At 47.2% G+C, this 259,208-nt stretch overlaps 8 protein-coding genes across 19 annotated transcripts in view; 4 read left to right on the plus strand and 4 right to left on the minus strand.

Annotated features, from left to right (window-relative positions):
• The first annotated feature begins 2,008 nt into the window (after positions 1 to 2,008).
• LOC133372789 (uncharacterized) lies at positions 2,009 to 9,685 on the plus strand. Its single transcript, XM_061601856.1, has 5 exons — positions 2,009 to 2,120; positions 5,517 to 5,684; positions 6,571 to 7,253; positions 8,267 to 8,421; positions 9,490 to 9,685. Exons 1-5 carry the CDS (start codon positions 2,009 to 2,011, stop codon positions 9,683 to 9,685), a joined length of 1,314 nt encoding a protein of 437 aa, XP_061457840.1.
• Positions 9,686 to 10,672: 987 nt separating this feature from the next.
• Positions 10,673 to 14,512, minus strand: NDUFA13 (NADH:ubiquinone oxidoreductase subunit A13). Its single transcript, XM_061601711.1, has 5 exons — positions 14,350 to 14,512; positions 13,408 to 13,486; positions 12,299 to 12,370; positions 11,276 to 11,345; positions 10,673 to 10,901 (listed from the first exon to the last, which is right to left on the minus strand). The coding sequence occupies exons 1-5, from the start codon at positions 14,447 to 14,449 to the stop codon at positions 10,782 to 10,784; spliced, it is 441 nt and encodes a 146-aa protein (XP_061457695.1). The 5' UTR covers positions 14,450 to 14,512; the 3' UTR covers positions 10,673 to 10,781.
• Positions 14,513 to 21,794: 7,282 nt separating this feature from the next.
• On the minus strand, positions 21,795 to 113,347 carry GATAD2A (GATA zinc finger domain containing 2A). 9 transcript variants are annotated; one of them, XM_061601705.1, is made up of 14 exons: positions 92,164 to 92,631; positions 70,276 to 70,362; positions 64,522 to 64,681; positions 62,562 to 62,703; positions 58,372 to 58,649; positions 42,297 to 42,426; positions 36,785 to 36,916; positions 35,445 to 35,537; positions 34,195 to 34,326; positions 32,089 to 32,277; positions 27,826 to 28,105; positions 26,573 to 26,853; positions 24,458 to 24,638; positions 21,795 to 22,283 (listed from the first exon to the last, which is right to left on the minus strand). In XM_061601705.1, exons 4-14 carry the CDS (start codon positions 62,592 to 62,594, stop codon positions 22,150 to 22,152), a joined length of 1,863 nt encoding a protein of 620 aa, XP_061457689.1. In that variant the 5' UTR covers positions 62,595 to 62,703; positions 64,522 to 64,681; positions 70,276 to 70,362; positions 92,164 to 92,631; the 3' UTR covers positions 21,795 to 22,149. The 9 variants fall into 9 exon arrangements, with proteins under 9 accessions (XP_061457689.1, XP_061457691.1, XP_061457687.1 ...); XM_061601707.1 differs by lacking the exons at positions 64,522 to 64,681; positions 92,164 to 92,631 and adding an exon at positions 113,194 to 113,347; XM_061601703.1 differs by lacking the exons at positions 62,562 to 62,703; positions 64,522 to 64,681; positions 92,164 to 92,631 and adding exons at positions 109,804 to 109,923; positions 113,194 to 113,347 and having other exon boundaries at positions 24,521 to 24,638.
• A 5,924-nt stretch (positions 113,348 to 119,271) lies between these two features.
• On the minus strand, positions 119,272 to 151,979 carry MAU2 (MAU2 sister chromatid cohesion factor). The gene is made up of 19 exons (XM_061600626.1): positions 151,283 to 151,979; positions 147,639 to 147,656; positions 147,306 to 147,371; positions 146,482 to 146,577; positions 145,556 to 145,650; positions 144,406 to 144,433; positions 141,432 to 141,587; positions 139,669 to 139,815; positions 138,669 to 138,759; positions 138,009 to 138,112; positions 131,397 to 131,474; positions 130,058 to 130,123; positions 129,782 to 129,865; positions 129,489 to 129,538; positions 129,202 to 129,279; positions 127,627 to 127,738; positions 126,259 to 126,349; positions 123,330 to 123,457; positions 119,272 to 122,277 (listed from the first exon to the last, which is right to left on the minus strand). The coding sequence occupies exons 1-19, from the start codon at positions 151,874 to 151,876 to the stop codon at positions 122,203 to 122,205; spliced, it is 2,157 nt and encodes a 718-aa protein (XP_061456610.1). The 5' UTR covers positions 151,877 to 151,979; the 3' UTR covers positions 119,272 to 122,202.
• Positions 151,980 to 153,893: 1,914 nt separating this feature from the next.
• Positions 153,894 to 189,749, plus strand: SUGP1 (SURP and G-patch domain containing 1). Of its 3 annotated transcripts, none has more exons than XM_061600704.1 (14): positions 153,894 to 154,072; positions 161,392 to 161,563; positions 162,959 to 163,062; positions 168,519 to 168,749; positions 170,107 to 170,230; positions 171,780 to 171,883; positions 174,807 to 174,930; positions 175,968 to 176,287; positions 178,654 to 178,760; positions 179,863 to 180,040; positions 180,891 to 180,997; positions 182,948 to 183,093; positions 183,922 to 184,051; positions 187,287 to 189,749. In XM_061600704.1, exons 1-14 carry the CDS (start codon positions 154,006 to 154,008, stop codon positions 187,311 to 187,313), a joined length of 1,941 nt encoding a protein of 646 aa, XP_061456688.1. In that variant the 5' UTR covers positions 153,894 to 154,005; the 3' UTR covers positions 187,314 to 189,749. The 3 variants fall into 3 exon arrangements, with proteins under 3 accessions (XP_061456688.1, XP_061456689.1, XP_061456690.1); XM_061600705.1 differs by having other exon boundaries at positions 174,819 to 174,930; XM_061600706.1 differs by having other exon boundaries at positions 153,894 to 154,030.
• A 3,107-nt stretch (positions 189,750 to 192,856) lies between these two features.
• TM6SF2 (transmembrane 6 superfamily member 2) lies at positions 192,857 to 226,232 on the plus strand. 2 transcript variants are annotated; one of them, XM_061601475.1, is made up of 10 exons: positions 192,857 to 193,168; positions 204,579 to 204,673; positions 205,630 to 205,727; positions 206,338 to 206,441; positions 208,079 to 208,161; positions 209,524 to 209,648; positions 212,087 to 212,188; positions 213,161 to 213,253; positions 220,568 to 220,687; positions 221,896 to 226,231. In XM_061601475.1, the coding sequence occupies exons 1-10, from the start codon at positions 193,077 to 193,079 to the stop codon at positions 222,094 to 222,096; spliced, it is 1,113 nt and encodes a 370-aa protein (XP_061457459.1). In that variant the 5' UTR covers positions 192,857 to 193,076; the 3' UTR covers positions 222,097 to 226,231. The 2 variants fall into 2 exon arrangements, with proteins under 2 accessions (XP_061457459.1, XP_061457460.1); XM_061601476.1 differs by lacking the exon at positions 204,579 to 204,673 and having other exon boundaries at positions 193,079 to 193,168; positions 221,896 to 226,232.
• A 2,873-nt stretch (positions 226,233 to 229,105) lies between these two features.
• On the plus strand, positions 229,106 to 239,841 carry HAPLN4 (hyaluronan and proteoglycan link protein 4). The gene is made up of 5 exons (XM_061600869.1): positions 229,106 to 229,208; positions 231,628 to 231,739; positions 232,109 to 232,471; positions 235,099 to 235,401; positions 238,650 to 239,841. Exons 2-5 carry the CDS (start codon positions 231,628 to 231,630, stop codon positions 239,000 to 239,002), a joined length of 1,131 nt encoding a protein of 376 aa, XP_061456853.1. The 5' UTR covers positions 229,106 to 229,208; the 3' UTR covers positions 239,003 to 239,841.
• Positions 239,842 to 248,400: 8,559 nt separating this feature from the next.
• NCAN (neurocan) overlaps positions 248,401 to 259,208 on the minus strand; it is a 56,583-nt gene continuing 45,775 nt past the window's right edge. Inside the window, exons 11-15 of the mRNA XM_061601857.1 lie at positions 254,729 to 254,887; positions 253,090 to 253,172; positions 251,500 to 251,644; positions 249,867 to 250,049; positions 248,401 to 248,976 (exon numbers count right to left, since the gene is read on the minus strand). Coding sequence (XP_061457841.1) covers positions 248,837 to 248,976; positions 249,867 to 250,049; positions 251,500 to 251,644; positions 253,090 to 253,172; positions 254,729 to 254,887 — 710 coding nt within the window. The 3' untranslated portion in view covers positions 248,401 to 248,836. The remainder of the gene's footprint in view (positions 248,977 to 249,866; positions 250,050 to 251,499; positions 251,645 to 253,089; positions 253,173 to 254,728; positions 254,888 to 259,208) is intronic.

Consider the following 259,208-nt stretch of genomic DNA (forward strand, 5'->3'; position numbering starts at 1 on the left):
ATCGAAGGCCCTCCTCCGAGTTCCGACTCATAGAGAAGCTCGGAGGGTGGTAACAAAAACTAGGGCCTTCTCAGTGGTGGCCCCCGAACTGTGGAACAGTCTCCCCGATGAGGTGCGCTTGGCGCTGACGTTACTATCTTTTCGGCGCCAAGTCAAAACCTTCCTCTTTTCTAAGGCATTTTAATCTAACTTAATCTAGTTTTAACATGTGCTGTAACTGTTTTTTAGTTTTCTTACTCTCTTATATTTTTGTTGTATTTTATTATGGGATTTTATTGTATATATTTGTATTTCTTTGTTGAACACCGCCCAGAGAGCTATGCTAGTGGGGCGGTATAAAAATTTAACAAATAAATATAAATAAATAAACACCTTCTTTTAAATCCCGGGCAAGCTGCAAAGCGCCCAGCTATCCTCATTTTCCCAGAGGCAAATCTGCACCACCATTTAGTGCCTTCTGAATTACCTGGCACTTGGTTATCTTTTGGAGATGCCAATCTTGTTCTTAAGGGGCCCCAGAGAAAGCCTTGCCCTTCTGCACCCTAGGCACTCTTGGGTCTTGGCTAAGGACATCAGACCATCCGGAAGAGGCTGGCTGCAGGGTCAAGCACAAGGGGCTCATCGAAACATCCAGCACCCTGGTCTGACAGTGCCCTGTGCAAATCCCATAATAAGCAGGCCCTGAGGACAAGAGCAACTCTCCCCATGTGAACCAGACTGCTTTCCGATATAAGAGGTACAACATATTGTTATGGGACTGAGGGTTGAGAGAGATGATTTCTTTGGGTCCCCTTCAAGCCTGTGATCTTGTAGCTGAAGTTGGGATATGCAAGCAAGAATCCTGCTCTACTGGTGAGACTAGTTTCCTTTGCTAATCTAATAGTTTAGCCAAGTCATCCTGTGCATTCATGGACTTATTGAGTGAACCATAGAATAACAGAATGGTAGAGTTGGAAGAGGCCTCTAAGGCCATCAAGTCCAACCCCCTGCTCAAGGCACGAGTCCAACTTGAAGCATCGCCGACAGTGGCCATATGACAGTGGTGGGCGGGGCCAGAGATGAAAGCGGGCGGAGCAACCAATGTACATATTACAGTATCTTCGTACAGCAAGCTAATTTATACACACACACCTCTCTATCCTTCATGGAGGCAAGCACGAGGCATGAACAGAGTTCAAGGGCGCATTGCAGCCAGGCAAAAAACACTCAAGGAAGATGGGAAGCAATGCCAGTGAGGGTGTGTGGCCTAGGGAGAGTTCTGAGGGCCAGGTAGAAAGGCCTGGAGGGCCGCATTCAGCCCCCAGGTCTGACGTTCCCCAACCCTGTGCTATATACAACCCATGTTCCTCCCCTTGGCACCACCTGTCAGGGTCCCACCCATGGCTACCACCAAGGAGAAACGTAGTTTTTATTTTTTCTTTAGCTCACCCTAGCACAGAACTCACATGATCCCACTGCTAGGCAGCACCACCAGCCACTCCCTGTAAACAATACTGCTAGAGACTTCGCCTTGTCCCCCTATGGCTTATTTTTACTTTGTGTCTGGGTGCCCTTGCCGTCCACAACCCCCCTGTATCTGTGTCTATAAAGCATACAGCCCTGGGTTGCCCTGGATACTTGATGATACACTATCTCTTCACCGCTGCCACCATTTGATACTGATTCTCCGCCTTGGTAAATACCCTGCCCACCCTTCTGGTCTGTGAATCCCCAGCCAAGGATCAGGGTTTAGGTAAACCACTAATATTTATTTGATAACATCAGGAAATAACAAGATTACTTTAGGAATGTACAAGCGTATGGTTTCATTTAGTGTCACTCTTTATGTTGCCAGTCTTATATATTCTGTCTAAATACCAGCCAAATATAATCCAACCCACACTCCACAACCAACCGCCCACAACTCCCCCACAGAACAGAACCCTGGACCAACTGTCATCCTCTCATTTATACCTTCAGCCACTTCCGCACAGAGGAGGCCATTGGCTGAATGGCTGAAGGATCCGAGATGCTGAAAGCGGATTCGTCACGGGCTTCGTTCAGGCCCGCCCCGCTGACCCTGGGGATGGGCAGCCAGGAGATGTCCAAATACAAGAAGAGGAGGAGTAAAATGGTGAGGGGTAGAGGAATGCATCCCATCCCCTCTGGCCTGGGCAGACAGAATGCAGGATGCATCTTCCCTGGCTGGGGATAGGGTCAGATGCATGGATCGTAAAGGGAAGGCAGCTGCAAAGTGGATCCAACAGGCAAGACGGAATTAGCCATAAATCCTGGAGCAGGGGCCTCGTCAGGTGCCCTGGCATACCGACCCCTGGCGCCAGTCTGGAAGATGCGCTGGCAAGCTAAAGCTCAAGACGAGATCTTTCGGTGCGATCTTCTGCACGTGAACTCCAAAGGGGTCCTGCTGTGTTCAGTGGGGCTTCCTCCCGGGAAAGGACCCCCAGGTTGGCAACCCGACGGAGCTACGCAGGTGCCCTCCATTTGCCTGGGCACGGTGTCCTTTGGGGTGGGGCCAACAAAAACGTCCCCTGTTCCCCTTTGAAACTTTGGCGGATCCGTTTCAGGTAGCTCTGGGGTGGTCACTCGGCACTGCCAGCGCCTTTGGCTTTATTGCACAGCGAGGAAGTTTCCTTCCCTTTTACATTCACATATTTTTTAAGAAAAAGGATTGTTGTATATTAAAGTGAGGAACAAAGCCTTATGTCTTGTGCAGCATTCAAAGCCAGACTGCTTTCCGATATAAGAGGTACAACGTATTGTTATGGGATTGAGGGTTGAGAGTGATGATTTCTTTGGGTCCCCTTCAAGCCTGTGATCTTGTAGCTGAAGTTGGGATATGCAAGCAAGAATCCTGCTCTAGCCAAGGCAACCTATGAGTTAATGAACTTATTCAATGGTCAATCTGCATATCCAAAGAGAGCGATGGGAACTCTTTTTGGTGGGGAGGGTTGTGTTTTTAATCTGGTCTGGAGAACCTGGTTGGGAGACACACACAGAAAGGCCTGCTCTTTGCACCATGGCTTTGGGGTGCCTCCCTACAAGCCTGACGGACCAGCAAGATCTATAGGACTCTTAATGCTTTGAACCCCTCCATCTTAAGCTCAGGGTGTGAATATGTGCCAATAAACCATATATCCTATAAGACACCACAGTATCCGCTCTCCTTCTTCCCAAGGAAACCAAATCCTGGGGAAACACAGGAGTCCCTGGATGTCTCGCATCACTCAGAGATTGGGGTGGTACACAACAATATTATCTCTTGTGGCTGAAGCCCTTGATAGTCTTATCTCCACAAATAGGCTCCCCCCTCACAGGCTTTGCGGTGTGTGGGGGGTCACAAGTAGCACAGTATGAAGCCCCAATAACCACAGATTATTCCTTTATTACTTTTTCCTTAAGCTATGTTTTTCTTTGTGATTTTGGTGACAAATAATTTATCATTATCATTATTATTATAGATCTGTGAGGCACTTGCTACCCAGAGGTCTCCAACCGACTTACAACATTGTAAAAAACAAAACAGACACACCATTCCATAAAAGAACAAGACAATAAAACAGCAACAACTCCCCCCCCCCCCAAAGAGAAAAACCAGCCACAGAAAGCTTTTGGCAGCAAACTGTATCAAAAGCCTGAGAAAAAAAGATTAGTCTTTACCTGCCGCCAAAAAGATGTCAATGAGTTTTATTAAATTTGTAAACTGCTATTGTAAGCGCTTAGAGGCCTTTTGTTACAGTAATCAGTATATATGTTTTTGCTAAATAAATGAATGACAAAGGCGCAAATCCTAATAAAGAGGGAGAGAGAAATGATTTATTGAAAATAAAGAGAGGCGGAATCAACTCCAAGGGCCTCATATTTCACCTTGCCAGGTCCTGCAGAAAAAGTAAATACGATTGCACCGCCGCAGGTAGCCAAGCTGCTATTGAAACACTATTTGCGTCTTGCGGTTTGTGAGCTGACTGTTTTTAAACCACTGCAGCCCTCATTGCTTAGTTACTAGCTGGGTCTGAACGCAGCAGATACAATGTCTGCAAAAACTGGGCGCTGAACGAAGTCCGGAATCACAGGAAATCTGCGGTACGAGACAGAATTCAGGGGTCATACAGTACAGCTGAGCTTCCCCACATCAGACCTGCCCCCCCCCCAAAAAAGAAAACTTCTCCTGTAGGTAGACCATCACTTTGAGGTAGGTGACATCGCCTTTACATCTTTTCTGGTCACCTTATCACCTCCTTTTCATGGCAGGTATTGTTGCACAGAAATCAACAAACTCTCAAGAGAAGCTGTGCTAGTGTCAAGCACAAAGTAGGTGTCAGGAAGTGTCTTGCAAGAGATGAGCTGCTCCTCTGAAAGTGAATGAGCGTGAACACTCTTTGCTCTCAGCTGGGAGGTCTCGTTCGTGCATGACCCACTGCGACAAGTAGTTGAAATTTTATTGCCCTAAAAAAAATCCTCCATGGGATGTTGAATTCGTTGGACATTTCCTAACCTGGCTGCAAAATGGCTCAAATTGAGGGGGTCGCTATTGTGTGCCTTTGCATGTCAACTAATCTTGAGGCAACTGAAAAGTTGAAGCAGGGGTGATGGATTAATATAATCTATGTCTGGGTTGTAACTGGCATTCAGCAACTGGCATGCTGCACTAACATGCCAAGGGGATTTTTAATTTAAATCATTAGGGGAACTTTAAAAAAAAAAAGTTTGCATTTCTGAAAATGTACGTGTTTTAACGTCCTCCCTGGGTCAGCTGTGTGGTGTGATAATGTGCGTTATGTTGCAATGGCCATTGGCTGCAAAGCAGGGGTGGCTAATCTGGGGGCCTCCAGATGTTGCTGAACTCCAATCCCCAGAATCCCTGAGCACTGGCCCTGCTGGCTGCTGGGACTGATGCAAGGTATAGTCCAGCAACATCTGGACCAGAGGTTCTCCCATCCCTGATTGCCAGAGAAGCATGCCCCACTGTCAGGATGGAATGCCTCTTCCAAGGTCACCCAGTGAGCTTCATGGTTGAACAGGGATTTGAACCTAGGTCTTAATTTGACACTCTAACCACTATACCACACTGGCTCGCAATCAACTTTATTCATACTCAGAGTATGCTATGGATTGCCTTCAAGTTGATTCTGACTTATGGTGACCCTCTGAATAGGGATTTCATGGTAAGCGGTATTCAGAAGGGGTTCACCATTGCCTTCCTCTGAGGCTGAGAGGCAGTGACTGGACCAAGGTCACCCAGTGAGCTTCATGGCTGTGTGGGGATTCGAACCCTGGTCTCCCAGGTCATAGTCCAACACTCTCATATTCAGAGTAGACCCACTGAAATTAATGGACATGACTAACTCAGCTCCATAAATTTCAATGGGTCTACTCTGTGTATGACTAATGTTGAACGCAGCCCTTAATTGTGCCAAAGGTTTCAGGGAGAGGAAGACTAAGGAAGGCTGTCTCTTGCAAACTGGACTAGGGATTTGAACTCAAGCCCATTTCCCACTCCTGTTTTTTCTTTCATCCAGACTTTCTCTCTCCTGTCAGCATTGCCCTCTGGAAAATGAAAACCAGAAACGAAAGCAGGCTCCCTATGGTGCTGGCCAGTCTGGGTCCCCAGGAGCTGTCGAGGCCGCCGCGCCTCATTTGGGCTGATCTTGTCTTCCCTGTCCCCCAGCGCCAGGTCGGGTCCAAAGGTAGGGGCCGCACGGTACACACACACACACTGCATATGGGCTGACAAATTAACAGATGAGCGCTGGAGTAGCTCCGCTGTGCCCGGCTGATGGTGATTTCCCCCTTGCCATGATGATCTTCCTGGAGGCAGGGAGTGCGCTTTTCCTTTCGGCTCTGCCGGGCCAGGGCAACCGACGGCTGGAGCCACCTCCGAATGGCTGGCGCCAAGTTAAAAAATAATAATCAGTGATATCATTAGGTTGAGATGGCAACATATCAAGAAGTGCTTTTTGCACGGGAATTACAGAGTGACTGATGGTTTTGAAGCTGACATCATTTATTTATTTTATTTATAGAATTTATTAGTCGCCCATCTGGCTGGCTGTCCAGCCACTCTGGGCGACGTACAACATAGGCATACAATACCTAGACATTAAAAATCTGAAAACAATGACGATAAAATCTAGCCCACCCCAAAAGCCTGCCTGAAGAGCCAGGTCTTCAAGGCCCGGCGGAAACTTATCATAGAGGGGGCCTGGCGGAGATCATTTGGGAGGGAGTTCCACAGGGTGGGGGCCACAATTGAAAAAGCCCTCTCTGGAAGGGGCAAAACGAACAGCGGGGACACACGATCAGGGTGAAAATAAAACACTGCAGCGGAACTCATGCACGAGGAACCACGGGTCTAGGGGCCGAACGCGGCCTTTCAGGCCTCTCTGTCCAGCCCTCAGGACTCTCCCAGGCCGCAGCCCATTGCAGAAACGAGCCTACTGTACATTTTTATTCGGCCCATTTTTGCCTCTGGTCACTGTGATGTGGCCCCCTTAAGGCTGTCCAGAAGGGAATGCGGCCCTCGGGTTGAAAAGAAAGCCCTCTCTTCCCCTTAACGATCCTTTTGCATTTCAGGGGCAACCAAGGAAAGAGCGGCTTTGCGGGCAGCATCTCAAGGGCATCCAAGAAGTGAGGGTTGCAATGTGGGACAAGGGAACAGGACTACAAAGCTGTGGCACCTCCATCTGGGTTGCATCCCAGAAGACGAGGCGGAAGAAAGAGGTGACTCAGTGGCGCCCAAATGCCCAGCTGCGAATCTGCCTTCCATTCGGGAAACCGAGGGCGCCCAAGAAAGGCGTGCCGTCAAAAAGATTCTGGTGGACCTGCGACCCATTCTGGAGAATGTGGTGGACCTCTCGGACTATTCACAAGAGGAGCCGTCAGAGAGGGACCCCCAAAATGATGGACAACCGTCGTGGAAGGGTGGAGGTCTCAGCAGTGAAGGCCTCGTGGAAAGAGGAGGTTGCCATGCTGCAGAAGCAGCCACCGCTAGTTCCACGGATGGTGGTGTCTATAAGGACATCTCATTGCCGCCCACTGAGGGCCCCTTTCAAGCCCCCAGGCTCCACGCAGAGAGTGCCGACAAGACCCCGAAAGGAATCCATGCCCAGCCGGGCGATTCAACAGAGTTTCAGAAAAGCAACCGGCCAGCCCTAGTGACCCCTGAACCAAAACTCAGGACGACAGCTTCCTTCCCCCAAACAACCCCACACCAGTGGGCTCCGCTAGAGACTGACAGTGCCCCACAACCAGAAAGGGTGAATCCACCTGATCAATCTGGGCGGTAATCTTTCTGTGACTGGTGACCTGGGTTTGTGCGCGCAGACAAACACGGATGGGGTTTCAGCTAGGAAAGTACGGGTTCCCTCGCCCCTGCAGGGAGAGGGTAGTTGCACTCAGGGTCTGTTCTGCAGGCTTCCCCTTTGAGGGCATCTGGTTGGCTCTTCTGATGGTCACCAGAAATGATCAATGGGCTGGAACAACTGTGAAGAAAGTTTACAATATTTGGAACTTTTTAGCTCAGGAAAAAGAAATGGCAGGTAAAGGAGAACATGACAGGGGTGTACAAAAGTATTTACCAGGCCAGCAGCCAACATGGCCCAACAATCAGAGATGTAGTCCAGCAACATCTGGAGGGCACCAGATTGGGGAATGCTGGTCTACACTGTCTGGCAGCAGGTCACTTGGCCTTCCATCACTACATTATTATTATCCTTTACTTGTTATTGGAAAGTCTCCAAGCAACTCACAATGTTGTTAAAAACAAGAGTAGCTACATCATGCCACAGAACAAAGTAAAATCATCACCACCCTCAAAACAGCTACAGAAAGCTTTGGCAGCCCGCTAATGCAAACATAACTAATCTTGGGCTGCAGTGCAAAACATGTCTACTCAGAAGTAAGCTCCACTGGGTTCAGTGGAACTTACTCCCAAGTGAGTGTGTATTGGATTGCAGCCGACGTCTCTACCTGGTGCCGAAAAGATGTCAATGAAGGCACCAGGCGGACCTCATTTGAGGAGCATAGTCCACGGATGGGGAGCCACAACTGAAGGCCCCCCACCTTGTCACCGCCCTCGGCAAAGCACGTCCAGCTCCCTAAATCCTCGATGTGCAAGGTTGATTAGTGTGACTGGAATGCCCTTTAGACGCGCTCAGGTGCACTCTCATCACCGCTAATCTGCTTCCCTACCCGTGTTGAGCAGAGCACAAGGCCCAGCCTTGAAACCGTAAGCAGTATCTTTCTCTTCTGTCCCTCCCACCTTCCCCAGCTTGCTGCCCCCCTCCCAGACTCCGGCCTTCCTACCCACCTGCTCCTACAGAGCCTACAGGAGACCATGACCAGCCGCCATCACTTGCTGATCACTCAAGTGCTGAGTTCGCTGCGTGAGGAATTGCTGGGGGACGACCTGCGCTTGGGGTACAGGTAGGGAGATCTCCGAGTGTCGGGCGACGTTAAGGGCGTCAGCAGGGCCCTGCAGTGCTGGATCAGGTGAAAGAGTGCCCTGCATCCTGTTCTCATGGCGGCCAATCAAAATGCCCCCAGAAGAGAAGCCCGCAAGTAAGCCCTGAGCATAACGGCGACTTGTGATTCCCAGCAACTGGCACTCAGGAGGCAGGACATAGCCTAGTCGCCTTTGACAGCCTTCCCCTTCTCCCTTTCTAAAGCCGTCGCCACCTCTTACGGGAGCGAGTACCGTTAATTGTAACTACTCTCTGTATGAAGTCTTTCCTTTCGCCTGTCCCAGCGTCCCGTCCGTGTTTATTGAGGCTGTTAGCCACAACGGCTAAACAGAAGCTTCACGAGTAGTGACACGCCATCTCTGAACACCAGCTGTCGGAGCGAGACACACAGCTTTTTTTTGCAGACCTCTGGCTGGACACTGTAGAAAGCAGGATGCCAGACTAGAAGGAACTTTGGTGTCTGACTTGGCAGGCTCCTGCAATGTTTTGTTTTTGGGAAACCAAACCGGGCAGCCTCCTTGCAGGCAGAAAAGCAGCAGTTCAGGGAGAAGCCCCTGCTAAACCGATTCCCCAATGTCAGGAACGCGGAAGCTGTGGCCCTCCAGGCCTCTCCACCTGGCGCTCAGAACTCTTCCCAGTCCACACCCCTCTCTGGCCTTGCTTCACACCCTCCTTGAGTGATTTGGTCTAGCTTGAATGCATCCTTGAATTCTGATAGTGCCTTTTGCTTTCCTAGATAGTGTGCGAGGGTACACAGAAACTTGCCTACTGTTCCAACGGTTAAATTTGCAGGCGTTGCTCCACCCACTTCCCTGCGGCCCTTGGGAGGTTGTCCAGAAGGGAATGCGGCTGTTGGCCTGAAAAAGGTTCTTGCCTCTTGCCCTATGCTACCTCTCTACAGTGCAGGGACACCTATTTCGGGAAAGCTAGTGAATCTGCAAAGATGGGAACCTAAGAGGGTGGAATTTCCTGGAGGTTAATTAAAAAGGGAAAGAACGCTCGCCCTTGAATTCTCTCTCTCTCTTCCCAGCACCTCCAGGGACAAAGGGAATGGCCCTGCAGAGACTCCTAGCAGCAAAGTCTTGAAAAACAGGAAGGTCACTGGCGGGCTACAGGAGTTCAAGCCTGGCCCTGCAGCTGCAAAGAGAACGCTCAGTAAATTCACCTGGCATCGCAACAGGTCCGTCTATGAGGCCGGCTCAGAAGCGCAGCTCCCAGACCTTTGAGTTGCTGTGGGATGCGATACGGAGCACCCCACCAGCTCCGACCAAAAGGCCCATCTTCTCCTGTCTCCTGGTTTCACTGTGCATTTTAATTATGTATGGATCTCATAACTGATTTTGCACTTGTAAACTTCTTAGAAGCTATTTTGGCGTGAAAGCAGTACACAAATTATTACTGATATTCTGAGTAGCTGGAACCCAACATATTCTGCTGATTTTGTGTGTGTTTTATTGATAATGGATTTTATCCAAATCTGTTCCACTCAGAGTAGACCCACTGGAATTAATAAATAACTCATGTCCTTTAATTCCAATGGATCTACGCAGAATCTGACTAACAGTGGATACAACCCAATTATTACATGGTGCATTCTACACATTTTCCCTAAATAAAGTAAAATAAAATCAAGAGTCTAGTGCTAATGGAACCCCTGCAGATTTTTGGTTTGGCCCTGTGGGTGGGGAAAACCGGAAGGGACTATACTTGTGAATTTTTGTTCACAAAGACAGAGAAAGATGGAGAGGAACGGAACTGATAATGGCATTATGTAAGATTTAGGTCCTTGTCACCTTGAATTAAGGCGTTTTCCGTCTGTGGGAACCACTGATCTTCCTATCTCAGACTTCTCTGCAAGCAGTTCCTGTGCTGGTGCCTTGTTGGATGCATGGGACGTTGGGAATTACTATATTCTGAATATCTATGTTATATATTCTGTTGGGGACACATTGTATTGTTTTTGCTCTACCGGATTTAAACCTGCAAAATTTTACAAAATGGTAATTGTGTTTGCATTATACATTTACAAAGCAGCCCCGCATAACCAAGAAATTGGTACATCAAGCCTAGGGTCCATGCCTTTTTACATTTTTTTGCTTTTTTGAACTTGTCCAAGCAAGGGTTTTTTAGACCGGTCTGCCCGCTGTGGGACCCTATCCAAGACAGAGGGATGGTGGCTATAGGAGAACACACACACACAACCCAGCCTAGCATTTCTGCCTGAATTTGTTTATTCAGAAGCGTATCCCATCTTTGGAAGGAAGAAGGTGCCAACCCCACAGTTTTCTCTCCCCCTCCTGCCCCCCATCAGAGCCCAGCCGCTCAGACGTAGGACTGAAACCCAAACTTGACATGGTCCAGCTCGCTTTGTGGATGCAGGTAGAAGAGTTCGTCTGGCGCGGGAAATGTCCAGCGGGTGGTGTGGAAGCGAGACTCGCCCACCTGAGGGGTAGAGGAGAGGGCGGGTCAGGGCAGGCAGGTGACAGAGCAACGGAAGTGGAGAGGTGAGCCAGCCGGCACCCAAGGACCCGTAGAGCATCTCGGATGCTTATTGGTTGACTACTGGTTTCATCTCAAGTGACAAAGGAGCCAAAAACAAACCCCTTATGCTTGCAATACCACCTGTGACCACTTGGACTGGAGGGCGCTGCAGCCAAGTCTGGTTGCTTGAAATAGGTTGCCATAGGTGAGAGCCGATTTCTAAGAGGGCATTCTATCCCATTGTGCATGGGTCTTCATTATTTTAGGGTCATGGAGTGGGGAGAAGCACATTTGACCCTCTCCCCTTTATTAAAATGCTACCAAAAGGTCCAAACCTGCCAGCCGGGGACGTCCTTCATGATCTTGGCCTCCTCGTCGAGATTCTCCCTCAACATGCGCAGAGTCCTTAAGTGAGGGTAAAAGAGGGGGAGAGAGATGGAAGATAGCTCGGAAAAGAAACTGAGGCAGAAAGTTCAGTTATACAAGTCCACTGATTTCAGTGGCCCTGCCCTGAGTAGGACTTGGCTAGATACAAGCCACTGAAACTAAAGAAAAACCCAAAATAATATGTTTGTTAACAATAACCCCCAAAGAGTTGGCAGATTCAACGCTTTGAGTCACGAAATTCCTGAGGGCTCCCAGGACTTGCAGTGCTTTAAAAGAAGCTCTGGGGTCATCTGTGGGCAACAGGGAACTTTCTCTTTTTTGGAGGTGGGGGGAGATGAAGTCGTCATGTGCAGGAGGGCCAGGATCACTGATAGCCTTCCTTGCTTAGTCAAGTGAATGAAGGAATAATGAGGCTTTCAAGTTTGTTTGTGGCAGATGAGCGTAGAGGAAGCCAGGAAATGAGGAAAATAATCAAGCAAGAGGCTGCATACATAATTCCTTTCCTTTGATGGGGTTCCTACTTCACATTAGCAGTTTAATGGTGGTGACACTACTTCTTTACAAAGGTGACTTCCGCTTCAGCCAGCTGAAGATCCTCAGTTATCCTCTATGCGTTCTGCAAGTTGAAGCTATATGGTCACGAGTGAAATCTAATGAGTTAAATTGCACTTATTCCCAGGAACTATGCAAAGGATTGCAGTCTTGCTAACCCTAATAAATTAGGTATCATGCTGCTTGTTGGTTTATGGGTGCCTACAACACAGATGCCTGCATTTTGGGGCTCTCCCTGGGGGGTGGCCACAGACCCTCCTTTAGAGGGATGTGACCACAGGGGCTGTCATAAGGAGCCCCTGCCCTTCAACACTGACCGATTCCGAGGTCTGTGTTGGTAGAAAGAAGGATTTTTTGGGGGGGTGGGCAGTTGGGGGAAATTACTCAGTTCAGAGAAGCCACTCGGAATCCACTTGTACCTTCGGTCATTTTCCGCCATCAGGAGGGGCATCAGCGCAATCCGTGTTTCCAGGTCCTCAATGTTCAGGCGCCTAGCAGGGAGAGGGCGGAAGAGCAGAGGAAATGTGTTTTAGGCAAGGACTGAGCTAGTTTCCAGGCTCAACAGTTTGGCCACCTAAAGCGAGGAGAATACAAAACCCCAGAGTAAGGGACACGGACATCCATCTCCTTAGGAACATATCAAGTTAGACTCTTTGCTCATCTAGCCCAGTATTGTTGACTCTGACTGGCAGCAGCTCTTCAGGGTCTACGGCAGAGAGAGGTCTTTCCTCATCATGCTCGGGCTGTATAGGACACACATTTGAGGGTCTCCCAATTCCGGCCTTAGAAGGAGGAACTCTTGCGACACCAGGTCAGCGTGGCAATGCGGCCGACCACACCCCTCCCGACATGGCATCAAGCTATCAAACTTGCAACCACAAGACATGGTGGCGGCAAGGAGCTCAGATGGCTTGATGAAGGGATTAGGTGACCAGTGGCTACTGGTCATGAAAGAAGCCGACTCAGGCCATCGGTCCTTTTTGATTGTCTCTTCAAGCTGGTGCTGTCCAGTTGCTGCTGGGCACCAACTCTTATCATCCCAACAGCTGGTCATGCTGGCTGCTGGGGGTTGGAGTCCAGCAACATCTGGAGGGCAACACGTTTCCCCATCTCTGATCCAAGAAGAGGTATTCTCTTCTCTCAGGAGGGAATGCCACTTCCAGAGAGAGACATTCTTCCATTTCTTGCATGCGCTACTGAATGGGGACCCCGTGGCCTTCCAGATGAGGCTGGACTCCCAACTCTCATTACCCCTGAGCACTGGCCATGCCGGGCGCTGGGAGTTGGGAGTCTGACTGCATTTGGAAGGCTGATCTGAAGCCTGAGGGTTGTGTTCAACCAGTTAACAGACCCAGTGAAATTAACAGTCCTAAATTAGTCCCGGCCATTAATTTCAATGTGTCTACTCTGAGTAAAAATTGGTTGATTACAACCCACAGATCTTATAAGGTCAAAGGGAGGAGGATCATTTAGCCTTATTTTGTCACGCTCATAGCACCTACTTACCAGAGACGCTCTGGAAACTCACCTCCTCTCTCGGTTCCACTTGAAAATTCTGTAATAGCCAAACACAAGTGTCCCCACTCCGATTGCAAAGAGGCTATAACCTGAGAAGAGGGGAACAACAAAAGAATGATAGCATCAGTGGTCTCCTACACAAGGGTCTCTTAAAACAGCAATTAAGCCTCCAGATGTTACTAGTCCACATGGAGGATCCGCCTACATCAACAGTATTTTCCCTTGGGTGGGAATATTTGGACGATAATCTGTTCTGTTTGCCATTTCCATTACTATAACGCAAGCGATGGTTCCCCAGATGTTGCTGAACTATAACTCCCATCAGCCCCAGCCAGCATGGCCATGGCCAGGAATGATGGGACCTGTAGTTCAAAGATTGGGAAAGGCTACTATAACGTTTGAATGTGTCGTTGCTTGTACCTGTGCTTAGGTTTTGAGCACCTCCTAGCGCACTGGCCCCCATGGACCACTTGGCAATTGCAGATGGCCTTGGCAGGCCACGTAGTGATATCTCTGCAACTGCAATGCGCTACGCTAGCCCCTGAATGATTTTTCATTGCATTTTTATTACTTCTCTTTTATTGCCTTTTATACAATTAAACAAAAGAAACAAATGAAAGCAGTAATAAAGATACAATTAAGAAAGGTGAATATTCAAACGCAGACCGACGGTGGCCCACCTGGATGAAGCTCAGGGGCCACAGCCCGGGACCCCCAACCTTACCAGGCCCTATAGAGTGCGTCGTGGATTAACTGAACCGGCATCTGGAAGTTCCTTCATCGGCTTCTTGCAATATTTTGATGAGCGCCTTTCATGGGCCATTTGGCTGCTTTTTGAGTCTGCTCCATTCTCCCCCCTCTACTGTTCAGTTGGCTGCCTCTCGGGGACCCAGGCGTCCGGGGAGCAGGACCCCCACCCTCTCGGGGACCCGGGAGACAAATACCCCCTCACCCGAGAGCCCCCTCCGGGGCAGGTTCCTCTTGTAGTCGATGGGGCCGTATCCGCCCGGCGGCGGCATGTCCTGCCTCACCTTCCCGGCTGCCGCCGCCATCTTCAAAGCGGGCAGATCGTCTCTGGCACGGCGCCACCGACGTCCGCCCGGCGCACTTACACGACGTCACCGTCCGCGGAAGCGACGGGCCCTTCGGCATTACCGCAAGTACGCGAGCGAAGGCGCACAAAGACTTGCCCACCTTCTGCCGGAGCGCCTGAACTCTCTCTCTGTATATATAAACCTGAAGCGTGCATGTGTGAGAGAAGTCCCCCCGTCTGTTGTTGCTATTCACAAAACTTGCTACGTGAGTGCTCCTGAGCATGTACAGAGCGCCTTTCTACACAAAGCATTTTTTTTCAAAAAGGCTAAAGTTAGCGTGCTCCTGAGAATAGGCAGAGACCCCTAAGCAATCAGTTTTTGTTTTTAAAAAGAGAACATAAGGACAAAATGCGCCTTCATAGGCCTAGAGGACTCCTCCCCGGGAGGGTAAATTATCACACACCCCGCGTCTTGTACAGGGGACATCTGTGGGGCCCCCAGATGCTGCTGGACTACAACTCTAATTATTTATTCAATTTATTAGACTGACATTTTAAAAACAAAAAGCGTCACATAACATTAGAGCAGGACGACGATGGGACCAATGACCTAGGGAGATGGTGGGCTCTCCAACCCCGGGGGCCTGCAAGAGGCAGCTGGACAACCACTTGTCGGGGATGCTTTAACTTTATTTCCTGCAGTGAGCAGGGGCTGGACTTGATGGCCTTCCAGGCCCTATAGACTCTACCATTCTATGAAATGGGGGGGGGAAGGGATGGAGAATGGCAGGGACTGATAGGGGAGCTGGAGTCAAACATCATCCAAGAGACCACAGCTTGTGAAGGTTTCCCTATTCCCTGATCTAAGAAGAGGCATCTCTCCCTCCCCTCGGGTCAGTAGGGAATGCCTCTTGAATAGAGGCATTCTTCCTGGCAAGCAGGAAGAAACTGCTCCTTAGACACTAGTGTAAGGGGCAAACTCTTTTAAGTGCAGGATCCCTTCATCATAGTGACAGCCATGCCCCCTTCGAAGATTATATAATAATCTGGGCAGGCTTGAACCCTGCTTTCTGCTTCGTTCTCAGTGTCACCATTTGACCGTCTTTTCTCATTGTCAAGAGATATTGCCTGAATTACTGAATTCAGTGTCTACACGTTTATCTCCCTAGGAGCCAATCAGCATGAACGGTGAGGGTGTTAGCTACTGAGAAGGGTCTTCTCAGTGGCTGACTCACCTCCTTTCACTCTGATTGGGCCCAATCAGCAAGAAAGGACAAGGAAGCAGGTTAGAAGACTCTGCGTAGTGGCTAACACCCTCCCCTTTCATGCCAATTGATTCGTAGGATGCTGGGGACATAGGGACCCTAGATGGCTACACCCCTGTATCTTTGATCAAGACTAGGGAACATCTGCGGCCCTCCTGATGCTGCTGGACCAACTCCCATTATTGCAGGGATGCCCATTAGCCACACTGGCTGTGGAAGCTTGGCATTCAACAGCATCTGGAGGGAGACAGGCTTCCCCATTCCTGGCTATGGTCTGAAGGCACATGAGGCCAGCACCCTGCTCAGGTCTGGTCAGTGCCTGGATGGGAGACCGCCTGGGAACCATATGTAAGCCGCCTTGGGTTTCTATCAAGAAAAGAAAGGTGAGGTATATATAAATCTAAGAAGAGGCATTCCCTGCATTCAAGAGAGAATGCCTCTTCTAAATCCATCTCTTGGAGTCCATCTCTTACGCCACAGGATTCCCTGCTCTGATTCTACTGCTGAACTTTGGGGTATCTTCACCCCTGATGTTATTTTCTAAAATAGTTGATGAACTGAAACATCTTAGTTCTGTCCATCAGTTCCAATGAGTCTACTCTGAGCAGGGCTAACATTTGAGACAACCCTAGCAGTGCAATTGTAACCATGCCTACAGAGAAGCAAGGCCTGTGCAAAGCCATGGGGCTTACTGCCAAGTAAAGTGGGGTCAGGATTGCAGCCTCAGTTTAATATATAAACTGATTATTGTAGTTCGTTTTAGGCGGTTTTTATTTATTGCCAGTTCTAAAGAAATTTTAATAGAGCAAAGGCACTCTGTGCATGTTCAGAAATACTTGGGCTGCAGGGGTTGAATCCAATTAAGCTCCACTCAAAGGAGACCCATTGCAATTTATGGACATGACTAATTTGGGCCGATTAATTTCAATGAGTCTGTGCTGAGGCTGCACCTGCGCTATACATTTAAAGCGGTATTACACTGCTTTAAAAAATTGTGGCTTCCCCCAAAGAATCCTGGGAACTGTAGTCTGTAAAGGGTATTGGGAGGTGTCAGGGTATTTCCCCCTCACGGAGCTACAATCCTCAGGGCGGTTCAACAGTCAATCCCAGGAAACTCAGAGGAGTGTAGCTCTTTGAAAGGGGACAAGGGGTCTTCACTCATAACAAACTGCAATTCCCAGGATTCTTTGGGAGAAGCAATACTGTTTAGTGGTATAACAACTGCTTTAAAAGTATAGTGCAGAAGGGGCCTTAGTTGGATTCAACGTCCGTTTTCTCTATTTTGTGGGTGGGGGTGCCGGGAGCCACTGCTTTCAAGAGTAGTCAATGCTACAGAAACTTGGAAGCACAATTTGAAGCTAGTGTGGGCCAATACCTATTTCTCCCCAGCATTTGGGGATAGACTGCCTCCATCCATGGAGGTTCTAGTTAGCCATTCCACGGATTTCCGTTCATCCATGAAATCCATTTAATCCCTTTGCAAAGCCTATATAAGAGCACAGTGGCAGGGGATGAGCAATGCTGTCCCCCTGACATCATCTCTCCCCAATGCAACCAGTTTAAACACTCATCACGCCCCTTTCAAATATCTCTTGCCCACCTCCCAAGAATTCTTTACGCACACAAACCTCTCCAATGAAATTATTGTGCTAGAGATGTTGCTCTGGAGGAGGAACTAGAATAATTGCATAAGCCGGAGAATATTTCACCAGCTTCCTTGCAAAGTTTCAGCTATATGGGACCCACACATTGTAAAGGAATCGTCTCTCCCAGGCCATTTAGGAATATAGGAAGCGGCCTTGTATCCCAGTCAGACCACTGATCTAGCCAGCTCAGTATTGCCTACACGGACAGGCAGCAGCCCTCCCAGCTCTTTTAAAAAAGGAAACAGCATTTTCAAACCCACCACTCCCATCTGACGATCAAGAGGGTAAACCGAGGCGCAAGATCAGGGGTCGGAAAACTTTTTCCAGCCCGGGGACCACATTCCACTATGTTGCCAGAGGCAAAAGAGGTCAGTGCATTTTACCTTCCTGCAATAGGCTGGTTTCTGCACATGTTTGCACACCTAGCCGTCCCTGTCCTCTGTCCAGCAAGCAAAGATCAGACTTCAGGGACACAATCCAGCCAGGTAAGACACTTGAGGAGTGTGTAAAACAGGGCCAGGGAGGAGTGTGGCTTGAGGAGCCTGTGCCTAGAACCCCAAGGGCCAGAGAGGGCCACATTTGGCCCCTAGCCCTGAGGTTTTTCACCCCTGCGCCAGATTATAACCATGTGGCTGATGGTTGTGGTGGAAGTATCAAGCATGTCTGCATCACTGACGCCAAAACACATTTCAGCCCCGTTTTCACCAGTTCGAGGAACTGATTTCCTTGTGGAATTCCCTCCCCACAGAGGTGAGTCTGGCATCTTCAGTGTGCAAACCGCTCCCCCTGGACCTGTTGGTGCATGGCAGGTAATAAATTGAATGCCAGCAGCTCTTAAGAGCGGGGCTATGCAAGAGGCGTGGTGTGTGAAGGAAGTCCAACAAGGTTTTTGAGTGCGCGCGCAGCAAAGCGTATTCTTCAGCGCAAGGATGGGGAACATCTGGGGCCCTCCAGATGTTGCTGGATTCAACTCCTGTCATCCTTCTTCCTGACCGGTGACCACAGTGGCTGCTGGGAGTACAGCAACGTCTGCAGGGCCACGGATCCCCCCGCCCCACTCCGGGTAGACAAGCTCAGAGTATTTCAGTGTCTTAAAAAAAAATCCGAAAGGCAGGGGTGCAGAGAGAATGGACTTCTAAACAGCACAATCCTATGCAGAGAGCAGTAAATGCCACTGAACTCAAGTGGGACTTCTGTAGGACTAAAGGCAAGTGCATACGGGGGAATATTAATTTATGAAATTTCTATCCCGCCCTTCCTCCCCAGGGGTGGGGAGAGAACTGTAGCCCTCTCATCTTAAAAAAACGAACCTTTAAAAGCAAGCTAAAATGTAGGTTGAAGTTAAAGGCCTGAGGTTGGGATCCAGCACAGGTCATTACTGAGCCCGACAGAAATCAACAGACCCGAATTCAACTCAGGCCCGCTGGATTGCAGCCGATGCTCAGAGAAGACCCATTGAAATGACTAGACACGACATATATAGGCCCATTAATTTCAGTGGGCCCACTCTTGATTAGAACTTAGGTGGAGGCAACCTACTGATTCCAGTTGGTCTGCTCCAAGTATGTACAACCCATCCACACACAAGGCATTTCTAAGTAAAGGGATGTGTCCAGCTGAGTTTTGGAAGAGCACCACAATCTCTTCTCGATCATCCCAGAGTGCAGGACATGGAGTAACGGGCTCAAGTGACAGGAAGCCAGATTTCAGCTGAACATCGGGAAAAACTTCCTGTTAGAGCAGTGCGACAATGGCACCAATGACTTAGGGAGGTGGTGGGGTCTACAGCACTGGAGGCATCCAAGAGTCAAGTTTTTAACAGGTGTTGAAAAAGGCACCGTGAAGAAACACCTGCCTAATGTCAATGGGCAGGGAGTTCCAGATGAGGCACTGGTTAGGCCTCATTTTCAGTACTGCATCCAGTTCTGGACACCACATTAAGAAGGATGCAGACAAACTGGAACAGGTTCAGAGGAGGGCAACAAGGATGGTCAGGGGACTGGAAACAAAGCCCTATGAGGAGAGACTGAAAGAACTGGGCATGTTTAGCCTGGAGAAGACTGGGGGGAGATATGACAGCACTCTTCAAGTACATGAAAGGTTGTCACACAGAGGAGGGCCGGGATCTCTTCTCGATCGTCCCAGAGTGCAGGACATGAATAGGCTCAAGTTACAGGAAGCCAGATTCCGGCTGAACATCAGGAAAAACTTCCTAACTGTTAGAGCGGTACGACAATGGAACTAATGACCTAGGGAGGTGGTCTCCAACCCTGGAGGCCTTCAAGAGGCAGCTGGACAGCCACTTGTTGGGGATGCTTTAACTTGGGATTCCTGCACTGAGCAGCAGTTGGACTCGATGGCCTTATGGGCCCCTTCCAACTCTACTATTCTAAGATTCTAAGAGTAGGCCCTCTAAAGTGGATGGATCTTAGTCATGCCCTTTAATTTCAATGGGTCTACTCTGAGGAGGAATATCACTGGATACAACCTTATGGCTTGTATCCCATGTAGCACCACATTAAAGCCACTTAGGAGGATACTTGTTCCGCTGCCGAAATGTTTTGGACAGCTGTCGTGCAAGAGAATGCACTAAACGAGGTTCCTGGCAGCTTTGGTCGCACAACAGATTGTCCAACAAGTGTCTGCTAGTGCAGTCACCACACTCGGATTTCTCCGCTGCACAACGTTAAAAGACGCCTGCCTGCTAGCGCCAGAGCCCTCGGATGTGGGGCCTATGCATGCATGCGCGCGTACGATTGCTCTTCGGATGCATGTAGAACACTTAAATATATATAAGAGAAAGAATTTTATAAGGAGCTTTTTATTACAATGCAACAGTCATATCTGAAGAGGTAACTCCTCCCCCTGTACAGCAATGGTCATTTTGCAATTTTTTATTTATTTTTAAATTAAGTATCTAACTTGCTGCTAACAAAATACCAGACCCCCCCCGCCCCCCAAAAAGGTTCAACTGCACGGTATTAACCCTTTCCCACGCCTTCCTCTTTATATATAGATATATATATATTTATATATATATATTTGCAATGAACCCCTCATATCAGCACTAGATCTAGTACCAATATGTTGTTATGAATAAGTAATAAAAAAGGGCTGTACTTCCATCTCTAGAAAATCTTTAAAAAAAAAAAAAGCCAAAGAAGAAGAGGGGAGCTGTTTGGAGATCCTGATGCTTCTATGATTTAGCTTGGAATTTTTTTTATGGGGGGCGGGAGAATGGGAGGAGCGGAATGCAATTTAAAAGCAAAAAATAATAATTAGCCAAGGTGCTGGAAGGCGATGGGGAGAGGTCGCTTGTTGAACAGAGGGAAGTGAGCACGAAATTCTTGGGTGAGGGGCTATGCATTAGAGACAGACTCCTTTTCTGCATCTGGGTAGCAGTTCTAAGTCAATGGTCAGACCATTCTCCCCTTGGCCCCCCAAAACTGGCAGCAAATGGAGTCAAGTGGGCTCTATCAAGTGGTATTGGTTTATTAACCCTCTCTCTTTCTCTCTCTCTTAAAACAGAACACTTGTTTTGGCACACACCCCTGCTCCTCTTTCGCTCCAAGTTACCTAAATTGTACACAACTCCTAGATAGCCAAAGTTGTTGTTGTTGTTTTTTAAAAAGAGAGAGCCATCATAGGAAGAGGGGTGTGCATGCGTGTGTAGTCCCAACCAGATTTAAAATAAAATTTACAAAAATTACGTCTCCAACATTTTGAGAGAAAGTAAGGAAAAATAAACCCCAACTGTACATTCTATCCAGAGAAAGGAGATTCAGCAGTTTTGTTTAAACTGTCCAGTAATATATTTTTTTTAAAAAAAGGGTTTAGCGCCGTCGAATGTCCAGGGCAAAACATCTGAGACAGGATCTGGTTTATTTTAAAGAGAAAAAAAACAGACTCAACCCCTCCCTCCCCACCATTCAGCTGCTTCAAATCTTTGGGTGATGGGGAGTCCATTTTGCATTTCTTTGCAACATAAGTTATTAGAGGATTCTTTTCCTCTTAAAGAAAAAGCCAGTTCCCCCCCTCCGCCAAACCCTCCACCATCATCCTTTAGAATGATGCCTCTGTGGGAATTGTGAGGAAAAAACAAAATAAAGGAACAGGGAGGGCAGCCAGTCCACCTTTGCTGGTTTTTGTCCATGAGCAGTTCCAGTGAGCAAGAAGTAGTATGTCCTTGATAGCTAACGACCGTTGCACGATCGACCAAAAAGGAAATAATAATAATAATAATATCTAAAATGGAACTAAAAGTTGAGATTTAAGGCGGGAAGGGGGGGAGAAAGAGACTGAAGCAGGCCAGAGCAGGTATCTGTGCAGTTCTTTGTTCCGTACTAGTGCTGGTCAGAAAAAACAAACACATAACCCCCCCTCCAAAAAAACCTAAAAATAGAGAGAAAAATACACAAAGTGTATGTGGGGGGTGGGAATAATAATAGAGAGCCTCCTCTCTCGAGGCAGCCTCTGCCGTCAGCAAAACAAAAATAATCATGAAATCGCAAGAATTTGGTTGCCCGACGTTCATTCGACACCTTCCCGAGCGTCCGTTCCACCCTGCAGGAAAGTGTGCTTGTCCCCTCGCCTCACACACACACACAAACGGGGGCTGATGAGAACAAGCTCAACCCCCCCCCCCACAAAAAAAAACCCCTTGCAGGCAGATCCGGGCTAAGCTCGAAAGCAGGTTTCGGGGAGTGGCAGAATCGAAGGGGGTGGGGAGTAGAAGGGGGAAAAAAACCCAAAAAAGACTTTAGAAAAAAAAAGGTATAAGTCTTCCACTCAAGGCGGAGGTTCCTGTGTTATTTCCACGTGGTGGATTGGGAGATGGATCTCGGGGGGATCATGTCTAGGAGATACTCGCGCTGGCGATCCACAGCCGAGGCGGCGGTTTTATGCACAGCGAGGCTAGGGTTAACGAAGTTCAGCGTCCCACCTAGAAGAAAGAGAAAGAAAGGAAAAAAAGGAAAGGAAATGGAAAAGAGTTGCGGCGAACGCCGCAGGAGGGCGCCAATGGTTGTATGGGCCAAACAGGGCAACTGAGAGGAGCAAAACTAAAGTAACCAGGGGAGGCTTATCGGCACACTGTGGTTGTCAGGAGTAGAAAGAAAAAAACCAAAGGGGCAAAACCTCCCTGCCACCATTCCCCACCAAACAAAGGAGGGGGAATCCAGCCCTTTGAGGCCTGAGCATGCTCAGGAGCCATGAATGTGGTGAAGGTGAGGAAGATGGGAGGGATCATCCCCCCCCCCCGAGGTGGCCGACTCTGGCCTTGAACAGGGAGCGCTCCCGCTAGTGGCGAGGGGACACAGCGGTATTTTGGTGCAAGCACCATCCATATAGGAATATCGATTGCCTGTATCCCAAGATGGACCTTTTGTCCATCGTCAAGCTCAGTGTCGCCTACTCTGGCTGGCAGCGGCTGTCCCCGCTTTTCAGGGAGAAGGCTGAACCCAGGGCCTTCTGGGGTGCAAGGCAGATGCTCTGCCACTGAGCTACAGCCCTGAAGACGGCATGTAAAGAGCCCTGCTTGCTAGTTGTCATTATGTTGTTAAGCTTCTTTAGAAACTGAGCCAGGGGAGAGGATGGTTTATTATGTATAATGCCGATAATGGTAATATTATTTGTTATTTAATTGAATTTTTGTAAATTGTATTGTCTTTATTGTATTTCTATTGTATTCTTATACCTGCGTTTATTTTTCTTTGTAAGCCGCCTTTGGCCGAAGGCGGGGTATAAATAAAATTTAATAATAATAATAATAAAATATACTGTTTTTTACTGGGGTTTTTAGCAACTAGAACGTCTCTTTATGTATCACCCCACTAAGGGTTCCATCCAAGCGGATTCTCTTTGGAAAAGACCCACTGAACTTAATGAGCCTACACGAGGCACATCAGCTGATTGGTAGGGCGGTTTGATCAGCTGACTAGCCAGTGGCCCTCCCCTTTCAGCCCAGCTCGGCGTTTACCTGCTCTACACCCGACGTCATATATGACATCAGAGGCAGGACAGGTGGACAAGGACTGGCAGGCTGAGTTAGGCCCACGGACTGGTCTAAGGCGATGCATGCGTCAACCTGCCTTTGCCCCCCAAAGAACCAGGGGCCGTGCAAACGCGATGGGAGTTTGTATAAAGTCTTGGCCACAGAAGGAGAGCTAAACTGCTGCAGTGTCACAGCCGTCCAACGCTTAAGAACAGTTTACTCAGACTTGCTAGGAACACAGAAAGCTGCCTTACACCGCATCAGACTCACTGGGCCATCTAGCTCAGTACTGCCTACACTGACTGGCAGTGGCTCCCAAGGGTTTCAGACTGGAGGGACATTCCCAGCCCTACCTACAGATACAGTAGGGCCCCACTCATGTGGCAGGTTAAGTTCCAGGCCCCCGCCGAAAAACGAAAACCGCCGGAAAGTGGGGCCCTACTGTATTCCAGCGGCCGCTCTCCAGCTGACAGCAATCAGCTGTAGCATGGGGAGCTCGCGCTCTATAGCTGATTGCTGTCAGCTGTAGCGGGCGATCAGCTGGAGCGCGAGGAGCTCTAGCTGCACCACTCCAGCTGACAGCGCTCAGCTATAGTGCGCGAGCTCCTCGCGCTCCAGCTGATCGCCCCGCTGGCGCCGCCGTATTAGGCTGCCGAAAAGCAGGGCCCTACTGTACCAAGGATTTAACCTGGGGCCTGCTGAAAGCAAGGCAGATGCTCTTCCACTGACCTACAGCCCTTCCCTCCAAAGAGAGGGAAGATGATGTTTTCAAGCATATGTGAAAATCAATCAATTAAAACACTCAAAACCAATTCCAAAACAAAAGCCGGGCAACAGCCCTAAGAGAGAAGCCACCAAAAGAGGAAAAAGAACGCCCCAGGGTGCAAATTCTGTGGAGTGCTTAAGAGTCCCCATATTGCTTTGCAACAGTGGAAAACACCAAAAAAAAGGAGAGCATGGAAATAAATTTAAACAGAAGAAAAGTGAGGAACACCGTTTTCGCCCAGAGGGAGGGAGGGAGGGAGGGAGGAGTTCAGTCTTGTTTTGTTTGCTGGTCGGACAAGGGAGTGCGGCCAGCGGCAGAAAAAAAATAAGAGAAGAGTTCTCGAGTGCGAGTTGTCTACCTGCGTTGACGAGAGTCTTCCTCCAAGCACCTCCTTTGCCGACGGGTCTCTGAGCACGCTTACCTTGCCTGCCGCCAAGCACGGCCACACCGGAGGCGGCGTTCTGCAACTTGGGCGACGGGCTAAATGCATGCAAGACTCCACGGGGGGTGCTGGCGCTTCGGGGCAGCTGGCTGGAGGCCTGCAGGACAGGAGGGGAAGGGCATGAAGGAGGCGGCCTGAACCAAATCCCTCTTCTATCGCTGCACAGGGAAGCTTGGAAAAATGTCCTCACTTCATAGCAAGGTCAGAAACTTGCCTTACGCCGAGTCAGACTGCTGAGTCCAGCTGACTCAGGATTGCCCACACGGACTGGCAGCGGCTCGCCAGGATTTCGGGCAGGGGGACATCTGCAGCCCTACCTGGAGATGCTGCCGGCTAAACCTGGGACCTTCTGAATTCAAAGCAGGGGCTCAGCTACTGAGCTGCAGACCTTCAGGGAACCCCTCTATCCTGCCCTACGCGGGTGCTTTGCCACCACGTCTTGGCTCTTCCCTTAAAAATAAAGTTAAGAGAGCCAGTGTCGCGTAGTGGTTGGAATACGACTTGGGAGACCTGGGTTAGAACCCCCACTCAGCCATGAAGCTCCCTGGGTGACCTTGGGTCCGTCACTGCCTCTCACCCTCAGAGGGAGGCAATGGTGAACCCCCTCTGAATACCGCTTCCCATGAAACCCCTATTCACAGGGGCACCATGAGTCCGAATCGACTTGAAGGCAGCCCATAACTTCTCCAAGATTCCAATTCTCTCATTATTCTGATTTTAAATAGGGACATGGGAAGCTGTCCTATACAGAGTCAGACCATTGGGTCCATCCTGTTCCATACAGCCCACCCTGAGGGGGCCCTTCCCAGCCTTGTTTGGAGATCACAGAATCATAGAATAGTAGAGTCAGACGGGGCGTATAAGGCCATCAAGTCCAACCCCCTGCTCAAGGCAGGAATCCAAATCACAGCAGATGCCAAGGGTTAAAAAACAGGACCTTCTGCATGCAAAGCGGCTGCTCCACTTTTCCTAAAATATGGGAAGGTTCCAGTCCTCATGGGGCCAATTTAAACAGGAACAGCGGTAGCTGCCCTCTATCGAGTCAGGCCATTCGTCCATCTGGCTCAGTACAGCCTGTGGCAGTGGCTCTCCAGGATTTCAGACTCAGGGGTCTTTCTAAGCCCTGCCAGAGATCGAACCTGGGCCCTTTTGCACGCAAGCGGGAGTTCCACTACTGAGCCACGAGAGTCCCAGGATGCCTGGAGTGCTAAAGCTCCCACCCCACCCCTAAACCGCTGAGCTGCTGCCATTTGCGTCTGGCCGAGTTCGAGGGCACGCTCGGTTCCAGCAGGGCAACAGCAAGGCTCAACAAGTCTGGCTGCAGTACCGTGCCAACTGCGCAGAGGCTCGGCAAGAATTGTTCTCAATGCTTATTTTCACGGACAGCTTTGAATTCCAAGCTCCAGAAGCCATCTACCTCTGAATACCAGCTGCCGGGGAACAGGCAGGTCGGGGGCCCTTAGAGCAGCGATGGGCAATCTGTGGCCCGGCAGATGATGCTGGGCTACAACTCCCATCAGCACCAGCAACAAGAATGGCCAAGGCTCCGGGAGGACCCCAGGATCCTCAGCACCTGTATGCAAAGGATGGAGGCAGGCCCTTATTTAGATGAGGCATTCCTCTCTCCAGGGAGGGAATGCCTCTTCCAAACAGGCATTCTTCCAGCTCTCATATGCAGTGTGTGTGTGGAAACTGGACTCCCAATTCCCAGCCACTAGCATGGTCAACAGTCAAAGAGTTGCAGTCCAGCCACATCTGGAGGGCCAAGAGGCTAGTCACCCCTTGTTTACAGAGGTGCCCTTGGCACCTTTGCATGTGGAAGACACACCTCCTTCCCTGGCCTTTGACACTAGATTCTTTTTACATAGATACGTTCTTCTGGTTGCCAATTGCTTTCACCGGTTTTCAGTCTTCTGTTTCTGTATCAACATGGACTAGCAAGGGAAGGAGGGCTCTACTTCGGCCTGCGAAGCAAACTTATTCAGCACAGCCAGCTGGAAAACCAAGGGCGCTCCCTGGCCATACACCCACCTGCTTGAGTGAGTGATGCTGCTCTGCTTTGGTCTGTACAGGGGAGGCTGCCTGTTGCAGGATCCGCTGCTCAATCTCCTGCTCCTGCTGCAGGGCCTTGACGAAGGCGGCCTTCAGCCGGCTGGTGTGCTCTGCCTTGAGCGCCTTCTTCTGGTTGGACGACATGCACGTCTCGCACATGATGGAGCCGCTCTTCTCCTCCCGCCACCGGCAAGTGAAGTCCGTCTTGCACTGGATGCACGTGTAGGGCTCCTGCGACGAGGGCGCGGAGGAAACCTTACCTGGGGGAGGAAGCAGGGAGAGTCGGTCCAGAACATCAGGACAACATCCCAGAGAGCCTCAGCTATGGGGCGGTACACAAATGTAATAAATAAATAAATAAACAAACAAACATCCCCCAGCCACCAACATAAAGCGCCCGAAGTTACATAATACACACAGGTTGCAGAATCCAGCCTTCCCTAGGCGCAGAATTTTAACTGCTTCAACACACAACGCCAAAGTTACATGGGTGTCATTTATTCCCTAGGGTTGCAATCAATGTTTATTATTATTATTATTATTATTATTATTATTATTATTATTATTATTATTATTATCATCATCAACAACAACAACAACAAAACAATAACAATAATAATAATTACATTTGTATACTGCCCCATAGCCGAAGCTCTCTGGGCAGTTTGCAACAATCAAAAACAAATATACAAATTTAAAAACAAAAAAAAAACCATTTAAAAACACATGCTAAAATGCCTGGGAGAAGAGGAAAGTCTTGACCTGGCGCCAAAAAGATAACAGTGTTGGTGCCAGGCGAGCTCATTCCATAATCTGGGGGCCACCACTGAGAAAGCCTGCTCATAGACCCACTGAAAGAAAAGGATTTTTTAATTTAATTTCTGAAATGCCTTTTTATGTACCTCTCCAGGCGGTTTATGAACAGACCATAAAATAGCTAAAAATGGTTTTAAAAACAGGGCAAAAGAAACAGCTGAGGACAAGGATTAAGAACAATACAGGAGAGACACCCGACTAGTCGAAACAAAAAAAGTCTTCAATTGTTTCCAGATAGTGGGCGCCTGTCGTAGGTCAACATGAATGTTGTTTCACAAATCAGGGCCACATTTAAAGTTACTCTGAGTTCCTAACCTAGACGCATGAGTTTCAGTGAGTCTACTCAACAGTAGGACACAACCCAAAGGCTCTTCCAAGGAAGACTTTGGAGTCTTTAAGGGGTTCCCCCTCCTCACCTTGTGCTTCTAGTAGGTTCTGAACCACCTCCTCCAAGCCCACCAGGTAGATGAACTCATTATTGGCCGCACTGGGCAGGAAGTTCATTTCGGGGGCCGGCGGCTTGGGCGGGGGGATTTCCAACAGCGTCTTCTCCAGCTGTTTCCGCAGTGCCAGCTTGGCGGCAGCTTGCCGGCTGGCCGGGGAGTCGTTGGAGTTGACGATGGAGGCGACGCTGGTGGCGGCGGCGTTCACCTGGGCCGACGTCACAGCTGTACCTTTGAGCGAAGTTGGGGAGGCCTGGAGGAGGAGGAGGGGACGGGAGGTTTTAAAAAAAAGGCAGTTCAGGGGGACTGCGCTGTCCTGTCATCATGCTTGCTTTGAAACAGGCCAGGAAGTTCTAAAGGCAGAGTCTTTTAATACTGAGGAGAACTTGTGAGTGAGGGGTGAAAAAAAAGGTAAAGGTGTCCCCGCACTTGTAGTGCGTGTCGTTTCCGACTCTTAGGGTGACGTCTTGCGACGTTTACTAGGCAGACCGTATATATGGGGTGGGATTGCCAGTTCCGTCCCCAGCCTTTCTTTACCCCCCAGCGTATGCCGGGTACTCATTTCACCGACCACGGATGGATGGAAGGCTGAGTGGACCTCGACCCCTTTTACCGGAGATTTGACTTCCTCCTTCCGTTGGAATCGAACTCCGGCCATGAGCAGAGCTTCGGCTGCGTTACCGCCGCTTCCCACTCTGCGCCAAATACTGTCCGGGCTCAATTCAAAGTGCTCATTTTAACTTATAAAGCCAACACCTCAAGGGCCGCCGTTCCCCACAGGACCCATGCTCGGTACCAGGCTCGTCATCTGAGGCCCTTGTTTGTGCGTTTCCTCAGAGAGGTGCAGAGGGTGGCGACGCCAGAACCGGCCCTTTTCAATGGGGGCTCCCCACTTGTGGAACCCTCCCACCCCCCCGGGGAGCACACCTGGTCCCATTGTCTGTTTTTAGGCACCAGGAAAAACCATTTTTAATTCCCCCGGTTTTTGGTTCTTAACTGGGCAGGTATCTAGTTATGTCTATGGCCTCTTTATTGTCATCTTTTTAGTCGGGTGGATGAACATGGATGGGTTTTATCCAACGGTAGTTCTACTCAGAGTAGATCCATTGAAAGTAATGAACCTCACTTAGTCATGTTCATTAACTTCAGGGGGTCTACTCTGAGTAGGACTACCATTGAATATCACTTTTTTTAAAAAAAAATGTAGTTTCTATTGTCTCAGTTTTGTAAGCTGTTTTACTTTATTGTATTTGCCCCTTTTTACACGAAAGATAAATAAATAAAATAAATCTGGCCTTTAGCCCACAAAGTAGGTGCTCTTCCACAAAGGTACAATCCCTTACTAAAACATGGGACTTTATACCGAGTTAAACCGTTGGTCCATCTAGCTGAATAGTGGTTGTGTGTGTCCAGTCACACACAGCAGAACTCCCCAAAGCGCCGAGACCCTGCATGCAACCTCCTCTATGGGTGGGTAATTCTGGCATGCCTGTGCACTGAGTGAGACCAAATCGCTGGATTCCTGCTAATGTGACAGGGGAAAAAACCCTCAAGAGAAAGTTAGGCCCAAAAACAGCAACTCAGTCAGAGACACAGTAGGCAGCATCCTTCTTTATGAACCTATTTACACAGACATCACCCTAACCCTAACCGGGATTGTTATATGTGTGTTTTGATCATTTTAATGGCTGTGTAACGGCTTCTCAACTTGTAAACTGCTCAGAAAAATATTCATGGCAGCAAGCGGTATATAATGAGGGAATTCTCTGAGGCAGCCTCTAAGCCAGTCTTTCCCAACCGATGTGCCTCCGGATGTTGTTGGACCACAACTCCCATCAGCCTCAGCCATTGGCAATGCTGGCTGAGGCTGATGGGAGTTGTGGCCCAACAACATCTGGAGGCACACCGGTTGGGAAAGGCTGCTCTAAACTGTAGTATTACCTAGCCACAGAGCTGCGCCTAGCACCTCCATTATGTAGTTTCCGTTGTATACTGACAGTGCACCGCTTCACCTTGATTGTTGATACCCAAGATATACATTAGGACCCATCCTAGTCAGTTCAAAACAAATTAGTTTTTAATGCTTTACTTCAAGCTGTTCCAATCCACCCTCAGATCTTACAATGAAGAGCAGGTAAGAAAGGAAATGAATAATAATGATATGTCTCTTCAACACCTGCTAAAAATGCTCCTCTTTCAACCAGCCTTCTAAAATCTGGTTGGCATCTGTCTTGGATTTGAATTGATATTATGTAAGGGCTGCCATTGTTAAAAAAAAAAGGTCCTATATTTTCAGATTTTTAAATATATGTATATATATATATAATTTTTTAAAAAATGTAACTTACATTTATATACATATGTTATTATATTGTAAATTGCTTCTGAATAACTCATGGGAAGCGATTCATATATGAAATTAATAATAATAGTATAATAAATCATTTCTGTCGGTGCACTTTGGGCTTTCATACAATCATAGAGCTGGAGTCCAACCTCTGCTCGATGCGGGAATCTAACTTAAAACATCTCCAAGTGGTGGCTGTCCAGCTGCCTCTTGAATGTGTGCAGTGTAGGAGAGCCCACCACCTCCCGAGGTCATTGGTTCCATTGTCATACTGCTCTAATAGGGAGGTTTTTTCCCTGATATTCAGTCAAAATCTGGCTTCCTGTAACTTGAGCCTATTGACGATCGAGAAGAGATCTTGGCCCTCCTCTGTGTGGCAACCTTTCAAGGACTTGAGGAGTACTCTCAATTTATGTTTTAATGTCTGTAAAATTGGATTTTATGCTTGTAAACTGCTCAGAAGCCTAGTTTGGCATTAAGTGGTATATGAATTAATTAAATAATCATAGAATCGTAGAGTTGGAAGGGGTCTATAAGGCCATCCAGTCCAACCCCCTGCTCAATGCAGGAATCCAAATCAAAGCATTCCCGACAGATGGCTGTCCAGCTGCCTCTTGAAGGCCTCCAGTGTCGGAGAGCCCACTACCTCTCTAGGTCATTGGTTCCATTGTCGTATGGCTCTAACACTTAGGGAGTTTTTCCTGATGTCCAGTCGAAATCTGGCTTCCTGCAACTTGAGCCCATTATTCCGTGTCCTGCACTCTGGGACGATCGAGAAGAGATCCCAGCCCTCCTCTATGTGACAGCCCTTCAAGTGCTTGAAGAGTGCTATCATGTCTCCCCTCAGTCTTCTCTTCTCCAGGCTAAACATGCCCAGTTCTTTCAGTCTCTCCTCATAGGGCTTTGTTTCCAGTCCCCTGATCATCCTTGTTGCCCTCCTCTGAACCCGTTCCAGTTTGTCTGCATCCTTCTTGAAGTGCGGAGACCAGAACTGGACGCAGTATTCAAGATGAGGCCTAACCAGTGCTGAATAGAGGGGAACTAATACTTCACGCGATTTGGAAACTATACTTCTGTTAATGCAGCCTAATACAGCATTTGCCTTTTTTGCAGCCACAACAACAATGAATGACGATGATGGTGAACAATCATCACCCATCCATTACCACCATGTACTATGATAATAATGAGAATAATAAAGATGTTGTCATGGCCCCGTCGGAGGACTCATCAGACAAGGATGACTCGGGAGCAACAGCAGCAGACCCAGAAGCAGCAGACCCAGAAGGAGAAATGGAGGAAACTCCTGAGAACCAGCTCCTTCTCCCCCTCAGCTGCAGAGCACCCCAGACTCGGCTGAAGCCCTTCAGCCAGACGCAGGCAGTGAACAGGATACTCCCCCCTCACCTGCAGAACGTAGACAACAGAAGGTCAGGCAGAAGAGGGGCAGGCCTGTCCACTTAAGGCCAAAACGCTGAGGGCTCACACCTGCTGACAAACCCGCTCCTTAAAAGTCAAACCTTGGCTGCAGCTTGTTGCTGACTACAACGTTAGGCGTGGCTTCGTGTGTTTCTAGTTTCCCTGAATCTTATCTTGGACTGACCCCTTGGCAACTGAACCCGGACCTCTACTGACCTCGCTTCTGGACTTCTGGCTTGGCACGTAAGCTTAGGACGGGCCTTCCCTTATCATGTTTCATCCTCGTTAGCCTGGCAGATTTACGACCAGACTGCCAGCTAAGGACTTTCCCGAACTGATAACTACCCAGGAATTCCCAGCCCCCACCGGCACTGCTGTCTCAGTGCAGAGCTGACAGATGTCGAGGATACAAATGGTGGCTCTGTGGGGCAGCCTCGATCGCTCACCCCCGCCCCGCTTCTCAAGCTCACCTGCGGGATGTTGACCAGAAGGCTTGCATTTGGGACGCTGGCAACGCGGATGAGGCCCTGTTGTATGATGCGCTGACCCTGGATCTGCACGCTTGGGACAGACGCCCGCGGGGCCAAGAGCAACGGAGGCGGCCCCGAGCTGGAGTGCTGGCGGATGTTGTGGATTTGCTGGGGAGACACAGAAATGGGCTGATGCAGATGGATCCATGGGGAGGGAGGGAAAATGGAAGGGGAGGAGCAGAGAATGGCAGCAGAGAAGAAGGGCGAGAGAAAGATGACGCAATGGGGGGGAGTCAGAAGGGCGAAAAGAAAAGAGAGAGAGAGCAACAGCATTAACATTTTTTGAAGACAGGAAATGGTAGAAAAACCAACCCTGCAGGTTCATTTTTGCAACAGATGAGAGGATGGTTGGGTTCAACCCCAAGAAGATCGGACGTTAATTTTTTGCTCTCTGTCAAACATAATAATGAGAAAACCAACTAAATTCTACCCAAACTAGACTCACTGAAATGAATGGGATCTAAGTTAGCCACACCTTTTGATTTTAGTGGGGTCTACTCTAACCATGGACCCAGCTCAAGTGTCCTAACACACAACCCCTCAAGGTAGGTCTTTAACGGTCTCACAAGCGTGCTCAGCATTGGTTTCCCCCTTTCTTTCGTTAAAAGTACGTTTACGTTGTACATTTATTATTTATTTATTAGATTTATATCCTACCCTTCCTCCCAGCAGGAGCCCAGGGTGGCATTTGACTTTATTGATTGATTGTACTTATATACAGCCCCATAGCAGAAGCTCTCTGGGCAGTTTACAGGTTTAACGTTAATTCTTAGAATGGTAAAAAGCATTGGTGACATGATGTTTGGCCTCCCCTGTTTTCTTTTGTGAAACAGGGTTGGAAATTAATAATAATAATAAATGCAAAAAATATGGTAGCTCGTGGTTGCATCCATCCAACTCAGAACAGACCAATTAAAATGACTAACTGCACTCCATTAATTTCAGTTGGTCTACTCTGAGTAGGATTTAGTTGGCTACAACCCTCAGCATTCCACACACTTTGGAACACAAGAACATGCCTTAATTTTACTGCGAGTGTGCAGCTTGCTCCTGGCTCAAGGAGAAGCACTAACCAGGCACCTTGGCTACCGTGACAGCTGCGCCAGCGCTTGTGGTTTTTGTTCTGTCTAAAGCAAAACAATGGTCTGCTGCAAGACGGGAAAGATTCAGCACCACGTGCCAGCACGCTGCTCGCTTCAGAATAAGCCACGGTTTACCACTCGCCGTGATGTGCAAACACAGGCAACTGGCTGCCAACAGCTCCTCAGCACATCTGGAGATGCTGAGGATTGGACCTGGGACTTTGCGCGTGCAAAGCATGTGCACTATGGCCTTTCCCCTAGACATACTCAGGGCCGGCACCAGACTGCAGTGGGCCCTCAAGGGTGGCGACGGCGGCACTACCGCTCCTCACTACCACCAGGGGCTTAAACAGTCCCAGCTGTGTCAGTGTGCTCACACCTACCATCACCAAAGATGATGGCAGGGGCCTCTTGACGCCCCTGCCACCATCTTGGGCGATGGCAAGCCTGCGCGCACAGCACGCCGGAGAGGTGATGCAGCAAGCGGCGCGGCCAGTCTGTGCCAGCAGCGGGGCGCGGGCGCGTTTGCCCGAGAGGGTGTCTTCCACTCTGCACTCCTTGGTAGCAGTAGGCTGCAGAGAAAAGGCTCTGCAACCAATGCTAGTGCAGATCACAGAGCTGGATCTACACCTGCCCAGACGCAGCAGTAGGGGCCCCTCGGCCAGTGCCTAGCCTGACCGCCTGCAAGCACTGGGCCTGGATATGCTAAGATCCCAGTCTTCATGCTTCTGAATAAAGAGCTGATTTAAACAGGAACAAAGGAACCCGCCTGACAGCAAATTGGCCCATCTAGCTTAGGACTGTCTACATTTATCGGCAGTGCTGCCCCAGCTTTTCAGACGGGGAAAATTCCCAGCTCTCTCTGGGGATTGAACCTGGCTCTTCTGCGCCGCTTAGTTACGGTTCCTCAAGTCCCTTGAACAGTGCAGGAAGAAGGAAAGAGCAAGACAGGCGAGCAACTCACCTGCGCTCCTCTGACTAGAGGGGGCATAACTATCTGCGCGTTTTGCTGAGAGCCCAACTTTGAAGACGCCTGCTGTCCGCCGCGGATCAACGGGGGAGGGATAACCGTCCCGGGAATCCGCGAAGAAGAATTCTGTAAGGGGCGGGAGGAAAAGGGAGGCAGTTTTCTCTGTAAGAGCAGAAGGCCAAATTTAGCGTCACCGAAGCTCCCCAGTTGCCCAACAGGAGGTTGAACAGCAGGACTGAAGCCAGCAGAATATTTGCTGTATGGTTAGGGAGGCTCTGAACACAGGGCAGCGATTTCCAAAATGAACTAAAGGGCAGCTAAATGATCTGATTGGTAAGGGGGGGAAATTGACCTTCCTGCCTCAGAACCTCCAAGGAAGCTACCTGAGTGGCTGAAAGAAAAAAATAGGTTGTGACAATAAGCCTCTGTGGCGTCCCTGCATTGGATCATTCATAGCAAAAGCTGCAACAGATTTGCCTGCCCGAAAGAGGCTGCTGCCTGTTGTGTCTCTGCACGTGTGACTCCTTTGGCTTCACCTCCGAATCAGCTTCTGCAAGGATCTTGTTCCTACACTGGGCTATATTCAAGGAAAACCAATCCCAGCGTGGACATGCAACAGAATTATCCACCCACGGGTGCAGACTGAAATTCTGCCTGAGCCATCATGGTGGTGGTTTGCCTGCTTTCAATGAAGTGGCGGACCTAGAACAATGACTTGGAAAAAAGTAGGCTTTTTTTGCTGGGGTGGGGAAGAAAGGTTAGACTCCTCTGAGGGTGGGCAATTCTTAACTCTGTGGATGCTTAAAAAAAAGACTATTTTTTGGGAAGAAGGGAAAGATACAAATTTAATAATAAATATTTTTATTTTGAATGAAGGAGTGAGGCACGCCAACTTTTTAATTCCAACTTTTAAACAAACAAACAGAAAAATCTGGGAAACATTGGAGGTCAGTTTGGGCTTCCTTTCTGCTAACCGCTTTGAATACTTGTCCGATCTGCAAAACGTGTACCAGTTCTGGTCGTGTGAGCAAGACGGATGGCTCCAAGCGCCAAAATAGGAACCGGCCTGTTCATCACACAAGCAGGGTTCTGTTTGCTGCTCAGAAGCAGTTTGCATCTGAGGGGATGGCTTGGGCAGAGCACGCCCCAGGCTACATTCCCTCCCCGTTCCTTTCATTTTCGCTCAACCCAAATGCGTGCCCAGCTCGACCGCCATCTTGTGCTTCCTCTCCCCGCACACTCACCTGAAGAAGGGCAGACTTGCTAGATGCAATGTTCTGTGTTCCCCGCACCAGCGGTGGAGGAGTTGCCACAGCATTTCCTGAAGAGCCAACAGGCTACTCAACACGTATGCAAAAGGGGCATGGGGGGAGAGAGAGAAGAGATGGAGCAAAAAGTAATTAGGGACTGGGCAATTAAAAATCCCAGGACGGTTGTGCTATCTTGATTCCGCTACCCAACTGCCCTTTTCCCACATCACAGAAACATAGGAAGTGCTGTATACCAAGCACACCATCAGTCCATCCAGTGTTGTCTACACTGACTGGCAGCAACTGTTGAAGGTTTCAGATGGGAAACACAGGATCATAGAATAGTGGAGCTGGAAGGGGCCCATAAGGCCATCAAGTCCAACCCCCTGCTGAAGGCAGGAATCCAACTTTAAGCATACCCAACAGATGCCTGCCCAGCTGCCTCTTGAAGGTCTCCAGTGTGGGAGAGCCCCCCTCCTCCCTAGGTCATTGATTCCATTGTCGTATGGCTCTAACAGTTAGGAAGTTTTTCCTGATGTTCAGCCAAAATCTGGCTTCCTGTTGACACCATTATTCCATGTCCTGGGACAATTGAAAAAAGATCCTGGCGCTCCTCTGTGTGGCAACCTTTCAAGTATTTGAAGAGTGCTATCATATCTCCCCTCAGTCTTCTCTTTTCAAGGCTAAACATGCTCAGTTCTTTCAATCTCTCCTCATAGGGCTTTGCTTCCAGTCCCCTGATCATCCTTGTTGCCCTCCTCTGAACCTGTTCCAGTTTGTCTGCATCCTTTTTGAAGTGCGGACACCAGAACTAGACGCAGTACTTAAGGTGAGGCCTAACCAGTGCCGAATAGAGGGGAACTAATACTTCACACAATGTGGAAACTATACTTCTGTTAATGCAGCCTAAACAGCATTTGCCTTTTTTGCAGCTACATCGCACTGTTGGCTCATATGCAACCTGTGATCAACACCAATCCCAAGATACTTCTCGCATGTGGTGTTGCTGAGCCAAGGGTCCTCCATCTTATAACTGTGCATTTGGTTCCTGGGTGTAGGAAACATTCCCCTCTTCCACTCGGTTACGGTCTTTCCCTTGAAAATACAGTTTTTTATTCTGATTTGAAACAGGGAAATAGGAAGCTGCCTTATACCAAGTCAGGCCCCTGTTCCACCTAGCTCACTACCATCTGCACTAACTGGCAGTGGCTCCTCAGGATTTCAGACGGGGAAACTGCCAGGCAATTCTGACATTCTTATCCCTGAGTGCAGCTGCCTTCACCAGCCACTGCGGGAGCTAACACAGAACGAGTGATCAGCAAGCTAAGCAGTACCTTCTGAGCCGTCGTCTCCTTCTGTATCTGACTCTGCCGTAATTTCTTCAGCAGCACGAGTTTAGCCTCTTCTAACCGCAGCTCTTCCTTCAGCTGCTTGATCATCTGCTCTCGCTCCTCTGGGCTGCTTTTCTGCAAGGACGGGCGCAGAGAGAGAAAGGGAGAGGTGTGAAGGCTTAATTTTCCAGTTGGGAAGGAGGGCTCAGGGGAATGGCTGAATGGGATGCTGTTTTGGGGACAGATTTGAAGGGAGGAGAGGGGCAACAATCACACAGGTCGAAGGTGCAGACCTTGGTCAGGTTGGTGGGCTGGATCCTGACCTCCCCCCATGGACCACTTTTGACAGGTAGGTGGGGCTTCTAGCCGGTCAATCGCCCAAAGTCATTTTGGTCACCAGGTGACAGCTTCACCTTTTGTTTTGTTCGTTCGCAGGTGCAGTTTGGATTGAAAGCACGCTAGCAAACTTACATTCTTCCTCTGCAGAACAGCAATAAAGGCGGTCTGCAGAGGAATAAATGTCCATTTGCCTGCAGGTACAGTTAGAATCCAGCTTCGTACGGACACCTTCACAAGGGCTTGCTGTCAGTGTCAATCAGCTGCTTGGTGCCGAGAGCAAGCCCTGCTTGCCAAGAGACAATCAGGAGCGCACTTTACAACTCCCAACTGTCCCCTTGCAGCTGCGTGGTGGGTGTCGCTTAGGCAAAACACCCTAGCAGCCCAAATTAGGACCTTGACCAGGCCTATTTAGATTCCCCACTGCTGATGTACGTGTACGTGCTGGCCATTCCATATGAGCCCCCCTGAGACCAAAGATCATTATGTAGAGACCCTTCTCTCAGCTCCACCACCCTCACAGGCACTTCTGGTGGGAAAACAGGAGAGGGCCTTCTCAGTGGCTGCCCCCAGGCTCTAGAACTCCCTTCATAGGAAAGTCAGAATGGCACCCTCACTGCTGTCCTTCCATTGGTAGGTGAAGATTTTTCTACCAATAGGCTTTTGGGAACTAACTGCAAGGGCTATTAAAAAGAGTGCCATTTTTACTGATATGTATTTTGTAGGGTTGTTTTTAATCGGTATGTTTTAAATGATTTTAATTTTACACTTTAATTACAACTTTGGTACGTTCTATTTATATGTTTTTAACTATATCTGGTTACATTTTTGTAGGCCGCCTCGCATCCCAGTTCAGGGAAAGGCAGGATACAAATGAATATAACAACAACAACGTCAGTAAGAATAATAAAGGGGCAGACAAGGAGAAAGGGATAGGCCTTCATGAAATGCTTTACAGGTGGGCTGGGGTTGAAGCGCTGGAATGCCCTACCCCAAGAAGTCCGCTCTGCTCTCTCCCTGTTGGTTTTCCGGAGACTTCTGAAAACGATCTTGTTCCGGAGAGCCTTTGGGAAGGACTGAGGGTAGAGCCTGACACTGACTTTATGCCTTCTGCGTTAAATTTTACCTTTGTAGTCCCTTTAGTACTGATCTCTCTATATATGTATATGTGTGTGTGTATATCTATATATATATCTATATATCTATATCTATATCTATATCTATATCTATCTATCTATCTATAATATTTTAAGTATTTAAATTTATTTCAATGTTTTTGTGACTTTACTGTTTACAATTTTATTATGTACGTGTTTGATTTTATTTTTGTAAGCCGCCCTGAGTGCCCTATTATAGGGGAGAAGGGAGGGGTAGAAATATTTTAAATAAAATAAATAAATAAACTACGGGCAGAACATAAGAAGAGCCTGCTGGATCAGGCCAGTGGCCCTTCTAGTCCAGCATCCTGTTCTCACAGTGGCCAACCAGGTGCCTGGGGGAAAGGATGGAGGTCTTAGGGGAGCAGAAACACTCTGGTGCAGCTAGGGGTGGCTGAATTAGAAGACCCACATGATGTAACTGGGGATAAAACCTAGAATGATGGGAGGGAGGGAGGATCAGAAGCCAAGGAAACCAAGGACAGGGTGTCACAAGGTCAGAGCACAGCAGCAGTATTTGAAACAAGAGCTGGGAGACTGAAATGCAACACAGGAAAAAGTGACGTCTGGCCCACTAGGGTGAACAGGGTATCGCCCCATCAATCTCCATCTGCCCTCAGCCAGCCAGCCTTCCTATCTGGACCTGGGATTGGCCCTTGCCTGCCAGCGTCCTCCCCCTCAGTTTTGCCCTCACGGCGTTAAGGCGGCTAACTGAAGAAGGCTTTCACTGAGGAGTGACCCAGCCAAATTATGGAGTATTAACTGGACACCTATGGTTTTATTGTTGTTAAGAGCTCTACAGCAGGTGTGGGGAACCCTAGTTCCTCCAGATGTTGCTGAACGACAACTCCCCCCATCCCTGCTCAACTGGCTCTGCTTGCTGGGGGCTGATGGGATTTTATATATTAGATTTATATCCCACCCTTCCTCCCAGCAGGAGCCCAGGGAGGCAAACGAAAGCACTAAAACATCATAACAGACTTGACTTCCGGGAAGGGTGACTTCGCTTGTGCCTGCTTTTGAGACGGGCTCCCGCCTCAAAAGAAGCTTATTCAGATATAAATCAGTCAGAACATTTTTTTTTTGACTGATGAAATTTCTCCCGGGCAGGGAGGTAACGTAGAGATCAACCTCAAAAGCCTGTTTTTGTTGGGAGGACTGGATTTCATTAATTTATGAGAAAAGGTCCAGCCAGCAATGCTGGATGGACTTCCGAACAAGCTCTATCTGTTTAATGCGATACGTTTATCTTTTCTTCAAAGAGAAAACAGACTAACAGGCAAGCACCCTTCTTTCTATTATTTTTTTTACTTGGTTTAAATTGTTGCAGCAAAAAGAGATTTATCAAATTAATCAGCTTTAAAGAACTTCTGGATGAGCTATAACTCTTCTCTGTTATTCACGAAATTAACAGCTTATCTCTGTTTCTATTGCAAAAAGCTGTCCTGGAAGTGCATTCTAAAGATATAAACAGAAGAGGGATTTCTATTCCGAGGAACATTATATTGTCTGGGACTATTCTCTTTTTGGTCTATTTTATTTTGACGAATCTGCTTCTTCACGACGCCACTAACTGTTTTGATGCTGGGAACTAAATTTGTTTTGTATTTTTGAACATACAGAGATAAGGCAGGCTGCTCTGTTTATACTGTGATGTCATCAAGCCTGGAATATTAACCCAATTGTTGCTGAAATAAGAAGTGGTTCTTCTTTATTTTTGTTTTGTTTTGTTTTCGTGGTTTTAAAAATGGCAATCAAGAAAGTGGCTGAGAATCTGGAAGTAATTATGTTTCAGAAAATAATGGATGAGATTGAGATAACGAAACAAACCCTGCGACAGGGCAGTAAGGAGCTGAAAATTGAACTGAGCAAAATGACGCAGGAGCTTAAAGAAATAGGGGATCCTGTGAGAGAGGAGAATGAGATCAGAGATGAGAAAAGAAAAAATAAAGGGAAGATACAAGCCCTGGAGATTGGAACAAATGTGGAATTGGAAAAAGATCTGGAGTTTATAGATATTAGAAATAAAATCTACTGTTCGGAATTTAACGTTATCTCTGAAGAAATTAATGAAGATATTAGAGATAAAGTTATCAATGGCTTGGATAATCTTCTGGACTGGAATGACGTGATGGAGCTTGATATAGAGAAAATCTATGGAATTAACTGCAGCCATGTGACAATGGAAAAACTCTCAAGAGATGAGCCAGTGCATTTTGTAAAAAAGAAGAACACAGATATGACTTTACAACAATATTTCAGCAACTTATTCAGAATTGATGGGAAGAAAATATTTGGGATAGAGGAAATTCCCATCAGACTCTTATTATATGACTATGGTTATGACAGCAAGATTATTATGGAATACTGATAATGGAAGATTGGACACTGAAATTACTGGACTTAACAGGACTATTGAAGATGGAAGATGGAATTAATATGGATAATGGAATAATGGCTATTGAAATTATTGGACCTAACAGATTTTGATGAGATGGATTAATCGATATGTTTATTTGGACTATGGTTATGACAATAAGATTATTATTATTATTGAGATGGATTAATCGACATGTTTATTAGGAGAAAAATTGATAGATATGTTTCTTAAAGAATTGAAACCTCTCTTTGACTTTTTGTGGAAAGAGTAAAGTAACGTTTATGAGATTTGATGATTAATTAAGATAACTACTGGAGGAAAGTGATTTTATAATATAATTTAAGAGACAGGATTGTTATATATTGTAGACCTATAACTGATTTGATCTGCGACAAATGGGAAGTCAACATTTTATTTTTTTGTTTAATCATTTTTGTTTTGTTTTGTTTTTTGTCTTTGAATGTTTTATGATTTTGTTTTGTATGTTTTATGAAAATTTGAATAAAAATTATTGTAAAAAAAAACAACATCATAACAGACTTTAAAATACAATAAAACAAAACATCTTTAAAAGCATATTTAAGCAAAACATCATTTTAAAAAAGCTTTAAAAACATCTTAAAAAACAAATTCCAGCACAGACGCAGACTGGGATAAGGTCTGTACGTAAAAGGCTTGTTGAAAGAGGAAGGTCTTCAGCAGGCACCGAAAAGATAACAGAGATGGTGCCTGGCTAACATTTAAGGGGAGGAAATTCCAATATTTCATATATAAGGGGAGGGAATTCCTACTGTTTGGGTGCCCTTTCTTCCGCCGCATCAGCTGTAGTTGAGCAACTTCTGGAGGGCCAAAGGTTCCCCACACCTGGTTTATATGAAAGGTTATTATTTTTAGATCTTGTAGAAACAGTTTACATGGTTTTTGGAATTAGCGGTGGGGTCTTTTTCGATACATCACTTTATTTTTACTTTGTACGACCTCGGGCCATGAAGCTGTTTATACTTTTACAAAACAAAGGAATAATAATGGACCCAAGTCAGTCTTGCCGTTTAATTTTAATGGGTCTGCTTTGACTGAAGCTGGATACAACCCAATGACATGCGCACATGGAGGCTGGTCCATTTGGGCGAATGGGGACACTGCCCCACCAGACTCTGCCCTCAGCCAAGCCCCCACCTGCCTGCCTTCCTGTTGACAACCAGTCCAGAGGGTGACCCTTCCGTTCAGCTTCCCTCTTTTTCATCTCTTTGTTACTCTTGTGGAACTTGGCAAGGAGGAGGAGGAAGAGGATGGGGAAAACCAAAATGAGTCGGCACTGCTTGTCATTGGCTCTGGCCACATTTGCTGTTTGGGTGCCTTCTGCCCTGTCAGCCACCAATGGGTGCCCCAGAGGCTGCAGAAGTCTAGCCAAGAGGCGACAAGAATGCAAACCGGAGTTTTAGCCAGGTTGGGTGGAGGCAGGCAGACAGACAGGCAGGAAGGGATGGTGTTTCCCCCCCGCAGCTTCATACCGGGAGAAAAGACCCAACGAAAGACTGAGCAAGGGGGAGTCAACGAAGACAAAAGCCACAGCAGCCTGTCCTGGGTGCCTGAAGGATGCCCATTCACTCCTTCTGCACAACAGCTCCAGGTCTAGACTTACCATCAGCACCTCTGCGCTGGTCTCTTTTAACGGTATCTTCGTCAATCCATTCATTCTCGGGCTCGACGGCTCGTTGTCCGATAGCACTATCACATCAGGCGAAGGGACTCTCCTCTCTCGCTTGGCGTCACTGGAGGAGCCATCCCCAAAAAGCAGAGAGGAGGGAGAGGGAAAAACCCATTAAAAATAAACCACGGCTGCTTTTGAGTAGAGGAATCTTAGGAACCTTCCCTCCCCACATAGCCAAGTTATATTTGACAGGCTACTGTGTACGCTGAGACTCTGCAAGAGTGCAGAATTGAACTCAACACCTGTTGGAGAGCTAAAACAAGATTCTCAAAACCCACCTTTGCCTTTCTGAGGTGAGGATTCATACATCCAGTAGGGCCCTGCTTTACTGCGTTTCGCTTTACAGCAATTCGCTAATACAGCGGTCTCAATTAGACGCAATTAGACTAAAGCCCCACTCATACAGCGCCAGTTCTGCTTTTACGGCGGTTTTCGGGTGTTGCACGCCATTCTATTCAATGAGTTCAGCGGGGGTCCGGAACGTAACCCACCGTATGAGTGGGGCCCTATTGTACTGCTCTGACAGTGATCAGTCCACTCTTCTGAGTTAATGATACCCGGAAGACTTCACTTAATTCTACCACCATTAGAGGGCATTAAATTAGTGTTATTGAATGTAGTTTTACAGTGCAAGTAAATCTTATGGGGTATTTTGAAGGTTAACAGTAAAGGCATTTTGTCACTATCATCCCCAGATGCCAACTGCGAAATCAACGACCAAATTCAGTAGGACATTAGATATAAGTATATAATCGAGTACACTAGAGCTGTTAATAGAACTGGATGTATATTCAGTGCTCTGAAGTTAGGGACTATTACTTCTATCCCTGTGTCATGGTCAGACCACCATCTGGTAAATGTAGACTTCTCGATGCCACACACCCTCTGCAAAGGCACAGGACCTATTAAAATGGTCCGCCCCAGGCGCCTGATGGAGCCAGAAGGATTCCTGAATGCGCTGGGGGTATTGGAACCTGCTGAAGGTCACTCGGCCGAAACCCTGGTGATGGAATGGAATACAAAGATCACCAGGACATTAGACCAAGTGGCTCCGAAACGTCCTCTCCCCCTGGAAAGATCCCAGACGGCACCATGGTACACACCACGGTTGCGTGTTCTGAGGCAGGAGGTGAGACGACTAGAACGCCGGTGGCGTAAGTCCCGCTCCGAAGATGCCCGGACACAAGTTAGAGCAGCAGTAGCTGCCTATCATGTGGCAATAAAGGCAACTAAGAAAGATTACTTTGCTGCCTCTATTGCGTCGGCAGAGTGTTGTCCCAGAAGGTTATTCCAAGTGGTCCGAAGCCTGGTCGGTCCAGTTGCTCAGGAACCCTTGGAATTCTCAAAGGCCTCCTGTGACAGTTTAGCAAAGCACTTTGCTGATAAAATCAAGCATCTAAGAAGCTCGATTTCGCATACCGTGAATGCAGATAATGGACCAGAGTTGACCAGTCATAATGTGATCAAATGGGATCGGTTTCGGCCTCTTTCTTCTGATGATGTGGACAAGGTACTGTCAACTGTGAAACCTACCACCTGTCTCCTTGATCCTTGCCCGTCATGGCTCTTAATGAGCTGTAAAGAGAAATTGGGCGAGGGGATCAAGGCGGTGGTAAATGCATCCTTGAACGAGGGTGTATTGCCATTAGCCCTCAAGGAGGCAATTATAAAACCTATTTTGAAAAAGCCCTCCTTGGATCCCCAAGACTTAAACAACTTTCGCCCAATTTCAAATCTACCATTCCTGGGCAAGGTCATTGAACGAGTGGTGGCCAATCAGCTGTCAGCGCATTTGGATGAAACGGATTATTTAGATCCATACCAATCGGGTTTCAGGACTGGACACGGAACTGAAACAGCCTTGGTCGCTCTAGTGGATGATATGAGGAGGGCATTAGATAGGGGAGAATTCACCTTTCTTGTCCTCCTGGATCTCTCAGCGGCTTTTGATACCGTCGACCACGGTATCTTGCTGGACCGTCTGGAAGGATTAGGAATAGGAGGCACAGTATTAAACTGGTTCCGTTCCTTTCTCTCCGATAGACAACAGCAGGTGGCATTGGGAGAGGTGGTTTCAGACCCTTGGCCTCTCAACTGTGGTGTGCCACAGGGCTCTATCCTCTCTCCCATGCTATTTAACATTTATGTAAAGCCGCTGGGAGCCATCATCAGGAGGTTTGGGCTGCAGTGCCACCAATATGCGGATGACACTCAGCTCTACCTCTCATTTAAGTCCTCACTAGAGTCGGCTGTGGAAACCATGTCCAAGTGCCTGGAATCCGTGAGTGGATGGATGGGAAGAAACAGGCTAAAGCTGAATCCTGATAAAACTGAAGTATTGCTCGTGGGAGACAAGGGAAGGCTGGGAAACATCGACCTGATACTTAATGGGGTAAGATTACCCCTGAAAGACCAGGTCCGCAGTCTTGGGGTGATCCTTGACTCCGGGCTGACTATGGAGGCCCAGGTTTCATCGGTGTGCCGAGCAGCTTGGGGTCAATTGCGTCTCATACAAAGGCTGCAACCCTACCTTCCTGTACATCAGCTCCCACTCGTAGTACAAGCTCTGGTCACCTCTCGTTTAGATTACTGCAATGCGCTCTACGTGGGGTTACCCTTGAAAACAGTCCGGAAATTACAGCTGGTACAAAATACGGCGGCTCGTTTACTTACGAATAGCCGCCGTTATGATCATATTACTCCAGTGCTCTACAATCTACACTGGCTTCCAGTTGCTTTCCGGGCTCAATTCAAGGTGTTGGTATTAACCTTTAAAGCCCTGTACGGTGTCGGCCCAGTATATCTGATGGAGCGCCTCCACCGTCACAAATTGAGCCGCCCTACAAGATCTGCCACGCAGGGCCTTCTCTCAGTCCCACCAACTAAAGTGGCTAGGTTGGTGAGGACTCGAGAGAGAGCTTTTTCTGTGGCGGCCCCCTCGATCTGGAACTCCCTCCCAATAGATCTTCGTCATGCCCCTTCCCTGGATATATTTCGCCGGGGCCTGAAGACTTGGCTTTTTAATCAGGCCTTTGCAACCTTTGAGACCTCTAAGGTGAATCAGCCTTGAACTAAAATGTTGATAAATCTATCATACTGTAAACTTTGTATTGTACTGTACTGACTATATTTATTATTGTATTTTATCGTGTTTTATTGTTCGCCGCCTAGAGTGGCCATCGGCCAGATAGGCGGCTTATAAATTAAAGTTTATTATAAGTTTATTATAACAATCACTAAAGCCTGAACTGTTAAGGATCTTTAGCCCCGTTCTGTTGCGAAAATTGCACCAAGCGCACTCCTGATTTGTTAAAAGTAGCCACTTTAGTTTCTTGACGTCGAGGATTTCAGCACGTGGCTATCATCCAAGGCCCAGTACTTAGAACCCAGTAGAGCGAGGTCATTAAGACCCATCCTAGCATTTATATCACCACTCATAATGACATAGACTGAAGAGAAAAGTGAAATTTGAGTTAAAAAGTAGTTTTCCAACGACGACCAAGGGGGCATATATAAATTAAACACAAGGAGCTTAATATTCCCAAACTGAAGGAACACTTGCCAACACTAGATGTTCGCAGGCTGGAAAGTCAGTAACAGACACCTCCAAAGCTGCTGAGGTCAAACATGTCAGGCCAGCTAGAGGTCTGCCTTTGGATTTGCTGGAAAAGGCACTCAGATTAACAGATTTAAACTGAGTCCTTTTGGATGTAAAGGATGTGCTCACACTCCTTGCTCGAACAGGCCAAAAACCCATCTAGTCCAGCGTCCTGTTTTCACAGTTGCTAGCCAGATGCCTCTTCTGGGAAGCCCCCCCTCCCAGCAGGACCTGAGGACAGCAGCAACTCTCCCCACTTGCAATTCCCAGCAACTGGCATTTAAAGGCATACTGTCTCTGATCTGGGAGGGAGTGGATAGCCATGACAACCAGTGGACATGGGATGGAAAGTCATGGCAGAGTGAGGATTTGAACCCTGGTCTCCCAAGATCCTACGTCTAGGCGCCCCTGGTTACGAAGGAGAAGAAGTTTGGAAGCAGGAGCCTTTAGCACAGCCTTTCCCAACCAGTGTGCCTCCAGATGTTGTTGGACCACAACTCCCATCAGCCTCAGCCGGCATTGCCAATGGTCAGGAAAGATGGGAATTGTGGTCCAACAACATCTGGAGGCACACTGGGAAAGGCTGCTTTAGCACATTGTCCCAAGATGTTTGCGTGAACACAGCATGACTCACAAGAGGGCGCCCTAACACAAGCAAAACCAATCATCTCTGAACTTAAATAGTTCAAAACACAGAATCTCTCAAAAAGGGGCAAGAGATGAAAGAAGAGCTATTTCTCCCACCCACCCCTGGAAACTAGGTCAGATCCATGGGCCAGCAGGGCTGTATCCAAGTAACCCCTACTCAGAGGAAGACTTGTCGAAATCAAGGGACTTAGTCTGCTTAAGTGCAGCGGTTTCAATGGATCCACCAGTATGACTTTCTTGGATGCAACTGATGGGTTGGAAGTTTATGAAGGGGCACCCTTCCTCCTTGGCAAATACTGTCCAAAAGGTGCTATGACTCAAAAGTAGTGATCTTAAAAGGTCCTCACTGCTTTTGACAGGCAAGAAAACTTGCATCCCTTTGGAGAGCAAGTTCAAACCCAATTACACCCACCCACAGCTTTATTTCAAGGTACAATCACTAACCAAAATGGAGACGATAGTCAAGAAATCAGGCTAGGACTGGGGAAGGCAGCTATGAGAGAACTAGAAAAGGTCCTCAAATGCAAAGATGTATCACTGAACACTAAAGTCAGGATCATTCAGACCATGGTATTCCCGATCTCTATGTAAGGATGTGGAAGTTGGACAGTGAAAAAGGCGGATAAGAGAAAAATCAACTCCTTTGAAATGTGGTGTTGGAGGAGAGCTTTGCACATACCATGGACTGCAAAAAAGACAAATAATTGGGTATTAGAACAAATTAAACCAGAACTGTCACTAGAAGCTAAAATGATGAAACGGAGCTTATCTTACTTTGGACACATAATGAGAAGACATGATTCATTAGAAAAGATAACAAATGCTTGGAAAAACAGAAGGGAGTAGAAAAAGAGGAAGGCCAAACAAGAGATGGATTGATTCTATAAAGGAAGCCACAGGCCTGAACTTACAAGATCTGAGCAGGGTGGTTCATGACAGATGCTCTTGGAGGTCGCTGATTCATAGGGTCGCCATAAGTCGTAGTCGACTTGGAGGCACATAACAACAACAACATACTGCTCCAGAAAGACAGAGAAATTGGGGCCTTTTTCAATGGAAACCCTCAAATTAGTTTTTATGGGCTGTGTTTCTGTAGGAAGCTCCTGTAAGCTACCCTTAAATAAGCAAGCACTCCCCATTTTGGGGTCTATCTGACCATAGTGGCACTCAGAGCAGATCCACTGAAGTTAATGAACACAACTATTTAAATGACTATTTAATAACGGGTGCCTGGGTTTGCTTTTTTCCTCTCCCCTCCCTGTTCCTTTTCCCTTGCGTGTCATGTTTTTAAGATTAGGTCTACTCTTCTTTCTTTCTTGACATGGATGTTAATACCGGCCAATCTCCCTGCCCTGAAAACTTCTCAGCTCCAAGTCGCATTAAAAAAGAAGCCAAGTTTCGCAAAAATTATTTTTGTGGGTCAGCAAGCCACTGTCCAGCTCAGCTAATGGAGAAGCTGGAGAGAGACAGTGAACATTTTAGAATTTCAAAGCACAAAAATAAAATACTAATGCATCTGTAACATCTGCGAAAAGTAACTCCCGGATTTAAAAAAAAAGGGGCAAGTTCCTCTTGGGAGGGTTTGGGTCTTCCGTAATATGCTGATCCCTGCTGCAAAATGGATTATTCAGGCTTGATCCTTTTCCTGTTGGGGGCACACTGCGACAGCCCTGTCAACAGGGAGAACTTGTGCCTGTAGCAACAGTGCCCCCACATGTGGCCAGAGCTCAGTGGAAGAGCCCCTGAATGCCCCACATTGAATCTCCTGCATCTCTAGGTAGAGAGTCCTGCCTGAAACCCTGGAGTAAGTAGACATGACTGAACTGTAAGGATCCATTGTCTTGATTCCGCTTGGAGGCAGCATCCCACACTTGCAGGAAAAAAGATCCAGCCCCACACACCAAGTTTTAACCCCTTATGGTATCTGCATGTGCAAATCGCACATGTATATGCACACAGGCACCTCTACCACCCTCGTCTAATCAGTTATCGCAGGAGCATCACAAACGGCTAACTTCCTGTATGCCAACGAGGCCACCCTCTCTCAAAAAAAGTCACGTGACCCAGGCGGTCACGTGGATGATGATGATTTTAAAAAAAACAACCATGCCTTCCCATGTCCTGAAAAAAGCCATGGTAACCAACCGGATGGAACCGGTTTCATGACACATCGCTTTCATTTTGTGCGGGAAGTCGCCGGTCCACTGGGGGGGGGGCAGAGAAGACAGGTACTGGAAAGAAAATGGAGCGAGTGGGAGGGAGGAGGAGGGGAGATGGTCACACACACACCGACAGACAGACAGGCGGGCGCTTGGCCAACCCAAGGAACTGAGAACCTCAAAAAAAAAACAGAGGGAGAAAAACTTTCTAAAATCAGCACAAGTGCAAGATTCTGCAGGAGTAACAGTTTGCTGCGCACTGCCATCTTTCTCCCTGCATTAGGCATTATCCCTCCTCCTGTTTAGTCTTCATTTAGGCCAGCTTGTTGTTGTTGTTATGTGCCTTCAAGTCGATTACGACTTATGGCGACCCTATGAATCAGCGACCTCCAAGAACCACCCTGTCCAGATCTTGTAAGTTCAGGTCTGTGGCTTCCTTGATGGAATCAGTCCATCTCTTATTTGGCCTTCCTCTTTTTCTACTCCCTTCTGTTTTTCCCGGCATTATTGTCTTTGCTAGTGAATCAGGTCTTCTCATGATGTGTCCAAAGTATGATAACCTCAGTTTCATCATTTTAGCTTCTAGTGACAGTTCTGGTTTAATTTGCTCTAACACCCAATTATTTGTCTTTTTCACAGTCTATGGTATCCTCAAAGCTCTCCTCCAACACCGTATTTCCAATGAGTTGATTTTTCTCTTATCTGGTTTTTTCACTGTCCATCTTTCACATCCATACATAGAGATCGGGAATACCATGGTCTGAATGATCCTGACTTTGGTGTTCAGTGATACATTTTTGCATTTGAGGACCTTTTCTAGTTCTCTCATAGCTGCCCTCCCCAGTCCTAGCCTTCTTCTGATTTCTTGACTATTGTCTCCATTTTGGTTAATGACTGTGCCGAGGTACTGATAATCCTTGACAAGTTTAGCTTGCCAAGGTCAGCTTACTGGTAATGTTTTACATAAAATGCGGTATCCAGTGTCAAGACCCACTGAAATTAAGGGACTTGACCAGCTTGGCTCATAGGAACCGAGGAAGCTAACGGATGCCAAGTCAGACCATTGGCCCATTGAGCTCAGTAGAGCCTACACTGACTGGCAGCGGATCTCCAGGGCTTCAGATGGGACTCTCCCCCAGCCGTTCCTGGAGGTGCTGCCAGGAACCTTCTGCACACAAGGCAGATGCTCTCTTGCTGGCCCGGACATAACTTTAATGGGGAACTATTTTCTGTATTTATTGACATGACAATTGCTTTTTATTCCTCACACACACATGCACAGGCCCCATCTGTACTATACATTTAAAGCAGGATTATGCCACTTTAAACAGTCATGACTTCCCCGCCCCCAAGAATCCTGGGAACCCACTCTGGGAATTGTAGTTCTGTGAGGGAGAGGGGAATGGGGATTCTCCTAACTCTCAGCACCCATAACAAACTACAGTTCCCAGGATTCTTTGGGGGAAGCCAGGACTGTTTAAAGTGGCATAATACTGCTTTAACTGTGTGGCGTGGACATGGCCACAAAGAGTTTTGCAGCCCTTGGGGCTGGCACTCATTCGCCGGAACTACAAGAGGCAACCTGATCTTATGTGTGTTTACTTGGAAGCAAAACTCCACTGAGCAATATGACATGTGAGAAGGATCTTGGAATTGTCGTTGATCCCAAGCTGAATATGAGCCAACAGTGCAAAGTGGCTGCAAAAAAGGCAAATGCTATATTAGGCTGCATTAACAGAAGTATAGTCTCCAAATCGCATGAAGTATTAGTTCCCCTCTATTCAGCACTGGTTAGGCCTCATCTTCAGTACTGTGTCCAGTTCTGGTCTCCGCACTTCAAGAAGGATGCAGACAAACTGGAACAGGTTCAGAGGAGGGCAACAAGGACGATTAGGGAACTGGAAGCAAAGCCCTATGAGGAGAGACTGAAAGAACTAGGCCTGTTTAGCCTGGAGAAGAGAAGACTGAGGGGAGATATGATAGCACTCTTCAAGTACATGAAAGGTTGCCACACAGAGGAGGGCTGGGATCTCTTCTCGATCATCCCAGAGTGCAGGACACAGAATAATGGGCTCAAGCTGCAGGAAGCCTGATTCCAACTGGACATCAGGAAGAACTTCCTAACTGTTAGAGCCATATGACAATGGAACCAATGACCTAGAGAGGTAGTGGGCTCTCCAACACTGGAGGCCTTCAAGAGGCAGCTGGACAGCCATCTGTCGGGAATGCTTTGATTTGGATTCCTGCATTGAGCAGGGGGTTGGAGTGGATGGCCTTATGGGCCCCTTCCAACTCTACTATTCTATGATTCTATGAGTCCAGCAGTGGGGCTTATTCTCCAAGTAAGTGTGCAATCTGTTTATTAATAGGAGTACCAATGTGTGGGTCTGGCTGAACCCAATGAAGTGCAACACCTCAGGTGACAGGGAGACATTTGGGGTTTTCAAAATGTGCTTCTTGTTTAAAATGAGGTTTTATTGCTAGACACAAAACTGCTTTGGGGTTCCTTTATGACAAGAAGCCCTCCAAGCCCTCACTCTGGCCACTGTCTCTGTCTGCTCCTAAGGCAAAGGTGAGAGAGGCCTCAGCACCCCCTCAGATCCCAGGAAAAAGGGCCAGATAGTCAGTAGGCAACCACTGGCCTACCTTACAGGGCTGGTGTTTAGAGGCAGTCTTGCATTTAAGCCAGTCAGCCTCGGCCAGTCTGGTGCCCTCCAGATGTGAACGAACTACAACCCCCAGCAGTCCCAGTTAATGGCCTGGTATGATGGGAGTTGCAACCCAGCCAAATTTGGAGGGCCACAGGCTCTCTATCCTGGCTCTAAGCAGCAATCCTTCCCGCGTGCAAGAGATGAAAGAACACTTCTATTTTAAAAAAGGCATTTCTTCCCAAGAACAGGGAATGCCTCTTCTGTTCAGAGGTGGGGGGAAACCAGTGGCCATCCAGATACTGCTGAGCTGCAAGTCCTGCAGCCACTGGGGCCCATAGTCAGGGATGATGGGAGTTGGGAGTCCAGCAACATCCAGAGGGCCACAAATGTCCCCGCTTCATATGTAAGGAGGACATTTCCAACTGCATGCAAGAGGCATCTGTTTAGAAGAGGCATCCCCCTATATCTAAGAAGCACAGAATCACAGAACAGCAGAGTTGGAAGGGGCTTATAAGGCTATCCAGTCCAACCCTCTGCTCAATGCAGGAATCCAAATCAAAGCATTCCCGACAGATGGCTGTCCAGCTGCCTCTTGGATGCCTCCAGTGTCAGAGAGTCCACTACCTCCCGAGGTCATTGGTTCCATTGTCGTATGGCTCTAACAGGAAGTTTTTCCTGATGTTCAGTCGAAATCTGGCTTCCTGCAACTTGAGACCATTCTTCTGTGTCCTGAGCTCTGAAAAGAGATCCTGGCTCTCCTCTGGGTGACAACCTTTCCAGTGTTAGAAGAGTGCTATCCTATCTCCCCTCAGTCTTCTCTTCTCCAAGCTAAACAGGCCCAGTTCTTTCAGTCTCTCCTCGTAGGACTTTGTTTCCAGTCCCCTGATCGTCTTTGTTGCCCTCCTCTGGAGGTTACCAGTGTATGGACAACAGTGGTCAGACTATCCCGGTCCAGAAATGGCTGCAGCTGTCTCACCAGCCAAAGATGGTAAAAGGCACTCCTGGCCACTGAGGTCACCTGAGCCTCTAGCAACAAAGCTAGATCCAGGACCACCCCTAGACTACAGACCTGCTCCTTCAGAGGGAGTACGACCCCATCAAAAGCAGGCAACTGACCAATTATCCAAACTTGGGAACCACCAACCCACAGCGCCTCCATCTTGCTAGGATTCAGACTCAGTTTATTGGCCCTCATCCAGCCCACCACCAAGTCCAGGCAGCAGTCAAGGGCTTGCATGGCCTCTCCCGATTCAGATGTTACACAGAAATAGAGCTGGATATCATCAGCGTATTGCTGACACCTCACCCCAAATCTCCTGATGACCCCTCCCAAGGGCTTCATATAGATGTTAAACAGCATGGGGGACAAGATGGTACCCTGCGGCACCCCACAGCACAACTTCCAAGGGGCCGAAAGACAATCACCCGATGCTATTCTCTGAAAACAATCTTGGAGATAGGATTGGAACCACTGTAAAACAGTGCCTCCAATATCCATCTCACCAAGTCGGCACAGAAAGATACCATGGTCAATAGTATCAAAAGCTGCTGAGAGATCAAGACTAAGAGGGTCGCACTTCTCCTGCCCTTCTCCCGATAAAGGTCATCAGGGTGAGCAAGGCTGATTCAGTCCCATAACCAGGCCTGAACCCAGACTGGGATGGGTCAAGATAATGTGTTTCATCCAAGAGTACTTGCAATTGCTGTGCCGCAACCCTCTCAATCACCTTCCCTAAGAAGCAGGTATTTTCGACCGGTTGGTAATTGTCACAGACCAATGGGTCCAAGGTGGGCTTTTTCAGGAGTGGTCGGATCACTGCCTCTTTCAGGGTGGTTGGAACCACTCCCTCCCACAATGATGCACTGACCACACCCTGGATCCACTCAGTCAAACCTCCTTGGCAAGCTTTAATAAGCCAAGAAGGGCAAGGGTCGAGAGGACACGTTGCTGGCCGCATCATTGCAAGCACCTTGGCTACGTCATCAGGCCGCATCAACTGAAACCGTTCCCAAGAAGTTGCAGCAGACGTTGCACTGGACGCCTCATTGGGGACTACAGTAAATGTGGATGCGGCATCAAGACTGCTACGGAAGTGAGCAACTTTACCCTCAAAGTGCCTTGCAAACAATTCGCAGTGGGCCTCCAAAGGGTCTAAAATGCCATTTCCTGGAGATGATGTCAACAGACCCGACAATGCAGAAAAGCTCCACTTGACGGCTACTTGAGGATGCGATGGAGGCAGAGAAGTGGGCCTTCTTCGCCGCCCTCACCACCAAACAGTAGACACAGTTATGATGTTTTACTCGTACCCAATCAGCCTCACAGCACGTCTTTTGCCATTTGCGCTCTCACCATTGTCCAGGCTGTTTCACTGCCCTTAGCTCACTGGTGTACCAAGGTCCAAACCAGGCTCCACAGTGCCGGAGAAGGAGCTCGGGAGCAACCATGTCAAGAGTCTAACGCGCCTTGCTGTTCCACAGCGTGACAAGGGCTTCAACAGGGCCACCTGCTCTATCTACTGGGAACTCCCGCAGGGCATTCAGGAATCCACTGGATTCCATTAGTCTTCGGGGGCAGATCATCTTAATCTGTCCACTCCCCCTGCAGGGAAGGATTGGAGCCATAAGTCTAAACTTCACCAGGAAGTGGTCTGACCATGACAATGGGGTGACATCCACCACTCCTATGTCCAGACCACCCCTTTCTCCATCTGGAGCAAAAACCAAGTCAAGGGTGTTCCCTGACCAATGTGTGGGGCCAGTGACAACTTGAGACAGCCCTATGGTCATCATGGAGGCCATGAAGTCCCGAGCCGACCTAGAGGCAGCTTTGGACATTGAAATCACCCAGGACTATCATTCTGGGCTCCTCCAACACCACAGCCGAGACGGCCTCCGCCAGCTCGGTCAGAGAAGCTGCTGGGTAGCAGGGTGGACGGCATACCAGCAGCAACTCTAGTTTCTTGTCTCCTTGGTCCAACACCAGGTGCAGGCCCTCACAGCCAGCTCCAAGACAGAGTGGTTTCCTGTTGACAGAGATGGAAGTTCTGTAGACCACAGCAACTCCTCCCTCCCGTCCCTGCAACCTGTGCTGGTGTTGCACCGAGTATCCAGGTGGGCAAAGCTGGGTCAGATCAACTCCTCCCAGGTCTTGGTAATGCACACCAAATCGGCACCTTCATCCACAATCAAATCATGGGTGACTGTGGTCTTATTGTGTACCGATCTGGCGTTAAACAACAACACACACAGGTTAGTGGGCACATCAGATGAGCAACGAGGAACCCATCCATGACAGGAATGGCAGCAAGGAACAAGGCGCGGATAGCCGTAGAGAAAGAGCTAATTTAAGAACAGGAACATCAAACATTTCCACATGCAAGGCAGATGTGCTGCAAAGTGAGCCATGCCCCCCTCCTCCACAAAAATTAGAAATCGGGGAAGCTACCTTAGACTGAGTCAGACTATTGATCAATCTAGCTTGGTTTTGGCTTCACTGACTGGCAGCTGTTGTTCAAGATTTAAGCCAGAGACATTCCCAGTGCTTTCCAAAGACGCCAGGGATTGAACCCTGGACATTTTATGTCCAAAGCATGTACTCTACTACACCACTGAGCTACAGTGCTCCTTTTAAAAGGAAAGTAAGTTTCCGGTCCTTATGGTTTTGAAGAAAGAGCTGACTGAAACACCAGGCCAGATCATCAGTCTATTTAGCTCAGTATTGTAAATTGCTTTTTAGTTTCTCTTTTCTGAAAGAAAGCAACTTTAATACTAATAGTAATAATAAAATTGTCTACAGTGACTTGCAGGTCTTTCCCAACCATACCTGGGAGACAGCAAAGAACTGAACGCAAGCCACGTGCTCCACTGCTGAATTACAGCCCTTCCGTGGACCGGGCATGCAGGAAGGGTATGTGTGTGTGTTATCAGCCAGAACACTCTGGAATCCAGGGAAGCAGGAAAGGGGGAAAAGTGAGGTTCTCCCAAGCAAAAACAAAACAATTGCCATCTGCTGTGAGCAGGGGGTTGGACTCGATGGCCTACAAGGCCCCTTCCAACTCTATGATTCTATGATTCTTCCACCCTTCCTCAAAAAAAAAAAAAAAAAAAAAGGATTAAAAAAAGGCCAGAAGAACATCTTGCCCAGGCAAAAATCGTGGGTGAAGAGTACCTGCAGGCAGGGTGTGGGCAATGCACAGCTTCACAGCATAACCCGCCCTCCCGGAAGAGCCAGTTGGCCAAGAACCCTCATTATCAATTCCAAGGAGATCTTTTAAAATTCAGCAGAGCCTCTAGCACATGAGGGCTACAGAGCATCAGATACTTTTAAAAAAGGGCTTCTTAGGGTGAAGAGACACCCGGGGGGGGAGACACAATGCAGTCTGTATAAAACCAGAGACGTGGGTTCCCCTCATGTGATCGCTGTGCCCGTTAGCTTTGGGTCAAAGAAATTGCTCCAGGGTTAAGAGTTAAAAAATGAAGGTTGTTATCTTCCCGGGCAATGTGGGTCCCGGAAAGGAACTCCCCAAAACATTTGCTAAACTGCGTCAAAATCCCGAGAAAAACCAAATACTGGTCCCAGGCTTGATTCATAACATCTCTGGTGTAAAAAAAACCCACAGCAGGGGACTCTGCCAGAGACTGCAGTCGGGATGGATAAACCAATGGTCTGATTCAGGATAAGGTCTCAATGGTCTGATTCTGGAAAAGCCCTGACTAAAAAAGCCTTTCCCCTGTATTTCCTGATCTGGCAGGGAAATACCATCTGCAGCTGTTGAAAGGCACGTTCAAATCACTACGGCAAAACCTGCTGTGTACGCTCCAGGGTCAGAACGTAAGAGTAGGCTGGCTGGATCAGGCTGAAAGGTCTCTCTCAGGAGCAGAGAAACTGTGGCCCTGTAGTTGCTGCTCCTGGACTACATCGCCCATTGTGCCTGACTGCTGGGAGTCCATCATCATTTGAAGGGAGACAGGTTCCACCCACCTGTGATCTAAACAGAGGCATCTCTCACACCCAGTAGGGATTGCTGCTACGTAGAGCAGGGATGAAGGAACCCGCGGCCGTCCAGGTGTTGCTGGAGTCCACCTCGTATCAGCCCTGACCACCGGTCAGGCAGGCTGCAAGGGCTGATGGAGGCCAACAGACACCTGGAGGACCACTGAGGTTCCTCATCTCTGAATCCAGCACAACTTCCTGCTTTCAAACAGCCAGATGCCTCTGGAAAACATCCTCAGAAGCAAGGCACGCGAGGCAACAGCCTGTCCAGATATTCAGAGGTAGACTGCCTCTAACAGGGAAGCCCCATCTAGCCATCACGACTAGTCAGCCGTTAATCTACTTTGCAATTTGTTGATAATCCCTCTTTAAGGGCCATAAAGACCAGCGGCCCACCCCCACTTTGTCAAGTCCTCGCGCTCTTTTGTTTATCTGCTGGAGAAAATTAATATACCGGCCGTCATAACAATACCCGGGCATGCCGTGTAAATCGAGCTTCCCCAATCTGGTGCCCTCCAGATGGTGCTGGACGCCAGTTTCCAGCAGCCAGCATGGCCAGTGGTCAGGGGCGCTGATGGGAGTTGGGAAGGTGGATCTAAACCAAATGGGTCCTCCTCTCAGCCAAGCCTAGGAAGGTAATGAATTGCTGCAGGAAGCGGAGCGGTCCTTTCTTTCCCCAGCCTCCAACAGGCTAGTAAGAAAAACTTTTTGCAAGCTTTTGTGGGCTTATTTAAAAGGCTGAATTAACCTTTGCCAAGAATCTAACAGTGCAGTCTTATCTGTCTTGACTTGGAAGAAAATCCCCCATTGATGCTTGCTCCCTAAGTGTGTTTAGGGCTGTAAGCCTTAATGCTCCTTCTCGCTCTCGCTCTTGCTCTCTGCACCCGAGAAGAGAACAAGTTTTATCTGTAAGATTCTTGAAGCCACGATGGGCCAGTCGCTGTCTTTCAGCATGATCTCCCTCTCTCTCACGCACACCTTCCACGCACCGAGAGCCTTGGAGGAAAACGGGAGGGTTGCAAAACGTGAGGAATTAATACCCGTGTGTAGAGGTGCTATAAATACTGGCAATTTGCTTCCAGATGAGATCCAGAGACAGGCGGGGAATTGTGGCCAGCAGAATAGCGACAGCAGTGGAAAAAAGTGAAAGCAGCTGCTCTTTGGTTGGGGAAGGGCTGTAGTTCAGTGGTTAGAGCATTGCAGGAGACCTCCAGTTCAATCCCCAAGGGCGTCTCCAGGTAGAGCCAAGGAAGACTGAAACCCTGGAAAGCTGCTGCCAGCCAGCATAGGCAATACTGACTGCACATAAGGTGGCTTCCTCAGGTCCTTTCTCATCACCAGGCACTGAATTTGAACACATAACCAGCTTTTGGCCGGGGAGAATGCTAACAAGATGCTCCCAGCCGATTTGCCCTTGACAGGCTTTGTGCTTCCCACCTGGCAGGCTCACACTCCCCACCACGGATTCTCAATCAATCCGATTTGAGTAACGGCACTGAACTTCCCGGACTCTTGCGCGACACGTGAGCATGCCCCAATGCTGGAAGAGGGTGCGGACGGACGCTGTGGCCCTTATGATGGAGCTGGACTCCAGCTTCCAGCACAGCCAGTGATAGGGACGATGGGAGTCCGGCAACACCTGGAGGACCACAGAGGTTCTCCATCCCTAGCAGAAATCCCTACTGTACAAGAGATGGAGGAATGCCTCTGTTCAGAAGAGGCATTCCCTCCAGACAGAAGGGAATGCCTCTTTGAGCAGGGAAGGGGGAACGTCTGGCCCTCAAGATATCACTGGACTCCAGCTTGCTGCAGCCCCAGGAGCGGTCAGGGATGCCAGGAGGTGGGTGTCCAGGAATGCCTGAAGGCAAGAGACCTTCCCCTTTCCCGAACTGGGCAGCCAGAGGAAACACAAGCCCAACCCCATGCTTGTCAAGAAGTGCTATGGGCTACCTACCTCTTTGAGGTGCTCATGTCCACTGGCTCGTCTCCCGTCTGCACCTCCACTTTGATCGTGGCTTTCATTTCCCCTCCTTTTAATAATCCCTGGACTCTCCCAGACACAGGGTCAGTCTTTATCTTAAGGTCCCCCCCTTCCGCGTTGCCCTCAGGGCACCCCAAGAGCCCCTTGTCCAGCTTCATCTTTTTGCAGTCCACGTCGTTTTGGGTGATCTCCCGTTCGAGGGCTCGCTTCTGACTTCGCGTCCTGCAAGCTTCTTCTGTCATTATGGTACTCTGGGGAGGGGAAGGTCACACAAGGGGAGAGGAAAGGAAAAGGAGGCAAGTTAGCCAGGGACGACGGACCAGAGGACTATAGTATTTTTCAGTTTTTTAAAAACAACAACAGTCTGTGCCAGCTACTCAACAGGGCCATGCTCAGTGCAAAAGGAGGTGCTCAGCTATGTCTCTGAGAGCGCTCAACTCCTAACTCTATGCCCATCAGAGAAAATGGAAGGATGCAAAATCAAAACACTCAGGGGAAAAAGCCAAATAATCTCACTGCAGGAAGACTTGCAGGCTTCCCCAACTCACCCACAAAAAAAGCTTAATTTTGCCTCCCCCCTTCCTTAAAAATTCTCCCTAACTTCTCCAAGCCACCTGCTTCTGTGGGCTGAGAGCTTTTGAGTTCCTCTTGACATATCCTGAGGTTTGAAAAAGCGCACATATATATATATATATATATGAGAGAGCAGAGAGTGTGTGGATTTCCCCCTTCCCACATCTCTTTACTGCTAAAGAGATTAGAGGCTTCAGGCCGGCACTGAACATAAAAGCACCCAAGATAATTTCTTAATGAAGAAGGTCTGTGGAGGAACTATCCCCACCTCACACCCTGACTTGGACGCTCAACTCATTTGGAAGCACATGGAAGTAGTTTGGGGGCTTTTTAAAGAAGTTTTTTTTTGGGGGGGGGGTGTTAGGGTTGCATTTTTTGCCCAGGCTCCTGCCAACTACACCTGCAAGACACACGCACACACCCCTCTCTCTCTTTCTGATTTGGGGTTGACGGTGCAGGGGTGGGGTGGGAGGGAAGAGTGCAAAGAGCTGAGTCAGTGTGTGATCCCATGACATCACTGGGTCCACACATGACCCTTTTCCCAGGATTCAGTCGGAGAGACAAAGCACTTTCCAGAAAACCGGTCTGAACTGGTTCCAGACAACAAGCTAAAGCGTTGTTAACCCTCACGGAGACGACAGCGCGCCGGGTACAGGGCTGCATCCGCCTTGCAGAAACAGGCCCCAGATGGGCATTCCAGAACACGCAAGTCCCCAGGAATAACTGTGTGTGCGCGCGGGGTGGGGAGACCACCCTGTTGCATTCTTAAAGGGGCAGCGTGCAAGACCAGGCAGTCGGGGTCGTCCCTTCCCCAGAAGAAGAGGAAAAGGAAGACATGCCTAGGACTACGACGATGACAATGAGTCCAGCGCAGGAATTACGGGGGGGGGGGGAGTTGGCAAAGGCAATGCAACTTTTCTCTGTTGCAGCTTGGAGAGGAAGGCAAACTTCTGAGGATGCAAAAGGGATCTCAAAATGTGCAGGAAGAAAAACCTCCCCTCCCTCTAAGCATTAAAAAAAAAAAGGCAGGCAAGAGCTCTACAAAAAGGCCCCTACGCCCCAGCTTTAAGAACAATATTTTTTTTTTATAATGCACCAGGTTCGTTCTGTAATCTTCCTTAAAGGGTTTTTTTCTTTTAAATGCACCCATCCACAGCAAGGCCAGCGGCTCATCAAGAAGCCAATAAGACTGCAGTTTGGGAATCTGCCAGCTTGAAGATAAAAGAGGCGAACCGTTTCTCAGCATGGTTGCTTTGAAACCATGAGATCCAGGAAGCTGCTCCTTCGTTTGAGGAAAAAGCCCAAAGACTCTGGTGTTTTTCTAACAATTATCCACAAGAAGTGGAGGGGGGGCAGGAGAGGGAGAGAATCTGAGGTGCATTTCACCCCACCACTGCCTGAACAATCCTCAGAAGAGGCAGGTTCCCCATGCCTGCATTTGGAAAACGGAGGAATGCCTCTTCTTAGAGGAGTCATACCTCACAAGAAATGCCCCAGAGCAGGGGAAGCTGTGGCCCTCCAGATATTGCTGGATTCTCAACTCCCATCATTCCTGATTGTTGCCTGTGCTGGCTGGGATCTCCACTGCTGGCCTGCACTGACAGGCCGTGGCTCTGCAGGGTTCTAGACAGGGAGTTTCTTCACAGCACCACCAGCAGATGCCGTTGGGGATTGAACCTGGGACCTTCTGCACGCAAAGCGGATGCTCTGCCATCGAGCTCTGGGCCTTTCCTTAAAAACAAAGCAAGATCCCAGTCCTCATGGCTCTGAATAAAGAGATGGCTTAAATAGGAAGGCTACTTTATGCCAAGTCAAACATCTGCCTCAGTTTGCCTGCCTCCACTGACTGACAGCAACTCTCTGGGGAGAAGGACCAGAGCTCAGCTGTAGAGCAGTTGCCTTGCTTGTAGAAGGCTCCAGGTTCAAACCCTGGCAGAGAAACCCTGAACAACTGTTGCCAGTCCGTGTGGGCAATACTGAGCTAGATGGACCAAGGGTCTGACTCAGTATAAGGCGGCTTCGTCTGCCCCAGGGTTTCAGGCAGGCAGTCTTTCCCCAAGAGCCACCTGGGAATGCCAGGGTTTGAATTTGGGACGTTCTGTGTGTGAAGGGTTTGAATCTGCCACTGAACTATGTCCCTAACCCTTTGTGCTTGAAGATCTGGAGGAAGAGGAGCCCACAGTGTGTTTATGTGCACGGAAAAGGCGGGTGGGTGGACGGCGCCTCGTGCAAGCAGATCCCAACGGAATTTACGTGTGTGCAAGTCAAGGGGGAGGGAGGAGAAGTGCACCTGCCATGAAGCTCAACATGATCCTTCCTAGGGGGTAAGGAAGGATCAACACCGAGCCAGTTCACCCTAGACCAGCCTTTCCCAAGTTTTGGGGCCCAGATGCTGCTGAACTACAATTCCCATCAGCCCCAGCCGGCATTGCCAATGGTCAGGAATTGTAAGCCAGCAACTTCTGGGGACCCAAAGGTTGGGACAGGCAGCTCTAGACTCTTGCTTAGATACAGTGAATAGCTCAGTTGACAAATCCTCCAGGAAGGAAGCACCTTTGAATGATTCAAGGTGAAACTGACCAGATTTCCTTGCTATGGATAAACTTTCAAGCCTTAGCTTCAAGGTGAAACTGACTAGCCTATCTCTTTGCTTTGCTAGGGTGAAATTGACAAGCCTATCAGTTTAACTGCTTTGCATTAAAGGGAACTTACTTTCTCCCAGGGCTGGGGAAGGAAGAATCCAATATGATTCAGAGGAGGAGAAGGAGGGGAGTGGGTAGGTGACAGGTAGGCACCCTTTAAAGCCTCTGTTGAAGCTGCCCCTGCTATCTACAAGTGGCTGTAGGAACCTATCCCTATTCTTTCCATGTTATTCCTACGTCTGGTACTAAAGTACTAAAGAAATAATGTCCAGGAACACATCTACTTTGTTAACTGAGGTATTTACTACTTATATCAGCCAAGGAGCCTAGGTGCAGATACAGTGGTTACTCCTGGGGATGGGGCTAAGGAGAAAAAGAAAGCCCCACGACTTTTGCAAATCTTCTCAGCCTAATTACCTGGAGGAATTCTCAACTCGCCCCACGCAACCAGGAGGATTTATCCAACTAAATCACAAGTCCCAGGGTATGGTCTGAAGGCACATGAGGCCACCACCTTGCTGAAGCTAAGTAGGTCTGGGTCTGTTCACTGCCTGGATGTGAGACCACCAGGGAACCACACGCATACTGCCTTGGGTTCCTTGATGAAGAAAGGTGGGGCATACATGTAATAAAATAAAGAAATCTTACTCAAGAGTAACCCCACTGAAATTAATGAACCTACGTTAGTCATGTCTATTAATTTCAATGGGTCTACTCTGAGTAAGACTAGCATTGCATACCACTCAGGGTGTTAAAAGCACTGTTTCTTAAAAAACATTATTTAAAAATACAACCTTCCTGACTTTCAAGACAGCGGGGAAAGGGATGCCCTTTTCAAAGCCCACTTTCTTTCGCCTCCCAGAAGACAGCGGTGGCAAGCTGGCTTTCTGAAGCCCCAGAAACGCATTTTACCCCCAACTGTCTCCCTTTAAAGAAAAGAAGACAAACCTGGTATAATTCAGGCAGTGTCTTTTCCAACATGGGATGCCTTGTGACAGAATTCTATCACATATTGACAGCAATCACCTCTTGCTTGGAAGACAAACAGAAAAAGCAGCCTGCGGGACAATTATACCACTTTCTTTCGCCACTGTAGGGAAAGATATAGGAAGAAGAAAAAAGTAGAAGTGAGTTTGAGCTTAAGAACATCAGAAGCAGAATCTGGCCAAAGGGAGCCCATCTAAGTCCAGCATCCTGTCCGACCAGATGCCTCATTTGGGGAGCCTGCAAACAGGACCCGAGCGCAACAACAGCAACTCTCCCCACTTACAAGGCAGCTGGACAGCCCTCTGTCGGGAATGCTTTGGTTTGGATCCCTGCATTGCGCAGGGGGTTGGACTGGATGGCCTTATAGACCCCTTCCAACTCTACTATTCTATGATTCTATGAAGTCCCAGCTACTGGTAGTCAGGGGAATTTACTGTCTCTGACAGTGGAAGTAGAGCATTGTGGCTAGTAGCCATCTGAAAGGAATCGGCATCAGAACAAATTACACCGGCCGCCTGACTAAAGGGAAATCGAACTTGATCGCATGAGTTTCAGTCAGTCAGTTAATTCTGGATACACAGGGATCAGGGAAGGGCCGTGGCTCTGTGGCAGAGCCCTTGCTTGGCATGCAGAAGGCCCCAGGTTCAATCCCCAATAGCACCTCCAGCTAGGAATGTCCCCTGAGTCTGAAACCGTGGAGAGCTGCTGCTAGCCAGTGCAGGCAGTATTGAGCTAGATGAGTCACTGGTCTGACTTCGTTGAAGGCAGTTTCCGGTGTTCCTGGGCAGGCCAAAAAGCCAGCTGGAATATTTTGGCCCCTGATGACACAGACACCCAGAGAAGAGTATTTACTGGCAGAGGGCACACCCATCACCATATGGACAGACGACACCTACACAGGAGCAGGCATTCCTAGGGACTTGCAACCTTTCCAGAAAGCACACCCCTCCCCCCACAAGCAGTTGCAAGCCTGTACTGCTGGAGTGGGAGGGGAAAAGGTTGTCCCACAGCCGAGGGGCGACCACTGTTAAAAGTTCACACGAGCGAACCGGCCAAGCCTCTTCGCTCCGTGATTGGTGGAATAGGATGCACGATCTGATATGACAAGTTGGCATGGAGCGTATTGCCTCTGTGGATTGGCCAAGGGGATGTGGCCCTTGGGCTGAAAGGGATTCCTTAGACTTGCAGTGTTCTTCAGCTTTGGCGCCCCAGATGATGGTGGACTACAACTCCCATGATCCCTTGACCAATGGCTAAGCTGGCTGGGGACTATGGGAGTTGTAGTCCAAGAGCACCCAAGGTTGCATGACAGTGCCTTAGAATACTGGGGTGACATTACAACCGTGTTGAGTTATGAGAGAGACTGTGGTGCCGTGGTTGCGCTAGGTGGGATCTGGGTTCGAGTCCCCATTCAGTTCACAGGATGCCCCAGCCTAAGTTGCCTCAATGTCATCCTAACAACAAAGGAAGGGCTATACCAATCACCCTGAGCTCTTTTCGGGGAGGCAGAGGTGAGACAAACTAAACTAGAAAACAAAAGTCAGAAAGCCAGTCTACTTAAAGAGTAGAATGCCAGCTCCTTTCGGACAAGGATCAGGGCCTAAGGAACTACACGTAAGTCAAACTCTATATCTAATTGTTGTAAACCGCCCAGAGAGCTTCGGCTATGGGGCGGTATACAAACATAATAACAATAACAATAACAATAACAATAACAATAACAATAACAACAACAACAACAACAACAACAACAACAACAACAACAACAACAATAATATCTTAAGGAAATGCGCCTCCCGAGAGATTGCAGGAGAGGCGAAAAATAATCCCGAGTACACACACAAAAACCAGTGCCAGGAAGCCATGGAGGCAATGCTGTCACTGGCTACTAGCCACGATGGCTATGTTCTGCCTCCGCTACCTGGACGCCAGTCGCTGCGAATCTCAAGCAGAGAGAGTTGATGTGGTGCGCAGGTCCTGCTTGTGGGCCACCCACTGGGGGTACCTGGCTGCTCAGGATGAGAACAGGATACTGGATGATATGGGCCCCCTTTGACCCGATCCAGCACTGCAGGGCTCTTCTGATGGTAGCAAGCGGGGCAGGGGGTGGGGAGAAGGAGAAAGGAACAGCTCAAGCACTCAGTTTCATTTACAAACTGCCAAGACCGGGAGCACAGCCATGAGTAAAATAAAACCTCCTTCTGTCCTGATCTGCTCTTATGCCATGGTCCAGAACAGCCTTTCCCAACCTTTGGGTTGCCAGATATTGCCAGACTACAGTTACCATCGTTCCTGAGCATTGGCCATGCTGGCTGCAGGGGCTGATGGGAGTTGGAGTCCAGCAACAGCTGGGAAACCAAAGGCTGGCCCAGAAAACTCTTCTTAATCCTTATAAACCCATCCATCCTCTCTTTATCCTATAACTGTGGGCATATTGAAATATTTTTTAAGAACAAAAATAAAATAAAAGGAAGATCTCCCTATTCCCTCCCCAAAAGAAGGTTGATATCTTTGCTTGTACCCAAATAATGGTGTTGTCCTGAATTAATCCAATTTAGCCTTTTTTAAAAGAAAAACTTCTCTCCTTTACCAAATAGGTCCTTTAAAAAAAAATCCTCCCTATATTTCTGAGAACTAGTTGTAAAAATCAGACATTGCTTTTCAGAATTGTGTTAGACTTTAGTCCTACTCAGAGTAGACCCACTGAAACTTATGGGGGATTACTCGCTATTACGCATTCATTTCAACGGGTTGCATCCAACTAAACTCTACTCAGAGTAGACCCACTAAGTTACCTTAGTTGTGTCCTTTAATTTCAATGGGTCTACTCAGACTAAGTGTAACACCAGCTACAACCCTGACTTGGCTGCATATCATCGTATCATTTACTTATTTTTAAAAAGGGAAGCTTATTCCATCAACCTGAACAAGTTTTATATATGTATTTATCAAATTAAATAAAATACTGAGAGTGCACTAGAAAAGACTAGATATCTTTGAATGGGGAGTTGTATTTTGGAGATTTAAAATGGGGCTGGGGAAACCAAGCCTTTATTAAAATAAAAATACACACACAACTTCAGAGACGTTGGCTGTGAGGCTTTGGGCTGCAGCACACAAAGGGTTAAGCCCTGCCATCTTCATGCCATTCACTGACATGTCCATTAAGGGTGTTACATAACAAAATGGCAGACCTTAACCCTTCGTGTGCCACACTCCCCCTTCATTGTCAGCCACACTGAGTTCAACACAGCATTAAGTAATAATATTTTTTTTAAAAAAACCAAACTTTTTCTCTTTGGGTACTTGCGGGTGGGTGGGGAGAGGACGCTGTGGTTTCAGAAACCCTCCCCTGCTTGCAAAGAAAAAAAAAAGGGGGGGGGGTTAAATTAACACCTTTTGGGTGGGGGGGTTAGTTTAACACGAATTAATTTAAAAGCTACAGAGACGGGGGGGGGAACTTCTGAGATGTGCTGGTGTGCAGTATGTTTAATACTAGGGAAAAAATCTGTTTGTTTGTTTTTAATGGGGGGCAGTGTGCACCTATCCCCATCTGCAGCTCTCCAGATGTTTCTCAGCTTCCAGAAGACCAAGTATGGCCCAATAGTCCTCTCTCTGTCTGTGTGTGTGTGTGAGAGAGAGATGATAGGAGTTGCAGCTCAAGAAAATTTGGGGAGCAGGGCACAGATCCTTGCCCTCTGTGGATGGAAAGCGCATTATGTTCTCACACACACACACACAGATCTCGAAAGTCTACCTGGTGCAAGGAGTGAAGCTCTTCCTGCCAACAGCTTCTCCTAGACGAGAGTAAAAAAAAACCCCATCGCTTATACACACACGCCTCAGCCATTCAAACCACAAACCACAACCCCAAACTTGCGCCTGGTTCTGTATATCTTGGTCTCACTCAAATGCGACTAGAACGTCCATCTCAGCCGCCCGTCCTGCAAGCTAGTTTAAGAGCCTGCTTTTCAAATATTAGGCACTGGATACAGCAACTGATGGCAGCGCTTTGGGATGCTGCCTTTTCTTCACAGGTAGGAGTGCTGTATCTCAACAGGCGCATGTCCAACCTCTATGCTAGAAAACCAGTTTTCCACCTGTTGACTTTCTGCAGCTATTAATGACAGGGCAAGCCCTCCCCCTTACAGCCAGCCGGTTTTCCATGTGTTTCTACAGAGTTAGGGCCTCTTGCAGCTGCAAATCAGTTGGAGAAGAGAACCTCTGAGTACGTGCAGAGAGCCACCCCCATTTTAATACTGACCAGTCACAGCTGGGTTGCTCCTCCAATCCCAACTGTGCACCTACGTTTTATGGGTTCAGTCCTACTGGGTCATGAGATGCAACTTTTCAGGGTGCAGCATGAATTGTGACCGTCTTGCTGCAATGCCTAAACTCAAGTTGCTTCATTTGCCAAGGCGAAAAGAGCGTGTGTGCGCAATGCTGTAGCATGCAGAACCAGTCTGAGCTCACTCCGGAATTACACAGGTGGGCCTCTATTCCCACCCCAGATTTTTCAACACACAAACTATAGGCCTGTCTCATCAAAACATGTAGATGACCACAGTAGCCAGCTGGATGCCTCTGGGAAGCCTACAAGGAGCAGACAAGGATCCCTCCCCAGCTACTGGTGTTGAGGCTGCCTCAAAAACTCAGAGGCAGTAGAACGCCTCCCTCATCTGCCATGCATTTGCCTAGCACCTCCCACTGATCACCACAGTCCAAGGCAGTGAACTGGGCTGCGCTCTTAACTAAACTTCCCTAAAGGCTGTACTCAGTGAGTTACTGCCAGACCCTCCACATGCCCCCCAAGCAGAGGCGGGGGGCCTCCAGGTTCCTCTGCCCGGCCTTTGGGGCTCTTCCTGCTTGACACCCTCCTCGAGTGCTTTTGTCAGGCTGGAAGTGTCCTTGAGCTGCGACACAGCCTCTCTCGCATGGTCCTTCTTACAGCAGGGGTGGGGCTACTTGTGACCCTCCATGGCACTGCTGAGCTCAATGACTGCCCTTGTCTCTGACCACTGGCTACACGGGGTGCCCGGGGCGATGTCTGGAGCACAGGCTTCTTCATCCCTGATCTAAGCAGAAGCATCAGCCGCTCTCAGGAGGGAGAGCCTCTTCTAAATAGAGGCATTTTTTCCTTCCATCCTTTGCATGCAGGAGGGAATGCCTCTTCTTAGATCAGCGATGGGGAAATCTATCGCTGGACTCCCATCTTGCTTCATCATCCCTGACTCTTGGCCATGCTGGGGCTGCTGGGAGCTGAACATCCATGACTGGGGATTGGACACAAAGCCCTAAGAGGAGAGATGGAAAGAACTGGGCATGTTTAGCCTTGAGAGAAGACTGAGGAAAGATAAGATAGCACTCTCCAAGCACTAGAAAGGTTGTCACATCAAGGAGGGCCAGGATCTCTTCTCAATCGTCCCAGAGTGCAGGACACGGAAAAATGGGCTCCAGTTGCAGGAAGCCAGATTTCAGCTAACATCAGGAAAAACGTCCTAACTTTTAGAGCAGTACAAGGATGGAACCAATGACCTTGGGAGGTGGTGGGCTCTCCAACCCTGGAGGCATTCAAAAGGCAGCTGGACAGCCACCTGTCAGAGATGCTTTAACTTGGATTCCTGCATCGAGCAAGGGGTTGGACTTGATGGCCTCAGAGACCCCTTCTAACTCGACTCTTCTATGATTCTGTGGCATCTAGAGGGGTGCAGGTTAGCTATCCCTGTACTAGAGGGACTGTCCAAAAGACCACACTTGAGTGAGCGCTTTCTCAGAAGCACGGAAAGCCTCAGCTGCCGTCTTGGGCTCGACGCCTGGGGTTCAAAGTAGATCACGGAATTTAAAAGTGGGCTACTTTTTGTTCCCTTTTGATGAGTCCTGCTGTGAACAGCACTATGCAAAGAGGGATGGGACACTCAAAAAAACCTCTTTGCCAACCTGGCACCCTTCAAGAGTTTTGACCTACAGCTCCGTACTCTGAAACAGTTGGAGAGCACCAAGCTGACACGTCTAAAGCCGCCTTCCCCATCCTAGCCCCCCTCCCAAGATGCTGTTGGACCCCCAACGTACAACACAGGGAAGCTGCCTTATGCAAAGTCAGGCCACGCTGGCCCATCTGGCTCTCCACGCTGACTGGCAGCAGTTTCAGGCAGGGGACATTCCCAGCCGCGCCTGAAGACGCCAGGGACTGAACCTTCTGCATGCAAAGCAGATGCTCTGCCACTGAACGACGGCCCTGCGCTGCGCTCCTACGCCGATGGGCGTTGGAGCCCAGCCACATCTAAAAAGGCGTGGCTATTCAGTGGGCAGGGAGGGGCTAAGAGCAGCCTTGCTGGATCGCACAAAAAAGGCCCGTCTGTTATTATTAACTGGGTTCCTTAATGACCCTTCACAGCAATTTTGGGTTGCAACGATATAAAAGACACAAGATCAATTTACAGGGTGGCTCAGAGGCCAGGGTAGAGAGAGCACCTTCCACAAACCACGTCATGGAGGTGCCAAGCACATCTCTGTGGGAAGGGAACTTCGCAGCTTAGAGGGGGGGCCACAGAGAATGCCCTCTCCCAGGTCACCACCTGCCCCCCCCCCGATTTTCAAGTACAGTGGCATGACCAACAGAGCCCCCTCCGTCAAGAGGAGCTGTAGGGAAAGAGGCGGCCTTTAAGATACTCGCGACGACGGACATTACTCCCTCCACTGTTGGAGGCAGTAAATGGCTCTGAATGGCAGCTGCTGGGAATCACAAGTGGGGAGAGTTGCTGTGTGCTTGCGGGATTCCCTTTTGGGGCATCCGGAGAGGCGCTCTGAGTACAGGACTACATGGTCTGCAGCATCCAGAAGGCTGATTCTTATGTTTGGTGTTAAGGTGTTGGACCTGGGAGACCAGGGTTCGAATCCCCACACAGCCATGAAGCTCACTGGGTGTCCTTGGGTCAGTCACGCCTCTCAGCCTCATGAAAACCCTCTTCATAGCATCGCCATAAGTCGGAACCGACTTGAAGGCAGTACATTTACATTTAAACATTTTTTTGGAAATTAACAACCTTGCAGTTTGCCCTCCAGAAGTCTCAAAAAATGGGAGGATCCAAGCTTAGCTGCTAGGGCTAATTCTTTCCCACTTTTTGCAAAGCACCTGGCCACACTGCACACACCTAGCAAGGCTCCTTTTAAAAAAAAACCTCACTCCAAATCATCAAGGGTTGCACCCAAGTAAATTCTACTCAGAGCCGACCCATAAAAGGTGGTCATATGCATCCATTTCAGTGAAATGTGGTGTTGGAGGAGAGCTTTGCGCATACCATGGACTGCGAAAAAGACAAATGATTGGGTGTTAGAGCAAATTAAACCAGAACTGTCACTAGAAGCTAAAATGATGAAACTGAGGTTATCATACTTTGGACACATCATGAGAAGACCTGATTCACTAGCAAAGACAATAATGCCGGGAAAAACAGAAGGGAGTAGAAAAAGAGGAAGGCCAAATAAGAGATGGACTGATTCCATCAAGGAAGCCACAGACCTGAACTTACAAGATCAGGACAGGGTGGTTCTTGGAGGTCGCTGATTCACAGGGTTGCCATAAGTCATAATCGACTTGAAGGCACATAACAACAACCTCTGAGTAGGGCTAACATTGGACAAAACATTCTATTCATGCAGGGAAAGGAGCTCTTACCTGTCCCAGCCGTTCATGGGTTCCAACGGAAGGTCTGCTCTGTTCTTCTGATGGATTTTTCTGTGGGGGACCCCGACAGCAGGAAACCTAGAAGGAAGTCAAAATAAGAGATGCTCCAGGTTATACTCGGGGGGAATTTTCAACACCCTGGTGGGATTTGCAGAGATTTATAGAAAAAGTTTGGAGTTTAAGAACACAACATGATCCCGGCTGCATCAAGCCAAAGGGGGCCGGCGCATCTAGTCCAACATCTCACAGCGGCCCCAATGAGAAACCCACAAGCTTGGCCTGAGCGCAACCACAACCCTCCCCACTTGTGATTCCTCAGCACCTCAGAGTTTGTTTCACTTGACTTCCAAACTTGCAATGAATCTGTTGCAAATTCGGAGAGCCAACGCTGCAGAGACTGTTCTTTTTTTGATGAAGATGGGAAGGGCAGACTCCTTCTCTGAGACGCAGGAAGCGGCTGCCAGTCAGAGTATGGCAGCCTTCTCCCGCCTGACATCCTTCAGAATCACAAGTCCCCACCATCCCTGACCATTGGCCATGCTGGCCACCAAGAATCGTGACTCTAACAACCTCAGGGAGGCACTAAGATAGGGAAGGCTGGAGGAGACAGATCAGGGATAGCGAAAACCTTCGGCCCCACAAGATGTTTGTTGGACTCCAACTCCTGTCAGCCCAAGCGAGCGAAGACAGTACTGGGCTAGATGGACTAGTGGTCTGAGTCAGAATGGAGCAGCTCCCTGTGTTTATATGAAACTTTTATTTACGGGGTGGACCACAGCTCAGTGAGAGCATCTGCCGGCCAGTGTTACTAATAGCAAGCTAGATTACTGTCCTTCAACCTTGGGTCCCCAGACGTCGTTGGACTACAACTCCCATCATCCGCTGCCAGCTTAGCCAACGGTCAGAGATGATGGGAGTTGTAGTTCCGCAACCTCTGGGGACCCAAGGTTGAAGAACAATGATCTAGCTAGATGAATCGTGGTCTGTTTCAGGATAAAGCAACTTCCTATCTTCCCAGCAGCCAGCATGGCCAACGGTCAAGGGCGACGATGATGATGGCAGTTGGGAGTCCGGCAGCGTCTGCAGGGCCACAGACGTTCCCCAAACCCTGTCCAATGTAGATGGATATGAATGGCCCCGGGGTCTGTCGTACAGAGGGTGCCTAACCAAGGCACATAAACCATGTTTGTTTAAACCACTGTTCTTCCACCTTGGGTCCCCAGATGCTGTTTGACTACAACTCCCATCATTCTTGGCCATTGGCTAAGCTGGTTCGGGCTGACGGGAGTTAGTTCAATGTCATCTGGGGACCCGAGGTTTAAACAATACTCATCCCCAAACTAGCACGCTACAATCAGGGCTGCACACACTTCTCGCAACTGTGTAACGGAAAGCAGTATGGGGGGGCACAACAGCACTGAATCCAACCATCCTGCAAAAAAAAATCCTCCAGTTTCATTTCAAGCAAGGAAACAAGCCAAAAATAAAAATAAAATTCCTAGCCCTTGAAGTTACAAGGATGGCGTAAAAGAAAAGAAATCCACGTGAAGAAATTAACCCAGAGATCTCAAAAACTTAGGCTGGGGTGCAACTTCAACATCTTGGCACAGCTGGTTCTCTCCCCCTCCCCAAAAACCATTCCAAATCCCACCCCCAACAATGACAGGAGAAGCTAAACAGAATTATGCAGAGCAAGCGTATCTCACAAGAATCGGTCAATGTGCGTCTCTCTCTCACACACGTACACACGGATTATTTTATTTATGCACAATGCCCAGCTTTTCCTATTGTTTTTAAAAGATGTGTTTTTAAATTTGTTTTAATGTTTTTAGTTACTGTAACCCTCCCAGAGCGCTTCGGCTATGGAGTGGTATATAAGTACATTAAATAAATAGATAAATACCCCCTCCCCAAATCAGCATTTCAAACACACACACACACTGCTCACTGCAAATGATTTTTTTTTTTTTAAAGAAGACTTGAAACATCAAGATTCTGTGCCCCTTGGCCCCAAAAAGTAGAGTGTGGACATGAAGACCCACCCACCCCCCTCAAAAAACCCGTACCCCTTAAGACTCCAGAAACACAGATGTTGCGAATCCTGAAAGATTCTGTTGTTGTTCCAAAGAGGAAGCCCCTCTGGGTGTGTCAGGCGAGGCGCAACGCAGCACCTTTTTGCAAAAAATAAAATAAAGCGAAACAGGTCCAATGTTTCAGTGCCCGGCTCCCTCCGTCCCTCCCGCCGCTGCCGGAGAGGAAATGACCAGCTGAGCGCAGGCTGGGGGGGGGGCGCCTTTCTCCTCTTGCTCCTGTTTCCCGGCAGCCTGCAAACTCCGAGTCAACTTCTCACGCAAAGAGCCACCGCGACCGAAACCGCCTTTTGGGGGTGGGGTGGGTAGGTGGGAGGTGCGCTGCCAAGAGAGAGAAAAAGAGGTTCTGCCATTTCAAAAGACGGCTTTGGGTTGAGAAGGGAAGGAAAAGCACCCCCCCAACACCCCCCCACGGAACGGGGGGGTTACCTATGCATGCAAAGTGTCCCACATCGAGAGGCTGGACTCCGAAAAAGAGGAGGGGGAAAAAAGAAGAAAAGAAAAAGAAGAGACGAAGTAGTAGTCAGGGATCGGAGAGGCAGACTCCGGGAATAAGCTTCCTCCTGTCTTAAGGGAGCCAATAAAACGAGGCTGGCTCTTGCCCCTGTGCAAGCTGGTTTAATGCTTCCGGGGCAGTTGTGGGAATGACCTTAGGACTCCAGAGAAAGAGGAGAGAGAGAAGGGTTCGTCTTAAAAGAGGCAGGATCTGAAAGCGAGATAAAAGTCCACCAAGCCCCATCTATGAAGCAAAGTGGATGTGCGGCACAGAAAGGGTTCGGAAACGGACGGTGCATATGCCATTAGCATTTATGCGTGTGTGCGTGGATTCTTCACCTCCCAAATGATTATTAGGCAGGCAGGCTTCTGTTGTTGCTGCAAGGGTCAGGTTCAGAGGATGATTAAGGTTTGGAATCTACCAGGGGAAGGGGGTCGAAGGGGGGCAGAGGGCAAGCAACATCCCAGCTGGCCCCTTTGCATGGGCCACCCCAAAGAGGAAGATAGGAAGCTGCTTTAGATTTATATTGGTCCATCCAGGATTGTCTGCACTGACCGGCTGATGCTAGCGCCTGAACCTGGGACCGCCTGCACGCAAAGCCGGTGCTCTACTGCTGAACTACGGTCTCTCCTTTTGTAAAACATACGTAAGGTTCCAGCCCTCATGATTTTAAATAAAGGCCGGTTTAAAGAGAAAACTGCCTTATACGGAGTCAGAGCTTTGCTCTGTCTAGGTCAGCGTTGGCCGCACTGACTTGCAGCGGCTCTCTAGGGTTTCCCAGGCTGACCTGGAGAGCCCCGGGATTGAACCTGGGACCTTTTGCACGCAAAGCTGGTGCTCTACCGCTGAGCTGTGGCCCTTCCTCCTTAGGACCAACAAGGTCTTAAAGTAGCAAGAGATATTTTGCTGGGCATGTAGTCAAAGGGTCCCTGCTGAGGGTGCCACTAGTGGAGGGTCCAGCCAACATTCATAAAAAGGATAAGAGCATCTCTGGGTAGACTGCCTCTAACCATGGAGGTTCCACATCGCTCCCTGCTGGATCGGACCAAGGACCCCTACTTTTGGGACCCCTGCTCTCCCACCCCCAGTCCCAGGTGACCAACCAAACAGCGCCGGGAAGCCTTACAAGCAGGCTGTGAATGTCCTTCGGCTCCCAGAATTCACAAAGATAGACTGCTCCTGAACAGGGAGGCTCCACAACAAGCTACCATAGCATAGTGACAAAGAGATCTGCTAAACCAGACTGAAAGGTCCATCAGCCCAGTGGCTTGTTCTCTACCCCTCCTCTCCAAAAAAACATTCCCACATAAGCAGGGGGCAACCAAATGCCCTTAGGAAGCCCATAAGCAGGGAATGAAGCCAACAGTCCTCTTGGGAGACGAGACCAAATGCCACACTGGTTCTGGCAGACAAAACTGTGACCCCCCCCATCTCCTACTTTCACCCTTTATGGCAGGCCAAGGAAAAGAGGGATACACGACAACTGAGCATTTCTCATTCCTTTCAACCAAAGTGTCTTGAGATTGGGGGGGGGGATACAACATGCACAGGTAAATTGGTTTTTGCTTGCTTTGTCTTATAGGGCTCGGCCCACGATTTAATGACATGTTGCAACCGCTTTGCAAAACTTCATCCTCACAGCAGAGAGGCGTTTACGAGGACCTTTCGAGCAAGGAAATGTCTGCACGCAGTCGCTGTCCTCTGCGCACAGGTAACCCTGAGAACGTCCAAAGAGCCTAAGCGCTGGATCAGGCCAAAGGGAGCCCATGGCGAACAGGATCCGGTTCCCACAGTGGCCGGCCAGAAGTCCCCTGGGAAGCCCCCACAAGCAGGACCTGAGCGAAGCATCAATCCTCCCCGTTTGCCATTCCCAACCAACTGGTCTTGAGAGGCATTCTGCTGACAGTGGCACCACAGCCATTGTGGCTAGGAGCCACGGATAGCTTTATCTTCTTTTATTTTAATTTTATTTATTTATTTATTGACTTATGTTTATTGCGCTTATATACCGCCCCATAGCCGAAGCTCTGGGCGGTTTACAGCAATCAAAAACATTAAAACAAATATACAATTTAAAACACATATTTTAAAAACAATTTAAAACACAATTTTAAAATTTAAAACAATATAAAAACAATTTAAAAACGCATGCTAAAATGCCTGGGAGAAGAGGAAAGTCTTGACCTGGCGCCGAAAAGATAACAGTGTTGGTGCCAGGCGCACCTCGTCTGAAGGATCATTCCATAATTTGGGGGCCACCACTGAGAAGGCCATCTCCCTTGTTGCCAGCCTCCGAGCTTCCCTTGGAGTTCTTTGAATTTGTGTCATCCCCTTCTAAAGCTGAAGCAGCCGGATCAGGCCAAATAGCCTGATCCTCCGTGCATTTGCCCAATCCTCTTTTCAAGCAGCCCGTAACAGCATAAGAAAGAGCCCTAAAGCTGGATCAGCCGAAAGGGGCCTGTCTAGTCCAGCATCTTGTTCTCCCCACAGCCAGCCAGATGCCCACAATGGGAAGTCTGCAAGCGGGACCTGAGTGCAACAGCAGCTCTCCCTGCTCGTGACTCCCAGCAACTGGTACTCAAGAGGGACACTGCTTCCGACAGCGGCTTCCACGTTAGTGAAAGACCTCCCTGCCACTTTGCCCGCTCTGCATTATTGCAATTTCTTGCAGACGTCCTGATTTGTCTCATGACCACAGATCCCCCTAAAAAATCCGGTCGTTTCCTCCACAACACCTCCAACTCTTCTGTTGGAAAAGACCTGGGCATTGCACAGTTTGCATGGCGCGCCGGAGGGGCCTGCCACGGCACATCCCCAGTAATGAGGGGTGGACTGCGATGCTTTATCCTGGGGAAGTGGCCCCCCATTTCTAAGCATGCATTATTTCACAACGTTAGGAATTTTGTGCCTTTTACTGAGTTCAGCTACATCTGCATCACCAACACTGGCTGGCAGCAGCTCTCCAGGGGTTCAGAAATTCCCAGCCCAACCTGCCACTGAGCTACAAGCCCTTCCACTAAAAATAAAGCAAGATTCCAGTCCTTATGGTGCTCAAGAGGCGATTTAGACAAGAAACTGCCATTTACAAAGGCAGACCGTTCGTCCATCCAGTTCAGTATTGTCTGCACACTGGCAGCAACTCTCTAGGGTTTCAGATAGGGAGCGGGGCCTTTCCCAGCCCTGACTAAAGCTGCCACTGGCGACTGAACCTGGGGTCTTCTGCACCCAAAGCAAGTGTCCTACCACTGAGCCTTCCTCAAATTAATCAGCAACATAACAAATGGGAGTAATATGAGGCAAATGGAGTGGTTCAAAATTGTGCTCAAAACTGTTTTCAGGTGGCTTTTCCAAGAATATCCAAGCAAGCATGAATTCATCCATCTTTGGGGCATGCGAAAGTTAAAAAGTTTGAACAGTTTTCAGTACTTATTTATTTTTAAGTTTTAAAGAATGAAAGGGAAGCGTATGGAATACTGATGCCATACCTCAAAATATTTGCGAGTTACTGTTTTTAAGTAAACCTTGATATGCGTTTGAACATAGCCTTAAAACCACATTAAATGGACTGAGAAAATCCAACGTTTTCGTTCACATACTTTTTTGGTTGTTGGAAAAACTTTTGAGACACCTCTACAGCCCGTACATCACTTTTAAAAAGTTTTGCTTACTAAAATGCCAAGTCAAAACTGATCCCCAACACTAGGGATAAACTTCTGAGAGATTCTCCCAGGCATTTTAGCATGCGTTTTAAATTGCTTTTATATTGTTTTAAATTTTAAAAGTGTGTTTTAAATTGTTTTTAAAATATGTGTTTTAAATTGTATATTTGTTTTAATGTTTTTGATTGCTGCAAACCGCCCAGAGAGCTTCGGCTATGGGGCGGTGTACAAGTGCAATAAATAAATAAATTCTAACCCGTTTTCCTATTCTGAGTTTTCTGGAAAATCCATATGAAAATCAAGTGTGCAATCTACAGTCGTAAGAATGTGAACATTTCCCTGCTGGATCAACCCAAAAGGACCTACCTAGTCCAGCATCCTGTTTTCACAATGGCCAGCCAGGTGCCCCGAAAGGAGAGCCCCCAAGCAGGGCCTGAGCGCAAGAGCAGCTCTCTCTACTCGTGCTTCACAGCAACTGGCCTTGAGAGACATACTGCCTCCGACAGTGGAGGCAGAGCAGGCTTTGCCAACCTGGCGCCCAGGAGATGCTTGGGACTACAACTGCCATCTGATCCCAGCCAGCACAAATTTGTCTAATCCTCTTTTAAAAGCCATCCACTTCGGTGACTGTCGCTGACTCTTGCGGGAGCAAATTCCACAGTTTAGCTGTACACTGTGCAAAGCAGTCCTTCCTGAATCTTCCAACATTCAGCTTCATTGGATGGCCCCAAGTTCTATTGTTTGGGGGGGAATCTCTATCCGCTTTCTCCATACCAGGCATCATTTTATACAGGATTTTATACGTTCTGCCACCACAACTTCACTTTGTCTCCGTCTTACGTCACATTTTCTTTAAGAGGCCCAAAACCTGAGCACAAGTATTACCCGCTCTCAACCTCAGTCCTCCCTCGCTTGCAGGGCCAGCTCCAAAGGGCAGCTAGGTGGGGCCCTGGCTGAGGGCCCCACGGCCCACAGGGGCCCCTGAAGAGCCCCTCGTTATGATAGGGGAGTAGTACTCTCCTTCTGCGGCAGGATCCCTGCCACGGATCACAGGGAGGGAGCTGCCCGCCCTCCACCGTCGCCGATTCGCCCACTCGCCCTCCCCCCACTCGCTTGCTTGCTTTTTCACACCAAGGGCTGCATTCCCTTGTGAACAACCTTCCCAGGGGCGGGGCATGCTAGTGGTGGACAGAGCAACAGGTGTGACTCTTACATTTATACAACAGGATGCACTCCAGTCATGCAAAAGGTTGGAGGGTTCTACACACACAAATGCACATACACCCCTCTCTCCATCTAGGCAAGCAGAAGGCATTATTACAGTTGAAGGGCACATTGTGGCCAGGCAAAAGCACAAGGCAAGGCTAGCAAGGGGTGTGCCCTCGGGGGAGTTCTGAGGGCCAGATAAAGAGAGGCTTGGGGGGGGCACACCTGGGCCCTAGGTCAGAGGCTCCCCACCCCTGCTTTGTAAGGATCCTGTTGAATTTCTCCTTTTCAAGGTTATAAATGACAATCTAGGTATGTGCAGGCAGGAGGGTTGGGAAGGAGAGGTATCTGCGTTAACAGCCACAATGGCAGCTCCAGGCCTCTGGAATCGAGTTACCCGATGAAATTAAGACAGGCATCTGCGTCTTGATGGTTAGGCAGCTCTGGGAGATGTCTGTGTGTTTAAGGAGTTTTTCCCTGTATAAGTGCATATATTTTGGTAATGTTCGAAAATACAACCGTATTGGGTCAACATTCTATAATATATACACTATATATAATATATACAATATATAATGTTGCTGATGGTCCCAGGCTGTGGTCTGAAGACACACGAGGCCAGCTCCCTGCTGAAGCTAAGCAGGGCCAGGTCCGGTCAGTGCCTGGATGGGAGACCACCAGGCAACCATACGTAAGCCGCCTTGGGTTTCAATCATGAAAAGAGAGGCGGGGTATAAATGTAATTAAATAAATAAATAAATGTTACCTTGCTAAACTACTTGAAGGATACAGTACTAGATACAGACTTGGAAACGGTTGCAACCTGATTAGCATACTGTCAACCAGATCAAACCTATGTATTATCTAAGAAAGAAAAATGGACAAATAAATATATAGAAAACTGGGACCAAATATATCAGGAGAACAAATATCCTTTTAAACATTTTTCTTTATTTTAACAAACTAAATATATGCCTTAAGGTATTTTGAGTTGTATAACAATATAAACCTCTCTTCTTTATTTAAACAATTAAATGTTTTTAAATATTTGAGCTGGAATCGCATACTGTATTTTAATTTTATCTTCAATAAAGAATATTTAATTAAAGTAGAGGCCTGTAGTGTGACCCAGCCAATTTACAGACTATTAATTGTGTAGTTGTAGAAATGGATTTTGTTTTTCAAAGTTTGGATTTTCATTTAATCTCTTATCATACACCATTTTCATAAGCGATATACAAATCTGTAAGGTGGTTTACAAATCTGTAAAATAATTAAATAAAATATGTGAAACCTCCATATGCAAGGCACTATACCTCGGACCAAACACTGGAGGAGACACAACAGGAAAAGCCTACAGCCTCCATGCTCCCCTTAATGGGCTTCTGAGAGGCATTTGACCGGCCTCCAAGATGGGACCTCAGTCGGATCCAGCGAGGCTGCTCTTAAGGTCATCTAGGTGGCCCCCTCTGCGTATTGGGAAAAATCAGGTGATGCCCCATCAAAGCAGACAAGTTTTTTAAAAGAATCGCTTCCTGCTTGACAATTTATCCCATATACTGCAATATTTTGTGTGGTTGTGTGTGTGTGTTAAGCAGCTTTCCATCACGCAACTTTTTTCATTGCAGGGAAGAAGTAAGTTTTGCCAGTTCCAGCTGATCCTGCAAGGGGTCAGCCATACCACCTCAATGCATAACCTGGTAACCCCCTTGCTAGATTACTGTAATAATGTGGAGCTGCCCTTGATGACAGCCCAGAAGCAGCAGTTTGGCGCAGAACTCAGCTGCCAGATTTTTCAATGGCACAGCCAGGATAGACGATATTATATCTATCCTGAAAGAATGATATCGGTTGCCCATTCGCTTCTGAGTCCAGTTTCAGGCGTGGACAGCACTGAGCTAGATGGACCATTGCCCCATTTCCTCCTGAAACCAACCTTCTATTCAGAATCATCAGGACTAGAATCTTACTTTATTTTTAGAGAACGGACCACAGCTGAGTGGCAGAAGACCTGCTTTGCATGCAGAAGGCCCCAGGTTCAATCCCTGGCCTCTCTAGGCAGGGCTGGGAGCATCCCCTGCCTGAACCTCAGTTGCTGGAAACCGCACGCAGGGAGAGTTGCTGTTGCACTCGGGTCCTGCTTGTGGGCTTCCCATAATGGGCATCTGGTTGTGAGTACAAGATGCTAGATGGGCCACTGGCCTGATCCAGCAGGCTATGTTCTTAGACAATATTGAGTTAGGTTTGGCTCGGAATGAGACAGCTTCGGATACTATTAGTTAAATCAGCCCTTTTTTCAGAACCATGACGACTAGAATCTTGTGTTTATTTTTAGGGAAGGGCCGTAAACCTAAGCAGAAGTTCCCAGGTTCAGTCACCCAGCAGCATCTCCAAGTAGGGCTGACAGGGACCCCTGCACGAAACCCTGTACTGAGCTACATGGACCAGCGTGGTCCGATCCGTTACAAAGAGGCAGCTTGCTACTTCCAGCTCTCTTACCAACTTGCCACGCACGATGGCAGGCAAAGCTTTTCTGGGGGACTGATGGGTCTACCACATCTCAGGCTTTCAGAGAGAGCAAGAGTTCACTCCCAGTTCCCCAGTGGATTGCACGAGACAAGGCCTTAAAATGGTCACCGTAATACTATGCTGGCGCCAGACCAGGACTTAATATAGCAAAGCCGCACCCACGTCTTCAGGCCTGGTGAGTGTGTGTGCGTGCATGGGGGGGGGAGAGAGAATTGAGGCACACTCCCCTCCTCGGAAAGCAAGCAACAACAAAAAGGTCTCCGCCCAGTGCCATTCACACACACAAAAAAAACCCTCCAGTGCTTTTTATTTCAAAAGTGCAATATCCTTTCCTGCCCGGCTCCTCAAGGCTTATCAACAGTTAAAAAAAAAACACAGGAAGAAGTTGCCTGACTCATTGCAAAAAGAATAAATGGAGCTAGGGGAAGCTTATAAAATACAAATTAAAAAAAAAAGCCCATCTGGAAATGGAAAGTGGCTGAACCTGACAAGGCCGCAACCGTGTGCCGTTTTAGAAGAAAAGAAAAAAACGAGGGGGAGGGAGAAAGGGGAACTGCTTGGAGGCGGAAGAGACAAGACGGACGGCAGTGCTGGAATTGGCCAAAGGGGGCCCGTCGCAGTCCAGCGTCCCGTCCTCAAAAGTGACCGGCCAGATGCCGCAAAGGGAAGCCCACCAGCAGGGCCTGAGCTGCAACTCTCCCCACTTGCCATGGGATCCATAAGAACATAAGAACATAAGAAGAGCCTGCTGGATCAGGCCAGTGGCCCATCTAGTCCAGCATTCTGTTCTCACAGTGGCCAACCAGGTGCCTGGGGGAAGCCCGCAAGCAGGACCCGAGTGCAAGAATGTCCTTCTAATGCCCTTTAAGCCCTCCAGATGATATCGCTGGACTCTGGGCTGCCATCATCCCTGGCCATGCAGGCTGCTGGAAAGGCTAGCCACGCATTCGAAACTCTTAAAACAACCTTGCAAATAGGAGGCTAGTAGCTGGCTGCAGAAGGAGGGGGGGATGTGGGCTACGTAGCCTCTTATAGGCTAGTCAATAAATAAATGGGCTGTCAAGTGGGCTGGCAGAGGAATCGTAGAGTTGAAAGAGGCCTGTGAGGCTAACTCCCTGCTCAATGCAGGAATCCAAATCGAAGCATCCCCGACAGGTGCCTGTCCAGCTGCAAACGCATTTGCCAAGCCAAGTTGACCCGTTTGCTGTCTAGACTCTTGGTCCATCTAGCTCAGTACTGTCCACGCTGACCGGCAGCAGCCCTCCAGGGTTACAGGCAAGGAGTCCTTCCCAGCCTTAAGATACCAGGGATTGAACTACAGATGTGAAGGCCTGGAAAATTTCAGGGGAAAAACAAACATGAAAGGCAGATAGATACTCTGCCATGCAGCTATGACCCTCCCCCTGAGCTCCAAGTTCAGCTTCCAGACCCCCATTTTAAAAGGATCATGTAGCTGATGATAGCAGGGAACTGCGGCTGCCAGTCAGAGTAGGCAACACTGGGCTAGATGGACTGTTTTATTTGATTCATTTATTCAACAAAAGTCGTATGCTGCTTGCATGGAAAGACCTCCAAGCAGTTTACAAAAAACTATCAACAAAACAGTTCAAAAAGAAGTAATTAAAAGTATACGTAAAACAATTAAAACAGCTACTACCTAAAAAGTTTAAAACAGATCAACATCTGTGGGTCTGGAAAGGCTTCCCTAAACAGAAAAGTTTTAAGCGGGCGGCAAAAGGAACGCATCGAAGGTGCCTGCCTGATGTCAATAGGCAGGGAGTTCCAAAGAGTACGTGCTGCCTCACCATTTATTTCAAAGTGTGGAACGAGTATTACATAATGTTGATGAAAAACATGAGGGGAAAATATTTTTTGCACTTTTGTCACATGCAGAAGGTCTCTGGGCTGCCTTACACCAGGTCAACACTGCTGGGGTGGAGCTGATGAGAGCTTGAGCCTGACAAGATCAAAAGTCTGCCATCCCTTTGAAGGTTCCTGAGACACTCCCCCTCAGAAAGGATCAGGGGGAAAATCCCTCAAATTAGTTTCAGCACCTGCCTTGGAAATAATCCCCACCCCATGACATGATCGCACAGCCAAATCTGATTGGCTGCACTGCACACTTCCTCCCAATGACATCACATAGTTGAGCCCAGTTGGCTGCACACCACCGTGACATCATCCCATTCACCACATGATCCCTGACAGAGCGGACCAAGCCTACAATCCTAACCCTACTTACCTGGGAGTAAGCCCCATTGGATTCAATGTGACTGAGTAGATATAGTTAGGACTGCAGGCTAATCCAAGGAGGAGGAAACAGCAGCCAGATAAGCAACAGCCCCAAACAGTTTGATGATGATGATGATCAATCATCATCCAGTCCTCTCTAGGGAGAGAACTGTCCACCCTACCAAAAACTGCAAAATTTGATTTATCAAAATAAATAAAATAGAAAGTGCAGGACATTCAGGAATGTTATTTATCAGCTATTTTTAATCGATGGTGTATTTAATTCTACTCCTCCCTCCCAATTTTATCCTCATGACAGCCCTGTGAGGCAGGATGTGCTGAGAGACTGTGGCTGACCCATGGGAACGCAGCAAGCTTCACGGCTACAGAGGATTTGAACCCTGGTCCCCCCAGGTCCTAATCCTCCCTACTCTGCACCACAGAGTTAAGCCTGTGACACCTGAGTAACATAGTCAGATTTGCAAGGAGCCTTAAGGACTCTAATTTTCTGACCTGCAGCAACCTAGTTTCCACCTTGCCTGCCTCACACGTCAATAACAACGAAGTGGGTGACTTCAGAGAGAAGATCCAAAGACTACTGCAACGCGTGCTAAAGCTTCAGTTGGACTGGGTGTGCAAAGCCTTGCTTGCTAGCTTTGAAGCACCCCGTTTCTGATTCAGAAGTCAAAGTGCTGGTTCTGACCCTTATAAATAATAATAATAAACTTTATTTCTACCCCGCCCTTTTTCCAATAGGACTCAGAGCGGCTTACAACTAAAAACCAACACCATTAAAACATACAGAAATATACAATTAAAATAGAATTAAACTATGAGAAAAATTAAAACCATAAAACATACGTTAAAAACAGCGGACAATTTAAAATAATAAAATCATATACTGTAGACACCAATCCTGTGACACTTAATCCTGGTCGTTCTCTATCCCAAATGCCCGTTGAAATAAAACAGTCTTTACTTGTCGCCGGAAAGACGGCAAGGAGGGAGCTGATCGCACCTCACTCGGAAGGGAATTCTATAGCCTAGGGGCGGCCACCGAAAAGGCCCTATCTCGTGTCTGCGTCATATGTACTTGCGAAGGTGTGGGGAGCACAAGAAGGGCCTCACCTGAAGATCTCAAATCCCGGACAGATTCATATAGGGAGATACAATAAAGCCCATGGTCAGGGGTGGAGAACCTCAGAAAAGGGGCCCCTCTTGATCGGGCCCTCAGAGATCTCCACATCCCTTTGCACCTTTCTTGAGTGTTGTTGCTTGTTGGAATATGTCCCTCAACTATTGCCTGCAAGGAGCTGCTAGGTTAATAAGGTCAACCTCAGAGGCTCTGGGCTGCATGCACCCCAATGACCTGGATTTAAGGGGATGGTGGTTGGAGGCAGGACCTTCTCAGTCATGGCACCCCTGTCTTAGAACTAACCTCCTGGAGAGGATCTCCTGGCACCATCTTTACTTTCTTTTCAGCCTTTTACCTCTTAAGCTTGCTCAACGCGTCATGCTGGATTTTTAAACTGCCTGCTGTTTAGAGCGCTTGGGGACGTCTCTCCCCAGGGAAACCTGCCCAGCACGATCACCGTCAGTTTTAAAGCACCATGCTAGGACTTTCTATTTGCACAGCTTTTTTGAGAGCATACTTGTATATGATTTAAGCCTCTATTGTGCAGCTCATCTTTTTTGGAGTGGGGTGGGATTTGTCCCTTTGTTGGATAAGCACTTATTTATTACTGCATTTATATCCCACCTTTCCTCCCAAGGAGTTTAAGGTGGCATACATACCCCCCCTTTTATCCTCACAAACAACCCTGTGAGGTAGGCTAGGCTGAGAGACAGTGACTGTGAGCTTCATGACCAAGTGGGAATTTGAACCCTGGTCTCCCAAGTCACAGTCACTCTAATCGGTTCACCACCCTGAATGTTTTGGGGTTGTATCAAGTATTAGTCCTACCCAGAGTTGACCCATTGACATGACTGGACATGGCTTGGGGCAATTAATTTCAATGGGTCTGCTCTGAATAGAACTTAGCTGGATACAACCCTTTTAATAAAATGTTTATTATAAATTTAAATGTACACACACAGCCCACATATAAACTATACAAAACTATTGTAGCAGTTCAGAGCTTAAAAGTTCCAAAGGTGAAAGTACTGTGATGGAGATGTAATACGTTATATTTATTATTTGATCCTCTGGCCAATTTTATTTTACTCCTTAGCTGTTCTACTAGTGTGATGCCCCAAACTTTTGTATACCCGATATGTTTTCCCAAACAGTACTACTGTCAGCCACCAACCAGTGGCAAGTCAGATCTTTGCTTTTCAAATCCCATATTGCCATCAATACAGATATTTAGGAAAATTTTGTTCCATACATTGATTCCCCCCCTTTTTACATTCTTTTTTAGAAATTGGCTTTTAATTGATATTGACCTGTTTTGTGTTTGTTCTGAAGTTGTTCTGAGATATAAAAATGTTAATAATATTAATAGCAACAGTGAAGAGGAGGAACAGGTTTAGGAGGATTTTGTCAGCAGGCCTTGTGCTAGAGGGTGCTCAGAGATGCCTAACCATGCCAACCCTTGACGCTGGTCCTCTGTGGCAAGTAGCCAAAGTCTGCCATAACTTCAAGGAAGCCTAAATACTGTACATGCATTTGCTCCTATTCCTCTCCTGTCATGCTGGCCTGCCCTGTCAAACGCCTTGGCCTTCCTCTGCCACCGTCCCCACTACTGAAACTCAGACTGCAGTCAGGGCTTATTTTATTTTGCAAATTGCTAGGTGCATTGATATTTCCATAGAAATTAACAAAAATAATAATACTCAGTTAACAAATTAACAAAAATAATATACTCAATTAAAAATAATAATGTGGCGCAGAGTGGGAAGCGGCGGTAACGCAGCCAAAGCTCTGCTCACGGCCGGAGTTCGATTCCAACGGAAGGAGGAAGTCGAATCTCCGGTAAAAGGGGTCGAGGTCCACTCAGCCTCCCATCCATCCGTGGTCGGTAAAATTAGTACCGGGCATATGCTGGGGGGTAAAGAAAGGCCGGAGACGGAACTGGCAATCCCACCCCATATATACGGTCTGCCTAGTAAACGTCGCAAGATGGCACCCTAAGAGTCGGAAACGACTCGCACTACAAGTGCGGGGACACCTTTACCTTTTTTGATATCGTAAAGCTTTTTTAAAAATGTTTATAGCATTGTTTTGTTTTAATGTATTTTAAGGTCTTTTTATGATGTTTTAGAGTGTTTTTAGCCCTGGGTTCCTGCTGGGAGGAATGGCGGGATATAAATCAAATAATAAATAAAAAATCTTTTGCATCGTTTTGTTGCATTTCGTTAAGAACACAAGAAAAGCCTTGCAGCTGGATGAGGCCAAAGAGGGCCCATTCAGTCCCGCATCTTGTTCTCATATCGGCCGACCAGATGTCCCAGGACACGGAATGGAACAGGAGCTCTGCTCACTTGGGATTCCTCCCAGCAACGGGTATTCAGAGGCATTTACGGCCTCTGACAGTTGAGGGAGAACAATGTGGCTACTAGCCACTGATAGCTTTCTCCTCGCCAAATGCCTCACGCGCTGGTCGGCTGCCTCCTTTCTTGCATATTCCCAAAAAACCCTCACAGGCCCAGGTGACGTCTTAAGGATCCAGATGTTAAAAACAGGCAAGGTTGGGACGTGTGCCAAACACACGATGCTGATGCAATGCTGTGGCATGACTATGCAACATCCTCCCTTCCCTGCCCCCCATGCCCATTCCCACACCCAGCAGCCGAGTTGCGTTGCAGAGAAGGAGGAAACCTCTGTGTGTGCCTCTGGCCTCATTCAGCCAGGTGATCGTCCCCACAGGGAAGAGGAAGTTTTAGCCACCCCTACCAGGGCAAAAAAGGACAGGCCAGAAGCCTGGCTTTGCATGTCAAGAACAGAGGGCAGAATTCAGGACTCAAAGCATCATCAATCTCACCCTATCAGGCCTGACGCCGCTGGCTCTGAACCAAGAGGGTCTAGCCAGGCTGAAAAACAACTCTCAGCCCACGGGAATGCAAACAGGTCATTAATGCTGGTGCCTACTCAGTTGCTGTGAGACTATTCAAACCGATTCACAAAGTGTTCAAGGAACATACTAGGAAGCTGCCTTATAGTGAGTCAGACCACTGGTCCATCTAGCTCAGCACTACCGACACTGGCTGGCAGTGGCTCTCCAAGATTTCAGGCATTCAAGATGCCATTGCGGACTGAACCTGGGACTTCCTGCCTGCAAAGCAGGTGCCTGACCACAGACCTATAACCGTTCGCCACCTCTCTCTCCCCCCCCGGGGGCAACAAGCCTCACAACAAGCCTGTGAGGGAGGCCAATTTCACCACCCTGCATATCTTTTTAAGGGGCACAGGACCCTTTGGTTACTGCTGGAGGTAAAGTTGCCATCTCCCTAGCACGGCACTGTCAGTAGGAATTCTGGAGGCCAATCCGTTTTATAAATGTTTGGGTCTCGTCTTTGACTGAGCCCCAACTACCCCCATCGCAGAAGAGCCAGCGGAAGTGTAGAAGTCAGAAGCGAAAGTAAAAATCACATGAAATTTGCATGCAAGCTAGCTTTTACCAGAGAGTCTTAAAGTCCCAATCCTGCATACTGAGAAAAAAAGTTTTAAGTTCCATTCAAGTGCACAGGACACGTCCTAGGAAATGGTCTTAAGCAAACAGAAAAGGAGAAATGATGTCATCAGGCATAAAGAAACGTTTGGTCGGTATTCCCTTCCGTTTACCGCCTCCGACGGAGGTCAGCCGGCTGAGATACTCACTTTGCAAGTTCATGAAGGCCAACAGCCCCTACCCTGTTGCAGGTTCCCAGTCTTCCGATGTATGCTGCTTCTAAACGGAAATGTTTCCTTCTAAAATCACTAGGGCTAATAGTGAAAACCCTAGCTAACTCGCACGTGTGGCTTCAGCAACTGCTGGATGTTACAAGGATAATCCGCAACACAAGAAAAAAAATGCTGGATCAGGGCAAAATTCCTTCCAACCCAGGGCCCTGCTCCCAACAGCAGTCAGCCAGGCACGCCTGTGAAGGTCGCAAGCTGGACCCCAAGGCGATGGCCATTCTCTCTTTATCCACAGCCTGTGATAACTGTAAAACACGGCACAGAGGCAGCCACCAGCGTGGTGTCCTCTGGATGTCGTTGGGACTCCCAACTCCCAGCATGGGGATGAAGTGAGCTGTAGGCCAGCAGCGCATGGAGGGCACCGCATTGGCACATGATGTACACCTTGTTAAAAAAAAACTCCACATAATTGCATTACAGTCTGCATGCAATTCTGCCCCCCTGGTCTCAATTCTTTGCCCACAGAAGACCAGCTGATTTTTAAAATAATTATAATGAACAACCATGAAGGCCTCAAGTGGGACAAGGCAGCATACGCTGCTGGATCTCTTCAGAAGCCCACTTTCCATCTGGGATGGGTGGGGGGAACGACACATGTACTCCTCAAAGTCATTCAACTACTTAAGGCAACGGAGTAGCCATTGTGGTGCCTTACAGACGTTCTTCAACTGCAACTCCCATCACCCCGACCACTGGCCATGCTGGCTATTGGAAGTCCAAGAACATCTGGGGCATAGCACATTGGCTGTCCCTGATTGAAGGCATCCAGCCAGTGTGGTGTAGTGGTTAAGGTGCTGGACTACGACCTGGGAGACCAGGGTTCGAATCCCCACACAGCCATGAAGCTCACTGGGTGACCTTGGGCCAGTCACTGCCTCTCAGCCTCAGAGGGAGGCAATGGTAAACCCCCTCTGAATACCGCTTACCATGAAAACCCTATTCAGAGGGTCGCCATAAGTCGGGACTGACTTGAAGGCAGTCCATTTCATTTTTACCTCCAATACAGAAGTAGACGGTAAAAAGAAAAAAAGACAGAGGACCCAGTCAGCTGCAATGCACTAGCAACCTCACCTGCACATGCGCATGCAAGGCTTTGCAAAAACTCCTGCGCACCCCTTTGCAGAACCCGGAAGGGGGCAGTTATTACTTAGAACCAACTTCTATGGAATTCCAACACAATGCAACAGGCTTCCAAACAGAACAAAACTCATGAGGCTAGAGGGTCCTTTAGCCCCTCTGAATGCAATTTGTCTCCTGGACTTGTACATGGGGGAACCACTCCATAAGAAAATAAGAAGAGACTTACTGGATCAGGTTTAGAAACTAAAATGATGAAACTGAGGTTATCATACTTTGGACACATCATGAGAAGACCTAGAAAAGACAATAATGGTGGGGAAAACAGCAGGGAGTAGAAAAAGAGGAAGGCCAAACAAGAGATGGATTGATTCCATCAAGGAAGCCACAGACCTGAACTTGCAAGATCTGAACGGGGTGATTCATGACAGATGCTCTTGGAGGTCGCTGATTCATAGGATCGCCATAAGTCGTAATCGACTTGAAGGCACATAACAACAACAACTGGATCAGGCCAGCTGCCCATCTAGTCCAGCATCCTGTTCTCTCAATGCCCAACCAAATGCCCATTATGGGAAGCTTGCAAGCGGGACCTGAGCGCAACAGCATCTCTCCCTTCCTGAGGTTTCTAGCAACTGGTCTTGAGAGACATACTGTCTCCGACAGTGGAGGGAGAATGTAGCCATCATGGCTAGTAGCCTTTGATACCATTATCCTCCATGGATTTGTCTAATCCTCTTTTGGTAGCCATCCCTGCTTCCTCTGGGAGCCAGTTCCATAGTTTAACAGCGTGCTGCATGAAGGAGGACATTCTTTTGCCTGCCTGAATTTTTCAGCATTCAGTTTCACTGGATATCTATGAGTTCAAGTGTTATGAGAGACAGAGAAAAACTTCTATCTACTCTCTCGATGCCATGCATAGTTTTATAAACTTCTGTCGTGTCGCCTCTGACTCACTTCTCCAAACTAAAAAGTCCCAAATGCCACAACCTTTCTCCACAGGGGAGTCGCTCCATCCCCTCGATTATCTTGGTCACCAGCTGTGGTTAATCATCTTTTGGGATGGAAAGATCCATCAGTTTTTTCCAATCTTAATTCAGTTCCCCATTTCTGTAGCAATTCATGGTTTTTAAAAAAACCTCATGAACATTTTCTAGCTTTTTAGTGCTAAATTCTCTTAATAAAACACATTTTTGTATACAGTTTTGACTAAAGTACATCTTTTCGTGAGCAATTTCTCCACCCACTCCTAATCATCGCAGACAACGTTCTCCCACAGAATTGGTCTTCTTTTTAAAAGCCATCAAATTAGTGCCCATTGCCATATCTTGTGGCAACAAATCCCATTTTTAGTCATTCGATTCTCCAGATTTGTAGACTGCCCTTGGAACACGCCAGCACGATCCTGAGGAGGTTTCCAACCATTCATAAAAACAAAAAATGACTTCCTGTGGGTGTTCTTGGAGCTGCTGCCAACCCGTTACATTCTTGGGGAACTCAGCAGCGGCGCAGCGGCTTTGCATGCAGAAGGTGTCCAGTCCCAACATCGCCAGGTGGGATGGGAGAAACTCTGGAGATTTGCTGCCAGTCAGTGTAGGGTATACTGATCTAGAAGCCCCAAAGGCCTGACTCGGTATAAGAAAGCTTCCGATGTTCCTGTGTAGATCATGTCTTCGCCATGAGGACTAGAACCTTACTTTACCTTTAGGGGAAGGTCTGTCACTCAGTGGCAGAGCACCTGCTTTGCATGCAAGGGTCCCAGGATCAAGCCCCAACAGCATCTTCAGATAGAGCTGGGAATGCCCCCTACCAGAAATTCTGGAGAGCTGCCGCCTGTCAATGTGGACAATCCTGAGATAGATGGACCAATGGCCTGACTTGTTATAAGGCAGCTTCCTGGTATGTCCAGAGTATTACGAGAGAGGAATTCCACCCTCTGCTCCAGGAATGGGAAACAACATCTGTGGCCCTCCAGATGTTGCTGGACTCCAGCTCTCATCACCCCTGACCCCTTGGCCACGCTGGCTGCTGGGAACTGGAGGGCACCAACACCTGGAGGGCCACAGGCTCCTGCATCCCACTCCCTTCCCGATTTTTATCAGACCTTAAAGATATGCTCGCTGGATGTTTATGCTGCATTTTGAGAAGGATTTGGAAGTGTTGGGGTAGATGGAGAAAGAGTTTGCCTACGAACGGAGAGAGTGCACCGCCGGCCTGGCGAAAAAAAAAAGATTTGGCCAACCAGCAAGTTCAAAGCAACAGCCACTGGTCCAACAGGTGGGAAAGAAACCATGACATGAAAATTTTTGGAATATTGGGGGTGGGGAGTCAGCAAACACAAACACACAGACACACAACTGTCCTGTAAGGAAGGGAACAGACAAAATTCTAGGAAGAGATGGTGCAAGATTGCTGAGGGGAGGGGGGGAGAGAAAGGAGAGAGCCTCAGCAAGGGGGGGGGGCTTAGACAACACTTAAGAGTTCCCCAGCTCATTTTGCGCCAAATAAAAATAATTATGAAAAATCATAGCAGAGGATTGAGGACAGACTCTTATTCTGGAACCGAATCCTGTCTGGCAATTTGCCATGTTAGGTACCAAGAAAAGGACAGAAATATGTTCTTAAGATTCCACCCCCCCCCCCAAAAAAAGCCTCACCCAAGAAAGCCGGCGGCATGCCCATCCTCACTGTCTTAAGACCCCCCTACCTCCGCCTGAAATTCCCTTGGCCCCATCCAAGGGAGTTTAGATCACCCCATGAATCACGTTCCCTCCCACTTAAAACCCCCTAGTGTGGGGTGGGGGCCAGAAGGGCTACAAGCCATCCATTCTACAAGCCATGGGTTTTACGACAATGCCATGCCGTGCCAGTCCTCCCACCCCACCCCGCTCCCCACATTCCCATCTGAACTTCAGCGCCTCTCTTCTTCCGAAACTGGGAGGCGAAGAAGAGAATGAGTGATGGTGGTAAGAGGAAGCGGAGGAGCCAGGAAAGGAAGGAAGGAAGGGGCAGAAGAGGGCTGTAACTTTCTGAAGCAAACTCTCCCACCACCCCCGGCCCCAGTCCCCATCCCCAAGGCCGCTTGGAGCGTTTCATTAGACAGGGTAAGGGCCCTGAGAAAAGAGGCGCAGCTTTGGAACTAGAAAAAAAAGTTCTTTTTTGGGGGGGGGGGATCATATTGTCAAGAGGAGGAAGCCGCCTCCAAAACAGAAGCTGCCGCTTCCTGTCGTCTCCCTCTGCCGTTGGCATCCTCCATTAAGCAAGCAAAACAAAAAAGGAGGCAAGAAATAAAAACAACATCCAGTTGCTTGGAATTCCCCCCCCCGCTTCCATTTTTGTTCTTGTCAAGCTCTTCTCTCCCCGCCCCCGCGGCCCCCAATCCGCAGCCAAAGGTTTGGGCGACGATTTGCAGGAAGTCGAGCGGGCACAATTTCACACTCCTCCCCTCCCCCCCCCGTTTCTAGGAGGGAGAGAGGAAGACCGTGGGGGGGGGCTCAGACTCTAGTAAACCCAAACCCAGCGTGGTGGGGAGAGAAGGACCCCGGATCCACAGCCCCTCGAAACTCTCGGCTTGCCTTCTCCCCCTCCTTAGAGCATCGCTTTGGGGGGGGCAAAGAAGTCTCTCCTCTTCCCCCCCCTCCCGGTTCCGGGAAAAACAAACCCCCAAAACTTTTAAAGAGGCGCACTTACGAAGCTTCGGAGGCAATCCCGACGCGAAAGGCGGATCCGCGGCTAGACCTCCGTTTTCAACCCACCCCCTTCAGGACGGGGGGGGGGGGAAGAGAAGAACGGGAACAGCAGCCCCCTCTTGCAAACCAGCCGGCGAGATCCCTCTTCCTCCTCCTCTCTTTAATCCGGCTGCGCTCTGGCCCCCTCCCTTGGCCAAACGCGCTCTCTTTACACATGGAGGCGCTCGTGGGGAGCATGCGCGCGCCGGCCCCCTTCGCTCGGGTCCTCCTCTTCCGATCTCCCTCTTTCTCTCTCCCCCCCCATTAATGCGATTGCACGGAACCGCCTCCTTTCTCTCTGCTCCCCACGCAGCTCCACGATTTGCGCAAAATGCGGTTTGCGCAGGCTTGGCTTGGAGAGGCGTCCAAGGCGGCGCAAAGAAAGGCCGGCTGGGATATCTTTGGGGATGCAACTGGGGTTCCCCCCCTTTTAAAACATTTTGGGGCCACCACGTGGAGAGGCCGGGCCCGCCGGGGTCGCGCAGCAAAGGAATTCGGCTATGCGTGGACGGATGAAGATAGCGAGAGGCGCGTAGGCGCGCAACGGCAGTCCGAAGGAGGGACTAGCCGCCGCCGGCTACGCCAACCGATGGTGTTGTGCCTGCTGGAAGAGGAGGAGGAGGAGGAGCAGGAGCAGCCGGCCAGCCCAGCCAGGGCGTCGCTGCCAGAGAGCGCTTGCCTCTCCTGGAGAGCGAAGGGCCGCCTCGCTTTCCCAGCGGCTTAGCCGCGCCCATGGACGACGACGACTCGAGTTTCCTAGCTGCGCTTACTCGGGAGCAAGGGCCGCTTCGCCCGGACTGGTAACCCCTCGATCGGGGGCTAACCAACGTGTGGCGCGGAGCGGCTAGCTCTCCCTCGAGGCGCTCGCCTTTCTGGCGTTTTGCTTGGACCTGGCTCGCTAGTTTTTGCCCAGCTGGAACGGGGCCTTAATACGCTGGGTCGGAAGGAGAGGGGTAAACCCTCGAAAGGAAGAAGCCCCGGAGCGGCCAACCTGTGGGGCTCGCCGGAGGGTCCTGGGCTCCAAGCCTCCGTAAGGCGCGGCCAGTGGTGGGAAGAGCCACCCCTCAGCGGTAGAGCAATGTAGAAGGTCCCGGGTTCAATGCCCAGAGAGCTGCTGCCGGTCAGTGTCAACAAAACTGAACTAGATAGCCTGACTCTACGCTCCTCACGACTCGAGGGTTAGCGTTGTAGTCTAAAAACATCTGGAGGGCCCCAGGTTTCCCAGCTCTGACAGATGGGGCTGGCCAGAGGAGGGATAATGGGGAACCTGTGGCCCTCCAGATGTTGCCAGGACCCCAGCTCCCAACATGCCTGCCCATAGGCCATGCTGGCTAGGGTAACATCTTGGAGGGCCACAAGTTTGCCCAGCACTCTTCCAGTCCTCTATAGGTTGTCACATAGAGGAGGGCAGGGAACTCTTCTTGATCATCCCAGAGTGCAGGACATGGAGTAACGGGCTCAAGTGACAGGAAACCAGATTTCAGCTGAACTTCAGGAAAAACTTCCTGTTAGAGCAGTACGACAATGGCACCAATGACTTAGGGAGGTGGTGGGCTCTCCAACCCTGGAGGTGTCCAAGAGGTTGCTGAACAGCCACCTGTTGGGGATGCTTTAATTTGGGTTCCTGCCTTGATCAGGGGGTTGGACTCGATGGCCTTAGAGGCCCCTTCCAACTCTACGATTCTAAGATCCCTCTCTCAGGACGGAATGTCTCTTCTAAATAAAGAGATTCCTAAGTCTCTTCCAAGCAATCAAGAATGTTGCTTCTTAGAGCAGGGATGGGGAACATAAGGCACCTCCCATCATCCCCGCAGGCTATTAGGGAGTCCAACAACATCTAGAGGGCCACAGGTTCTCCAACCCTGGTGGACAGGACTGAGACCTCCTCCCCCCCACCACCCAAAGCAAGGCTTGTGCTCCAATATGATTCATCCATGCACCTGGGAGTGTGTCCCACTGAGTTCACTGCTCCATACTCCAGAGCTGTTATTATTATTAATTGAATTTGACTTGATGGCCTTATAGGTCCCTTCCAACTCTATGATTCTATGAATTTGTACCCCGTCCCTCCTTCTGAAGGAGACCAGGGTGGCAAACATAAACAAAACAGTTTAACAAGGGGAAAAAACCCAAGAAAAAGAGTAGACAATCATAGAATTGGACTGAGAAGCTGTCATTCTAAACATGCTTCGTTTAAAGTAAATGTCATTGGTTAAGATGGTGATTACATGAAGGGCCAATGAATTCAATAATAATAATGAAAAATACTTGGCATCTGTGTAGCGCTTTCAAGCAGTATAATCATGATCCAGTTGTAATCCTTAAAGGAACCCTGGAAGCCAGGAGTGGAGATGCACTACAACTCCCAAGGATCCCTGCAGGACAGAGGCTTCACCTGAGCAGGTAAATCATGTTCTTCTATTTAGTTTTTTATAGGGGTATAAAATCCCTAGTACTTTCTTTACACTTGGGGAAATTCAGATGAGTTTTATGTTTCAGTTTTAATGCAGACTCTCACTAAGGTTACAGAAAATATAGCCAAGTTTCTCACTTCGGCCATCAAAACTAGGACACAATTGTTAGAAGAAGGTGAGTTCAGAGCTGAAATTGTATTTTTAAAACTTTTTGGGCTGTGGATTTTGTTACACTCTTATTTTAAAAGGCACAAGCTGTGTACATACGCATCATGTTTTTTCTTCATAACCCTGAAAGGTATCTGATGTTTATGGTCTGCAGAACAGATAAACTAAACTTGAAACTATGCAGAGACTTGGCAAGTAGCCTTCTCTCTGGGTGGGCGCTTCAGGTGCAGAGGAGATATTCACGTTCTAATTTCTTTATCATTTCATAAAATATTTTAAAAATAAAAAATACACATAATCATTAAGATGACTGGCTAATAAAAAAATAAAAATTAAGCAGCTGCAAAGGCCTGTCGACATAAAAGGATATCCAAGAGTCACCTCAAAGTCAAAAGCGAGGGTACCTGCTGAATCTCTGCTGAAAGAGTAACCCAGTAATAATTACTTTAGTTTTTGCAGCCCAGACTTTTCCTCTGGACCAGAGGTAGTCAATGTGGTGCCTTCCAGATGTTGTCGGACTCCCAACTCCCTGCAGCCAACATGGCCAGTGGTCAGGGATGGTGATAGGAGTTGGTAGTCCAACATCTGGAGGGCAACCATTGGCTACCCTGGTCTAGTTTTATTAGTAGTGGTTTCCCCCATTTTTTAATAAGAGACTGACCACAGAATCTTCTGCATGCAAAGCATTGTTCTACTCAAGAGTAGACCCCCTGAAGTTAATGGACCTAAATCAGCCATGCTGTTTAATACGTCTACTCTTGAGTATGAATAATATTGAATACAGCCCATTTGCTTTACCTTGAGTGGTGGCCCCTTGCTGGCCACAACTTAAGCTTCTAACATGAGCAACTTTTAAAAGTCTTGAAGTTAATAATAACTTTGCCCCTAATCTGTTTTACTCCTAGGGCACTTATGCACACACACATGGTTACACCGACAACACAACTGCCCTTTGGTGAACACATTAAAACTGGGGATGCAAGGCAGAGGTGTGGTCCAGTTGGTCAGAAGCCTTTGGATGGCTGTCAGCATTTCAAGGTCCTTTGGGCGTCGCATTCTGGGGCGTGCCTTTAAGGTGACACCATGTTTGGAGACAGAGGGCATCAGCTGTGTTGCGTTAATTATACTCCCCTGTGGGTTGGCAAGAAGAGTGTGGGTCCACAGGGGCAAAAGGGCTATCTGGTGTCTTTTTTTCATCTAGGCAAATGGCACAGAGGCAGGCCTGTTTTGTTTTGCTAGGAAGAACACCCATAATACAGGCCAACGTCCTTAATGCTGAAATACTCAACAGGACAGATGCTGTCAATCAGAATGCATCTGCCGCTGAAGACTTTGTCCAGTCTGCGTCTGCATAAACACCATACATTTAAAGCCCATTACACACCTAGCCCCAAATCCTGGAAACTATAGTTTGTTAAGCATGCTGGTCATTGTAGCTCTCTGAGGGATAAAACTAGAGTTCCCAGGATTCTCTCTGGGGGTAAGGAGATGCGCTTTAAACGTATGGTGTGCATACAACCTATTTCTTTTGCAACAGGGTGTTGGAGCTGGTGCAACATAAACACAATTGCATTCAAAGCTTAATTTGGGGAAGGGGGGGAGAGAGAAAACAGAGCGGCTGGAGGTATAACTGGCATTGCCCCTGGATTTCATGGAGCGGACTGGCTGGGTTTGGAAACAGACCTTGTGGCAGAGAAGTAGTTAAGCGTGAGATCATTATTATTAATTAGATTTCTTACCCACCCTTCACCATCATATGCCAACGTAGATTACAACAATGTAAAAATGCACTATTAAAATCAGCTAAAGCACTTTAGAAACAGAATAGGATGGGTCCTGAAAGTATAAGAACATAAGAAGAGTCTTCTGGATCCAGCCAAAGGGGCCCCATCAAGTCCAGCATCCTGTTCTCTCAGAAACTATTTCAAGTGACTTAATTTAGGAATATAAGAAATTGCCGATACTAAGTTAGACCATTGGCCCTGTCTAGCTCAGTACTGTCTGCACCAACTAGCAGTGGCTGCCCAGGATTTCAGGCAGGGCTCTCTCGCAGCCCTACCTGGAGATGCTGCCAGGGACTGCACTGGTATCTTCCGAAGTGAGATTCCAGTCCTCATAGTTCTGAATAAAGAGCCGATTTAAACAGAAAGCCACCCTATATTGACTTAGACCAATATAGTCCATGCTGACTGGCAGGAATCCCTTCAGGATTTCAGACAGGATTCTCTCAGTCCTACCTGGAGGACCCAAGGATTCAACCTCAGACCTTTTGCATGCAAAGCAGAAGAGGCAACCTTCTGCAAATGTAGGAACAAAGAGCCTTTCTGGAAGCAGACCTAATAAATTATGTTAATTTTATTGCACAATGGTGGGGCATGGCGTCGGCAAGTCATAAATCCTGAGCAGGTATTTTCACATTTTTTTAACTATTACTAATGTGATTTGAAAGCCTTTGAAGAATAAACTGTGCCCAGTGAGTGAGGAGTGCCTTGGTGGAATACTACCAGTAGCATCACAGCAAATTCAGAAGTGCAAGGGCCCTTCATGATAATCACAGCCACACCCCTCCCCCCTTTTTTTCTGTAGCTGCTGTGTTGAGAATGAGATCCTTGTTAATGTCTTCTCCCACGACAACAGATGTCGCTAGGAGCCGATCAACCTGAAAGAGGAGTGTTAGCTACTGAGAAGAGTCTTCTCAGTGGCCGACTCGCCTCCTTTCGCTCTGATTGGCTTCAGTCAGCAGGAAAGAACAAGGAAGCAGGTTACAACGGTGGCTAACATACTCCTCTTCCATGCTGATTGGCTCGTAGGATGTGAGGCATTGGGGCCCTGCTCCCAAAAAAGTAAGCGGTCTGAGATCCCGAACTACAACACCCCTGAATACTATTACTACTGAAAAACAAAATAAGGAGTTGTTTCCCTTTGGATTCCTTCTAGCCAAGGACAGTGGTGACAGAAATAGCAAGGATTACATCACCTGCTTTTCTGAATGTTAATGTGTCCAGATGCACACCTACACAGTAAGCAATGAGCTCCCTTGAGACAGGTCCTCAGAAGAAGAAACGGCTGTTGCCCAGAGGTGTGCTGTTTTGTTAGTGAGGAAAGGAAAAGAGCGGGGGGCACGCGGTTCAAAGGATGCTGGTCTGTTGGGTAGGCGGTGCGAAGACTAGTCAGCTACAGCCAACGCGATGTCCCCATCTGCACAGACCAGAATATCCCCCCCCCAAAAAAAATAAGAAAGGGAGCACAGGGCTATTTCAGCAGCCCCCAGCCCAGCTGAAATATGACTCGGGTGGCAATCAGCCCAGCGATAAAAGGTCAGTGGAATCAGGAGAAGCTTGTGCAGGGGAAGTATCCCTAAAGCAGAGAAGGAGGTGGTGAGATATTTAAGCACAGAAGAGGAGTCCGGCTGGATCAACCCAAAGCTCCATCTGGCCCAGGATCCTGTTAGGAAGCTGCCTTATACTGAGTCAGGCCACTAGTCTATCTAGCTTAGTACAGTCTACACTGACTGGCAGAGGCTCTGCAGGGTTTCAGGCAGGAAGCCCTTCTCCAGCCCTACCTGCAGATGCCAGGGATTGAACCTCAGACCTTCGGCATGCAGAGCAGGGGCCTGATATCACTGAGCTCTGGCCCTTCCTTCCTTCCCATCCAGACTGAAAGCCCTGCCCGCCTCACAGAGCAGGGGATGCTTGCAACATGGCAGGTAAATTTTCCAAGGCGCGGTGTGGAAGTCGGTGTATGGAACCCTATCAGAACAAGATCCAGGTTTTTCTCGAGCAGCAGCATTTCAAGCAAGGGTGGGGAGCCTGAGGCCATCCAGGCCTCTCCATTTGGCCACTGGGACTCGCCCCCAAACTAGCCCTGCTTCACACCCTGTGTGTTTTTGACTGGCTGAACTCTGATAACGCCTCTTCTTTCCCTGGAGAGAGAGGGGTGTGTGTAGAAACCAGCTTGCTGTACAAATGTGACACTTGCGCTCAGTGCCTTTGGCCCCACTCGCCACAAGCATGTGGTCCCCAGAAGGTTGCCCAGAATGGAATGCGGCGCTTGGGATGAAAAAGTCCTCCCCATCCCTTACTTAAAGGTTAAGCACCCATACATTACGCTCAACATCAAAGGCCCCGGGTGCATACTCTGAGGGAAGCTCGGAGGACGGCAACAAGGGAGAGGACCTTCTCGGTGGTGGCCCCCAGATTATGGAATGATCTCCCTGATGAGGTGCAACTGGCACCAACACTGTTATCTTTTCAGCTCCAGCTTAAAACTTTCCTCTTCTAGGCATTTTAGCATCTGTTTTTAAATTGTTGTTTTTAAATGTGTTTTTTTTAAATTTGTATATTTGTTTTTAATGTTTTAATTGTTGTAAACCTCCCAGAGAGCTTTGGCTATGGGGCGATATACAAATGTAATAAATAAATAAATAATAAGCAGTTGTCTATGTATGTTCATTATTTATTGTTATTTATTTATTTAGTATATTAGTGTTATTTCATTGTTTAGTTTTTTAGATGTTGTTTTTGTATCATTTTGCTTTGTACATTGCCTAGAGCGGCTGGATGGTCAGCCAGATAGGCGATTAACAAATTCAATAAATAAATAATATTTGTATGCAGCTTTTCATCACCAGGTGACCTCAAAGCGGTTTCCATAGCAAGAACAAAACCATATACTAAAAACAATTCAGAACACAATAATAATTAATAATAATTTAATAAAACTACAACAGCATCAATAAATGTGTGTGTGTACTGCCTTTAAGTCGATCGACTTATGGCAACCCTATGAATAGGGTTTTCATGAGGCTGAGAGGCAGTGACTGGCCCAATGTCACCCAGTGAGTTTCATGGCTATGTGGGGATTCGAACCCAGATCTCCCAGGTCATAGTCCAACACCTTAACCAGTACACCACACCGGCTCTCCCACATCAATAAATAACACCACAAAATATCACAAAACAGGCCGAAATCTCAAATCAATCTAGTTTTCAAAAGAAAGGGGAAAAAATACAATAAAGTCCCATAATTGTATAACAGTCCATATCCTTCCAAGAAGGCTGTAACAGTGGTTATCAGACTTGGGGGGGGGGGCTTGTTCAACCTATGTCTTGTGCTTAGCATAACCAGTTCAAGGAGTTGCTGACTCCATAACAGGAAAGGCACACTTTTGAATGACGAGGTGAGTCAACTTACGTTGAATAAATAGGTCTGTATATATGAAAGGCAGAGGGAAGATAAAGAAGAAGGTGAATCTACTGGCCCCAAAGGCAACGTTTTCACACCTGGGGTTGAAAAACAACTCACTGTTTTTATGAACTGCTGAAAAGACGGAGTGCAGTTGCAGAATTAATTCTGGATGAGACTGGGGAGATCCACAAAGGTCATTCACTAAAGCAACCCACACCACTGCCAAACCACAGCTGACAGTGTTGGGAGAGGGTAAAATTACCCTTCAGTCCTCATTTCCATCTGTAAAATGGGAATAATAAACAGCCTTGCAAATAGGTAATTAGCCTACTTTTTTTCGGCTAATAATTTTTATTGGTTTTCAAAAAAGACACACAACCTGTGGCCAAAAACGGAGAGAGAGAAGTTGGCTTTCATAAAGCTTCACAACCTGTTCTGCCGGAGGAGATTCTTACTCTGCCACTGGTAATGGAAGGTGTGGGGGTATTTGGAAGCCTGCTATAATCTCTCCTCATAGATTGTTGGGGGATATATATGTTCCCTAAGCCTGAAAATGCCTCTGTGAAGGTAGAAGAGAGACACGAGTCCTGCACCTCCTTCAATGGCCTGCACCCCACTTTAAAATAATAATAATGCTCCTGAGCAGCTGACCTTACTTAAATAACTGGAGCCCTGGAGAAGTTGTTGACAGAGATTAGATCTCACACAAATAGTTGGTGGTTCCTGTTTGCCCCTCATCCTCCCCTTTTCCCTGTGGCGTATTTTCTCCCCAAGATTTCATATTCTCTAGACAGGGATCAGGAACCCTTTTCAGTCCGAGGGCCACATTGCCTTCTGGGCAACCTCCCAGGGGCCAGCTTGCAATGGAGGATGCAATGTTTACCTTTTGTACAGTAGGTTAGTTTTTACACACACTCGTGTACCCCTCTCAGGCCTCCATCCAGGCAATGAAGAGGCGTTATCAGAAATCAGGGATACATCCTAGCCAGGCAAAAACCCTCAAGGAGCGTATAAAGTTGGGCATAGCCTGGGAAGAGTCCCGAGGGCCAGAGAGCCACATTTGCCCCCCCCTCAGCTAGATAGCAGATGTTTTGCACTACTTCACCCCAAGCTAATTGGCAGAATTAAGTAATGTGGGAAAGCTGAGCTTAGCAAATGTGTGTGTGAGTAGGGACGTTTGCCTTCTTTGAAAAGAATAAGGGGGGGATCACCGGTCCTATGGTTTAAGGCGACATTTCGAAACGGAAAGACTAACAGAGCCACACCATCAACAATTTCGATCTTGATTCTTCAACAGACGGAAAAAGGGATGTCCGATTTAGGGAGAGTGAAATGTTAAGAGTTGGGCCTACCAAATGCACACCCTACTAAAGGAAACTGGTTTAGTGGTTTCCTCAAGAGACAGATGAGCAACGTAACTCGGACTTCACATCCTAAGGCCGTGTGCAGCCCAGAGATGTGCAGCCTGTGGCCCTCCAGAGACTGTTGGACTCTGACTCCCATCAGCCAGCATGGCCAATGGTCAGGGATGATGGGAATTGTAGCTTATTTATTTATTTGTTTGTTTGTTTATTAAATTTCTATACCGCCCCATAGCCGAAGCTCTCTGGGCGGTTCACAACAAGCAAGACATCAAAATACAATTAAAACCACTTATAGAACAATTTAAACACACTAAAATATAAATATACTAGCATACTAAAATGCTAAAAATAAATTGAGATGTTAAAATATTGTTTAAAATTAAAATTATTAAATTATTAAAATGCCTGGGAGAAAAGGAATGTTTTTACCTGGCGTCGAAAAGATAATAATGTTGGCGCCAGGCGTACCTCCACAGGGAGATCGTTCCATAATTCGGGGGCTACCACTGAGAAAGCCCTTTTTCTTGTTACCATCCTCTGGGCTTCCCTCTGAGTAGGCACCCGGAGGAGGGCCTTTGATGTTGAGCGAAGTGTACGGGTAGGTTCGTATTGGGAGAGACGTTCCATCAGGTATCATGGTCCCAGGCCGTGTAAGGCTTTATAGGTTAAAACCAGCACCTTGAATCGGGCCCAGAAACATATAGGTAGTCAGTGCAAGCAGGCCAGAATCGGTGTTATATGTTCGGACCGCCTGGTCCCTGTTAACAATCTGGCCGCTGCATTTTGCACGAGCTGCAGTTTCCGAACCGTCTTCAAAGGCAGCCCCACGTAGAGCGCATTACAGTAATCTAATTTAGAGGTTACCAGAGCATGAACAACTGAAGCGAGATTGTCTCTATCCAGATAGGGACGTAGCTGGGCCACCAACCGAAGTTGGTAGAAAGCATTCCGTGCCACCGAGGCTACCTGAGCCTCAAGTGACAAGGACGGTTCTAAAAGAACGCCCAAACTACGAACCTGCTCCTTCAGGGGGAGTGCAACCCCATCCAGGACAGGTTGAACATCCACCATCTGGTCAGAAGAACCACCCACTAACAGCATTTCAGTCTTGTCTGGATTGAGCCTCAGTTTATTAGCTCTCATCCAGTCCATTGTCGCGATCAGGCACCGGTTCAGCACATTGACAGCCTCACCTGAAAAGGACGAAAAGGAGAAGTAGAGCTGCGTGTCATCAGCATACTGATGACAGCGCACTCCAAAACTCCTGATGACCGCACCCAGTGGCTTCATGTAGATGTTAAAAAGCATGGGGGATAGAACTGACCCCTGCGGAACCCCATACCGGATTTATATCCTGCCCTTCCTCCCAATAGGCGTTCAGGGCCGCAAACAAAAGCCTTTTGAGACCTTATCCCAGTCTGCGTCGGAATTGCTTTGTAATATGTTTTTAAACTTTTTTTTTTTTTAATGATGCCTTCAAGCTTTTTAAAAAAATGTTTTTAAAGATGTTTTGTTTTAATGTATTTTAAAGTCTGTTTTTATGATGTTTTAAAGTGTTTTTAGTGCTTTTGTTTGCCGCCCTGGGCTCCTGCTGGGAGGAGGGCATCATATAAATCAAATAATAAATACATAAATAATATATAAAATAAATGACTGCGCCATTGATAATCCTTGACAAGTTCCATGTCCTCATTGTCAATTGTAAAGTTACATGTTGTCATTACTTTGGTCTTCTTGACGTTCAGCTGCAGTCCTGCTTTTGTGCTTCCCTCTTTCACTTTCACCAGCATTCATTTCAAATCATTCCTGGTTTCTGCTAGTAGTATGGTATCGTCTGCATATCTTAAATTATTGAAATTTCTCCTCCAGTTTTCACACCTCCTTCATCTTGGTCCAATCCCGCTTTCCGTATGATATGTTCTGCGTACAGATTAAACAAATAGGGTGATAAAATACACCCCTGTCTCACACCCTTTTCGATGGGGAACTAATCGGTTTCTCCATATGCTGTCCTTACAGTAGCCTCTTGTCCAGACTACAGGTTGCGCATCAGGACAATTGGATGCTGTGGCACTCCCATTTCTTTTAAAGCATTCCATAGTTTTTCATGATCTACACAGTCAAATTGCTGTAATCTATAAAGCACAGGGCGATTTCCTTCTGAAATTCCTTGGTCCGTTCCATTATCCAATATGTTTGCAATATGATCTCTGGTACCTCTTCCCTTTCTAAATCCAACTTGGAGGCCTGTACCATAAGCTATTCAAAGAATCTTCATAAGAGAATGAGTAATTTATATATTGCACTCCCCACATATACTTATTTCTTGATGAACTACTCTGTACATCCGACCACCAAAATGAAGTCTTTAGAGGACATACCCTCAATGATTCACATACATTCTGCTATTCTGATTGCTCCCCTTCCATCCCTTTACTGTCTACCTTTTGATTATAAGGGTCTTGGAACAGAGACTTTTTTCTCTCCTGGTGTTGCTCATGTCCCTAGAATGTCCACACAATAAGTAACTTTTTTTCTACAAGCCATGAAATGTGTCATCCCTCCTCCCTACCCAGCTCCAAAAGCGAGTTAAAATTATTTTCTTTAACTAAGTAGGCATCAAATCAAAACCATAAATCCAAAGCACCAGGTAGATGGTTGTAAACCAGACTTAAGATTGTGGTTATAAACCTGTAAGTACATAAAACACTCCTTGTGGGGGGGAAATGCACTGTCTGAAGGTGGCTGAAATTCTTCAAAATACTCCTTTTAAAAAGACAGGCATAAGGGTTGCATCCAACTAAATTCTACTCAGAGCAAACACACTGAAATCAATCAATCAAAGTATGTCATGTCCTTAAATTTCAGTGGGTCTGCTCTACTAACACTGGATGCAATCCTACGTTTACTGGGAGAGATAGATGCTATCACCACTTTCAGTGGCAAGATGCCCACTCCCCCCAACACAAATGCTTAGAGATTTTTGAAATATTAAGCAGTATATAAACACTTTAAAACAAACAAACAAATTAAATAATCAACCTGAAAGATATGTTCCATAACAAAAAGCTGTTTTATTTATTTGCGAGAAAACATTTCAAGGAGTTGGACTGTAGTTTCTAGCCTGGCGTGTGCTTTTACACGCTTGTCAGTTATTCGGACAAAATGGAAAGCAAAGAGGGAGTTAGGAGGCAAAATTCACAAGTAAAAAAAAGAGTTTCATGCATAGAGAACTGTTAGATAACCTCCTCCCACTACAACCACACCCAAAGGATACTGCAATTTGAGGGAAGAGTGGGGGCCACTTCCTGTGAAGAGTCGCAAGGCTTGGTTCTTGTACACTGGACCTCACGTTCGTATGAGACGCATCATGGTGAAGAACTTGTTGATTCGTCATAATTTGTTTAGCTCCTAGCATCACTTCTTGTTGTGATGACTTCTACAAGTTAACTGTGCTTACACTGTGAAGTAGTACTTCCTTCTGTATATAGTATTTCCTTCATGGAGGATATGGCTATTAATGACTACTAGCCACAATGGCTATGTTCTGCCTCCAGGGTTTGAAGGAGTCTGCCTCCGAGTTGCTGAGGAATCACAAGTGGGGAGGGTTGCGGCTGTTGCGCTCAGGTCCTGCTTGGGGGCTTCCCACTGGGGCATCTGACAGACCACTTTGAAAACAGGATGTTGGACTATATCGGCCTTCCATGTGATCCAGCTGTAGGGCTCTTATGTTCATTTGATGGCTACTAGCCATTGTGGCTAATTGACTATAAACTACTTCCAGGATCAGAGGCAATATGACTCTAAATACCATTAGCATAGGAACAACAGCAGGACAGGTTAAGCCCTGCTTATGAGCTTCCCATCAGCATCTGATTGGCCACTGTGAGGACGCTTTGACCTGATCCATCAGGGCTCTTCTCACAGGTTGTATCCAACTAAGCTCTAGTCAGAGTAGACCCACTGAAATTAATGGGCCTAAGTTAATCATGCCCATTTCGATGCTGTATGACCGATGTTACGTACAGTACAACTCGTAAGTTCTTATGTATTGACTACCTCCTGTCACTTTCAGTTCCAGCATTATGAAAAAAGAGGGAGGGAATCCCTTTATTATCTCTACACATTACATAATCTTGTTATTGGCATTTTCTTGTCCTTTCCCCTCCTCAAAACGCTTTTCTCACAGGGAAGGTGCCACAGCCATCTAGCACAGGTACGAGTGGGCAGATGAGTGTGTTCATGCCATGGGTTAGTAAACTGTTTTTGCAGATTTATTTGCACAACTGACTTAACAACTTTCCTCATTTTTTCAGCTGCTGTCCCGGAGATATGGAAAGGCAGAAAAAAAGATACACCCGAAATTACAAAATAACCTTAAAAAGTGGAATATGAAAAAACATGCTAGGGCTGTTCAATTCCTGCTTAAAAGAAATTGTTCAAGACTGACTCCAAAGTATCTCCACAGTATATAAAATCTTCCTCAAATAGCACACATTTTAGGGGGGTGGGGGAGGGAGAATGACACATGAAAAATAAATAAATCTCTGCTTTCGGTGCCGCCCCACAAAGCACTAGCTTAATGATTTCAAAAGTAGGGCAGTTCTCTCATCACCTGAGGACTTAACATCTCTGTCATTGTATCCAAGAGGAAGGAAATGTCTCACTTCCCAAGCTATTTTCAGGAGCAGAAATCAATTGGGGTGGGGGCAGGGAGGTTAGCTAAACATTCCATGGATAGGTACTGGAATTTACATTCCCAGTCCACCATGGGCAGTGTGGTACAGTGGCTGGAGTATTTGCCTTGGACACCAAAAACCAACCAGTTCCTGTCTCAAGCTCAGCTACAGAGCTCACTGGCTGGCTCACCATCATCAACCTAACTAGCCAGTTGACAGACTAAAACAGATTTTCAGATTACCCTAGGATAGGGGTGGGGAGGAACCCGTGGCCCTCCAGATGTTCTTGAACTATCCATCTGGCCATGCTGACTGCTGGGACTTGCAAGTTCTCCAGTGCTGCCCTAGGATTGAGGTACCTAGGCTAGTCTGTTAAGAATGGATATTAGTTCTATTGAATTAAGTACCTGTCCTTTGTAACTTGGGCAGAGGGACAATTTAACTGGCTTCTAAGGGCACTCATTTATTTACTGCACTTGTATACCGTCCCATAGCCAAAGCTCTCTGGGCGGTTTACAGCAATCAAAAACATTAAAACAAATATACAATTTAAAGCACATATTTTAAAAACAATTTAAAACACAATTTTAAAATTTAAAACAATATAAAAACAATTTAAAACACATGCTAAAATGCCTGGGAGAAGAAGAAAGTCTTGACCTGGCGCCGAAAAGATAACGGTGTTGGCGCCAGGCGCACCTCATCGAACAGGTCATTCTATAATTTGGGGGCCACCACTGAGAATGCCCTCTCCCTTGTTGCCACCCTCTGAGCTTCCCTTGGAGTAGGCACCCAGAGGAGGGCCTTTGATGTTGAGCGTAGTGTACGGGTGGGTTTGTATCGGGAGAGGCGTTCCATCAGGTATTGTGCTCCCAAGCTGTGTAAGGCTTTACAGGTCAAAACCAGCACCTTGAATTGAGCTCGGAAACATACAGGCAGCCAGTGCAAGCGGGCCAGAATTGGTTTTATACGTTTGGACCGTCTGGTCCCCATTACCAATCTGGCCGCTGCATTTTGCACAAGCTGCAGTTTCCGAACCGTCTTCAAAGGCAGCCCCACGTAGAGCGCATTGCAGTAATCTAATTTGAAGGTTACCAGAGCATGGACAACTAAAGCCAGCTTATCCCTGTCCAGAAAGGAACATAGTTGGGCCACCAACCAAAGCTGGTAGAAGGCACTCCGTGCCACCGAGGCTACCTGAGCCTCAAGTGACAGAGATGGTTCTAGAACCCCCAAACTACGAACCTGCTCCTTCAGGATGACCGCACCCAACCGTTTCATGTAGATGTTGAACAGCGTGGGGGACAGAACTGACCCCTGCGGAACCCCATACTGGAGAGTCCAGGGTGCCAAGCAATGTTCCCCAAGCACCACCTTCTGGAGGTGACCTGCCAAGTAGGAGCAGAAGCACTGCAATACCTCTGTCAGCTCTACACTGCGTCAGCAGTGCCGGTGGGGGCTGGAATTCCTGGGTGGTTGGCAGGGAAGCAAAGTCCTTAGCCGGCAGTCTGGCCATAAATCTGCCAGGTCTAGGAGGAGGGGAGCTGATAAGGGCCAGGCTTGTCCGAAGCATACTTGCCGAGTCAGGAGTCCAGAAGCGAGGTCAGTAGAGGTCCGGGATCAAGTGCCAAGGGGTCAGTCCAAAAGAGGTTGCAAGGAAACTAGGAACACACAAGCCACGCCTGACGTTGCAGTCAGCAACAAGCTGCAGCCAAGGTGTGCCTTATAAAGAGCAGGGTTGACAGCAGGTGTGAGCCCTCAGCGTTTGGGCCTTAAGGAGACAGGCCTGCCCCTCTTCTGCCTGACCTTCTGCTGTCTACGTTCTGCAGGTGAGGGGGGAGTATCCTGTGCACTGTCTGTGTCTGGCTGCAGGGCCTCTGCTGTATCTGGGGTGCTCTGCAGCTGAGGGGGAGAAGGAGCTGGATTCTCAGGAGGCTCCTCCGTGTCTCCTTCTGAGTCTGCTGCTCCTGGGTCTGCTGCTGTTACTCCCGAGTCGTCCTCATCTGAGGAGTCCTCTGATGGGGCCCTGACAACCTCCCACTCCCAACTCAGCCAGTCTTCCCAGAAGGATACCATGGTCGATGGTATCGAAAGCTGCTGAGAGATCAAGGAGATTCCCCCTGTCTCTCTCCCGACAAAGGTCATCATACAGGGCGACCAAGGCTGTTTCTGTGCTAAAACCAGGCCTGAAACCCGACTGAAATGGATCCAGATAATCGGTCTCATCCAAGAGTGTCTGGAGCTGGTCCACAACCACTCATTCCAGGACCACTCATGGTGGCTAAACACTTCAATACTGGGAGAAGTCTACCCCCTCCCCCAGTCAGACATGGCTCAGGTGGCAGCATATGAGGTGACCTTCCGTAAACACAAGAAAAATGGGAAGTTCTCTGATATATGGACTCCCTATTCAATTTGTTGTTCTTGAATGTCTGAGCACTGGGTTGGTCTGGACCGCCAGCTCTCTCCCCCCCCCCCTTCCATGTGAGCACAGGACACATAATCTTGATGTATTATGATTTATTTTGTATTGTATGACTATTTGGTTTTTGTTTCATTTTGGAAAATTCAATAAAAATTGTTATTATTAATAGTAATGTCCTCCAAACAACCCATTTTTTTTGATGAGGGGGTCTGTGGCTCCTTTTAGGTCAGACGCACACACACAAAAATCCAGTTAAAATATTTGAGGGGCCAGTTACCTTCTGTGGACTTGCATGGCTGGACTAAGCCTCCATGGATTCAATGCTAGTCCTACTCAGAGCAGACCCATTGAAGTTAGTCATGTCCATTAACTTGTATTCACCAATTTCAATTCTAATAACAACCGTATATGATTTTTATTGCTGTATATTCTTTTCCCTCTGACCTTGTAAGAACCTAAGAAGAGCCCTACAGTGCTGGATCAGGCCAACATCCTGTTCTCACAGTGGCCAACCAGACACCCCAGAAGGGACGCTCACAAGCAGGAGCTGGACGCCCCAGCAACTCTCCACACCTGTGACCCCCGGCAACTGATAGCCTTACTCTCCTCCGTTAATTTGTCTAATCCTCTTTTCAAGCTGTCCAAGTTTGTGGTCATCACTACTGCTGGAGCAAATTCCACAGAAGTGTGCGTTGTGTGAAGAAGGGCTTTCTTCTGTCTGTCCTAAATTTTCCAACGTTCAGGTTCACTGAATGCCTCCCGACGTAATCCCCTTCCCACAATGCTCCTTTTCCCCTCATTTGTTACTAGAAGAGGGAGGAAAAACTTCTCCCTATCCACTTTCTCTACACCGTGCATAATTTTACACTTCTCACCTACGAAACGGTATGTTTACCAGCTAACTTAAGGCAACCCTTCATACATCTCCAGACCACAGATCTTCCTGCCGTCATACACTTCTTAGTCCTTTTTCAGGTTCTGTGAGGCTCTCCTGTTGCTCCTTGTGCCCTCTGGGGTTCCTCTTCCCTTTGCTAAGGCTTCTACCACCAGCAAAGCATCCGTCCCTAGGACAGAACAAGCTCCTGCATGACTCTGGTTATGCCTCCCTCTTCATTTCCCACCTGCCTGGTCTCAGCACTGCCTCCCTGTTCAGCCTGTCCTTCCTTCCTGGAACACCTGGACCAAAGTATATATTCCCGGAGCACCCTGCAAGTAATTGGAACAACCCCACCCTCTCCCGAGTCTCCCAAACCGGCTCTTCCCCAATTCTGCATCCTTACTCAGCCCTCCACATTCACTCTCGCAAACACACCCCTCCCCTATGGACTATATTTGGGAAAGGGCTGCAGCCCCATGGCAAAGTACCTGATCTGCATGCAGAAGGTTCATTTCCCAGTATCTCCAGGACTCCTGGTCTGAAACTGTGGACAGCAGCTGCCAGTCAGTGTAGACAATACTGAGCTGGATGGACCAATGATACTGACTCTGTAGGAGGAATGTTCATATTTAAATCAGCCTCTCTACTCAGAATGATTAGGACTAGAGCCTTACTTTATATTTAGGAGGAGGACTGCAGGTGGGTGCTATAACACAAGGTTTGCAGGCAGAAGGTTCCAGGTTCAATTCCCAGCACCTTGAGGTGGGGCTGGGAATATCCCCTGAGTATGAAACCCTGGAGAGCCATTGTCAGTCAGTGTAGACAATACTAAGATAGACAGACCAATGGTCTGACTCAATATAAGGCCGTTTCCCCATGTGCCCCAAATACCCCCTTCTTCACCCGCCGCTCTTGTGACCTCCTGATGTAATCCCCCTCCCACAAAGATCCTTTTTTCCTTATTTTTTTTTGACATTTCTATGCCACCCCATAACAAAGTTCTCTAGACAGCTTACAATAAATAAGTTTTAAAAAGCCAGCTGAAATACAAAGTAAAACATAGAACCATTTTTAAAAAAAGAAGTTATATAAATGCAACAAAACAGAACTGCCACACCCCCAAAATAAAAAAAACAGATTAAAAACACAGAGGCCCAGTCTTCAACAACCTGGGTAGCACCACCCAGATGGTTTGGACTACTGGGTCCAGCCCCAGCCAGCAGCACCATATGATGCTGAGGCTGCTGGGAGCACAGCTGTGCTGGCTGGGGCTGCTGGAAGTTGTTAGTGCAGAAGGCAACAACTTGGGAAGGCTGATCTTAAAGTATTAAAAACGCCTAGATAAACAGCAAAGTCTTTATCTAACCTGCAAACGTGGGGTCATCTTTGGGAACCAAGTTTCCAGACCATTTTTAAAGGCAGCTCCACACAAACCACATGGCAATAGTCTAGCAGCTGCCAACGCTGCCTGTGCTCATTCTGAGACCTCTGCCCAGCCCCCAACGCTCCATTCCATTCTACGGCAACCCCCCCTCTTGATTATACATCCTTGCCATGCATCTTTGGAGGGGGCCGAAACAGAGCCCAACCCTCCTCTCCCATAACACATTTATGTAAGAAAAAGATACAGTAGGGCCCCACTTTACGGCGTTCTGTTTTCCGGCGTTCTGCTGATGCGGTGGCTTTCAATTAGGGGAAATTCCCCATTTTAAAGCCGATTTTGCATCATTTTCACATGACACGATCCAATATACTCAATGGGTTCCACTTTACGGCGATTTCCGCTTTACGGTGGGGGCCTGGTCCCTAACCCACCATATAAGCGGGGCCCTACTGTACCCTCATTTTCCCACTGCAGGGAAGGACCATGCTCAGCGGCTCTTGCATGCAGAAGGTCCCAGGTTCAATCTCCAATGGCAGGTAGGGCTAGGAGAGACTCCCTGTCTGAATCCCTGGTGAGCTGCTGCCAGTCAGGGTAGGCAATACTGAGCTAGACGGATTGATGGTCTGACTCAGTATAAGGCAGCTTATGTTCCTGACTTTTAGACCTGCACCTTTCAACCTTAAAAAGCCCTGAATGCAACTAGCACTGTACACAAATGCTAAACATTCGTAACACTGTTATTAAATGCCTCCAATATACATTCCTCCCCAACAGACCCCAGCCCCACTTCAGATATGAACGCTCTAAGGACAGCAATCCTACGCACATTGACCTGGGAGTACATACCACTGAACTTAGTGGGGCTTACTTCCAGGTAGACATGCACAGAATTTCACTGTAAAGCTTCCCATATTATTAAAAAAAACCTCACATTTACTTAACACTAAGCATTCATATTATTATTGTTTGTTTTGAGAAAGATGCTTAACCTGCATTTCAGGATGCACTGCCCTCACAAGTTGGTTTAAAAGGCTCATATTTTTTTTAAAAAATACAATCATTTGCATGTATCAGTCATACTAAGAGTAGACTAATTGAGATCTACGGACATGACTAACAGCACAATCCTAATTACATCTACTCAAAAGTCGTATTGAATTCAGTGGGACCTTCTCCCAGGTAAGTGGAGTTAGGAATGCAGCCTAAGTTAAGTTCATTTTTAAAGTATGGACTTTGTTGTTTATGACTCACTAAACCAATTGAAATCAGTGGGCACAGCTAACTCAAATCCATTAATTTCAATGGGTCTCCACAGAGTAAAACTTAGTTGGAGCCAACCCATTACACATTTCAACAAGTGTTTTTTTTTAAGAAAAAACAACCCGATCATCATCATCATAATCTGTTTTTAAAATACCGCCAAATATTATTTCTCAACTTTAAACAAAACCTCTCAAGGCAACTAGCACTGGCAACATATGCTGACAGCTGTACCCAAACATTAGTCATACTCAAGAGTATACCCAATGAAATTAAGAGACATTACTAACTTAGGTCCCTTAATTTCAATGGGTATCCTCTTAGTTGGATACAATCCAATTTTATTTTTTTTTGTAACACTGTCCTCACAGACTGGTAGCCTTTGAGTGTTTTTAGACCCTGGACCCACCTTTACCTAAACACGCGTTTAGGGATCCGGTTCTTAATTTATTTTACACCATATATCTATTTGTTTGGCCGAAGTTCTGCTGTTGTGACCCACTGCAACCCAGTAGGGAGTCCCCACCTACCCGCTGAACGGCAATAGCATAAATTCCTGCCATTATTATTTATTTCTTACATTTATATCCCACGTTTTCCTCGAAGGATCTTAAGGTGGTTTACACTCCCTGTTTTATCCTCACAACAACCCTGTGAGGTAGGTGAGGCCGAGAGGCAGTGCTCGCCCTGTGAGCTTCATGGGCTGAGTGGGGATTGGAACCCAGGTCTCCCGAGCCATACAGCAGCACCCTAACTAACTAACCACCATTAAAATGCCCCCATCCCAAACTGCTCCCCCAAACCCAAAACATCCCCTGGTTCCTCCTCCCCCTAAGAAAACCTTTCCCCAACCACATTCCTGCCCCCAAAACCACATAACCCCCTTTGCACCCCCAAAGCCCTCCCAAACTACCAAGCCCCTTTGACCCCCAACACCCCTCCAAAAAACCAGCCCCCCAATACTTGCAGCTCCTCCCATTGGCCTTTCCCAGTTACTTCCCTCCTCCTTCATCCCCCACCCCCAAAAAACCACGTGACCCCCAGGAAAAGGGGCGGGGCGAGAGGGATTCCTCCCAGTGTGACTCCCCCCCCCGGTTAGGCCCTTCGTCAGAGGGGGAGGCCCAGCAACGCCCGCGTGCGTCATCTCGGTGCGTCTCCCCCTCAGTAGGGGGGCGACATCGCCCCGCATGACACGAATGGGCAGCGCAGGCCCCGCTTGGCCGCCGGCTTTTACCTCGGCGGCGGCGGCAGCTTCGTCCTCCTTCCTGAGGGCCGCTACCTTCGGTCTCCTCCGCGCCGCCTCCGTCCTCCTCACAAGGCGAGGCCCGGCCCGGCGGACGGAGGAAGGCGGGGAGGCTCCCTCAGGTGGCCGCTGACAGGAGGAGGTGGCGGGAGGAGGAGAGCGCGCATGCGCGGGAAAGGAGCCCCCGCGAGAGCGAGGGAAAAAGGCGGGCGATCGCCCTTCGCCAATCGGGCCGCGCCCCCTTGTCTGCCCCCCCCTCAGCAGCCCGCTCCACCCCAGGTGCGCGCGCAGCCATAGCCCCGCCCCTTCTTCTCATCTGCCGCGTTCCCAACGCCGCGCCCCCTTTCCCCTCCAGACTCCTCCTCCAGGGCGTCTCTACTGTCCCCTTTCGAGCCACGCCCCTTCCTCAAAACTCCCCAGCCCTCTTCCTCCTCAAGCCACGCCACTTTCCCCTGTACGCCTCCATCTTCTCCAATCAAGCCACGCCCCCATTGTCCAAAGTTCCGCCCCTTTTCCGGACTCTCCTTTCACCCACCCCCTCCGTGAACTTTCTTTTTTCTTCTCCGGGTCCGAGACACGCCCCCTTTGTGAAAATCAAATCCGCCGGCTTTTGCTTGACAGACAGGGAAATATCACCAGTGAGAAGTTTCGAGGGGAAGAATAGGCCAATGAGGGCAAAGAGGAAGGCGGGACGCGAGAGATTCCACGTGCCTCATCGCGCCCCACTCAAGGCACGCCCCCTTCATCTTTCTCCCTCCACACCCACTTTTTTCTTGCTGCGGCTGCAGAGGTAGCTGAAAGACAAGTCATTGTCATTTCAGAATATAAGTGGACAGCCTCTATGGGTGGGCATGAATTTTTCTATGAAAGTAGAGGGGCAGCCCCACTAGCATTTGGTGTCTCACTCTCTCTATAGGGAAAATTCCCTTCTTATTCTTTGCACTGGAATTGCATTTACTTGGAAGTAAATTCCACTGGAAGCCGGAAGTGTCAAAAAGATCTCGGAGGTGATCTGCGATACGGTGTATCATAACTCCATGTTGCGCAGACGCACAGAAGGGAAGCACAATTTATTACAATGGTTGTTTCAAGCATATTTCCGGTTCCCAAGTGAAAGTAACGGAACATGCTTTTTGTAAGTATTTTCCCTCTAAATCTCCAGGGCTTCAGAGCTCGGGGGTCTCCCCCAGCCCTACCTGGAGATCCCATTGGGGGTTGAACCTGGGACCTTTTGCTTGCCAAGCGGCTGCTCTTGCCACTGAGATGGGGGGGGGAAGGATTGAATGACTCCCCCTCCCCACCAACCCTTCTTCGGGTGACCCTGACTCCTACTTTACAGAGACCAGGTTCAAGTCCAGTTTAATGATAAAGGGTTCTACTCAGAGTAGACCTAAATTAATCTTGTCCATTCACTTCAATAGGTCTACTCTGAGTAGGTCTACCATTGGCTCCACTCAGAAGGGAAGGCTTGACCCTGGACAGCACACACAACTGATCACAGTCCTCTCCACTGTGGGGAGATAGATGCATTGCATCCCCATTCAGATTTCCAATTAGCATGCATGTAACTTTTATGGCTTGCGGAGTTGGGTGTTGGAGGCACTGCTTGGCAGTGGTTCCGCTCCTACTTGGCGGGCCGTCTCCAGAAGATAATACTTGGGGAACATTGCTCGACACCGTGGGTTCTCCAATATGGGGTCCCGCAGGGTTCGGTTCTGTCTCCCATGCTTTTTAACATCTATATGAAGCCGTCCGGTGCGGTCATCTGGAGTTTTGGAGTGCGTTGTCATCAGTACGCTGATGACACGCAGCTGTACTTCTCCTTTTCATCTTCTTCAGGTGAGGCGGTCGATGTGCTGAACCGTTGCCTGGACGCGACAATGGACTGGATGAGAACGAACAAGCTGAGACTCAATCCTGATAAGACTGAGATGCTGCTGGTGGATGGTTTCTCTGGTCAGACGGTGGATACATACCCTGTCCTGGACGGGGTTACACTCCCCCTAAAGGAGCAGGTTCGTAGTCTGGGAGTCGTTTTAGACTCTTCCCTATCACTCGAGGCTCATGTAGCCTCGGTGGCACGGAATGCATTCTACCAACTTCGGTTGGTAGCCCAGCTACGTCCCTATCTGAGTAAGGAGGACCTTGCATCAGTGGTTCATGTTCTGGTAACCTCATGTTTGGACTACAGCAACGCGCTCTACGTAGGGCTACCTCTGAAGAAGGTTCGGAAGCTACAGCTAGTGCAAAATGCAGCGGCCAGACTGCTAACAAGAACCAAGCGGTCTGAGCATATAACACCTGTTCTGGCTCGCCTGCACTGGCTTCCAATATGCTTCCGGGCCAGATTCAAAGTGCTGGTACTAACCTATAAAGCCTTATACGGCGCGGGACCACGATATCTGCTGGAACGCCTCTCCCGATACGAACCAGCTTGTACACTACGGTCTACTACGAAGGCCCTCCTCCGGGTCCCGACCCATAGGGAGGCCCAGAGGGTAGTAACAAGATCTAGGGCCTTCTCAGTGGTGGCCCCCGAATTGTGGAATAGTCTCCCCGAGGAGGTACGCCTGGCGCCGACACTATTATCCTTTCGGCGCCAGGTTAAAACCTTTCTCTACTCTGAAGAATTTTAATCTAAGTTAATTTGAGTAAATGTTGTAATTTTATTTTAGATGGTGTACTTTTATATACTTGTTGTATTAGATCCTGTAATTTTATTATTGTATATGTTTTTATGTTCACCGCCCAGAGAACTGTTTGCTAGTCGGGCGGTATATAAGCTTAATAAAATAAATAAATAAATATGCAAATCTGTATTAATTTTTTTGGCCGGGAGTGGCCCTATTGAAACATCAGGTTGTATGCAGTTAAGTTACACTCAGGAACACAGGAAGCTGCCTTATACAGTTGGTCCACCGAGCTCAGTACTGCCTACACTGACCGGCAGTGGCTCTCCAGGATTTCAGGCCCTACCATTGGGGATTGAACCTGGGCCCTTATGCACGCAAGGCAGATGCTCTACCACGGAGCTATGGCCCTTCCCCCGCTCTACTCACAGTAATCCCATTGTCTAGGTCGGACTTAGTTGAGCACAACCCGCAGTGGGCCAGCAGCTCTTCCTGTTCCATTGCGACCCTCTTTTCATGGCATTCAAGTAAGTTGCGACTTATGTACAGCGCAATCCTATGGATGTTGACTCAGAAGTAAGTCCTATGGAGTGCTACAGGATTTACTCTCAATTACAAGTAATTGTGGCGTACAGTCCTGTATTACGGCAGAGCTCTCAAATCTGAACCAGAAATGTTTGCTGCCTGAAACGATTTCACCTATACTCCACGCCGGGCTTATCTTCTCCCGAAGACTGGATTGTACGCTCGTCAATTAAGCGAGCCTGACCTATCAGAATCGAGGCATGCTTCCATAACAACCCAAGCCCCACCCCTGAGTGATTGCTGGGCTGACCTTTTGAAATTCCAATTCGCCAGCTCCCTTGATAGACAGAGACAGCTCACCAATGAGGAAGTTTTTAATCCAACAGGCCCTTGAGCACACAGGGTGGGACTTAAAAGATTTGAAAGTCTCAAAGGGGCTCCTGTTTCCTACCAGATAAAGAAGAAATGAATGGAAGCCTGACATGTAGGCCTGCTCTGCAAGGCAGGTGTTTTGTTTTGCTTAGCTTACATTAATACTTTAGTTTCTTTCCCCCAACAGTACTAGTCAACATACACATTCACTTTTTTTTTGGCAAGGCTTACAAGAAGCCGGTAAGGTAGATCACTATTATTACACCCATACTGCAGCCAGAGAAAAGTGAGGCTGCACATTTGGGGTGGGGGAGTGGAGCTTAGCTCAAGACCCCTGGTGAGACCAGATTTAAACCATGGATGCTGCCAGTAGCTATCATAGAGCGCACCCTTACTCCTAAACCCTTTAACTTGTGCTTAAGCCACACATTTCTTTTTGAGAAGCAAATATAAAACCACACAACTAAATGGTTTAAGCTCTTTTAAAAGGCCATCATGTTTGGTGGGATCAGGGCTGATAAACAGAAACGTTAGACTCACCCCCCACACAAAGTTTTTTTAAAATAAAAAAACACAGGTGCATTGATTTCAGTGATATACATGCATGACTGGCATTTCTTTTTCTGGTGTTGTCAGAGGGACACAGCATGCAGTCCTAAGCAAAACCATGGCTTAGCGCATATGAGCAAATGACTGGGCTCCTGGAGCATAGATGACCCACCACCCTATCCAAAGCTTAGCCCTGGTTGAGGTTAGTGTTGCATCCAAACCCAGGCTCCTAGTTTGTCTTGATGCAGACAAGTTTGATTTGGCATTATGTACACTAGATTAAAGGTCTTCAAATGCAAAGATGTATCACTGAACACCAAAGTCAGGATCATTCAGACCATGGTATTCCCGATCTCTATGTATGGATGTGAAAGTTGGACAGTGAAAAAAGCGGTAAGAGAAAAATCAACTCATTTGACACGTGGTGTTGGAGAGCTTTGCGCATACCATGGAATGCGAAAAAGATAAATTATTGGGTGTCAGAACAAAAACCAGAACTGTCACTAGAAGCTAAAATGATGAAACTGAATCATACTTTGGACACATCATGAGAAGACATGATTCACTAGAAAAGACCATAATGCTGGGAAAAACAGAAGGGAACAGAAAAAGAAGAAGACCAAACAAGAGATGGATTGATTCCATCAAGGAAGCCACAGACCTGAACTTACAAGGTCTGAACAGGGTGGTTCAAGACAGATGCTATCGGAGGTCGCTGATTCATAGGGTCTTCGTAAGTCGCAACCGACTTGAAGGCACGTAACAACAACAGACAGAGGAAGGAACAGCCAAGCTGATTCCAGAAAAGCTGGGCCTGGCGGGGTTGCTGAAAAGGAGTCCACAAGCACAGTCCCACCTCCCCCAATTTCAGTAAAGCCATCGTCACGCTGGAGCCTCCTTTTTCATGGAGGATAAGGCTCTCTGTGGTTAGCAGCTATGATGGCTGTGCTCTGCCTCCACAATAAATGGGGAGAGTTGCTGCTGCGCCCAAGTGCCGCTCTGGGGCATTTCTTTGGCCACTGTGAGAACTGGAGGCTGGATTCGTGATGGGCCAAGGGCTATATCAGAACTTCCAGGAAGAGCAAAATCCATGTGATAACACAAGTCCCAATTGGCACATCAGGACAGAAGCTCCGGCTCCAGGGCAGCACCTGCCAGGATCCCATTCCCCAAATGTCCTGCTCTGGCAAAATGCTGGGCCTGGTAAAGAAAAAGAGGGATTGCCCAGCCAGGGTTATACTTATAGAATCATAGTAGAGTTGGAAGGGGCCTGTAAGGCCATCCAGTCCAACCCCCTGTTCAATGCAGGAATCCAACTCAAAGCATTCCCGACAGATGGCTGTCCAGCTGCCTCTTGAATGCCTCCAGTGTCGGGAGAGCCCACCACCTCTCTAGGTCATTGGTGCCATTGTCATAGGGCTCTAACAGTTAGGAAGTTTTTCCTGATGTCCAGTCGAAATCTGGCTTCCTGCAACTTGAGCCCATTATTCTGTGTCCTGCACTCTGGAACGATCGAGAAGAGATCCCAGCCCTCCTCTATGTGACAACCTTTTTATGGTGCCCCACCCATCACAGCAGCCACTGAACACTGTGTCTCCTCAACAGCAAATCCCACAGCATTAACTCCTAAATTTCTCTCTCTCTGTTCATCATGGCAGAGGGTAAAAGCTGCCTCAATCACTAGACATCGTGTTCGGCTTGGGGGTTCAGGTGGTGTCAGCCACACCTGTCCAATCATACCATAGCCCAGGGTTTGCCAACATGGCAACCAAAGATACCAGTGTACCTCCTAGGGACCACCACAGCTTAGCCATAAGGACTAGAAACGTCATTTCTTAAAAAAAAAAAACTGAAATCCATAGACCCCACTGCATTCAGAGGTGTACACACAATTCTGCTTAAGAGGCGCACCCCACATCTACAAATGGAATTCGGAGGTTCTTCGAGTGTCCACCCTTGGCAAAAATGAACAATCAATGAAGACAAATAAAACTGGCTGTACATCTTGTTTATGTTTGCACATTATCGCTAGGAAAAGGTTAAACGCTTTTGAAAAAAGGCTAAAAGACAAAACTGTACAAATTTACTAAAGCACACTTTTTTTTTAAGTACATAAAAAGAACTCTGATCATAGAGAGTGTTTACATGAGGAGAAGAGAGTATTGTTAAAGAGTGATCCAGCAAGACCTTCTCATGCCCAAGCTGGCAGATTCCATATTTTAACTGTGCAAAGTCCCAAGTGCACATGCTCACCTAAGCTACTGTCCCAAGGAGGATTTTCTGGGGAGGTGGGACCCCTGGTTGCAACAGAGAGGCCAGTTGGGATGGGGGCAGGGGAACAGATATTATAGCAGAGATGGTAGTCTAGGTAGATCTGACCCCTCAAAGCAATTTTAATCTGCTCCCTGCCTTGGGGGGTGTGGGGGTGTCCTATCCCAACATGTGGGGAAGTTCACCCAGGTTCAATTCAGTGCTTTATTCCAAAGTTGTAATACGCATTTAAAACCTCTCAATTCTTCATGGTATCACATACGTGGCCTCCACAGAGCTATACTCGCTTCTGGTCCCTGAACCACTCTCTGGAGAACTGAACACCCCCTCAACTTTGACTAATACAGAAAATAGCCATCCTTCTCTTAAGGCCCAGACATCCAAAAAGATCCACGGCAGCAAGTTACCAATTCTGAGAGGTTTGTAGAAATGTCAAGCTCGTTGAGCTGGCTTTACTTACATCTAGCTAAAAGTTGCACAGGAAAGATCATTGGAACACTTCCCCTCCCGAGAGACAGCACGCCATAGGTGTACAGTCTATCACAGACTTTCTCAACAGCGTTGCAGACATTTGACACTCTGACTCCATTTTATCCTAAATGTAGGCTGTAGAGACAAAATGGGCCTCGAGGCATCGCAGCAGCACAAGCGACTCAAGGCTGTAGGGAAGCCTCAGTTCATTGACGTATCTGCACCTCTCCCAGGGGATAAGAGAGAGGCACAGTCTGCATTCTCATGAACTAACAAGCACTTGGAGCTTCTCTAAGGGGTTACTTCCAAACTTTCTGCTCACTCTAAACACTGCAAACAGCTTCCTGCTCAGACAATTTTTGCACATTATCAACCAGCTTTAGAAAACCTTGTGGAAGTCTGCCACAGAGCCAATGGTTTTGGGAGTCAGGCAGGGGGAATGGAAGAGCATGATTGGGGGGAAGGGGGCCACCCTGGCAGCCACTGTCAGAGTAAGAATATTCTCATTTTAAAAAATGCATGATTGAACGCTCACGTGATCTGGTTACAGAACCAACTGTTTCCTTAAAAACGCACGCACTCACAGAGCAGGGCTGCATCCCTGTGCTAAAAAATAAAATAGACGTCCTTCGCCAGGCAAAGCTGGAGTTTGCAACGTGAATAAATTATGCAAATTGACCGCCTCTGCACAATTACTTTTAGTACTTCGCAAAACATATTCCCATTTTGCTAGTCACAGGAGGGGCAAGGACACACTATCCTCCAAACACTGGAAAGCATGTTTAGTAACCCACCCACCCCCAGCGCCTGAGACCTCACAAGACAACTGCCCATATAAACACTTTCAAATATATATCTGCGGCCATTGAGGGCTAGAAACTTGTTTCTTTCAAATGTATCCTCCGCAGCTCTTAAGAGTTAGAAACTTAAAAAAAGAAAGGCAAGGTTCTCAATGTCCTGAACTTTGTGCCCAGTACTGCATTCTGCCCTTCTTCTGTTGTACCCACACGGACCAGACAGCAGCCCATCACAAATGGATCCCTGGAGCTGATCTACGCAGGAGCTCACAAAGAAAAGCTTGGCTTACTAGCCAAGCCTTCACTTCTCCTGTCTCCCAGTTCCACCAGCAAGCACAGAGGACTGGGAGGGAGAGGCAGAGTCCTTTCTGAGCAGTCCTCGCCAGAGAGGGCAAGGGGGCACTTGGCCCCAGAGGGCAGGAGTGTGGTAACTGTGGATGCCTGCATTTATGAACATTGGGCTCTACCAAAAGGAAAAGGGCAAGGCTAGCTTGTTGAGTCTGTCCTCCCACAGACAGAATGGGAAATCACTGAATTTTCCCCCCTTAGAAACAAAATAACATTTTGGAAAATGCAAAGAGCATTTAGAAGGAAAAGCAAAGAGCATTTAGAAGGGAAAGAGATTTATCTTTTCTGGGGAGGAGTAATCAACACAGCAGATTCAGGGGCTATGAGCTACTCCCCTGCATGAACTGCCACAGAGCGCTCCCTTCAAAAACACACAGCAATCATTCTCTGGAGTGCCCCACAGTCCATTTTCATTTCACACTCCTGTGCATGTTTCCCCCCACTATAGGCCAGACCAAAAATGAGGCAGCAGGTTCCCTTGTGGGGGAACACAGACCCTGTGCTGGCCGGTAGCTGCTGGACCACCATCAGTATTTCTGACAGCAAATGCCATCAAGAAAGCAAATGTAACAGCTCTGGGAATACAAGAAGGCTAAAAGAGGACCAGTTAAACTGCAGGAACGTGGCACCTTCAGGGACAGATTTTAAATCAGAAAGGTGGTAGACAGGTTTTCCCCCTAGAATACCAATACAGGTTTTCTTTTCCTTCATTAGAAAGGTTTTTCACCCCCAAATAGGAGCACTTGCCCACGTGAATTATGTAAAACCTAATTCTGGGTAACAGGAAGGGATGCATCACAACAACACGGTGCATTTATGTAGACACACGCGTATGTGATCCAGATGACCTACGCACACACACAAACCTTAAAAAGGAGCTTAGAGTGGCTGCACCACACTTGCGTGTCTATGAAACGAATCTCCAGTGCGACACCTACAAGGTGAGGCGAAGAATCCACCCTTTGTTTCTTTGTTTAAAAAGCTCAGCATTACGGGAAAAAATCCTCCTTTCCGAATGAAGGCTGCACGTCCTCCTTTCATAACAGACTGGCCAGGCTGGTGGTGGGTCCGTTCTGTGCCTGGAACTGTACAGGTGGGGGTCCATCTGTCCACTGTACGAGGCAGGAAACAAAAGGAGCAGATCAGTATGAATGGTTGGTGGGTGAGCCACGTGGGAACGTTACGACACCCTGTCAAGATCAGTACCTCCTGTTTGGCAGCCTGCATCACGGAAATGCTTGGCTTACTTTAAAAGCAGAGTTTATATAGCCATTTTGCGACTTAAAAGGTATTTTAAGAACATCAGCATCTCCCTGCTGGATCAGGCCAAAGGGCCCCACCTAGTCCAGCATCCTGTGCTCACTGTAGCCAACTAGATGCCTCTTCTGGGCAGCCCTCAAGCAGGACCTGAGCACAGCAGCAACTCTGCCATGTGCGATTCCCAGGAATGGGCATTCCCAGACAGACTGCCCCTGACAGCAGAGGGGCAACAGCCCCTGTGGCTAGTAGCCATTGATAAACAGCCATAGAGAACGAAAAGGCTAATACCCTTTTAAAGCTCTCCGAACTGGTGGCCCTTACTACCCCTTGTACCTCTTTGGGAATTTGCTCCCACAAGTCGGCAGTGACATTATTTTATTTACACCACAAAAAGGATTTCAAAGTGGTTTACAGTAAAATCAGGGCACAATATATCATGAGATGGGACTTAAAAAAAGACTGATAAAATCAATTAGCAAAATCCAAACTGCTTGGAAGCCTATTTGGGCATCAGCAGTATGTTACACGACTGCTGACAGGGTTGCTAGCCACGGGGACAGGCACAGCCATCAGGGCCTGTTCCCACTGGACTGTTCCCTCCACCCATTCCCCAGGGCCAATGTTTACATTTTTTATCATTGATTCTGGTATTTATATAGTAAGCTGCCTCAGGTGGCTTGGCAGAAAGGCAGTATAGATAAACAGGTGAACAGCAATACTGGTAATAATAATACAGATCCAGGGTAGCATCCAACATTTATCGCACTCAAGAGTGGGCCCTGCTGAAATTAAAAGACACAACTAACTTATTAATCCATTAATTCTTCAACGGGTCTACTCTGGAGGCAGAGGAAGGGGGCACCCAGGCTTTTCTACAGTGGGGGTAGCAGGTGGGAAGAAATACCGTGATGAGGTTGTGCTCTGGGAGACTGCAGGCCTCGATGTGGTCCTGGAGGAGTTGCTGCGAGAAGTTCTGGTGCATCTGCGCTGCTTCGTGGGCATCAATGGCATTCCCACACGCTTTGTTCAGATCTTGTTGAAGAGAGAGACAGAAAGGGAAAGTAGGTTAGGTGGCAAGCTCCTTTGAGGAGGGGGGTGCAACTGCCCCTCTCATCGTTTGGGAAGCACCATGTCACACCAATGGCGTAGTCTCAGGGGTGGGCAGACTTTAGGCTCGTCAGGTTTAATTTGTTTTTTTACTAGAACACCAAGATCTAGCCAACCACAGGCAGGTGAAGAAGACATATATGCAGTTAGAATCTAAAACCAACACCAGCAGCAGGATGCCTCGGAGCATGCTTCAAGTGCACGGAATTTGTTTTCAGTACCAGAACCGACCTGAGGTTACAATCCTTTTGCACAAAACTCACACTCCTGGGTTAGCTTTCTTCATCGCAGCAGCCTAATTTAGGTGGGGAAGCCTGTTTTCCCCTTGCTGTGATTGAACAGTTGGGAGTCAAGAAGTTCTTGCCCATTTACTACTGCAAAACACCCAGCGGACTTAACCAGTAGATGCCAATCTACCTTCTGCCCCCCTGTGCCCCACAATAAAGAAATAAATAACAAACAGGCATCAAAATCAGCAAGCTTTTAAAAGCAGGAGTGTTTACAAAAGAGAGAGAAATGGTAACAAAGTACTTTCTCTTCAAAAGAATAGGAATCATCAGCGTGAAAGCCCAGGTTTATGTCTGAAAAAGCCTTTGACAATCCTGGGCTGGCTGGAAGCTGATGGGAATTGTAGTCTGAAACATCTGGAGGGCACCGGGTTGGAAAACATACAGAAAGACGACAGACAGCAACACTACGACACTCATCGCATGCTGCATCCATTTCTGTTGTTTGCCTACGGCACCTGGGGACCGGCAACTCGTCTCCAAGACGTAGGATGTCAGGACCTGCCATTTTGCACATTCCAATAACTGTCCGGAGTTATCTTGGAAAGCCAATGCAGGCCAAGAGTAGACTGTGGGGTATAGTAGTTACAGCACAGGTGGGGAACATTTGTGGTCCGCCAGGGCTGATGGGAGATACAGTTCTGGGGGTCCAAAGGTTCCCCACCTCTGGCTTAGAGCGTTGGACTAGGACGGGAGAAACCTGGCTTCAAATCCTTGGCCATCCATGAAGCTCAAGAGGTGATCCTGGCCGTCACGTACTGTCAGCCTAAAGCTGCCTGACCAGGTGTTGAGAGGTTAAAATGTTACCAACCGAGGAGGGGAAGACAGAGCACATACCAGTTACATCACCTTGAGTGAAAAGTGGGTGGTAACGAATAAATGAAGGAAACACATAGGGTTGTATCCAGTTAAGTCATAGTAGACCCATTGAAATTAATGGACCCTAATAAGTCATGCCCATTAATTTGAATGGGTCTACTCTGAATATAACTTATTCAGAGTATGTAACTGCTGCCCTGGGCTCCTGCTGGGAGGAAAGGCAGGATATAAATCAATTAATAAATTAATAAATAACTTGGTTAGATACAACCCACAGATCAGGGCTGGGAAAACTGTGGCCCTCCAGACATTGCTGGACTTCCACTCCCATCAGCCTCAGCAGCCAATGGGGCCAATAGCCAGGGATGATGGTGGGAGCTGTCACCCAGCAACATCTCGAGGTCCACAACTTCCTCAGCCCTACCATACATGGATCAGGTTTTTGACTAGGTATCAGGCAATTTCATACGTTGGCAACTGTTTCCAAGTATATATTTGCTCCAAGAGGTTCAAAACCAGCCCTCTGAAGGATGTCCCAGGTGGGAGCAGGAAGCAAGGGCTGATGGAGGGACTTTTTTTGGGGGGGGGTGCCGCCACAGATTTAAACACAACTTCCAGAAACTGCAACCCCCACCTACTAACCCCAGATCTATAAAGCAAAAAGGCTCAGCATTCTGGAGCCACCCAGCCACAGAATGAGAGAACAATTCCAATGGCCTAGACAGAATTCAAAATAGAAGCTGAAGCGGAAAGGAAGGCAGCAGATATAATCTCTTTGCCTGCCATGTAGCTGAGTAAACACGGCAATAATCAATCAATCAATCAATCAATCAATCAATCAATCAGCCAGTCAGTCTCCATCCTGTGCATATCTATCTATCTATCTATCTATCTATCTATCTATCTATCTATCTATCTATCTATCTATCTATCTATCTATCTATCTATCTATCTATCTATCTATCTGGGTCACTGCAGGCAAGGTCCTTAGGAAGCCCGGGAAATGGCTGCTGCTTCATTTGTCTACCAGGAGCAAAGCTACAGCAGCCTTAAAGCCAGTGAGATGCAACTCTGCATCTGAACACAGCACCCTGAGCACCAATGGAAGGCAAACAAAGAACAACACCCACTATGTCTGGCACGGCATTAAGCGCTTGCCCTCTTTTTTCATTTCTTAAAATAAGCACTTGAGGGCTCACAGAATCCCATTCTGCATTGACTGAAGCAACGTTTGCACCCTCCGATAAAGGGGATCAGGTAGGCCCCTAGAGGAAAAGGGGAAGTTCTACTCCCACCCTCCCAATAACTAGGAAGAGCAAATAACTAGCCCAGCAAAGCGGGACCATCAGGAGGCTTGAACAGGAAAGCTTACAGCATGCAAGCAACATGCACTGGGAAGCTGCCCTCTAACCAAGCCAGACTATTTGTCTATCTATCAAACCTAGTAATGTCCACTGACTGGCAGCAGCTCTCCAGGGTCTTGGGCAGAGAGAAGAGCCGCCCCCAGGTCAGTGACTCCTAGACATGAACCTTTTCAAACGACAGATGCCGGGACTGAACCAGGGAGCTCCTGCACCAAAGCGGCTGCTCTGAGCTAGAGCTCTCTTCTCCAACACTCACCCCTCAGGAGCGCCGACGACCACAGCTGCACGGACATGTCTGGGATCTTGCTGGCCAGCTGCATGGCGGGAACCACCATGTTGTTACTCTCCTAGGGATGACAGGGCTTGGGGTCAAATGATGTGGGCAAATCGCCCTGGGATATTCCTTTTCCCTTTGCTGCAGTAGACGTCCCACCCAAATCTAACCAGATGGGGGTCACGTCTACCAAAGGAAACCTCCGAAGAATATTTGACACCCTTATTTAACTTGCCTGTGCAAGTTGGCACTTCCCCTTGAGACGGAAGAGACAGCCTGCTTACATCCTTCCTTCCCAACTGCTCCTACCTGCCCTGCAGAGCAGGCCAGTTGATTCCCAGCTATCTGGGAACTGCTGCCACCTCTTCTTTTCTTCACTCCTTTTATTTTTATTTATTTATTTATTAAATTTATTAGTCGCCCATCTGGCTGGCTGTCCAGCCATTCTGAGCGATGTACAAAATAAAAACATACAAATACATTAAAACATTAAAAATCTCAACAACAATAATAAAACCTAACCCACCCCAAAAGCCTGCCTGAAGAGCCAGGTCTTCAAGGCCCGGCGGAAGCTCATCATAGAGGGGGCATGGTGGAGATCATTTGAGAGGGATTCCACAGAGTGGGGGCCACTACTGAAAAAGCCCTCTCCCTAGTCCTCACCAGTCTAGCTGTTTTAACTGGTGGGATAGAGAGAAGGCCTTTTGAGGCTGACCTTGTTGAGCGGCATCCCTGATGATGTTGGAGGCGCTCCTTCAGATAGACTTCCCCAGACAGGAAGAATCTGGGGGGACCCAATTTAATACTTAGAATCCTGGGATCCTAGGGACAGCACTTCCCAACCTGACACTCTCTTTAGCTTACTGCAAGATCTAAAGCCAGCCCCCCAACTCTCTCTCTCCATCGCTCCCAGCAGTCCAAAGAGTCTGCCTTTCTTTAGCGTGCACCTCAAAACCCTTTTATCCAGTAGCAGGAATTCCCAAATGCCCTAGGCATGTGGGAGGTCTGAATGCCCTGAGGGTTTGGCCACCAAACACAGAGACCTGATTTCCAAATTATCTACCATTTATTAAGAACAGCAGAATTTTACAATAAAAGGAGTTCTTTAGCTCAAGTAACTAAACCACTATCTACATTCAGGCTATTGGTCTCCTCATGAGTAGCACGAGTTAAATGGTGATGCCCATTACGGAGTCTGGGACAAGCAAACCAGCTACAAAAGGACTGCACGGCTCAGCTTAGTTTTAAAGAGCCCTGTCACACACACACACACACACACACACACGTGGGCTAGACTGACAGCTGACAATGTTGACAAGAGGGTGACGGCGAAAAGATTTTGCAGCTTACCCTGTGATTCCCCAACACATAAAAGATGTGGCCCAGGAGAACGAGGGAGCATGCCGTTAAGCGGTTCAGGTCTTCCGCATTTGACATTTTCAGAGTCTCTCGCAAAAAACGCCTGTCAAAAGAGACGTGGAAGATGAAACTGCAGCCGCTACTTTTTGCCTGGTATACAGATGCGCTTTTAAAAGCTGGCTTTCAACAACAACCCTCCTGGGGACACCTCCAGAAGCTTTTGCCCACTGGATTTCTAGAGAACTATTACGGGGCAAAGCCAACTGCCCTGCAGATCTGCAAGTCTCCCACCTGCAGCTGTGCTAGAGACCTTCTGCAGGTGGCTGCCACATAAATGAATCATTTGCTCCGGGTAAGAGAATCTAGAGAAATGTACCACAAATTGGACTATTTTGAGACTTGTTCTCTAATCTCTCACTGAATCCTTACCCAAAGAGGCCCCCCTTCTCCCCCCCTTTATTTATTCTTTCACCTTTTTTGTTGGCTTTGTGCTTTATGGGGTGGTTCACAATTCTGTCACAATTTTAAAACCAACTGTCTTCCCCTTAGGGCAGGGGAACTGGATCCTGCCAGTGGGCCAGATCCTTATCTTTGCCAATCCCACTGGCCAAGGTTGAAAGGTGGGGGGGCACCCACCTGTCAATCATCAGATATCACAAGGGCGGCAGGTGGTTTTTGCTTAAGTGGACGATCAGCTGGTTGTTGGCGACTGCCAAGCCTCCTTTGGCACCGGCACGTTTTTACCTAGACTGTACTCAATATATATATGACTCGGCAGGTGGGTATGGCCAAGTCAGCCTGGCGGGCCTCATTTGGCCCACGGGCCAGAGATGCCCGACCTCTGCTTTAGCAGAAAGGGACTCTGGTGGCCACAAAGATACCAAATTTTGCTGGGAGGGGGAAAAGAGCACAGCCATCTCTCTGGAGAGAGGAACAGAGGAGAGCAGGGGCTCCCAAACGTCTTCCCCCATGGACCACTTGAAAATCGCTGAGGATCTTGGCGATTCTTCATGATTTTTCTGCTACCCGTTATAGCAATTGTAACGAGCTGTGCTAAATGCTATGCAATTTTTAATTGCATTTTTATTGTTTCTTTTATATACACTGTACAGTTCATATTGTAACACAATAAAATACAACATCAGAAATAAAAGCAGCCATAAAATACGGATAAAAATCAATATGAATACTTCACGTGATGGGTGTGTCATATCCCACAAATCCAGACAAGCCACCGACCACCTGAATGAGGCTCGCAGACCACTCATCGCCCACAGACCAGTTTGGGAACCCCTGGGGTAGGGGTCACCTTCTTAGGTGTGTGCAATCCCAGCTTTCACAGTACCAGGGAGCAAGGAGGCTTCCCCCGTTACCATTCATTCAGATGACCCACCCCATGTACAATGCCACACAGAGAGGTCGGCTGCCGAGTATCACAGAGTATCTGAGCACTGTCAAAAGCAGGCAATCCAAACTGAGTGGCACCCCAACTCCCTGCCCTCGCTTCTCTTCTCCCCTGCCCCCCCCAAGATGGAAAAGCCACCCCCCCAATCACACGTGACTCACTTGGCTTCATTGTACCTCCCTTGGAAGAAGGAAAAGAGCCCTCGGATGTAGAAGGCAGCGGCTCGCAGGCAGTGGGAGCTGCAGACAAGGCAGACACAGCAACCGCAAAGAAATGGGCATTAATGACAATGGGGGAAGGCACAGGACTGGCACCCCACACTTCCGCTGCACATACACAGCACTCATCTCAGGGCCCGCAACGGCTTTTAAGCAACTGCTCGCATCAGGCAGTCACTAGTACTAACCCCCCAAATGTAATTGTTCTTAAGCATAACTGGTACACGTACCTCACGGGGAAGTTGTGATCTGGGTTTATCCTTTCCAATAAACTGTAAAGCTACAGTAAAGGAGCAGAGAATGAGATTAACATTCACCAACACACGCTACAGGACAGCAATGGTGGGGAACCTGCTGTGGCCCTCCAGATGTTGCGGGACTCCAACTCCAATCGTCGTCCCTGACCATTGGCCATGCTGGCTGGCTGCATGGGGGGCGGGGCGGTAACAGGAGTTGGAGTCCAACGATATCTACACCCACCGCTGCTTTGAGGAGAGTGCGGCACTGCAGCCAAGGCTCCTACCTCCTGGTGCCGATTCCCCTCCCTGATGTAGACGCTGGCCAGGTTCGTCACGATGAAAGCCCACAATTCCTGATGGGTGGTGAGCTGCAGAAGGGGGGGCAGAAACACGGGCCTGGTCAAAGCGGGGATCATTGTCGTTGTTTCACAACTCACAGCAGTTTGACGCAAGCCAGGATTTTCCATTTTGTTAATTAACTGGGTTTGAAGGCGAGTCCCTTGGCAAAGCATACCAGCTCCCAACTCTCTGTTTTTCCATGACGCTGCCTTCAGCCTTACCCGGAGTGCCGTGGTGAACTGAGCTTCTGCGTTGTCCATGCAGTTTACGGAAATGCAGTACAACCCCTTCAAGAGAAAACAGAAATTATGTCCCAATGCCTCTAGAAAAAGGGGCGAGGGGGAGAAGAGGAAACAGGATACAGGTATAAACCCCCCTCTGCATGAAATGAGATGCAAAATTGAAAAATACGTGCTTGAATGCTTGTGAACCCAAGCCCTGCCCTCAACCCTCCGAAGAAACAGAACAGGGACAGGGACCCAGTGGCCCTCCTGCTGTTACTGGACTCCACCATCCATCAGCCCCAGCCAGCAGGGCCAATGGTCAGGGATGATGTCGGGATTGTAGCTGAGGGCCACAGATATCCCCCAGCCCTGGAGCAGAAGATGCCAGGAGAGGAGGAAGCGTATCCTGGCACCTCTGCTGTAAGCCTGTCTGCGAGTCGGACTGCAGAATGCCACAACCCATTCACCCGCCCCAGACACACGCAGTCCATGTGATTCTGTTTGTTGTCAGTGCTGGTGTCGTTACAGGGAAAAAAACCCATTTCCCTGAAAAGACTTGCTTTACACTCAAGCCTTATTCCTGGGGGGTTTCCTGAACTTTGGATCCGCCACAGCCCTACGCCCCTCTTGCTGCCTAGAGACAAGGGTGCAAAGCCATCAAGGAGACCCGATTGTCTTACTCTCGTACCATCTGGAGGTTTGAGCAGTCGCCTGACTTCAGGGGAGCTCTTCTCAGGAAAAGCTCAAGCAGCGCTGAAGTAAATGTTCCTTGGGAAGCGCTGCGGAAGGGGCTTAGCCGCCATGCCTGCAAAGCCTCTTTGATCCAAGCCCTGTCTTTACCTGCCCTCATGTCAGGTGTAGGGCAAGTGGCCATGGCTTTGCCGGCCTCGCAGGCCAAATGGGGAGATCTGATGGGCCCAAACAGACCCACGGGCTGGAGGTCCCCCACTGTGGAGCACAGGTGGGCAAACGGCAGCCCACCCCCTCCTGAAGGTACCCCATTCTTCCATTCCTCCCTTGAGAGGAAAGTCGTTCCTATCCATTTATTCAAATTTCTCTGGCTTTTAGAACTCCCGCCTGCCCAATGTGCTTTCAGAACAAGGGGAAGCGGCAGTAAAAATAAATTAAAAAATTAATTGATGGGAGCTACTTTCCCCCCTGGTTGCATGGCTAAGGGAAAAGGTGGCTTCTGCTGTGTGCGTGAGTCACACTAACAGTGAGAAAGGAATTACTTTCACTTGCTTTCCAGGAGAGGAGGTGTACTGGTCTGTTGAACTAAATAAAAAAGAAATCTGTGTATTTAAGAGTAACCCCATGAAGCTCAGGTTATACTCACCAGAAGAGTGTGCAGCTGAGCCGCGTGATTTGAAAAGAGCCGGGGAGACTGCTGGCAGAGCTGGCAAACCTGTGAGATCTTTGGGGAGACAACCCCCAGGGAGAATGCATTATTTTAATGCAGTGTCATGGGTTTCTTTCCCACACCATCTCGCCCGCCCTGCTCAGAAGGGGCCGCTCCCACCCTTTGCCTGCCATTCCCATGCCACCACTTGGCAACCCCAGCCACGTTTTTGCTTGGTGCATTTCGCCACGTCACGTTTGTGGTGGTGCTGCAGTAAGACAGCCCTCCTCAAGACGACAAAAAAGCCAGAGAGGACACTATACTAGGGAAACACAACTGCCCCTCTATTTATCAAGCTGTCTTTCAAAAGCCAGACCAGAACCTCTGTGGAAATGATCCGGCAGAGGAAGTAGTGCTGGCTGGTGGTTGTCTCTGAGGGAGCTCTGCCTCAGAGGAAGCTTTTTTCAGGTTAAAAGCCAGCCAAGAGGAATCTTGGACTGGCTTAAATGTTCTCCAAGGTATAGGAGAACCGATCAGATTTTCCACAAGACTTCGTTGAGCTGTCGGCGGCTGGAATTGATCAGGAAATTCCTGAGATAAGAAGGCATGCCGATCGGCTGAAGACGGAGTCAGGATTTCCACGCAAGCTGTACTGGAAAAAAGCGAAGCGTTCTTTTTTCTTCTTAAAAAAAAACGTTCTTAACCAGCGAGCCTACTTCTGTCTAAATCTTATCATTCGGCTTAAATTACTGCAATAAAAGGGATTTGTTTACGAATCAGCAACTGAGAAACCTGGGTGAGTCATACTTTTTCTCTTTTAAATATAATTAAGGAAGAAAGAAAATGTAAACAACTTATATACTTTTTTTACGACAAAAAGCTGGCCTGAATTTGGAGTTTTAAAGTTTAAAAACGGATGAGAGGTAATTATTATATTTTGGACTATTTTTCTCTTTGGACTATTTCTCTTTGGACGAATCTGCTGCTCGTATATGTTACTAATCGTTTGGTGTTGGGAACCAGAATTGTTTTGCATTCTTGGATGTAGATAAGAACTGTGCTGTGCTGGCTGGACTTCAATAACAGGCCTGGAATATTAACTCTTTTGTTGGTGGAGGAAAAAAAAAAAGAAATAAGACTGCCTCTAGGTTTTGAAACAGTGATTAATATCAGAAATTAAAGGCTTCTCTTGAAAATGACAACTAGAAAAGCAACTAAGGCCCAGGAGCGAAGAGGTTCTACTGATCCACAGGAAGGGGCTATACCCCCAGATATGTTTCAAAAAATAATGGAAGGGATTAATGATATAAAACAGGAAATGAAAACTGAACTGACAGATATAAAAGACTATATTAAAACACAAGTGGATGAGATCAAAGGGACAATTGGGCAAATAAAGGAGGATGCAAAAAACACTAAAGAAAAGGTACAAATCTTGGAGAATAGAACAGATATATTAAATCTGGAATTAGAAAAAAACCTGGATTATATGGCTGTGACTGAAATGAGAAATAAAGAACATTGTTTGAGATTCCGTGCAATTCCTGAGGAAACAGGTGAAGACATCAGAGATAAAATTGTTAATGCTCTAGTAAAATTTCTGGATTTGAATGAAGATCGGATGGAATTTGAAATAGACAAAGTGTATAGAATTAATTCCAGATATGCAACAATGAATAAAATTCCAAGAGATGTGCTTGTTCATTTTATAAAGAAGACGACCAGAGATATGGTATTACAGCAACACTTTAAAAATACCTTTAAAATTGATGGTAAGGAAATACTGGTGATGAAAGAAATTCCTATTAGACTTTTACGTAAAAGAAAAGAATATGCTTTCCTTACAGAGAAACTTAAGCAACGCAAAATTCAATTTAGATGGGATGTTCCAGAAGGAGTGATCTTTACATTCAGACAACAGAAATATAGATTGAATACTGTTCAAAAAGCAAGGGACTTCTTGAGAAAAGCTTCAAAAGACATGGATGAAGATAAACTCAAAGATATGGATATAATTCCTGGGAAACAAAGTCAACAAAGATATGCAGAGGAAGGGAAGGAAGATGGTGGATTAAAAGGAGCATCAGGCACATTTTAAAATACACGCTTAAAGATGGATTACAAATATCTAACTTGGAATATAAATGGAGCCAATACGGCGCAGAAGAGAAAGAAAGTGTTTCATTATTTGAAAAAATTAAAATTGGATATAATTTGTTTACAAGAAACTCATATTAAGAAGAAAGATTCCAAATATTTGATTTGTAAAAATTTGGGTGAAGAATTTATTTTGGCTGGACCAAAAAAAAAAAATGGAGTTGCTCTCTACATTAACCCACAATTGCTTCCTAAATTGGTATTACTGGATGATAGTGGTAGATTTGTGGGGGTTGAAATTACTCTACAGGGTACAAACATTTTGATAGTGGGTATCTATGCCCCCAATGAAGATAAAACAAGGTTTTACACAGGACTTATGGAAAAATTGTCAGAGTTTTCATATGACCATTGGTGTGTTATGGGTGATTGGAATGGGGTAATCTCACCAAAAATTGATAGGCTTTCTGAAAAAAATATCAAAGAGACACAGGGTAAATTACCGAAGATTTGCTTTGAACTGATGGAAAATTTAGAATTGGTGGATACCTGGAGATATATAAATGATAATGCAAAGGAATTTACTTATTTCTCAGAAAGACACAAAACATTCTCGAGGATTGATATGATTTGGATGTCTAAAATTTTAGCGAAGGATACTTTTAAAATGGATATATTACCAAAAACTTTTTCGGATCATAACCCTGTTATATTAACTTTAAAAAAGAAAAATCTTGGATTTAGATGGAGACTAAATGAATCTTTATTACAGAATGACAAAGTAGTACAAGAATGTAAGAAGAAATTAAAAGAGTTTTTTGAACATAATTTACATAAAGGAACAAGTGAAAATATCGTTTGGGATACAAGTAAGGCATTTATGAGGGGATATTTTATTAAATGTAACTCTGAATTAAAAAAAAAGAAACAACAGAAAATGCAATTAATTTTGGAAGAAATAAAACAAAAAGAGGAAGAATTGAAAAAGAATCCAACTAAAGTTTCTATTGTAAATCAAATTAAAATGTTACAGAAGCAAGTATCAATGCTGACAGTTAGAGAAATTGAAAGAAAACTAAATTTTGCTAAACAAAGGACTTTTGAATTTGCAAATAAACCTGGGAAATGGTTAGCATATAAATTAAGAAAAGAACATCAAAAAAATATTATTTTAAAGATACAAGAAGGAGATGAGACGTTGACAGATAATGTAAAAATTAAAAAGATTTTTCATGAATATTATTCAACATTGTACAAATGTCAGGAAATTCCATCTGAAAAAATAGAAGAGTATATATCTAAACAGAATTTGCCTAAAATTACAGACTTTCAGAGACAAGCTATTAATGGCCCTATTACGTCAAGAGATATCTGAAGCTATAAACAAAATTAAATTAGGAAAGGCACCAGGACCAGATGGGTTATCTGCAATGTATTATAAATGTTTGGAGGAAGAACTCTTACTACCTTTACAGTCTACAATGAATCTTATTCTGCAAGAGGGAAAGATACCGGATAGTTGGAAAAATGCTAATATAACATTAATACCTAAAGAGGAGCAAGATTTAACTAAAACAAAAAATTATCGACCAATATCTCTATTGAATAATGACTATAAAATTTTTACAATGATCTTGGCAGAAAGATTGAAAATAATATTGCAACAATTTATTCAGGAAGATCAATCAGGGTTTTTACCTAAAAGACAATTACGTGACAACGTCAGGAATGTCTTGAATGTCTTGGAATATTTAGAACAACGAAATGATAAACAAGCAGCTTTGATTTTTTTAGATGCTGAAAAAGCATTTGATAATTTGAATTGGAAATTTATGTTTCAGGTTTTGGAGCAAATGGATTTTGGAGACAATTTTATAAAATGGATTAGATCGATTTATACATCTCAGAAGGCTCAGATAATTGTTAACGGAGATTTAACGGATTCATGTGAAATACAAAAGGGTACAAGACAGGGATGTCCTTTATCTCCCCTTTTATTTATTCTGGTCTTAGAAGTGCTGCTTAGAGATATAAGGCAAGATAAAAGAATTTCGGGATTAAAGATAAAAAAAGAAGAATATAAATTGAGAGCATTTGCTGATGATTTGATAATTGTACTAGAAAATCCTTTGGAAGGAATTAATGTATTGATGGACAAATTAAAAGAATTTGGACCGTTAGCAGGATTTAAGATTAACAATCAAAAAACAAAGATGTTGGTGAAAAATTTAACTTTAAGGGAACAGAAAGTGTTAATGGACAAGACAGATTTTACAATAGAGAAAAAGTTGAAATATTTAGGTATCATTATGACAAATAAAAATTCAAAGTTGTTTCATAATAATTATGAAAAATTATGGACAGAGATTAAGAAAGACTTGCTAAAATGGGATAAACTACAACTGTCATTAATGGGTAGAATATCTGTGATAAAAATGAATGTATTACTGAGAATGATGTTTTTGTTTCAAACAATACCTGTAATATCCTCTGATTTACCTTTTAAACAATGGCAAAAAGATATCTCTAAATTTGTATGGCAAGGAAAAAAACCAAGAGTTAAATTTAAACTACTACAAGATGCCAAAGAAAGAGGAGGACTGGGATTACCAAATCTGAGACTTTATTTTGCTGCCTGCTGTCTAGGATCTTATTGAGGAATAAAAGACTATTGGATTTGGAGGGTCATAATTTGAAGTGGGGATGGCATGGATATCTATGGTATGACAAAGTAAAAGTAAATGTAGACTTTAACAATCATTTTATAAGACGTCCTCTGTTGAAAATATGGAATAGATATAAACCAAGGTTTTATTCGAAAATACCATTATGTGTCTCAAGCCAAGAAGCGTTTTATAGAAGAGAAATGGCTGGAAAAGAGAAATGGTTAACTTATCAAGAACTATTAGAAAATGTACATGGAGAATATATAATGAAAGAGAGAGAACAACTGACAAAGGAAGGATATAGTTTTCAATGGTTCGCCTATTTACAATTGTTAGAAAGATATAAAATGGACAAGAAAATGTATGGGTTTGAAATAAGTAAATCTGATTTTGAAATAGGATTGTGTACAAATGATGAAAATATAATTGCGAAAATGTATAAACTCTTATTGAAAATGGATATGGAGGAAGAACAAGTAAAAGAGTGTATGGTAAAGTGGGCAAAAAAATTTGGTTATAACATACAAATGGATCAATGGGAAAATATGTGGAAAAAAGGTTTGAAATTTACACTATGTTATAATCTTAAAGAAATTTTTTATAAAATGATGTACCGTTGGTACATGACTCCAGAAAAGTTGTCAAAAATGTATAGTAATGTTTCTAATGTTTGTTGGAAATGTAAACAACAAGAAGGATCATTTTATCATATGTGGTGGTTGTGTAAAAAGGCAAAATCATTTTGGGCACAGATAGGTAGGAAGATGCAAAAAATTCTAAAGATAAATATTCAGTCAAAACCAGAATTTTTTTTATTGGGTTTTATGGATAAACAAATAGAAAAGAAATATGGAAGAATAATATTGTATATGATTACGGCAGCAAGATTATTATATGCACAAAAGTGGAAAATGGAATCAACACCAACAATGGAAGAATGGCTATTGAAATTAATGGACTTAGTAGAAATGGATAAATTGACATGTTTACTTAGAGAAAAATCGACAGATACATTGCTTAAGGAATGGAAGCCTCTCTTAGACTTTTTGTTGAAAGATCAAAATAAAATGATGATACTGGGATTTGACGATTAATTAAGACAGCTTATGGAGAAAAGGGATTCTGTATGTATACATTAAGGGACAGGTTTGATGTATATTATATACTTATAGCTGATCTGCGACAAATCGGAAGTCAACTATTTTATTTTTATTTTTTGTTGTTGTATTGTTATGTCTTTTTGACTTTGTTTTGTTTGTTTTTGGAAAAATTTGAATAAAAATTATTAAAAAAAAAAAAAAAAAGGAAATGATCCGGCAGACAGGGTGGGGAACCTTGGGCCTGGAAGCAGCCCTCCAGTCCTCTCTATCTCGCTCCGGAACACTCCTCAAGGCCACACCCCTCACTGGTCCTGCTTCAGACCGCCCTTGAGAGTTTCTGCCTGGCTGGGATGTGTCCTTGAACTCCGATCAGGCCTCCTGCTTGCCTGGTTGGAGGACAGAGAGGGTTGTGCATGCAGAAAGCAGCCGGCTGCATTAAGACAAAGCGTAATTTGTTGCTCCACTTTTGTCTCTGGCCCCGCTCATCACCACCAGCATGTCCCCTGGAAGGTTTCCCAGGTAAGAATGCAGCCCTTGGGTTGGAAAAAGGCCCCTACCCCGGTCCTAAGACAGCCTTCACCAGGCTGGTGCCCTCCTGATGTTTTGGGCCCTAACTCCCATCAGACCCAGCTATTCTCAGCACTGCTGCGTGTCCTGCAAGCACCACAGATCATAGTGCCACACGCTCCTCTGCCCTCAACCAATGCGAAGAAAAGGCACCTTCGAAGACAAAAGCCAGCCTTTACCTCCTGGAGGGCTGTGGCCTTGTGACCCGTCACAAGGCGGCACATGATGATGTGCTCCAACAAAATCACTTGGAAGGAAGACAAGATGGGGCTGCAGTCCAGCACTGGGAAGAAAAAAATGGCATCTTTTGTGTGGGCGGAGAGGAAGGGAAAATCACCCACAGCAGCCTCTCCTATGGCAAGTAGGAGGAGCCATCTCAGGACAGTCTTGATGGCATGCTCAAGCCCGCTGAACCCCTCCTTGGGCTGGCAAAGCCACCCTCTGGCCCAGCCTCCCTTCCATCGGGGTGTGTGTGAAGCATGCTACAAAGGAACCTGCCGCAAGTGGTTAGGCAAGGGGCCCTTGTATTTCTCAAGCCACATGGGGGGGGAAGTGGAGGGGAAGGAAAACGGGCCTTGTGCAGAGGTGCTCACAAATAGATCTTGGCTGGATGAATCACAGCTGAGTTGGCGATACAGAATAATAATTTAAAAGTTAGCATGATATTTACTGGTGGTGGGTTGGAGAGGGGGACTATTGTTGCCCATAGGGGAGGGGATTCCCCACCCCCAAAAAGGAATGGCTGTGATAAAGGGCACGGATGCGGGAAAAGAAAAAGGACCTCCGTTGGCAGAGAAATGAAAATGCAGGCAGGCAAAAATATATTTCCCGCTTCTCACTTTTGAGTTTCTCCAGCTGCATGAGCGCCTTGTCCGTGTATTTCTGTGCCTTCTCCAAGTATCCAGCCTGCATGGAATGCATCACGGTCACCTGGGCAGGGAAGACAAGAACGCCCTTTTGCTGTAGCTTTGCAAGAGAACCAACCGACCGACCAAGAAAAGGTCTCTTGCTCTTCCCCCACAGCAGGAAGAACACGACTGGCTATCACAGGAAAGGCTATGAAAGACAGTTATCATGGGCTGTTAGAGAGGCAGGGAGAGAAGGGAGCCACCTGCTCTGTTTGTGTGCTTCAAAAGCACAGTGGGGCGCCTGGATCTCTTTCTCCGTGATGTTCATCCAGAAACGCTTCTCCTCAAATGGACGGTTATCTCCCACACACACAAACACAATTCAAGGCCGACGGATCTTCTCATGCTGAGTCAGACCGCTGCCCATCTGGCCCCGAGGTGCCTACTCCTGACTGGCAGCAGAGTTCCAGGGGTCTCCGCAGGCCACGGAGCGGGACCTTCCCCATCACTAGCTGCCTGCAGATGTGGGGACTGAACACTGAGCTACGGGGGCTGAGCTGTGGCTCTCCCTGCCTGCAGAGGGTCCCGGGTTCAATCCCTCATGGCACCTCCAGGTAGGCCGGGGAAAGATTCCAGGGCCATTGAGGCGGTGTGACCTGGAGACAGGCCCTTAAGCGTTTTGCCTCCTCTGTGGCTGGTAAGAGTGACAGCCATTGGGCTGTATCCAGCTACATTATACTCAGGGGAGACCCACTGAAAGTTATGGACCTGTTAGTCATGTTTCCAATGGGGTCTACTCTGAGTAGGACTGACACTGGATGTAACCCATTGTTTTGGCCTCCCCTGCCACGTGCCCCCGGAAGGCTTTTCACGGAGCAATGCAGTGCTTGGGGCTGAGAAGGCTAGACAGGGCCCAGTCACGGGGCCTGGCACAGCTTCCTCGGATGCGGCCCGACTCTTCGGTTCCCAGGAAGCCCAGCAAGCACCTCACCAGGTAGACCAGCACACACATGTGCTCCTTGGGCAGCCAGTGGAAGAGATCTGCCGGGTTGCTGGGCAGAATCTCATCGTCGTGGAGGGTGGAGATGGTCTGGATGCACTGCTGGAGCTGCTTCAGGCATGGCTTGACACTCTTCACCTGGTGAGAAGGAAGAGGCTGCCTCAGCAAAGGAGACACGATCCCCTGCATGACTAAGCGAACACGGGCCAGGGAAGGGGGCCCTCCCTTGTCTTTCTTTCCTATCTGTCTCCTTCCGTTCTTCTCTCCCCTTTCCAAAGACATTGTGGCACCACTGAGGGAGGTACAGGCCACGATCTGACCTGTGGTCCAAGCATCTAACAGATTTCTAATCGGACACGTCTCCTATCTGTGAATCATGGCAACAACCTGACAAGATGGTTGAGGCCAACATACAGCGCTGTATCCAACTCAGTAGTCATCATAGAATCATAGAATAGTAGAGTTGGAAGGGGCCTATAAGGCCATCAAGTCCAACCCCCTTACTCAAGAGTAAACCCACTGAAATTAATGGGCCTAAGTTAGCCATCTCCATTAATTGCAATGGGTCTATTCTGAGTAGAGCCAAAGTTTGGTTATATAGCCAACGATTCATGCCAGGCTCAACCGACTGACCCATTCTGGCCACAAGGGGCACAAATGTTTTAAACAGATGATTCAAGGCTGGTATTTTTCAAGGGGATATTTCCCCAGATAGCAGTTGTTGAGTTTTTGGGGGGCGGGGAGTGTACTTTTTGAAGGGCTGAAGTAATTTACACATTCTGGGGTCTATCCAAGTTCTACTCAAAAGTAGACCCACTGAAATTAATGTGCCTAAGTGAGTCACGTTCCTTAATTTCAATGGATCTTTTCCGAGTATGTCTAAAGTTGGATACAACCCTCTGGTTTTTGAACATTTATCTGCTTATGTTGTTTATTGTGATGAGCCCCGAGATCACATGTGATACGCGTTAGGAAATGCACCTTATAAAATCAATCAACAATAAAATATTTTTTTCTATCAAAGCAAAGCCCTGCACCCCAAAGCCTCTCTGGAGTGTTCAGTCTCTGTAACAGATGTGAGGAACCTTTGGCCCTCCGGATGTTACTGGACAGCAACTCCCATCATCCTTGGTCATTGGCTTTGCTGATCGAGGCAGATGGAAGTTGTCATTCAGCCACATCCAGAGGGCCAAAGCTTCCTCATACCTGCTCAAGAATAACATTGGAACCATCTGGTGGCAACAGCTTCACAGTTACGCAGTCATATGGTCCCAGGCTGTGGTCTGTAGGCACATGAGGCCAGCTCCCTGCTGAAGCTAAGCAGGGTCAGGTCTGGTCAGTGGCCCAAACATAAACAACATATAGAGATTCCAGGGCCCAGAGAAAAAAACTGAATCCGTTCTGCAGGCTGCCAGCCCTGCTTAAACAGTAAGGGTCGCATCCAGGATTAGTCCTACTCAGAGGAGACCCAATGAAATTATTATTATTTATTAAATTTCTATCCAGCCCTTACTCCAGAAGGAGCCTGGCGGGGAAATGAATGAATGAATAAACCGAAGTCTACTCTGAGTAGAACTTTGCTGGATGCTACCTAAAGGCTGTGATCCTAACCCAACTTACCTGGGAGTAAGCCCCGCTGAATTCAATAGAGACGGCTAGGCTTGCGCTGCAAGGCTCTTTCCTCAAAGCGCCGCAGGGCACTGGCGGGGGTGGAGGGAGGAAGTACTTGGACCCCTCTAAGCGCTTCCACTGACCTGACCGGCGTCCAGGTAATGCGTCACCTGCAGGACCAAGAAGAAGACCCGCAACGACTCCTTCTGGATGGGATTCCCCTGCCAATTCTCCACTATCTGCCCGCACAGCGTCAGCAGTGGGTGCACCTCTTGCAGCTTCCTCTCCATGAGGAGCAGCTGCCAGGGAGAAAAAAGGGAGGGACGGGGGAGGGGGGATAGTTGCAGTCAAAAGGGGAACTTAAGATGCTTCAGCCAAAGTAACCCCAAACCCATCCCACGTCTGCGTTAGAAGAATTATAATCCTGCTTTGTAGGATTAGGGAGGGGCCCTCTCTGGAGCATATCTGATAGATGTTACTAACTCCAAGTTAAAGCATCCTTCCTGACGGAGTAGTAACAACAATGGAATTTCCTAAGAGAGCTGTACGAGAATGAGACCAATTCCCTGGGGAGGTGATGGGCTCTCGGACACTGGAGACATTTAAGAGGCAGCTGGACAGCCACCTGTCGGGAATGCTTTAATTTGGATTCCTACACTGAGCAGGGGGTTGGACTTGATGGCCTTAGAGGCCCCTTCCAACTCTACTATTCAATGCTTCTAGGAGCCTCTTGAATGTCTCCAGTGTTGGCGAGCCCACCACCTCCCTAAGTCATTGGTTCCATTGTTGTATGGCTCTAACAGTTAGGAAGTTTTTCCTGATGTTCAGCTGAAATCTGGCTTACTGTCACTTGAGCCCATTATTCCGTGTCCTGCACTCTGGGATGATCGAGGAAAGATCCTGGCCCTCCTCTGTGTGGCAACCTTTCAGGTACTTGAAGAGTGCTGTCATATCTCCCCTCAGTCTTCTCTTCTCAAGGCTAAACATGTCTATTTACTTAAGTCTCTCCACATAGGGCTTTGTTTCCAGTCCCCTGATCATCCTTGTCAGTCTCCTCTGAACCTGTTGAGCAACATCTGGGGGGGGCAGAGATCCCCCAATCCTCTTTCTTGTTCTTTTTTCCAAAAATATTTTCTGGTCTCCCAAAAACCTGTGTTCTCCCAAGTCTAATGCAAGCAGAATCACACCCAAGCACCAGAAACAGAAGGACTGACAGGCAGACGTATTTTATTTGGACTGTCATCCAACTGAAACAAAAATCTGTGCCCAATTTATTATACGAGTTTTAAGAGATCAGTCTGTTGATTAAATTTCACGTATGGTAAATGTCAATTGTTCTGAAGCAACCACAACCTACTTTCAGGATATAATTGGAGACATTTTTTTGTTCCAAAAAGCTTTTCCAGCTGGATGAAAAGGTTTCTATTCTTTGTAAACCCTCCGTTTGTGTGTCTACTGTTTGGAATTCTCTCCCCTTAAATATTAGACAGGTGCTGTCTCTTTTGTCCTTTCAGTGCTTACTGAAGGCGTTCCTCTTCCAACAAGCCTTTTAAGTAGATACCTTATCCTAGTCTGCATCTGAACTGGAATTGTTTTTAATATGTTTTTAGTTCTTAATCATTTATTTGCCACCCTGGGCTCTCTTTGGGAGAAAGGATGGGATGTATATTTAACAAACAAATAACTTTTAATAATAATAATATTGTTTTAAAAACTATTTTAGCTGTTTTTCCGGTATGTCTGTAAACTGCCTTGAGACATATATGAAAGGCAATTAATAACAATGGGCCTACTATGAGTTGAATACAACCAAAAGTCTTAAAAGTAACTTTAGACTTGTGTTGCTTTGCCAAACTATTTCCAAACTTCATTATTTTACATGGAAGCACAACTAGAACTCAAGGCTTCTGTTTTGAAACACAACATTTGTTTAAAAATGTTTCCCTGCCATCCTATTTGGATTTCAAGGCAGTGTTGTACGATTATAAACCTGCAGGATTGGACCGTTTAGTTCCAGATTTATTTATTTATCTTCATAAGGAATCAAGCAATACTGAGCTAGATGGATCAAGGGTCTGACTGAACGTAAGGCAACTTCTTATGTTACTTCTATCTTAAATGAACGGGTAGCATGGTGGTGCCCTCCAGAGGTTGTTGTTGGCTGGAACATCCAATAGTCAGGGATGAAGGTTCCTCATCCGTAATCTATTAAGTAGCATCCTCTACCGCATACAAGGAAAACCTCTATTTTAGAAGAGTCATTCCCACCAGAGACATGAGTCCCCCCCTTCCCTGTCCCAGAGGAACTACTTATTTCAAATGCAAATTCTATGTATTTCTAGTGTGTAATTCTTAGAAGAGTGATGGGTTGCATGCAATGCTAATTCTACACCCATTGAAATTACTGGACTTACATCAGTTGGGTCCACTGATTTCAATGGGTCTACTCTGAAGCACGACTTTTAGTCGGCTACAATCCTATGTTGTACTTCTGTGCAAATTCTGAATTGAAAAGTGCACCTGGGGTTGGACTTTCTCAAAGTCTTGATGGTGAGTTAGGGTGAGATTTATTTATTTATTTATTTATTTATTTTATTTATATACCGCCCTAAGCCCAAGGGCTCTCTGGGTGGTGTACATAACAATAAAACAATCAGAAGATATATAAATACAATAATATAATGGAATCAAACCAAACAGACGTAAACAAAAATAATCAAAGCAGCAGCAAAATACATCAATAAATATTAATAGTACACATTAAAATGCCTGGGAATATAAAAAGGGTTTCACCTGGCGCCGAAAAGATTGCAGCGCTTGGGATTTGGGATCTCAGAAGGCCTCTGCTGTATATGTGATTTAGGTCTGGAAAACATGTAACCTACCAGACATTGCTGGACCATCAGCCACGCTAACTACTGGGAGTTGGAGTCCAATGACATATGGAGTGCTGGCTTATTGGAGGGGGTGGCTTAATGTGGCTTCTAGAAAGCCACAGTCAACCTCCTCTCCGCTCTAGCTATACATCAGTGAAGAGAGCAAGCCCTGACTGCAGCTTTGCAATCTAGCAAGTCTTGAATTCTTTTAGCTCTTACTCCAAACACCAACACAACTTACCATGCCTTTACTCAGCAGGAACAGGGCTCTGAAAGAAAAGAGTAACAAACTGGAGATTCTGAAACACAGCAGAGACCTCCACAAGCACAGCTGGAAATTGCCTCCAGCCCCCTCACTCAAGAGGCTGACAATGACAAGAAGATTTCCCCTGAGGCTCCTTGTTGTAAGGAGGTTATTTGTCCTTCTGCAACACCCAGACCTAGAGTGATGTGATAGAGAAGATCAGTCCTCCCAAATGCCAACTGCATATGTAACCCAAGGCGGCGGCGGCAGCAGCCGTGAAGAAGAAGAAGGTTATCAGGCACACTCGGAGGAACAGAGGCATGCAGAAGTAGAAAAGGAGTTGGGCGTGGGGGACCAAGATGTCAAAAAAGAAAAAAGCAACAACCCAAAGCAGCCCAGTAAGAATTGGCACCAAATGTTGCGTGTTATGAGAACAAAATATAGGAAAGGGAGGAGGAAAATGGAATGGAGTATTTATATAGTTTTATAAATATATTTATATACTGGCAATTCATATAAAATATCAAAGTAGCGTACAGAATATACAATAAGACACAGAACACCATACAAACAATACAAATAAATCATTAAAATGACTTGCTAATCAAAGTAAAGTTTACAGAGCTCCGTAGGTTTGTTGGCATAAAAAGGTCTTCAAGAGATGCCTGACAGTTAACAGTGAGGCTGCCTGCCGATTCTCCGGGGGAGGGGGACCCCACAAGGACACTGGGTACAGGTGACACTAAAATGCCCAACTTCTGGTTGAGGCCTCTGTAAAAGTATCCTGAAAGAAGGTGTGGTTGATTGGCAGTTTGTGATCAGGTATATGGAGGTCTGTTGCTGAAAGGGGCGAGGGGAAGGGGCAGCATATCTGGAGCCCATCACAAAAGACCTGGGACTCAGCCCCCTGGGTCCTCCAGCAACATGTCCCGGAACAACAGAAAATGTATGCAAGTGGGCTAACGCAGCCTGCAGCCAAGGAAGCCGCACAATTCTTAGAGACATTTAAAACAAATTAGAAACACTATCCTGGGAATTTGATCTAGCAGCGCGTGCCTGGCCCCCAAGACCCCACCAATTTTGGTGGCAGCTGATCAGCTGAGAACACATTCCAGAACCCTTGGCTGCCCCACAAGAACTGACCTACCTTGTATATTCTGATCCTACCACACGGGCGTATTCTGCTCCAACCCCCAGGAGATCACAAGCTGACACCAAATCTTTCTCAAGTGTGTGAAGTTGCTAAGTGGAGGAAAAGAAAAACCCACAGAGTTACATTTTTAAAGCAGACTACTTCTTCCTTTCAAATCTGATCCTACAGCTGATGGCTGGAGCTGAATGCATAGTTACAAGGTAGCCAGCTGGCTACAAACTTCCAGTGAAGCTTTTATGTTTCCATTCCAAGTTCTACCATCCTGCATTAATAAAAAAGTACATGATACAGTGGGGTACACAGAACTTTTCAAATCTCTTATTTTTCCTTGTTGAAGCATGATACAAGACCCCAGGACTGATAAAGCCCGAAACAACATCTCAGAAGTTTAACAGGATCCCAACAGAGCTGGGGTGGGGAACCTCAGGCCTGCAAGGCCATTCCCCCACCATCAACACATCCACCTGCCCCAGCCCTAACATCATATGCAATGTGGGCGGGAGGTAAAGGTATGGCTGCCAAAGCTTTGAAGCCAAAGGCAAGCCTCTATCAAGTTATCACCTGATGTCCCAGTGGTATCAAGCGACTGACAGGTGGGCGGGCCCGTTTATGCCTGGCCCAGAATGCTTCCTCAAACTCTGACAATGTCTGTGAGCAATAGTGTCCGCAGAAACGATATGAATTGTTACTATAGATCACTGGCAACCCACTCCACCCACCCTTGTGTCCCCCCACAGACACCCTTGGATGTGAGAGAATGTGTGTGGAAACTAGCCTACTGTACCAAAAGTCAAATTTACATCTGTTGCTCCCCTGCACTTCTGCCCTCTGCCCGCCATTGACATGTGGCTTGTTGAGGGTTGCCCAGAAGCGAACGCGGCTGAGAAAAAGTCCCCATCCCTGGTCTAGAATAAGCTTACCGCCAGCTGGAAGAGGAGGCGGCAATGCCAGTAGGGAGTCTGCTGTGAAATCTGGATGGCTTTACGCAGCAACGGCTTTGCTGTGTCGACAGAGTTCTGGAAGCACAGGCACCGAGAACCAACAAAAATGTGTTCAAAAAGGAAAGAAAAAGCAGAATCAACAGGAAGGAGTCGGACTGAGCACTCTGCCAACAAACGGCAAGCCAGTTTGCAGGATAGGCACGAAAAAGGCAAGCAGCCCTTACACTGCTGTCTCTTTCTCCACAGGATGCTTCAAGTAAAATAACATCCTTCTGCAAAACTGGTGGAAATTCAGCACACTTCTATTTAAGAACATCTCAACTGCCTTGCCTAGTTCGGTGGTACAGCATTTGCTTTGCACGCAGAAGGTCCCGGGTTCAATCCCTGGCATCCCCAGGTGGGGCCTTAGAAATACTGTCCTGCTGGTTGAAAGAGCGCTCCGTCCCTTTTCCAGCAGCCTCTGCGTTCCTACTGTGTGCCTTCCCACCTCTTGCACTCTTGCTGGATGCTCGGGAGGGACTGAGCATTCTGAGCAAGTGCACATACTCCAGCATGCAATCCCATGCGCTCTTGCCGGCATGCAATAAAGAGGATCTGGCAAAGGCAACCCATCTAGTTCTGCACTCTGTTGTCTCAGTGGCCAACCAGGTGCCCATTGTGGGAAGCCCACAAGCAGGACTCTTTCAGCCCAGCTCTATTTCATTCCAAAGTCAACCACCTTTTCAAACCCTCTCTGGCTACCAACCCCACAGAACACCAGCATTTAAAGAATCATGTGGGAAGCACACTCCTCCACCACTTACCTCTTGGCAGTACAGCTCCGACAGTAGGCTGGCGGCTTCAAATTTGACATCCTCAAATTGCGGAATCTGGTACCATCCAAGTTAAGCTAATATATTTTTAAAAATTTGGTTGGGACAGTTGAGCAAATGTTTTAAGTGGTATCCAAAGCATATGGAGGACAGCAAAATTCCCAAAATTAATGTTAACAAAATCAAAGCAAGGGATCAACAGGGCTTACTAAAAATTTCATTCAACCATGGTATTCTTTTTAAAAAGAAATACAAGTAATCTGGCATCTTTTTTCCCTCTCAACAGGACAATCACAGTTTTTATCAGATCAGAAAAAAGGATACTTGCTGTGATATCAGCCACTGCAAAAGAAACAGAGGAAAATGAAGAATTCCTGAAATCAATGAGAATGAAGCTCATAGCATGTACGGAAGAGAGAGCTGCCATGATACACAGATTAGAACTGTCCCCACTGAGCTGCCCTTAGCCCTTGCCCCAGCTCTGAACCCTTCCAGCAAGAGGCAAAGGAGGCTGCATCCAATATTAGTCCTACTCAGAGAAGACCCACTGGAATTACAGCGCACAACTAAGCCCCATTAATTTCTATAGATCTACTCAGAGTAGAATTTAGTTGGATGCCACCGACAGAAAGCTGCCTTACAGCAAGTCATGCCATTGGTACATTTGGCTCAGTACTCTGGATACCTGCTGGCAGCAGCTCTCCAGGGCTTTGGACAGGAGTCTGCCCAGCCCTACACCTTGGAGGTGTTGGGGAACGAACCTGGACCACTGAACCTGGGACCTCATGCAGGCACAGCAGGTATTTCGCCTCTGAGCTACGGCACTTCCCATACAAAATAAAAGACAAAAAATCTCTTTTGGGTGCCCCCTTTTCCCTTCCTTACCCCCTCACCCCTGCTCATTGAAACAGTCCACTTTCATTCTTCCCACATTTTCTGAAGGTCTCAGTTCCTTCTTGGAATATTCCCCATGCCTACTTCAACCTAAAGGACCACAACTCGGTGGTACAGCATCCACCTCATATGCAGATGGCCCCAGATTCAATCCCCGTCATCTCCAGGAAGGCTGGGAAAGATGCCAGTCTGAAACCCTGGACAGCTGCTGCCAGTCAATGTAGACAATTCTGGGCTAGATGGCCAATGTCTAGTCTGGTTTGGCGTTGCTTTTTTCTCCTCTGCTGTTACTTATCTAGGGTGCTTTCTCTCTTGCCTGCTCTCATCCCCCTTCTAATTTTTGAGTTGGCTCACACCACCTACTGTTAAACCAGTTTATTCTAAACAGTGATTTAACAAGCATGTTGGTGCACGCTGCTCAAACATTCCCTGCTTGCTCCTACCTGTGCCATGCTAGGAAGAAAACAAAGAGGCAGGCTTAGCTTTATGTTGAACCAGCAGCTGTGATTTGTTCCATCCCACCACCACAAAATCATAAATTCTAGTTCACATATGACCCTAAGCCAGACTCTGGCTTGTTTGCCTTCTTGGGAAAGAACAAGCCTGAAACTTTTGAACAGTGCTGCATCAGCAGGCTGCTTATTCTCATTAAGCCATAGTTCAAAATCATGTATAGTATAAAGTTGCGTGCGAATCACAGAATAGTCAAGCTGGAAGAGGCCTGTAAGGTCCTCAAGTCCAACCCCCTGCTTAATCCAGAAATCCAAGTTAAAGCATCCCCAATGGGTGGCTGTCCTTAAGGATGTTTTTCTTGATGTCCAGCCGAAATCTGGCTTCCTGCGGCTTGAGTCCATTATTCTGTGTCAGGGATGATCAAGAAGAGATCCCGGCCCTCCTCTGTGTGGCAACCTTTCAAGGACTTGCAGAGAGTTATCCTATCTCCCCTCAGTCTTTTCTTCTCAGGGCTAAACATGCCCAGTTCTCTCCTCATAGGGTTTTGTTTCCAATCCGCTGATCATCCTCATTGCCCTCCTCTTAACCCATTCCAGTTTGTCTGCATCCTTCTTAAAGTGTGATGTCCAGAACTAGACGCAGTACTCAAGATGAGGCCTAACCAGTCTGTTAATGCAGCCTAAAATAGCATTTACCTTTTTTCGCAGCCACATCACACTGTTGGCTCATATTTATTTATTTATTTTTATTTATTTAATTGCACTTTTAAACCGCCCTATAGCAACAAGCTCTCAGGGCGGTGTATATTCAGCTTGTGATCAACAACAATCCCAGGATCCTTCTCACATGTGGTATTGCTGAGCTAAGTATCCCCCATCTTATAACTGTGCACTTGGTTTCTTTTTCCTAGGTGTAGAACTCTGCAGTAATCCCTGTTAAATTTCATTCTGTTTTCAGCCAATGCTCCAGCCTATCAAGACCACTTTGAATTTTGTTTCTGTCTTCCAAGGTATTAGCTATCCTTTGTATCATCTGTAAATTTGATAAGCATTCCTTACATCTCTTCATCCAAGTTATTCACAAAAGGACTGAGCCCTGCTGTACCCCACTCGTTACCTCCCCACACTTTGAGAAGGAACCATTAATAATCGCTCTGAGTATGATTCTGTAGCCAACTGTGGATTCACCTGATAGTTGTTCCATCCACCCCACATCTAGCTAGCTTGCTAATCAGAATATCACAGGACACTGTGTAAAAAGCTTTGCTGAAGTCAATATATATTACCGGACGTCCACAGCATTCCCACGGTCTACCTGGGAGGTTACCCGATCAAAAAATGAGATACGGTCAGTCTGGCAGGATTTATTCTTATAGAATCATAGAAGAGTAGAGTTGGAAGGGGCCTATAACGCCATCAAGTCCAACCCCCTGCGCAATGCAGGAATCTTGTTATATTGGCTTGTAGTCATCATTGCATTGTTGTCAAGGTGCTTACAGGCTGACCACTTGATAATCTGCTCCAGAATTTTCCCTGGGATTGATGTCAGACTGACTGGTCTGGGGTTCCCCGGTTCCTCCTTTTTGCCTTTTTTAAAGATAGTGGCGACACTAGCTCTCCTCCAGTCATCCGGCACTTCACCAGTCCTCCAATGATTTGGCAAAGCCAATAGACAGCAGTTCCAAACCTTCTTCAGCCACTTTGTTCGGTACTCCACGATGCAGTTCATCAGGCTCCCAAACCACAATTTTGGATCATGAGCAAATCGGAAAAGTGTTCCTTGCACCATAAACTATATATATTATATATAAAAGACAGTTTTGAAAGCAACAAACAGAACTTCACTCAAGCTTGCTCTGGATCCCTATAAGGATTCCGTTAATCACCTAAAAATATATGAACATAACTGTGATTAACAAAAATGTTTTTCATTGTATTAACAAAATGTTTCAGCTTCCACCTTCATCAGCTGCTAACATCCAAATGCAGTTACCAAGGTGGCAGTTATAGAGCTTTGAGGATGGAATGCTCAGAGGGGCTTCATTTGCAGAAGCTAAGTAGTGGTGGTACTGTCCTCCAGGTTCAGGCCATGTGGGGCCAATGTGTCCAGACAGTAAATCCAAAAGTTCTCCCTTTCAGTCAATGCTGCTGGATCTGTTGGCATCTCTATCGCTGTTATAGAAAAGTCCAACAGAGGCTGTGACCCTCAATGTTTTAATGTTCTGCAACTGGTTGCTCCACTTTTTTTGTTAAGATTGCCAACTTGTGGTTCCTGAAGCGCGTGCCCGTTCTGGTTTTACCTACGTACTGGATACGACATCCTGGTGTTTTGCATTCGATGACATCAATTACATTGCAGGACTTGCAGGTGATGTTCTGTTTATGTAACCTAGTACTTGTAAAAGCAGCTGTCTCCCTGAGGCGCACACAAGCGATGCAGCATTTAAGGATGAGAGCCAAGACTGGCGATTGCTTAAGCACAGCTCTCACTGCGCAAATTAGGAGGCTGGCGAAATGCTGCAACAGGAGGCTTTAGAATTTGCTTAGCCAACCTTCACCAATCCTGCCGGAGGAGGCCCTGCTCCCCTCGCCATCTCTCCCCCGCCCACCCGTCCGACTCACCGCCTTCTGGAGGTGCTCGCGGGCCTGCTCGCCGTTGCGCGTGTGGTGGTAGAGGACGGAGCCCAGCTGGAGGTGCGTGCGCGCCTCGACCCGCGCGGGGGGCTTCCGGGGCAGCACGGCCTGCAGGCAGTGGACGCAGAGGCGCACCTTGGGCGGGCTGGAGGTGCGGAAGTGCTCCGCCAGGCCCAGCAGCGCCACGTACCACGACTCCGAGGAGGCGCCCGAGGATGACGAGGACGACGAGGACGACGACGAGGAGGCCGCGCCCGCCGCCGCCGCCGCTGCTGCTACCGCCGCCGTCGCCGGCGAAGACGAAGCGCCGCCGCCGCCGCCGCCAGATGACGACGACGACGACGACGAGGAGCCATTCCCGTCAACGCCTCCGCCAGCCGCCGCCTCAGCGCCACCCCCGGAGGAGCTCCCGCCCGCCGGAGGCTGAGGCGCCGCCGCTGAAGAGGACGAAGCAGCCGCCGCCGCCGTTGTGACGGAGGAGGATGTAGTCGGCGCCGCCGTCGTCGTCGTGGAGGCCGAAGGCGCCGCCGCTGCTCCGCCGCCGCCCCCGGCCGAGCCTCCCGAAGCTCCGACAGCCGCCATCTTAGTTTTGCCTCACTCGGATTGTCGGGCCCAGGGAGGCGTGGCTCGCTGCGCCTGCGCCGAGCGCGCGCAAAGCCTGGCGGGAGAGCGAGTCCTTGGAGAATGGGTGTATGCACAAGGAAGGGTTGAGGACGGCCTCTTTGGACTACAAATCCCCATCAGGCCCCGGGAAGGAGGAGACGTGCGTGCGTGCTGCGCGCTGACGGGAGTCGGAGTCCCTAGCAAGCGTCTCTGAAGAGGGAAAAACGGACAACGCACACTGAGAGTACAGGAACTAGGGAGAGCTGCTCTTCTCGCGAGATCTCGCCCCTGCTTTGCATTCGCAGATGCTCTTGTTTGTTTACCATTTTAATTATTTTGTTGCTATGTTTTTAACTCTCATACCGCCTCTCCGCATGATTCTGCACAAGGCGTTTTGCAGTCTAAATAACAAATGTTGCGAGATGGTTTTGATTGCTTTTGAATTTTTTTTTTAATTCTTAAATCGTATTTATTGTAATTGTATTTTCATCGTATTAAATTGCTTTGATTTTTTGGTGTTCGGCGCTGTCGGCTCCTTTGGAGGGGAAGGGCGGGACGAAAATGTAATAACAATATAATATGGGAACAAAACTCTCGTAAGTAATTTAGGCTGCAATCCAATCCATGCCTACTCAGAAGTAAGATCCATTGGGTTCAATGGGACTTACTCCCAGGTAAGTGTGTATTGAATTGCAGCCTTAAATTATAACTTTAAACAACGGCAAGCAATATTCAAACTATTCAAGAAGCCATTTCACATGTAATATTCAAAGTAGCAAACAATACGTACGTTCTAGAAATGTGAATTACTACTACATACATATTTTAAATTCTTACATTGAGGGTCACAGCCTGTTGGACTTTTCTATAACAGCTATAGAGATGCCAACAGACCCAGCAGGACTGACTGAGAGGGAGAACTTTTGGATATACTCTCTGAATACATTGGCACCACAAGGCCTGAACCTGGAGGACGGTACCAGCATCACTTGGCTTCTGCAAAGGAAGCCCCTCTGAGCAATCCATCTTCAAAGCTCTATAACTGCCACCTTAGTAAGAGCATTTGTATGTTAGCAGCTGATGAAGGTGGAAGCTGAAATGTTTTGGTATTACAATAAAAACCTCTGTTTTGTTAATCACAATTACGTGCATATATCTTTAGGTGATTAACGGAATTCTTATAGGGATCCAGAGCAAGCCTGGGTGAAGTTCTGTTTGTTGCTTTCAAAATTGTCTATATATATATTGTATCAAGTGTGGGGAACCTTTGGCCCTCCAGATGTTGCTGGTCATCTCTGACCGTTCGCCATTCTCGCTAGGGCTGATGGGAGTTGAAGTTCAGCAAGATTCGGAGGGCCAAAGGGTTACCCACCCTTGGAATCACCGATTAAAATGGACAACAGCAAAAGTGTATACGCTGCCTACAATTGCTTAAAACACAATTGTTTTATTTATAACAATTGTTACGACGGCAGGAGGAGCGACCTAATTGAAAGGCTTGGTGTAAATCAAAACAAATACAATTATTTTAATAATTATATTAAATGTTTATGTTTGATTTCCGCCTCCATCACGTCCTTCCTTTTGCCTCATGGGAAATGTAGATCCGTTAGTGGCCTTTTCTGGAAGGTGGAGAGGCATACCCTTTGTACGTCTCGCGAGAGCTGCCTCGCCTCCTTTCATTGCCTCGCGACAACTATTGCGCCCTCTCCTTCTTTTCCCTCACCGTTCCCGCGTAGCGCTTACCGGGAATCGTAGTCCTCTCCTTTTTACCCCCTTCCTTCCCAGCCTCCCCATGGAACAGTTTAAACTTTAAACCGAGGCTCAGAATCCCGCGACAGCCTCAGAGGCGCCGAAGTCTTGAACAGAACGGCAACCTTCCCGCCCAGAATCTCTCCGCCTTCCTCCCTGACACGCCTGGACTACAATTCCCAGCATGCCTTTAGCCCACTGCCGGCCATCTTGCCCCCGTTATTTTTTTTCCCTCTCCCACTCCCCACAGTGCACCGCGCTTCCAGAGGCAATTGTGTCAGCGCCGCTGGGAGGAAGGAGGGCTGTGAGCGCGGTGCATTGTGGGATAAGGGATAGGTAGGGACAACCTGAGAGCCATGGAGGGCAGCAAGGATGCGCCAGGTGAGTCCCTCCCCCCGTCCAGCCCCTCTCATAGGCAGCCAGGTAAGTCTCCCCCTTTAGTCTTTTCATTCTGTCCTCCTCCCACCGCCCACGCCCTGGGCTGGGCCCAGACCCACACATTAGCTCACCCCCCCTCTCCCCACACCATTAAAAAACCCCTCCTCGCTTTCTCTGCGGGGCCTCTCGAGCGCGTTGCTTCGCTGGCTGCCTTGTTGCTCTTTATTCGTGTCCAAAACGTTAGTGGGTTGCTTTGTAACCTTTTTGATGAGTTTTAAATGTTTGCATGAGCTATACACTCTTTAAAAATAATTGTAATGCCGTTTGGAAACATTTCATTTAGTAGTAGTAGTATTTATTGTCTGCCTTTCATCTATAGGCCCCCGGGCGGGTTGCAAAATCTAAAATATGCTGTTAAAAGCACATCCCAATCGCAAGGATCGGGTGGGCCCTGAAAACATACATTTCAGGAGACGAAGGCCGGTGTTATGAGGGGTGCCTTCAGCGTTCGCAGAAAAACTGTAGCTAAGGTATCAGGAGCACTTCGATAGGGAGGAAGTTCCACAAGTTCACGTCTGCAGGGAAGGAAATGGCCTCTGAAATATTTGGGACCTAAGTTGTTTATGGCTTTAAACAGCTTAAATTAGGCACAGAAACGAACTGGCAACTAGAACAAGTGTTTTAAAGCAGGGGTTATATGAGGGAATCCCAGCCAGTAATTTGGCGGCTGCATTTTGGACCAGCGGAAGTTTCCAAGTAATCTTTAAGGACACCCCTGTGTAGAGCACATTGCAGTAATCCAATCTAGAAGTTACCAGACCAGGGAGTACTATGGCCAAGTTTTCTCTGGCCAAAGGGGCCGAAACTGGCAAGCCGGACGGAGCAGGAAAAGGCACTCCTGGCCACTGAGGCCACCTGAGCCTCTAGGAACAATGCTGGATGGAGGAGTACCCCCAAGCTGTGGACCTGCTGGCAACCAATGCAGGTGTTTTAGAACAGGAGTTATGTGAGATCTAAAGGGAACCCTAGCCAGTAATCTGGCCACTGCATTTTGGACCAGTTGGAAGTTTTTGAATTGTCTTCAAGGGCAGCCGCATGTATGTAGCAATTGACAAATAATTTAATAACAATAGTCATCTCTGAGGAGACTCATTGAAATTACTGGGCACCACTAACTTGGGTCTGTTTAATTTCAGTGACTCTACTCTGAGTAGTATTTAGTTGGATGCAGCCCATTATCAATAAAACACAAGAGAAAAAAAATCAGCAAAACTTTATCAGCTTGTGTCTAACTAAATCCTACTCACAATAGGCCCAGTTAAATTGATAGGTATGAGTAATTTAGGTCTATTTCAGTGGTCTGCTCTAAATAGAGCGTTGTTGGATATAACCCATTATCAATAAAACAGATAAAATCAGCAAAGCTTATTTAGGCTGCATCCAACCGTTAGCTGTATCCACACTAGACCCATTGAAGTTAAAAGGCATGACTGGCTTCCATTAACAAGTGCAATCCTAACTGTGTCCACTCAGAACTAAAGTCCTGTTGAATTCAGGAGGGCTTTTCCCAGGTAAGTTAGGTTAGGATTGCAGCCTAACAAAAAAGCTTTCAAGTGCTTTTTTTTTTTTTTAAACTGATTTACTTTTGCTTCCCTTATTGTCTTTGCCAGAGGAATAACATTTGTGTTAGTATTTTGCCCAAGAAACAGCAAAGAGTTTGGCCTCCTAACAAATTGTGTGGCCTCCTGATTTTTTATTGTCCTCTTCATAAGATGTGTGAAGTACTATCCTGAGTTATATGTATTCCTTTTGTTTTATTTATTTATTAAAGTATTGATAGGCTGCACTTTTCATAGAGTACGTAAAGGCGATGTACAACACACAAAGGCATAAACATTTTAAAAACAATAAAATATCATTAAAACAATAATAAAAGCATCAATAATATTGTATTGGTTGTGGGGGAAATAATCATATTACTTACTCATTTAATGTGTTTATATATCACCTTTTGTCACCGAGTGTCCTGAAAGCTGCTTATATATGTTTATCCACTAAGTGGAGGGGGGATTATAAAAGTTGTTGTTATTAATCTTTATACTGCTTACTATTATTAAGTAATCTCCTGTTTCGCTCCTGTCGAAACCCTGGTTGAACTGTGAAATACAGAAATGACCCGGGCGGTTGACATGATTGCTCCTGAGCGCCCTCTCCTGTGTAGAGCTCATACAGCTCCATGGTATACCCCAGAGCTGAGAGCGATGAAACAATATCGGAGACGGCTTGAGTGCAGATGGAGACAAACTCCTGGTGGATGCAGTTATACACTGGTAAGTGCCTATGGTGAGCTGTATTTAGGGGGCAGTAAGGGCAGCAAAAAAACAATATTTTGCTGCCACTATCGAATCATCACTCTGCCCCCCAGCGGAGCTCTTCAGAATTGTCCGGGGGCTATTACACTCTGGCCCCAGGGACAAGGTAGAACCATCTGAGGCCCGCTGTAATGAATTTGCTAGGCACTTCCAGGATAAAATCTTTAGCATCCGCCAGGACTTAGACTCCAGTGTTACAGCAGATGAATCAAGCGAGGTATCCAGAGCACAGCCTTGTCCCAATTTCTTGGAAGAGTTTCAGTTGGTGCAGCTTGAGGACGTTGACAAGGTGCTTGGACAGATTCGAGCAACCACTTCTGTGCTGGATCCTTGCCCTTCTTGGATAATAAAAGCTAGCAGGGATGGAACAACTGGCTGGGCCAGGGAGGTGATTAATCCCTCTCTGCAAGAGGGTGTGGTCCCTGGCTGTCTGAAAGAGGCAGTAGTGAGACCACTCCTGAAGAGGCCCTCCCTGGACCCAGAAAATCTTAATAACTATAGGCCGGTAGCAAATGTTCCATTCCTGGGCAAGGTCCTTGCGGGCCAGCTCCAGACATTCTTGGATGAGACCGATTATCTGGATCCATTTCAGTCGGGTTTCAGGCCTGGTTTTGGCACGGAAACAGCCTTGGTCGCCCTGTATGATGACCTTTGTCGGGAGAGAGACAGGGGGAGTGTGACTCTGTTGATTCTCCTTGATCTCTCAGCGGCTTTCGATGCCATCAACCATGGTATCCTTCTGGGGAGACTGGCTGAGTTGGGAGTGGGAGGTATTGCATTGCGGTGGTTCCACTCCTACTTGGCAGGTCGCCTCCAGAAGGTGGTGCTTGGGGAACATTACTCGGCACCCTGGACTCTCCAGTATGGGGTTCCGCAGGGGTCAGTTCTTTCCCCCATGCTGTTCAACATCTACATGAAACGGTTGGGTGCGGTCATCTGGAGCTTTGGAGTGTGTTGCCATCAGTATGCTGATGACACGCAGCTCTATTTCTCCTTTTCATCCTCTTCAGGTGAGGCTGTCAATGTGCTGAACCGATGCCTGGCTGCGACAATGGACTGGATGAGGGCTAATAAACTGAGGCTCAATCCAGACAAGACTGAGATGCTGCTAGTGGGTGGTTCTTCTGACCAGATGGTGGGTGTCCAACCTGTCCTGGATGGGGTTGCACTCCCCCTGAAGGAGCAGGTTCGTAGCTTGGGGGTTCTCCTAGAACCATCTCTGTCACTTGAGGCTCAGGTAGCCTCGGTGGCACGGAGTGCCTTCTACCAACTTCGGTTGGTGGCCCAACTACGTCCCTATCTGGACAGGGATAACCTGGCTTCAGTTGTCCATGCTCTGGTAACCTCCAAGTTAGATTACTGCAGTGCACTCTACATGGGGCTGCCTTTGAAGACAGTTCGGAAAATGCAGCTTGTGCAAAATGCAGCAGCCAAATTGGTAACGGGGACCAGACGGTCTGAACATATAAAACCGATTCTGGCCCGCTTGCACTGGCTGCCTGTATGTTTCCGAGCTCAATTCAAGGTGCTGGTTTTGACCTATAAAGCCTTACACAGCTTGGGTCCACAATACCTGATGGAACGCCTCTCCCGATACAAACCCACCCGTACACTACGCTCAACATCAAAGGCCCTCCTCTGGGTGCCTACTCCGAGGGAAGCTCGGAGGGTGGCAACAAGGGAGAGGGCCTCTCAGTGGTGGCCCCCAAATGATGGAATGATCTTTCTGACAAGGTGTGCCTGGCGCCAACACTGGTATCTCTTCGGCGCCAGGTCAAGACTTTCCTCTTCTCCCAGGCATTTTAGCATGTGTTTTATACTGTATAAGTTTTTAAATTGTGTTTTAAATTGTTTTTATAAGATCTGTTCTAAATTGTATTTGTTGTAATGTTTTTAGCTACTGTAAACTGCCCAGAGAGCTTCGGCTATGGGGCGGTATACAAGTATAGTAAAATAAATAAATAAATAATCTACAGTAAAAACATTCAGTTCAATGGGATATGTCCAACATTAATCATACGCAGAGCTGACCCCTTGAAATCAATGGGCCTAACTAATAATATAAATTATGATGGATACAAACCTCTGGCTTTGAAATGGTCTTTGTTATGTCTGTTGTGATCTGCCCCCAGATTAACCATGAGGAGGAGCAGAAAAGAAGTCTTATAAAAAAATAACTGACTCAGGTATATTAATTTCAGTGGGTGTCTACTCTGAATTAAACTTAGTTGGATACACACACAACCCCCCCGAGACCAAATAACAGCAACACAGGTATCGGCAACGATACAGGGCAAATTGGCCCAGTGCTACTGGCCATTTGCTGACAAAGGCTTGGTACCTACTGAATACTTAATTTGAATCTGTATATATTGATCACTGATAAAACGATATATGCATGTGCCTTCAGATACAAGACTGTTCATGTAGAATCTGCCAAGTGCAACTTAACACGCAGCTATATTGGACATTTCTCTCTGTAAAGGACATAAAGCGTCTTACAAACATAAAAGTCTTTTATGGGTTGGATCTGGGCAAAGGGTTTTTTATCAGGAGTATCTGGATTAAAATAAATGGGGCACAGAATAAAAGGAACATGGTGGTTGGAGTCTACTACTGACCACCCAATCCCAATCAAGAAGATGAGGATGGAACTTTTTCAAAGCAAATTGCCAATGTTTTGAGGAGGCGTGATGTAGTAGTAATGGGGGGACTTCAACTACCCCGATACCTGTTGGGAGACAAATTCTGCCAAACACGTCCCCTCCAAATAATTCCTGACTAACATTGTTAACCCTCTGGAAATAAAAAAGCAACTGTTAAATATTCAAATTAATGAACTAAAAAACAAGCACCGGCAATCAATAAGTTAGCCAGCAAGAGATAATTAATGTTGGGAGTTTCGTGTAGTCCACAAAAGCTTATGCCATAATAAAAGTACAACAGTGATTGTTTCTAAGCAAACTCAGCGGGGCCTACGGGGACCATGATCCTCAGCAACTGGTCTTCAGAGGAGTACTGCCTCCGAGAGTGAAGGTAGATTGGTTCTGTGTTGCTCCAGAGGGCAAGGGCAAAGAAGCACATTTCCATTAACTTCAGGAAAAACTTTCTGATTAACAAGCTGTTTTGTAGCGGAACAAAATACTTCAGGAGGTGGTGGACTCACCTTTGCTGGAGGTGTTTAAGTAGAACTGGATGTCCACTTCCAAAGTCCTTTATTTGCATTAGCCACAAGCCATTGCAGTGGGAATATACAGAGAAAATAGAAACCAAATGAACAGCTTGATCAAATTGTCCGACTAAAATTTATTTTATTTATTTTATTTTATTTATATACCGCCCTAAGCCAAAAAGGCTCTCTGGGCGGTGTACATAAAAGATAAAACAAGCAAGATATATAAATACAGTAAATTCTAACATTTATGTGAGATGCCAGCCAATAAAATTAATATATACAGAATCCATCGGCATAGAACAACTAACAAGTAAAACTATCAACTGAACAAAAAACTAGATCAGATTAAAACTCAAGGTGCCATTACAGATCCGGTTCGAATGGCACCTGCTGAAAATGTTGCAGATAGGTCTGCAAGAAGAAAAGCCACATAAAAAATTAGTTGAACGCCCTGGAAAAGATGACAACCAGTTCGATTCTCAGATCTCTATAGAAAGAGCAAAATACCAGTACATAGGCTACTGTTTCAACACTGCCATCTCCACATGGACATACACAGTTTTGCAATGGGATTTCTTTCAAAATGCCCCTCTAATTCAGCTGATGGTAGTATATTCAACCTTGCTCTCGGAAAAGCTCTTCTGTGTTTAAGGATCATTAGGTTTTGGAAATACCTGATAAGAGAATTCCCCCTCTAGGATGCACACCTTAACGTGGTGAGGGGGTTTGAGAGTGTTGAGGAAGCTGAGAGCAATGCTATCAGGAGTCTAGACCGAGAGGCTAGGCTCCTAGCAGGGGCACCCAAGGCGGAATGGTCAAAGCTGAGACGCCAGACTAAGGTGCATCCAAACTCAGAGGAAGGCAATGGTAAGCCACCTCTGAATACCTCTTACCACGAAAACCCTATGAACGTAGTATCCAAAATGCAACAATAAGAGAATTAAGTGGGAAGCTGTCATACTATGGGCAAAATTTTCTTATAACAGCCAAATTATTCTGTTGTTCAGTGTCATGGGGTGCTATCTGATTAAATCTCTTGCTTTGCGAAACCCTACAGTAACTAGTGGAGAAGCCAAAATCCACTCTTTGGGTAAGCCAAAAGAGCAGAGCCTTCAGGTAACGGCTTTCATCCAGCTCCTCTCGTGAGAGTCATGCAAACCAGCACAAGTTAATTTTAACTGCAGCCAATAATGGAACGTCCACTTAAAATCCCCTTCTTCTCATACAACTCCCCTGTTACAACAGCTCCACTGGCTGCCAATTTGTTTCCGGTCACAATTCAAAGTGCTGGTTTTGACCTACAAAGCCCTATACGGCTCAGGTCCAGACTATTTGACAGATCGTATCTCCCTACATGAACCTGTCCGGGATTTGAGATCTTCAGGTGAGGCCCTTCTTGTGTTCCCCACACCTTCGCAAGCACATATGACACGGACACAAGATAGGGCCTTTTCGGTGGCCGCCCCTAGGCTATAGAATTCCCTTCCGAGTGAGGTGCGATTAGCTCCCTCCTTGCCGTCTTTCCGGCGACAAGTAAAGACTGTTTTATTTCAACGGGCATTTGGGATAGAGAACGACCAGGATTAAGTGTCATAGGTTTGGTGATTACATTATATGATTTTATTATTTTAAATTGTCTGCTGTTTTTAACCTATATTTTATGGTTTTAATTTTTCTCATAGTTTAATTCTTTTTTAATAATATACTCTGTATGTTTTAATGGTGTTGTTTTTAGTTGTAAGCCGCTCTGAGTCCTATTGGAAAAAGGGCGGGGTAGAAATAAAGTTTCTTATTATTATATTATTATTCTCGTCCAGGGAAAGTCAGCCGGTGGTTTGGAGTCACAATGCCCAAATCAGTGAAGACCAATGTGAACATTCTGCACCAGGAGAAGCTGATTGCCCAGAAGAAGCGAGAGATTGAGGCCAAGTTGGAGCAGCAAGCCAAGCGGAACCACTTGGCCAGTCAGCAGGCCACGCAGGCCAGCGAGTGCGTAGGGGCGAGGGACCACATTGTAATAGCCTATCTGATAGGCCGGGAGTGAAGGGCGGGAGATCTGTCATTTGGCTCTCTTCAGAAGTCTAAATTGAGGAGTGGTAGAGCAAACAGGCTCCACATTCAATCCCCAATGGCATCTGAAGTCCCGGAGAGCTGCTGCCTGATGAGAATAGGGAGGCCATGCCCAACCAGATGATGGACTCCCAACTCCTAGCAGCTAGCGTGGCCTGTGGTCTGGGATGGTGGAAGCTGAGAGCCCAGCAACGTCTGGAGGGTGTCAGGTTCCCCTTTAATATCTAAGAAATAACATTTCCCTACCATGTACAAGAGGTGGAGGAATGCCTCTATTTAGAAGAGACATTCCCTCCTGAGACAGGGGAATGCCTCTTAGATCAGGGAGACCAGGGGCTGGAACTCCAGCAGCCAGAATGGCCAATGGTTGTACTTGAAAACACATGGAGGGTCCTAGGCTGGGGGTAGACTAAGAGAGACAGTCCTAGTTAGATAGACAATTAGTCTGATGTGGTACGTGGCAGCCTTCTCTGTAGCTCGGTGATTAGCACACCTGCCTTGCCTGCAGAAGGCCCCAGGTTCAACCCTCCACATCTCCAGCTAAAAGGGTGAGGCAAAAAGTAAAGGGAAACACCAAAAACTCTGGAGAAATGCTGCCCTGGCATCCTTCAGGAAGCCAGCCAGCGTACAATTCTAATAAATAAACAGAATAACCAATAGGTATCTCTGAATGAGCCTCTGCTCTACCCATGCCCCTTTCCAGCTGGCCTCCGAGCAGGAGCTGGGTGATCTCTGCTGCATTTGCGTCAGGTGCAGTTGGAGGATTCAGGTATTCCTGCCGCTCTCGATTTACCGATCTGGCGCTGAGGTCAATTGCTGTGTCTCTCTGTCACGTACCATTCCGATGCTGTTTCCTTCTGCTCAGCCTCTGTCAGGGAGTAGATATTCCTGCTTATCTTTCCACTGAGCGTAGTTGCATCTTTCAGTCGCTCCTGGTACAGAGAGAGAGAGAGTACACAACTGCCAAGGATTGTCTTTGTGTGTTGCGCTGTTTGAATGACTCATCTGGGCTTGCCTGAGATAATCCAGTCATTCTCGATATAAAGGAGGAACTGAATTGCCCACCCTTGGGGGAGGCTGATTTTTGCATCTGTGCTTGAGTGGCTGCTCTGGGCTTTCTTCCAGTTGGCTGATACTCCCAGATCAGTGACTTGTGCAGAAATTGTGACCAATGATTTAATTCAGGCTGGTGGGAAGAGCAAGCCCGCTCATGTCTTAGTTCTTGGATTTGGGGTGAAAGCTGCCTCAAGTAAAGTTCTGTGCTCCCCAGCAGCTCTGTGACCTTTAATGTCCTCTCACCTTTTAACCTTACAGCGACGATAGCGGCGATGGCGAAAGCTCCGTTTCTAACAAATTTGCCAACGATGGGAGTTTCCTCCAACAGTTCCTCAAACTGCAGAAGGAGAAACTGGGGAGTGGTGAGTACCCTTATTGGATCCACTCTGCTAGTGTGTGTGTGTTGCAAACCAGGGATGGGGAACGTTTTTTCAGCCCAGGGGCCGCATTCCCTTCTGGGCGACCTTCCAGGGGCCACATGGGAGTGGTGGGCAGGCCAGAAGCAAAAGCGGGCAGAAATGTAAATTTTACCTTTATACAGTAGGGTGGTATCTTATAAATACTTACACCACTCTCTAGCCTCCATCCAAGCAAGTAAGGGGCATTGTTAGAGTTCAAGAACAAATCCTAGCTAGGCAAAAGCATTTGCAGTGTGAAGTTAGAGCCCGTGCGGGGTGTAGCCTGGGGAGAGTTCTGCGGGCCAGACAGAAAGGTGTGGAGGGCCACATTCAACTCCTGTTGGGCTTCCCCACCCCTATTGCAACGGAAATTGAAACTGCGTAGGCCAGCCGCTGATAGGTATTTTGTCATGATATTCTCCTGCCTTCATGTTGTTTTGATTATTGATTTATAGTATTTTATTTTATATTTTGTTATATCAATACGGTGCTCGCTGCTTTGGGGACCTTTGGATGAAAAGGTGGCATATAAATAAACTGTTAACATAACAAAATGTTGACATTTAAGACAAACTAACAATATCAGGTAATGGCATTAAAACGACCCTGAAAGTAGCCACCGCCAGCCCCACCCACCCCAAAAAAAAGATTAGCCAAAATGGGAAACAAGTTGCTGGACTCAGTGGGACTTTGTCTTAATCCAGCAGGGGCATTTTTATGTTCTCATGATAGCTAAAAATTGGACATCCATGTTCAAAGGTAGTCTACCTTGGAATACCAGTCACTAGGGGACAAACGGCAGCAGGAGAAAGCTATTGCCGTCACGGTCTGGCTTGTGGGCTCCTAGTGGTATCTGGATGGCCACTATGGGGGGTGGTGGAACAGTACTGGGCTAGTTGGAGCTTTGGTTTGATTCTTATGTGTAAGGAGTAGAGACACATTTTGATACCCTTGGGGCTGGTTTTGACTTTGAACATGTAGAAAGCTTCAGAGATCAGGAGGGAGATCTTTTTAAATTCTATTCATGAATTGCTTCCCATAAAATATTTCAAAGAAATTTCAAATTTAAAAAATTGAGATTTTCTTTAATTTAATTTTATATTGCAGTAGAACCTTGTTATAGTACTCATTGTACCGCTTCCCATAAAATATTTCAAAGAAATTTCAAATTTAAAAAATTGAGATTTTCTTTAATTTAATTTTATATTGCAGTAGAACCTTGTTATAGTACTCATTGTACTGTGGAATTGGATATTCGTGGGTGTAACCATGTCCCCTCAAGTAAAATACTGTGTGCCCTTTTTTTGTCCTCTATCCGTTCTTGTCCTTGGCGAGTCTTCCACTTGCTTCCCCTGGGGGTTCTGTCCCTTTTTCCCTCTCTGCATTTTTTTTAAAAATCTGCTTCCTGACGTCCCCTGTCTTCTTAGCCTTTTCCTTCCTGGTGGTTTTTTCCTAAGGGATGCTTATCTGTCGAGCCTTCTACAAGTTCTTCGGTTACTGTCTGTAGAGGGGGGTTTGTTTTCCCCTCTCTGCTTTTTCCTTCCCCCTGAGTTCTGCAGAAGCAGTGGGGGGGGTTACCTCTCTACAAACCAGTACAGTAGGGCCCCACTCATATGGCAGGTTACGTTCCAGACCCCCGCCGAAAAGCAGCACTCATTCAATAGAATGGTGCCCGACTCCCAAAAAACCCCGTAAAAGCTGAACAAGCGCCGTATGAATGGGGCCTTACTCTTAATTGAAAGCCGCCGTATTAGCGGAACTCCGAAAAGCGGAGCCCTAATATACTCCATTATGCACTGGCTTTAACCCTTGCAGTGCAGTTTTCATTGTAACGCGGAAGCCCTTTACTGTGGGTGCATCCTTTGTCACCTGACCCCCGCAGTATAACAAGTTTTGATTGTATTACGTTTCTCCCTCCAAGGAGCTTAAGGTGGCATACTCTTGTTGGTCAGTGAGGCATGCTGTGAGACTCACAGACAGGGTTTTTAGCAAAGAGAGTGAAACCTGAAGCAGAAGGGTTAAGCTGTGAGAACAGAGCGCCAGGTTTGCCAAGGTCAGTAGCTGGCTGGGAAGCCTGATAAGGTGGGATGTTTGGAAAAGCTCAGTGGGGGGAAAAGCTATCTGTGAAGAGAACTGTGTCTAATGTCTTTGCCTAGTAAAGACTCTTACAAGAAACTTGCCTGGCCTGGCTTATTCCTGTTTTATGCGACTCTTGGATTCCATCCTTGTATGATCTATACACGCACACGCAACAGGGGTTATGGGCCCAGCTTATCATACAAGGTAGCGGGTTCGAGAGCAGTTGACGTGACGTTGTTGCAGAGAGAAACAAAGTGCAAGTAAGAGTGGGCAACATGGCTGTAAACCTGTTATCCGGGATGCCGATGGAGAGGCTGAATGCTGTAAACTACTCCAGCTGGAAATGGAGAATGAGAGCAGTTCTGATTAAAGAAGATGTGAATGATGTCGTAGAAAACCCCCCTCCGGCAGCTCCTTCAGCAGCGTGGTTGAAGAAAGACGAGAAAGCAAAGGCTTTTATTACTCTGGGGCTGTCTGATTCACACCTGTTGCTGGTGAGTAATGAGCCGACAGCTAATCAGATGTGGGAGAAGCTAAGAGCCGCTCATGTGCAGCAAACTGCAGGGAGCAGGCTGTGTTTAGCACAGAAACTTTATCAGATGCGTTTTACAGATGAAGTGACTATGACAGAGCATCTGGCTGAATTTCGTAGATTAAATGCTGAGCTGCAAGATAGAGGAGTGCATCATAGTGACATTCAGATGGTCTATATACTGTTATCTTCATTTGATCAAAAATGGGATGTCACGGTCTCAAGCCTGGAATGTTTACCAGACGGAAATCTAAATTTGGACTTTGTAGAACAGAAACTTCAACAGGAGTGGAATAGAAGACAAGAGAATAAGAAAACTGAGTTAAAAGAGACTGTGGCTGTACAACAACAACAAAATCAAAGAAGCAGGCAAGAGAATAAAATATGTTACTTTTGTGGATCCCATGGACATATACAGAGACATTGTTTAAAGAAGAGGAATAACAGGGGCTTTGAAAGTCAGAGAACAAGCGTGAACTTTGTTACTAAGGAGGACAATAAACTAATTAACTCTAAGTGGCTTCTCGACAGTGGAGCGTCTAATTGCCTAATCACAGACTCTAGTTTATTTTACACTTCAAAGCCAACGCAGGAGAAGCTTTATCTGGCTGACGGATCGACTCAGGACGCGATTGCAAAAGGCACGCTCAGGTTGAGTAATTTGGGAACTATATTAACAGATGTGTTATTGGTTTCTGGTTTAAAATATAACATTCTATCAGTAAGAAAATTGGCTCAAATAGGTTGTAAAGTTACATTTGAAGGGGATAGATGTTTTGTGAGAAAAGATGGTGAAATATGCATGCAAGGGAAATTACAGAACCAAATGTTTATGGTTGAGTGCAATCTTGATAAACACACGTGTGCTTGGATAGGAGTTAATAAAGATAAACATGATAATTGTTTACATGAATGGCACAGAAAATTAGCACACGCACATTTCGAAAAGGTACAAAACACCCCAAAGCATAGTCAAGATTTGAAATTAACACATTGTGAGCATGTGGATGAATGTGAGGTATGCTATAAAACAAAAATGACTGTGACTCCGGTAAATAAGAGCTGTGAAAGCACGACCACTGAACCCTATCAGCTCATACATGTGGATTTGGCTGGACCTTTCCAGTGCTCAAAAGGTGGAGCAAGGTTTTATTTAGTGATTGTGGATGATTTCTCCAGATTTACACATGTGTTCTTATTGAAAAAGAAAAGTGAAGCAGAAGAGAAATTGAAGGCATTTATACAGAGGACAGAGACACAATATGGGGTTGTTATCAAAAATATCAAATCAGATCAAGGTGGGGAATTTACCAGTAATTCATTTAAAACATATTTGGAAAAGAAGGGAATAATACAGAGTCTCACTGCTCCCTTCAGCCCATCCTCCAACGGAACTGCAGAGAGGAGGAACCGGTCATTGCAGGATTCAATGAGAGCCATGCTAGCAGATGCAGATATGAATAACACTTATTGGGGTGAATGTATTCTGTACACTGTTTATATTCAGAACCGTCTCATGCACAGAACAATAGGCGTGTCTCCCTATGAGAAGTTGACTGGAAGAAAACCCAGGGTGAAACACATAGAACGTTTTGGGGCAAAATGCTGGGTACATGTTGCAAAACAGAAAAGGCATGGTAAATTAGGCTCAAGAGCTCAGGCAGGACGCATTTTGGGATTTCAGAATTCATATTATAGAGTTTGGTTGCCTGAGAAACAACAAGTAGTGTTAAGCAGAAGCATAAAGGTGATAGATAAACCTTGGAGAGACAGTCAAACAGTTATCCTAGATAGTGCAAGCAAGCAGGAAGCAGCAGATGTTCCTTTTGGGCAGCAAATTCCATTAAGAACTGCATTGACTGATCTAATACACGGTGGCAAACGTACTGTAAAAAGGCTGAGAGGTGAAGACATGGCAATGCAAGATGCAGAAATGCCAAGTACCAGTGCAGGAACAGGTGCAGGTCCAAGTAAAATAGAAAGTGAGGAAGAAATGGAAATAGATAATGTTAGAAGATCAGAAAGAAAAACGAAAGGTCAACCACCTCAGAGATTCACATTTAATGTTACACATAAAAATGATGAAACAGATAAATATCCAGTAGAATGGGAAAAAGAAGGACCAATAGATAAAGAAACAATGGATCTCATGTGGAAGTTTTGTGTTGAGGAATGAAATATAAATGTATTATCAAATAAAAGTGAACAAAATTACTCTGTAAAACTTGTGTGAATAAAGAAATAAAGAAACAAGAACTGAACTGAAAATGTAAATAGAAACTGTGAAGAAAACAAACCATGTACTGATACGTATTGTAATGAAAAGTTAATTTTGTAGAAATGTAATAATGAACAATGAAGTTTTGTAATCTGTGAGTCTCAGGTGGGGGCTGTTGGTCAGTGAGGCATGCTGTGAGACTCACAGACAGGGTTTTTAGCAAAGAGAGTGAAACCTGAAGCAGAAGGGTTAAGCTGTGAGAACAGAGCGCCAGGTTTGCCAAGGTCAGTAGCTGGCTGGGAAGCCTGATAAGGTGGGATGTTTGGAAAAGCTCAGTGTGGGGGAAAAGCTGTCTGTGAAGAGAACTGTGTCTAATGTCTTTGCCTAGTAAAGACTCTTACAAGAAACTTGCCTGGCCTGGCTTATTCCTGTTCTATGCGACTCTTGGATTCCATCCTTGTATGATCTATACACGCACACGCAACAACTCTCCCTCCCCCATTTTATCCTCATAACAACCCTGTGAGGTAGGTTAGACGTAGCTAACCTATTAACCTTTCTTTCTCTCTCCTTCCCCCTGCTGCTCCCCAGATGCTTCCTCCAGCTCTGCCAAGACCTCTGCGGCAACCCCCGCAGCAGCGAGCACTGTGAAGAAGGCTCCCTTGAGCGGGAAGCGCCCCAACCTGAGCGTCACCAGCATGCTGAACCAGGTCAAAAACTACACCCATTCCAAGCAGACTCCTGTGACCAACCGCCTCAGCGTCTTCCAGTCTCCGGACGAGGAAGAGGAAGATGACTATGAGCAATGGCTGGAGATCAAAAGTAAGTCCCTTGGCACTTTTCCACAGTGTGAGAGAGGACAGGTCCTTGCCCCGAAGAGCTTCCCATCCTTGGGGGCGGGGGCAGGATATTGGACTGGCTGAAAATATTGCTTCCTTCTTTGAGCGCTTAAAATTCTACTGAACGCTGTGCAAGGGGTTGAAGTAGGCAAGGGCTTGTCAGCACCGTTGAGAGGGAGACAGTTGCACCTCCAGGCTCAGAGCAACAGCCCTGCCCTCTGTTTATTTAGATAAATTTTTTTGGTCCTGCTCTGCCAAAAAAGGGCTTCCAGAGCAGCTTTACAGATCACTGAAAAAAGTGCCTGCCTTCAGATTTACAGTATAAAAAGACACGGCACAAAAGGAAAGTGAGTTGGGCAGATGGAGGAAATGAGCAGGCTCAGGTGCAGTCTTGAGGGCCTCTGAGCCAGGCTTGGTGTCCTCCATATGTTTTGGACTACAGTTCACAGCATCTCTTGGCCATTGGCCCCATACCAGGATGGGGAAGGTTGTCCTGAGGCATGGCCCTTGTTTCGTGAGGAGAGATTCCACCCCCACTTTCCTATTATGCCAAAGCTCTACCTTACTAATATGTTATTAGCACATCGGAATAATAAGAGTTAGTAGTAATTATAATATTACTGTACTTCAGCCCACCTTTCACCCAAGGAGTTGAGGATAGTTTGGCCATTGTTGGGGGATGGACAGCCAAACAAACCATGGTTAAGGGAGGGTGCTGGCTGACATAAACCAGGGTTTATAAGCCAGCAACAAGCTGTGGCTTCAGATTGTGGTTTTCCTGGCTGTAAACAAGCCATAGGGTTGTATCCAACGACATTCAACTCAAAGATAAAACAGTTGAAATTAATGGGCCCAAGTAAAGTCATGCCCTTTAATTTCAATGGCTCTGTGCTTAATATGACTAACATAGGATATGACCCGTAGTTAAGCTGCTGGGCGGAGTTTGGCCAATCAGAGAAACCATGGTTTAACAGACCATAGCATTATGTGTGAACTAGACTATTGTTGTTAATAATAATGATGATGATAATAATAATTCAATTTACAAAATAAAACCAGTACAGTAAAATCTACAAAGAACCCAAAGTTCAGCAGATATAGATAGGTCAGTCCCGCACGCCTGCGTCTTCCCACCCCCACCCCCTCCCCAGGTATTGAAAACATCAGGCTTATGTTGCTGTCCTCCATGGCTCCATCGTTTCACCCTCTTTCTCCTCGTTCCACCCCCACCCCACTCCCTCCTTCTCCCGCCGTCTCGTGCCTACTGCTCTGGTTCTTAGAGAGGTAATGTGCCTGTTGGGTGTGTGAGTTGATCCCCAGTACTGACAGCCTGCTTAAAGTTTGTCCCCCAGAGGACATCCGGACCCGCCGAGTCGTAGAGAAGCTGGCCAGGGTTGTGGCGGAAGGGGGCCCCGATCTGGAGAAGGTCGCACTGGAAGACTGCAAGGACAACCCGACGTTTGCGTATGTTTACGGTGGTTCTTGTCTGTCTCCCCTGAACCTGGCAGAAAAACAGGGTGCGGTTGGCCAGAATGGGTCTGGGTTTTGGGACGCAGGAAGTCAGGGAGAGCCTGAGACATTTTGCTGCCCAAGGCAAAAGGGGAGGGCCGTCGCTCAGTGTAGGAGTACCTGCTTTGAAGGGTTCAGTATCTGGTAGCATCTCCAAGTAGGGCTGGAAAGGACTTCCTGCCTAGAATCCTGGAGAGCTACTGCCAGTCTGTGTAGACAGCCCTGGGCTAGATGAACCAGTGGCCTGACTCAGGATCAGGCACGTCCCAATGTTCCTATTTCAATCAACCTTTTATTCAGAACCACGATGACAGGAATCTCCCTTTATTTTTAGGGAAAGGGCCATAGCTGAACGGCAGAGCATCTGCTTTGTCTGCAGAAGGGCCCAGGTTCAATCCCTGGTGTAGTGGTTAAGGTGTTGGACTACGACCTGGGAGACCAGGGTTCGAATCCCCACACAGCCATGAAGCTCACTGGGTGACCTTGGGCCAGCCACTGCCTCTCAGCCTCATGAAAACCCTATTCAGAGTGTCGCCCTAAGTCGAAATCGACTTGAAGGCAGTCCATTTACACATTTTCCTACTTTCCACAAGGCAATGCCCTCCCCTTTTTCCATGAATGGGAGCCAGTTAAACTGGCGATAAGTTGATCAGCCTGGGCACTGGGCTTGTGTGTACTCCTCAAGGCAGCCGAGAACAGCTAGTTGAGGGGTGTAGGACAGGCTGTGTGGTGGACACAGGTCTGTCCTCCAGTAGAGGGCAGAGCTTGGAAAAGTTGTTTTTTTTTTTTTTTAAGTACAACTCCCGTCAGCCCAATCCAGTGGCCATGCTGGCTAGGGCTGATGGGAGTTGTAATTCAAAAAAGTAACTTTTCCGAGCTCTGATAGAGGGGGGGTGCATTTCCTGCCTGAGAGGATTGCCCTCTCTGCCTGATGGTTGGGCTGGCCCTACAGGAAAACCTTTTAGAATATTTTTTTTTTAAAGCCCAAGGCCCATATTCCCTCCTGGACAGCCTCCTGAGGGCCATATGGTGAGGCGGAGCCAGAGACAAAAGTGGGCGGAGCAACAGATGTGAAGGTTCCCTTTGTACAGAAGGCTAATTTCTATTGGCCCTTGCGCAGCCCGCTGCATCCGGGCAAGGAAGAGGCCACGGTCAAAGTTCAAGGGCACATTTCTAGCCAGGCCAAAACAGTTGCGGAGGGTGCACAGCAAGGCCAATGAGGGGTGTGGCCTGCAGAGATCCCCAAGCGCCACACAGAAAGGCGTGGAGGGCTGCATTTGGGACCCTACCCCTGTCCTGGGGGTTGTGCCCAGTGTAGTCACATTTGGCATAGTCCTGTCAAAATGGACAGACTTGAGGGAGTTGATTCCGTTAATTTTAGTGGGTCTGTTTTGAGTACGACTCAATGTGCCTCATTGGTTCTTGTTATCTTGGACTCTTTCAGTCCCTGATGCCTTTAATGCATATTTTTTTCCTCTTCTCTCTTCCCTCCTCCCTCCCCCAGGTTCCTGCATGATAAAAACAGCCCAGAGTTTCTGTATTACAGAAAGAAACTGGCAGAAATGTGGAAGAAGGGCCAAGATCCAGAGGAGGCCTCTTTGCAGAAAGGTAATGCAAGGCTCCTTGCCCCCCTAGGCCTAGTTGCGTAGGCGAACTTTGTATAGGCTGCTGTGTGTGATCGACTGTACGAATCGGCCTTCACCAGCGTGAAGCTCCCTCAGATGTCCTTGGAAGCTGTAGTCCAAAACTACAAACCTGTGTCTGGAGGGGCACCCCGTTGGCAAAGATAGCTATAGATATAGATAGATATTAGGACTGTGGCCTTTTTTGTTGTTGGTTGGATGGATTAATTGGTGCTGCTGATTAAACAAGCAGCTGATGCATTTTACTTTAAAAACAATAATAAAGGGTTGGTTCCAAACTTAGGCTGCAGTCTGAACCTCACTTCCCTAGGAGGAAGCCCCATTGAATTCAATAAGATTTAACTACTTAGTAGACATAGGATTGTGCTGTTAGCCATGCTGAGATCAGTCCCGCTGAAATTGGTCATGACTCTTCAGGTCCATTGATGCCAATGGACCAGCTCTAAGCACTGCGCTAACAGCGTGATCCAGACCACGTCTGCTCAGAAGTTAGTCACAACTGGATTTAAGTCCTGTTGATTTTAATGGGTCTTCTCTAACTCTGGACCCAGCCTTATTTATTCATTGAAGAATTTCTTTCCGACCCTTCTAATGCAAAGCGTTGCTCAAGAGTCTCTTACAATATTTAAATTTTTATTTTTTTTTAAAGGCAGAGACTTAACTAAAAACTCCAGGCGATGGTTGTTAGATTTGTAGCCCACTTCCTCCCAAAGTAGCAGTAAACACATAAATGATAAAGCAATTAAATTATTTAAAAACGATTCCAATGTAGATGTGAAGTATCCTTTCTTTCCCAGGTGCTTTTGACACATGCATTCATCCTCTTTAAAAAGCAAAATATTATCATTATTATTGCCTTTGACGTATGTCTCAAGGCAGTTTACAGACACACCCTAAAAACAATAAAATAGTTATTAAAACAATATTATTAATAATGTATATTTATTTATTAAATGTATATCCGGCCCTTCCTCCCGAAAGGAGTCCCGGGTGGTAAACTGATGATAAAGTACTAAAAAGGTAAAGGTGTCCCTGCACTTGTAGTGCGAGTTGTTTCCGACTCTTAGGGTGACGTTTTGTGACGTTTGCTAGGCAGACCGTATATATGGGGTGGGATTGCCAGTTCCTTCCCCGGCCTTTCTTTACCCCCCAGCGTATGCCGTGTACTCATTTTCCTGACAACAGATGGATGGGAGGCTGAGTGGACCTCGACCCCTTTTACCGGAGATTCGACTTCCTCCTTCCATTGGAATCGAACTCCGGCCATGAGCAGAGCTTTCGGCTGCGTTACTGCCGCTTACCACTCTGCACCATGGAGGACTACAAACATTTAAAAAACAGTTTCAACACAGCCGGAGACTGGGATAAGGTCTCTACTTAAAAGGCTTGTTGGAAGAGGAAGGTCTTCAGTAGTCAGGTGCTGAAAAGACAACAGAGACGGCGCCGGTCTAATGTTTAAGAGGAGGGAATTCCAAATAGTACACACACACATGATCCTGCTGGGAGGAAGGGCGGGATATAAATCAAATAATAAATAAATAAATAATAAAAGCTGAAGGTTTAAAAAGAATAGAGAACGGACGCTGATGGCAGAGACCTTTACGTCCACCTGGAAAAGCTTGATGAAACAACAACAAAAAAGTCTTTTTAATTGTTTCCTGAAAGTACAGGTTGTGGGTGCTTCAGAACAACTGGCATTTATCATAGGTAAAACTGAATCAGCAGACTGATCTCCTAAAACTTGTATAATGAACTGGGCACAGATTTATGTTTCAATTGGGTGACAGTCCTAATATAATACGTCTGCCTGTCTTCCTGACGTTTGGGTGTGAGTGAAGTTGCGTGCGTAACAGACTTGGGGGAACACTGAAGTTTTTGGAAGAGCAGAAAATATTTTAGAAAAAAAGAATGAGAATGAGGTTTGTCTGTTCCAGGAGTGGGGGATCTCTGGCCCCCCATAAGTTGCTGAACCAGAGGGGTTTGTGCAAAATTAATGTAGCAGCCGCATGCATTCATGCCAGCGGTTCAGTTCTGACTAACAATGAGTGCAAACCTTGGATTTTTTAATTACATTTAAAATGTTGCTTCAGAGGGAAGTCGAACACTGTCTATTTCATCTGGACCTACCTTCCCCAACGTGGTGCCCTCCAGATGGAGTTGGGGCTCCCAGCAGCCAGCGTGGCCAGTAGTTGAGGATTGACGGGAACTGTCGTCCCAGCAACGTCTGGAGGGCTCCACAGGTTCCCCATCCCTGCTGTAAGAAGCAGCATCCTGTCCTGCATTGGAAGAGATGGCAGGATTTCTCCCCTGAAAGCAGGGAATGCCTCCTCTCAGATCTGGGATGGTGGGGAACATCTGTGGCCCTCCAGATGCTGCTGGACTCCAGCGTCCAGCAGCCAGCAGGGCCAGTGGTCAGGGATGATGACAGTTACGGAACAATGAAATCTGGAAGTCACCACGTTGGCTGCCCTCACTATATTTCAGTACTGGTGCGACAAGATGTTCTGCCAGTTATATGGGTTAACCCTGAAACTTAAACCCCTTCCGCCCTCCTGAGGCAACACCCCTCTGGCTCCTTTTTTCCCCCAGCGATGTAACATATTGTGACCATTATAGGATTGTAGCCAACTTAAGTTCTACTCAGAGTAGACCCACTGAAATTAATTGACCCTGAGCAAGACCTGTCCTTTAATTTCAGGACCAACGTTGGCTACAACCCTTTGTTTTGGTTTTATGTTTATCGAGACGGGGAGACAGAAAAAGAGAAACTTTAAACCTTCCTCTTCCCACTTGTTCCGTTCCCCCCTTTCGGGGCCCTTAAAGCCAGATTAAGCTTGTGGCTGTTGGGTGTGTGAGTTTGGGGCCCCGTACTTACAGCCTGCTTAAAGTTTCACCTCCAGAGGACGAAGAGACCAAGGACTGCGCAGAGAAGCTGGCCAGGTTTGTGGCAGACGGGGGCCCTGTGGTGGAAATGGTCGCCCTGAAGAACCATCGGGAGAACCAGTCTTTCAGGTAAAGAGAGTTGTCTGGGACTTTAGGGATGGGATGCGGGGGAGTCTTTGTGGCCCTCTGGATGTCAGCTGGACTCTTAACTCCCATCGTCCTTCACAGTTGGCCATGCTAGCTGCTGGGACTGATGGGAGTTGGAGTCCAGCAGCCTCGAGGTTCACAGGTTCCCTCTTCCTGAAGAGGGAATGCCTGTTCTGAATGGAGGCATCCTTCCATCTCTCACCTGCATGAAAGGATATTGTTTCTTAGACCAGGGTTGGAGAACACCTGTGGCTCTCCAGATATCGCTGGAGTCAAACCCCCATCATCCCTGACCGTCGGTCATGATGGGTAGCTAGGAGCTGTTGTGTTAGTTCCCCTTTGTGACTTTCCTGTGTTGATTTTTATTTTTTTTCTGTATTTGCTGATGTGTTTTACTTCCAGGGTGACTTTACTGATTTGAACTTGGGAGATGTTTTGGCCTGATTTGCACACAAAATTAAGCTGTAATTTAAAGACAAATGATGGTTTGTCACAAACAAGCCATATGCTGGTGCCTGTTGCTCATTCAGGCCAGACTAATCCCTCTCTTCTTCTTGCCTTTGTGGCTCTGGGAGTAAGCAAGCCTGAGAGCTTGGTGATTGTGCTTTCTTTGGAAAGAAGGAAGCCAGTGGTCCTGGTTACCCATGATGGGACTATGCCCCCCTCTGGCTGAAAAAAGTTGTCTGATCCCATTTTAAACTATGGTTTAACACTATGGTGTGGGAACCAGGGCGTTGGATTTGTCTTCAGATAAGGAAGAAGGTTTGGGATATAAATCAGTTTGTTTTAAAGCATCATAAATCTTTTTCTGTGATGGACCTGGGAGGCCAGCATTCAAATCCTCACTTGGCCTGGGGCGAGTCGCCATGTCTCTTAGCCCCATCTACCTCGCAGGGGCGATTGTGAGGGGTAAAACTGGGAGGGAGCCAGAACCATGAGCTCCTCGGAGGGATGTGAACGTTACAAAGAAATAATAAACGAAACGGGTTGTTATTCTTCCCTCTGTGCTTCCGCTGCAGGTTTTTGTATGAGCCCAGCAGCTCCGGCTACAAGTATTACCGGCAGAAGCTGCAGGAGTTCCGGAGAGCCAACGATGATGCTGAGGGCGTCCCGCCCATCCCAGAAGCCACCCCGAAGCGGAAAGCCCCCCCCGAGGGGTGGACAGCCGCCGCCTCTTCCTTGCCAGCTGCACCTACGCCCCCTCCCACAAAGCCGGCAACTGCGCCTGCTGCGAAGAAGAAGCGTAAAAGCCGATGGGGCCCCGAAGAGGAGAAGGTGGACTTGCCTCCCCCTGAGCTTGCTCAGCAGACAGAGGACCCCTCGCCTACCCCGTTATCTGGTTAGCCTCCTGTGGCTGCTTCATTCTGGTTTTTTAATGGTATCATGTATTTGTACTTAGATTTTTGCGTGAAGACCTTCAGATAACTAGTGACTAACATGTCTAGTTTATTGTTACTGTTGTTGTTGTTACAACGGCTGTGAAGGCGGATGAAGGCTGCAGCAGATAAAAGACTTCCAATCGTCATGGTACCCATGCCGTTGGATCAAAGCCTTTTTCTGTCAAGATTGTGTGTTGATCGTTGCGCGCCGATCTCCCCACATAAAACAAATTCACGCACAGGCGTCTTCCAAGCAACCTTATCTTGGAAGACAATCTTACTCAGCCACGAGTGATCGCTAATGAATGAATGAATGTTGATGATGATAACAATAAATATAACAACAACTTCTATCCCAGCCTTCCTCCCAGAAGGAGCCCAGGATGGCAGGCAAAACATTAAAAACATTTTGAAACATCTCAAAAACAAAATACCTTTTAAAAAATCTTTCAAACTATCTTAAAAAGCAATTCCAACACGGATGCAGACTGGGATAAGGTCTCTACTTAAAAGGCTTGTTGAAAGAGGAAGGTCTTCAGTAGGCGCCGAAAAGACAACAGAGATGGTGCCTGCCTAATATTTAAGGGGAGGGAATTCTACAGGGTCGGTGCTGCCACACTAAAGGTCCACTTCCTATGTTGTGCGGAACGGACCTCCTAATGAGATGGCATCTGCAGGAGGCCCTCACCTGCAGAGTGCAGTGATCGGCTGGGTATGTAAGGAGTAAGACGGTATTTCAGGTAAATAAAATAATTGTGAAATGGGAGTTTTTTGTGGAGAGGACCTTCAGCGGTGTGACCCCCCTCCCTCAGGCTGTGTACGCACCATACATTTAAAACCAAAGCACTCTCCCCCCACCCCACCCCTGAAAGAAAAGAAGCCTAGGAACTGCAGTTTGTTAACAGTGCTGGAAATTGTAGCTCTTGAAGGGTAAGGTACAGTTTCCATGCTTGAAACTGCCTTCTCAAGCGGCTCATTTTCCCATAGTGCGAAGCCGGATCAAGCAGTTTTATCTCGTTGACATTGGGGATAGGATCTTGGCTTCTCCTTCTCTGAAGCCCCTGTTGTTGCCTCTTAATAGCCTCGGCCTTAGGGCTATTTAGAATGATCTCCCCCCTTTTTCCAGAAGATGCTTGGTTGGAAAGCTAATCTCTGCATCCTTGCCCCTCCTCCCGATTCCATTCCTCTTCTGCTCCTGGCGAGCTCCTGCCTGTGTGGGGTACAGACGGCGCCGGTGGGAGTGTTTGGAAAGGCAGCCTAAAGTGTGAATGCCTCTTCTCTCCCACCTCAGTCCTTTGGCTGCAGCAAAATCTAGCTGTTTTGAGATTTGACCGGGGGTGTGTGTGTGCTATAAATCAGGGCTGTAAATTCCGGGTCCAGAAAAGGCTATATATGGTGGCTTTGCTCTTTTTTTTTCCTAATAGCTTTGCATAATTTTAATTTGTGCTTTGATTTGCATTGTTGCCTCCCCTGAAGCCTCCCACCACCTGGAAAGTATATCCTCTCTCCACCCGGACCCCCACCACCACCAAAAAGCTCCTGATATTTCAGCAAGCATTGCCCACGTATTTATTTTTTTAAAACCATGCAGGCTTAAAAAAACCCATACAAGTCTATGGAGCAACCACGCTTGGCATATTTTGGGGAAAGGCTGTATTCCCCATTCTTACGAGCACATGCATCAGGGCTGGGAAAATCTCGACTGTGGCCCAGTTCTGGCCTGGCAAATGTCCACATCTGACCTGCAAGGCCATTTTTCTGGAACCACTTGTTCCACATGTGGCACCCTATGTGACATCAGGTGTGCAGCAACTGCAGAAGTCACAATTGACCCCCCACCCACCCCCACACCAGCTGATGCGCAGGGAGTTCAGTCCTGCATTGTGTAATATCTCCCCACCCCAGTGGGTCAACTTTGACTGGTTGTGCAGGGCAACCCACGTGCCAGTCGCCTGATCAGACGATTGACAGGTGTGTGATCCAGCCCACCTGTCAAAGTTGGCCCACTGAGGGGGGGACACATAAAAATCTGCCCCTCCAGCCAAAAAGAATTTCCCACCCCGATGTACATGATAAGTTTTAAGCTCATAGCATTGGCCCATATCATCTTTTCCAAACCTTCCCTGCTAAAAATGCCTTTTTATTTGTTTGTTTTTTTAACAAGCCTGGCTTCCATCTGTAAACAGAAGAGGGGAGGAGGAGTTTTTAAGCTGTCAGGCTGGAGGGAGGTGGAGTGGGGGGTGGGAGGGACAGAGAGAGACGGGGAGGGTGTGTCCTATGGGGCGCAGCCTGAAGTGACCCTTCCGATGCGCTCCCTTGTCTCCAGTCCAGGACCTCAAGGGGCTTGGCTACGAGAAGGGGAAGCCAGTTGGGCTGGTGGGCGTGACGGAGCTCTCAGACGCCCAGCGGAAACAGCTGAAGGAGCAGCAAGAGGTAAATCAGGGGGGCTTGTGTGGTGTCCCGGCGGGCTCTGTTTCTAGGGCACCCGCATCTCTGCTCTTCACGTTGGTGAGAGGGCGGGTCTCCTTTCCCTCCCCTTTCAGATCTGGCACCTGCTGCAGAGAGCCTGACGCTCCCTCGAGGGCCCCCCATTGGGTCAGCACTTCCAGTTTGGGGCAGGAGTGGAGAATCTCTGGCTCAGAGGCCACAGGCAGCCCTCCAAGGCCTTCCGTCTGGGACTCTCCCAGGCCACACACCCCACCGGCCTTATTTTGCACCCTCCCTGCGTGTTTTCAAGATGTATTCTTGAACTCTGTTAAAGCCTCTTGCACACTTGGAAAGTGGCTGGAGAGGGAGATGTGTGAGATCTGTTATCTTACAGGGCATTCCCCTGACTCGAAGGGAATGCCACTTCTAAATAGAGCAGTGCTTCTTAACCTTTTTTGAGTCATGGCACCCTTTATCATGTATTCGTTTATTTATAAATATATTTGGGTACCATATTTCATTAAAACATCAAAGTGGTTTACAAGTTAACCCAACAACTCTACAATAAAAACATTTAAAAATACAATAAAAGCAAAGGTCAATTATTGCTAAAACACATCATCCTTCAGATTTGAGAATCTGATGGAAGCTATGGACCCCCCTCCCCATAAAAAATGCACATAAACACAAAATTTTGCATAGTTTAATTTTTGGCACTGGAAATGAATTTTTATTTTTTTGCACCCGGTTCATGGACCCCTAGGGATCTGTGGACTGCAGGTTAAGAACCCCCGAAATAGAGGCATTTCTTCATCTCTTGCATAGAGTAAGGAATGCTGCTGCTTAGAGCATCTCTGGCCCCCAGATGTTGCCAAATGCCCAACTCTCACCATCCCTGTCTAGCTGCTGGGGCTCCTGGGAGTGGTAGTCCAGCAACATCTGGAGGGCCCAAGAATCCCCATTCTGATCTAGGCATATTCATAAGAATGCCAGCTGTGCTGGCGGAGAGGCAAGCTTCTGGCCAGAGCAGTGTCTGCTGGGATTTGTAGTCTCTTAAAGCTGTTGTTGGTGTTATTTTTAAACTCCAATTGTGTTTAACTATGCACAGATGCAGCAAATGTACGACATGATCATGAAACACAAGCAAGCCATGCAGGAGATGCAAATCATGTGGGAGAAGACAGTCAAAGACCACCAGTCGGGCTACGATAGCGACGAGGAGGTAGACAGTGAGCTGGGCACCTGGGAGCATCAGCTGAGACGCATGGAGATGGACAAGACGAGAGGTGTGTTGGGGGTGACGCGTACCGTTGAGCCCACGAGCTTAGATGACTGGAGAAACTATCATTGGGTTTAAAAGGGGATCCGTCCTGGAAGATGGGGACTCAGGCCACATTCCAATACACACACTTACCTGGGAGTAAGTTCCATTTTACCCAATGGGGCTTAAGTCTCAAAACCTAAAATGGAACTTACTCCCAGGTAAGTGTGTGTATTGGATTGTGGCCTGAGTATTTGAGTGTGTTGCCTTATATAGTCAGGTTTGCTTAAAAATACACTAAAACTCCAGTCCTCACGGCTCTAAAAAATAAAAAGTTAAGATTCCAGTCCTCGTGGTTTCTGAATGAAGAGCAGATTTTAAACAGGAAGCTGCCTTGTGCCTTGTACCGAGGCAAACCATCCAAGACTCCAGCTGAGAATATTTATTTATCTATTTTTCTTTACAGTATTAACAGCCCACTCTTCTTCAAGCAATTTCAGTCCCACAGCAGGGAACAAAATAATGATAAATAGAGGGGAATATATACAAACACGACAAAGTCATATAAACAGATCCAGTAAACAAATTAACAGTTCTGTCATAAAGCAAAAAGTAAAGTTTCCAGTTTTAACAAAACGCCTAGGTAAAAGAACAAACGCTTCCAAAGAGATTGAGCAACTCGTGGTTTTAGCAACAACATCTAGCTCAGTATTATCGCACTGTGCGGCAGCAACTGTCCAGGATTTCAGACGGGACGTTCCCAGCCCTGCCCGGAGATATGACCAGGGATTGGACCTGTGACCTTCTGCGACATGTTGTTTTTTAATCAACCTGCCTGCTTATCTTTTCTCTCTCTCTTGCCCCTCCTTGCATAGAGTGGGCAGAGCAGCTGACTCAGATGGGCCGGGGGAAGCATTTCATCGGCGACTTCCTGCCACCTGATGAGCTGGAGAAATTCATGGAGACTTTCAAAGCCCTGAAGGTAAAATGCTTTGTGCCCTGTCCTTAAAGGTCTTGCTCTCTCTCTCTCTCTCTTACACGCACGCACGCTTGCTCGCGCTCTTTCTCTTCCCCCCCCCCCCAGCAAGGTTTGCGGGGCTAACCTGGCAGCCGCGTCAGGCAGGATCTGAAATGTTCTGAGCTGTGCCTAGTAGCTGAGTCTTGCTGCCATTTTAATATCCCACAATGCCCTGTAATGATGCATGATGGGAAATGTATATGGTGGCTTGACCAGAGCAGCAGCCGCACAAGAGCTGTTCTGATTAATTGTATATTTTGGGTAAGTTGCTTGTTCCTAACGTTTGGACACCGGTTCCTGAGCTCCAAGAGCAGGTTTTTGTCTATGTTTGGACACTGTTGGGCGCCATTTTGAATCAAAATGAAGGACTGAACCATTCGAAATTGCTCTGATATTTATCACTGATTGGTTTCCTAAGATTCCCAACGAATGCTAGGCACATTACACTACAGCGTGTGTGTGTGTGTGTGTGTGTGTGTATGAAGCATTTATATTAATTTACTTCAATATTTTCACCTTTGGCTCTTTTGGAAGGAAGATCTAATGGTATTCCATATGAGAATTGTCTCTCCCTGTGCACTGGTAAAAAGTAGGAAGCTATAGGGAAAATGCTGTAATTGTGAAAGAACCAAAGTTGTCCCTTGATTGCTGCCTTCACAGGAAGGTCACCTACAAGGCACTCTGCCTATAAGGCAGGTGTGTGGAACTTTTCCCCCTCTAGATATTGCTGAACTACAACTCTCAGGATCACTGGCTGTTATGCTTGCTGGGGCTGATGGGAGTTGTAGTTCAGCAACATCTGAAGGGGGGCCAAAGGTTCCTCGCACCTGCTGTAAGGAAAGTCCGAAAGATTAAACCTCAAAATAGAGATTTATGAAGAGATGCATGGGGTGGAGGAAGTGGATTAGGAGTTCTTTCCCCCTCATAATTCTAGAACTCAGCCGGGGGGGTGCTTATCCACTGAAACTGATACACAGGAGTTTCAGAGCAGACAAACAAATACATTTATTCATGCTGCCCATAGTTGAGCTGTGGAACTCACCGCCACAAGATGGCTGCTGGCTTAGAATGCTTTTGAAAGGAGACCGAATAAATTCACAGAGGAATAAGGCAATTGATGGCTACTAGCCACAGTGGTTACCTGGAGCCTCCATGTTCTTGAGCAGTCTATCCTACCTCTTAAGTGCCAGACACTGGAGACAAACTGCTGGGGAGGGCTGTTGCCGTTGTGCCCTGCCTGCGGACTCCCCGGCAGCATGTGGCTGGCCACTGGGGTTGACGAACCTTTTTATGTTTCTTCATGCAGGGCTGTTCTTAATTTTAATAGCGACAAAGCTTGATTTGTGCCAGGCTTTCCTTTTTATCAAGCCTCTTCTCAATGCCAGGCCTCAACCATGGACGAGAAATAGCACCCTGAGCAGGCACTGATGAATCACTGCTGTCTCTTAGTTCCCGGCCTTTGGGCATTATGGGGTGGGAGTGGGGGAGAAATACTTCTTTCCCGCCCTGGTCTGCAGTTCCTTCCCAGACAGCTTTTATTTTCTGATGTAATTCTCACAAAAATAGGTGTCAAATGAGGCTACATTCCAAGGGCATTGTCTAATAGGCCCCAGATTCCTCTCTTCCTCTCTCCTTGGCCATAACACCACCTCTGCCACCTTTAATTTGACCTGATCTGACTTGTCTATAGTGGCTTGTATCCAATGCAATGCTAAGGTAAAGTAATTTAGCAGTACTGCCATCCTGACCGCAAAATGTTTTGAGCTTGCAGGATGTCCTTGCACAAAAGAATACTTAATTGGGTTGCTGGGAGCTTGGCTGCAGAATAGATTGTGCGGTCTGTGGTGCACTGAGTTTCTGCAAGCACGGCTGTTGTGTCTGCTTAACAAGACTTCCCTGTTTTTTGCCCTGCAGGAAGGCCGTGAGCCTGACTACTCGGAATACAAGGAGTTCAAGTTGACTGTGGAGAACATTGGCTATCAGATGCTGATGAAGATGGGCTGGAAAGAGGGCGATGGTCTGGGGATGGAGGGACAGGGCATCAAGGCCCCCGTCAACAAGTATGCATCTTATCGCCACCTTCCCCTCTTCTATTTTCACGTGGCTTTTCCACGCGCCTTACATTCCTGTATGTCCTGTTCCCCAACCTGGTGCCCTCTGGATGTTCTTGGGCTACACCTCCCGTCGGCCAGGCTGTAGCTGCTGGGACTTGTAGCCCGACAACACAAGCAGTAGACAGTACTCTCCCTGGCCCTGCTTCACCCCCTCCTTGAGTGCTTTTGCCTGGCTGGAAGGGAGGTTACCTTGCATTCTGAGGGTGGAGCAGTGTTTATAGGGTTCCTGCATTGAGCAGGGGGTTGGACTTGATGGCCTTACAGGCCCCTTCCAACTCTATGATTCTGTGAATCTCTGACTTTTGTGTGGCCTACTTTGCAAAGCAAGAGTCATGTCTGTTGCTCCGCCCATTTTGCCATGTGTGCCCCAGAAGGTTACTCACAGGAGGATAGAGCTGTCTGGCTGAAACAGATTCTCTGCCTCTGATGTAAGGAAACTGCCAACATTCCACCGAGTAAGCTAACTTTGGAGAAAAGTTAGGAAGGCCAGCCTTCCTGCGTTCCTCTTCAGATCAGCTTGTTGTTCAGAATCATGAAGACTGGAAACGTAGGTTTTCATTTGATTTGATTTGGATTCCTGCATTGAGCAGGGGGTTGGACTCAATGGCCTTATAGGCCCCTTCCAACTCTTAAGGGACAGACCCCATAGCTCAGTGAGTACAACACGTGCTTTTGCCTGCCTGCTGTAAATAGTCTGTCCCTGGTCAAAATCAATCAACTTCCCATCCTAATAAAGCACTCACAGAAAGCAAACTTACCCCTTCTTCAACATAGGGGAGTGACGGCAGTGGACGGGGCAGGATTTGGGATTGACCGCCCAGCTGAATTGAACAAGGAAGATGACGAGTATGAAGCCTTTCGCAAGCGGATGATGTTGGCCTACAGGTTCCGGCCCAACCCACTGGTGAGAGAATCAAGGCCCTTTCCCACGTTCTTTTTCAGATGGTTGAAATTATATTTCTGTGTATGCTTTCTCACTTGACTTAGAAAGCACTTTGGGAATAACATCTACTGGACCATTGTGAAAATGACAGGATTCAACCTGCTCCCCCTCCACCCCCAGTCCTTCTTAATTTTGGATTTCTTGATGGGTTTTAAGCAAAAACTGGGTGGATTATGACCTGGGAGGCCAGAGTTCAAATCCCCACACAGCCACGAAGCTCCCTGGGTGACCTTGGGCCAGTCACTGCCTCTCAGCCTCAGAGGAAGGCAATGGTAAACCCCCTCTGAATACCGCTTACCACGAAAACCCTATACAGAGGGGCACCATAAGTCAGGATCAACTTGAAGGCAGGCCATATATATATATGTTACCAGTCACCTTGGTAACAGCATTTGTATGTTAGCAGCTGATGAAGGCGGAAGCTGAAACGTTTTGTTAATATAATAAAAACCTCTTGTTTAGTTAATCACAATTACGTTTATATATATATATATATAACATTTATATCCTGTTTTTTGGTCCTGGAATGATCATAGTAGCTTACAATAACATTTTCAAAAGAAAATGTTAAAAGAAGATTAAACACATTTAAAGCAGGTAGAACAGTGACCCAATATCACAGCCTGTGTAATCCCCCAAAACTGCTCTTTGGAGGGCATGTCCATTAGGTCGAATCAGGCATTGCCCCACTAACCTCAGTCTACCCTCCACCAGCCCCCACACCCCCATCTGCCTGCCTTCTTAATTGCAACCGGGGGGGTGCGTCTTCTCCTTCTTCATTCTCACTGTTCCCCTTTTTGAACTCTGCAAAACCTTCAGGGTAACATACAGCCAATATGTACTCATATTCTCTCTGTTAGTAGAGAAATTCCTTTGTGTCTTTGCATGCATGTGTGTGTCTTTATAAATATGTATTAAACAAACAAAAAATACCCCACTACATCGAAGTAAACAACAGAACAAAGACAGCACAGTGGTTGAAACTGTGGAGACAGCGATAGCAAACCAGGACCTTTAGCTGATAATCGGCTTAATGCTCTGAATGGCAGATTGCTAGCCGGCAGGGTTGAGGATAGCCAGCCATTGACCCACAGAGGTCCATCAGGCCTCCCACGCTGATGCCAAGTGGTAGCAACCCTGCTTTGCATGCAGGGAGTCCAAGGCATTGGATTCCTGCATTGAGCCAGGGGTTGGACTTGATGACCTTATAGGCCCCTTCCAACTCTACTATTCTATGATTTTATGAATCCTTGGCATCTCTGCGTAGTGCTGGGAGGGACTCACTGTCTGGAAAAACCTGAAGGGCTGCTGGTAGTCAGAGTAGACAGTGTTGAGCTGGATAGACCCAGTGATCTGGCGTGGGATAAGGCAGTTTTCTGTGTAAATCAGCTCTTTATTCAGAAACGGGAGGATTAAGACCTTACTCTATTTCTAGGGGAAAGGACCACAGCTCAGCAGCAGAGCGCAGGCATTGCATGCAAAAGGCCCCAGGTTCAACCTCATCATCTCTAGGCAGGGCTCGCCGTCTGAAGCCCTGGAGAGTTGCTGCCAGTTGGTGTCGACAGTCCTGAGCTAGGTGGACCAGGGGCCTGACTCGGCAGAAGGCAGCTTCCTGAGTTCCGTTGGCTGTGCTCTTAAATTGCTTCTTGAGGACTGGAATTCCTCTTTATTCTTAAGGAAAATGCAGGCCTGTGTCATGAACGCAGACACACACCCCTGTCCTTGCTCAGGCTTCTTGGGATGGGAAGAATGCCAGCCCTGAATTCTTTCCCAGCTTTGGTTTGCAAGCCAGAGCAGCTTCTTTGATTTTTTTCCACAGGGAGATGAACACGCCGCCATACGCCTGGCAGGGTACTTGCCGCCTTCGGCTGGGCAGGGTGGGTGGGGTGCTTTCTCTTTGGGGAACAAGTGAGTCAGCCCTTTCTTTCCCCTTGAAGTACGAATCAGATTTCCTGGCTCTGCTGTGCACTGTGGGACAGACCATATTGTTGTAAACCTCCCAGAGAGCTTCAGCCATGGGGCAGTATACAAATGTAATAAATAATAATAAATAGTCATAGAATAGTAGAGTTGGAAGGGGCCTCTAAGGCCATCAAGTCCAACCCCCTGCTCAGTGCAGGAATCCAAATCAAAGTATTCCCGACAGATGGCTGTCCAGCTGCCTCTTGAATGCCTCCAGTGTTGGAGAACCCACCACCTCTCTAGGTAATTGGTGCCATTGTTGTACCGCTCTAACAGTTAGGAAGTTTTTCCTACTGTCCAGTCGAAATCTGGCTTCCTGCAACTTGAGTCCATTATTCCGTGTCCTGCACTCTGGGACGATCGAGAAGAGGATGCCAGCCCTGGCAATAATAATACTTCTCCCCCCCCCCTCCCCGGGTAACCTTTCAGGCAGCCTTCCCTTCCCCCTCCTAATGCCCTCCAGATGTTCTTGGCTGCTGTTCTTTTTACCCCTCCCGTCTGTTTCCCATCTAGCCTGCTGAAGAGTTCTGGGGAACTCCAAAGCCTGCACACCGTGTTGAGACATTTTGGATGTGGTATTGTCCTTATGGGCCAAATATACTGATGCTAACATATTCTGTTCCGGATTCCAGCCTTGAGTGTGATCTTTGCCATTGTGAGGAAACCTGCGCTTTTCGGAGCTGCAAAGTGTTTGCCCAACACAAAGTGGGGTGTAATTCAGTAAATAACGGAAACCCAGAAGTAGATTGTGGAATTGTGTAGAATATAGCAGCAACAAGCAGCTGTCCTCCAGACAGATGTTGCTGGACTAGAACCCGCTTCATCGCTGAGGGTTGCTCACACTGGCTCCTGGGAGTCATAGTCGACCATAGTGGACACCGGCTTCTCCATCCCTTTCTCGTGGCTTGTAGGTCTAATCCTGTGCTCAGAAAAGAGCGCACGGCACAGCTGTTGTCACTTGGACCGTGCACCACCCCTTTCTCCTGTGCTTGGTGTATATTCCCAGCTTTGTCTTGGGGACGCTACTCCCACAATTCAGGTGCAGATGGTGGTATTTATTAAACTTGTATACCGCCCCATAGCCGAAGCTCTCTGGGCGGTTTACAATAACTAAAAAAAAATACAATTTAAAATAAAACACAGTTTAAAAATTTAAAACAATATAGAACTTGTTCTCTTTTGCCATCCAAACGCTACTGTTAGCTGAATGTGTCTTTTTTTTCCCCCTCCACAGAACAATCCGAGGCGTCCATACTATTGAGACTCGGCAGACCACTTTTTCTCCTCTCCCCCCCCCTTTTCATATTGTTGGTTGGTTTGTTTACCGTGACATGTTTATAAAATCAACATTACCTTCCATCCTTTTCTTTCCTTGGAAAATACTCTGGTTTTTAAAGCTCAGGCGCCCCATCCACTTCACCCGCCCCAGGGCGATTGGGGGCCTCCTGCGGCGTCTTCACAGAGCTTCTCCCCCACACACATACAGAGTTTTTTTAAAAATGCAACCCTCCCAGAGTTAGAGAAGAATCAGGGTGATGCCAGCGCCTGGATTGGGTGAGCCTGTTTGAAAAAGACACGCACACGAGATAACCTGAAGAGCCCGTCGTAATGGGCTTTGTGTCTCTGGGAGTTGGCATCGAAATATTAGCTAAGTAACGTGCACACGGTTAGTTGATCTTACTCAGTTTGAATTTGGGCGCTGAAGGAATCTTCTGCTCCCTCTGACTGCTCAGAGACCTGTGTTGGTGACCCGTATTGGCAGTAGAGTAAGGGGTGTGTGTTATGTCAATACTGCTATAATCATATATACATGCACACATTGACCCACTTAGCAGCAGGATGCAATGGGTGTGACGGTGCTGATCCTGGGGAGAGGCAGGCAGAACTTACGGGTCCTTACTCTCCCCAGACAACGGCAAAGCTGTGACCCAGTTCCTTTTCTCTGCCCATCCATTCTAAAAAAAGATTTTTCAGAAAAATCCAGATTATGGTGTAAGAGCGGCTTTCACAGGCCCGTTAAGGGTCGCTCCTGCCCAGACATTTTTCCCCGCCACACAGCTCTAGAGCACAAGCAGAGAGTAGATCTGCCGTTGTTCCGTTTTGGTGTGTGTGTGCTTGGCTTGTTTTCCCCTCCCTTGCTAGAAGCAGAAGTTCATTTCCTTGCTGTGCCAAGTTTGCAGTGAGAGTCCTTACCTGGATGGATTCTTACAAGCGACCAGGTTTGCCCCAAAGGAGGTGGTTTAGAGGGGGAGAGGGGGTAGAGAGGCGAAAGAAGTTTCCTGCCTGAAATGTCTAGGAAAACCCCAAAGCTGTTTCCCAAACACACACATTTTGGTTAATCTCTGCTTCCCCCCCCCTCTTTCTCCCTGCACACCCCCAAAGCAATGTTTACTACTTTTCTAATTAATTTTTGAGTAGATTTTGCGGTGGCATGTCCTTTTCCTGTTTCGTTTTTGCTTTTTCATCTTTAAACGATAAAACTGTAAGGTTTGGCTTTCAAGCAAGTTTAATAAAGCTTGTCAACAAATAAGGTGCGTCTGGGAGGGGGAGTCATTCTTTTGGACCCCACGAAGATCACGTCGCCCACTTTGAAGGTCCCGCGTTTTGCTTGGCGCTAAGGAGCGAGTGCCGCGCTCTGCAGGAAGCTGAGCAGGCAGCAGCAAGCACCAACGGAGATTGAAGGAGGAGAGAGTGGATGTTTTGGGGAGGGAGGGGGAAATGTGGGTCCTCGAAGATGTGGAGGACAGTTGGAAGAGCGCCTGGAATATTAGACCCTGTTTTACAAGCGCCCAGTCCAACAGGCAGGCGACAGGGCCCTTGCAACTTTGGAACCCGTCTTTGTGCCAGCCAGCGTAGCGTGGTTTGCCTTTGCCACTCCTGGTGCCATGCAGCCCCTTGAGGGTAGTCTTAGCTGGCAGAGCCAGCTGGAGATCGAAGGCCAACTTTTTCTTCCGTCTATGGGAAATCTCAAGCGAGAGGAGCGTGGTGATTTGGGTACACTACACTGCTTGACTGTAAGTGGCTTGGGAGCAGAGTTGATGCTCCCATTTTAATCTGTGGAGGCTGGGGCAAATGGAGCAGTGCCCCACCAGCTTCAGGCTGCCTGCAGCCAGGCTATCTCGCTTCCAACCAGCTGGGGGAGAGGGGTTGCATTGCCTTTCAGCTGCTTTCTCCTCTTGTTTCAGGGTTGCCCCTTGTAGATCTCATCAGGGAGGAGGCAGACGGGGACAAGACTAGACTTAGCCAGCTGTGCCTGTCGTTGGCTTTGCCCACACTTACTGTGCGGGCGTGATTTCCACTCCACCAGGACCAATGTCCGCCAGCCACTGCTGATTTTAAAGCTGTGCACCAGGGGTGTAATCATCCAGGGTTTCGGGGAGTCTTAGACCCCTTCCTTTTGGGAGCAAGGTCCCTATGGCTCCAATACCCTACAAGCCAATCGGCATGAAAGGGGAATATGTTAGCCACTGAGAAGAGTCTTCTAATCTGCTTCCGTGCCCTTTCCTACTGATTGGAACCAATCAGAGTGAAAGGAGGTAAGTCTAGAAATGTGAAGGCCTGGGGGGAAACCCTGAAAAATTTGGGAAACAGGCTTTTTCCCAAAGCCACTTTTTTTCTGAAAAATTGGGGGGAAATGAAGAAAATATGGATTACGGAATGTTTCATTTTAGCATGATGAATAAATTGTTTCATTGAATCTTGGTCCCACCCTTTTTCTCAGTTCTTTTTATGGGAATGGATGCTTTATGTCTGCTTGACACTGAGGAGGACTAGGGGAGACACAAATAATTTTCTTTATTACTAATGTTGATGGTTTCTCCTGGTTTTTTTAATTGTTTTTTGCCTGTTCTTCATAAACTGGCAAAATGAAAGAGGTTCCTTACAGTTCAGGATCTTGTAGATCCATTTGTTACCAAAAAAAGTAAAAATTTAAAGTAAATTCAATTTGTAATAATTGTATGAATAAAATGTACGTTTAATATACCAAATGTGATAATTGTATGCCAAACCAACTTGTACATAATTACATTTTATGTTCCTGAAGTAACAAAGTGACTTTCAATCTGTTAAAAAGTGCTAATGTGTTTTTTTCTTCTCAATTTTTCTGAAAATTTTGCTTTTTTCCCATGGCGTCAACATTTCTGGAAATTTTACATCTCTAGGTGAGTCAGCCACTGAGAAGACTTGTTACTAAACAAGTTGCCAGTCCCCATGGCTGGCTCTTAGGGGGAGGAGACCAGCTGTCCTGTTCCAGGTGTCCGTGGACCTCCAACCAGCATGGAGGGAAGACCCCACACCACTCTGAGTCCAGAGACGGAGGAATGCCTCTGTCTTGGAAAAAGAGAGACTTCTCATGATGCTGAAGTTGGTTCCTGGTTCCTTATGCGCTTGAAAGTTCAAAACACTAAAAAAGAAGAAAAGTTGACAGCTGCAGCATACTCCATAGGATATATCACTGTGATCGGGGGACTCTCGCTGTCAAGAACAACAATAAATGTATTCAATCAAAACCATCAGGCCAGGACAAATCATACACCCCAGGAAAGGGGAGGGTATCCTGTACAAGATTCCACTGCTTCCCACCTGGCCCAGAGCTGCTGGTGGGTGCAGGGCATGGATAAGGGCATGTATGCACAACCAAAAGAGACAAAAAGCGAAGAAAAAAATAAGTATCTTGGGGGTGTTCACCACAAAATCTTCTCTGGGCCAAGACAAATCAAACACCCCAGAAACTGATAAGAGTGTTCTCTATGATACTCCAGTGCTTATGATCTGTGTGGAATTTTTTAATGCTTAATTTTTGTATTGGTCTTTGTGATGTTCCTGCTTATAGTGTAAATATGGGAAGTGCTGTTTATATAGAAGACATATGGTAAGTGGAGTGAAAGAGGAGGGGGGAGTACATGAGCAGTAGAATGCTGGATGATTGGCTGAGCGTTTGAATGGCTGGGAGTATAAATGGAAGAATGACAGTTGAATCTGGGTGGATGTTGGGAGGTGGATGTTGGAGGTTTGGTGGTGAATTGGGAGGTGGATGTTGGAGAGAGGTGGATGGTGTTTGGTGTTGTTGGGAGTGAGTCGGAGTTCTGAGGCAATAAGTAACAGTCAAGTACATAACAGTGTAGATGAAACCATACGCTTGTGAAACATTCCTTAAGTAATCTTGTTATTTCTAATTCTTAATACATATATTTCTTGGTTAAACATAAGCCTGATTCCTGCAGCTGGGAAACACAAACTAGGAGGACTAGCAAAGTAACCAAGGCTGAACAGTTGCATCCAATGGTGGCAGTGGCGGATCAGAGGAAAGTGTATCCAGTCCCACAGAGAAACCCAGGGCTGTATGCTTCAGAGTCAAGAGGCTGCAGGGGGGGTTGGGAATTACCTATACCCATAGACACAAGGTATCGAGATAGCCAGGCAGAGACTAGGCACAGTCTAAAGGTCATAAGAGATACAGAGTGTTGGGTAGTAATGCCTAGCAGGGGGATCTTCTGAGAACTGTGCTAGAGCTGTAAAGGGTAAGAAGAAAACCTGACGTTCCTGTCTGCTGGTAACCACAAGTGAGAGCTTCACAGGTGGTGCTGGGGAAGGACGTCAGAGTCTTCCCTGTTACTTGTTACAGCTCTGTTATTATTATTTTTAAAAGCCATTGATGTCGGTAACTCATCGTAGAGTCAACAAACAATGATTTCTTTAAGAAGGGTGTAATTTAGTAGCTGACACTCTAAAATATGCATGGATGGCATGTCACTGAACACACTCTTCCCGATATGTGGTGCCCCAAATCATCTTTTCAGATGGGCACCCCAGTTTCTTAATTTCTTTCCTCTACAAATTCATTATTTTTCTAATATATATATGCCCTTATCTGTATCGTACGTACAAAAGAAGCTCTGAATTGGGTGGGAGCTCTCTCCCACATGCATGGGACTTGTAGTTTCCAAAGCATGCTCCTTATATACATTCTACACTGCTTGTTATGAATAAATGCTCATATCCATGTCATGTTTCCACAAAAAAAATCCATGCCAGGCAGCATGCAGTGGCCTGCTGTTGAGGACACGGTCCCCCTTTCTCAGCTGAATGCTGTTTCGTGGCCCACAGGAGATTTTGGAGTGGTAATCCCAAATTACATATGTTTCTCTACTTACTCTTCATTATTTTAGTTACGCATAGATGCTCTTATGAGTCCTGCACCGAGCGGAAGCTCTGGGCCAGGTGGGAAGTACTGGCATCTTGTAGAGGACGCCCTCCCCTATCCTGGGGTGTATGATTTGTTTTGGCCCAGGGCAGATTTTGGGGTGGGCACCCCGTTACTTATTTGTTATGATTTTATGCCATCATTATGCATTTATGACCATTTCAGAAGCCTGATGGTTTTGATTGAATACATTTATGGTTATTCTTGACAGGGAGAGTCCCCCTATCACAGCGATATATCACACCGGCAGAGCTTGGAAAAGTTGCTTTTTTTGAACTACAACTCCCATCAGCCCAATCCAGTGGCCATGCTGGCTGGGGCTGATAGGAGTTGTAGTTCAAAAAAGTAACTTTGCCAAGCTCTGCGGCCACGGGGTACCCCAACATATATTTTGGGGTTCAGAGACATGTTAACTTTGGCTTGAGGTTGCTGTAGCTCTCAACTTTTCTTCTTTTTTAGGGAACTTTCAAGCAAATAAGGAACCGGGAACCGACTTCAGCGTCGTCATTTCTTCCCGGGAGCGATGCCGCTTAGGGGGCAGGGATTGGAGGCGGCTCCAGGAGCTCCAGGGCTCCATCGCCGCCCCACCCGGCCAGCACAGCCAGTGGTTAGGGACGGCGATGGGATGGGTTCCCCGCCGGGACGCCCGCCTCCCCGTCGGAGGCAAAGGCCGCGCCGCCCTTGCAAGAGGCCCGCCCGCGTCTCTCTTGCGCAAGCCCAGGCGTCGCTCCCGACCTTCGGATCGGAGCGAGTCGTACCTGCGACCAGCTCACGAACCCCTTTCCCGGTCCCCGCGGCGCGTCCCCACGACCCTCGACCATGAAGCTGCGCCCGGTTGGCGGCGCCGTCGCCTTGTTCCTCGCCTCCTTTCCCATCACCTACGTCTTGAACGGCCTGGCGAGCATGGAGCAGTGAGTAACGTGGGAACGCGGCGCGGAAGCGAGGAACACTCAAGTTTCTCGCCTTTGCGCGCGCCCGTCCCCTTTTCCCAGCTATTTGAGGGCGGGAGTGCGAAAAAGTGGGGGCGAGGGGGGCTGCTGTCACGTGTTAGACTGTGCAAAGGCTCCAAGGTTAGAGGCAAGGAGACGTAAACTCGGTTTCAGTTATTTTTTGTCATTGGCATGCCCCCAACTAAGTTTTGCTCATCGGAATGAATGAGCCCAGGTTAAAACATGTCCTTTAATTTCAGTGGGTCCGCTCTAAGTAGGACAGACTACAGCTTGTTGCGACTGTTATTTAATTTCTAGGAAACTGCCTTATACTGAGTCAAGCCGTTGGTCCATCTGGTTCAGTGCCGCCTGCACTGACTGGCAGCAGCTCTCCAGGATTTCAGACGATCATTCCTAGGCCTTCCTGGAGATGCCGGGAACTGAACTTGGGTCCTTCTGCATGCAAAGCATGTCCTCTGCTAACTATTTCTCCTAAAGATAAAATAAGATTCTAGTCCTCATGGTCCTGAACAAAGAGCTGATTTTAGATAGGAAACATAGGAAGCTGTTTTATGTCAAATCAGAACACTGGTCATCTAGCTCATTATTGGGAGTGATTTCCCTGTCTGGAGATTCTGGGATCTGAACCTGAAACTTTTTGCACACTCAGCAGGTGATTTACCACATATCTATGGCCTTTTTGTCTGCAGCCCATCTTGCAACTTAACTGATTTGATCATCTAGTAGTGTTTTTATATTTTATTCTTATTTTTATGTTTTATTATTGCATTCCCCCAATCTTGCTGATATTTATTTACTTTATTTTGTTATTTAGAAAATGTATGACCCTGTTTGATTTTTTAAAAAAAACCTTTCCAAGCAGTATGCATAATAGAACTGAAATCCATAAACCAATTAAAAACAAATATAAATATAAAACCATCATAATTAAAACAAAAGACAGAATGAATGCATTTTAAAAACAAAGATAGGTGACTGAACTGTGTAGATAGGCTTGCCAAAACAAAAAAGTTTTCAGCAGGCATCTAACTCCTTGCAGATGCAGAATCGACATTATGCGGCACTTGCAAAAGTGCAAGTTCTACACTTTCCCCCCTCTTTTGGGGGGGATGGTGCCATTTTACCTACAAAATGATTGATACTCGCTCCTGAACATTGGAAATACAGGGAAAGATTTGTCCTGGTTGTCTCTGGAGGCAAAACCCTGGCATTTGGATTCAGTGCCAAAGCTGGACTTTGTGCTGTATGAAGACTTAAGAAACAATCTGTCCACATGCCTTCTGCTTGATCTTCAGAATTGCCGGCTCTCTCAAAACACAAACTGATTTGATCACCCTTGGCAGTCTGTCTGACCCAGTCTGCTCTTTGCAATCACAGCTAAAAATACACTCTGGGTTCCGACCCCTTGTACACATCTTGGCATTTTGCCCGTTAGTGCTTGGCTGTTCAGAGAGACTGTGGGATAACTCCTTCTTCTTGTTGTTGTTGTTCAAAGAGACTATGGGATAACTCCTTCTTCTTCTTGTTGTTCAAAGAGACTATGGGATAACTCATTATTATTATTATTATTATTATTATAAATTGTAGATACATCCTAAGGCCAAAAAAACGGTAGATCCGGGCTGGTGTTTTCCTGATGTATTTATACTGGATCATCCACCCATCATTCTACTTTTTTGATTGTTCTGTGGCACTTCCCCATTCTTACTGCATCATTGCCATCCAGAGAGGCATTCTTGCGCTCTAGTGCAACAAAAGCAAGACAAAAAATAAACCAGAACATTTATGATGTAAAAAGCTAGAGGATTTCAGCAAGACGTTCTGGGACATGCACTAATTGGAAACAAAACAGTATGGCCACCCTGAAACTTATGCAGGTGCAAACAGTTTTGAAAGTAGGATCTAGTATAACTGCTTCAATACCATTATGAGCACAAATCCTCATGGTAAGCACAATAAAAAAGCTGTCTAGAGGGGCCTGGTGTCTCCTTGCAAAGAATTGTAGAGCTGAAAGGGGCCTATAAAGTCATCAAGGCCAGCCCCCTGCTCAATGCAGGAATCCAGCTTAAAGCATCACCAACAGGTGCTTGTCCAGCTGCCTCTTGAAGACCTCCAGGGTTGGAGAGCCCACCAACACCCAAGGCCATTGTCTCCATTGTCACACTGCTCTGACAGCTGAGATGTTTTTCCTGATGTCCAGTCGAAATCTGGCTTCCTGCAACTTGAGCCCATTATTCCGTGTCCTGCACTCTGGGACGAATGAGAAGAGATCCTGGCCCTCCTCTATGTGACAACCTTTCAGGTACTTGAGCTATCTCCCCTCAGTCCTCTCTCCTCCAGGCTAAACAGGCCCAGTTCTTTCAGTCTCTCCTCATAGGGCTTTGTTTCCAGTCCCCTGATCATCCTCGTTGCCCTCCTCTGAACCTGTTCCAGTTTGTCTGCATCCTTCTTGAAGTGCGGAGACCAGAACTGGACACAGTTCTCAAGATGAGGCCTAACCAGTGCTGAACAGAGGGGAACTAGTACTTCATACAATTTGGAAACTATACTTCTGTTAATGCAGCCTAAAATAACATTTTAAACATAATGGTTCCCATGTCAAATCTTATCTTGCCGCTTATGATTTAAAGTTCTTATGTAAGTAATATTATTGATCAAAAAAGCTATAGAACAACAATTAATTAGATTCATCCATTTATACTAGAGAAGTGGTATCCTTGTAAAATTTATACCTTCTGATCTCATCGGTTTTTCTTTTCATTCTGGTCCAAAAAACACTCCCTGTCTCCCTCCCCCGCAGGATGTGGTTAAACTTGTCTATCTTCATGATGCTGCTAGATTTTGAATGGACTTTGGATTCTGCTCAGCTCAGGATTCAGGACAGACAAAAAGAAGGATTTCTTCCTGCAAGGCATAGTTTATTTATTTTTATTTATTATTTGATTTATATCCCACCCTTCCTCCCAGCAGGAGCCCAGGGCGGCAAGTTAAACTCTGGAATTTGCTCCCACAAGAGCTAGTGACAGCCACCACCTTGCATGGCTTTAGAAGAGGATTAGACACATTCGTGGAGGATCAGGTTATGTTCTCCTTCTGCTGTCGGAGCCAATATGCCTCTGAATCCCGGTTGCTGGGAATCAGCAAAGGTTCACCTAGTCCAGTGTTTCCAACAGAGGACAGCCAAAGTACCCCCAGGAAGACCAGAACCTGAGGAGGAAAGCAACACCCTTTCCCCTGGGGTTTCGTTTGGAGCATTGGGTACACTGAGGTAGACTGCTTATGTCCATGGAGGCTCCATCTCGCTAATGATTTTAATAGTACTATCCTCCATGAACTTAGCTAATCTCTTTGTTTGGGTGACGAAGGTTCTGCTATCCCAAGAGCAAAACAAGAGCTACATTGGGTATGCTCTTCCTCCATGGTCAGAAGCAAGACGCTTCTGAACACCAGTTGCTGGGAAGCGCAGGCAGGCAGAGTTGCTGTTGCTCTCCGGTCCTGCTTGCGGGCTTCCCTTTGGAGCATCTGGTTGGCTATTGTGAGAACAGGAGGATGGACTAGATTGGCCCCCTCTGGCTTGATCCAGCAGGGAAACTCTGATGTGCATAGCGCCCAGCAGGCTGTTGCATGATGCACTCTGGACAGCCAACTGAACTTTGATCCCATTGCTGTGCAGAAGGCAAAAGCCTGCTCTCTGACACAGCATCCTGATAAACCACAGTGACGTTTCCCCTTGAGTCAGGGATCGTATGCGGCACCCGAGGTGGGTTAGGCCCACCTATTAGCCACATCAGCTGAAAATATCTTAGACAGGTTTTTAATAAATAAATAAATAAACAAAACATTAACGAATATATGGAACTTCCATATTCAGGTGAAAATCTATCTCTCAATGCCCCCCCCCGAGGGGGTACAAGTAATGGAAATGGAAATGGACGGCCTTCAAGTCGATCCCGACTTACGGCGACCCTATGAAGAGGGTTTTCATGGTAAGCGGTATTCAGAGGGGGTTCCCCATTGCCTTCCTGTGAGGCTGAGAGGCAGTGACTGGCCCACGGTCACCCAGTGAGCTTCATGGCTGTGTGGGGATTCGAACCCTACAAGTAATGAAGGGTAACTTTATTTTTAGTTTATTTATTTAGCAAGTTTTGTATGCTGCTCAACTCAAAAATAAAAATCCTATCTCTTAGTGGTGCACATAAAATGACTTTCTCCGTTGCGCTCTGTTTATGAGCTTCCCAGGAGGTAAGATAGGAAGTTGGACCAGAAGGACCTTTTGGGTTAGTACCCAGCAGGGCTATTTTCCTGCAAAGAATAGGGACCCCATCTACAGAGGCAGTCTACCTTGGAAGGACACATTTCTAGGGGTGGGGTCAGGCAACGCCAGATAGCCTTCTGTGTTGAGCTCTGCTTATGAGTGGTCTGACTTGACATAAGGAAGCTTCCTATTTAAGTCAGCCCTTTATCACGAGGACTGGAATCTTACCTTATTTTTAGGGAAAGGGCCAGACTTCAGTGGTAGAGCACCTGTGTTCTGTGCAGAAGGCCCCAGTGTTAGTAAAGCATCTCGAACTAGGGCTGGGGAGGACTCCTTGCGTTGAAATCCCTGGAGCACCGCTGCTAGTCAGTGTCAACCATACTGAGCTAACTGGACAAAGGATGAACTTAGGAAGCTGTCTTATACCGCGTCAGACCCTGGCAGCAGCTCTCTGGGGTGTCTCGCATACCGGAACCCAGTCACCGTGGATTAGAGCACTCTTGTCGCCCTAGCACAAAAAATCCACTTTTGATGGGAAAGTGATGGTGAAATGCAGTTTTAAAAGTGTAGGAGGAACAGAGGGTTGCTGGGAAGCTGTGTTAACACCCCACCAGCAAAGCAGGATGAACGCAGGATGACTGTTCACTCTTGCATAACCGCCCCACGAACAAATCAGAACAAATCGTCTCTCAAGATTGGACAGGGGGCCCTTCAAGACTGGGGTTTTTTGGGGGGAGGGGTGTATTCTGCCACATGCCATTGACACAAGAATAGTGGTGAAGAGGCAGTGGTGGTGTAGTGGTTAGAGTGATGTCAGGGTTCAAATCCTTACTCAGCCATGAAGCTTACTGGGCCAGTCACTTGTCTCTCATCCTAACCTACCTCACAGGGTTGTTATGAGGATAAAATATGGAGGAAGAGAACCACGTTCTTACGCCACCATGAGCTCCTTGGAGAAAAGATGGGATGTCAGTGAAATAAATCAATATATACTGGACTGTCTGAACAACATTCGGCTTTGTTAGTTGTTCTGTGATGGTTCCCCAATGTTTGGCTTTTATTGGTGTCTTCCGCGACAGCACAACAAAAGCAGGACAAAAAAAGTAAACTGGAGTGTTTGTGGTATGGACAGTTAGAGGATCTCCGTGGGACGTTACAGGGCACGCACTGGCTGGAAACGAAACAGCACGCCCGCCCTGAAACTTTTGCAGGGTCAAATGGGATTGAGACTGGGGTGGTGTATAGCTGTCCCAATCTGATCAGGAGCACAAGTCATCACTGCTTTTCGGGGGCCCACGTTTCAGTGTTCCGCTAATACGGCGGTTTTCAGTTAGAGTGGCGCAGAGCGGTAAGCGGCGGGAACGAAGCTGAAGCTCTGCTCACGGCCAGAGTTCGATTCCAACGGAAGGAGGAAGTCGAATCTCCGGTAAAAGGGGTCGAGGTCCACTCAGCCTTCCGTCCATCCGTGGTCGGTGAAATGAGTACCCGGCATACGCTGGGGGGTAAAGAAAGGCCGGGGAAGGAACTGGCAATCCCACCCCATATATATGGTCTGCCTAGTAAATGTCGCGAGATGTCACCCTAAGAGTTGGAAATGACTCGCACTACAAGTGCGGGGACACCTTTACCTTTTTAATTAGAGTAAGGTCCCACTCATATGGCGCTTGTTCCACTTTTATGGCGTTTTTCGGGTATCGGGCACCATTTTATTGCCGGAGTTCTGCTTTTCGGCAGGTTTCACTTTTTGGCGGGGGTCTGGAACATAATCCGCTGTATGAGTGGGGCCCTACTGTAAAAGGGGTGTATGGAGGGGCCCACAGCCTTACCACCACTGAAGCTTTCTGCAAGCAAATCAGGAGGCTCGCTCAGTAAACAAGGGCATCCGGGGTCCCCTGAACGGGTCTGGTGTGGAATAAGGCCACTTCCTGTTTGAAGTAGGGACTGGTTCAGGGTTTGCCTGGCTAAATGGAGAAAGTCTCCGCGTCACTCTAGATCCACCTGCGTGCAAAGGTGGAGGGCTATTTCTCCACTGCCAGTTTCCGCCACAGACAGCGATGGATCTGGAGGTGCCCCCGGGTGGCTCTGCAGACGCTGCTGAGTGGCGTTTTCCCCCCCCCTCAAGCTGGGCAAGTGGCACAGCTCATTTTTTTTTGGTTCAGAGTCTCTCTGTCACACACACGAAACCACCTTGCAATTTGCAACCAGTCCGCTCCAGCGCTCATCTGCGTTCCTTCCCAAATGGTGGACTGGCAGATTTTTGGGGTAACAATGATTTTTGCGTGAATGGAGTGCTGATCCACTCCTCCTCGACTTTCGGGGCAGGACTGTAACTCAGTGGTGCACCTTCTGCTTTATTATTGTTGTTATTTATTTATACCCCACCTTTTGACCAGAGGCACTCGAGGCGGCTTACAAACAACACAAATATAAAAATGCAATATAAAATACAACCATGAAATAATACAATTTACAAAATACAATTTACAAAAGTTAAATACAAAATACATGAATGGTCTATGTTTAAGTTTCTTTGCAGGCGGAAGGTCCCAAGTTCAGTCCCAAGTTCAGGTGAGGCTGGGAATGGCCCCTATTTGAAACCCTGGAGATCTGCTGCCAGTCAGTGCGGACAATACTGAGCTAGACGGATCAAGAGTTTGTCTTGGTATAAGACAGGTTCCTATTAAATCAGCCCTTTATCCAAGACCATGAGGGCTAGAATCATACTTTATTTTTAAGAGAAAGGCCATTGCTGAGTGGCAGAGCACCTCCTTTGATAGAATCATAGAACAGTAGAGTTGGAAGGGGCCTATAAGGCCATCAAGTCCAACCCCAGGAATCTTGTTATATTGGCTTCTAGTCAGTCCAGACAGGACTGAGCTAGATGGACCAGTGGCCTGACTCAGTACGGGGCAGCTTCCTGTTTAAACCAGACCTTCATTCGGAATCATGAGGACTAGAATTGTGCTTTATTTTTAGGGGAAGGGCTGTAGCTCAGTGGCAGAGCACATGCAGAAGGTCCCAGATTCAATTCCCGGTCCAGCAGTCTCCTCCGTCTGAACCTGTAGAGATCCACTGCTGGTCAGTGTACACAATACCATGCTAGACAGACCAGAGGTCTGTGTAAGGCACCTTCCTGTGTCCCTTTGTGCATGCACATGTGCATTTTCAACTGTGCATTTACCACTGTTCACAAGTTACACTTAAAGTGAAGCACTACCTTTTAAAACTTTTTTTACCTCTCCTTCATGCGGAGCCTCAAAGCTCCACGCTAAAGCCTCTGCTGCTGCGCTGGCGCGTCTCTGCTGATCGCAATCATGCCTCCCAGCTGATTTGCAGTGGTGCAATCGCATCTATTTCCACCCCCCACGCACCGTTAAGTGCCCGCAAGTGTGAAGCAAGCGTACATAAACAGGGGCATGGCGGAGTATGGAGTATGTCCGTACAAGCGAGTGTACGTTAAGTGAAGGTCTGTATAGCGGGGTATTCCTGTACTTGGCTCAGCAATACGACATGTGAGAAGGATCTTGGAATTGTTGTTGATCACAAGCTGAATATGAGCCAACAGTGTGATGAGGCTGCAAAAAAGGCAAATGCTATATTAGACTGCATTAACAGAAGTATAGTTTCCAAATTGCGTGAAGTACTAGTTCCCCTCTATTCAGCACTGGTTAGGCCTCATCTTGAATACTGCGTCCAGTTCTGGTCTCCGCACTTCAAGAAGGGTGCAGACAAACTGGAACGGGTTCACAGGAGGGCAACAAGGATGATCAGGGGATTGGAAACAAAGCCCTATGAGGAGAGACTGAAAGAACTGGGCATGTTTAGCCTGGAGAAGAGAAGACTGAGGGAGATATGATAGCACTCCTCAAGTACATGAAAAGTTGTCACACAGAGGAAGGCCCGGGATCTCTTCTCGATCATCCCAGAGTGCAGGACATGGAATAATGGGCTCAAGTTGCAAGAAGCCAGATTTCAACTTGACATCAGGAAAAACTTCCTAACTGTTAGAGCCATACGACAATGGAACCAATGACCTAGAGAGGTAGTGGGCTCTCCTACACTGGAGGCATTCAAGAGACAGCTGGACAGCCAACTGTCGGGAATGCTTTGATTTGGATTCCTGCATTGAGCAAGGGGTTGAACTGGATGGCCTTATAGTCCCCTTCCAACTTTACTATTCTATGATTCTATGACTCTGTGATTCTAACCTTCCTTAATATAGGAAGTCTCATGTAGCCCCTTCTTGCTATTGCTTAGAGGAGGGATGCCATACAGTATGTTGTTGGTTGATTCTCATCAGCCACAGCCAGCATGGCCAATGGTCAAAGGTGGTGGGAGTCATAATCCAAGAAAATCTGGAGTTCCACCAGTTCTCCCGTCCTTGACTTTAGACGGTTAGGTCATAACACTGGCTAAAACCTGTAATGTGTGAGACAGAGCTAAAAAATGAAGTGTTCCCGAAGCAGGGATCCCAAAGGGACACTATCCCTGGGAGTCAGGGGCTACCCTGAAAATAACTGTCAAGAGCATCTGTTATTGTTGTTGTTCTGTGCCTTCAAGTCAATCACGACTTATGGCGACCCTGTGAATCAGCAACCTCCAATAGCATCTGTCTTGAACCACTCTGTTCAGATCTTGTAAGTTCAGGTCTGTGGCTTCCTTTATGGAATCAATCCATCTCTTGTTTGGCCTTCCTCTTTTTCTACTCCCTTCTGTTTTTCCCAGCATTATTGTCTTTTCTAGTGAATCATGTCTTCTCATTATTGTGATGAAGGGGCGCCAGACGCTCTGGACACCCTTCCCCGTCCCAGGAGCCAATTCCCTACCCACGGCAATTTCCCTTTCATTTCTCTAATCTTTTGGAATAGGGCTCTTGTTCTTTCCTTTTTGTTGTCCTCTTCTATTTCTATACAATAAGTTATTGTCAATAACTATTGTAATAGTTCTCTTTGTCCCTATGTACTAGTCGTTGTATAGTTGCATTTAGGGTTCTGACTGTGTTTGTATCTCTTTTTGCTTTTGCTTTCCTTCTCTCTTTAACCATTTGAAGAGTTTCTTCAGTCATCCATTGAGGTCTTTCTCTCTTTTTAACTAGAGGTATTGTCTTTTTGCATTCTTCCCTGATAATGTATCTGACTTCACTCCATAATTCTTCTGGTTCTCTGTCAACTAAGTTTAAAGCCTCAGATCTGTTCCTTATTTGATCTTTATATTCTTCTGGGATGTTATTTAAATTGTATTTTGGCATTATGATTGCTTTGTTGGTCTTCCTTAGCTTTACTCTGATCTTTGATACGACCAGGTCATGATCTGTATCACAGTCTGCTCCTGGTCTTGTTTTCGCAGAAAATATAGAACTTCTCCATCTTCTGATACCAATTATATAATCAATTTGGTTCCTATATTGACCATTTGGTGATGTCCCTGTGTACAGTCATCTTTTTAGTTCCTGAAAAAATGTGTTCGTAAAAAACAAATCATTGGCTTCACAGAATTCAATAAGTCTTTCTCCTGCTTTATTTCTGTCACCTAAGCCCCATTTCCCCACAATTCCTAATTCTTCTCTGTTCCCTACTTTTGCATTCCAGTCCCCCATGATTGTCATCATATCTTGTTTTGGTGTGTGATCAATTTCCTCCTGTACTTCTACGTAAAATCTCTCCAGTTCTTCTTCTTCTGCGTTTGATGTTGAGCGTAGACTTGGATGATGGTTATGTTAATAGGTTTCCCATTTAATCTCATTGATATAACTCGCTCAGTCCTTGTGTCGTAGCTCTTAATTGCTTTTGCAACATCACTAAGCAACCCCGTTCTTGATTTCTCATTTCCTACATAAAATATTTTGTAGTTGCCTGATTGAAAATGTCCCACTCTAGTCCATTTTAATTCACTCACGCCAAGTATTGTAATGTTGATGCGTTCCATTTCTTGCTTGACAATTTCTAACTTTCCCTGGTTCCTGCTTCTCACATTCCATGTTCCTGTTGCGTGCGTCGTACAACTCCGGACTCTCCTTTCGCATCTGTGCGCATCAGCCGCTGGGCTTCCTTTCGGCTTTGACCCAGCTGCGTCATTAGTCACAGCACTACTCGTACTTGTCCTTTGTTCTTCCCCAGTAGCTTGGTGAGTGCCTTCTGACCTGGGGGTCTCATCTTCCAGCACTATCTCGTGTTGCATTTTGGATACTCTGTTCATAGGGTTTTCGTGGTAAGAGGTATTCAGAGGTGGTTTACCATTGCCTTCCTCTGAGTTTGGATGCATCTTAGTCTGGTGTCTCAGCTTTGACCATTCCGCCTTGGGTGCCCCTGCTAGGAGTCTAGCCTCTTGGTCTAGACTCCTGATGCCATTGCTCTCAGCTTCTTCGACACTCTCAAACCCCCTCACCATGTTAAGGTGTGCATCCTAGAGGGGATCAAGAACATCTAGCAGCACATATTAATCACATCATGCTGGGCGCACCTCCACTTTCAGGTCCCAGGTTCTGGATTCCTCCCTTCCCAGGAAGCAGAAAAAGCTATCAACCCCAATGAAATATATGGGTATGCTTTTGGGGTCTGGCTGGGCCAGCTGGCAAATCTGAGAGGGAAAGGTGGGGTGCGAGTCCTTCTCAGAGCAGACCCATTAAAATTAATGGACGGATAACTTGGATCTAATGTCAATGGGTCTACTCTGAGTAGGGCCAACATTGGCTATAACCCGCTGACCTTTTAGCTGTCTGTCATTCCTGCTTTATTGCATGCCAGTAATTTGCTGTTTTTAAAATATGTTGTCATTATGTGTTGGAAGCTGCTTTTGAAAATCCCACAGACGGGACAGACATTTTGAAAACACGAGAATTTGTAAATTATTCGAAGCCTTTTTTAATTTTTTTAAAAAGACGTCTTTTTCAGAAAAGAAAGATTCCAATGCTGTTTAGAATTCCCACTTATTATCTGAACGATAAGTGTCTCCTTTGGGGGATTCAGCTGGTAGTGGGATGCGTGTGCCTGCTGAGAGATTAAGAAATGCAAGACAAAAATATAGGATCTCAAGTTAGGATTTCAAATTGCTTTGTTTTCATCATTTGAGCATTTGAATTCTGTGCTTATTTCTTCTTCAATGCCCCCCCCCCCGCAGACCTTTGGTCATTGTAGCAGTTGGCTTTGGGGCCCTGATATTCTCGTTTGCCTTTGTCTACATCCCAAGTCGCTCCCAGGATCCTCTCTACTATGGTAAGTTGGTGTTGTCTCTCTCTCTCTCTCTCTCTCTCTCTCTCTCTCTTTTGACAAGGTCATGCCATCTCGATTCAGCTTACCAGCAGATCCCCTTCTGCCTTTCCTGCTTCTAATGTAGGTGTGTAAACAGTTGCCCAGCTGGTCGCCTCTGGTGAGTTATGCTTGATTCCAGGTGACTAGTGCATGGGAGAAAATGGGTCTGTCAATGACGGGAGGGGAGATGTCGCTTGGTAGTAGGAAGCCTGCTTTGTGTGCAGAAGGCCCCAGGTTCGACCCCCGGCAGCTCCACTTTAAAAGGATCGGGTTGCCGGTGCTGGGAAAAGCCTCTCTCTGCCTGTGATTCTGGAGAGCCACTGCCAGTCTGAGTCAACAATACTGAGCTAGATAGGGAAATATCATGATCTAGTGTGAGACAGCTTTCTACGTTCCTTCTTTCGGCAGTGTGGGAAAATTGAACCTCTACGACAGGGAGGGGAACGCGTGGTGCTCCAGAAGTTGCTGGAGTCCAACTCCCAGCAGCCAGCATGCCCAGTGGTCACTGAGAAGCGGCATTGAGATATGGAGGAATGCCTTTGTTTATGTGAGATATGGAGGAATGCCTTTGTTTATGTGAGATATGGAGGAATGCCTCTATTTAGAAAAGGCATTTCCTCCTGAGAGCTGGGAACGCCTCTTCTCAGACCAGAGATGGGGACCTTTTGGTCCTCCAGGTGTCATGGATATCCAGCAGCCAGCATAACCAGTGGTCAGGGATGGAGTCCAACAACTTCTGGAGGGCACCATGTTGGCTACCACTGAGTGAGAGTGAGGCTATGCAATTTATAATGAAAATTAGCATACCTCTTTTTTTTAATGCACCAATTCCTCATAAAGGCTCAAAGCGTGTTCAGCGGGAAACATGCGCACACATTCAAAACAGCTTACATCACATTGGTTTCCCCAAATTCTTGCAGTCTGCATGGTATTCTCCTTCACTGCGGGATTTGATCTCATCATAGCACTGGGAGAAGATGGAATTATGAGCAACATTATGGGGTTCTACATGAAAGAGGTAAGTCCTTAGAGAGGTGCGAGTCTGTTTGTGTGTGACCCATAACTGACGTCCTAGACCTTTCTCAAGTGGTTTTAGTGTGTATTGTGGGTTGATTTCCTCTGAATGAGGGGCACAGTATTATAGAGGAGTGGAGATGGAAGGGGCTTGTAAGGCCATCTAGTCCAACCCCTTGCTCAATGCAGGAATCCAAGTTAAAGCATCCCTGACAGGTGGCTGTCCAGCTGCCTCTTGGATTCCTCCAGGGTTGGAGAACTCATCACCTCCCAAGGTCATTGGTGCCATTGTCATACCACTCTAACAGTTAGGAAGTTTTTCCTGATGTTCAACCAAAATCTGGCTCCCTGTCACTTGAGCCCATTATTCTGTGTCCTGCACTCTGGGATGATCGAGAAGAGATCCTGGCCCTCCTCTGTGTAACAACCTTTCAAGTACTTGAAGAGAGCTATCATATCCCCCTCAGTCATCCCATCTCAAGGCTAGACACGCCCAGTTCTTTCAGTCTCTCCTCGTAGGACTTTGTTTTCAGTCTCCAAGATGAGTTTGGTCACCCTGCTTTCCATAGAGCAGGTATCATGCCACGATTGAAATGCTTGTTTCTGGTTCCCAGGGTGAGCGGTATCTTAGCACTGCTTACGGCATAATGATCTGTTATTGGGACGCCATTGTCCACTTCGCCCTCTACCTCTTGATGATTGCGGCTATCGCTGAAAGGTGAGATGTAAGATAAGTTATCTGTATGGTTTGTCTGAATGAATCAGAGTGAGATTTAGACATGGAGGACTGTTAAGAACATATTTGAGATGGATTATTGAGGTATGCGGGCAGCTCCTAGTATAAAATGTAAATGTACTGCCTTCAAGTCGATCCGACTTACGGCAACCCTATGAATAGAGTTTTCATGAGGCTGAGAGGCAGTGACTGGCCCAAGGTCACCCAGTGAGCTTCATGGCTATGTGAGGATTCGAACCCTGGTCTCCCAGGTCGTAGTCCAACACCTTAACTAAGACGCCACACTGGCTCCTAGTATAATTGTTTTAATTAATTACTATTGATGCTGTTCTGGGAGTTTGTACTTTTGTATTTGATTTTTAACTCCTAATGTTTATGTTTAAGAGAATACTTGTATTTTTCTGTTAATTATGCTGTTTTGAATGTGTCTTTCATATTTGGCCTGAATTTGTAATGTTTTATTTTAATGCTTTGTGATGTTTTGCTTAACATTCTAATCTAGGTTGTAAACCGCTTTGAGATTTGTCTCCCAAATAATAAAACGGTATAGAAATGACTTAAAATAAAATAAATAAATAAAATATGTGTGCCGCTGTCTTTTGGAGATTGGCTTGGGCATTGCTTAAAGGTCCCCAACAAAGCAGAAATTCAACAGATACAGTTTTGCAGATGCCCTGTTTTTTGCAAGTCCCGGTGCTGTTTAGAGGCACAGGAACTCTCTCTAGGACAGGGGTAAACAGGTAAAGGTGTCCCTGCACTTGTAGTGCGAGTCATTTCCGACTCTTAGGGTGACATCTTGCGACATTTACTAGGCAGACCGTATATATGGGGTGGGATTGCCAGTTCCTTCCCCGGCCTTTCTTTACCCCCCAGCGTATGCCGGGTATTCATTTTACCGACCACGGATGGATGGAAAGCTGAGTGGACCTCGACCCCTTTTACTGGAGATTCGACTTCCTCCTTCCGTTGGAATCGAACTCCAGCCGTGAGCAGAGCTTCGGCTTCGTCACCGCCGCTTCCCACTCTGTGCCACGGAGGGTCTAGGACAGGGGTAGACAACCTTTTTCAGCTCAGAGCATGCGGGACTACACCCCCTTGTACTTGGTTTCTGAGTAGACAACTCTACAATTGGGCTGTATTGACTCTAGGGGTGGGGTTCGCTGCCTAGTTCCGATCCGCTTGAATTCCCAGAGTCCGGCTTTTATTGCCAATCTGTCCTTTTATTCTTCCCATTTGCTTTCGCAACTGCCAATCTGCTGATTTTTTTAAGCAAAAGAAACGTATTTTTAAACGAAAATGGTTATGAAAATGCTTACGCTGTTCCACCTTTTTTCTCTATTTACATATCAATTAGGCAGATAATCGCCTAAAATAGGAGGGAGGTTAACAGTCGTAAATGGTGACTGTTATCACCTAGACAGCAGTCAGCTTAGACGAAGGCCAGTTACAAAGACAATGTAAAATTCGGAGCATAGTGAAGGTGATAGCTGCGACCCACCTTGAGCTATCAGTCCGGTTTGAAAAAACAGCAAATTGTCAGATTATGTTGAAATCCAGTACGGTCCGATTTAGCGGATATTCTCCCCTATCCATAATTGACTCCTGATTTCTCTCTCTAGAAAGAGTTACCGGCATGTGGGCCTGTACTGGTTTGGATCCATTGCGATGAGCATGATTGTTTTTCTGCCGGGCAACGTGGTTGGTGAGTGGTTCCCCGGCAAACGCTTGGCCAAATCCTCCTTTGACCGAAAAATTGTAAGTGCAGGAATTTGATCCTCCTTAGTCTGTGTTCATGTGAGTTGTCCTGACTGCGGTGTAGGACTAGGCACCCCTCAGAAAGCTGCCTTATACCAAGCCAGACCATCGGTCCATTCTAGCTCAGTGTTGTCCACCCTGACTGGCAACAGCCTCCGGGGTTTCAGACAAGGGGTTTTTGCCCATGGATGTCAAAGTTGGACAGTGAAAAAAGCAGATAAGACAATAGTCAAGAGATCAGAAGAAGGCTAGGACTGCGCAGGGCAGCTGTGACAGAACTAGAAAAGGTCCTCAAATGCAAAGATGTATCACTGAGCACTAAGGTCAGGAACATTCAGACCACGGTATTCTTGATCTCCATGTATGGATGTGAAAGATGGACAGTGACGAAAGCAGATAAGAGAAAAATCAACTCATTTGAAATGTGGTGTTGGAGGAGAGCTTTGCGGATACCATGGACTGCAAAAAAGACAAATAATTGGGTGTTAGAACAAATTAAACCAGAACTATCACTAGAAGTTAAAATGACGAAACTGAGGTTATCATACATCATGAGAAGATATGATTCACTAGAAAAGACAATAATGCTGGGAAAAACAGAAGGGAGTAGAAAAAGAGGAAGGCCAAACAAGAGATGGGTTGATTCTATAAAGGAAGCCACAGACCTGAACTTGCACAATCTGATCAGGGTGGTTTATAACAGATGCTTTTGGAGGTCACTGACAGGTCACCATAAGTCTTAATCGATTTGAAGGCATATAAAAACAACAACCTTGGAGATGGCAGGGACTGAACCGGGGGGGGGGGGCTTTTGCATGCAGTTCAGATGCCCTGCCACTGTGATACGGCCCTTCCCAAGCCCGAGATGCAAGAGGCAGGGCTTGGTGATGTCACAGGGTCGCCACCTCCCTCTCTCTTTTTAAGGTTGCATGCATTAACAAAAAAAGGCAAAATTCTCAGTTACAGCTACAGATAAAGAGAGATGTTGCTGGGAGCTTTTCCCACCCTGATCCGAGAAGAGGCATTCCCCACTCTCAGGAGAGAATGCCTCTTCTAAATAGAGGCATTCCTCCATCTCTCAGGAAATGCTCCTTCTCAGATTGGCAATGGGTAACTGCGGTCGCCATCATCCCTGACTTCTGGCCCTGCTGGGAACCAGCTGCTAACTCCTGGAGGGCTGCAGATGTCCTCCCACAATCCGCATTCTAAAGGAGTCCCTCCGCGCAGGGCCTGATGGCCCTCAGATCTATCTCGATGAGCCTGAGGTGAGTGGACTGAGGCCAACCCTCTCTCTGTGTTATGTTCCCAGGGAAATACGGCACTGAGATCCGGCCTGCCTTCCTCCTCAACGTCCCTTACCTGCTGATCCCCTTCTGGGCTCTGACAAGGATCTTCGCCCAGCCCAAGACTTTGCCCATCGTGACGGCCGACAAGGTAACGAACGAAGAGCCGCGCGGGATCTCCTAAGCCCAGGGCCCCGTCTCTGACAGTGGACAGCCAGAAACCCCTCCCCGCCTCCAGAAGACCACAAGCAAGGCATGAAGGCAACGGCTGTCCCTGTGTACTTCTCTCCAGCCTTTAATCAACAGAGGTCGACTTCCCCTTTGTGTGGAAGTTCTCTTTAGCTGCCCTAAAGCACCAACATCTTGTAGAGCCCACCAAGTCCAGAATCTTGTTTTCCTTGGGGAAATTGACCTCCCCTGTGGTTTCTGAGATAGACTGCCAGTGACTTCAGAGGCTCCATTTAGTTGTCATGGCCAATAGATGTGCTACCAAAGGGCATAAGATTGCCTTGGTGGCTCAGACTGCCTAGCCCAGTGTTCTGTTTCTGCCAGTGGACAGATCCCCTTGGAAAACCCACAGATGCGGCATGAAAATCTGCCTGGATGGAAAGACAGGGCTCAAATATATAAGAAAAATTATTTATTTTCTTTATAAAAATATTATAAAAATACTCTAGTAGATTTAATAATAGTTCATAAATTATTATTATTATTTCTATTTATAGGCCGCTTACTATCTAAAATATCTCAAAGCGGTTTACAAGGTACAATAAAAAAACATATCAAATTAATTTACAAAGCAAAATACATAAACAACATCCGTATACATAAACATACATAAAATAAATACATACATTTATTTTTTGATTAATTTAATACGTTTGTTATTTAAAAAAACAACATAGGTCTCATACATACAAACCAAGTGGGGCGAAATATACCAAGGCTCTCTCCAGGCCATTAGTCCACAGCATCTGTGATAGACTGCCTCTGTGCATGGAAGTTCCACTCAACTTTCATATCTTTCTGCTCCGTTTCCAATGCTCAGAGGCAAGTGCCAATCATTTTCATAGCCAAAATGGCATCAACCACTCCCAAGAGGGGAGGTATCACCAGGATCAGAGAAACCCCAAGAATTGCAGTAATATAGAACAGTCTTCCACCATAAACTAAGCTGATCCAGCCGTTGAATGCTATGCCAATGAAAGAGCCTTTTAAACTTGGCAGCTTATCTCAGAGAAGTACAGATTGCCAAGATGCCCTCCTCCCTACATTTGAGTCAAACTAGAATTCCCGGGGGGAAACTTAGGTTCCTAATATGGCACTGAGAGCCTCTGTGGTGGAGTGGTTGGCGCTCTGGACCTGGGAGACCAGAGTTCACATCTCCACTCAGTCATGAAACTCACTGGGTGATCTTGGGCCAGTCACCAACTCTTAGACTAACCTACCTCACAGGGTGGTTGTTAGAATAATATGGAGAACGACACATACCACCTTGAGCTTTTTGGAGGAAGGTGGGATGTTTATAATAATAATAATAATAATAATAATAATTTCTCTGGAGGCAACAAGGCAGGCAGTGAAGTGGGGATCATAGAATCACAGAATAGTCAAGTTGGAAGGAGCCTATAAGGCCATTCAGTCCAGCTGCTTGCTAAGTGCAGGGATCCAACTTAAAGCATCCCCGATAGGTAGCTATCCAGCTGCCCCTTCAGGGTTGGAGAGCCCACCACTTCCCTAGGTCATTGGTGCCGTTGTTGTACCGCTCTAACAGTTGGGAAGTTTTTCCTGATGTTCAGCCGAAATCTGGCTTTCTGCAACTTGAGCTTATTATTCCTTGTCCTGCACTCTGAGACGATCAAGAAGAGATCCCGGCCCTCCTGAGAGTGACTGTGAGAGTGAATTACTGCAAAAGGCGGCAGAACCTCAAGGCTGGAGCCAGCAACTTTATAGGCTCAGGAAGGAGTCCTATTGCCCCCTTGTGTCACCTGACCCTTGCTGACTTAGCCACTTGCAGTATCGCTCCCTGGCCATCTGCAGCACTGGCGCTGTTGTGCCACTGGGCTGGCAAACAGCGCCCTCCTCTGGTAAGATAGCAGTAGTGCAGAGAGGAAGTCATTGGTTCCTGGTTCCAATCCAGACTCCCAATTCGAGGCCACAGATGCTTTATAACAGGGCTGAGGAACTTGTTTTCAGTCCAAGGGCCGCATTGCCTCCTGGGAAACCTTCTGAGAGCCACATGCTCTCAGTGGCGGGCAGGGCCATAGGTAAAAGTGAGAAGAGCAATGATTGTAAATCTCACCCCGCTCTCTGGCCTCCGCCCAGGCAAGCCAGAGGCATGATCAGAGTTCAAGGACACATTTCCAGCCAGGAAGGTGTAACGCAGGGCTAGTGAGGGGGTGTAGCCTGGGGAGGATCCCGAGGGCCGGACGGAGAGGCCTAGAGGGCCGCATTTGGCCGGCAGGCCTGGGGTTCTGCAGCCCTGCTTTATAATCACGTATCGCGCACACCAAGCGCACCATCTGAGTGTAGGATTCAAGACCTAACCTTCCGTGTTTCCTTTTTTTATTTTTTTTTGCACTGCGGAAGGTTTCTGAAGAGCAGCTCAAAAGCGTCTTTCAGCGCCCGCTGGATCTGGGCCTCATGGGCTTTCTGCTTTTCGCCGCGGGCTTCACGCTGTTTCGAGGACTGGTGAGCATGACAACGTCCAAATCTGTGTTCTTTCCAGGAGGGACTCTGGCTTAGTGGTTAGAGCATCTGCCTTGCATGTAGAAGGTCCCAGGCTCAATCGCCAACATCTTCAGGTAGGGATGGGGGGGGGGAAAGACCCCTGCCTAAGACTTGGTGTACCGAGTTAGATAGCCCAAGAGTCTGTATGAAATCAGCCTCATTTAATCAGCCCTTTCTTGAAAACCATGAGGACTGGAATCTTGGGTTGCATCCAACTTAGATCTGCTCAGAGGACATCCATTGAAACTAATGGACCTATGTTATGTTTGTTCATTTCGAGGGGTCTCCTCTGAGTATGACTAACCCTGGATACAACCTTCTGTTGTTAAGGTGAGGGCCATAAACCAGTGATAGAGGACCTGTGTTTCATGCAAAAGTTCCAGGTTCAATCCCCAGCATCTCCAAGTGCCACAGATTCTTACTCTGGAGGTGGATTTATATAGTCCTAGGGTTGGAGGTGAACCCTTTGAGGTCATTTAGCTCAGCCCACTACTCACTGCAAGAAATGCAGAGCATCTCGGGCATTCTCAAGAGGTGGCTGTCCAGCCTCCATTTGAAGATCTCCAGCAAGGAAGAGAGCCCTCCATTCCTCTAGGTCAGGGGGTGAGAACCATTCTGGCCTGGAGGGCCAGATCCTTATCGCTCCCCACCTCCGTGGCCCAACGTTGACCGCCGGGCAGCACAACTCACTGGTCATTGTTATGATGTCAGATGATTGACAAGCGGATTGTCCCACCCACCCATCAAAGTCCCATGTGCAGAGGTGGTCGGATGCTTCCAGAGCACAGTGCAGGGGGCTTTCCTGCGTTTATGTCTGGCAAAGTTGCTTTCAGCAGGGATCAGCTGTGCGATCCTGATGCTCCTAATGCTCAGCCAAAATCTACCTTCCTGTCACTTGATGCCTGCTAGCTTTTGTCCTGCCCCCTCCTTTAGGTTGTTCTGGATTGCCCAGCGGATGCCTGCTTCAATTACATTCACCAGCAAGAGCCAAGCCTGCATGACCCGGTGGCTTATCCCAAAGTTCAGGTGAGCAGAGCCCAGAGCCTCTGACTTATATTCGTATGAGGGAGGGAGCACCTCTGCCCATTCCTGACATTTTCCAGTGCAGGAGGACAAGATTTGATCTTTCCCTTGGGGTGTGTATTTCATGTTTATTTCCCCACGGCACGCAGAGCAGAGTGGGGGAAATGGCAGCATGCTTGCGTGTTACATCCAGAAAAGTCAGAGAGAGAGAAAAAACCAGACCTATCACCCACAGAGATCTGCAGAATAAATAATCTCTGTTTTGCACACCTCCTAAACCAGAGGTGAGCCGGCTTCACCTGTCTACCAATCTTTTTTTTTTAAAAAAATGAAATCTCTGTGGTTAAAAAAATAAAATTTTGTGTTATGTTTTAGGGCAGGGGTTTCCAAACTGGTCCATGGACCGCCAGTGGTCCGCAAGTTTCATTCAGGTGGCCTGCAGCATGTCCACATTAAATATTCTTACTGATTTTTAATTGTCTTTTAATGTCTCTCTTATTTCTTGTATTGTATTTCAGTTTGAATTCTATGGGATGCAAACTGTAATTCAATCAAATGCGCTGCAAGAAATGAAATCAGCAGTAAAGAATACCATTCAAAACTATGCCGCGTCTATCACAGCGTGTTACAATTGCTGCAACAGGCGTAAAAAAGACAACGTGGTCTGCAAGACCCTCAGCAACTTTCAAGGGGTCTATGGGGGGAAAGAGGTTTGGGAACCATTGCTTTAAGGCCCCCGACAAATGTGACTTGGCTAGAATATGTCCTTGAGCTGTGACAATGCTTCTTGCTTGCCGGGATCAGGAGAAAGGTGCATGCATGTGGGTGTAGAAACTGTGACTTGGGTGTGGCTGGAATGTAGCCTTACCAAGGTAAGAATTATATAGAATCATAGAATCGTTGGGTTGGAAGGGGCCTATATGCTATTAAAAATACTCTTGTGAAACTCTTGTCAGAAGTTCTGATTGGCATTAATGAATGGCTCTCAACTGTCCAATTAACACTCGCCCAAAACCAGCAGGAAACGATTAGAAGCGCTTATGTGCCAAGATTAGATGCTGATGAAGACATCAAGGAAATATTTTATACCCAGCTGGATGCCATCTTATCAGAGATACCTAAGGAGGATAAAATTATCCTCTTGGGCAATTTCAGTGCAAGAGTTGGGCGTGATTTTGATTTATGTCCAGAAACCATTGGGAAAGAAGGCATTGGCAACAGCAACCTGAATGGTATTCTACTTCTGACTAAATGCGCAGAGCGTAATCTTGTTATTACAAACATTGTCTTTCGCTAGAAAAATAAATTTAAAACATCATGGAAACACCCTCGGTTGAAACATTGGCATCTCCTGGATTACATAATTGTCCGTGCCAGAGATCGTCATGATGTACTCCTCACTAGGGCCATGACGAGCGCTGATGACTGCTGGATAGATCACCGATTAATTCGATCCACTATGGCCATTAATATTGCTCTTCAGCGTAGGCTCCAAGGAAGAAAACCAAGGGGTAAAATGAACATCCATGCTCTTCAAGATCCTATTAAACGAGCTTGTTTTCAAACAACACTTAAGAAACATCTACCTATGGAAATCCCTGAGAATGTTGAGGAACACTGGATTAAACTGAAGACTTCCATTATTGCAGCATGTCAACCAAACTATTGGATACCAAACTAAGAAACATCAGGACTGGTTTGATGAGAATGATAGTGAGATTAACGTATCATCGACAAGAAAAGGAAGGTCTTCCCAATATGGCAGAATGACATTGACTGTGCTGCTAAGAAGAAAATCTATGCTGCAAAGGCTGAGGTCCAATGAAGAACTAGAGAACTTAAGAACCCCCGGTGGACAAAGAAATCTCAAGAAATCCAGCATTTTGCAGATTCTGAGGATATAGGGGGCTTTTTTAATGCCACAAAGACCATCTATGGACCAACAAATTATGGTATGAATCCCTTACGCTCAAAGGATGGTACCAAACTTCTTAAGGATAAAGAGTCTATTGCACTGCGTTGGAAAGAGCATTACCATGACTTCCTTAATTGTAACTCTATCATGGCTGGAGAGGTCTTCTCACAAATTCCTCAACAACAAACCACAGACGAGCTTGCGGCATCCCTGAATCTGGATGAAGTCAGTAAAGCCATCAAACAAATGAAAAATAACAAAGCAAGTGGACCTGATGGGATTACTGCTGAAGTCTTTAAAGAAGGTGGGCCTGACCTTACACAACAGCTTCATAAGCTCATGGAAAACATCTGGATGAGGGAGGAGATCCCGGAAGACTTTAGGGACACCATAATTATCGCTCTTTTTAAGAAGGGTGATAGAATAAATTGTGGGAACTACCGAGGCTTCTCTCTTCTTGCTACCACAGGTAAAATCCTTGCAAGGATCCTCACAAATCACCTCCTACCTATATCCTCCCTGAATCCCAAAATGGTTTCCGCCCTTCCAGGGAGACAGTGGACATGATCTTCACTGCACGACAGCTTCAAGAAAAATGCAGGGAGCAAAACCGACCTCTGTATATGGCGTTTATTGATCTGACTAAGGCCTTTGATAACTGCTCTGTGGACCATCCTTCTGAATATTGGATGCCCTGATAAATTTGTGAATATTTTGCGACTCCTCCATGACAACATGACGGTGACAATTTTGGATAACAGTGGTCCTCAAAGCGATCCATTCAGAGTCGGATCAGGCGTCAAACAGGGATGCATCGTTGCTGTGACCTTAGTTGCCATTTTCAATGCCATGATTCTACACCTTGTTGAAACTTCCCACTGGTGTGGAATTCACATATTGAACGGATGGAAAGCTTTTTAATCTCAGTAGGCTGAAAGCAAAAAGTAAGGTAAGTACAACCTGTCGTAGAACTTCAATATGCCGATGATAATGTAGTCTCCGCACATTCAGAGGAAGATCTTCAAACTATCCTAAATGTCTTTGCAGAAGCATATAGAAAGCTTGGCCTCTTGCTCAATATCAAAACAACTAAAGTGCTTCATCAGCAAGTGCAAACTAATCCCTCTGTAGCAACATCAGCTACAGCTAAATGGAGTGACGCTGGAGAATGTTGATGACTTTTTTTATCTTGGCAGCCATCTCTCATCTCTCATCTAAATTATTATTATTAAATGTAGCACCGTCAGCATTCCAGCTTAATGGTGCAACGCTGGAGAATGTTGATGACTTTTCTTGTCTTGGCAGCCATCTCTCTGTAAAAGCCAACGTCGACGTCGAAATTCAACATCGTCTGAGCTCTGCGAGTGCCGCATTCTCCCAAATGAAGCGTAGAGTGTTTGAGGATTGGGATATTCGCAGGGAGACCAAAATGCTTATCTACAAAGTCATCGTACTACCGACCTTACTGTACACAGGTGAAATGCCACTCCCAACTTCTTGAAAGATTCTTGAAAGATTCCACCAACACTGCCTCTGGAAAATTCTACAAATTACTTGGGAAGACAGATGGACTAATGTTTGCGTATTGGAAGAAGCAAAGACTATCAGTGTTGCAACGATGATCCTCCAGCATCAACTTCGCTGGACCGGCCATGTTGTTCGAATGCCTGATCACCGTCTTCCAATGCAGCTACTCTACTCCCAACTTAAAGATGGAAAACGGAATATTGGTGGACAGCAAAAGAGGTTTAAAGATGTTCTTAAAAATAATCTAAAAAAATGTAACATGAGCGTGGAGAACTGGGAAGTCCTGGCCCATGAGTGTCCCAGTTGGAGGTCTGCCATTATCAAAGGTGCTATGGAATTTGAAGAAGCACGAATACAGAGCGAAAGGGACAATCGAGCCAAGCGGAAAGCACGTCAAACAAATCCTTATTGCAACCGTCTTCCATCTGGAAACCTATGTCCTCATTGTGAGAGGCTGTGTGGATCTTGGATTGGCCTCCACAGTCGCTTACCCACTGTTAAAGACTTTATTTTGGAAGACAATCTTACTCGGTCATGAGTGATCGCCAATGAATAAGATAATCAAGTCCACCCCCACCTCAGGGTAAGAACCACTTTAAAGCATCCCCAACAAGTGCCTGTCCAGCTGCCTCTTGAAGGCCTCCAGTGTTGGAGAGCCCACCACCTCCCGAGGTCATTGATTCCATTGTTGTATGGCTCTAACAGTTAGGAAGTTTTTCCTGATGTTCAGTCAAAATCTGGCTTCCTGTCACTTGATCCCATTATTCCATGTCCTGCACTCTGGGACGATCAAGAAGAGATCCTGGCCTCCCCTGTGTGGCAACCTTTCAAGGACTTGAAGAGTGCTTTCCTCTCTCCCCTCAGTCTTCTCTTCTCAAGGCTAAACAGGCCCAGTTCTTTCAGTCTCTCCTCACAGGGCTTTTTTTCCAGTCCCCTGATCATCCTTATTGCCTCCTCTTGGCCTGTGAGTTTGTCTGCATCCTTCTTCAAGTGCGGTTCCAGAACTGGACACAGTACTCAAGATGAGGCCTAACCAGTGCCGAATAAAGGAGAACTAGTACTTCACGTGATTTGGAAACTATACTTATGTTAATGCAGCATAAAATAGCATTTGTCTTTTTTGCAGCCACATCAGACTTTGGCTCATATTCAACTTGTGATCACATCCATAGCTCTGACCACTTTTTTCTCCTGGCCCCTCCCACTGCTGGCATGTAGCACCCAGAAGCTTCCCACTGAGGGGCTGTGACTCTCGGGCTGAAAAAAGTTCCCCATCTTTTGACACAAAAATATCAAAAACCCAACAATACTATAATATATACCATTTCAAAATTGTAAAAAAAAAAAAAGTTAAAAAGTTCTCCCAGCATAGCTCATTATTAATAAACCACTGCATTAGAGTTAACTGAAAAGCCCTGAAGTGTTTTGGAGTGCTTTGCATCACTGTGTCTTTAATCCATGGGTACTTCAGTCTGTGCTGTAATGAATACTCTAGTTCAGTGGTTCCCAGCTTGGGGGTCACGAAGTCATCCCAGAGAGGTCGCAAAGACCCAAGAGAAGAATTATTTATTAATTAAAAAGGTAATTAATGGCTGGTCTGTGTACCACCAACTTGTGAGCCTACACTGGATGTGGAAGCAGCCGTTTCTGCCTTCCTTCCAACTGGCACAGTCAGTTCCCCACACACAGAGAGCTCCGCAGCACAGCACTCGAGCGAGTGCATCCCCGCTGTTTTGTCAGTGGCAGCGAGGAAAGATTGATCGAGCTGATTAGCTCTGGCTGTAGAGACAGAAAGACCCGGGGGGGGGGGACCTGCTAAAAAAGGAACAGGACAACATCCCGGAACATTCCTCACGAATGCACACCTGGGCACCATTAAAAATCCACTGTGTTGTTAACTTGTAGTACCATGTATACATGTCTACTCAGAAGTAAGTATTTTCATATTTAATGGGCCTTCCTCCCATGTAAATGATTCACTAGAAAAGACGATAATGCTGGGAAAAACAGAAGGAAGTAGAAAAAGAGGAAGGCCAAACAAGAGATGGGTTGATTCCATCAAGGAAGCCACAGACCTGAACGTACAAGATCTGAACAGGGTGGTTCACGACAGATGCTATCGGAGGTCGCCGATTCATGGGGTCGCCATAAGTCGCAGTCAACTTGGAGGCACATAAGAACAACTCCCATGTAAATCAAATTGCTGTAATCAGACCAAATGAAGATTCTGTTGAAGCTTTGAAGCTGTACTACTTATACAGGGCTTTATAGTACAAAGGCGCATCATTCTTGTTAAAGGAAGTAAAAAATGATTTCTATAATACAAGGACTTCGGCTGCAATCCTAACCAGGTCTACTCAGAAGTAACTCCTGTGGAATTCAGTTGGAGCAACAGCCATATGAGGTAGGTTAGGCTGAGAGTTAGTGGCTGACTCCAGGCAGTAAGTGAGCAAAGAATGATTGGTAACGTTTTGTCCAACAGCATATGTCATGGACCACCCTGTTCAGATCTTGTAAGTTCAGGTCTGTGGCTTCCTTCATGGAATCAATCCATCTCTTGTTTGGCCTTCCTCTTTTTTTACTCCCTTCTGTTTTTCCCAGCATTATGGTCTTTTCTAGTGAATCAGGTCTTCTCATGATGTGTCCAAAGTAGGATAACCTCCGTTTCATCATTTTAGCTTCTAGTGACTATGAACAGAGATTGGTAAAGTAAGTTTTTTAAATATGAAATTGCACATGCTCAGGCTTTGAGTGTGTTTTTATCCTGTTGTTTATGTTCATTTTAAATATATTTTAAATGTTTTAAAGTGTGTTGGGTTGCCCAATTTTTGTCGTTTTTACTCTTAACTTGATTTCTTCGCATGGTTTAGGTTTGGCATTAGGGAAGAGCAGGGCCTTTGTGCTTTTAACAGCTGCATGGCGGGCAGAAATTAAACAGATTACATTAAGCCTTTTCTAGCATGGGAATACAATTATGGGGAAAGCTTCCCCAGTTGACATTCTGCCTGTTACACATATTGTTATTAATGTGATATGGAGCTTCCTGAATTAGTGCTGAAGAAGAGGCATTGTTGTATACGCTGGGACACTCAAAACCAGAGTCCAAATACCCTGAGGCTCTGTTCACTCTAGATCAGCCTTTCCCAACCAGTGTGCCTCCAGATGTTGTTGGACCACAATTCCCATCTTTCCTGACCATTGGCAATGCTGGCTGAGGCTGATGGGAGTTGTGGTCCAACAACATCTAGAGGCACACTGGTTGGGAAAGGCTGCTCTAGATGGTTTACTATTACCGCCTTCCTTTCATTTATTTCAAAAGGTATTAAAAGGTATTGCTGTAACCTGCCCTGGGATTTTCTGGTGAAGGGCCGGTAATAAATCTCATCCTCATCGTATTTGTTTTTGTGATGAATAAAAAGTGACATTATTTAATGCTTTATTCTGGGTTGTTTCAATTAACAGAGTCTAACATTACAACAAGTCCCTCCGTGGCGCAGAGTGGTAAGCGGCGGTGACGCAGCCGAAAGCTCTGCTCACGGCCGGAGTTCGATTCCAATGGAAGGAGGAAGTCGAATCTCCGGTAAAAGGGGTCGAGGTCCACTCAGCCTTCCATCCATCCGTGGTCGGTGAAATGAGTACCCGGCATATGCTGGGGGGTAAAGAAAGGCCCGGGAAGGAACTGGCATTCCCACCCCATATATACAGTCTGCCTAGTAAACGTCGCAAGACATCACCCTAAGAGTCGGAAACGACTCGCACTACAAGTGCAGGGACACCTTTACCTTTTTTTTTAACATTACAGCAATTAGCATTTCTGTAGTGGCGTTCTGATTCAGTTAAACTCTGCTAACTGCCCCTTGTGTGCTCTTCCCTAGATGCTTGTCTACCTCTTTTATGTCCTGCCGTATTTTTGCCTCTGCCTGTATGGATTGCTTTTTCCTGGATGCTCCTGGATGCCTGACTGGGCCGTAGTTTTTGCCGGCGCCATCGCCCAGGTAACATCACCAAATCGATGGCCCCTATCAAAGGGGGGGGGGACACTTTTTTTCAGTCCGGGGGCCACATTCTCTTCTGGGCCACCTTCCGAGGGCCGCATGCAAGGGATGGGTGGCGCCAGAGGCAAAAGGGGGCGGAGCAGCACATACGACCTTTGTACAGAGGGCTAGCTTCTAGGGAGAGGGGGCGTGGCTTGGGGGAGTTCTGAGGGCCAAACAGAGAGGCCTGGAGGGCCACATTTAGCCCCTTACACTGAGCCCTCCCCCCCTGCACTGTACCTAAGGATGAACAAAGCTGTCACTTATGGTTTCTGACAATTTATCATTTTTTCAGGTCAGGTCACCCCATTTCCACATAAGTTTGCCATTATTATTATTAAAAACGACGACGACATAACAGAAGCTCCTCATAAAAATTCATCAACCTTTGATGAATTTTAGTACCAATCCCTATAAATATATATGTATATGTGTGTGTGTGTGTATCTTGTGTTTTACGTATTTTAATTGTATTTTTTGTGTTTCAATTTATTTTAATGATTTTGTGATGTTACTGTTTACAATTTTATTATGTACAGGTTTGATTTTATTTTTGTAAGCCGCCCTGAGTGCCCTCTTATAGGGGAGAAGGGCGGGATAGAAATATTTTAAATAAATAAATAAATAAAATTTGAGGGCACGTTTCTCCAAAGATACACACTTTTTGTGTACAATTTTGCCTGAATATACACATTTTTGTGAGCTGTCTCCCTCTTACCTTAAAGCATGCTTTTGGTATGTTGTGCTGATATACGCATTTTGGGGTCACGCTATTTGATCTGCATTGCAAACCTTGGAGGAGGGGGAATTCTCAGCGGGATAGCTGCGTTTTGCTTCTGCGTCTTGTTTCGCGAAATTTGAACTGAACGGAATACCTCCCTCATCCTTACTCTGCAGCCAAACTGGCACATTTTCAGGGATAGTAGAGCCAGTGTAGTGTAGTGGTTAAGGAGTTGGACTACGACCTGGGAGACCAGGGTTCAAATCCCCACACCGCCATGAAGCACATTGGGTGACCTTGGGCCAGTCACTGCCTCTCAGCCTCATGAAAACCCTAGTCATAGGGTCGCCATAAGTCGGGACCGACTTAAAAGCAGTGCGTTTACGTTTTTTGCTCTCTTGATCTGTTGCTACAAAAATAAAACCTCTCTCTCTGTTTCTTATTCCAGGCTCAGTTCTCCCACATCGGCTCTTCCCTTCACTCGCACACCCCGTTTCCGTACCGCACCCCTGAAGGAGCCTGGTGGCCTGTTGTCCTCCTGAACGTTGCCTATGCAGTTGGGCCACAGTTGCTAGCTTACCGCTGCCTCCGCAATCCTGCCTTCTTCTCTCTGGTGGCCGCACGAGATGAAGACAAGAAAAAACAATGAGGCAGGAGACTCGCTCCACCGTCTGGTCACAAACTGGATTGTATTATGCAGACCTGAGCCCCACACATGCGCGCACACACAGTCCAACCGGCTTTTAAAGCATCTCTGGGGGTTCGGGACCACTCCACAATTTATCTTTTTTAATCCACCAACAGAGTCTGCCTTATCTACACGGCACACTGGTTTGAAACCAGTTCCAAGTGTGAGCTGGTTTTACAGAGTGGCTAGCAATGCCCGAGAAAGATATCTGGACACCTTAAGGGGGCCCTCCTATTGTCCTTTATATTATGCATTCCATGAGGATTTGTGCTCAAGAATCATAGAATCATAGAGTTGGAAGGGGCCTTGTAGGCCATCGAGTCCAACCCCCTGCTCACAGCAGGAAATCCACAGCTAAAGCATCTCCTGCAGATAGCTGTCCAGCCTCTGCTTGAAGACATCCAGCGAAGGGGATCCCACCACCTCCCTAGGCAGTCGGTTCCATTGCCGAACTGCCCTTACTGTCAAGAAGTTCCTTCTAATGTCCAATCTGAATCTATGCTCCTGCAACTTAAAACCATTAGACCTAGTCCTACCCTCTGGGGCAGCAGAGAACAAATCTGTACCCTCCTCTATGTGACAGCCCTTCAGGTACTTAAAGAGTGCAATCATGTCACCCCTCAGCCTTCTCTTCACCAGACTGAACATGCCAAGTTTCTTCAACCTTTCCTCATAAGACTTGTTCTCCATACCGGCTATCATCCTCGTCGCCCTCTTCTGAACCCGCTCTAACTTGTCTATATCTTTCTTAAAATGAGGCGCCCAGAACTGAACGCAGTATTCCAGATGAGGCCTGACTAATGCAGAATATAGTGGGACTATTACTTCCCTCAACCTGGAAACTATAGATCTGTTTATGCAGCCCAAAACCGCGTTTGCCTTTTTTGCCGCAGCATCACACTGCTGGGTCATGTTCAGCTTGCGATCCACTACAATTCCAAGGTCCTTCTCACACGCACTACTGCTAAGCCGGGTATTTCCCATCCTGTACCCATGCATTTTGTTTTTGTGGCCTAAATGCAGAATCCTGCATTTGTCTTTATTGAATGTCATTTTATTAATTTCAGCCCAATTTCCTAGTCTATCCAGGTCCCTTTGGATTTTATTCCTGTCTTCCATTGTGTTAGCTATCCCTCCCAGTTTCGTATCATCTGCAAACTTCATAAGGCTTCCCTCCACCCTGTCATCTAAGTCATTGATAAAAATGTTGAAGAGTATCGGCCCCAGGACAGAACCCTGTGGCACTCCACTCGAAACCTCCTTCCAGTCCGAAGCAGAGCCACCGACGACCACTCTTTGAGTACGGTTTTCCAACCAGTTGTGAATCCACCTCACAGTATTTCCATCTAGTCCGCATTTGACTAGTTTGCTAATCAAAAGGTCGTGGGGGACTTTGTCAAACGCCTCGCTGAAATCTAGATAGATGACATCCACAGCATTTCCACCATCTACTAAGCTAGTGACCTGATCAAAAAAAGAGATGAGATTAGTTTGACAGGATTTTTTCTTGACAAACCCATGCTGGCTCCTTCTAATCATAGCATTGTCATCTAGATAGTTGCCAATGGACTCTTTTATTATCCGTTCTAATATCTTTCTCGGTATTGAAGTCAGACTGACCGGCCTGTAATTCCCCGGATCTTCTTTTTTACCCTTTTTAAAGAGCGGGACGACGTTTGCTCGTCTCCAATCCTCCGGCACCTCTCCCGTTCTCCAGGATTTCTCAAGATGATGGCGAGAGGTTCCGAGAGTACATCTGCAAGTTCCTTCAATACTCTGGGATGCAGTTCATCAGGCCCTGGAGATTTGAACTCATTTAGGTTAACTAGATATTTCCTGACTATCTCCTTATCAATCTTGAACAGCAATCCCGACCCCTTACTGAGATTGCTACCTATGCAAGGTTGCACACTGTTCCCTTTTTGGGAGAAAACGGAGGCAAAATAGGTGTTGAGCAGTTCTGCTTTTTCCTCGTTATCTGTCAACATTTTGCCATCCTCATTGAGCAGCAGTCCCACCGTTTGCTTGGTCCTTCTCTTGCTTCGAACATATCTGAAAAACCCCTTTTTGCTGTTCCTCGCTTCCCTCGCCAGCCTCAGCTCATTCTGGGTTTTAGCTTTCCTTGCGCTATTCCTGCAAGCCCGAGCCGCTCGTCAGTACTCTTCCTTGGTGATGCGTCCTTCCTTCCATTCTTTATACATGCTCTTTTTTACTTTTACCTCTTCCACCAGTCTTCCGTGTAGCCACATTGGCTTTTTCCGATGTCTTCCATTTTTCTTCCTCTTTGGAATTGTTAGTGATTGCGCTTTTTGTAATACGTTCTTCATGAACTCCCACGCTTCTTGGGCTCCTTTTTTCTTTAGTCTATCTAGCCACGGGATCCTACCCATCATTTCCCTGAGCTTGCTAAAATCGGCTTTCCTGAAATCCAAGGTCCATGTTTGACTATATTCTTCTTTGGCTTTCCCCAGAATCCCGAATTCCAGCATTACGTGGTCACTTTCCCCCAAGGTACCGACCGCTTTAATTCCCGTGACCAATTCGTCCGTGTTAGTTAAGATCAGGTCCGGGATTGCCGATCCCCTTGTTCCTTCTTCTACTTTTTGAAAGAGGAAATTATCGGCAAGGCCCATCAGGAATTTGTTGGAGGCTTTGTGCTTCGCAGAGTTTGTCTCCCAGCAGATATCCGGGTAGTTGAAGTCCCCCATCACTACTACTTCTTGCCTCCTTGAGATTTCGGAGATTTGTTTGAGAAGGGCCTCGTCTACCACCTCTTCCTGGCCAGGGGGTCTGTAGTAGACACCTACTACCATGTCGGTTTTATTTGTTTCTCCATTTATTTTTACCCAAATGGTCTCTACCTGACCCCTTTGTTCGCTCTCTTGGATTTCCATAGAGGTGTATTTGTCTTTGACGTATAACGCTACTCCCCCTCCTTTTCTGTTGCTTCTATTCTTTCTGTAGAGTTTATATCCTTGAATGGCTATATTCCAATCATGGGATTCATCCCACCAAGTCTCTGTTATCCCTATGAAGTCATATTTGCCTTGATGCACTAAGACTTCAAGCTCCCCTTGCTTGTTTCCCAAGCTCCGCGCGTTGGTATATAGACAACAGAAGTCTCTTTTGTCCCAATTGGATTCCTCTGTTAATATACCGTGAGCTTTGCCGTGCATCCCTTTCTCTCTCCCAGTGTCTCCTGTACCCTTCAAATCCTCAAGATGGTATCGGGGCAGTTATACGCCATCATGTTTTCAAAACCATTTGCTCCTGGAAGAATTTCAGGTGGCTGCTTTATTTCCAATCAGCGCATGTCCTAGAACTCCCTGCTGAAATCCTGTAACTTTTTATACCACAAATGTTCTGGTTTCTTTTACCAGCTCACACTTGGAACTGGTAACACCGGGGAAGCGTCACAGAACAACTAATAAAGCTGACTGATCTGTGAACAGTCCAATATAAATCCACCGCTAATGCACTGTTACCGTGACATGTTGCAGTCTGGAGGGGCCCTTTGAAAGCTACAGTTTTTCAGCAGAGGGTGGGGAGATGTTGGAGAAAATGTGTAATGCGGGTGAACTGGGGTTCTTGGGTGCCGGGGGACCATTTTATTTGTACTTCATGGTCAGAGGGGAAGGGGGTGCTAATTTGTAAACAAAAGGTGCTGTTAAACGAAACAGAAATGGGAATAAGGGGCTACTTGGATAAGTCATAGTTTACAAAATAAAACCATTTATAGATGACTATAGCTGTTTGCTTCTTGTGGGATGTGGGGGGGCACCCCCTCCCTCGACATAAGCTTTCCAGCTTCCCCAAACCAGGGCTGAGTTCACTGACCACAAAGGCACAGAAATCAATGGACATAACAACTTAAGTCCATTGATTTCAATGGGTCTAGTCTAAGTATGGCTCAGGTGGCTACAATGCATAATTTCTGGTCAGGTATCCGTGGCCCTTTCTACTAGAAAGATGCATCGCTCTGATTAAAAGGACAACATTTGATGCCTACCATGCAAGCACCAAGTCCCCCTCTGCAGCCGTTTTATACCACCTTCCATGTCTTCACAACAGCCCTGTGAGATCGATTGGGTATGAGGGCAGGAAGCAAGTAACGACACTGATGAGTTAAGTGAGTTTAAAATGCGAAACTGCACATGCTCAGAGTATTTTTTGTTTATCAAGGTTGGCAAAAACATTTCTTGTGTATTGATGAGAGTTGTGAAACTGCACATGCTCAGAGTATTATTATTTTTAAGTCCAAGAAAGCATGTCATAATAAATTGGTTAGTCTTTAAGATTTATTACATTTATATCCCACTTCTCCTCCAAGGAGCTGAAGGTGGTATACGTGGTTCTCCTGCTCCGTATTTTATCCTCACAACAACCCTGTGAGGTAGGCTAGAGATACAGTGAGTGGCCCCCAAAGGTCACCCAGTGAGCTTCATGGCTGAGTGGAGATTCACAAGACTAACTTTGTGGTCCCTTGTTTCACGTGTTCTCTTCGGAGGGAAGGAGGGCCCCATTTTGGGAACTGCACAAGGGCCCCTGACCACCTTAATCTGGCCTCATCTATGTGCGTATGCGTAAGCCCAACCCCAGAATCACCACCTGGCAACTCCACTTGATAAACTTCCAGCTCAAAAGAGGGTGTTGTCCCTTAGATTTCCTTTGGGGGGGTCCACCTCTCACCCTAAAGCTGGAAACTTAATAGCTGCTTTTGCCGGCTGCCTTGCGGCACTCGGCCAAAACCATGTAGTGATTTTCTGCATGCCAAAGCACTGCTCAGGGACTGCAGGCCTGGGGAGGAAATGTGGCCCTCCAGGTTTCACCGTCTGGCCCTCTACACTCTCACTAGACCCTCTCCCCAGCCACGCCCCTAGCTGGCTCCATTTCGCTCCCAGAGTCTCGCTTGCCTGGAAGGGGTGTGTGTGAGAGAGAGTTTGTATGGAGACCTGCCTAATGGCCAAAAGGTCAAATTGACGTTACTCTGCACAGTTTTGCCTCTGGCCCATCCCTGGCAAGTGGCCCCTGGAAGGTTGCACAGAAGGGAATGTGGCCCTCGGGCTGAAAAAAAGCTCCCCAGCACAGAGCATCCAAAAGAATTGAGTTGGTCTTCTCGGGCCTCTCTCAGCATGTGCTCGGCTTGAGTCCTCCAGGGGACTGACTAGCTGCTGCTGTTGGGAAATCCATCCAGCCAATAGATTTGCAGGTTCCCCTTTAAAATTCTTTTTCCCCCACCCCCTTTTATCTCGAGCACTCTCTCCTTCTGCACCCATTGCAGCCTGCCCTAATGCAGGTGTTGCTACCCTTTGACTGCCTCTCTCTCTCTCTCTCTCCTGCTCCCCCCCTTCTAGGAGTTTGCTGACTAAGATACCAAACTGAGGAGTCTGCAATTTGTCAGCATTAATGCTGATGAACTGGGGGGGGGGGACCCAATAAGGAAGGTTGAGAGGGATGCAAAGCTCAAGACACAGGCAGATTTTTTCTCTTTCTCTCCCCCCCCCCAAAAAAAATTGTCCTGCATCATCTTTCTGCATCCATCTCAACTTCGGTGGAGCTTCTGAGATTTCTCTTTTGCCCTCAAGGACAAATGGTAAGTTGCCTTTTTTTAAAAAAAAAATCCAGATTTTAACACGCACAGCCTGTCACCTTGATAAAATGCAGCATTGGTTCATCTGGAGTTGCTGCAATGTTCAGGATGCAGGGGGGGCGGAAACAAGCGAGCATCCTTTTATTGGCTGAGTTGGGTACCACTTTTTTTTTTGTCAGGGATGCTGGGCTCTGTGGGGTGATGGCTAAACCAGATCTTTGCAAGGCGTTTCAGTGGACCTGAAACACTCCAGATTGCCTAATGTAGGGGGACTTAGTTTCCAAAACAGTTTAAGACTGCTCTCGCCAAATTTTAAGGGGGCTGATACATTTTAAGGGAATTAAGCAGGATGCTGAAAGAAAGGACATTCTATTACTGGCTGAGTTGGGTACCACTCCCACTCCCCCCCCCCGCTCCCAGGGATAGCTGGGCTCTGTAGGATGAAATCTAAACCACATTTTTGGAAGGTGCTTCCTTGTGCTCGTCCTATTTAGGGTAGACCCATTGAAATGAGTGAACGTGGCTAACTTTAAACTTCAATGGCTCTACTCTGGGAAGCGCCGGATAGATCCCGTATCTCAGGATCCTGAAAGGGGCTGCTTCATGGGGTCTTCGTTGTGAAAATAGCCTTTATTTAAAAAGAAAAAAGACTGTTCTCACCAAATTTTAAGGGGACTAAAAAACTGAGCAGTGAGTTCCAAATCCTCCTGCCTCTAAGGGGATATTTCTTCCTAACCTCTCCCATTCAAGGATGGGGGAAATTGCTGTTGTTTAAAAACAAAATTTCTCACTGTGTCACTGGAATATTTCAAGCGGGCAGGGTTAGAGGACCAGATGGGGGGAGGGGGAGGTAAGGAGACCTTTGCAAATCTATTCTCCTCTGCAAGAGGGAGAACTTGGCTGATTTGAACTCCTTCACACCAGTCAGACTGTACTTCTGTCATCCCTCTAAGAAAGCATTGACAGATCCTTCCTGTCACCTGTGAGCTGGCCAATGGTCCATCTAGCTCAGTACTACCAGCACTGACTGGCAGCAGCTCTCCAGGGTTTCACAAAGGGGGCATTCCCAGCCCTACCTGGAGATGCTACTAATTGAACCTGGGACCTTCTGCTGGCAAAGCAGTTTCTCTGCGGCTGAGGTTTAGTTCTGCTTAGTAATGCTGAAGTGAGATGCTAGTCCTCATGGTCCTGAATCAAGAGCTGCTTTTAAATAGGAAGCCAGGAAGTTGCCTGACGCTGAACCAGGTCATCGGTCCATCTGCCTCAATACTGTCTACAGTGACTGGCAGCAGCTCTGCAGGGTTCCGCCCTCTCTCACACATGCATGTGTAACTCCTGTGGCTGATTGGTTGGGCCCAGTGGGTGGGAGGCCCTTAAGGAAGGGGCTGTAATTATTGCGTTTTAGTTCAGACCGAGAGAGAAAGCTGGAAAGGAGCTGTTAATGCCACGGAGTAAGAATTATCCTCTTGTCACCTCGAATTAGGTAATGGGATTTTAATTTATATGTGTTGGAGGGAATGGCAGAGTGGTAGCTTTCTGTATTTGTAACTGTTTCCTATTTTATTTAGGGGTTTAAGGTTTTTGTCTATGGGAACCCCTGATCTTCCTATCTTGGACTTTTCTGCAAAGCAGTTTCTGCGCTGGTGCCTTGCTGGGTGCATGGGACTCTGAGAATTATTATATCCTGAAGATATATTCAGTCGGGATATGTTGCATTGTTGTTGCTATTTTTGCTTCCTGATGTAAATTTCCAGATTTTTTGTAATTGTGTTTCCATTATTCCTTTATAAAGTAGCCCCATAGAACCCAAGAGTTTGGTACACATGCATGCGCGTCCAGAGGGGTAGCTGCATAGAACCCATTGAAATCAATGCAATTCTGTTATCCATGTTTATTTACTCTGAGCAGGGCCGGTGCCAAAAGATGGCCAGGTCGGGCTCTGGCTGAGGGCCCCTGTGCCCCAGAGGGGCCCCTAAAGGGCCCTTCCTTAGAATGTGGGGGTAGTGCCCCCTTTCTGCGATCCTCTGCAGATCGCAGAGGGGGATCTTCCAGCCCCCTCTAAAGACCATGAGGACCCGCAGCACCCATCAGCTCCACCTACCTCTCCTCCCTTTCTGTGAATGCCCTGCGCACTGTGCGCACAGCTGCCATCAACCAAGATGGTGGCAGAGGCTTTCCACTCTTAGCTCCTGTATGCAGCCCCAGATTTAGCTGATTGCGCTCACTCATCCCTTCCTTGCAGGAACCTAATGTGTAAAAATTTAACCATGGGTTATTTCTTGTCAAACTCCAGGGAGTCGGTTTCTAAGCTATTCAACATTTTAAAATGATAGTTGCCATATAAGTTTATTGGGCAGCCAACTTCTGGAAGCTATAGTCCCCTCCACTTTGTACTTAAATGCAGCAGGATCTTACTGTGGGCAGCAAGAAGTCCTCGTATGTTGTGCATACAAATTGAATTATTATTATTATTATTAAAGGTGGTTAGGACAGTTCGTTGAGAGGTTGCTGCATTGTTTATTGCTTAATTGCACTATTGTTAATGTGTTTTTATTTTAAGTGGATGTTAAATGTTTTAATCGTGCTAATGGTTTAATCTTATTTTAATGTAGAATTTTGAATATTTTAATCATATGTATTTATGTTTGTTGTAAGCCGCCCTGAGTTCCACTTGGGAAAAGGGTGGGGTATAAATAAATATAATAAATAATAATAAATAAGAAGAGGCTGATGCCCCTACCACCTTCTTGGTTGATGGCCGGCATGTTTACACACACAGCGTAGGGCAGTGCTCAGGGCATTCACAGAAAGAGAGAAGAGGTAGGTGGAGCGGGCAGGCACCGTGGACCCTCACAGCCTGTAGGGGGGCACCACGGGTCCAGGGCAGGCTGGCACCCAAGGGCCCAGACATGCCTGGCGCCGGCCCTGGCTCTGAGGCGCCCTCTGCGCCTTACATTTAAAGCACTATGATACCACTTTAAACACTCCTGGCTTCCCTCAAAGAATCCTGGGACCTGTAGTTTACTAAGGGTGCTAAAAGTGCTTAGAAGACCCTCTATTCCCTGACAGAGCTGCAATTTCCTGAGTGTTTTAACAATTGATTACTCTTCCCAGGGAACTCTGGGCATTGTAACTGTGAGCAAAATGGGTATGGGTGTGTCTCCTAACAACTCTCAGCAACCTTTGCAAACCACAAGACCTAGGATTCTTCAGGGGAAGCCGTGACAGTCTAAAGTGGTATGATGCTGTTTTAAACGTATAGTGCTGATGGGGCCTCAGCTGTCCGAGAACGGACCAAGCTGCCTGGAAAGGTGGCAGACCTCCTTCTCTGGAGGTTTTTAAGCAAGAGGCTGGATGGCCCAACCTATCAGCGATGCTGTTCCTGCACTGATAGGGGGTTGAAGATTGCACAGTAAAAAGTTACAAATCTGGTGCTTGCCTGCAACACAAAAATGGGCTGAATTGAAGTTTTACCCAGGGGACACCCACTGAAAATAATGGCCTTTAATTTCAGTGGGTCAGCTCTGTGTAGGACACAACCCAACAATTGCCAGTGAGAGTCAACTATCTGCCGGTCTAGTTGGCTTCCATTTATGGAATGGCAGGAGGGGGAGTGTCACACTGTCTGGTGGAACCGAGAGAGCTGCCATGTTCCAAGTCAGACCCTCGGTCCATCTAGCTCAATACTGTCTACACTGGCTGGCAGCAGCTCTCCAGGGTATGGGACAGGGGACATCCTCAGCAGTACCTGAGATGCCCTTGGGCATTGAAGCTGGGACCTTCTGCATGCCAGTGGCTATGAGTCTTCCCCAGCCAACACACAGCTCAGATTCCTTCCTAGCCGCTTCCTGGTTGCTACAGCCCTGGGGTTATTAAGCAACTCGTCCTCTCTTTCTGTCCAGATGCTGCCTGCGAAGGTTCGGACCCGGAGCTTCCTTCACGTCGCCACCTTGATCCTTTGCTGCCAGCTTGCCCTTGCCCAGAAAGGACGGAAGAAAGTGGTGCACGTCTCAGGTGCGTGCGTGGAAGTGTGCTGTGCATTGGCGGGTGCATGATTTGGGGCAGAGGGGAGGCTCGCTGTCGTAATGTGGGCCTCAGGGATGCACTGGTGGCAGCACAGCTTGCAGGATTCAAGGAGCAGCCGCGCAATGCACTCCAAAGCACTTTGGTGCCATTCAGTTAACTCCAATGCAGGGATTGACAAAGCAGTAACCGTGGCACAGTGGTGCCCTTGAAGTCTTCCCCTGGCGCCTGCAAAGCCTCAGAACCATATTCATACACACACACACACACACACCACTCACTCCCCACTCTTGGTCATGAAGCGATGACAATGCACAGCCGGTTCTAGGTTAACACTTCCCTTTCTCCCTTCATTTGCAGAAGACGAGAGCGGTGCCATTGTGGTCCAGACGGCACCTGGGAAGGTAGTCACCCACCGCGGTGGCACCATCATCTTGCCTTGCCGCTTCCACTATGATGTCTCTGCCCACGACCCCGATGAGATCCGCTTGAAGTGGACCAAGGTGGTGGAGCCCATGTCCTTCGAGGATGTCTTCGTAGCTATGGGCAAGGAGCGCAGGGCCTTCGGGAACTATCGGGGCCGGACATCGCTGCAGGAGGACGGTGCCGGAGACGCCTCGCTCATCATCCGGAACGTTACCCTTCAGGACTACGGGCGCTACGAGTGCGAGGTGACCAATGAATTGGAGGATGACGCAGGGATGGTGAACCTGGACTTGGAAGGTCAGTGGAAGTGGATCGGAGTCACAGCCACCGGCCAGGTCACCCCACGCAGGGGTCAGTGTTGGCAGTAAAGCACCAGCTCAAGTAACAAGTAACCTGAAGCTGAAGGGGAGCAGAGACAGATAGAAAGGCAACTTATTCCTCCCTCACTGATTCCCGGGGGTTGGACTTGATGGCCCCTTCCAACTCTACTATTCTATGATTCTATCAGTATTAATATAGTTATTTCCGTGCTCCGCTCCAACAGGCGGCCCCGGAGGAACTATCTTGGGGTAATGAGTTGCGTGGCACTGTCCTGAGGAACAGCAGAAGCAAATTTGATAGGGTTAGAGGTATTACACAATTCAAAGAAATGTAGTAGATGCACCCAGTGAGCTTTGAATGATAAATGAAAGGGGTTAAGTTTGCATTTCATTTTTTTAAAGAAGCATTTTGCAGGACTTTGGGTTTCTGGCATCTGTGTGAGGGTGGAATGGGAATGTCTCTACTAATATGGGGAGATTTCCTCCTGTGCGAAAGGGGGAATGCCTCTTTTCAAATTCCAGGCGTACTCTCTTGCGTGAGAGTGGTGAGGAAATCCCCTTCTTCTAAGATGCAAATTGTCCTCTGAAATTATGGGCCCCAGCCTGATCTGGCGGGGCTCTTCTTGAGTTCTCATGGGAGGTAAGAACAGATCCTCCTTGTTCCAAGGCAGTCCACCTCTGAGTACCACTTGCTGTGTGTGCGTGCAGGGGTGGGGTGGGGAAGCAGCTATTGCCTTCATACCCTGCTTATCAATTTCCTGGCGGCCCCCAGCTGATCACTGTCAAAGGCAGGCTGCTGGTGAGGGTGGGATATCTCTGAACATCTTGTCACTCTGGTATACCTCCTTCAAGCAAGAACGGTAACTCATGCAGAGGCAGCACTGGAAGTCCCTCCAAAGGGAGACTTTTTCATCCGATTAGAGGTCTTAATAGCGAAATAAATCAAAGGAGCAATTTTGGCGTGTGTGTGAGAGAGGAGTTAAAAACAGCCGGAAAGGCCCCCTTGAGACTATAATTTATCCCAACCCATGGCACTGTTTTTTCCCCCTTTTAAAACCAATTCTCTCTCTTGTTGGGATGTTTTACGAATCCACCTGCTGCTATCAGTCTTCCTGGTTTTTATTAGTTTAGAAACCTGCAGCAACAATAAAAGTCAATAACAGCGACGATCAAGCACCCCAGAGTCTCTAAAGAGTGCAGGGAGGGGAGGTAAGAAGTTGGAAAACAAGAGCTGCTTGTTCTCAATGAGGGCATGAGCTGTGGCTGGCTTGGGATGGGATCTCGTGTGTGTGTGACAAATGCCATCCAAACAGCAACCATGCAGAGTCTGCCTAGTAAACGTCGCAAGAAGTCACCCTAAGAGTCAGAAATGACTCGCACTATAAGTGCGGGGACACCTTTTTTTATCATGCTGGCCGGCAGGGACAGGAAAACTTTTTCAGCCCAAGGGCCGCATTCCCGGGCAACCTTCCAGGGGCCACATACCAGAGGTGGGTGGGGCCAGTAGGAAAAGTGGGCGGAGCACATGTACAACTCACTCACCCACACCCCTCTCTCTGTCCCCCTCAAGGAAAAGGCGTGATCAGAGTTCAAGGACTCATCCCCTGCCAGGCGAAAACATTTGTGGAGGGTGCAAAGCGGGGCTAATGGGGGCATGGTCTGGGAAGAGTCCCAGGGGCCAAACAGAGAGGGCTGGAGGGCCACATTCCCCACCCTTGCTTCATTGTGATGAAGAATCAGGGTGGGGCTATGTAAATAGGGGGAGGGATCTTGAGGAGCCATCTCTTCCCCCTCTGAGGTCAAGCACAGAATCAGCGCAGAAGCCCCCACCCCCCACCTGGGGCCTGCACTGCCGTCATGGAATTACACTGACGCTGGATTCAGCCGGAGGCGTATGTTAAATTGGAAGCAGGCGAGATTGAGTTACAATTGAATAGAGGGGTAGCATTAGCTCCAATAAAGCCAGATGGTCCTCGAAGTGGCTGGCTTTTGAGAGCTCGTGCGCTGAGGAAACATATATTGATTAAACCGGGGAAGGCTCCTGGGAGGCCAGCCCATGCAGGAGGTTGCCTGTCACAACCCTGTACGAGTCACTGTTCAGGTGCTTGCCTCTACCCACTGGCAGACAATTTCTGCCACATACAACTGGACCTTTCAGCTGATGCAGTGATAGGGCTTCCTGTTGCTTCTCTGCAGGAGTTTCTGCTCTGTCCAGGCAGGAATGTCTGTCGCCCTCCAGATGTTGCTGGATTCCCAACTGCCATCATCATCCCCGACCGTGCCACAGTCACAGTTTGGCAACACCTGACGAGCCACAGGTGATCCCCAGCCCTGTTCTAAGAAGAGGCCTTCCTGACGGCATGTGTGTGTGAGCGATGGAGGAATGCCTCTATTTAGAAGAGGGATTCTCTCTTCTGATGGGCAGGGATGGGGAAATCTGTCACCCTCCAGAGATTGTTGAACTCCAGTTCCTGTCAGCCCTGGCCAGCATGGGAGTCCAGCAATCTCTGGGGGGGACACAGATGTCCCCCCACTCGTGACCGTGACGGACTCTTGCTCTGCTCCTACAAGGCTCCTCTTCCTCCTCCTCCTCTGTCTCTTTAGGGGTGATCTTCCCTTACCACCCCCGGCTGGGCAGGTACACCCTTAACTTCCACGAGGCCCAGACAGTCTGCTCGGAGCAGGACGGGATCCTGGCGTCCTACGATCAGCTGCACGAGGCTTGGCTGGACGGGATGGACTGGTGCAACGCCGGGTGGCTGCAGGACGGATCGGTGCAGTACCCCATCGCCAAGCCCCGGGACGAGTGTGGGCGGAAAGAAACCCCCGTCGGGGTGAGGAATTACGGCTACCGCCACAAAGACGTCGAGCGCTACGATGCCTTCTGTTTCACTTCCAACCTGAACGGTAAAGGGCTGCTTGTGTGTGTGCTGTATTTATTCAAGGCTGAGGTTGCAAATCGTTTTCAGTCAAAGGGCTGTATTCCCATTTATTAATTTATTACATTTACATCCCGCGAAGCTCAAGGTGGGATGCAAACATGGTCCCCCCCTCCTGATTTTATCCTCACAAGAACCCTGTGAGGTAGGTTAGGCTGAGAGACAGTGACTGGCCCCCAAGGTGAGCTTTCTATCCGAGCTGGGATTTGAACCCTGGTCTCCCCCGTCTCAGTCCGACACTCTAACCACTACACCACCACTGCCTCTCACATGCCTATGGTAGGCAGGACCAGAGATAAAAGTGAGCAGACAAATGAATGGAAATGTTATTTTGTTACACCCACTCGCACGCACCTCTTTATCTTCCATCCAGAGAAGCTGGAAGCATTAGCGAAATTCAAGGCCATATCCTAGCCAGGCACAAACTTTCAGGGAAGTTGCAAAGCCTGAGTCCTGAGGGCCAGATGGGGAGGACTGAAGGGCCGCGTTCGTTCCTTGGGCCTGAGGTTTCCCATCCCCAATTTATGGACTGTCGCCCAGATTGAAAGGCATTTCAGCTTATTGAATCATCTTAGTTTTAAAACAACCCCATTGCTTTTAATCTTCCCAAGGGTTTCTGCTTTCCATTAAAAAAAAAAGTTACTAGTCCTTTTGATTTTAAAGATTTAAAGGCTGATGCTTCAAAGACCAAAAGAATTAGACAACTAAGGCTATGGTCCTATGAATGTTTACTTGGGAGTCGCACCTATTGAACTCAATGGGAAACATGTAGAGAGCTGGCAGGGGGGCTATTTCAGCCTGGGGGCTGCATGTCACTGGTGGGCAGGGCTAGAGGTAAACATGCGGGTGTGGCAATAGATGTAAAGGAGGGTATTTATTTTTTATTTCTTTCATTATTCACAACCCGCCTTTCCTCCAAGGAGCTCAAGGTGGCATACAAACGTGGTTCTCCCCCTCCTCATTTAATCCCCACAACAACCCTGCGAGGTAGGTTAGGCTGAGAGGCAGTGACTGGCCCAAGGTCACCCAGTGAGCTTCACGGCCGGATGGGGATTTGAACCCTGGTCTCCTAGGTCCCAGTCCGACATTCTAACCGCTACTCCAGCTGGGTAGACTTCAGTCAGTCAAAAGTCAGAAGTTCATGCAGGCAAGTTGGGAAAAGGTTCAAGGCCCCTGATAAGGGCGCTGGATCACTGCCTGAACACAGGTGTGTGGCCTGGGGAAGGTCCCGGGGCTAGACAGAGAGGCCTTGAAGGCCACGTTGGGGCCCCGGGCCTGAGATTCTGCACCTCCATGATGTAGACGATTGTGCCGCATGAACACATTTCCTAGCCACGACGATACGCTACTTTTGCTTTCCTTCCTAAAACTGGCAAAGCCAGATTAAAGCGAAACATTTTGCAACTCCCTTTCCTGCCGAAATCCAGATTTTCTGAGCAAGGAATGTGGTGGTTCCTGGTTTTAACCAGGAAGGTGCTGCTTCTGCAGGCGAATAGCTGCCATGTTGACTTTCATGGCTCCCTACAGTCGTGTATCAGCGGTCCATCCAGCTTTCCCACCAGTGTTACAAAAGACACCCTAAAGCCACGGTGCAGAGAGACAGCCCCTCTCCCTGCCTCCAGTTCCCAGCCGTTCTCCAACACACACTAACAACACAAACCTCTCCTAGGATGGGGGGGGGGGAGGAAGGCTCTCCTGAAGAGTGTCAATGACAAAAGGGTCTTCCTGGCCCATTCACCAGTTGCTGGGCACCTGATAGACCCATTAACAACCTGGCCACTCTATTAGCTTTACAAAAGAAACTCATCTGGCCACCAGAGCCAGCCCCTCACCCCAAGGCACAGGGTTCCAAATCAGAGGCTGGAAGGGGACTCACAGGGATCATCCATTCCAACCCCCAAACTTTCCGTTCATGGCAGGCTCCCTTAATGTATAAGGGTTTCCCCAAAAACAGGGTTACAAGAGGCTGCCGTCAGACAGGATGAGCCTCTTGCTACTCCAATAATCCAGGGGTAGGGATTGTTTTTCTGCCTGAGGGCCATATTCCCTTCTGGCCAACCTTTCGAGGGCCACATGCTAGTGGTCAGAGGCAAAAGTGGGCGGAGCAACCGATGTGAATGTTACCTCTGGTTTCCCCACACGTGCGCATGCCATTCGCCATCAGGGCAAGGGAAGGGCATGATCAGGGTCCAAGGACACATTGCCAGCCAAGCAGGGGCACTCAAGGAGGGGGCAAAGGAAGCCCAGTGGAGAGAGTCCTGAGGGCCAGGCAGAGTGGCCTGGAGGGCCCCACTCAGCCCCACTTGCAAGATATGGGATCACTTGGAGGTTCATTTTATAAATTGCTCGTGTAGAGATTGTGAAAAGCCGGAAACAAACGCAAAGGCACGATCTGTCAAAATCTGCGGTCCCGTTTCAATCCAGATGTTTGAAATTTATTGGGGATATGAGCTGGGGGGCGCGCTCCATGCACAAAGGTGTCATGGCTTCCCCCCTAATACCTACCAGATTCCACCCTAGAAAATCTCAGAGCGACATTTAACAGATTTCTGGCGCCTTCCCTGGCTGCCAGGGAGAGCAAGGCCCTTTCGTGCCCCGAGTCCCTGGGGATAGCGAAGAAAAGTGGCAATTGAGCTCTTCAATGGAGGGGATGATGTACGAGCCCTGCGGTGTTTCTCCTGAGGCGGGAATTACTCTTTGCTAGGAGGGTCTGGCTGGGGGGGGGGAGCGGTTTGGAGATGGGGGCTTCATTTGTGCAATCAGGGACAGGATGAACAGCTCTGGATCAGCTCAGAAACAGAATGCCTTTCCCTGCTGCATCCATCTATGTCCTGGCAGGTCTTCCATTTCGCCCCTTTCTTCACCTTGGCAAGGGGGGGGAGTGGGTGAACACAGCTGGCTGCTAATGCGTATCCAAAAAAAGGCATGCCGTCACTCATGTGGCCTGCCGTTGCGCATTCCACTGCATAAGTTGAATTTACATTTAGATCCCAACTTCCTCCAAGTCATACAAGGGGGTGTGCAGGGCTCTCCCCCTGGGCCCTCCTCGTTTTATCCTCACAAGAAAGGTCAAGCTGAGAGAGACAATGACCAGCAAAGTCACTCAGAGAGCTTCCCAGCTGAGTGGGGACTTGAACTCTGGTCTCTGCAGGTCCTAGTCCAACACTCTAACCACTGCATCACACTGTCCCTTCATCCCCACTTTCTCCCTTCCAGGGAAAGTCTATTTCCTCAAGACCTACCGCAAGCTGAGCTTCCCTGAGGCCATCCAGGCATGCCAGAAGAACAAGGCAGCGGTGGCCAAGGTTGGCCAGCTCTACGCCGCCTGGAAGATCCAGCTCTTGGACAAGTGTGAGGCTGGCTGGGTGGGCGATGGCAGCATTCGCTACCCCATTGTCAACCCGCGGGCTCGTTGTGGGGGTAGCGAGCCAGGTGTGCGCAACTTGGGCTTCCCTGATAAGAAATATAAGCTCTTTGGGGTCTATTGCTATCAGGCAGCCGGCGGCGGAGGGGCCAAGAAGAAGGGAAAGGGGCAGGGGACCGGGGACTGGAGACCTTTCCAGGTGTAAACCAGGCCGGAGTGCTGAGCCGCACTTCAGTTGAACGAATACAGATCCCTCCATCTTCCTTGGTCTTCCAGCCTGGAGGGACTGGTAAGGTTTTTCTTGATCCTTTGGGGAGGCCCTTTGGGGACATCCTTGTCCAACATGCGTTTTCCCAGGAAAGGCTGTTGCACAATCCAAAACAATGGAAGAGAAGGACTGCATCTGATTCAGTTGACTTTCTCCGAACTTCCAGACTGCCTGGAAGTCCGGGTTGCATTCAGCTTCTCATGAGCCGTGACTATAACCCCCCTCCTCCTTTTTTGATTGATTCTGCTGAAGGCTTGGCTGTATGCAATTTGCTATTATATTAATAATTCAGACAAAGCTTTTATGGGGGTGGGGGCTGGCTGTCTGGGTGGGAGTTTGCAGTTTGCAAAGCAATGACACCAGGGTTGGCCATTGTGGATTTGGCAGTGAGGGACCCACTTTTTTTTTTTTGGCCACCAAACAAGGACAAACACTTTGTGGGAGGGGAGGGCCTGATCTTCTGCTTTTTTGCATGATTTTGGGAATGCTACCAAAATCCCCGAAGCCAGCTCCAAATTGGGAAAACTCCACTAGCTTTCCTTTCCCTCAGCGGTCGCTTTGTCCAGATGCCCAAATCCTTCTGTAAGTTTCCATTGTTATCTGGCAAACTGGAAATGCAGTGAACATGCGTTCATCAATATGTGGCTTGTGATGAGACTGTAGGATCTTTGGGGCAGGGCTCTGTCCTTCATTCATTCATTATTATGCTTAAGTTAACTCTGTATAGCACTATGTGTACATGGATGACTCTGTTAATAAAAGTGTGTTTGTGTGTATATGTGTAGAGTGGGGATCGATTTTGAGTTTCAGTGGCACCCTTAACTCTGCCCTCTTGCACCAATAATCAGGCAGTGGTGGCTGGAGCTGGTGGGGTAGAAGGCAGGGAGCCCAGGCAATAGGCGGAGCCAGAGGCAATAAGAGGCGGAGCCAACAAATTCTAGTTTTGTCCCCATCAGTGGCAGGTGGTGGCTCCATGTCAGCAGGGCAGTGGAATCCGCTCTGGGTTTTACTCTGAGCTCTCCAAACCTGTTTGGGAATAGATTTCAGGAGGAGGAAGAGGAGGAAGAATCCAAAATGAAGGGGCGGGGCTCAGACTTCTACAGCAAACCTCCTGTGCCCTGAGTTGTTGTTGTGATGTGCCTTCAAGTCGATTTCGACTTATGGTGACCCTATGAGTCAGCGACCTCCAAGAGCATCTGTCATGAACCACCCTGTTCAGATCTTGCAAGTTCAGGCCTGTGGCTTCCTTTATGGAATCAACCCATCCTTTGTTTGGTCTTCCTCTTTTTTTACCTCCTTCTGTTTTCCCCAGCATTATTGTCTTTTCTAGTAAATCATGTCTTCTCATGATATGTCCAAAGTACGATAGCCTCAGATTCATCATTTTAGCTTCTAGCGATAGTTCTGGTTCAATTTGTTCTAACACCCAATTATTTGTCTTTTTCGCAGTCCATGGTATCCGCAAAGCTCTCCTCCAACACCACATTTCAAATGAGTTGATTTTTCTCTTATCCCTTTTTTCACTGTCCAACTTTCACATCCATACATAGAGATCGGGAATATCATGGTTTGAATGATCCAGACTTTAGTGTTCAGTGATACATCAGTGATACAGTGCCCTGAGAACAAGCCAGAAAGAAGAAATGGAAGCCTATTTTGCAGGAGAAGAAAATTTTTTTGAGAAAGGGAAGGATCGATTTTGGCACGGTGCTAGTCAGGATGGGCTGGCCCTGCCTGAGACTGCTTTGGGCATTGCTAATCCTGGCCAGTCCGTCAGGCAGAGGAGCTTTCCCCAACCTGGCGCCTTCCAGATGCCATTGGGCTCTTGACTCCCTGCAGCCCAAGGCAGCCAGCATGGTCAATGATCAGGGAGGATGGGAGTTGCAGTCTTGCAACACCTGGGGGGCCTGAGTTCCCCATCTCTGAACTGAGAAGTAGCATTTCCTTGCTGCGTGCAAGAGATGGAGGAACGAGGCTCTCTGGGTGTGACTAGACTCTGGCTCCCATCAGCCACTTCAGCCAGCATGGTCAGTGTGCGGGATGATGGCAGTCAGAGCCCAGGGCACCCAGAGAGCATCAGGCAATCCCGCGTGCAAGAAAATGTGCCTTCTCCTTGGAGAAGGTGGGTAGGGTGGCAGTTCTCCAAATCTTCCCCTTTTGAGTTTCCTAACTTTCATCTCTATTTATGAACTGCCTTTTACGTACCCCTCAAGGTGATTTAGAAACATGTCATTAAAAAAAACCCAGCTTTTTTTTATTTACAAAAATAACTAAAGATACATTATTATTTATGAATTTGGCATGGCAGCCATGCATAATGAGCACCACTTGGAGACCAAGGAAAGGAACATCTGTCATCAGGAGAGCTAGAACCTTGGTTTTTGGTTTTTAAAAATGAAAACAGATTCTTTTGAAGCGGAGTTATGCAGTGCCATAATATAACCATACCTGGCTTCTGAAATTTGGGTGCCGGAAAGCTGAGGGCATTGGGTTCATGAAAGTCTGGAAGTCACTGCTCTTCCGAGAGCTGCGAGCGACCCCCATCCCCTCTGTAGACCTGTTAAATATGAGGTGACATCTCCTTTCTCTGTTGCTATGGGTAACTCAAGCCAGTTTTTTTTTTAAAAAAAATCATAGTCAAGTATGAATGAGGGCTCTTCCAGACTGCGCTATTTTGGGGTGGGGCATTCCTAACAATAAAAATCAACCTTTTTGTGATAAGTGACGGGATAACTCTTGCTTTGATGCAATGTCATCTAACCTCCCCGCAGACAAATGGAAATTAATGTTCATTAAATAATAGTGTCTTCTCACATTCCTGGGGGGGAAATCAAGATGAAAGCTCGATCAACAGGTCATCTGGAAACCAGAGCTTGGAAAAGTTACTTTTTTGAACTACAACTCCCATCAGCCCCAGCCAGCATGGCCAATAGATTGGGCTGATGGGAGTTGTAGTTCAAAAAAGTAACTTTTCCAAGCTCTGCGGAAACGCCCTGGGAGTGCGGGTGCCTTTCCTTTCCAAATGAACACCTTCCCTCTCGGTGCATTCTGTACGAGCAGGGCCTTGCGGCCTGTTCAAAGCTTCTCCACCAGCTCTTACAATTTAAAGCAATTTTTTGCAAATCCCAGTGGGAGTTTTCTTAATCTGTTTTTTGGCAAAATGACCAAGGGGTTGGAGCCACTCCCCTAGGAGAAAAGGCAACAGCATTTGGAGCGTTTTACTTTAGAGAAAAGGCGAGTATGAGATGTTGGTAATTTTGGAGTGAAGGATCCCTGGTAGAGCACCTTCTTTCCACGCAAAAAGATCCAGGTTCAGTCCGCTGCCAGTCAGTGCAGACAATATTGGTCTGAGTCAGTGCAAGGCAGCTCCCTGATTAAATCAGCTATTTATTCAGCGCTGTGAGGATGAATCTTTTTTAGCTCAGTGGGTAACATGCAGAAGGGTCTAGGTTCAATTCCTCTCATCTCAAGGTAGGACTGGCAAGGACTCCCTGCTTGAAACTCTGGAAAGCTGCTGCCAGTTAGTGTGAACAGTACTGAGCTAGGAGGACCAACGATCTAAACGGACCCAAATCTTATTACAAAAGTTCATTGAAATGGAAATTGGGGCGGGGGAGGGAATTGACTGTAATTGCATGCAGTGTCATGCAGAGTGGATCTGAACAGCTTCGTGAATGAGCCACCATGGCAAATCCATGCTCCATTAAATTGCTCAGCATGCAATCAGTGCGCAAGTGTCTGCAAGCCACAGTTGGGGACTGGAAACAAAGCCCTCTGAGGAGAGACTGAAAGAACTGGGTCTGTTTAGCCCTCAGAAGAGAAGACTGAGGGGAGATATGATAGCACTGTTCAAGTGCCACCCAGACGAGGGCCGGGATCTCTTCTTGATCGTCCCAGAGTGCAGGACAAGGAATAATGGGCTCAAGCTGCAGGAAGCCAGGTTTCGACTGGACATCAGGAAAATATTCCTGTTAGAGCCATACGACAATGGAACCAATGACCTAGAGAGGTGGTGGGCTCTCTGACACTGGAGGCTTTCAAGAGGCAGTTGGACAGCCATCTGTCGGGAATGCTTTGATTTGGATTCCTGCACTGAGCAGGGGGTTGGACTGGATGACCTTATAGGCCCCCTCCAACTCCATGATTCTATGGGGGGGTGAAGGCAGAAAAACAGACAGTGGTCTTAGGAACTGTTAAAAAAATTTATTAAAATGTCCAGCAGTACAGAGACTGCAAAGGGATTCCTCCCCACCTCTCCCCCTTTTTTGGGAGGGGGAAAACACCACAAGGAGTATAGGGGGACACACACAGAGGAATACTGGACACTGCAGTTATATTGAAACAGCAGAGGTCAGAAATGCATCAACGGCACACCCCATAACTTGCGCTCTTGTGCTTGCACACCCACCTACACTCACACAAGCACTTCAAATGTGGCTCTCCCTTTTTTATGCACGAAAAGAGTTTCTTTTCTCTGTTGCAGATCCATCTGGGCCCTGTGAAGGCAGCAGCCTCACCGTTTGCAGGACAGCACAGAAACCGAGCGGTTTGGGTAAGGTCAGGCGTGTGGGCGTACCAGCGTCCCCTGGGCTCCACCTCCCATTGTACCATTGGCCATGCTGGCTGGTGGTTAGTGGTGCCCAGCAACCTCCGGAGGGCTGCCCAGCTCTCCTCACCCTTGCTCCAAGAAGAGGCCTCATCTTGAATACTGCATCCAGTTCTGGTCTCCGCACTTCAAGAAGGATGCAGCCAAACTGGAACAGGTTCAGAGGCGGGCAATGAGGATGATCAGGGGACTGGAAACAAAGCCCTATGAGAAGAGACTGAAAGAACTGGGCCTGTTTAGCCTGGAGAAGACTGAGGGGAGACATGATAGCACTCTTCAAGTACATGAAAGGTTGTCACATAGAGGAGGGCCGGGATCTCTTCTCGATCGTCCCAGAGTGCAGGACACGGAATGGGCTCAAGTTGCAGGAAGCCCATTTGACAGCAGAACAGGCTGCCTTGCGAGGTAACAGGCTCTACTTCGCTGGAGGTATTTAGGCAGAGACTTGGTGGCTGCCGGTATGGATGCTGTAACTCAGGGATGGGGGATCATCTGTGGCCCTCCAGATGTTGCTGGTCTCTAACTGCCGCCGCCGCCACCATCATCCTCACCGTTGGCTGTACTGGCTATGGGCTCGATGGGATTTGGAATCCCATCACCACATCTACCCCTGCTGCTCAACCCCTGCTGCAGTTGCCACTTGCATTGCAGGTTCTGCATTGGCCGCCGGTTGGACTAGATGACCTCCAGCATACGTTCCAGCTCCGTGATTTTTATCCCACTCAGTCCTATTCAGAGAAGACCCATTGAAATTAATGGACACGACTCACTTAAGGTCCATTAATTTCAGTGGGTTCAGTAGAGCTTAAATGGACACAGCCCTGTGATTTTATGGCCAGTGAGGAGGGAATACACTCTGTACATTCTCTGAGCTACTTCACACATTTTTTTATTTAGGGCAGGGAGGTTCTAAGTGGTTAAAGGATTCATAGGGCTGTTGGAGAGGTGGGCAATTGCCCCCCCTCACCCTGTGGAGAGCCACATTCCCTTTCCTTGAAGGAAAACTGACAAGGACTGCCTGCTTGTCTGGGGTAGTCAGAGCAACCAGGGGGTGGAGCCAGAGCTCCATGTGGAAGGAGCCAGGCCCAAAGAGGTTAGAGTTTGCAACACTGCAGGGCTGCATTGTGCTGTCTCCCCCTATCACTCCATCTCTGCAGGCTTCATAAAACGAGGGCCATGTCTAAGGAGTCTGAGGGCCAAGGCATGGTCAGTCATCGCACACAATGCTTTCTGTGCTGACACACACACATACAATTGTGATTTGCACAGAAATGCTTTCCTGGTTGAAAACGTGGTCCCAAATTAAAACAGAAAAAAGGCAGTAGACAAACAAAACAAACGGAGGGGGGGGGATGAAATAAATCTGTGAGATCTCATCCTGACCTTCCCCCCCCTGCAGCAATCTGTCTTCTAAGGCCACATTTGTGAAGAGTATCAAAAGTAACCACCATGAGATAGCACTTTAGGAGGTGTGTTTGAAGCGCTTTTTCTGCATGCAGTCTGTGATCCTTAATAGCAGCCCTGTACGGTAGGCCAGTATTTTATCATCCCTATAGTGCAGATGAGGCAAGCTGAGGGCATGCCCTGAAGTCACCTGTTGAATCTGCCGCAAGATTCAAAGGATGGGGAGTTAGGGGGGAGGGAGGGATTGGTGTCCTTTGTCCCCCCCCCACGACCAGTAGCGTAGTGGCAAATTCAGAAGTGCAGGGTCCCTTCATGACAGTCACAGCCCCTCCCTCTTTTTTTTTTGCTGCTGAGTTGAGAATGAGATTTTTGTTAATGCCTTCTCCCATAACAACAGATTTCCCTAGAAGCCTATAAGCATGAAAGAGGAGAGTGTTAGCTACTGAGAAGAGTCTTCTCAGTGGCTGACTCACCTCCTTTCATTTCGATTGGCTCCAATCAGCAGGAAAGGACAAGGAAGCATGTGAGAAGACTCTTCTCAGTGGCTAACACACTCCCCTTTCATGCTGATTGCCTCATAGGATGCTCCCAAAAAAGTAAGGGGTGTAAGACACCCCCCCAAGACCCTGGACGACTACACCCCTGCTCATGACACCATTTCTCACCTTGATTATGTGGCAAAGGTGGGGGTGATAAAGTTGGGGCACATTTCTGTAGCCTTTCAAGGCACACCTTGGAGGCCTCTCTCCCGATTTTGCTAAATGCACCTTCTAGCAAATGCAAGATGCAATTCACATCCCCCCCACAAAAAGCGTACTGAACAGTTCAAGCTAATTTGGTCCTGGAGATGCACACAAATTTGTGTGCCTCTTTTTTCTGTGTACAATTGGGGGGGGCATTGTATACAAAGGTAATGGACTTTTTTCCCCCAGGTCCAAGGGTATAAGTGCTACAATTGGGAGAGTGTGGGTTTGTCTTCAGCTGAGTTTTACTCAGAGTAGCCCCATTGGGAAATCAACCGGCCAAAGTTAGCCGTGTCTGTTGATTTCAGCGGGTCTGCTCTTGAGTGGGAGTAATACTGGGTACACCCAGCGGTGGCTGGTGCACATCAGGAGTGTCGGGGCAGAACAGTAGATGGAACCACAGCCAATGGCTGGCAGAGCGAACTCATTCTAGCTTTGCCGCCATCCCGCTCTTCCTCCCTGCTGAGTTTTACAAGGGCAAAACTGAGGGCTCATTCATGCAGGAGCTGAACTTCTCAGTAAAGCTTTTGCCATCGCGATAGATTTGCAAGGTTCACACTTCCTACCTTCAAATCTGCTGTTTTCCTTTCACACCAGTTGGCGTTCCTCTGCAAAGGTTTAGTATCACTGTTTCCTTGTGGCCCCCGCCCCTAATTTTACATGTTTACTCCCTCCGGAGTATCATATTGCTAATAGAGAAGGGGAAGGGTTTTTTGTCAGTTTCATTATTTCTTGCCAATTGCACTTCTGGGAGAGTGTTGGGGTGCAATTGACACGAAACTGTATGAAACTGATTAGAGAGGGGAGTGAGTGAAAGGCAAAGTAGGCAGTGGCTGCAGCCGCTTTTGCGGATGGCAGAGAGACAGGGAGCGAGTGATGGGGTGTAAGAGAGTTCGCCCACTAAAAAAAACATCGAAGCAAAGCGACTACATGGAGAAGCGTAGCGAAGCTGAGACAGTTTTTCCTTTCCTTTTTGCATTATCAGCGGATTGGGTTGATACGGATTTAAAGAGGACAGCGGCTGCTTGCCTGCAACGTCACGTGAACCATGTGAATGAAATGGGGATGCACGTGGCACCAATCTTGCAGTAAGTTGCTGTGTGAACGAGCCCTGACACTGAGGATCAGGAGGGAGGGGACTGGCAGGGCCACCCCGTGGGCTGGGTGTAGGTCAGGCAGGTGAGCAGGCAGGTGGGGGGTGGCTCAGGTCAGACTGAGGTTAGTGGGGCAATGCACCATTTGCCCTAAAGGACTTCCATTTCCCACTGGATATAACCCCTGGTGTCCCTCTGTGCCCAAAAGGGGTGCCTATACCATTGCCTCCAGGAAAATACAGAAGTTGTTGAGGGAAAGGACTGTGTCCCCCCACTCCCCTCCTTGAAGGACACGCCAATTTAATCTGGAGCCCCCTGGGATTTTGGCCCCCTGGGTGGTGATGGCGAGCCCCCACATGCGTGCTCCTCAAAACCACGGAGACTGCTGTGGCGCGGCTCTGAAGGGGTGCACACACATGATGCATGAACAGGCCCCACTGTCTGGAGCTGTAGCCGAAGCAGCGCAGAGAGGGAAGGGGGTCCCCCATCACTCGAGCAGCAAGGGACTCCCGACACCAGGGGCTGACATCCTTCAGCCTCCTTTCAGGCTACCCTTGGAGGGAGCCCAAGATGGGGAACTAGGCGGGGCTGGGGAGCGTGGAAGTGGAGGGAGGAGGGAATGGAAGACCTTGGGCAAAGGACCGGTTCAGGCCTCTGGCATGAGTGATCTGTCCCTCCTCCAGAAGCCGAGAGAGAGAGAGAGGGGGGGGGGGGAGAGAGAGAGAGGGGGGGGAGAGAGAGAGAGAGAGAGAGAGAGGGGAGAGAGAGAGAGAGGGAGAGAGAGGAGAGAGAGGGGAGAGAGAGAGAGAGGTGTCTCACTCACTTTGAGGTCCAGCCACTCCTGGCATGTGACCTCTGACAAATTAACTTCCCCCCCCCCCCAGGGGTACGTACCCCTCAACAGAATAAACGTCTCTGCCCTGGACCACAATCCCATCATACATTTATTCCACCACTATTCCACTTTAAACAGTCATGGCTTTCCCAAAAGAATCCTGGGAATTGTAGTTTGTGAAGGGTGCAGAGAGTTGCTAGGAGACCCCTGTTCCAACACAGAGCTGCAATTCCCAGAGTTCCCTGGGAAGGGGGACTGACTGTTAAACCACTCTGGGAATTGTAGCTCTGTGAGGGGAATAGGAGGTCTCCTAACAACTCTCAGTAACTTCGCAAACTACAGTTCCCAGGATTCTTTGGGGGAAGCCATGACTTTTTAAAGTGGAATAATAGTGGAATAAATGTATGGTGTGAATGTGGCCTTAGGCAATCTGAATCCTGCACCAAGAAAAGCTGGTTTCTGCCACCTAAGTAAATTATGCAAATTGTGCATATGCTTGCATAACATATTCTGTGTTTCTTTTGCTACTTTGCATAATTGATTCTGGTTTTTGCCAGTCACGGTGTGGGGGAGGTGGAGGGGGCAGAGGGACAGGAGCTAAGCCCCACCTACAACCCCCTCCAAAAGCTGGAACGCTTATTCAGCCCTCTAAGATTTCAGCACCTGTTTTCAGGGGACATCTTCGCAAGCCATGAGGACTAGCACCTTAACTGCTCCTCAGAACAAAGACTGAGATTCCCAAGAAGCTGGATTTCTCGCCACAAAGCCTACAACCACATGGGATGCTCACAGGCCTGGCTGTAAAGAGGTCAGGGGAGGATTTCTTGAACAGTGGGACCTGCCTTCGAGTACTGTAAACTTGCAGACAGTAGAGTCCCCAAGGAAGAGGTTACAAAAGCGATATATCAATGCGGAAGGGGAGACATGGCCGGAAGGGGACAGGGAGAGCGTCAACAATTTCCATCACACACATACACACGCACACGCAAACCCGTCACATCCTGGGTTGGGCTAAGGGAGGTCAAGTGGAGGTTGGGAATGGGGAAGGGGAGAATGGGAGATTGTGCTTTTTTTTGTCTGGGCCTGTTGTTAAAAGTTGTTGCCGTCCTCTTCTGTCCAGTCCACCTTCGGGCGCTGCTTTGGGTGTTTCCGCCGGTCCTTGCGGGATTTGTGGCGGTGGTGCTGGTGGCGGCGGCGGTGATGCCGCCGGGTTCTGTGGGAACGTCTGGCTACACGGAGCAAGAGGGAGTGAGAAGGTTTAGTTGCAAAGCTTTTCACTGTGATGCGAGCCTAACCTGAATCCTTCCTTCCTCCACCAAGAGATCCTCCTCGCAAAAATAGACGTGTTCTCTCTCCTTCCACCTCTTCCACTCCCAGCCCAAACTATCTCGCTGTCTGGGACAGAGGCCAAATGGCATCCGCCCACCCTTCCGTCCCGCTGAGACTTGCAGGAGGAGAAGTGACAAATAACAGAGCCTCTTCTGAGCAGGTCAGTTTGAAACCTGGGAAAAGTCTAGTTAGACAAAGTCAAGTCCAGGCACAGTCCAGGACAATGCTGAGACAACGTGCACCTGCTGTCTCAGCAGCACAGGTGCTAACCGTGGTGCTGAACACTGGCTCTTGATTCAGCATCCCTGACCCTGACCATGGTCCTGACCATGCCTCAGCACCAAGTCAGCCCTGTAACCAACCTAGCTCCATCTTGCTTGGATGATGAACCCTCCTTGGTGGGGAAAACTGAAATGGGATGGGATATCCTTTCCTCCCTCCCTTTCTCCCCGCCCGCCCACCCATCTATGCCAGACCCCTCCTTTTTGTCACATTTCATGGTGACGAGAGAACAGGAGGCAGGGCTATGCAGATTCCTATTGGCCAGGGAGCAGGCCCTCTCCTCATACACGCTGTAATGCCAACAGATTCAAATAGTTTTCCAAGCTGTTCCTGTCCCAAAAGATCTGCACTTCTGTGACAGGGCAGTTTGAGCAGGGGGTACTTGGCCCCCAAACGACAACTCCCAGCATCCTTTGGGAAACCCTCTCATGAGGAAAGCTTTACAAAGCCAACAGCAACATATAGGCTCAGGATGGGCTGCTTGTGCAGCTTTGCTTTGCTGACTCACGTTTTGTGCAAAGGATTCGGGGCCTGTCCCACGTCCCATTGATGTGGCACTTAATGGTGGGCACGTGCCTCTGGAGGAGCCCTTCCTCGCACTGGTAACGGACAGTAGAGTGGACGCTGTATTTCGCTTTCTTCTTGCCGACGGGGGAGGCATTTTCCACCGAGGGGGGAGGACCACATAGCACTGCAGTAGAGGGTAGAAATATGAAATGTCACTTCAGAGGAGGGCAATGAGGATGATCAGGGGACTGGAAACAAATCCCTGAGAAGAGAGAATGAAAGAACTGGGCATGTTTAGCCCGGAGAAGAGAAGACTGAGGGGAGACAGGATAGCACTCTTCAAGTACGTGAAAGGTTGTCACATAGAGGAGGGCTGGGATCTCTTCTCAATCGTCCCAGAGTGCACGACACGGAATAATGGGCTCAAGTAGCAGGAAGACAGATTTCGACTGAACATCAAGAAAAACTTCCTAATGGTTAAAGCGGTACAACAACGGCACCAATGACCTCGGGAGGTGGTGGCCTCTCCAACACTGGAGGCCTTCAAGAGGCAGCTGGACAGCAGCCTGTGGAGGATGCTTTAACTTGGATTCCTGCATTGTGCAACTGGACTCAATGGCCTTACAGGCCCCTTCTGACTCCACTATTCTGTGATTCTATGGGAATAATTGATCGCAAAGAACATAAGAAGAGTCCTGCAGGATTAGACCAAACGTCCAAACTGGCATCCTGCTTTCTTGCAGCAGCCAATCAGATGCCTCTGGGAAGCCCACAAGCAGGGTGTAACAGCCATCAGTCACTCTTCTGTGTGTTACTTGTCCCAGCATTTAGCAACCTGAGATAGACTTCCCCTGTGCATGGGAGTTCCACTTTGCGATCATAAAGAGCTTCATAAGGAGCATCCTGCTGGCTCAGACCAGAAGTGCATCTTGCCAGCATCTTGTTCTCACAGGGCCCAGCCAGACGCCTCTTCTGGGAAACCTGCAAGGAGGGTGTAAGGGCAACGTCTCTCTTGCTTATTAGACCACAGCATTTGATGTTTTGCCAGGACTGACACCACCGGCACCGCCACAGAATCAGAAGCCAGTATTGCTTGGGTAAACAGCTGGAGGTTAATGTAACGTTCCAGAAAAGGAACGGCAAATTAATGACAAGGAAATTGAGCAGAGGGGAGGAAGTGGGCCTAAAGAGGCAAATATATCACCGCTGATGGCTTCCGTAGGTCGGAAAACAGAGAAATTAAGATCCCCAAGTGCTTGATTACGCAAACTCTCAGCTTGAATTTCAACCCCCCGCGCCCCATTTACAAAGCAACAACAGCAATCCGTTTACCATGGTAATGGAGAGAGAAAATATCCCAAATCCCCCCATTCCAGCAGGCATCATGGCCCAATGGTCAGACCTTCTCCATCCCAGCACAAAACAATCAGCTCGAGTCCAGCCAGAGGTGTCTGGTGCTCATTGGGATCCATTCACCTGTCTCCAAAAGATTCCTTTTTTGAGTCATCTAGGCAGAAACTCCGCCTTCCTCTTCTCACGAGATAGAGCTTTAGGAATGGGGCGGAGCCTCTAAGTGAGCCAATGGAAAATCAGAGCTCTCCCCTTAACTCTGCCCAGGTGGGAAGGAAGCTAACCTGTGTCCTTTTTGCAGACGTAGGGCAGGTTGTAATTGCAAGGGACATCGTTCCACTTTCCGGTCTCGTGAGATACCAGCACAACACAGTCCTCGCCGCCTGCAAAGAAGTTGTCTGGCTGGTTCTCTCGCCAATTCTCGTATTGCTAGAAAACAACAGAGGGTGGCAGGGAGTTAAAAATGGGATGAATGCAAAGAGACACTCGGAACAGGTGTGGCGAGTTGGGTGTCACCACTAGGAATCTGTCAATTTCAGTTCCCAAACTGTCCATTTCAGTTCTCCAATCTGAAGGGCAGGTTCTCCACATCAGTTGGTGATTTTTTTTTTTAAGTTCTCATTAAAATCCACCAGCATTTTAGTGCCAATTTCTCTCAACAGGCACATTTTAAAAATGCAATTTTGCCTAATATAGATGTTTTTGCAAAGCAGTTTCCCCTAAATGGAATGCCTGTTTGTATGTTATTCTTGCTAAAATATATGCACATTTTAATGCATTTCTCTGCATATCATTTGGCTAGAGAGCCACACTGCAAAGTTCAGAGATGTGTGCATTTCAAAGGATTGCTGTGTTTCAGTTTGTCTGCTGTTCCAGGAAGTCAGCATTTGGTAAGTTTGCCTCCAAATGCAAACTGAATTGAATTTCACCTCCGTGCTTTGTCACTAGCTCAATTGGGCTTATCAAATTTGCCTTCAGCATTCCTGAGCGAGAGCCTCAGTCTGCATGGAGGCGACTGCTTGGCATATGGTGTGATCCGAACTGCCTCGGCTCAGAAAGAAGTCCTATTGGATTCAATGGGGCTTCCTCCCAGTTAAAGTGGGGTTAGGATTGGCAGCCTTAAGCTTCCCCACATCGGAAGATGTGGGACCCACAGGGAACCACAGTTCTGGACACCACACTTGAAGCAGGATGCAGACAAATTGGCACGGGTGCAGAGATGGGCAGCAAGGATGATCAGGGGACTGGAAACAAAGCCCTATGAGGAGAGACTGAAAGAACTGGGCATGTTTAGCCTGGAGAAGAGAAGATTGAGGAGAGATATGATAGCACTCTTCAAGTACATGAAAGGTTGTCACACAGAGGAGGGCCGGGAATCTCTTCTCGATTGTCCCAGAGTGCAGAACATGGAATAATGGGCTCAAGTTACAGGAAGCCAGATTTCAGCTGAACATTAGGAAAAACTTCCTAACTGTTAGAGCAGTATGACAATGGAACCCATGACCAAGGGAGGTGGTGGTCTCTCCAACCCAGGAGGCCTTCAAGAGGCAGCTGGACAGCCACCTGTCGGGGAACATTAACATGGATTCCTGCATCAAGCAGGGGTAGGACTGGATGGTCTTATAGGCCCCATCCAACTGGGGGAAGAGGAGACATATGCGGACCCTCCAGCTGTTGCTGGCATCCAACTCCCAACACCCCAACCAGTATGGCAAATGGCCTGGGATGATGATCTGGGTTGGAGTCCAACAACATCTGGGACATAGGACCTGCTGATGAAGAGTGGGTAACAAATCTAAAATAATAATAATAATAATAATAATAATAATAATAATAAAAGTGTTCTATGGGAGCAATCTATCCTCACCACTTACCAGGCCCGTGTTGTCTGTCCACTGGAAATCTTGTTCCACGATGCGGTCATTGAGGCCAATCCATGTGTTTTCATGCCCGAAGCCTGCATGAGACGCAATAATTTAGAATTCTTTCAGAATTTATTAACTGCTCTACATTAAGAGAATGCCTGTGCAACGTGCAGAATTAAGACTATAAAACAAAATGCAAAATGATAAAAAAGGCTGTTTTAACCAGAATGAAAAACTACAGAAATAAAATATACAGGAATCTGGAGAGCTAGATATGTCTTTCGCTTTAAAAAAAATAAAAATCAGCAAGCAGGACATTATTTAGGCTGCAATCCTAGAGATGTCTGCTCAGGAGTAATTCCCACTGAATTGGATGGGACTTACTACCAGGCAAGTGGGGTTAGGATTGCAGCCGTATGGTGCAATCCTAGCCATATCTAATCAGACACAAGCCCTATTGAATTCAGTGGAGCTTACTTCCAAGTAAGGGGGTTGAGGGTTGCAGCCTTAGGTTATGTATACTTGCTGTTAACACTTTTTATTTGTGTATTATTGGCAATTAATTTATGTACACCGCTTTGAGATTTACTGATTAACCGATTAAGCGGTTTATACATTTTTCTAAGTAAAAACCGTTCACGCCCATGATTTAAGATCATCTGGCTCTGGTCTCCTCTCCGTGCCTGGAATGATAGATGCCAGAGTGGCAGGCACGCAGCAGAGAGCCTTTTCAGCTGTGGCCCCTAAGCTTTGGAATGCCCTACCCCGAGAAGCCCACTCTGCTAATGGTGTTTCAGAGAGTTGCAAAAACTATCTTGTTCCAGAGAGCCTTTGGGAGGGACTGAATGTATAGCCTGAAACTGATTTTATTTCCCTCCCTTTTGAGTTTTACCTCTTTTAATATCACTACCCTAGCTTTTTTTTACCCTACATTTTTATCTATTTTAACATTTTTTTTGTGTTTTTATTTATTATGTATGGTGGCATTGTGAGCCGCCCTGAGTGCCCCATTGCAGGGTAGAAGGTCGGGATTGTCGTTGTTGTTATGTGCCTCCAAGTCGACCACGACTGATGGCGACCCTATTAATCAGTGACCTCCAAGAGCATCTGTCATGAACCACCCTGGTCAGATCTTGTAAGTTCAGGTCTGTGGCTTCCTTTATGGAATCAATCCATCTCTTGTTTGGCCTTCCTCTTTTTCTACTCCCTTCTGTTTTTCCCAACTTTATGGTCTTTTCTAGCGAATCAGGTCTTCTCATGATGTGTCCAAAGTATGATAATCTCAGTTTCATCATTTTAGCTTCTAGTGACAGTTCTGGTTTAATTTGTTCTAACACCCAAGTATTGGTCTTTTTCGCAGTCCATAGTATGCGCAAAGCTCTCCTCCAACACCACATTTCAAATGAGTTGATTTTTCTCTTATCCGCTTTTTTCCCTGTCCAACTTTCACATCCATACACAGAGATCGGGAATACCATGGTCTGAATGAGCCTGACTTTGGTGTTCAGTGATACATCTTTGCATTTGAGGACCTTTTCTAGTTCTCTCACAGCTGCCCTCCCCAGGCCTATGCCCCTCACCTCCCCCCATCCCAGCCTTGGGACACCTCCTTTCCACCTCATCCCTGCCCTCCATGCCGCCAACCTACTGTTAATAAAATTATGTTCCTCCCATGAATGGATGCTGGTCAGGTGGCCAGACCGGCGTCGGCAATCTCGCTCCGCTTCCTCCCAAGAGCGCCGATGGGCAAAGTAGTGGTAGCAGTGCCCCTGGAATTTGTGCCAATTGTGATCACAGCCCTCTGTGTCTGAAGGGAAGAGAAACAGATGAGTGACAGTCCACAGTCCACAAAAAGCAGCCGTGCCATTTGCCGTTCACCTAGGGCAAAGCAAAACTGCCACACAGGCGATCAGCGGCTGAGTGGCAATTGGCACCATTTTTTAAAAATCCATTTTAAATTGATTATTAAATATAATCAGACATAATCAAAACATTATATATAAATCATACAACATTTACAAGTACTGAAAAACAATGTAAAATAAACTAATATTGGTTGGTGTTAACAGTGCATTTACGGAATTCAGCTTTTAAAGCTAGGATATTTTCATTTACAATTTTCAGTATACTGCATTATCTTATTCTTATTCTTTCCGGGTATTGAATAAACCAGAAAAGAGAGGGGGAAACACCCACTTAAAGACACCATATCCATTTAAATGCTGGCAAAAGAACTGGGTCACATTCTTTCTGGTTCGTCTATTGTACAAAATCATACCAAGTCAAAAGAAATGTATATCTTTTACTATGACCACTAGAGATTCTGAGTGTTTGTGTTAGTTTGTCTAACAATGCTTCCTTCCAGACCAGCTTGTACCAATATTCTATATTAGCTCCAGCCAGGTCCTTCCAAAAGAGTGCAGCTGTGAAACATGCCAAAAACGTGTAACCGAAGCTTTATTTTGCAGAACTGAATGGTCATCTGTTGCTGTTATGTGCCTTCAAGTCAATCACGACTTATGGCGACCCTATAAATCAGCGACCTCCAAGAGCATCTGTCACAAACCACCCTGTTCAGATCTTGTAAGTTCGGGTCTGTGGCTTCCTTTATGGAATCAATCAATCTCTTGTCTGGCCTTCCTCTTTTTCTACTCCCTTCTGTTTTTCCCAGCATTGTTGTCTCTTCTAGTGAATCCTGTCTTCTCATGATGTGTCCAACCCTGGAGGCCTTCAAGAGGTAGCTGCACAGCCACCTGTCAGGAATGCTTTAATTTGGATTCCTGCATTCAGCAGGGGTTGGACTCGATGGCCTTACTGGTCCCTTCCAACTCCATGATTCCATGATTCAATGCCCCTTGTATTTTACAGGCATCATGTGCGAGAGACATCCTTCTCTCAGCTGATCTGCAAAACACAGGGGAAAGAAACCTGCTTTTTGCAGATCAGCTGTGAGAGGGACCTTTCTTAAAAATGCCAGCTTCTTTGTCCCCACCCTCCATGGGGAGGGAAGACACAATCACTTTGCTAGCTCTGTGTTTCGTGCAGCGATTTCCAAGTGCCTGAGGTTCCAAGCAGGAGGTTGTGGCTTGGGATCCCCCCTGCAAGGGGGTTTGATAAGTGGGTTGGTAAGGATGTCATGTGACAACGATGTCATGTGATTGACAGGTGGGCGCCCGCAGTCACCTGTCAAATTTGGCCTGTGAGGCTGATCCTGGTGACTCACGAAAGGATCCTGGACTTCTAAATTTGCCACCACACTACTGCTTGTAGGATATAACTGGGCTCTTTCTTATATCCCAGAGGGGAGGCTGAAACTGCTTTGATCTCCAGAGCACGGAAAATGATGTGGGGGAAGTTCACAGCGTGCATAAGAAACACAGTAGTTCCCCCTTCCCCGGTATGCATTTCAGGGTGGGAGGATCATCAGCTGTTTCCTACTGCTTTGTTCTGCGTAATAGGATGCCTGTCTCCTCATTTCCATGGCAGTGCGGATTAGTTGACTCCAAAGCAGCACTGATCCCCTCCAGGGAAAGCTGGGCCCATAGGGACTGGATCAGATTAATGCGATTCGTTCTCTCTGGATGTGCAAGCATGGCTTTTGATGCCAAGGGAAATCCCTTGGTGAAATCCAGAGCGAGAGGGTGTGTGGTACCTCCCTCTCCCTCCGTCACAAGATGCAGAGATGGCCACTAGAGATGGTGTCGAGTATTTGCAAAATCGGATTTGGTATCAAATTCCGGGATAATCCGCAAGTGTCTCACATTATCGAATAGGCTCCCACTCTACGCGTGCGGTCGCAGCTGTCGGCGACATGATAATTTAAGAAAAAAATCTGTGCCAAAAATTACATAATTATTTATGTAATTATTTTTGCAATCAGCTGCTGCTGTACACATTATATAAATTACACAGCAGCATGAGGAATAACGGGGAAAATTACATCATTTTTCAGAAAAACAAAACGCAGAACTGAGAATCAGGATTAGTGGGACACAATTTATGGCGAATCGTAACTGGCAGCTCGTTTGAAGAATTGAAAAGCTTAAAATAAGCAGATAGTGAACCCCAACACTAAAGGCCACCAACTAGAATGGCTTTAAAAGAGGATTAGACAGAGACATAAAGGGGAGGAGGCTATCAGTGGCTAGTAGCCATGGCGGCTATGTTCTTCCCAGAGCTTGGAAGATTACTTTTCAAAAGCAATAAATTACAGTTACAATTACATGGCTCAAAAAAGTAGTAATTACCGTTACAATTACAATTGCTCTGAAAGTAACTGATTACTTTACTATTCCTCCAATGTAATCACTACAATTACATTTCAGTTACTTTAAAAAAATGCCTACAAGGTGCTGGCCTTGGCTGCTGCACATCTAAGTAGCCTAAAACTACATTAAAAATAAACAAACACATACTGAGGTAGTAGAATAATTATTTTTATTCATAAGATAGGAATGGTGGTCTCTCTGCTGGTAAGGGTGGTGGGGAGGAAGGCTGAGGCCACTACTCAGATCTTTGCACATCAAACCAAGTGCACCCCACCCCACCCTCAGCCAGCAAGCATAATCTCTCTCACTTAACCACCTCCTGGACCCTGCCCTGCTACCAACTAAGGGACACTCACTCAAGCAAACATTTTCCCCTGAGATGCAAAAAAGTTAAAATACTGCAAATGCAGCACAGTAGCCAGAGAGGGTGGTGGAGGCTACTTTGTGTGCCAAGTGCAAACACAGTATTCACACATACACACACATACACACACACACGTCGTCATCTTTCACCTCCACAGTTCTTTATCCCCATTCTGCTGCTGCCTCCTTCTCCTCCTTTATCCATGTCCTTGACCTCTGGTTCCTTTTCCCCTCCACTCCATTCTTCACCACCACTATCTGTTTTTTTAAATAATTGTTTTCTCCACTCCACCCCGTATCGCTCTCCGCCTCCTCCCTCGTCGCCTCCTCCCCACCCACAGAGCATGAGGGAAGAGCGACGCTGCACAGAAGCCCAGTTTGAGGCACATGATTTTCATCCACAAATCAGAGGAGCAGGAGACTTCCCCTGCTCCCCCCCCAAGTAATGCCCAAAAGTAATTCTGGAAACGTTACAATTACTCCACAAAAGTAGTAAAATTACTCCTAGTTCTATTGCAATCAAAATGTAAAGGAATTACCCACTCGTTACTCAAAAAAGTAATGAATTACAAGTAATTCGTTACTTGTAACTAGTTACTTCCAAGCTCTGGTTCTTCCCCTGCTGCCAGAGGCAGTAATGCCTCTGAATACCAGTTGTGGGAATTACGAGTGGGGAGAGTTGCCAGGATAGAGTTGGTGCACATGTGCGGGTGCGGGAGGAGGCACATGTATGCTCGGTGGGAATCATAGAACCATAGAATTGTTGAGTTGGACGGGGCCTATAAGGCCATCAAGTCCAATCCCCTGCTCGATGCAGAAATTCAAATTAAAACATCCCCGACAGGTGGCTGTCCAGCTGCCTTTTGAAGGCCTGCAGGGTTGGAGAGCCCGCCACCTCCCAAGGACATTGGTTCCATTGTCGTATGGCTGTAACAGTTAGGAAGTTTTTCCTGATGTTCAGTCGAAATCTGGCTTCCTGTAACTTGAGCCCATTATTCCGAGTCCTGCACTCTGGGACGATCAAGAAGAGATCCTGGCCCTCCTCTGTGTGGCAACCTTTCCAGGACTTGGAACAGTGCTATCATATCTCCTCTCCGTCTCCTCTTCTCAAGAGAAGAATTCGTGTATTGCATGCAGAAGGTCCCAGGTTCAATTAGGGATCTTGGGGTGGTGGTGGTGAGAAATTGGTTCGTCTGCATTTTAATTTGCACTTCCTGTCACAACATGCAAATAGAAATGCAACTGTTCTTTTTGGCCCAAGGGCCACATTTCCTTCTGGGTAACCTTCCAGGGGCTGAATGTCAGTGGTGGGCAGGGCCCGCGGCAAAAGGGGGCAGAGCGATGAAAGTCAATTTTGCCTGAATACAGTAGGCTAGTTTCTACACAATCTGACACACACCCCTTTCTGTCCTCCGTCCAGGCAAGCAAAAAGGCATGATCAGAGTTCAAGGACACATTTCCAGCCAGGCAAAAAAACAAATAGAGGGTGCAAAGAAG

Source organism: Rhineura floridana, chromosome 18, assembly GCF_030035675.1.
Source record: "Rhineura floridana isolate rRhiFlo1 chromosome 18, rRhiFlo1.hap2, whole genome shotgun sequence".
Lineage (NCBI taxonomy): Eukaryota > Metazoa > Chordata > Lepidosauria > Squamata > Rhineuridae > Rhineura > Rhineura floridana.

Excerpts from the sequence above, each read along its gene's own strand:
- LOC133372789 (XM_061601856.1), top strand. The coding sequence starts at position 2,009 with ATGCTGAAAGCGGATTCGTCACGGGCTTCGTTCAGGCCCGCCCCGCTG. Across the intron at positions 7,254-8,266 it reads GTGCCCCACAACCAGAAAGG|CTTGCTGCCCCCCTCCCAGA; the intron begins GTGAATCCACCT and ends CACCTTCCCCAG. Across the intron at positions 8,422-9,489 it reads GACCTGCGCTTGGGGTACAG|CACCTCCAGGGACAAAGGGA; the intron begins GTAGGGAGATCT and ends CTCTCTTCCCAG.
- NDUFA13 (XM_061601711.1), bottom strand. The coding sequence starts at position 14,449 with ATGGCGGCGGCAGCCGGGAAGGTGAGGCAGGACATGCCGCCGCCGGGC. Across the intron at positions 13,487-14,349 it reads GCCCCGGAGGGGGCTCTCGG|GTTATAGCCTCTTTGCAATC; the intron begins GTGAGGGGGTAT and ends CCCTCTTCTCAG. Across the intron at positions 10,902-11,275 it reads AGGACGTCCCCGGCTGGCAG|GTGGGCGAGTCTCGCTTCCA; the intron begins GTTTGGACCTTT and ends TCTACCCCTCAG.
- GATAD2A (XM_061601701.1), bottom strand. The coding sequence starts at position 109,827 with ATGAACCTTCTGCATGCAGATCAG. Across the intron at positions 36,917-42,296 it reads CCAGCGCAGAGGTGCTGATG|AAAAGCAGCCCAGAGGAGCG; the intron begins GTAAGTCTAGAC and ends CCGTCCTTGCAG. Across the intron at positions 26,854-27,825 it reads GAACCTACTAGAAGCACAAG|GTAAGGTTTCCTCCGCGCCC; the intron begins GTGAGGAGGGGG and ends TTCCTCCCCCAG.
- MAU2 (XM_061600626.1), bottom strand. The coding sequence starts at position 151,876 with ATGGCGGCTGTCGGAGCTTCGGGAGGCTCGGCCGGGGGCGGCGGCGGA. Across the intron at positions 145,651-146,481 it reads GCCTCCTCTTCCAGCTGGCG|CAACTTCACACACTTGAGAA; the intron begins GTAAGCTTATTC and ends TCCTCCACTTAG. Across the intron at positions 138,113-138,668 it reads GCAGCTGGAGAAACTCAAAA|TGCTGGACTGCAGCCCCATC; the intron begins GTGAGAAGCGGG and ends TTTTCTTCCCAG.
- SUGP1 (XM_061600704.1), top strand. The coding sequence starts at position 154,006 with ATGGAGGGCAGCAAGGATGCGCCAGGTGAGTCCCTCCCCCCGTCCAGC. Across the intron at positions 178,761-179,862 it reads AGCTGAAGGAGCAGCAAGAG|ATGCAGCAAATGTACGACAT; the intron begins GTAAATCAGGGG and ends AACTATGCACAG. Across the intron at positions 184,052-187,286 it reads GGTTCCGGCCCAACCCACTG|AACAATCCGAGGCGTCCATA; the intron begins GTGAGAGAATCA and ends CCCCCTCCACAG.
- TM6SF2 (XM_061601475.1), top strand. The coding sequence starts at position 193,077 with ATGAAGCTGCGCCCGGTTGGCGGCGCCGTCGCCTTGTTCCTCGCCTCC. Across the intron at positions 204,674-205,629 it reads CCAGGATCCTCTCTACTATG|TCTGCATGGTATTCTCCTTC; the intron begins GTAAGTTGGTGT and ends AAATTCTTGCAG. Across the intron at positions 208,162-209,523 it reads TCTGCCGGGCAACGTGGTTG|GGAAATACGGCACTGAGATC; the intron begins GTGAGTGGTTCC and ends TTATGTTCCCAG.
- HAPLN4 (XM_061600869.1), top strand. The coding sequence starts at position 231,628 with ATGCTGCCTGCGAAGGTTCGGACCCGGAGCTTCCTTCACGTCGCCACC. Across the intron at positions 231,740-232,108 it reads GAAAGTGGTGCACGTCTCAG|AAGACGAGAGCGGTGCCATT; the intron begins GTGCGTGCGTGG and ends CTTCATTTGCAG. Across the intron at positions 235,402-238,649 it reads TTTCACTTCCAACCTGAACG|GGAAAGTCTATTTCCTCAAG; the intron begins GTAAAGGGCTGC and ends TCTCCCTTCCAG.